The sequence below is a fragment of the Cetorhinus maximus genome, chromosome 19, assembly GCF_964194155.1.
Source record: "Cetorhinus maximus chromosome 19, sCetMax3.hap1.1, whole genome shotgun sequence".
Classification (NCBI taxonomy): Eukaryota; Metazoa; Chordata; class Chondrichthyes; order Lamniformes; family Cetorhinidae; genus Cetorhinus; species Cetorhinus maximus.
The window spans coordinates 30,890,693-31,174,248 of NC_135897.1; the positions used below are offsets into that span (position 1 = coordinate 30,890,693).

The 283,556-nt window shown below is 43.2% G+C and overlaps 3 protein-coding genes and 1 pseudogene across 4 annotated transcripts; 2 read left to right on the top strand and 2 right to left on the bottom strand.

Moving 5' to 3' along the window:
• The first annotated feature begins 17,638 nt into the window (after positions 1-17,638).
• On the top strand, positions 17,639-18,667 carry LOC144694256 (lysophosphatidic acid receptor 6-like; annotated as a pseudogene).
• A 20,764-nt stretch (positions 18,668-39,431) lies between these two features.
• On the top strand, positions 39,432-43,444 carry LOC144693712 (lysophosphatidic acid receptor 6-like). Its single transcript, XM_078563641.1, has one exon. The coding sequence runs from the start codon at positions 39,663-39,665 to the stop codon at positions 40,590-40,592; it is 930 nt and encodes a 309-aa protein (XP_078419767.1). The 5' UTR covers positions 39,432-39,662; the 3' UTR covers positions 40,593-43,444.
• Positions 43,445-90,455: 47,011 nt separating this feature from the next.
• Positions 90,456-146,889, bottom strand: LOC144693713 (integral membrane protein 2C-like). The gene is made up of 6 exons (XM_078563642.1): positions 146,627-146,889; positions 112,557-112,694; positions 94,156-94,347; positions 93,219-93,329; positions 92,497-92,647; positions 90,456-91,030 (listed from the first exon to the last, which is right to left on the bottom strand). The coding sequence occupies exons 1-6, from the start codon at positions 146,717-146,719 to the stop codon at positions 90,939-90,941; spliced, it is 777 nt and encodes a 258-aa protein (XP_078419768.1). The 5' UTR covers positions 146,720-146,889; the 3' UTR covers positions 90,456-90,938.
• Positions 146,890-158,952: 12,063 nt separating this feature from the next.
• cab39 (calcium binding protein 39) lies at positions 158,953-240,021 on the bottom strand. Of its 2 annotated transcripts, XM_078563643.1 has the most exons (9): positions 239,868-240,021; positions 212,230-212,370; positions 189,924-190,088; positions 171,111-171,229; positions 168,978-169,146; positions 168,605-168,664; positions 165,243-165,308; positions 163,172-163,315; positions 158,953-162,015 (listed from the first exon to the last, which is right to left on the bottom strand). In XM_078563643.1, exons 2-9 carry the CDS (start codon positions 212,341-212,343, stop codon positions 161,827-161,829), a joined length of 1,026 nt encoding a protein of 341 aa, XP_078419769.1. In that variant the 5' UTR covers positions 212,344-212,370; positions 239,868-240,021; the 3' UTR covers positions 158,953-161,826. The 2 variants fall into 2 exon arrangements, with proteins under 2 accessions (XP_078419769.1, XP_078419770.1); XM_078563644.1 differs by lacking the exon at positions 239,868-240,021 and having other exon boundaries at positions 212,216-212,341.
• Between the last annotated feature and the right edge of the window lie 43,535 nt (positions 240,022-283,556).

The window sequence follows — 283,556 nt, forward strand, 5'->3', positions numbered from 1 at the left end:
TCTGGGCATGCCGGCATTTTTTGCTTCTTTAACATCCCTGCCCATCCTGGCAGATTAAAATGCAGCCTTCAGTGTCTCAGTTGACTCATGGAGAATATGGATATGGTACATCAGGGTAGTATCTAGCATACAGTGAGTTGCATCACTGTAGGACAAAATATAAATCGGGAAATAATGGAGGCATGTAAGTAGGGTGCTAAAATTGTCATGGGTGATTTCAATCTACATATTAACTGGACAACTCAGATTGGCAGGCGTAACATGGAAGACGAATTTGTAGAGTGCATCAGGGATTATTTCTTAGAGCAATAGGTTGTAGAAGCTACCCGGGAACAGGCTATTTTGGATCTAGTAACATGTAATGAGGTGGGATTAAAAAGAGATCTCGCAGTTAAGGATCCTCTAGGGGGTAGCAATCACAACATGGTAGAATTTCAAATTCAGTTTGAGGGCAAGCAGCTCAGGTCTCAAACCAGTGTCCTTACTTAAATAAGGGCAATTACAGAGGTATGAAGAAAGAGTTGTTTAAAGCTGGGGAAATAGACTAAGGGGAAGGTCAGTGGATGAACAGTGGCAGACATTTAAGCAGATATTTCATAACATTCAGCAAAAATTTATTCCGGTTAAAAAGGTTAACAAAGCTGGTCAAGGAGAGTCAATCAAAAGCTAAAGCATACAAAGCAGCCAAAACTAGTGGCAGGCCAGAGGATTGGGAATTCTTTAGTAATCAGCAGCGGATGACTAAAAAGCTAATAAAGAGGGAGAAAATTTATTATGAAAGTAAATTGGCAAGAAATATAAAAACAAACAGCAAGCGCTTCTACGGTTATATAAAAAGAAAGAGAGTGGCTAAAGTAAGCGTGGGACCCTTGCAGGATGCAGCTGGATAATTGATAACAGGGGACAAGAAAATGGCAGATAATTTAAACCAATATTTTGCATTGATCTTCATGGTGGAGGACACTATAAACATTCCAAAGATATCAGGTAAGCAAGGAGCTAATGGGAGGAAAGATCTTGTAAAAATCTCTATCACGAGGGACAAAGTATTTAACAAACTAATAGGACTAAAGGCAGACAAGTCACCAGGACCTGATGGCCTGCATCCAAGGGTTTTAGAGCAAGTGGCTGCAGAGATAGTGGAGGTATTGTTTGAAATATTCCAGAACTCACTGGATTCCAGGAGGATCCCAGTAGATTGGAAAAAAGCTAAAGTGACGCCCCTGTTCAAGAAGGGAAAGAGACAAAAAGCAGGAAACTATATGTCAGTCAGCCTAACATCTGTCATTGGGAAAATGCTAGAGTCCATTATTAAGGAAGAATTAGCAGGAAATTCAGAAAAGTTTATCGCAATCAAACAGAGTCAACATGGTTTTGTGAAAGGGAAATCATGTTTGACAAATTTGCTAGAGTTCTTTGAGGATATAACAAGCAGAGTTGAAAAAGGGGAACTGGTAGATATAATGTATTTGAATTTCCAGAAGGCATTCGATAAGGTGCCACATAAAAGGCTATTGCACAAGATAAGAGCTCACAGTATTGGGTTTAATGTATTAGCATGGATTGAGGATTGGTTAACATACAGAAAACAGAGAGTTGGGATTAATCTTTTTCAGGTTGGAAAGACATAACTAGTGGAGTGCCACAAAGTTCAGTCCTAGGGCCTCAATCATTTACTATCTGCATTAATGACTTGGAGGAGGGGGCAGAGTGTAATGTATACAAATTTGCTGACAATACAAAAATAGGTGGGAGGGCATGTTGTGAGGGGGAATAAGCAATCTGCAAGGGGATATAGACAGGTTGAGTGAGTGGGAAAAAACTTGGCAGCTGGAGTTTAATGTAAGAAAGTGTGAGGTCATGCACTTTGGCAGGAAGAATCAAAAAGCAGACTACTATTTAAATGGAGACTCCAAAAATATGCAGCACAGAGGGATCTGGGTGTTTTTGTGCATGAAACACAAGAGGTTAGCATGCAGGTGCAGCAAGTAATTAAGAAGGCAAATGGAATTTTGGCCTGTATTGTTAGGGGGTTGGAGTTAAAAAATAGGGAAGTCTTGTTACAGCTGTACAGGGTGTTGGTGAGGCCGCACCTGGAATACTGTGTACAGTTTTGGTCCCTGAATTTAAGAAAGGATAAACTGGCATTGGAGGCAGTTCAGAAAAGATTCACTAGGCTGATTCCTGGGATGAAGGGGCTGACTTATCAAGAACGACTAAACAGGTTAGGCCTTTATTCATTAGAGTTTAGAAGAATGAGGGATGGTCTTATTGAAAAGTACGAGATTCTGAGGGGGCTTGACAGGGTTAATGTTGAGAAGATGTTTCCATTAGTGGGGGAATCTCAAACTGGGGGACATAATTACAGAATAAGGGGACACTCATTTAAAACTGAGATGCGAAGGAATTCCTGCTCTCAGAGAGTAGTGAATGTCTGGAAATCTCTACCCCAGAGAGTTATGGAGGCTGGATCACTGGAAGTATTTAAAGAGGAGATAGATAGATTTTGAAATATCGGGGAGTTGAGGGCTATGAGGAGCTGGCACGAAAGAGGAGTTGAGGCCTGGGGCAGATCAGCCATGATCTTATTGAATGGCGGGACAGGCTTGAGGGGCCGAATGGCCCACTCCTGCCCCTATTTCTTATGTTCTTTTGTACATCAGCATCTTCGGGGGATTGCGGGGCAGCAGGGAGGTGGAAGGGGGAATGTGAGGAAAATACATTTAAATAAGTGGGAAACATTGCCAGATGGCGGGCAATATATCCATATCATCAAAAGCCAGAAAAATCTTACCCTCTCTCAGAAATAGCAAAGCACAGATAAGATCTTACATAGCAATTTAACTGACTAGTAATGGTGATACTGATAACGATAATGTGTGTACAATTACTTTACCAAGAAAACTAGTTTTATAACAGGCACAGATAGAGTCACTCGCATACCAACAAATGCCTCTATTCTTCCTACAGCTGGTTTCAGTGTATCCTTGTTTCACGTTCCCGCTAAAAGTATCTGGGTCTGTGTACTGGTGGTAAATAAGGTACGCAGTCCAATTCAGTAATCACCAAAGCAAGTCTCATCTACAAACACCGGGATTTGTTTGAGATCATTCAGAATTTTAAACTCACTCCAAGGCTGGAAGATGAAAAAGTCAAGGCTGACACTGCAGTGCAGCGCCCCAGGCAGCACAGCACTGTTGTAGGTGCCGTCTTTCAGATGAGATATTAAGCTGCCCCATCTGCCTGCTCTGGTGAATGTAAAAGATCCCATGGTACTATCTTGAAGAAGAACAGGAGGATAATCTCTGGTGTTGTGGCCAATATCTATTCCTCAATCAACATCACAAAAAACAGATCAGGTCATTATCATATTGTTGTTGATGGCCAAGGACATATTGGTTGCTCTGTTTCCTATAACATTGAATGCACTTCAGAGTACTTAATTGGCTATGAAGTACTTTGAGATGTCCAATGGTCGTGAAAAGTGCTATATAAATGCACTTTTCTGAAGGAGATGCTTGTCTTAGATATGCAACAAAGGTTAGCTAGACTGATTCCTTGGATGAAAGGGCTGTCCTATTAAAAGAGATTGAGTAGAATGAACTTAAATTTGCTGGAGTTTAGAACAATGGGAGGTGATCTCATTGAAATATATAAAATTATTAAATGGCTTGACAAGGCAGATGCTGAGAAACTGTTTGCTTTGACCATGGAGTCTAGAACTAGTGTCATAGTCTTGGGGTAAGTGGTCAGCCATTTAGAATTGAGATGAGAAGCCATTTTTTCACTCATAGAGTTGTGAATCTTCAGAATCCTCCACCCTAGAGGGCTGTTGATGGTCAGTTAATGATTACATTCAAGACCGAGATTGTTAGTTTGTTGGATGCTAAGGGAATTAACAGATTTGGGGGTATGGCAGCAAAGTAGATTTGGGGAAGAATTCTATGCCGGCAGGATTTTACTGTCCCAGCGAAGGCAATGGACTTTTGAACGGCTCACTGAATTTTATGGCACCGCCCTGCCAAAATGGGGCTGTAAAATTCCGCCCTTGATGTAGAAGTTTAGCGACGATCTGAAGGATTGGCAGAGCAAGCTCAAGTGTCAAAATGGTCTATTCCTGCTCCTGTTTTTTATGTTCTTAATTCCAATTTTTAAAGAGTCTTTCACTTTGCATCAGTGCGTAGGCAAAATGAACCAGATATCACGGGCAGAGTTTTTACCTCGGCAGGCAGGCTTGCACTTGACCCGTTCGAGCGTAAAATGATGTGCATCGACGTCGGGCAAGCATCCCAACGTCAACACACAGTCACGCGATACTTCAGTCAGCGGGCGCCCGCCAGAGTCGGCAGCACGCCTGCCAACAATTAAAAGGTGTAGGGGGTTGTGGTGTGTGTCAGCTTCACCTCTGACTTCTGAGCGGTCCGAATTGCTCCCACTCCTTGGGTTCTAGACCTTGGACTTATTTGGGGATTGTGACAAAGTACAGCAGACAACTGGTTTTGGTGCAAGAAAAGAAAACTGGGTTTATTGAAGTCACAAATGAACTTATAACATTAGGATTACAATAAGATTATACAGACCTACAAAGTACACTTAGATAAGAATGGGGAACACACGGCATAATGAGGGAAATCACGTTACTAATCCCCTTTCCCTTGTCCCACCCCCAAAACCTAACTAACTTGAACTAGGAGAGGTCAGGGATCATGCTCACCAACCAGGGTTTCTTGACAGTTCGAAATCCAGCCAGGTAAGCCGGTTGCAGTTTTGGGGTACGCTCTTTGTGTCCTCTGGGGCCTGCCATCCCCACGTGGTCCTGGTCTGTGGAATCTGCAAAGGTTCTTCAGTTGGTTGGAGGGTGCGGTTGTGGGTGGTCGATCTTCGTGGAGGGCTGCAGTTGTGGCCTTGTTGTCTTCGGTCGAGCCTGCCACCCCATGCCCCTCGTCGTGATGTTGCCTGTGGGCCTGCAAACCTTCAGATCTCCTCCCTCCGTTTGGCTCAGCTAACTCTCCCTGCTTAAACTCTGCTTCAACCGCCCCAAAAATTGCTCACCCTCCTCCCCTCCGTAACTGGTGACCCAGTTATACTTTTTTTGAATTTCTCATCTGAATCCAAATCAAGGTTAGTACTTTGTCTGATTTTGGTGGGCTTCTTCAGGTGATTGTTGTCTCATTGTTTTTAATGGGCTCGCATGATGTTTATCGTTGTCTTCCTGTCCCCATCACTAGTCTTGAACTGCAAGCCAATGTGTATGTGGAGTATTGATAGGTTTGTATAATTACATTGATTGCTGACTTCCTGCCTTAGTAGTTAGTAGCGATTATCTATGCAAGATTTTGATGGGCTTTAGTTTCGTGTAAGATGAAGTCTTTCTCTGGGTTGATTGTTTTAAAGGGAAGAATGCACATTCTGTCCTCTCTCGCTGTCTGGTTTCAGACAACAATCCACACTGCACTCAACAAGCCCGGGCATGTCCAGTCCCAGGCCTTCATGGGCCTAACCTCCTGTCTGCAGGGTTCTACACTTAACTCAGCAGTTGGGTCCTCTGCCATAAAAGTCCAAAAGTCATATCCTTGCAGATGATATGAAAAATGTGGGAATTTTGAGTACACTTCAAAGGCCTATTAAGGCCATTAAAAAGGTCATTGAAACAAATTTTTCACTGCCCATCCAACCTTATGGTTGACAGGCAGGCAAAAAGGCCAAGCGGCCTTTGCATTTTTTTGGAAGCCTCATCCACAGGTGGGATGAGGTTTCCAGCATCAAATAAAAATAAAATAATTTTTTTAAAATTTCATTTATAACATGTCGCCCCTACTCACGTGACAGAGTCACATGAGCGGACATGTTTAATAACATTTTAAAAATCTTTATTTCTAATTTTTGAAACTGTTCATCTCCCTGAGGTAGCTCTGTGCCTCAGGGAGATTTTCAAGATTGCAATCGCACGCATGCTTGAAGTTCCCGCTCACTCCACTCGCACCCTCCCCTCCCCCACCTCCACACAGACAGCGCTGAGCGCTGCCACTCACGTTTCATGCTGGGTGGGCCTTAATTGGCCTACCAGCATGAAACCGCAGTCCGGACCCGTTCGCAGGTGGCGGTCAGCTTCCTGACCGGTCCCACCCACCCCCGCCGAGCCCACCTGACAAGGGCAAAATTCCACCCCATGTTATAGGGGTTTCATATATGGTGCCTAAATTAACTTGCTCTGAACTGACCTACGTAACCTTATTTGCACTTTTGATGAGCTTTGAAATGTTTTCCTCATTAATGGTGCTATATAAATGCAAGTTGCTGTTAAAACATATTTAATAAAACAGGTCAAACAAGACTAAGGTACAACACTGGACAAAGTACATCTTCATTCAACTGCAAGAGGTAAATAAGACTGAGATGGCATTGAAGGATACCTCTAAGGTGACTTTATTTGATCACATCAACTATATAGTAAAAGTACCATTGTATGGGTCAGTTAAGTACATTAATTTGACAGCATAAGCTTCAGTATAAGTTATTTATAAGTATCATTGTCTCTCAGCATTAGCAGGGCTCACTTAACACAAGTGTAATGGAATAATACAAAACAAAATACTGCAGATGCTGGAAATCTGAAATAAAACCAGAGAATGCTGGAAATACTCAACAAGTCAGACAGCATCTGTGGAGAGAGAAACAGAGTTAATGATTCAGTCAGAATTGGAAAAGTTTACAGATGTAACAGGTTTTAAGCAAGTACAGAGGCAGGGAAAGGGGAATGATGGTACAAGGCAAGAACAAATGGTAATGGGACAAGAGAAGAAACAAATGGTGGGTCGAGATGAGATGTAAATGGGTAACACAGGAGCCGGGGTTTTCCGGCCCGGTCGTGGGTGGGACCCGCTGTGGGAGAGGCGGTGCGCCAGCCAGAAGCCCATTGACTTCCGGCGGGACTGGAAGATCGCAGCGGTGGGCGGGCATGGAAAATCCCACCCAGGGTCTTTAGCAACAGCTGCCATCTGAAAAAATCGGGTAGAGGTCATGATGTGAAATTGTTCAACTCCATGCTGAGTTTGGAATGTTGTAAAGTATCTAATCAAAAGCTGAGTGCTGTTCTTCAGACCTACACTGAACTTCATTGGAACAGTGTAGGAGGCTGAGTACAGAGAGGTCAGAGTGGGCGTGGAGTGGAGAATTAAATAACAGGTGACTGTAAACTTTGGTCATGCTAGCGGAGTGACAGTATTATCAGCAGTGAATACAAGTACTAAGCTTAAAGATTTACAAGCAAATCTATATTTTAACTGGAAGGAGTGTTTAAAACCCTGGGCATGAGAAGGGAGAAGGTAAAGGGGAAGGTGTTGGTTCTCCTATGTTTGCAAGGGTACATGCAATGGGAAGAGGTGGGGTATTGGGGTGATTGAGGAGTGGACCAGGATATCATGGAAGGAATCATGGGATGTTGAAAGGGGAGGGGAGAGGAAGATATGTTTGGTGATGGAGTGACAACAAAGTAATACCTGATGTGTTAGTTAAGCCCACAATCTGTACTGCATTGTAGGTGGAGTAAGTTTCTTTTAAAAAAAAGCTATAGTGAAAGCTCAGGAAAATGGGACTTCTATCACCTACCTCCTGATTCCTCAACTCTATTCCCATGAAACTGCTAACCATCCAGCTTCTCTTCCTGATCCCCATGTTAACTAATATTATTAATGGTTCTCTCTCTCTCCAGTTACTGCCCCACTCTCTTTCAAATCTGCCATCATCATCATTTCCCTACAAAAAAAACAGTCCTTGACTCCATCAGACTTCAAACCCTTGACTCCAACATCCTTGCAAACCACTGTCCCATCTCCAACTATCTTCCCTTGGACATGTTGTCACCACCCAAAACTGTGCCCATCTTTCCCAGAGCTCCATGTTTGAATTCCTCCAGCCTGGTTTCTACCCTTGTCATAGTACTGAAATAACACTTAACAAAGTCACAAATCATATCCTACATGACTCTACAAAGGTAAACTATCCCTCTTTGCCCTTTTCAATCTGTCTGCAGCTTATGACACAGTTGACCATGCTATCTTCCTCCAACACCTCTCTACTGTCAAACCAGCTGGCTAGGAGATACACTCACTTAGTTCCATTCTTATCCTTCTAATCATAGCCAGATTGTCATTTGCAGTGGCTTCTTTTCCCACTCCCGCACCAGTAACTTTGGATCAAATCTTGGTTCCCTCCTATTTCTCATCTACATTCTGCCCTCAGCGACATAACCTGAAAGAAGAGCATTAATTTGCACATGTTGCTGACAACACCCAGCTCTACCTCACTGCCACCTCGCTTGACTCCTCCACTATTGCTAACTTATAAGTTCACTTGTCCGTCATCCAGTCCTGGGTGAGCAGAAATTTCCTCCAAATAAATATTGCAAAACCAGAAGCCAAGGGATGAGGTTTTAACCCACTCATAAACCATCCACTGGCACAGAGTTAAAAGTGGACCCAATGTCTTCAGTTCCCATCACAAAATCAAGGTGGAATTCTTTTATCTAGAAAAGAAAAGACTGACAGGTGACCTGATAAAAGTATTTAAAATTATGAAGGAGTTCAAAAGGGCAGATGGAGAGAAGATGCTTCTACTTGTGGAGAAGTCCAAAATTAAGGGCCATAAATATAAGACAGCCACTAAGAAATACAATAAGGAATTCAGAAAGAACCTTTTTAGTTCAGAGAATCACGAGAATGTGGAATGCGCTACCATGATTGAGAAAAAGAGGATAAGTGCTTTTAAGAAGAAGCTAGATATGTGTGTGAAGAAATAGAAGGACAGGTTGAAATGGTGAGGTGAAGTTAGGTGGCTTGTGTGAAGTGTAAACTCCGGAATAAGTCTGCTACATCAAACAGCATACACTTGAATTAAAACTTCATGGAGCAGAAGGGACAAAGTGAAACATGGGAGGGATAAGCTAAAATTGATGCCAGAATATAGGACTTGGCATCAAATAAATCAGATGTATGGAACACCGGAACAAAAATAATGAAGGCGAAACAAAGGGAGTAAAATAAAGCATTAAATAAGTTGCGAGGGCTTCAGCTTAATTCTCATACTACTATGCTTTCCATGGAAACATGGAAGTGTTAATTTTGAAGATTTTACAGCGTATGGGATAACCATTTTGTTTGGATGATCACAATTTTAATCATTTGGGAGCTGTTGCCTTGATTGACTGGTTCAGAGATAGGAAAGTTAAGGCATAAATTGTGGTTCTCCAGCAGCAGTGCATCATTGAAATGGATGGATGATGTGCCCAGCCCCCACAACAACAGATAGAATATATGGAGCTACTTTGTCAGAATAGAGACAAGTACAGCAAGTGTAGTTTCTAAGCAAACCTCTATTGTTCTGTTGCTTACACATGCAATAAAAAAACCCACACTTTTAATCGTAATGCTACGTACATATCAGTTGAAACAGTTTAAAAAACTGCAGACCAAGCGGAAATGCAGTGGGTTTTGGTGACATGGCTAATACGAAATCTCCAAAAATGATATGCACAACATTAAGTCACACATTTCCTGTGAATGCAGTTAATAATGATCCACAGGCTGAATTGAAATGCAGCTGCTGCTTCAAGGTATTTACCAAAATGTGTAGCTAGACCGTAAACCCAAGACAAAGTGCTGCTTCTGGAAAATCTGCTGTTTGAAAGTCAGGCTGTGTCAGAAACCACTTCCTTCAAATTAAATGTCATGCCAGTAAATGCTTCATGAAAATGGTATTTGAAGCAGGGGGTTGACTTTTTGTACATTTCTACCATTTACAAAGAGAGCTGACACAAAATATTGGCTGCAAAATTCAGCCCCTTAGCATCTGTTTTTACAACAGTGTGAATGCTGTTTTGGCTCCAACCTTCTGGTACAAACAATGCTGAATGTCATTTCAGTAAAGAGCATTAGTGTGTCCCCATGGAACATCTGCCAAGTATGTACAGAGTAGCCAGATTGTGATGCCAATCAGCAGGCAGCACTGTGTCAGCCATGGTTTGGTTGGTAGCACTCTCACCGCTTATACAGATCAACCTGTGCCCCCCCACACACCCTGGGATATCCACCTTCCCTAGGATAGCCCTAGCTCTTCAGCCTCTTCCCTTGCCTGAGGCCACTTCTCCACCTTTCCCGAGTAAGCCCTTGCCCACTCTAGGGCTTGAGTGCAGTAATCTAGGCTGATTCTTCAGTGCAATACTGAGGGAGCACTACGCTGTCAGAGGTGCCCTTCCAGATGAGATATTAAACTGAGGCCCTGCCTTCCCTCTAAGGTAGACATAAAAGATCCCATGGCACTATTTTTGAAGATGAGGAGGGTTGTTATCCCCAGGAGTCCTGGTCAATATTTATCCCTCAATCAACATCACTAAAAGGTTATCTGGTCATTATCACTTTGCTGTTTGTGGGAGCTTTCTGTGCACAAATTGGTCACCATGTTTCCTACATTAAATAGTGACTACCTTTCAAAATGTATTTCATTGTCTATAAAGCACTTTGGGAAATCCAGTGGTAATGAAAGGTGCTATATTAATACAAGTGTTTCTTTCTGATTTGACATCAGTGATGCCATTTTGGAGCTCAACACTCCAGCTTAAGTTATCTCTTAATGGATTGATTACTTGCAAGGCATATCAGCTGTCCTTCTGTGCATGCACACCCAGGTGAGAGAGTCCCATCTCTCCACTGGAGTACCTCATATTTGGCTGCATGTGCACCTTGCCAGAGTCTGCAACCGAAACCACATTTTCTCCCAGCCACTTTTGGCCTATAGATGGCCTGGAATTCAATAGGGTTAGTGGCAGGGAGAAGGTCTGGAACTCAGTAAGGGGAAACGGGTGTTGGTGGGGAAGTCCAAGCAGTGAGGAGTGGAAATATAAACTAAATAGTACAATCTAAAAGGATTGCAAGAATAGAGAGCATTTGTAAAGAAGTCTCTGAAGACAGCAGGTAAAGTAGGGAAGGCTGTTAAAAGGTTTATATGATCTTTGGCTTTATTACAGAGAATGAAAGCTAGGAGGTTATGCTAAACCTTTGTAGACATTAGTTAGGTTTCAATTCGATCGGTTCTGGGCACCACACTGTAGGAAGGACGCTAAGGCCTTAGAGAGGTGCAAAGGAGCTTTACTAGAATGCTACAGTGGATCAAAGACTTCAGTTTCGTGAAGGGACCAGAGAAATTAGGGTTGTTCTCCTTAAAGAGTGAGAGTGTATTCTGTATTCCTACCAACCTGCATTACATTATAATTAGGTGTTATTTTCCAGACCCAATTGTCCTAGTATTCTTCTGGCCAGCCTCCCATCTTCCACCCTCAATGAACTTGAGCTCCTCTAAAACTCTGCAGCATGTAACCAAATGCTTAGGAAGTCCCATTCACTCAGTACGCCTGTGGTTGATGACCTACTTTGTTCCTTGTCCAGCAATGCCTTAATTTTAAATAAAAACAAAATTCTGGAAATACTCAGCAGGTCAGGCAGCATCTGTGGAGAGAGAAACAGAGTTAATGTTTCAGGCTGGTGACCTTTCATCAGAACTGGAAAAAGTTGCAGCCTCAATGGGTTTTGAGCAAAGACTGGGTGGGACAAGGACAATTAAGGTCTGTGATAGAGTGGAAGACAGGGGAGATTGAATGACAGAACAGTTAGGCAGGATTTTACAGCCCCGCAGTGTGGCGTGTCTTCCTCTGGTAGATGCAGCCAGCCATTTAAATCTCCATTCAGTTCGGCGGGACTGTAAAATCCTGTCGGGCGGGAGGGGGCATAAATCCTGGCCAAAGGGAATGGGGATGGGGCAAGAAAAGACACAAAAGATGTGCCCAGAGCTGATGTGCAGCTAACTGAAAGCAAAAATAAGAGAAAAGCTGAAACATGCAAAGAAAATGGAACAAAATGGGGGGACAGAGTTTATGGTCTGAAATTGTTGAACTCCATGTTCAGTCTGGAAAGCTATAATGTGCCTATAGTAATCGAACGATTAGGTGCTGGTTGAGCTTACATTAAGCTTCACTGGAACAGTGCAGCAGGACAAGGACAGAGATGTCAGCATGAGAGCAAGGTGGGGAATTGATATAAAAGACCACTGGAAGCTCAGGGTCATGTTTGCGAACTGAAAGGAGGTGTTCCCCAAATCGGTCACCCAATCTGCATTTGGCCTCCCCAGTGTAGAGGAAATCACAATGTGGGCAGAGAATACAGTATAGTAAGTTGAAAGAAGTACATTGTTATGACATAGCAGTTGATGTGTGCCAGGCGGATCAAATCCACGAGGGAAACTTGATCGAACTATCGCAACAGTTTTGCAATTTGTATTTATTTTGAGATGCGTGCACTGAATTCAAAAGTAATAAGTCCACCAAGACTTTTAGAGATTTTTTAAAAAAAACTAAATTAAAATATTTCTTAATGAAAGAAATATACATACATAGGACTACAAATTACTAATATAAGAAGTTCTAAAATTCCTAATTAACTTGAATCTCAGTTACGCCCCCTTTAAGGCAATGGCCCAAACATAGATTTTGGATCTTAAACAGGTCCAGCAAATTAACACAATACCCTGCACAGTGGAATTCCAAATGACTTTTTCCCATATCCAGTTCTGGTAGACAGCAGACTTCTGCAAAAATACTGGAGGCTTCCTTAAGGATATTTCATAATGTCCTCGCTTGACACATTGCCTCATTCTCCTTTATATATATTTCTGTCTTCTAATATATAAATGTTATTGTTTATATGTCTTTGAAACTGTATCCTCCTCACAGGACAAAAACTTTCATATTGCTATAATTTATTGTCAGTAACCTTTGGGAAAAATAAACACATTCCTTAACCTTGCTTATATGGTTATTTGTAAACAGACTGAGATCCGTTTGAAATCCAAATCTCTCTTCATCTATCTAAAAATGCAAATTTCCTTCGCACCTTACATGCTAAGCCAACATCCATGTCTGCCCATTAGCATATCAAGCACCTAGCTTCTTTTGATGAGTCAAAGCCTGCAGTCTACTTGACTCCAAATGTAATTACATCACACACAGACAGACCTAACTATACTTACCCCCAAAAACCTACTTTACAATAAACCAGAAAAATATTGTGAAAATTATCATACCTTTATGACAACATGGAAATCTTTGCTTCACCTGGAAGGAGTGTTTGGGTCTTAGGCAGTGAGGAGAGAGGAGGTAAATGGGCAGGTGTTATGTCTCCTGCGTTTGCATCATAAAGTGCCTTGGGAAGGGGATAGGGTTTTAGTGGGTGATTGGACCAGAGGGAACAGTCCCTTCAGAATGCTGAAAGAGGAGGGGATGGGAAGAGGTGTTTGGTGATATACTCACACTGGAGATGGTAGAAATGGCGGAAGATGATCCATTGAATACAGAGGCTGCTGGGATGAAATGTGAGGACAAGGGGAATCCTATTGCTGTGGGGAGACGGAAGGGATAAGGTGAGAGCAGAAGTGTGGGAAATGTGGTGGACACAGTTGAGGGCCCTATCAGCCAAGGTGAGGGGAATCCTTGTTTGAGGAAAAAAGATATCTCAGAAACGCTGGTGTGGAAGGTTGCACCATGGCCACAGATGTGACAGAGATGGGGGAAGTGGGAGAATGAAATGGGTGAGGAAGTGTAGCCGAGGTAGCTGTGGGAATCAGTGAGATTATAGTTAATAGTCTATCACCAGAAATGGCGACAGAGAAGTCAAGGTGTTGGAGATGCACCATGTGAAACTGAAAGAAGGTTGGAAAATTGGAAGCAAAGTTGATGAAGTTTTCCAATTCAGGGCGAGAGCAGGACTGGTACTGATACAGTCATCAATGTACCAGCAAAAAGAATTGAGGGAGGGAGTCTGAGTGGGACTGGAATAAGGAATGTTCCATATATCCCATAAAAAGGCAGACATAGCTCAAACCCATATGGGCACTGATTGCAATATATTTTATTTGGAAGAAGTGAGATGAATTAAAGGAGAAATTGTTCAATGAGAGGAGCCAGACAGAGGAGGGTTATGGTCGGTGGAAACTGGTTGGGCCTCCGTTCAAGGAAGAAGCGGCAAGCCCTCAGACCATCCTAGTGGGGGATGGAGTTTCCAATGACCCCAGTCTCCTCTGCCTGTCTGAACTTGTTCTCTGATTGAACTACACTGTATTTGGATTCCATTCCATTCTCCCAGTTCCTCCATCTCTGTTCCGATGATGCAACCTTACACACTGTCACGAAAATGGATTACAACTGTGAGCACCATGTTCTCTGAAGTCAGTAATGTGAGAGCTGTGAGTGTTCCTAACCTGGGAATGTGGGCCCTCTCTGTTCTCCAAAAGCTCCTGACCTCATTACAGCCTTGGTCCAAACATGGACAAAAGAGCTGAACTCAAGACTGTGAGAGTGACTGCCCTTGACTTCAACATTTAACCGAGCGTGGCAACAAGGAGCCCTAGCAAAACTGGAGCCAATGGGAATCAGGGGGAAAATTCTTCACTCGTTTGAGCCGTATCTAACACAAAGGAAGATGGTTGTGGTTGTTGGAGGTTAATCATCCCTGCCCAGGACATCACTGCAACGTTCCTCGGGGTAGTGTCCTTGGCCCAACTGTCTTCAGCAGCTGCATCAATGACCTTACCTCCATCATAAGGTCAGAAGTGGGGGTGTTCGCTGATGATTATACAATGTTAAGTTTCATTGGAAACTCCTCAGATACTGAAGCAGTCCATATCAAATATGCAGCAAGACTTGGACAACATTCAGGCTTGGGCTGATAAGTGACAAGTAACATTCGTGACACACAAATGCCAGGCAATGACCATCTCCAACAAGAGAGAATCTAACCATGTTCCCTTCACATTCAATGGCATTACCATCACTGAATCCCCCACTTTCAACATCTTGGGGGTTACCATTGACCATTGACCAGGAAATGAACAGGGTCAGCTTATAAATACTGTGGCTACATGGGCAGGTCAGAGGCTGGGAATTCTATGGCGAATAATTCACCTCTTGACTCCGCAAAGCCCATTCATCATCTACAAGGCACAAGTCAGGAGCATGATGGAATACTCTCCACTTGCCTGGATGAGTGCAGCTCCATCAACACTCAAGAAACTTGATACGATCCAGGACAAAGCAACCTGCATGATTGGCACACATCCACCACCTTAAACATTCACTCCCTTCACCACCGACATACAGTGGCAGCAGTGTGTACCATCTTCAAGATGCACTGGCAACTCACCATGTCTCCTTCGACAGCACCTTCCAAACCCATGACCTCTACCACCTAGAAGGACAAGGGCAACAGGCACATGAGAACTCCACCACCTGCAAGTTCTGCACCAAACCACACACCATCCTAATTTGGAACTATATCATTGTTCCTTTACTGTTGCTGGGTCAAAATCCTGGAACTCTCTCTCTAACAGCACTGTGGGTGTGCCTACACCACATGGACAGCAGCAGTTCAAGAAGGCAGCTCATCACCACCTTCTTAAGGGCAATTAGGGATGGACCACAAATATTAGCCTTGCCAGCAATGCCCAGATCCTGTAAAAGAATTTTAAAAATGGTTAGCACTGTGAGCCTTGGAACCTGCCTGACAATGACTGAATTAAATTGCGCAATGCAGAAATCTTGAATTACTCTACAGCAGATAGAATTCTACACAAACATTGCACACAAGCTGTTTGGTCCACTTGAAGACAAGACACACATTATAATGCCAATAAATGCTGCCTTCTCTTTCACATGTACAGCTGAACACAAATCCAGCAGCAGGACAGACAAGTCTACCAGTCCTGTTTAAAGGGATCATCAGCTACTCACAGGTAATTGCTGATTAATCTCTCCTGACTCTTGCTGTGATTGTAGAAATGTTTGGTGATTGCTATAGATTTTTAAAGATGCTAAAGTCTACAGGGGGTGAGGTGGCATGTGCTTGATGGACTTTGTAAGGATACACCACAGACCAGTTTACTCATTGTGGTTTGTGGATGAGAAGTGACTGCTGGGTTTACCTATGCAAAACCAGTCAATTCATTTCTATGTAGCTGACTATAATCCTAAAATTCATGTGGGAAAGCCAGGCAGTAGGACATTGGCAGTTGCCTTATCATATTTGCACCATGCGGATGAACTCTATTTTACTCATTAGTGGATGGGAAATGTTCTGAGATTGGGTCCTTTGTGATATTTTATTAGTATACATACTGTAGACATACTCTGGCATCTGCTTAATACTTGTTTACTAGTGCTACTTCTAAACAGGTTACAGGGTATCCATGTTGCTCCTAGACATGATTCCAAACTCTCTCTCTCTCTTGAGAGACAGAGAGAGAGTCTTAACAGAAGGCAAACTGATGTCAGTGATACATCATAATCTACACCATACATTAGCAGATCCCATCTGTTAAACCTTTATACTGCAGGAAATTGCTGTGTGCAAGGCATATTCAGTGACATTGAAAAGAATATTGATGATTAGTGAAAAAGTTGCTCTCCTCCTGAATTTTCCAATAGTTTGTTGAGGTCTTGTTGGGGCAAATGCACTAGAGGTATGAAAGCTGTTCCTTGCAGATGGTGGCTGGATAGGGAGGATGACTGATTCACACAGTGTGGCAGGAGATAGCCTATAACATGAAATGCAAATTGCAACACTCAGCAGCCATGGCTATTGTGCTGCAAGCAATTTAAAACTCAATTTGTTGTGCCAAGCTCAGCAAGCCCATCAGGGAACATTTACAACATGCACAGTAACTGCATAGTCACATACTTACAGCTTTCAATGAACACATGCTGCAAGGTGCTCTCTGCAATAGTTTCCTTCATCCCTGAGTGGTTCTTTCCATGAATTCTTAAATATTATTCCCCTGGCAAATCCTGTGGATGTTAACATACATCGAGCAGTACAAGCCGCCTGTTGATTCATAGGTTTCGCCTTCAATTCTTATGTTAATTCCTGCGTTGTGTTACTTTCACTAAAAGATTATGTACAACAGGGAGAGGGGCTGTACAGGGGGAGGCCTGGAGTTACATATCGGCCAGAATGGATGAGGGACTATAGTTTTCCTCCCTTAAAGGTGAACAATCTGGTAATTTCGCCATTACACATTATATCTTTTTATTCCACATTTATTTAGTTAACTGAATTTAAATTCCCCCATTGCCGTGGTGGGATTTGAACTCGTATCTTCAGATCATTAGAACAGGCCTCTTAATTGGTCATCCATTAAATAACAGTCATGTTACTTTTGACCTAGTAAGTGTCATTTCAAGAGCTCTGAAATTCAATGCTCCTTTAACCACAAGTTATTTTCACGCGCTCCTTCGCTATTTAGTAGTTTCAGGTTCTGCTGTAATTTTTCATAAACTACACTAAGATACAACGAGGGTGTCCTTAACTCTTTCTGACATACACGCAATACTGGATGTGGTCGGTGCTATTAATAGATGTCACGTGAAAAACTCGACAAGTGCATTACTGTCACATCAATGTTGCCGATATAGTTTAAGATTTAATTTAATGGCATTTATCCTTCTCAAATTGAATGCGTTAGAAAATTGCAGCAAGTTCAAGAGAAAAGTAAGACATTATTAACTATCAGATTTTGCGCATATAACCAACCTTCCAGCTTCTACTTTCAGCAAATATGTGCAATTTGAACAATACAACGGACTTTCAATTCGTGAAGACATTTCAGTATGTGGTGCACATACCAACGTTCATCCTGGGAGTGATCATTAATTCGGTTGCACTCTGCATACTCTGCATCAGGTTAAAGAAGTGGATGGAATCTACGATCTACATGACAAACCTGATTATTTGTGATATATTTCTGCTTTTCTCCCTGCCTTTCAAAATCCACGCCGACGATAGATATGGAAAGTGGCACCTGGGAACAACATTCTGTAAGTTTGTGGAGTCCCTGTACTTTGTGAACACTTATGGGACAATCCTGTTAATAATGCTAATATCAGTGGATCGGTACATCGCTATCAAGCATCCTTTTCTGGCACGAACCCTCAGATCTCCAAAGAAAGCCATCATCGCCTGTACTGTGGTGTGGGTTTGTATCTGGTCTGCAAGCATTCCAATTTACATCCAACCCAAGGATACGCAGCAATGCAAAGAAATATGTTTCGTAGGTTTTTCTGAGTTTTGGAAAAAAAGGTATAATCCCCCTGAGTATGGAAATCATATATTTAATTTCTGCATTTACTGTGGTTTTCTGTAGTATTCAGATAATCAGAACATTGCAAAGAGTGGATGAAGAGAGAGACGATATAAGCATGAAGGCATCTGTGAACATTATCTCTTCAAATCTGGTGACCTTCCTTCTCTGCTTTACACCATATCATGTAGCCATGCTGCTGTACCTTTTAGCAAGGCAGGAATATATAACAACTGATTACTGGACACCTCTGCGAGCCTTTCTCCAGATGTCTCAGTGTTTGGCGACTACAAACTGTTGCCTGGATGGAATGTATTACTATTCCATCATTAAGGATTTCTGGGAATCAAAGATCAAAAGCCCAGAGGAAACTATTTCAACTCACAGTAGTCGACTTCCAGAATTCATTTTGCCCTATTCGGCTCGGTTACATGAACTTACAATCATTGATTGCCCCTTTAGCTACAGTCATTGTGTGAAGAATAATGGATAATAAAAGAAGCCAACGTTTTGGATTTATTCATTGAACATATATGGTTGCCTTAGTTCAGATACTGCTGACGTACTGGAAGAAATGGTAAGCTAAAGCAGGAGGGATTTGTTTTCAATGGATCTTGGACCAATGCCACAGTAGCAATAAGCCTTGAGACCGCATTATCAGTAATGTTGGTTTCCCCCTAATGATTCATATACATTGGATGTGTAGCTGTGTAATTTGTAAAATTAATTGAAAGCAGTAAGTTTAAATGTCCTTGACCTATTTGACAATCTGAGTTGCAAGTGGTTCATGTAAATGAATGTGTGGGGTGGGTTAGTCAAGTCAGCGGAATTGGAAGATATTTAACCGGTCATCAAAAGAGCTCTAGAGAGTTCCTGGAATGGTTAAGTTCAACATGAAAGTTGCTAATGTAAATTACATACCTACAGTTAATTCAGTGGCATATGTTTTGATGTATTGAGATGATGTACGATGATCGTACAAATTATTAACAAATGGTGAAGAGCAAAAGACAATCAAAACACCAAAATAGTGCAAATAACAATTTATCACAGAGCACTCCCAAAGATGGAACCAGAACATTGCATTGGAAGACAGAGCATTGTGTCACAGCCAGGTTGCTATCTAATGAAAGAGATTGTGTATTTTTATGCAGGCATCACCGAGAGAAACCTATTCCATCTACTGGTGCCACAATGCAGTAGGATTGTGAACTTAATTTTATATCAGATGTTATTCTGTTGTTACTCCACCACCAAACACATCTGAAGGAACGGTTCTTTCCATGGCACCCTGGTCCACTCCTCAATTATCCCCAACACCCCACTGCTTCTCACCCCATGTACCCTTGCAAACACAGGAGATTCAGTGCCTTCCCTTTTTCCTCCTTCCTTCTCCCTCCTCCATTCTCACCATCCAGGCCCCCAAACACTCCTTCCAGGTAAATAAGTGATGTATATTTTCAGTTTAGTATACTGTACTTGCTTCTCACATTACGGTCTCCAATACATCCGGGAGATGAAATGCAAGTTGTGCAATTACTTTGCAGAACACCTCCATTCATCCCACAAGCATGGCCAAGTCTTCAAGCTGCCTGCCATTTTAATTCTCCACCCCACTCCCACCCTCAGCTTCCTAAACAGTTCCAAGGACATTCAATGTAAGCTCGAGAAACAGCATCTCACCTTTCAATTAGGCACTTTATAACATTCTGGATCCAACACTGAGTTTAACAATTTCAGACCATAATGTTTGCTCCCATTTTTTTAGATTGCAGCTTGATTGATGATGACTCTGCTATTTCCATTCACACTTCATCAACATCCATCTTTGTTTCTTTACTTGTCCCATTACCACCTGCTTTTGTCCTGCACCATCATCCCTTCTGGTATTTAATCTCTCCTGCCTTCCATTTTATCAGAGACCTCCTTTTTGTCCCTTCCTTCTCTACCCTCTTTCCCCACTCCTTTACTTTAAAACCTGTTTCATCTTAACTTTTCCCAATTCTGAGGAAAGTGACGCCCTGAAGTTTTAACTCTTTTTCCCTCTTCACAGATACTGCCTGACCTGTTGATTATTTCCAGCATTTTCTGTCCTTATTTCAGATTCCCAGCGTCTGCAATACTTTGTTTTCATATTACTCCATTGTACTTGTGTTAAGTGAAACCAGCTGATGCTGAGATATAATGATATTTATAATCAATTTAAATTCTGTAGCTTATGCTGTCAAATTTTAGCCACTGCTTTACTGTAATTATCCAGCCTGACTCTTAAAATGATCCTATTGATGTGTAAATGATGTGATCAAATAAAATAATCTTAGCAATTCTTTGACCCCCACCTCAGTCCTTGTTACCTCTTGCAGTTGAATGACGATACACTTCATCCTGCATTGTACCTTAGTTTAGTTGGTGACAGACCTGTTGCAATCTATGTCATTCAACAGTAATTTGCATTGATATAGCACCATTAATGTAGTAAAACATCTCAAAGCTCTATATAAGAGAAAATCAAGTTACGTAGGGCAGTTCAGAGCAAGCTAATTTAAGCACCATATATAAAACCCCACCATGATTTCTGGTTAATTGTGTCTATCTACTGATGCAAGGTGAAAGACTCTTTAAGATTTGGAATTAAGAACATAATAAATAGGAGCAGGAGTAGGCCATTTGGATCCTTGAGCTCTGCCATTAAATGAGATGATGGCTGAACATCTCCACTTTCCTGCCCTATCATCTTATCCCATAATGTCCTTGGTGCCCAAAAGTTTATCAATCTCAGTTTTAAACTTGTCCATCCACAGCCCTCTGCAGCAGAAAATTCCTCTGAGAAATGAAATTTCTCCTTATCTCAATCTTAAATGCTTGAGCCCTTTTCCCAAGAATATAAAAGGAAAAAGCCCCTCAGCATCAAGCCTGTCAAGCTCTTGAAGAATATTTACACGTTTCAATGAGATTCTCCTCCTTCTTCTAAACTTTAGAGAATATTGGCCCATTCTACTCAATCTCTTCTCACAGGATAGACCTCTCATCCTCGGAATCAAAATAGTGAACCTTGCACTCCACTCTAAGGCAAGTACATCCTTTCTTATGTAAAGGGATCAAAAGTGTGCACAATAGCCTAGGCATGCTCTCACCAAAGCCCTATATAATTGCAGCAAGGTTTCCTTATACTTAAACTGAAACTTGCCATAAAGGATAACATACCATTTAGCTTCCTAATTGCTCTCTTATCTGCACGTTAACTTTTTGTGATCTGTGTACAAGGATAGCTAAATCCCTTTGAAACACAGCATTTACTAGTTTCCTATCTTTTAAAATGATTCTCCTTTTCCATTCTTCCGACCAGGGAGCATAACTTCACTCTTCCCCACATTATATTCCATCTGCCACCTTCTTGGCCAGTCACATAACTATTATATCCTTTTTCAGTCTCTTCATGTCCTCCTCACAGTGCGATTTCCCACCTAGTTTGGCATTGTCACCAAATTTGGATACATTTCACTCAATCCCTTCACTACATTGATTTAAAATGTAAATAGCTGAGACCCAAGCACAGATCCTTGCAGTCCTGAAGATGACCCTTTTATCCCAGCTCTCTGTTTTTATTTGATTAACCAATCCTCAATCCATACTAATATATTACTCCCAATCCCATGAGCTTTAATCTTGTGTGGTGCTTTATTGAATGTGTTCTGAAAAAACAAATATGCTCCATCTATTGATTCCCCTTTATTCACCCTGTTAGTTATAGTCTTAAAAAACTCTAATATTCATTTCATGAAATCATGGGCTGGATATTATAGGGTGCCATGTTCCCTGTTCCCCCAACCCCCGCCACTCCCACCAATCCACCGGCTAAGAAGTCAGTTGGGAACCTGCCAAAGAAAAAGCCGGCTGAGCCACAGCTATTTTACATGGCGGGGAGTTAACTGACTCAGGGTGAGACTTCCACCCTCATCTGGTGAGGAAGTGCCACCTTAGAGAACTGCCAGCCAATCCAGTTGGCAGGCAGCTCTGTAGTCCCAGCAACACCAGGTTTGAGCGGTGGCTACTGCTTGGGCTACAGGCGTCCCCAAAGAAGAGGAGGTTATGCAGGTCGGACTGAAGGTAAGCCCGGGGTATCAGCAGGGCCTGGCTGGTAGGCCCCAGCAAGGAGTTGGGGTGAGGGAGCTGGGGGTCTGGGTTTGAGAGGCCAAGGAGGAAGTGTTGAAGTGGGGGATGCCTCCAATGGGCACATGGGATCCCCAAAGGAGGATGCCGCCTCATTGCCCGACACCAGCCCCTGCAGTGAAAGCTGCCGAGCTATCTGCTTGCTATCTGCCGCGGGTGAAATAACTGTGGGGGCTGAATGAGGCACTTAAGTGGCCATTAATTATTGACTCTGCTTAATTATATTGTGATTTTCCAAATGCCTTATTACCATGTCCTTAATAATAGATCCTAGCATTTGCCCTACTACTGATGTCAGACTAACTAGTCTATCGTTCCCTGGCAACTCTCCTTCCTTTCTCGATCAGCAGTGTTATGTTTGCTACTTTCCAAACCATGGGGTCTGTTGTAGAATCTAGGGAATTCTGAAAGAGCAAAACCAATTCATCCACTGTCTCTCCAGCAACCTGATGGTCAGGTCCAGGGGATTTGTTAGCTTTTAGTTCCATTCGCTTCTCCAGTGCTTTTTTTTGGTTTAAATTTCTCTTTATCTCTGGACCTTTGGTTCCCTATAATTTTCAATACTTTCACTGTGCAATCTACAGTGAAGGCAGGCACAAAAGGCCTACTTTTCTTTTCAGGGTTGGGAAACTGATATCAGGACTGTTTCTGGCTCCTGATTCCACTCTTGGGAGTTGGGGGTAGAGGGGGGGAGTCGGGGGGTGAGTTGGGGGGTGGGGGGGTAGTCGGTGGGTTGGGGGGGTGTTGTGGGGAGGGTGGGTGCAGTCTTGCCTCTGATTTTCATGGGGTTGCCCTGCTAATTGGCTGGAGAGCGGTTTGGATGGGCAATTAGTGGCCACAAGTTGGGGGGAGTCGGGGAAATGGAGGCGGGGCTCAGAGTGAATTCAGGCTGGATTTTATCAGAAAACAGCAGCCATTACTGTGGCAGTTGCTTTATTGAGGGAACTGAAACAGCAGTGATGGGAGAGGAAAGACAGAGGGCTGGAACTCTGGGGCAGGGCTTCCCTTCACCTTGTCAACCCTGATCTGGAGGTCCTCCTTGAGGCAGTGAGGGAGAGCAAGGAGATCCTCCTTCTGGATGGTGACAGTAAAAGGCCATCCTCAGGCCTGAGCCAAGTTGGTGGAGACCATCAGCTGAATCTTCAGCTTGGTGAGCGGGGATGGGGTCCGTTCGCTGAGGTGTAAAATTACGCGGGGTGATGCCGGGCGCGCATCCTGACATCACCGCGCATCATTTAGATTTTCAGTTTGGCAGGCGCGCAGCCGTCTACGGCCTGTTAAGGCCGTTAATGAACTAATTAACGCTATTGAGAAAGCTGCCTGTCCAACTTTAAGGTTGGCGGGCAGGCGAATAGCCCAGGCGGCCTATGCATTTTTGGAACTCCATCCACAGGCAGGATGAGGTTTCGTGAAGGGTTTATAAATTAAATACATTTTTTCATTAAAGTTCGTTGACATGTCCCAACTCATGTGACACTGTCACATGAGGGGACATGTCTTAAATTTTTTATTTCTTTATTAAAATTTTGGGAACTTAAACTAATCTTCCTGAATAGTGCAGGCCCCGACTCAGGGAACCCCCTGCCATGCCCGCTTCCAGGCGCGTGTCACGCTGGCCGGGTCTTAATTAGCCCGCCCACGTAAAATGGCGGCGTGGACTTGATCAGGGGCACTGATCGGGTCCGCGCCCGCCCACACCCGCCCCCGTACAACCCCCCCAATGGTGGGACAATCCTACCCCATGAGTAAACGAAGTTTTGTATGAAGGAACTGGGTCCAATGTCAGAAAAGGTTCAATTATCTTATTCACTCCGGTAAGATGATTGCAAAGCTCGACCCTCATGACAGGCTTCTGGATATTCAACCTCCAGCAGTCATTGCGGCTATGGAGCCTGAGGGCACTTGCTGCTCCTGAACATGGGAGGACTGGATGCCCAGGATACCCTCTAACCCATCAACAAGGTTCAGAGATAAAAGCAAAATACTGCGGATGATGAAAATCTGAAATAAAAACAGAAAATGCTGGAAAAACTCAGCAGGTCTGGCAGCACATGTGGAGAGAGAAACAGAGGGGAGAATTTTTCCCATGTCGGACGGGCCAGTCGGGAGCATGTGCGCGGGTAGGAGCAGAATCAATCGCCTCCCGCGATCAGCTCCGCGCCGCCATTTTATGTGGGCAGGCCAGTTAAGGCAGGCCTAGCATGATGCACGTCCAGTAGCGCTCAGCACTCAGCGCTACCTGTGCGGATGGGGGGCAGGAGGGAGAGTCGGGGCCTGCGCTCTTTCACACATGCGCGCAAAGGAGCACAGAAAACATCCTGAGGCACGGAACTGCCTCAGAGAGATTAAGTTCATATTGAAATCTTTAAATAAAGATTAAAATTATTTAGAGATGTCCCCTCATGTGACAGTGTCACATGAGCTGTGACATATTTATGCATTGTTCAAAAAATATTTATAGACTTTATTAAACCTTCAGGAAACCTCATCCCGCCCGTGGGTGAGGTTTCCTAAAAAAATACGAAGGCCGCCTGGGCTCTTCACCTGCCCGCCAACCTTACAGTTGGACGGGCAGCCCTGTTAATTATCTGAATTAGTTTCCTAATGGCCTTAACAGACCTTTGACATTTCGGCCGAACAAAAGATCTGAATGCGCGCGGTGACGTCGAGATGCATGCCCGGTGTCACCTCGCGTCATTTTACACGTCGGCGTGCTGGGCCTGCCCCCCCACATGCTGACATGGTAATCCTGGCCAGAGTTAACGTCTCGAGTCCGTATGACTCTTCTTCAGAGCTAAAGAGAAGTAGAACGTGATGGAATTTACACTGTTTAAGGGGGATGAAGTTGTGGGGTGAACTTTACCTGCTCCACCTCACCCCCCTTAAGCAGCATAAATTCCATCACTTTCTATTTCTCTTTAGCTCTGAAGAAGAGTCATATTGACTCAAAACATTAACTCTGTTTCTCTAGCCACAGATGCTGGCAGACCTGCAGACCTTTTCCAGCATTTTCTGTTTTTATAGCAAGGATCAGAGCCCTGGCAGTGTTGTGGATCTGACAGCACTGATTCATGCACTTTCTTATGAAAATGAGCTTCTAGCATTGGCCATAAAGGCCAGCAGTGCCTTAACTCTCCTTCCTTGTCCTTACAGGAGAAAAGGGCTCAACGCCCAAGGAGAGGCAGACTAGAGGCATGCCCCATCTGTATATCATAGTCGCCTTGGCGGATGGGGACATGGAGACTGCTAGGGTTGCACATAGGAGCAAGGAGAGTTGGGCACTCCGAGTGGAGAGTGAATAAATATTACAATCTGTGGAGTAGGGGGTGGAGTACACTCCTCCCATCCAACAGCATTCCAAAAACTCAGTTGCATTGGGAAATCAGCAGAGGCTTCTGATCTCAAAGCTGGGCTAGGTCTCATGACCTCTTCTAGTGTTTCCCAGAGCTTGTGAGGTGGAAGATAAAGGTCTGATTCCTGAGTCTGCATCAGGTCAAGCACTCAAATCAGAGACATCAGAGCAAGCACTGTCACACTTTACAAGTGTACACTCCACCAGCTCAGATACAGACACCTTGGTGGGTCCTCATGCGCAATTAGTTGGAATGGCACTGGGTGATGAGCACATCATATGTGCGCAGGATGAGATGAGAGAAACAGAGGCACCTGTGGGCAGCACCCATCAGAAGATGGAGGACAGACACAGCCATGCTCAGCTGGGCACAGATACAGAGCCTCAGCAGTCACAAGAAAGGAGGCTACATTTAGTGAACATAAATGTAAATTCAGCTATTTACTTCAGCCGCAGCTGAAAAAGGGTTCCTATGTCTCTGTGCCAAGTAAATGGTCAATATGCAATTTAGAGCCATTGCTTTCGAGTCAGAAACTGAATAGGTCAATATGTATTTGGTGGCAAGACAATCCCCCTTTTAAATGCTAATCCATGCAAGTACGCAGACTGAGGGCATAGGTAAAATTCATTATCGATATAGCCGTTCTAAGGGGCTTCTTGTTGTTTATTTAGAAACATTGAGAGTTGTGTGAGGAACTGAATAAGGTATGGGTAAATATCTTTCTCCAAGTTCAAGCCTGAAAACTGGTAAATCAAGGAAATGGGACACGGAGGCTTATCCATTCAACATTGTCCTGAAAATCAGCAGTTGAGACGTTGTCCTGCTTTCACACTTACCAATCGCAGTTCCTGTCCATTACTCTCACCATTATGTGTTAGATGAAGGCAAAGGGACTTAAACTCCATTCTATTTCCCTCCATTGCTCCTCTGATACACCAATGCAGTGGAAGAGGAGATGGGATGTGAGGGAGATTGTTGGGAGAAGAATGAAAGATTTTGCTGTCTCAACAATGATAAACCTCAGCATGTCTCCAATTCCTAATCCCTCAAAATGTCTATTATTGTCATCCAGCACTAATTTTAAAAATCCATCACTCACAAGGGGCTCCTGCCCCCATTAAAGTTGTTCCCGCCCCTTGTGGGTGCTGAAACAAGTGCCTTAATGCAGCACCGCAGCTGTTCCCTCCCCTTTGTAGCTCCCTGGAGTGGAGCAGAGAAGTGACTGGTGAGTTGGAAGAGTAAAGATAAATGCTCAAAGTCTGCCCTGCATATTTAATTGACCACCACACAAGAAAATGAATTGTAATCTTGCCAGAATTACACTGGGCACCAGAGGTCCCACCTCAATCCACCGGAGCAGTCATCCTGCTAGTGAGATAAATACACCGTGTGATTTTAATTACTGTCAGGCATCCAAAGCAAATGGACCATCAGATGGCAAGTCACTACTGTTCATGTCTTAACCACTAGAAATAGTGACTCACTTTCTGACCATCAAGAAAAATTTGATCATCAAATGAACCTGATTTACCATCAGTCTAAAGATGAACATATAACAGAGGAATAGCCTACAGCTGTACTTGTCTGAATACACCTGATCTCATCTGATCTTGAAAACGAAGTAGACTGAAGTCTGACTGAGGACATGGACAGGAGACTGCCTGGGAGTACCAGGCACAGTAAGCTTTGGCTGCCAGCAGAGGCTGCACACGTCATGGCTCTCCACATTCACTCTGCAACACAATCAATGGGCAAGCTTTGTCCTGTGCAATAGGCTTGCATGCCCCCTGTATTTTCTGCGGTCTTGGGTTCCATACCTATGTAGGATGTGTGAGGTTGCAGCCCCTGTTCCACTTTTTGAGGGGGACTGCACCTCAAGGTCTGTTTGCCTTTCGGTCCCATGCTCCTGATCTTTGGCCACCTGGTGCAGAGTTGGGCAGGCAGATTGAAGACCTACTTATTAGCCTGCTCCTGGGCCTGGCCAAGTTGGCCATTAACAGGTCCAGGCAGCGGGCGATCGAGGGGCTCGTCCTGCCCGACTGTTTGGCCCTCTTCCACAGCTACGTTCGCGGCTGGGTGTCCCTGGAGAGGCAGCATGCGGTGTCTGCCGGCACCCTCGAGGCCTTGCGTGCCCGGTGGGCACTGCGGGAACTGGGGTGTTATATCAACCCCTTTAATCACATTTTGATTTGATGTTTGTAAGTTTCCTTTAAACTTTGTCCTTGGTTTTACAGCTGACCTGACTTAGGGGCTGTGTTTATTTTATCCCTTATTTTGTTAATTTAGTTTAATTGTTTGACACTGAAAGAGTTACATCTTCTTAACCTTCCTAACCCTGCCGCTACATCTTGGTGCTACCCACAGTAGAGGTGGAGGCAGCCTGTTGACTGCAACGCCTTGTCTGTGATGACCTTAGCAGGCGTGCTCTGGAGGGCTAAGACCTGATGTGCCCTGGCCTGGTTAGATCAATATGTTGAGGAACCAACTGGAGAGCAGGCTATCCTAGACTGGGTATTGTGCAATGAGAAAGAATTAATTAACAATCTTGTTGTGCGGGGTCCCTTGGGGAAGAGCGACCGTAACATGATAGCATTGTCCATTAAGATGGAGAGTGAAGAAGTTGAATCCAAAACTAGGGTCCTGAACCTAAATAAAGGGAATTATGAGGGTATGAGGCACAAGTTGGCAATGATGGATTGGGGAGCCTTACTAAAAGGGCTGACGGTGGATAGGCACTGGCTAATATTTAAGGAACGTATGAACTACAACAATTATTCATTCCTGTCTGGCGTAAAAATAAAACAGAAAAGGTGGCTCAACCATGGATTACAAAGAAATTAGGGATAGTATTAGATCGCAAGAGGAGGCATAAAATTGCTGGAAAAAGCAGCAAGCCTGAGGATTGGGAGCACTTTGGAATTCCGCAAAAGTGGGCAAAAAAGATTGACCAAGAAGGGGAAAATGGAGTATGAGAGTAAACTTGCAGGGAACATAAAAACTGACTAAAAGCTTGTATAAATATGTGAAGAGAAAAAGATTAGCAAGGACAATGTAGGTCCCTTACAATCAGATACAGGGGGAATTATAATGGGGAACAAAGAAATGGCAGAAGAATTGAACACATATTTTGGTTCTGTCTTTACAAACGAGGACACAAATAATTTCCCAGAAACGTTAGGGAACCAGGGGTCTAGTGAGAGGGAGGAATTGAAAAAATTCACTATCAGTAATGGTGCTAGAGAAATTAATGGGGTTAAAGGCTGAAAAATCCCTAGGGCCTGATAATCTACGTCCCAGAGTACTAAAGGAAGTGGCCCTGGAAATATCAGATGCATTGGTGGTCATCTTCCAAAATTCTATAGACTTTGGAGCAGTTCCTACAGGTTGGAGGGTGGCAAATGTAGCCCCACTATTTAAAAGAGGAGGGAGAGAAAAAACAGAGAATTACAGACCAGTTAGCCTAACATCAGTAGTGGGGAAAATGCTAGAGTCTATTATAAAAGACATGGTAACAGAACGCTTGGAAAGCATTAATGGGATTAGACAAAGTCAGCATGGGTTTATGAAAGGGAAATCATGCTTAACTAATCTACTGGAGTTTTTTTGAGGATGTAACTAGTAGAATAGATAAGGGAGAACCAGTGGATGTGGTGTATTTGGATTTCAAGAAGCCTTTTGATAAGGTCCCACATAAGAGGCTAATGGGCAAAATTAAAGCACATGGGATCGGGGGTAATATACTGACATGGATTGAGAGTTGGTTGACAGACCGGAAACAGAGAGTGGGGATAAATGGGTCTTTTTCCAGATGGCCAGCGGTGACTGATGGTATACCACAGGGATCAGTGCTTGGGCCCCAGCTATTCAGATATATATAAATGACTTGGATGAGGAAACCAAATGCAATATTTCCAAGTTTGCTGATGACACAAAACTGGGCGGGGCTGTGAGTTGTGAGAAGGATGCAAGGAGGCTTCAGGGCGATTATGACAAGTTGTGTGTGTGGGCAAACACATGGCGGATGCAGTATAATGTGGATAAATGTCAAGTTATATGCTTCGGTGTGAAAAACAGAAAGGCTGAGTATTATTTAAATGGTGATATATTGGGAAATATGGATGTACAAAGGGATCTTTTTACATCCATATACAGGGTGTCTTTGTACACCAGTCAATGAAAGTAAACAAGCAGGTGCAGCAGCCAATTAGGTAGGCAAATGGTATGTTGGCCTGGTATTTTTTTGGATATTAGGGGCATCAAGGGGTATGGAGAGAAAGTGGGAAATGGCATTGAGATACAGGATCAACCATGATCATATTAAATGGCGGAGCAGGCTTGAAGGGCCGAATGGCCTACTCTTGCTCCTAGTTTCTATGTTTCTATGCTTTTGGCAGTGGCACCCTCCTTGGTGCTGGAGCGGCTGGGTTCACAGGAAGAGGGGGTTCGGATGGGCTGGACTCTCCCGGAGTCACCTGGGTGGATGGCTCCAGGGTGTGCACCTCCTCCCTATGGGCGCCTGAGGGCCCCTGGCTGACTCTTTGAGGAGAAGGGGAAACTGGAGTGAGATTGAGCTGCCCCGCACCTCTCTCGTGTACACACTGTTGGAGCCCAACTATGGTGTCAGCGATGGAGTTCAGCTTGCATAGCAATGCAGGACGCTTCGGTGTGTCGACATGCTGGCGCTATCACCTCAGTCTGAAGGCGAATGGACTCCTCCATTATGCCTTGCAATCTGAGAAGTGCAGCGGACATCCTTTCCTGATGTTCCTGAGCTTGCCTTTACAGCAACTGGGGTATGACCGAATCCAGAGTTTCATCATCTGACTCGAACTCAGCAGATTTCTGGTCTCCAGCAGTCCTTCGGGTGCCAGAAGCCTAGAAAGTCCCTGCCACCACCTACTGTGGATCAGACAGTGCAATGAGCTCACCAGAGTTTGACACTGTGGCTACTCTAAAGCTTGGTCCCACCGAGGTGTGTGTCTCTGTGCTAGTGGGGGGTCTGGGTGGGCGCTGTGATGGGTTTTCAATGAGGATTTCAGCAGATTCCTCTTACCAGGTGTCTTCGGGGCTTGAGTCTAAGACCTGGGTCATGGACCCCCTCAGCTGTTTCCCAGATGTGCCTGTGAAAGCAAGGGGAGATAATTAATGCATGGCAGTGGTCTATAATAGAGGACACATCACTCACAGCATGGTTGTCTGACGGATGTTGCACTGCTGGACCCTCACTTGGTAGAGCATCGCCGACCTCACCGTCAGCACAGGACCGGTCCAGATCGTCGCCAGCCAACTGGATGGCTCTGTTTTCAAAGTTTGTGAGGACCTTGATTTCAGGCATTCCTCCACCGGTCTGCAGCCTCTCCCTCTTGTTTTGTGCCAGATTGTCCTGCATGAATAGAGATGGAGAGAGTGTAAGCAGGGCACCTGCCAGGCCAGATAATAAGTATGCCTGGCATGTGTGGGTGGTGAGTGGTCCCATGGACGGGGTGAGGAGAATGCAGGTGAGTATGAGAGAGTGAATGGTGATGTCCCTTGAACTGCCAGTGAGTGAGGGCCCTGTTCATGTGTGATGGGTTTGTGAGTGTATGAGTTGAGACTGATGAGAAGAGTGACTTACCCTGGAGAAACGGAGATCATTCATCATCTTTTGGCACTTTTGCAGGGCGTTGGCGCTGAGCACAACTGCCACTGCCTCCCAAGCTGGACTGGTGATGTTGCTGCCCCTCCTGTGGCCAGAGCTGGGGTAGGGGACATCACAGCGGACCTCCACAGCATCCAAAAGACGTTCCAGGGTGCGTCGCTGAATCGGGGGGCTGCAGTCTTCTTGCCTTTCGGGGCCATATCTTCTGTGTAGCAGTCCTGGGCTGAAGGCACTGAGTGTTGTGCACGAGGCTGCACTTTAAATATAGCGACCAGCATGAGGAAGCAGCGAGGAGATGGCGTGGCGGGCGAATCGGACGCCACCCACCAGAGAAATGACATGTTTCCTGGGAATGTATGATTAATGCGGTGAGATTGGGACGATACGGCTTGAAAAGCCGCCATTGCAGCCAGCGGGTAAAATGCCCTTTTACCTGCCCACTACCGCACTTAGTGCAAACCTGGGATGATTCTGCCCTGTGTAACAGAGACAAAACCAGTCAGGATTCCACCCACTTCCAGTTTCAACTGAGGCAGATGAGGTGTAGGGTTGACCACTTAAAATCATTTGAAAGGGCTGGTCATTTAAATATTATAATGAAATTTTGTACTTTCGGGTTAACAGTTATTCTATTTTTATCCAGTCAGTTCCATGAGTTGAGAAGGCCGGAATGCATCGGCTGAATTTTACAGGTAAGAGCATTTGCTAGGCACCCCCTCAGTAGAAAAGTTGCTCGCGAGTCGACTGACTTTTAAACAGGCTGACCCCATGGAGAATACTGTGGGGGCAGCCTTAGTGAGGTAATTGTGGGACTTCACCCCTCAGGCAAAGGAAGACCCGCCCTCAAAAGCTGACAGCCAATCAGATTGGCTGGCAGTTGAGTAGTCCCAGCAGTGCCAGAATGCAGTAGTCACAGCTGCTGGGAAGACAAGCAGCCCTGAGGAGAAGGAACATGGATTCCGGACTGAAAGGTGAGTCCAGGGTTTCTGGACAGGGAGGGATCGGGCAGTCTGGCAAGGGGCGGGGTGTGGGGTTCGGGTTCTGGAGGCTGGAGGGCGAGTCAAAAAGTGGAGGGTTAACATCATGGGGGGATGCCCCCGATGAGCACAGGGCACCCCCAAAGGAGGTAACCCCCTTCCTTCCCGCCATTTCACCTGACATAGTTACCTGGCAGGGGAGAGACCATGATCATGGTTCTGCCAGGGCAAGGTCGTGAAGCAAATGCTATAACCAATCGAACCCCATACCATGGGGTACCTAACACCGTCTGAGTCACGGTGAAGGTCAGAGAAAGAGGACCTATGGATCAGGCCTTCTTCACCAAGAAGATCCTGTTAAAGGTGTGTGGATTCGAAGCTGCGGAGATCTACTGCCTGCAAGACTTCCCCAGCACTGGATATTTCGATGTGACGTTCAAGCGAGTGGCAGCCTGCGTCAAGTTCCTGAAGGTGTTCGAGGAGAAGAGATTCCTACCGGAGATGAAGATCCTGACGGTGGAACCGCTCTTTGCTCTGCCGTTGCAATGGGACCGTGTGGTAACAGTGCATCTTTACAACCCCTACGTCCCTGTCGCCGATGTGCTCACCTTCCTCACCAGGTACTTCGATAAGGTTGGGAGCTGCACCGAGGTTAGAGACGATTTGGGGATCTGGACATGCAAACGCCAGGTTAAGGTCACGCTCAAGACCAACGGTAAGGGAGCCACCTTCTACCCTCCTTCCAGATTCGCTATCGGGGGAAGCCGTGGCTACCTTGTCTACACTGGGCAACCCAAATTTTGTCGCTCATGCGGCAAGTCTGGTCATGTGGCGGCCAACTGCAGCGCCATCCTCTGCAAGATCTGCAAACAGGAACGGCATCAGACAAAAGACTGCAAACAGGCTAAGTGCTGCAGCCTGTGTGGCGAGGCAGGTCACCTCTACAGGACCTGCCCCAAACGCTGCCGTACTTATGCACAGGCAGCCAAAGCCAGTGAGGGGGAAGCAGAAGAAATGCTTTGTGTCACTCCAACCACCAAGGCCCCCAGGGAGAACAACGGGACAAAGGAGGACACAGAGAGAGACAAGGTGGAGGAAAAGTTTGAGGCAGCAGACAGCCAATCAACAGCAATGCCCCCTGAACCTCCCAGTCCTCAGGAGAGTGAATCAATGGAGGAGGAGGAGGCAGCAGTGGGAAAGCAGCAGGGGGAGTGGCAGACGGTGAAGAGAGCCAAAAGGAAGAAGGGACTAAGAAGGAACCAAGCCATTTCCCAGACAAGTGGCAAGAGGCGTCTCCCATCTGACACGGATGACAAGGGCAGCAGCTCTTCAGACGAAGAAGGGCAAGGGTGGCACCGACAGAAGAAGCGGCAAAGCTCTAGGGAGTTGGAGGACGAGACACCCGAGCTCCAGAACATTGGAGACAATGAGAAGACCAGCGCACCCCAACTTTGCCCACAACCCGAAGAGGCCAGTGCACCACAGCCCCAGGAATCTGGGAGCAGTGAGGCGATCAGCGCACCCCAGCTCCGGGAAGCCGGGAGCAGCAACGCCCCAGAGGGGGAGAGGATTGGAGAAGCTTCTCCAACAAAGGTCATTTCAAACCCCGCTCTCTGCATGGACCCCCAGATGCCACCCGAGCAGAACACTGCCAATGAGGATTTCCTCAGCCCATCCAAAGTGAGGCAATTTGAGCACACTACGGGTATGAAGGAGCAGACTAAAGGTCTGGGACTCTCAGAGACAACAGGTTTGGTAAGAGAATAAATGCTTTAAAATGGGTTTAAAGATTGTATCCATAAATGTGCGTAGCATTAAATCTACTACACGATGTGTTGCAACCTTGGACTACCTTGTCAAGGTCAAAGCTGACCTGTTGTTTCTGCAGGAGTGTGCGATACCGCACCTCAGCTCCTACAGGCAATGGTCACGATGGTGGTCCCACGGGCCATCGATCTGGTCGGGCGGAAATGACTCTCGTTCCTCCAGCCTGGGTATTCTGCTGCGGGGAGGCACCTTCACCGTCTCCGAGGTTAAGGAGGTGGTGGGTGGGCGCATCCTCGTAGCAGACGTAATGTACAAGAATGCTCCAATCCGGTTAATTAACGTGTACGCCTCGTCACAAGGGGCCGAGCAGCTGGTGGTTTTTCAGCAGCTCCCACTGCTGCTGGCGACCTCCAGGCCGGTCATTCTGGGCGGTGACTTCAACTGCATCATCGATGCGGCTGGACGATCCGGCAGGGCCGACAGCAGATTGGACGCTACGTCCAAATCCCTGATGGAAACAGTTAAGGATGCCAAGCTGCACAATGTCTTCAGCAACCCTGCAGATGGAGCGCAGCGTAGATACACCTGGTCGCGGCCAGACAAGTCCATCCGTTCCAGGATAGACTTCCTGTTTGTGTCCCGTGCATTCACAGTCAGATCCACCGACGTCAAGCCGGTGTTTTTAGCTGACCACTGCCCCCTACTGGGTGACTGCCACTTATTGAAGGACCAGAGGGTGGGCAGGGGGGCATGGAAGCTAAATGTGCAACTGCTGACCCCAGAGAACATTGAGGAGCTCAAGAGGGATTACAAAGGTTGGAGAACCGTGAAACCCCTCTTTGACTCCCTGACACACTGGGGAAGCGATCAAGGGAAACATCAAGAGGTATTTCATTCTCAAAGGCGCCCAGAAAGCTAGAAAGGAACGGAGGGAAATGTCCCGACTCCAGAAAAACATGCAGAATCTGCTGTGGCTGCAGTCGATGGGGGTTGATGTCAAGGAGGAACTCCAAGAGGTGAAGTGCCAGCAAGCCTCACTCTTTACCTCGGAGGCCTCCAAGATCATCTTCCGTTCCAGAGTCCGCTCCGTGGAGCAGGATGAGACGTGCTCACGTTTCTTCTTCCAAAAGGTAAACAGAGAGAGCTCTGTGATCAGCAGCCTGAAGGAAGAAGACGGCTCAGTAAAGTCATCACAATCGGACATTTTGAGGATCAGCAAATCCTTTTATGCCGGATTGTATGACGTGAAGCCCACAGACAGCACGGCCCCCCAGTCCTTCCTGTCCTCTATCATGGAGGTCTTAGACGACAGTACACGGGAGAGCCTGGACAAACCGCTAACTCCTGATGAACTGACTAAGGCCCTTGAGTCCTTCGAGAAGAGTAAAAATCCCGGAAGCGACGGCTTGCCAGCGGAGTTCTATTTGGCTCTGTGGGACTGGATCGGCCCAGACCTGCTAGAAGTGTACGAGAGTATGCTCCTGGCCGGCAGTATGTCAGAATCCATGAGGAAAGGCATCATCACCCTCATCTACAAGCACAAGGGGGAAAGGGAGGAAATTAGAAATTGGTGATCCATTTCACTGTTGAATGTGGACTATAAGATTCTGTCTAAGGTCATCGCCAATCGGGTCAAATCCGCTCTGGAATTGGTGATCCACCCTGACCAGACCTGCACTGTGCCGGGCAGGAAGATCTCTGTCAGCCTCGCGCTGCTCAGGGATATGATTGCCTATGTACAGGACAGGGGTGTGGACACCTGCCTCATCAGCCTGGATCAGGAGAAGGCCTTTGACAGAATATCGCACACCTACATGGTGGATGTGCTCTCCAAAATGGGGTTTGGGGAGGGAATTCGCAATTGGATCTAACTGCTCTACACTAACATTAGTAGTGCAGTCTCAATCAATGGGTGGGAATCAGATAGCTTTCCGATTAAATCTGGAGTCAGGCAGGGCTGTCCTCTCTTGCCTGTTCTTTTCGTGTGTTGCATAGAACCCTTTGCTGAGTACAACAGGAAGGATCCGGGCATAAGAGGAGTGATGATCCCAGGCAGTGGAGGCACTCAGGTCAAAGCCTCCCTGTACATGGACGATGTCGCCGTCTTCTGCTCGGATCCGCTGTCGGTGCGCAGACTGATCCATATCTGCGACCAGTTCGAACTGGCCTCGGGAGCCAAGGTAAATCGTGGGAAGAGCGAGGCCATGTTCTTCGGGAACTGGGCTGACTGACCCTTTGTCCCCTTCACTGTCAGGGCTGACGGCCTGAAGGTGCTGGGGATATGGTTCAGAGGGACCAGGGCATGCGTTAGAAACTGGAAGGAGCGAGTGTCTATGGTGAAAAGGAAACTGGGCATGTGGAAGCGATGCTCCCTCTCCATTGCGGGTAAGAACCTGGTCATCAGGTGTGAGGCACTCTCGCTGTTGCTGTACGTGGCACAGGTCTGGCCCATTCCACACTCCTGCGCGATGGCGATCACCCGAGCCATCTCCCACTTTATCTGGAGGTCGAAAATGGATCGTGTCCGCAGGGACATGATGTACAAGCCTCTAGATAAAGGGGGAAAAAATGTGCCCAACATCGCCCTCATACTGATGGCCACCTTTGCGTGTGGCTGCATCAAGCAGTGCGTAGACCCTCAGTACACAAACACCAAGTGTCACTACATGCTGAGGTTCTACCTGTCCCCGGTGTTGCGAAGGATGGGTCTGGCCACGCTGCCGCGGAAAGCTCCAAGTAGTTGGACCTATCCAACTGTACCACCTGTCCCTCGTGGAAAAATTTACGCAGAAAAACACCTTTGACCACGAGTCCATCAGGCAGTGATCGGCACGTAACGTCTTAGAGGCCCTGAGGGAAAAGGAGAGGGTGGATCCTGTGGGATGATTCCCTGAGCAGACTGTCAAAGTCATTTGGCAGAATGCCTCATCGCCAGAACTTTCCAACAAGCACCAAGACGTAGCTTGGCTGGTGGTGAGAAAGGCCCTCCCCGTCAGATCTTTCCTACACGCCAGGAGTCTCACCCCCTCTGTACGTTGCCCTCGAGGTGGCTGTGGTGGGGACGAGACCGTTGTTCACCTCCTTGTAGATTGTGCCTTTGCAAAGAAGGTCTGGAGAGGGATGCAGTGGTTTCTGTCGAGGTTCATCCCGAGCGGTTCTGTGACACAGGACTCTGTGCTCTACGGGCTGTTCCCAGGGACACACACCGAGACAAACATCAACTGCAGCTGGAGGATCATCAACTCGGTAAAAGACACTCTTTGGTCTGCCAGAAACTTGTTGGTCTTCCAGCGCAAAGAGTTGTCCCCGACTGAGTGTTGCAGACTGGCACATTCCAAAGTCCAGGACTACGTGCTGAGGAACGCACTAAAGCTTGGGGCAGCTGCCGCAAAGGCGCAATGGGGAAAGGTCGCTGTCTAAGACCTTTCTGCCACAGCGCACCGAGGGGCTGGGAACTGTGTAGAGCCCCTCGGGCTGTACAGCTCAAAATGAATGTCTGCAAATGATCGTAATATTCATTGTTTGTACTAATGCACCTTGTGATACATGTTGTAAAAGTTGAACCTGATTGTACGTTTTTAATGGTGATTTTGAAATGGTTTGGAATGTGGTTGAAAATATTTTATGAATGAAGTATATTTTTGCAAAAAAAAAGACATAGTGAAGTAGTGGGCTGGCTTCCTTTGTTCCGCCTTCCCCAGCCATATATATAATTGTCGGGGGGTGAGGTGGAAACAGGCCCTTAATTGGCCATTAGTAGGCCTAAGGGCAGGTGGACTGGCTGACGCCTTACCTGCCCACCATATTATGGGGGGCAGCTTGGGAAGGCGATGGCATAGCCATTATCTTACTTGACCCTCCACCTGCTAATAGGCCAGGATGGGGGGAGGGGGTGCGAGTTGGGGGCATAGAACTCCCCCCATGAGTTAAATGCTTTTACAACACTGCTTGTACACAAGGAGAAGCAGAAGTGCTTCCTTCAAGTTCAATAAGCAAATCAATAAAACCCCCATCTTGGGAATCAGCCTGCTCCCCTCCCATTCCCATTGGACCCCCCCCGCTCCCCCCCCACCCACCCCATCCGTCAAAGGATAGCCCACAGTTGGGATCCCCAGCCCATCATCCATCCCTCCCTCACCTGGACCATCACGCAACACCACCCGAAGCTCCACCTCCCTGGGATCTGTACTCCACACACCCTCACCACCATGATCCCTCTTACTCCCTCAGTGCACCGGCTTGCTCTCTTCAGTTTCGACTCTGTGAATAGGCACTCCAGCAGAAAGACCTCCAGCCTATCAATCAGGTTACTTGTGGACAGGAACCCCACAGATTTTTCTTTAGTTAAATTGAGGAGGACATTTGGGAAACACACTATTTGGGGTTTTCCAACCTCACAACAATTGAGCCACCCTCCTCCCCACCCTCATGCAGAATACATCTCCAGACTTAAGTCCAGGCCCAAGTTTGACACCATCCAGGACAAAGCAGCCCGTTTGATTGCCACCCCATCCACAACATTCACTCCCTGCACCATCGATGCACAGTAGCAGCAGTGTGTACTGTCTACAAGATGCACTGCAGCAATTCACTGGGGGTCCTTAGACAGCACCTTCCAACCCACGACCTCTATTACCTAGAAGGACAAGAGCAGCTGATAGATGGGAACACCACCACTTGGAAGTTCCCCTCCAAGTCACTCACCATCCTGACTTAGAAATATATCGTAGTTCCTTCACTGTCGCTGGGTCAAAATTCTGGAACTCCCTCCCTAACAGCACTGTGGGTGTACCTACACCACATGGACAGCAGCGGTTCAAGAAGGCAACTCGCCATCACCTTCTCAAGGGCAATTAGGGATGGGCAATTAATGCAGCCAGCGACGCCCACATCCTGTGAATGAATTTAAACAGTTTCAGCCATAGGATAGTCACACCCAAACCTCATCCTCCTCCCCTCTAATATACACACATTCTCCTGCAGGGATCACTGGACCACAACAGTCAAGGCGGAAAATCTGTCTGGCAGGCAAATGCAACACTCCAGGTTGCGATCAGTTAGATTAGCACAGATAGTGATTAAACCTGGGACTCCCCTGGTCTGTGTGACCCAGCACCACAAGGCCGCTCCATTTGTCCACACTAAGCCATCCTGACATGAAGGCACAATGTCCTTTTAACAATTCTTACACGTTTTTCCAAATAAAACACCTGCTAATTGGTGGGGAATAACGAGCAGGCATTTTTTTTTAAGTCCGTTTCCTACACGCCCATTCATCACGAGAAGCAGCTAGTTCCTGATCACGTCAACATAACCTTCTCTTGATGCAACCACTCTGCTTCTGACAGGCGGCTAGCACAGGACATGTTAGACGCTGTAAATTCAGTATTCAGAGCCAATCTCCGAAACAGCGTGACTGCAAGTCTTAACTAAGAATTGTCAGCCGTTACTGCTTATAATACAGGGTTTTGAGTTCATTTTTATGAAATGTTTACACTCCTGCAATTATGAGAGAGATAGAAAATTACAACAAATTTAAGCATAAAATAGAACTTGGTAAACGTACTCGGATGTGGTGTACCCATGCACACAACCAATTTCCAGCTTCTACTTTCAGCAAATATGTGCAATTTGAACAATACAGCGGACCTTCAATTCGTGAAGACATTTCAGTATGTGGTGCACATACCAGCGTTCATCCTGGGAGTGATCATTAATTCGGTTGCACTCTGCATACTCTGCATCAGGTTAAAGAAGTGGATGGAATCTACGATCTACATGACAAACCTGATTATTTGTGATATATTTCTGCTTTTCTCCCTGCCTTTCAAAATCCACGCCGACAATAGATATGGAAAGTGGCACCTGGGAACAACATTCTGCAAGTTTGTGGAGTCCCTGTACTTTGTGAACACTTATGGGACAATCCTGTTAATAATGCTAATATCAGTGGATCGGTACATCGCTATCAAGCATCCTTTTCTGGCACGAACCCTCAGATCTCCAAAGAAAGCCATCATCGCCTGTACTGTGGTGTGGGTTAGTGTCTGGTCTGCAAGCATTCCACATTACACCCAATCCGAGGATACGCAGCAATGCAAAGAAATATGTTTCGTAGGTTTTTCTGAGTTTTGGAAAAAAGGTATAATCCCCCTGAGTATGGAAATCATATATTTAATTTCTGCATTTACTGTGGTTTTCTGTAGTATTCAGATAATCAGAACATTGCAAAGAGTGGATGAAGAGAGAGACGATATAAGCATGAAGGCATCTATGAACATTATCTCTTCAAATCTGGTGACCTTCCTTCTCTGCTTTACACCATATCATGTAGCCATGCTGCTGTACCTTTTAGCAAGGCAGGAATATATAACAACTGATTACCGGACACCTCTGCGAGCCTTTCTCCAGGTGTGTCAGTGTTTGGCGACTACAAACTGTTGCCTGGATGGAATGTACTACTATTCGATCATTAAGGGTTTCTGGAAATCAAAGATCAAGAATACAGTTTGAACCCATGTTAGATGAGTTGCAGAATTCAACTAGATCACGTGCCTGGATCAAATTATAATCATCTACTACTGGCCTGCATATAACAATGAAATAGAGAACAATGGATACTGGTAATGAAGCTAGTCTCATGATGAACTCACACGATAACAGAATGAAAAATGGCTTTCCAATGTTTGGGATATAGAATTTTAAATAGTGAATAACATTAATTTACTATTGGGCAGCTACCCAAGAGATAACAGATTTATTTTATTGGGATCTTTATGTTTGCAAAGGGCAGCCCAAAAGACAAAATTAACATTTGAGGCACTTCAATATCAGAACCAGGTTCCATGTGAACGTTCAGTCATGAATGTCTGGAAATACAGGCATTGGGAATGACTTTCTTTCAATTACAGATGGGATTTTAGGTTGTATTTATACTGATACTTCTATATTGTTGCAAATTGTTTTGAGTGTGTGCATAAAGTCAAATATTGCCATTTAACTCAGAGTCAAGCTCCCAGGAGTCCATTTCAAAATAATTTTTTGCTTGTAAAAAGTGTAGCCTAAATTTATGTGATTTGGATCAGATGTCCAGAATGGAGGACAAGTCAGGAGAGATACAAGACAAAAGGAAGTTTTAATCTTAAATATAAAATGGTAGAACAGAAGAATTAAAACAGGGTAAGCAGAATAAATTATACAAAATAAAGGTTCAGATGGTGCAGATAGAAGGCAGTTAAGAATAGGGAAATGGGAGGCCGCATGGAAGTAACAAATTAAAACTTTTCATTCAAATTCTTCACAAAATGTCTTTTGTATATTAACACATTTGGGAAGGTAGTAGGAAGCTGTTGATGCAAAATTCAAAATGACGTTTTACATTGATTTTTTTAAAGCAGAACCATGTTATCTTCAAATTTAAAAAGACCTTAAATACACATGGGATTCACTTTAAAGACAACTATTACACTGAAAGAAAACACTTTTAATGTTAAAATAGGAAGAAAGATTTATAGTATGTTCTACTTGATAGGAAATATTCCAACTTGCACAGGTACAGAAGTAAATGTGGTACACATGTCATTCATGTTGGTCTCCCTCTTAAGTAACCTACCCAGAATGACCTCTCCAGTGGGTCCATGCCCATTTTGCTGCAATTGAGATAAGGAGGGTTTGGTAACCTTCCTACTCCTGCGTGTTGATGCAAATAGCTAATTCCAGATCAAAGAATTAATATCAGCCAGGTTTGAGCCCCAGCTGGAATGATGCTTGACTTGTGTTTAAAATCAACAGTTAGAATTAGAAAGGATGCCAATCCTTGTCCAGTGAATCTCTGGATATTAGATCAAGACATGAGTTAGAATGGCTGATTATTGCACCTATTGCTAAGATATTCTACCTATTGCCAAGAGTCTAATTAATGATATAACAGCTAAATCAAAGTGAAACTAATGTGGGGCTTCTAGGTTCCACATTGGACTTCGCTACTGAATGAGTACCCAAAATCCTGGGTTGCCTTGGGACTAAGAATAATTAGTAAATCATCCATATATTTGTCACTGTTCATGGCAAGTCAGACGGTGCACCATTTTTAAGGACTACAAAATTATAGTATATAAAATAGGTTGTTGGAGTGTGCCCTTTAAGATTAAAAGGCATAATTGTTCTCTCTCTTTAGAATTAATGGCAGATTCGCTTAAGAATTCAACTTGCAAATGAGAACAGTAGCTTTGTTTAATTGACAGGACAAAAAAAAAATTTGGTCATTGTGGTATCAATATGTTCTCAGTGGTAGGAAATGGCAGCAGTACTAGTGGGACCAACATGCATCCTTCCAGAGGTCAGTACATCTTATCTGGGGTAATCATGCCTGACAAACTTATTAGAATTCTTTGAGGAGGTAACAAGCAGGATAGATAAAGGAGAACCAGTAGATGTAATATATTTGGATTGCCAAAAGGCGTTCGATAATGTACCACACATAAGGCTACTTAATAAGATAAGAGCCCATGGTGTTGGGGGTAGTATATTAGCATGGATAGAGGACTGGCTAACTAATAGATGACAAAAAGTTAGGATATGGGGGGCATTTTCAGGATGGCAACCTATAGTGCCACAGGGATCAGTGCTGGGGCCACAATTATTTACAATATATAATGACTAATGAATAATGACTTGGATGATGGAAATGAATGTACTATCACCAAGTTTGCGGATGACACAAAAATAGGTGGGAAGGCAAGTGGTGAGGATGACACAAAGAGTCTACAGAGGGGTATAGACAGGTTAAGTGAGTGGGCAAAAATGTGGCAGATAGAATATAATGTGGGAAAGCGTGAGGTTATGCACTTTGGCAGGAAGAATAGAGGAGCTGAATATTATTCAAATGGAGAAAGACTGAAGAAAGCTGCAGCACAGAGGGATTTGGGGGTCCTTGTGCATGAATCCTAAAAAAGCTAGTGTTAGGGGGAATACAGTAAGAATTTATTGAAAGGGAATTACTTAGAACCTCCAGGCAGACATTGCCATCAGGTATATTAACAGTTAAGGGTTACCAGATGAACTTTACACACCCTTAGGGCCTGCAATCACCAGAAAGGCCCTGGGAACCAGACTGGAGACAGAGGATGAAAACAAGATAGATTAAGTGTGCTCTTCAACAAGGAAAGGACAGATGGTCCCAGATTAGATAGGGGGAGAAGGCCCTGCCTGGGTGAAGGGAGATGTATGTACCTAGAACCAGAGATATTTGTTTAATGTAAACCTATAAGCTGACAAGATTGGCATCTGAACAATGTTCTTGTACATGATCAGTGATGTATAAATAAGCTGTATACTTGTAATTTGGTAGAGTGCTACCTCAAGCTGCTTTGCAATTGCTCGAATAAATGATCGTAACTTGTACCTGAGCCTCCTGTAGTTCGTTGTCAAAGATACCACAACACGAGCATACAAGTTCAGCAGATAATACGTAAGGCAAATAGAATGTTGACCTTTATTTCAAAGGCAATGGAGTATAAAAATAGGGAAGTCTTGCTAAAACTATACAAGGCACTAGTTAGACCACACATAGAATACTGTGAACAGTTTTAATCCCCTTATCTAAGGAAGGATATACTGGCATTGGAGGCAGTCCAGAGAAGGTTCACTAGGTTGATCCTGGGGACAGAGGGATTTTCTCATGAGGAGAGGTTGAGTAGGTTGGGCCTGTACTCATTGGAGTTTAGAAGAATGAAAGGTGGCCTTATTGAAACATATAAGATTCTTAGGGGGCTTGACAGGGTAGATGCTGAGAGGTTGTTTCCCCTTGTGGAAGAGTCTAGAACCAGAGGGCATAATCTCAGAATAAGGGGGCGCCCATTTAAAATAGAGATGAGGAGGAATTTCTTCTCTCAGAGGGTAGTCAATCTGTGGAATTCTTTACTGTAGAGGACTGTAGAGGTTGGATCGTTAAATATATTCAAGGCTGAGATAGACAGATTTTTAATCAGTAAGGGAATCAAGGGTTATGAGGAAAAGGCAGGGAAGTGGAGTTGAAGGTTATCGGATCAGCCATGATCTCATTGAATAGTGGAGCAGACTCGATGGGCTGAATGGCCTAATTCTGCTCATACGTCTTAAGGTCTTTTGGTCATCATTTTCATTACACCAATCAACACTTTCATACTGGGTCCATATTCATGGCCAGAAGCAGGAATCCAATTTAGGGAAACTCGCCTCAACCCTGCCCCAAGCAGATGGAAGTTCCAAAAATCCCATGGAATTTTGGAGCAGTTATAACTAACCTTTAACTCAAAAGAGGGAAAATGATAAAGTTAGAGCTAACAATACAAAAGATAATAATGAGGAATATGGGAAGTGTAGTAAGTAGAAGAATTAGAGATTAGAAGGGCTAAAAGAGAATCTGAAGGAAGATGAACAAATAATATTTTTAAAAGTACAAGATTTTATAAGCATTTAAAATTAATTGCTAAAGAGAAGATGGGTCATTCAAGAATGAAGGAGTGAGTCTAATTGTGGAGGGTTAGGGTAACAAATAAGTATTTTGCTTTAGCTTTTACAAGTAGTGATGAAAGTGAAAACATAGGCATGCTAAAGTAGGATGTGGAAAATTGAAAGAGCTGACTGTAGAAAAAGGGCTTGGTCCTTAAAAAAAAGTGGAACACAAGGTGAATAAGTCACTGGGTTCTGGTGGTACACACCCTAAGCTGATAAAATAGGTCAGAGAATAGCAAAGATTTTGGTCACAATTTTTGGGTTTTTGTTAAGTTGTGCCATGGAGCTGTAGGTATCTGATGTCCTCGTTCAAGAACATCATACATTTATATAGCACCTCATGAACATAGTAAAACACCCAAAGAGGTTTCACTGGAGCATTATCAAACAAAACTCGCCACCAAGTCACAAAAGGAAGTAATGGGGAGATATTAGGATTTTAAGAAAGGATAGATAAACAGTGGAATTAAAGCAGAGTTTGCCTAATGTCAGTTGTGGACAAACTCTTAGAATCCATCATTCAAAGACAAAATAAGTAAACATTTAGAAATGCATGGGTTGACGGTGTTCATCGTTAATCTCCTTGCTACTGTAGTCATTGTGAAAAACTGCTGCTGCTATAAACAATTAGAAATGTGGACATATTGGAGAGACAGGGTGTGGTTGGGGGAATCTCCATGGGGTTCCTTGATCCCACTGTAACCAGATAAAATTGCAGTTTATGTTGTTTCTCTTGAGCATCCTCTACTCTTCCACTGAAGTTTTAGCAGCAGGGATTCAAAATAGAAAGTTTGCACAAAAGTGTGCCAAAAACATGATAACAAGTAAGGCTTCGCAGTCAAGAAGTGCACATAGATGTGAGATTTTTAATGTGCACGTAATGGCACAGATTCTATGGTGGCAATGACACTGAAATAGTCAGAATTCACTATCATTTTGCTACTGAAACTGACAGAAACTTTTGGAGTCTGCACATCTGCAAAAGAACAGTGAATTCCAGAAGGTGGTGTCAATGATTCTAGACTTATCCAGAGGATGCTGAAGGCCAACTGCAATCAATGGAAATCAATGAACTGACAAGAATGTCTAACTCTTTACAAGTTAGTCTCACTTTAAAAACCCTTGAAAAATGTATATCTTGTTGAATGTGGTGTAAATGTGTTTTTAACAGCATAGTAACTTCATAATCACTGCTAACCATCCTTACTAGCACCTGAGAAGCTTATTTTATAATTGTGGAATATCAAATTTCTCCACAGTGATAAACCATTCCACCTGTAATATTCTTCTAACATTTGCTTTTTAGTTTAGATTATACCTTAATTCAATCATAATCACATATTTAGCTATCTGAAATTTTAATTTATTGGTGGTGTATTAACTGCTTCTAACTTCTGGGTTTGCTGTGTGTGTGAATACTTCAGTGTAATTGGCTGCTTACCTGCATGCTGACATCACTGCTGCTGCAAGTCAAGACAACCCCTTCACCTGGCTCTAGGTTTAAACCAAATTCAGGAAAAGGGATCTCCACACTGCAGAGATTGCTAGATCTTTGTGGGCAGCTTTATTCAAGATCAGTGGAAAGCGTCACTCATTTACCACTGACTGCACAATTCAGACACATATATTTGTGCTCTACTTTGCATTACAGCTGAATTACACAGAAAATATTTAGTTATCACATTTATTTGCCTCTTAAGTTAGTTGCTTTGCTATTGCAATATTTTTTGATGTAAATGCTTCTGTTATTGTGGTAAGGGACACAGGCCTAGCTGAGCAAAACAGATGGGTTTTGGATGGGTAGATGTGGTAAAGTGACAGATGTTTCCTGACCGAAACCCACCTCCAACTCATCCGTGTCTAGTTTTAACTGAAGCCGAATGGTGGGCAGGAAACAAACCCAATACAAAAGCTGCGGTTGCAGCTTTAAACATGATGATGAGGCTGCAAGCCTCATTGTCATGCAGCTTTTGGACTTTTGTTGCTGCCAGCCAAGTCTCCTGAGCCATGGGGCAGTTGGCAACTTGCTAGGGACAAAGACTTGATGATTCAGGAGAGAGATGCCTTCACACTTTTCCGCATGATTGAAGGACCTGCCTGAGGGGATCTGTGATTGGGACCTAGACCCTAACAACATTCCTTGTCCCCCTCCCCACTCCACCTGAGGCCTTCAATCTCTCCCACCCACACCAGGGCCCGATCCTCCCACAACTAGTGACCAATCACCCACCCCTATCAAGATCTCATATGCCCCCGCCTCAGGATGTGATATCGGCAGCCGCAACCCACCCTGCCCCATGGTTCCCCCCTCCCCCCACCCTTGCCTTCTACTTCCTCCAACCTCCATCTCCCACTTCCAGTTGACATCTGCTCCCGGCATGGACATAACTGCTTTTGCAGCCATCAGTAACCAGCTCGCAGCTCGACTGAAGTCCCAGCTGTAAACAAGATTGACATCCAATCGGGGAACTGATCGCTGATGTCACTAACAGTTAAAACTCCACAGCATGGGGGGAAACCCAAATGATGAGGATCCCCTGACTTTCTGACTAACCCACCCCCTGAAGGTTTGGTCTGTAAAAAATCGGACTATGGTCTTTAAAATAAAAGCTGCCACTCTGATGTCTAATAGGGAAGTTTACATTTTCCAATTTGCACATGCTTATTTGTGCTCATTGAGATTGTTCACTTTTTCATCCCAGTGATTTAATCAAATATTTTAAGTTCAGATGTGAACAGCATGAAATAGTTAAAATGCAAGGCTCTGATCGTTTTGCTCCTTGGTGTCAAAATATATTGAATTTCACCTTCATGCCACGGGCAGCTACTCTTATCTCTCCTTTAAATTCAGTTCTTTTTTCATGCTGCTATCCAGGAAGAGATGCAGTCTGAAGCTGAGTGGTCCTGGAGCAACTCCAGCTGAGAAACAGTGAAAGGCTAAGGGTATATAGGTATCACCGGATGGCATGATTCATGGTGCCTTCCACTGATGATTGGAAGGAGGCTGATAACACAGTAATCTGACAAATTAGATTGTCACGACTCACTGGGGATAGTGCACTATAATATCAAGCCCCACTGCTCCCCGAGCCACGACAAATGTGAAAAGTTTGATTAGACTACCAAATTGCTCAATTCTACCTAACTGTTTAGTTTAGGTTAACAGAATACAAGCACCAGGTTTGTAAACTTAACGAGTAAGGAACTGTTTATTAAACAAATTGTATTTAACCAGTGGCAAAAGAAATATGAACTGCTAACTTTTAACTCTATAACTTAAACTCTACCCTTCTTAACCCCTATACGCACACACACATATGCACGTAAGACATAGGCCTGAATTTTTCCCGCGTCGGGCAGGGTCAGCAGGAGTGGGTGGGGGTGGTCACAGAGCTGACCGCCGCCCGCAATCGGCTCCGCACCGCCATTTTACATGGGCGGGCCAATTCATGCACAGAGCTGCCTCAGGGAGACTGAAGCGCTTTTGAAAAAAACATGAATGCAATAAAAATTTAATGAAACATGTCCCCTCGTGTGACTGTGTCACATGAGCTGGGACATGTTTTTATTTTTCATAAAAACTTAGTATTTAATTCGTAAAAGCTTTAGGAAACCTCACCCCACTCGTGGATGAGGTTTCCTAAAAAACGTAAAGGCTGCTTGGCCTTTTCGCCTGCCCGCCAAAGGTTAGGTTGGGCGAGCAGCATAAACTTGACATTAATTATTTCGCCAATGGCCTTAATAGGCCTATCAATTATTGCGCAGCTGGCTCCGGTGCGCGCCCGCCGAACAAAACATCGCGAAACAGCACAATGATGTCGGGACGCATGACCGACGTCATCATGCGTCATTTTACGTGCTGGAGTGTCCGGCCCGCATGTGACTGTAAAATTCTGGCCATGCAAAACATGGATTTTAAGCATGAGATAAAACTGTTCAACAGCACCAATCCGGAGTATGGGATTAGATGGGTTGATTTTTGATTGATGTCTTTCCAAATTCCTAGCAGTTTGTTGTTGATGACACGGGGTGGTCTTCCAGCACTTTCAGCCTGTAGTTCACTGGTTGAAAACTTGCTTTTCAATGTATCTGCTGGTGATTTTCCCCTTTTCCCCTTGGCAGGGGGTTTTTCAGAAAGAGCAGGTTACAGAGATATGAAGAAAAAGCCAGCTAGCTAGCCTTGAGGATTTACTGGAATCTTACCCACGCAGGGGAGAGAGGTTTTAGGTGTGTTCTCTTTGCAGGCTAGGGTCTCTCTGCTCATTGCTGTCACACAAAACCTTGGTCACCTGACCAGGAGCCAATTAAATGTTTTGCTAGGCGGTTCAGAACCCCTTTCTGGCACCATTTTGCCCAACCTGGCACATTCTGTTCCAGGAGAGAGCAACATTGTATATTCAATATCCTGTTCCAGTTAACATGTCTACAACTGCAGCCATTGTAGTTTTTAAAGCCACAGTCCAGTTGTAAAGCCATAGCCCAAGAAAAATAAAAATAGGTTCTTTACAAGGTTTATCCTATTATTTTATGGATAGGTCAGACCTGGATGATAATTTGTATTGCAGGTGCAATATCTGTACTGAAAGAGCTTAGATAGAGTTACAGCTAGCTTTGGTGCACATAACTTTGCTGCGTCTAATGCATTCAGATAATTCTTAATGTCAAGTGGAATGAATTGAATTGGCTGGACATTGGCATCAATGTTGGTGGGAACTTGGAAGGAGGCCAAAAACAATTGTCCACTTGGTAGCTAAGCTTATTTCACACTGGGCCATCAATACAGGACAATCAATTGAATGGATAAGGCTTTTACAAAGCCTTTGTTGCCATCATGAAAGCTTAGAGTCTGCTAAAAAGACAGTATTCTAAGCTAAGACTGTATATGTATTTTTATTTTGATTAGAGACAAGATGGTTATTGTGAAGTATTACAGGTAAAACAGATGAGTTAAGGGTGAGGATTGACAGGTGGAATTGTGATATAGTAGCCATCACTGTGACGTGGTTGAGGGAAGGGCAGGATTGGCAGCTCAACATTCTGGGATATAAAATCTTCAGGCGAGACAGGGGAAGGGGTAAAAGAGGAGGAGGCATGGCATTATTAGTTAAGGAGTCCATTACTGCAGTAAGGAGAGATGATATCTTGGAGGGGGCATCGAATGAAGCTTTGTGGGTAGAACTTAGGAATAAAAAAGGGGCAGCCACATTGTTAGGTGTTTATTATAGACCCCCAGATAGTCAGTGGGAAATTGAGGAGCAAATATGTGCACAATTTGTGGAGGTGTGTAAAAACAATAACAATAGGGTAATTATATTAGGTGATTTCAACTTTCCCAATATTAATTGGGATAGACATAGTGTTAAGGGCTTGGATGGAGTGGATTTCTTGAAATGTGTACAGGAGAACTTTTTAGGTCAATATGTAGAGTGTCCAACAAGGGATGGCGCAGTGCTGGACCTAATTCTGGGGAATGAAGCCAGACAGGTGGCTGAGGTGGTGGTGGGTGAGCATTTTAGCGATAGCAACCACAACGTGGTACAGTTTAAGTTTGTTATGAACAAAGAAATAAACAAGTTGCAAAAAAATGTTTTGGATTGGGGGAAGAGTGGATTTTAGTAAAATAAGGCAGGATCTGGCCAAGGTAGAGTGGGAACAGTTACTTGTGGGGAAATCCACAGAGGAACAGTGGGGGGTGTTCAAAAAGGAAATGGGGAGGGCACAGGCTCAACATGTTCCCTCTAGGGTGATTGGAAAGAATAACAAGCCCAGAGAACCATGGATGACCAGAGGTATTCAGGTTACGATGAGAAGGATAAGAGAGGCTTTTAGCAGGTACAAGGGAAACAAATCAGCAGAGGCATTAGTGGAGTAGAGAAAGTGCAGGGTGGAGCTTGAGAAAGCAATTAGGAGAGCAAAGAGGAGATATGAGAAAGCTCTGGCTGGTAAAAGTAGGGAAAATCCCAAGATATTCTATAAGTATATCAATGGGAGGAGGATAACCAGGGAAAGGGGTCTGAATATTGTCCGGACTGAATATTGAATTCAACAACTTTAGATCTTGAACTCTCTCCTCCATCCCCACCCCCTTTCCGTTTCTTCCCCCTCCCTTTTGTTTTTTCCAATAATTTATATAGATTTTTCTTTTCCCACCTATTTCCATTATTTTTAAATCTATAACTGTAATGCCCTGTTAGTCTTTCCATTCCACCCCCACTAGAGCTGTACCTTGAGTGTACTACCATCCATTCTTAATTAGCATATTTTCTTAGATAATATCACCACCTTCAACACCTCTTTGTTCCTTTGTCTGTGACATCTTTTGATTATCTGCTCCTATCACTGTTTGCTTGTCCCTACAACCCCCCCCCGCCACCACCACCTTCCCTCCACCCCCCCCCCCCCCCACCCCCCAACCTTAAACCAGCTTATATTTCACCCCTCTCCTAATATTACTCAGTTCTGTTGAAGGGTCATGAGGACTCGAAACGTCAACTCTTTTCTTCTCTGCCGATGCTGCCAGACCTGCTGAGTTTTTCCAGGTAATTCTGTTTTTACCAAGGGGGCAATCTATGGTTGGAGCCAGAGAACATCGCTAGAGTGTTGAATGAATACTTCACATCTGTCATCACCCAAGAGAATGAGGATGAAGGTATCGATCTCGGGAAGAGAGGCTGCGAGGTTCTTAGGCAAATTGATATAGGGAGTGACGAGGTATTGGAGGTGTTGGCAGGCTTAAAACTGGACAAATCTCCAGGTCCAGGTGATTTGTGTCCCAGACTGCTGAGGGAGACAAGGGAGGAGATCGCAGAGCCTCTGACCCAAATTTTTAATTCCTCTCTGGCCACGGGGGTGGTGCCAGAGGACTGGAGAACAGCTAATGTGGTTCCGCTATTTAAGAAGGGTTGTAGAGATAAGCCAGGGAACTACAGGCCAGTGAGTCTCACGTCAGTGGGAGGGAAACTATTGGAGAACGTTCTGAAGGAGAGTATCTATCTCCATTTGGAGAGGGATAGTCAGCATGGCTTTGTCAGAGGGAGGTCATGCCGAACAAATTTGATTGAATTTTTTGAGGAGGTGACCAGGTGTGTAGATGAGGGTAGTACAGTTGATGTAGTTTATATGGATTTCAACAAAGCCTTTGACAAGGTCCCACACGGGAGACTTATAAAGAAGGCAAATGCACATGGGATACAGAGTAATTTGATAAGGTGGATTCAAAATTGTCTTAGTTGTAGGAGGCAGAGGGTGATGACAGGAGGATGCTTGAGTGACTGGAAGCCAGTGTCCAGTGGCGTATTATTTGGCCCCTATTATTTGGCATTTATATAAATGACATAGATGACTATGTGGGGGGGCGGGGGTAGGATTAGAAGTTTGCGGATGACACAAATATTGGCCGGGTGGTTAGCAGTGAGGTTGAGTGTCTTGGGCTACAGGAAGACATAGACGGGATGGTCAAATGGGCAGAGAAGTGGCAGATGGAATTTAACCCTGAAAAGTGTGAGGTGATACACTTTGGAAGGAGTAATTTGACAAGGAAGTATTCAATGAACGGCATGGCACGAGGAAGCTCTGAGGAACAAAGGGACCTTGGCGTGTGTGTCCATAGATCTCTGAAGGCAGAGGGGCATGTTAGTGGGGTGGTGAAAAAGGCATATGGGACACTTGCCTTTATCAATCGAGGCATAGATTACAAAAGTAGGGAGGTCATGTTGGAGTTGTATAGAACCTTAGTGAGGCCACAGCTGGAGTACTGTGTGCAGTTCTCATCGCCACATTATAGGAAGGATGTGGTTGCACTAGAGAGGGTGCAGAGGAGATTCACCAGGATGTTGCCTGGGATGAAACATTTAAGTTATGAAGGGAGGTTGGATAGAATATTGAATTCAACAACTTTAGATCTTAAACTCCCCCTCCCCCCATCCCCACCCCGTTTCTCCCCCCTCCCTTTTTTTTCAATAATTTATATAGATTCTTCTTTTCCCACCTATTTCCATTATTTTTAAATCTAAAACTAAAACCTTGTTAGTCTTTCCACCCCATCCCCACTAGAGCTGTACCTTGAGTATCCTGTCTTCCATTCTTAATTAGCACTTTTCTTAGACAAATATCACCACCTTCAACACCTCTTTGATCCTTTTGTCTGTGACATCTTTTGATTATCTGCTCCTATCACTGCTTGCTTATCTCCACAATCACCACACCCTCAACTTCTCTCTCCCCCCGCCCCCCCCACCTTAAACCAGCTTATATTTCACATTTCTCCTAACTATGCTTCAGTTCTGCCGAAGGGTCGTGAAGACTCGAAACGTTAACTGATTTCTTCTCCACCGATGCTGCCAGACCTGCTGAGTTTTTCCAGGTAATTCTGTTTTTGTTTTGGATAGACTTGGGTTGTTTTCGCTGGAGTGGAAAAGACTGAGGGGTGACCTGATCGAGGTGTACAAGATTATGAGGGGCATGGACAGGGTGGATAGGGAGCAGCTGTTCCTCTTAGTTGAAGGGTCAGTCACAAGGGGGCATAAGTTCAAGGTGAGGGGCAGGAGGTTTAGGGGGGATGTGAGGAAAAACATTTTTACCCAGAGGGTGGTGACGGTCTGGAATGCGCTGCCTGGGAGGGTGGTGGAGGCGGGTTGCCTCACATCCTTTAAAAAGTACCTGGATGAGCACTTGGCACGTCATAACATTCAAGGCTATGGGCCAAGCGCTGGTAAATGGGATTAGGTAGGTAGGTCAGGTATTTCTCACGTGTTGGTGCAGACTCGATGGGCCAAAGGGCCTCTTCTGCACTGTGATTCTGTGATTCTGGTAACTGGTCACTTTAAGCCTGAGACAAAATAATTTATACTGCCTGACCACATTCTCTGTGAATCAAACTACAGCACTTTTTACTTTAGACTTTACCTCTATCCTAAAATAATAAATGTCTCCCTGTTCCATCACTTGTTGATAGCAGTTTAGTAGGGTTCCTGATTTCTCACAAATTATAGATTTTCAAGCAATTACATCTTTTTAGCCCAAGAAAGCAAATATGCACTTTTTAACATGAATTTACCTCTGATTACTACATGACAGTATTATCACAAAAATATTTTGGAAGATATTTAGAAAGTGTGTATTGATATGTACCATAAGTCTCACATTTTATTGCCCCATTGTGTTTTGTGAATAAAATATCTTTTGCAAAGCATTTCTTGTGTTGTCTCATTTATGAAATAAAGTTTAAATCTATCTTTCCACATGGTAAAAGATTTTGACATTGATCTTTAGTAAATAAAATTTTATTTAAAGTAACCAAAATGTAGAGCTTGCTATCGATGGATATTCATAGTCATCAGGCATCTAAATGGTGTTGGTGGGCTTTTAAAGGAACTGTTCAATGAGACAAGCCACCTTTCTTTCTCTGCAGCTTGCTTAAGAACATAAGAACAAAAGAAATAGGAGCAGGAGTGGGCCATTCAGCCCCTCAAGCCTGTCCCGCCATTCAATAAGATCATGACTGATCTGCCCCAGGCCTCAACTGATCTTCAGTGCCAGCTCCTCACAACCCTCAACTCCCCAGTATTTCAAAAATCTATCTACCTCCTCTTGAAATACTTTCAGTGATCTCGCCTCCACAACTCTCTGGGGTAGAGAACTCCAGAAACTCACTGCCCTCTGAGAGAAGAAATTCCTTTGCATCTCAGTTGTAAATGAGTGTCCCCTTATTCTGTAACTATGGACAGAATTTTCCCATTGGCACGCAGCTCCGTCTGTAAAATGACGCGCGGTGATGTCGGGCGAGCGTCCCGACGTCACTGTGCACCGTCACAATATTTCGCTGGGCGGGCGTGCGATGATGTCCGATGCGCGCCCGCCATTAATTAACGAGCCACTTAAGGCCCTTGACTCACCAATCGATGCCGATTTTTCGGCGCCAGTGCAATCTTCGGATCGGCACATGGGCACAACGGGCAGGCGGGTAGGACACATTTGTATAAACCCCATCCACTGGCGGGATAAGAGGGTTCACTGGGGTCGCGAGTGTGCACAGTCAAGTATTGATTTTTCAAAGCTATTGAAACTTGCCCATGTGATCTGCAACATGAATACCAGCTGCTTGGTCTGCACTCTTAACCTTCAGGTCAGTGAGGAATCTTCTTTGGGCCTGCAGGTTTCAGGAAGCCTTCCCTTAGCCTGGGAATGGGAGCTGAACTCCCCAGTGGAGGCAGCTCCTCTGAGGAGGAAGGGAGGGTTAGAAGTGGGAGGAGGCCAAGAGTGCACATTCAGCCTCCAGGGGAGCCACCTTTGGGTGGAGAGGCACAGGCACAAGGAGCGCAGGGCCAAGAAGACCAAGGCAGAAGGGGCCTCAGAAGACGCCACTATCCTGCTGCCAGGGTATACAGGCAGCGGAGCAGCTACCTCAATATGTCTGAGGTACAATGCCAAAGGAGGCTCCATCTCTCAAGGGAGACAGTGACCTCCATCTGTCAGATGATTGAGCCTGAGACCTCCGCTAACTATGTAGGTGGACACCCCATGCCAGTGGCTCTGAAGGTCATAGGTGCCCTCAACTTCTATGCCTCTGGGTCCTTCCAGGGCTCGGTGGGTGATCTTTGCGGTGTCTCCCAATCAGCTGTCCATACTTGTGTCAAGCAGGACACAGACGCTCTGTTCAGGCATCCATTGACCTTCATTCACTTCCGCTGGGACCAGGGAAGCCAGACACAGCGAGCCAGAGGCTTCGCAGCCATTGCTGGCTTCCCCCGCGTCCAGGGTGCAATAGACTGTACACATGTGGCCATCAAGGCGCCAGCAGGTGAGCCCGGTGCCTTCGTCAACAGGAAGGGCTTCCACTCCATGAACGTGCAGATAGTGTGTGATCACAGGATGCAGATTCTACACGTTTGTGCAAGGTACCCAGGCAGCTCTCATGATGCCTACATCCTCAGACACTCCCAGGTGCAGGGGCTCTTCAGTGCTCCAGCCTGGCTGGATGGATGGCTGCTGAGTGACAAGGGCTATCCCCTCAGAAGGTGGCTCATGACGCCTGTCCGCCATCCAAGAACAGAAGCTGAGCAGCGGTACAATAGGAGCCACACCTCCACAAGGGCTGTGGCAGAGAGAACCATCGGTCTGGATGCCTGGACTCAGGGGGTGCACTCCAGTACCTCCCAGATCGTGTGTCGGTGATAGTGGTTGGATGCTGCGCTCTCCGCAATCTTGCGCTGGAAAAGGGGGATGCAGTGGACGATGAAGATGTCAATGCAGTGGCTGCGGCTGCACACGATGGGTCCAGCAGTGAGTCCGAGGATGAGCATACACAGGGAAATGCTGAGGGGGTAGACGCTGACCCGGGCATACTGCAGGGAGGCAGGGACACCCGGGAGGCTTTAATCCAACGAATCTTCAGCTAGCACACTACAAATAGTCCACCAGGACGAGCCTGGGCTGTAGGCTCCATACTCAACACCTAAGTGCAAAATCTGCCAGGTTAGGAAGAGTAACTAAGGGCTTTGTTAATAAAGCTGAATGTCCCACAAAGCACTCATAACATTTTTGGAAACCATCCACCTGCAGAAGAAAAGAGGCACCCTCAGCCATGGTGACATGTCTGAATTTAATATCACAAGCAAAGAAACTTAAGCAAAAAAAATGATAATAGTGTTCCAATTCAAAGCAAATCATAAAGACCTCATCTCAGGCCAACACAAAAGCACCAGTGATATGAAGGCTCGAAACGTTGACTGATTTCTTCTTCGCCGATGCTGCCGGACCTGCTGAGTTTTTCCGGGTAGTTCTGTTTTTGTTAGTGATAAACCTGTGGTGTGCCAAAGGTGCCTTATGTTTACGTTTCTGGGTGCTACATCTTCGTGCTGCCCCATCGCTGGGAGTGGCATCTGAGACAGCCTCTGTCCTGTTGGCCTCGATGACTTTGGCGTTCGTCCTCTGGCCTGTGGAGCCTGTGCTGGCCCTGTTCCACAGCTGGCATCTCCCCAGTCGTCGCAGCCTCACTGGATCCTACGGTCACTGGGAGAGGGGCAGAGGAGCTGCCACCCTCCTCTGGAGTGCCCTGAGAGGTGCCCACAGAGACGTCAGGCAGCTGCTGCGCCGACGTGAGGTTGCTTCAGACCTCCCTGCTCAACGTGGATGGATGGGCACCAAGCTGGGAAACTTGGTGCCCAGACAATCTCCCACACTGGCACTGACCAGCTGAGGTCAATGCCGATGTGAGGGCATGCTGGTCAGAGCGCATCCCCAGAAAGCCCTGATTGGTCTCCTGGAGGAGCCTCTCCACGAGAGTTGCCACTATCTCCATGGAGGACGCATGGCGCTCAGACATGAGACTCATTGCTTTGGCTATCGTCCATATAGGCTCCTCCACCACGGAGACCAAGCCAAGCATAGCTTCATGTATCTCTCTCAGGTGCTCCCACACACCCGGCTGCATTTCCTGCCCCTGCTGTGTCACGGACGACTCCAGAGGCACATCATCAGACACCAACTGAGCAGGTGCCTGGTCCCCTGCAGTCCTCCGATTGCTGGTGCCATGGGCATTCTCTGTCTCTGCCAGTTCCTCCAGCGACTGTGAAGTGCCCTCACCACTGTGCCCCGGGACACTAGCCGGTGTTCTAACTCCCACCGAGGTGCTGGCATCTGCGCTGGTGCCTGCCTGGCAGAGATGGTGTGACACTGGTGAGACTTCAGGACACTCAGGTGTGAGAGGGGGCCTCTGCTGCTCCTCCTCCCTGCCCTGCTCCGATGATGCTGAAAGGAAGAACAAGGACAGTGGATCAGTTAACATGGAGACAATTACAAAGTGCGTCCCTGTCCCCCAGATCATTATCTGCTCATCCTTCCATAAGCAATGATCAAGCCATGTTGCAAAATTAAATCACTTGATATTCAGCATTGCCATGGCTGTTGGGAGAACAATGCTGACCTCACTGCTAGGCATAAATACCTGGCCGTGGCACCCCAGCCTCACCAACACCAGTGGACCTGGGCGCATGGCGCCTCTCCAAATCCAGGGCCTCCTGCTCAAACCGGCTGAGAACGATTAACTGCGCCTGGCCGCCGCCACTCCTCACACACTCTGCAGCATTAGGAACATTCTTATCCTGAAAATGAGAGAAGAGCATTGATTAGTGCAAATTGTACATGGACTCTCCTTGTGCACAGCCCACCCCAACTAGAGTGGGACATATCAGGGCTCCAATGCCTCCTCACCCACCGCTGCTGCCAAACACTCACACAAAGGTGCTAGACCTGTTCCCTGCCTCCCCAACCCCTTCTTGCCTACATCACATGAGGCACCACACGATATATCATTCCATAGCAAGGAGGCGCAAGCACGTGGAGCGCAGAGGGCAGCAGATGGTTTGTTGCAATGCCACCTTGAAGCTCCCCCCTCAGCATGTCATCACCCTGACTTGGACATGTCCTGCAGTTCAAGCACAGCGCCCTAGGTGCACCTCCTCCAGGTTGCCCCCAAAACAGTCATGTGGGACTCAGTGTAACACATGCTGCAGGTGCAGAACCCATCTCTTCACCACCCTCTCAGGCTGACCTCGGCATGGGCAATATCTGCTGATCTACCCAGCAAAGGACACATGCTGTCAATGTTTCAGTGCAGTCACTACACTCAGACTTGGCGGCAGGGGGGATAGCCGACCTGCTGGGTTAAGTGATCAATGCCAACATTGTCCTCACCCTTCCAGAGCACAACAAATCATTTAAGCGCTTGCGACACTGGATCCAGGTGCGCCGCACCACATCGCGGGAGCTCACCACCTCCACCACCTCCTCCCAGGCACGTTTGGTCATGTGGGGGTCCTCCTCCTCCCATCATGGGGAACCAACACCTCCCGCCATGCTGCCGCCATTGGAAAAATGAGGGGCACATTGGCCCCCCGCCCTACCCTCCGGCCTGGCCTGCCCCAATGGATACCCTCCGGCCTGGCCTGCCCCGATGGATTACCCTCCGGCCTGGCCTGCCCCGATGGACTACCCTCCGGCCTGGCCTGCCCTGATGGCCTACCCTCTGGACTTGCATCACCTCCATTGCCCCTCTGCAGAGCCCTTCGCCCAACCATTGCGAGCAGCCTTTCCAAGACAGCCAGGCCTTCCTTTATACAGGCCACCGGGTTGCCATTGGTCCTGACGGGCTGAGTGCGCCCACCGCCGCCCGCCCACTCCCGCTATGCACATGAGTCATGAAGTACCCTGGGCAGGTCTTAATTGGCCCACCCACGCAAAATGGCGGTGCGGATCCAATCGCGAGCGGTGATCGGTTCTGCACCCACCCTCGCCTGTTCCCGCTCCCACTCCGCCCTCCCGACAGCCAGGAAGTTCTGCCCTATGTCCCCTAGTTCGAGATTCCCCCACTAGTGGAAACATCTTCTCAACATCTACCCTGTCAAGCCCCCTCAGAATCTTGTACATTTCAATAAGATCACCCCTCATTCTTCTAAACTCTAATGAATAAAGGCCTAACCTGTTTAGTCATTCTTGATAAGTCAACCTCTTCAACCCAGGAATCAGCCTAGTGAATCTCTTTTGAACTGCCTCCAATGTCAGTTTATCCTTTCTTAAATACGAGGGCCAAAACTGTACACAGTACTCAAGGTGCAGCCTCACCAACACCCTGTACAGTTGTAACAAGATTTCTCTATTTTTCAACTTCAAGCCCCTAACAATACAGGCCAAAATTCCATTTACCTCCTTAATTACCTGCTGCACCTGCATACTAACTTTTTGTGTTTCATGTACAAGAACACCCAGATCCCTCTGTGCTGCACATTTTTGGAGTGTCTCTCCATTTAAATAATAGTTTGCCTTTTGATTCTTCCTACTAAAGTGCATGACCTCATACTTTCCTACATTAAACTCCATCTGCCAATTTTTTGCCCACTTACTCAAACTATCTATATCCCCTTGCAGATTCTTTATGTCCTCATCACAACATGCTCTCCCATCTGCTTTTGTATCATCAGCAAATTTGGATACATTACAGTCTGCCCCCTCCACCTAGTCATTAATGCAGATAGTAAATGATTGAGGCCCTAGGACTGATCCTTGTGGCACTCCACTAATTACATCTTTCCAACCTGGAAAAGACCCATTAACCCTGACTCTCTGTCTTCTGTGTGTTAACCAATCCTCAATCCATGCTAATACATTACCCCCTATACCGTGAGCAATCTTGTGCAATAACCATTTATGTGGCACCTTATTAAATGCCTTCTGGAAATCCAAATACAGTATATCTACTGGCTCCCCCTTTTCAACACTTCTTGTTATATCCTCAAAGAACTCTGGCAAATTTGTCAAACATAATTTTCCCTTTCACAAAACCATGTTGAGTCTGTTTGATTGCTTTAAGCTTCTCTAAATGTCCTGCTATTTCTTCCTTAATAATGGACTGTAGCATTTTCCCAATGACAGATGTAAGGCTGACTGGCCTATAGTTTCCTGCCTTTTGTCTCCCTCCCTTCTTGAACGGAGCGTCACATTAGCGGTTTTCCAATCCGCTGACACCCTCCTGGAATCCGGTGAATGCTGGAATATTTCAACCAATGCCCCCACTATCTCTGCAGCCACTTCCTTTAAAAAAGTATTGGTCTTCCTGGTGCATGTGGGTTTTGGTTGAAACAATTATCTTCTACATGCTAAGGAGCAGCTTTTTTAGGGAACATATTCTTTTCCACAACTTTCACTCACTGCCTCTCATTCACTCATTCCATTAGCATCTCAACTGCTGTATGAATGGAGTAGTTTCAAGATTTCACCTCTCAATAGTATTCCCTACTCCCAAAAATTGTTAAGAGCAAGGGGGTGGGGGTGTTACTCCCCTCAAAAAGACTTATGAAACAGGAAGGGAAGGAAGACCTTGAAGCATAAGTCGTGGTTGGAAAGGAAAACCTATGATGCATTTGGATACACCAAAGAGGGTAACTTAGAGTCTTTTAGGAAATCTGGGACAGTCATGAAGAGAAGAGATAGGAAAAAGAAATTGAAGGAAAATACATTTAGATATTGAAGGTTGAAGGGGATTGACATCAGAGTAAAGTGGGGAACATGTGTTGCACTGCTGCTTATGTGGGCAATGTATTGAGCACTGGTCCAAAGTTAATATTAAGCCTAAACTTTTCAAAATGTTGCTTACACTAGCAATCAGGCAGGATTTATTAACCATCCCTCAAATCATTTTGAATTAACTGCAGTTCACTCTTACTGACTAGGGTTAACATTTACATTCTGAAAGTAAATCTGCACATCATCATGCTGCTCAGCTGAAGGATCTAACTCTGTGATGCAGTGCATTAAATTTCTAACTCATGATTGAATCAGAAGAGGATGTACCTTTCCACGCAGCTATCAGTGGGGTCATTCTTTAAGTTTACGCTGCCGATGGACAAGGCCCATTGGATATTAATCAAGAATAGGGACCTTGGGAATAGAGAAACTAAGGTCAGTCATAATGCCCTAGTACTGCAACTTCTGAAAATGCCTAACCCCAAGCAGGCTTAGAGCTCAAGCTGATGGTGAGTTGCATCTCATTTACACCAATGGAAAATCAGCTGCACCCACTAGTGCCAATCTGTTTGCATCAGAATTCAATGAGTCCGCTCATTTGCATTGGTGTCAGTCGTTCTGTTCGCATGCCAATTAGTGCCTATAATAAGATAGAGTCCAGCAACAGGACTTGAGCAAAATGTGTAGAGTGATAATCATATTTCCTCTCAGAGCCCCACACATCTCATCACTCCCAGTGGTCCCATCTAATGGCTACATAAATTGAATGGAGTGTGTGCTCTTTGGTCTGCCCAAAACTTATTGATCTTTCAGTGCAAAGAGTAGCCCTAGACAGAGTGTTGTACACTGGCACACTCCAAGGTCCAGCACTACATGCTGAGGGATGCGCTAAAGCTTGGGGCAGCCGCCGCAGAGGTGTAATGGGGAAAGGTCATTGTCTAAGGCCTTTCAGTCATAGTGCACTGAAGGGCTGGAAATTGTATAGAACCTCTCAAGCTGTATGATTGACATTTACTGTGGATACAGTAAATGCTACATGTGCCACAATTGCTACAATTATATTGAAGCATCTCAGAGTGTGACATAATCTATGTAGATAATTTGAATATCATTGCACCTTCTGTGATAGCCGTTTTGAAATGTTTTGTAATGTTCTTTTAGGTATTTTATGATTAAAGTATATTTTTGCAAAAAGAGAAATTGATGGAGTGCAGCCACAATATTGGGAAGATGGAAGTTTATAAAAGCAGCACAGCAATGATTCTTCTCATTTTTCCTTCGACTATGGGGAAGGGCCAAAGTTAAGCTTGGCACCTCCCCACATTGTGCAGCTGAGATCCAGAAAGTAGAAAATCAGAGGAAGGCAGAAACAAACTTGATTTTCCACTATCCCACAGATTGATGCTTCAATATGTCACACCACCATACAGTCCAACAGTATCAGGTTGTAGGCTGAAAAAAGTTATGGGACTAATATATCACAAACTGTCAAGGTGGTCATGATTGACAGCAATTTAAGAAATGCACCCTTAAAGGTCAGCACCCTTATTTCTCATTAAAGCTCTGCCATTGGAGAATTAAAGACAACAAAGGAAAATAACATTGGGCAGAAAAGTCCATGCCTGCTGCTGTCAGGCGTGTTCTGTGGCATGAGTGGACAATATGGCGAGAAGGCCAAAGATTGGTTCACAACGTCATGAAACCAGTTTGCGATTGTCTGCTCAGCCCGTCAATGGCGGGCTGCCTATTGGACTTCAAGGTTGAGGCACATTGTGGGACGGGGGGCAAAGGCTGCCCTGCAATTGAGGGTAGCGCATAAGCACATGCAGGGTGAGGCGGGGTGCGGTGGGCAAGGGAAGTGGCCTCCTATTAGGGACATCTTGTATAAAGTGACCATTCCCCCGCAGCTGAGACAGCTCAGGCGCAGTCATATTGATATGATTGGAGTCAGACCTCTAACTTATTTACCCACTCAAGAAATACAAAGTCATCAAAGTGCCACCAAATGCTCCAGAGCTTTTCACCCCTCAGGCAGAGACTGTAAACTAATGAGTGTTTTAGTTATCTGCAGAGCAGTTAGACCACTGGGCACATTGTACAATCTCCTTGCTAAAGTTGGCCATGGAGCAGTCACTGGTGGAGGTGCTCACAGCCCCTTACAATGTCATCATCCTGGTTTGGACCAGTCTTCCCCATGGTTCAAGCTAACAGTGCAGCATTGAACTGCAGGTTAGGAGAATGGCTGCGCCTGAGCTGAGAGCACAGCATGCAGTCCAGTGGGCAAAGCTGCCATCAATTGGCTAGGTAGAGTGGGACGGAGGTAGGTCGGGTTTTGGGCAACCATGAATTGCACTAATCTCTGGGCATCCAAGTAGTGGCCAGCGCTCCCCAGGATGCATTAAGGGACCTTCAGATTTAACCAAGAGAGGTTCTTAGGACACCCATTCTATCCCACACGTCTCTCTCTTTCATCCTGCAGGAGGAGTACATCAGAATCTTGGAGCCTGGTGAAGTAGCTGTGTGCCTCATGGCTTACAGAGAGCGAAGACAATGGAGGAGAGAGTGACTGAGGCTCCTGGCAGCACAGAGGGAAGAGCAGCACCCTCTGGAAGAAGGAGCGGCTGGGGCTCCCACACACCGTTGCTGGTCGGTGCCTAGCTAGACCCAAGGTCTATAGACATTTCATTCCTGCAGATGACTGAGAACCAGTGTCGCTGAAGACTGTGCATGTCTAGGGAACTGGTTGGTCACACCTGCCAGCTACTGCTAGATTTGGTGCCACATGAACATGGAGGGCATCCACTCCCAGTGGCCGTGAAAGTGACAGCGGCGCTCAATTTCTATGCCAGTGGCTCCTTTCAGGACTCCACAGGTGACCTTTGTGGTATATCACAAGCCTCCATCCACAAATGCATCCTTGAGGTTGTGGATACCATTTTAACAAGGGCACACAACTTTGTGCTTTCACCCAGGACCAAGAGAACCAGGATGCAAGAGCGATTGGATTTGCCCAGGTTTTGGTTTTCCCACAGGTGCAGGGTGCCATCGACTGCACTCACATGGCACTCAGATCTCAGTCGTAACTGTTAGGAAATAAAGATAGTTTAAGTAAGTTATATTGGTATTTGTGGGTGTTAGGAATGAGTTTTAGCTTTTAAGTTTAAGTTTGATTTGTATTTCTGTATCTGTGTGTTAAGAAAGATCAAATGGAGCTTTAGTTTCACTTTAAAAAGGTTCTTGCATTTCTCATGAGGAATTTTACGACCCCTAAAGAGAAGGTAAACATAAAAGGGTAGAAGGATTGGACTGTTGCCTAGCAACAGAGGCCTAGAGGTGCAGATCCCTCCCACTTACACACACAGAGAAGAAGATAAACAACTATTGTTATAGAAGCTGTTCGAGTGCAGTTGGTTCTGAAAGATGTTGTTCCAAGAGATTGGAGCAAAGGGGACAGATAGAAGTCCCAAGCTAAGAAAAACCCCAAAAATCCAAGGGAGTGGAAGAATAGAAAGTCCCAAGAAGACCTTCTAGTCAAAGGAAGGACAGGAACCTGGAAAAGGTCCTGTTAAGTGAAGTTAAAAGTGAGGGGCAGAGAGAAAACTTCAAACTTCAGATTTAAAGAGACAAAAGCTGCAGAAATCAGATTTAAAGTGAGAACAGCTTGCAAGAGGCACGAAGGTCCAAAGACACAACTGAAGAACTATAACTCTTTGCTTTGCGCATGTGAAGCAGTGATGTACTGTTGATGGCTGAATCAGAGGGACAGAGTGTGTGGAAGACAGCTTGAATGCATATGGTGATCCAGGGAAGAGGAACCTCAGAAGGAGAGTTTGAAACCCTGGAGGTGAACCCTTGCAGAAGGCACCTGAGGGAAAGCATCAGTTTGGGAGCAGATTCCAAGGCGAGGTCTTGGAGAGTGGAGATTGGAAACCCTCATGTGAAGGACGGAGTTCAGTGAGATTGGTTGGTTCATGGTGTGACAAGCATCTGGGGGAGTTGAGGAGCGATCCATTGCATCTGTCTGGAGTGGCATCTGTCACTTGGTTTCAGAGTGTGGTGTGTACTTACTGTGTACATTAGAGTATAAGGTAGCTTTTGTAACTTGCATTACCCTTAAAAATCTGTAAATATCTGAAAAGGTATTGTTGTGGGTGAAGGAGTATTGTAATATAGTTTATCTTTTCTTGTTGAATAAATGCTTTATTCTTTTGTTAAAAGTTCATCAGCTGATCCCTGCGCCTCTGATCAGTAGCTACTCCCCACATATCTAAACAAACAAATAAAAGTTAGGATCTATCAAGCTGGGTTCCACTCTGGGGTCAGGCTTGGCCAAGGGTAACCTCAGCTGGCATCGTAACAACAACACATTGTCAACTATATCAACCGCAAGGGATTCCATTCGCTGAATATGCAGCTGGTGTGCGACCACCACAAAGACATTCTGAGGGTGTGCACACAGTTTCTAGGGAATGTGCATGACTCCTATATTTCCAGTCAGTCACAGACCTCTGACGTCTTCCAGGGTACACAGAGGCTGCAGGGATGGTTCCTCAGGGACACGGACTACCCGCAGATGACGTGGCTGATGACACCCATGTGGCAGCCTCAGGCTGCAGCAGAGCGATGGTATAATGAGGCTCATGCTGCAACTTGCAACTTGGTGGAGCAGACCATCAGGATGCTGAAAATGAGGTTCCAGTGCCTGGATCAGTCTGGTGGCGCCGTGCAATATAGTCCGCAGAGGGTGTCACGCATCATCGTCGCCTACTGCGCCCTTTCCAACCTGGCGCTGCAACGGGGAGAACACCTGGCTGAGCAGAAGATGCAGGACCTGGAGGTCTCCCCCGATGAGGAGGACGTCAAAAGGGATGAGGATGAGGAGGCCCTCGAAGGTGACAATGATGATGATGAAGCCCTCACATTGACCAGACAAAGCAGGTGTGCTCAGGAGGCCCTGATAGCTGCTAGATTTGTGGAGGATGATGACGACATGCAGTGAGGAGACACCATAAGATCCTCACATTGCATCTATGAACGTTTGACTCCAGTCTGGCTTATGGCAGCGCACGTAGCCTCTATGATATTTCTCCTGTCATGGAGATGCAATGGAGGCACTAATAGTCACTCGATTGCAGGATGATGATGATGAAAGTGAGGACACTCCATAGATCTTCACATAGCCTCCGAGAATGTCTGGCTCCTGTCTTGCTGAGGACAGCTCGCTTGTGCTCTGTGATCAGGGTCATATCATAAAGACGCAGCCATGAAACTTTAAAACCATCTAATCCTTTGTCAGCCTTCAGTACCTGAGCTTTTCAGAAGCACAGCGTCACTGGTCACAGATGCTGAAGGGATGGGAGCAGCCCCACCTTAAAGATGCTGAGAGCACACAGAGAGAATGATGGAACTCTGTGACGCCTGCCCACGACATTCTGGCAGCAATGACCAGCACTGTTGAGGTGCAGACATCAGTAATGTGTCCAGGGAGTGTAACGTTGGACCATCACTTTGGTCTGAAGACTCCACAAAGCACAGGGAAGAGGCCCTGGACTAAGACACCTGCCTTTATCTTGTGCAGAAAGGTTTCACATCTGAGTGACATGAACACCGTTCATCAGAACAAGGAGCCATGGGCAGGGAGGCATTCTTGGGAGTTTATTGCCAATAGTGAACAGTATGTACAAGTGATTAACACCCATGCCGAGTCTGTGCAGCTACATCTCCTTAACCACACCCTTCACTTCCTTGCCCTCGTCCGCTGCCCGGACACGCCCTGGCGTGCCTTGTTGCCATCCGGCGGCGGAGGCCCCCGATGGGAGGCCCTCTACGGAGGTGTCCTCCCTCTTTCTATCGGGGACCTGGGTTGGAGGGTGTTGCACGCAGCAGTCCCCTATAATTGTAGAATGTGTAGGTTCACGGACTCCCAAGACACCTGCTCTTTTTGCGGTCTTGTGGAGTCCGTGGACCACGTTTACGTAGAGTGTTGTAGGTTGCACTCCCTTTTTAGTTATTTAAAAAACCTTTTGTTGCTGTTTTGTTTGCACTTCAGTCCCACGCTCCTGATCTACGGACACCCGGTGCGGAAGGGGGTCGGGAAGGAGGAGGACCTCCTCGTGAACCTGCTCCTGGGCCTGGCCAAGTTGGCCATTAACAAGTCCAGGCAGCGGGCGATCGAGGGGGGAGTCCTGCCCAATTGTTTGTCCCTCTTCCGCGGCTACGTTCGCGGCCGGGTGTCCCTGGAAAGGGAGCACGCGGTGTCTGCCGGTACTCTCGAGGCCTTCCATGCCCGGTGGGCGCCGCGGGGACTGGGGTGGTTTGTTGACCCCTTTAATCACATTTTGGTTTAATGTTTGTAAGGTTCCTTTAAAGTTTTTCCTTGATTTTACAGCTGACCTGACTTAGGGGCTGTGCTTTATTTCTCCCTTGTTATTGTTAATTTAGTTAATTGTTTTAGCTTTAAAAGAAGCTACATCTCTTTAACCACACCCTTCACTTCCTTGCCCTCGCCCGCCGCCCGGACACGCCCTGGCGTGCCTTGTTGCCGTCCGGCGGCGGAGGCCCCCGACGGGAGGCCCTCTACGGAGGTGCTCTCCCGCTTTCTATTGGGACCTGGGTTGGAGGGTGTTGCACGCAGCAGTCCCCTACAACCGTAGAATGTGTAGGTTCACGTACTCCCAAGACACTGCTCTTTTTGCAGTCTTGTGGAGTCCATGGACCACGTTTATGTAGGGTGTTGTAGGTTGCACTCCCTTTTTAGTTATTTAAAGAACCTTCTGTTGCTGTTTTGTTTGCACTTCAGTCCCACGCTCCTGATCTACGGACACCTGGTGCGGAAGGGGGTCGGGAAGGAGGAGGACCTCCTCGTGAATCTGCTCCTGGGCCTGGCCAGGTTGGCCATTAACAGGTCCAGGCAGCGGGCGATCGAGGGGGGAGTCCCGCCCGATTGTTTGTCCCTCTTCCACGCCTACATTCGCGGCCGGGTGTCCCTAGAGAGGGAGCACGCAGTGTCTGCCGGCACCATCGAGGCCTTCCGTGCCCGTTGGGCGCCACGGGGACTAGGGTGTTTTGTTGACACCTTTAATCACATTTTGGTTTAATGTTTGTAAGTTTCCTTTAAACTTTGTCCTTGGTTTTACAGCTGACCTGAATTAGGGGCTGTGCTTGATTTATCCCTTGTTATTGTTAATTTAGTTAATTGTTTTGACTCTACAAGAGTTACATCTCCTTAACCACACCCTTCACTTCCTTGCCCTCGCCCGCCGCCCGGACACACCCTGGCGTGCCTTGTTGCCGTCCGGCGGCGGAGGCCCCCGATGGGAGGCCCTCTATGGAGGTGTCCTCCCTCTTTCTATCGGGGACCTGGGTTGGAGGGTGTTGCACGCAGCAGTCCCCTACAATCGTCGAATGTGGACTCCCAGGATACTTGCCCTTTTTGTGGTCTTGTGGAGTCCGTGGACCATGTTTATATAGGGTGTTGTAGGCTGCACTCCCTTTTCAGTTACTTAAAAAACCTTTTATTACTGTTTTGTTTGCACTTCAGTCCCACGCTCCTGATCTACGGACACCCGGTGCAGAGGGGGGCTGGGAAGGGGGAGGACCTCCTCGTGAACCTGCTCCTGGGCTTGGCCAAGTTGGCCATTAACAGGCCCAGGCAGCGGATGATCAAGGAGGTCGTCCCACCCTACTGTTTGGCCCTCTTCCACGGCTATGTTCGCGGCCGGATGTCCCGGGAGAGGGAACAGACGGTGTCTGCCGGCACCAACGAGGCCTTCCATGCCTGGTGGGCACCGGGGGGGTCTGGGGCATTTTATCAACCCCCTTAATCACATTTTGGTTTGATGTTTGTAAATTTCCTTTAAACTTTGTCTTTGGTTTTACAGCTAGCCTAACTTAGGGGCTGTGTTTATTTTAGCCTCATTTTGTTGATTTAGTTTAATTGTTTGACTCTGAAAGAGTTACATCTTCTTAACCTTCCTAACCCTGCCACTACATCTTGGTGCTCCCTGGACATTCACAGCGGAGGTGGAGGCAGCCTGCTGACTGCTACCTTGTGATGACCTTGGCCGGCATCGTCTGGAGGGCTGAGACCTGGAGGGCCCTGGCCTGCTTTGAGGTTCTGCTGTGTGGCAGTGGCACCCTCCTCGGCCTATGGAGCTGGAGTTGCTAGGGTCACAGGAAGAAGGGATCCGTTGGGCCGGATACTCCCGTAGTCACCCGGCACCTGGATTAAAAACAGAACTCTTTGGCTGATCAAAGAAAGAACAAAATGGAAAATGATTCCAACATTTCAAACTACACTATCCATTTTTCACGACCTTCTTTTTGCTCCTTTATGGATTGATGTTGGCAATTTGATTCCCCTCTGAACAGCATGGATGTTTTATGGATATTCAGCACAAGGTTGCAACAGTAAGCAGCCCCATTTATTCATTTGACTAATCTGGCTATATCCAACCTGCTCTCTGTTGTCTCATTACCATTCAGAATATGTTACTTTGCAACTGTCAAGTAGACTTTTGGAAATATTGTTTGCACTGTTTCTAGAGCAAGGTCCTAGGTCTTCTGATTGAATTAGTGGTAAACTTTGAGACATTTTCCACTGTTGTATGCCAGGACCCAGAGGAAATCCCGACGCACTTACATGCAGGGTACTTACTGGGCAATTTCAAACTTCTAGTGGGCAGGGATATGCTACCTGGAACCTTACATGGATGCTTCCAACGCTGACCCCACCATTGTCGACTTGGATCAGAGACCCTGAACTTGCCCAAAAATTTATTCCAGGACACTCACGCTATTAATGATAGCTATAGGGCCTGGGTTGAAAGTGATGAAGAGCAAAAGCAGTATGAGGAAGGCCTCAAAATGTACTTAAGAGTAAACCTGCTGAATCGTTAACACCCTGCTCCCCCACACTGATCCCCCACCCTGCAGCCCACCCCCATCCCACAGTCACCTCCCACCCATCCAACCCACCCCAAACACCCTTCACACCCCCACCCAGCCAAATCATTCCCCCATCCACCACTCCACTTACAAAACAGCCCTTGTCAATTGCTAATTCCTTCTGAAATAAAAAAAAATTAATGCACTGTGTTCTGATGCATTGGGAACAGTTTTGTCCACAAAAATAGGTATTCAAATAATTTTTAAAAGCAATACACTTAGAGACCTAATGCATTTTACCATTTATTTCACTTAAAATACTTTTTCAATACATCTTAATAGTTAATTGGCCAGCCAGCATGAAATTGAGGCCTGGGGCCAATCGCGGTCGGAGGTTTGCTTCCCGACCACTCCCGGGCCCGCCGATCACGCTCGCCCGCCCAGGGTAAAATTCGGGCTAATGACTCCTCTTTTGATTTAACACTATCCTTAATTTCTCTTGTTAGCCATGTTTGGGCCACTTTTCCTGTTGTGTTTTTGTGCCAGAAAGGAATGTATAACTGTTGCAATGCATACATTTATTCCTTAATATTACCCATTGCCTATCCACCATCATGGTTTTTAATGAAGTTCCCCAATTTATCTTAGCTAACTCACACCTTGTACCTTCATAATTTCCTTTGTTCAGATTTAGGACCCTGGTTTCGGATCGGATGACTTCACTTTCTATCCTAATGAAAAATTCTATCATGTTATGTCACTGTTCCCTAAAGGACCCGCACAACAAGATTGTTAATTAACCTCTTTTCATTGCACAATACCAAATCTAGGATAGCCTGTTCCCTAGTTGGTCCCTCGGTGTATTGATCTCAAAAACCAGCTCGTACACACTCCAGGAATTCATCTGCCACATTATTATTTCTAATTTAGTTTGCCCAGTCTATATGCATATTAAAGTCATCCAAGATTATTGTAGCACCCTTATTACATGCATCTCTAATTTCCTGTTTAATGCCGTCCCCTACCTTACCACTACTGTTTGGAGGCCTATAGATAACACCCAGTAATGTTTTCCGTCCCTTGCCTCCACCCACACTGATTCTACATCTAGGTTTTCTGAGCCAATATCCTCTCTCAGTATGGCACTGATTTTATCCTGAACTAACAATGCCACACCACCTCATTTTCCTTTTCGTCTGTCCTTCCTAAATATTGAGTACCCTTGGATATTCAGCTCCCAGCCTTGGTCACCCTGCAGCCATGTCTCCATAATCGCCATCATATCTTACCCATTCACATCTATTCACGCTGTTAATTCATCTACCTTATTGTAAATGCTCCAAGCATTCAGATACAGTGCCTTTAGACCTGTTTATTTAACATTTTTTTACGAATCTTTTTTGTACTATGGCCCTATTTGCTGCCAGCCCTTGTTTCCTCTGCCTTCCACTTTTGTTTTCTACTTTTCTATCTTTCATTCCCATCTTTATTTCGCTCTCCTGTGTCTCCTTGCTCAGGTTCCCATCCCCCTGCCACTCAAGTTTAAACCCTCCCCCCACACAGTGCTAGTGAATGCCCTTGCAAGGATATTAGTCCTAGTCCTGCGGGGGTGCAACCCGTCCAGCTTCTACAAGTCCCATCTTCCCCAGACTTGGTCCCAATTCCTCAGGAATCTAAACCCCTCCCTCCTATACCATCTCTCCAGCCACGCATTCATCTGGCTTATTCTCCTATTCCTGACCTCACTGGCATGTGGCACTGGGAGTAGTCCTGAGATTACTACCTTTGAGGTTCTGCTTTTTAATTTATTTCCTAGCTCCCTATATTCTGCTTTCGGGACCTCAGCATGATCTCTGGCCGTTCACCTCCCCCTTCAGAATGCCCTGCAGCCACTCAATGACGTCCTTGACCCTGGCACCAGGGAGGCAACACACCATCCTGGTGTCACGCCTGCAGTCACTCCAGCTGCAGCTCCAGCTCCAAAACGCGGAATTCGAGTAGCTTCAGCTGGGGACACTTCTGCACACATGTTCGCCCTGGACACTGGAAGTGTCCCTGCCTTCCCACATCGCACAGGAGGAGCATTCCACTTGGACGAGCTGCCCTGCCATGTCATCCCACTGCTGCTGGGATTTAACCAGCAGTGGGAGAGGCCCACACCAAGCACCCGGCCCAGCAGCTTTTTACACGTGGGCTGGCGGTGGGTGGGTGGGGTCACTCATTAGCAGGCCACCATTGGAGGGCCTCCCCTTAGGTGTAACTTCCCCCAGGCTCCCCTCCCCCGACTGGCCTTTCCTCCCACACCCCCACACCCCTCTCATAGGTGCCCACCAGCTTGGTACTCGGGGAGGCACATGACTCACCTGCTGGGTTGGATCTAGTGCTGCACACCTTCTCCTATCTCTTCCTTCTCTTTTGGATGGTCACTCAGCTACTATCCTGGACTCTCGCTGCCTGTGGGTTTGCCACCTCCGGAATGTATGATCAAGGAAACTCTCGCCCTCTGTAATGTTCCACGGTAACTCCAGCTGGCCTCAAGCTTGGAAATCCTGAGCTTGAGCTGAAGCAGCAGGAGACTCTTCCCGCACACGTGATCCCCCAAGACACGTGAAGTGTTCCCACATGGCACAGGAATTGCAAGCAACATTTCTCAGATTCCCCCTCCATGATATTAAAAAAATCCCTCTATTCCCTCATTAACAATCTCGTTAGGATCCCGTTTAAACTATTAATTTTAATTACCACTCTAGAACTGCTTTGCATTTATATTTTGATTAATTAATTTACTGTTATACTAATCCTACTTGAAATTTTTAATCTCCCAGCTCCTAATTTGAACGAGTCCCCAAGTATATCAGAAATAAAAACAGAAAATACTGGAAATATTCAGCAGGTTTGGCAGCATCTGTGTAGGGAAAAACAGAGTAATATTTCAGGTCTGTGAGCTTTCATTAGAACTGGGGAAAGTCAGAGAAGTAATAGGTTTTGAGCAAGTGAAAGAGGAGAGGGTGGGAAGAAGAACATCGTGAAAGGTTCGTGATAAGCTGAGGACCAGGAAAGACTGACTGACAAAAGGGGTTCATGCTGCAAGGCCAATGGCAGTGGTGCTGTGACAAGTAAGGAAACAAAAGATGTGTCTAGAGGAGGTGCGAATAGCTGTCGTCTGAAAACAAGATTGAGGAAATAAGAGAGAAACGAGAGAAAAAAAATACCAAAGTAGAAAAGAAAAATGAACAAATGGGGACAGAGGTTACAATCGAAAAGATTTGGGATCAATGTTGAGTCCAGAAGGCTGTAAAATGCCCAGTCCACTGTTCCACGAGCTTCGATTGAGCTTCATTGGAACACTTCAGCAAGCCAAAGACAGTAAGGTCAAATTGGGAGCAAAGTGGAAAATTAAAATGAAAGGCAATTGCTGTTCACTTCACTGGAAGCCGCCCATAAGATTTACACAGGTATAAACTTGCTGTAATTGTCCACTTGTTCCACACTAAAAATGGCTGACAAAGTTAAGGTTGATGTTTTCCAGAGTGAATAAGTTTTTAAGAGTGATAGTGATAATTATTAACAAACAACCTCTCTGACCCCCAAAGTGTTATTTTACAAGTGTGAAATCACAATCTACCACATGAAAATTAGTTTTGAGATTTTTTGAGAGGTAAAGATTACTTTTTTTACCTTTCCTGTTGTCTTTTTTTTTTATCTCTCTGCCCTAATCCCATCTTATTTCTCAATCCTTATTTCACTTTCTGTACATGTTTTAAATCTAACTTAGATTCATGCTTTATACCTTCTGGTTTAGTTCTATTTCAGGAAGTTTCTTCATTATATCTTTACATATGGGTTTGTATCTGGCCAATTTATTTTAAGTATAACTCTTTGAGCTGTATTCTGTTTTGTAATTCAGGTGTCTCTGCCTAGGATGGATTGCTATCTGTCCATTTTATGCTAGACAATCTAGTTTATGAATGAGTGTTCCTACAATTTCTAAAATGTAAACAGAACACCAAATGTTGTCATTCTGTTTGTTATATATGAAGTTATTAGTTGCCAGGCTTTTCTTTTGGGAGTGGGACATAACCCTTCCAGATGTCCAGGTGTGAGTCTGCAATTCTCCATTGTCAGATTTTTAACTTTTGCTTCCTAATCTCCACCCATACTGATTCTACTTCATGATCTTCTGAATCAGGTCCTCTATCACTACTGTCCTTATATCATCCTTTACAATCAGGGCTACCTCTCCTTTTTTGCCATTTTGTCAAACTTCTCAAAATATTGTGTACCCTGGAATAATTATTTCCGAACATTGGTGACCATGTAACCATGGCTCTGTAATGGTGATTAGATCTAAACTGATTTTGCCACTAGTTCATTCTTCAAGGTCTAAAACAAAGTATGTAGCCATATAAAACCTATGGTTACAACAGCAGGTCAGAATGGGAATTCTGTGGTGAGAAACTCACCTCCTGGCTCCCCAAAGCCTGTCCACCATCTACAAGGCACAGGTCAGGAATGTGATGGAATATTTTCCACTTACCACTGATGAGTGCAACTCCAATAACATTCAGGAAGCTCATCATCCTCCAGCACAAAATAGCCCGCTTGATTGGCACCCCATCCATCACCTTAAACATTCATTTCATTCACCACTGACACACAGTGGCAGCAGTGTGTACCCATCTACAAGATGCACTGCAGGAACTTACCAAGGATACTTCAACAGCATCTTCCAAACCCACGTCCTCTACCACCTCAAAGGGCAACAGATACATGGGAACACCAGCACTTGCAAGTTCCCCTCCAAAACACACACCATCCTGACTTAGAACTATATTACCATTCCTCCACTGTTGCTGGATCAAGATCCTGGAACTCCTTTCCTAACAACACAGAGGGTGTACTTGCACTAGGTAGATTGAAGTAACTCAAGAAGACCATCTGAGGGGCAATTAAGGATGGAAAACAAATTCTGACCCTGTTAGCAAAGCTCACATCTCAGCAATGAATAAAAACAAATATTCTTCCATGGTGCAGCTCAAAAACTATATCTAATATATGTCCATAGAGTTTGTGGGCTCAGTAGAAAGGCACTTTATTTGCATGGGCCAGGGAGATGCAAGGTGCTATTTCAGATCTTCAGTATCCTCATCTCTTGCTGGTCCTGTTTTCCAGAAACTCCGGTGCCAACGTGATTGGAAGATGGAGGTAGGGGAAGTTCATTGGCTTGTTTCCAATCACCACGCTTTCCTGGCCTGGAACTTACTGGTAGAGCCTCTGCATACCTTTATGAAAGCCAGAATACCTTTATTCACTCAGCTTATTGGTTGCCACAATATACCCCAATCCCACTGAGGCTCAGGAGCCACCATGTTTCCAGCCTGGACTGAAGTAAAACCTCTCTCCAGTCAGCCCTGCTGCAAAGTGTATGTTGAACAATGACAGATGAGCATAGTCGTACCATGTTAACTAATATTTTAATCATAATAAACAGATTTACCAAAAGTTTCATGATGTATGTATTTCTCTAATAATGAAAAAATTGATGCAAAGATTGATGAAGGTCAATCCATTTTCTTTTAAGCTTTTTGGTAATCCTATTTTTAACCCACATTTTCTCTTAATCTAATTTTTACTAATGCTTGTAGATGAAGTTGCTTTGGATGCAGTGATCCTGCTTGTAAATGGCACTTGGCAGTCCTGTGTGCAGAGTTGGACAAATGAAACAGGGGAAACCTGCATGACTGAAGAAATGGAAAAAAGAGTTCTTAATTGGATAAAGGTTAAAAATGTGTTTTTCTGCTTTTTGTTTAAAGGACAAAATTACACATCAGCAGACTACATGACAATTGTGTAACTTTTTCTCAACGGAGGAACCCTGTCTGTGGCTGGCAAAATAAGAACTGGAGACAAGGGAGTTAGTACACATGAAGTTGTTTTCTGGTCCAGGATTGAACTTTCATGAACTTGCTGTTCAACCAGTTGAAACTAACTTAAGCTGGGTGAAACCCACAAGGTGGACGTGGCTATGTAACAGTGGGATCAAAGAAAATGGGCGGAGGAAAGGGGATCTGCCCATGATATAGCTGCCTGGCTACAATCCCAGATGAGAGGGGATTGGACAAGTATATGTATATGACACCTCCAAGGGGGCTTGAGCATCGGCGTGAGTGTCATACATCACTCTATAAGCAGCAGGAGCTCGAGAGGGTCGGCACAATCATTAAGATGGTGTGACCTGGTCAGTCATGAAAGATGTGAAGAGGACACGCTCCATCGATTGACCATCCAGGGATAGACTCATGCATGCGGGAAGCTCAATAGCCAGTTTTGTGAGTATACCTGTAGTGATTTGTAATACTCAATAAAGAAAAGCTTGATTAAGCCATATGGTTGTTCTGTGTCACTGTATACCAGAGTAAGGCTAGAACCTAGGCAGAGTATAGCCCAGGTAAGAGAGGGGCTTTACAGATCTGGGAAGCCATCCAGGAGCCTGAAGGTAGAGACACGGCAGTACAAGATGTGGATGATAATGTCACAAAGTATGTGGCAAGGAAGCTGCCCTTAAAGGAAGGCTGGAGGAAAATAATCTTGGAAGCGGATGATCCTCTAATGGAGGTGGTTAAGTGATTGCAGGGGTCCATGTACAAACCACCCTTGGAAAAGGCTGCGTAGTTAAGAGAGCCTGGGGAAGGGTGGGCGGGGGGGGGTGCGGGGGGGTTCAGATGTTGCCAGACACCAAGGCCTGGTGGCCAGTGGGGGCCCAGGCATGGTGTTTTAAATGGAGTTCTCAAGTCATCCAGACTGAGCAGCCAGAGCTTGACCTAAAAGACTGGCTTAACAAAAACGCAACCATAGGGCGGAGAATTCTGATATTTTTAAAGCCGGTCTTTCAGGTCAGTTTCACTAGTTGCTGTGCTGCTGCTTCGACCTTTGATCAGCTTCGTGATTCCGACTTTTGTTTTGAAAAGCCTGCCAGAAAACCATGAAGCTACCCAAAGTTCAGAAGCAGCAACTGCTAGGAGGGTGTTCTTGATTGAAAAATAGTCAATGAAATCCCTATAATTTTAGAACCAATTGGATGCTGTGTGTGTGTGTATGTGTGTGGAGTCAGGTGGGAGGTTGGTGGTGGGGGGGAGGTCGGAGGGGTTGGAGGAGAGGTCAGTGGTTCGGTGGAGGTAGAGGGGCTGGGGGCGAGTTTGTGGGGTAATGGTGAATTTAGTGTTGGTGGGAGGGTGGAGGAGGGCGGGGGGAGATTGGGGTAACTGGGGTGTTGGTTGGGGGCTGGGGGGAGGTTGGAGAAGTGTGGGGGTAGGTTGGGGTTGGGGGAGGTTGGGGTGGAGGGAGGAAAGTTAGAGGGGGTGGTTGGAGAAGGGATGGCGAGGGGTGTTGGGGGGAGGCTTGAGGGTGTGGTTGTCACTTTTAAGGTCTAGTAGCACAAAATTAAATATTGTATACTTCTCAAAATTCTCTTTATGATTAAAATGCTGTTCATAGATTTTTCTTTTTCTTTCATTTAATAATGGAAACCTCATCCTGTCTTTGAATGAGGTTTCATGAAAAATGCAAAGTCCAACTGGCCGATTCTCCCGCCTGTCAACCATAAGTTTGGACGGACCACAAGAAATCGGAGACAATTACATCTTTAATGCCTTAATTGGCCTCTTAATTGTCGGTGGGCGCTTCCGACTTTTGCGCGTGGCCACCGACCGAAATATCCCGCGGACATGGGATGACATCGGGACATTTGCCCGACATCATCTTGTGCGATTTCATGTCCAATCAGGTTGAACACGTGCCTGCCCACTGACCTAAAAATCCTGCCCCCCATGTATATGTTCAGGTGACTGATTCTGATGCTCACACATATTTTTTTCTGATTTTAAAAACTTTATTTAAGGTTTTTCAGGTCTTCAGCTCCCCGAGGCAGCTCTCTGCCTTCAGGGAGCTTCCTGTGAGCGCTCACCCACACCCACGCTGACATCAGTGCCCACCCTCCTCCCGCCCCCACCCCGGCAGCAGTGAGCTTCTCAACGTATGTTACACGGTGGCTGGCCGTTAATTGACCAGCCAGCGTGCAATCGCAGTTGGAGGCCGATTACAGTCATCAGTCCGTTCCCCAGCCAATCCAGAACCCATCAATCGTGCCCACCCATTAACCTAAAAATTCAGGGTGTTACTCACTATCGCCCATTTTAATACACTTGCAAAGTCCCTTGAAATCCTTATTTGTCACTAAGGGCAGAATTTTGCCCTTGTCGGGCGGGCTTGGCGGGGGTGAGCGGGGGCGGTCAGGAAGCTGACCACCACCCGCGATTGGGGCCAGACCACGGTATCACGCTGGTGGGCCAATTAAATCCCACCCAGCGTGAAATGCAAGCGGCGTCGCTCAGCGCTGCCTGTGCGGGTGGGGGAGGAGGGCGAGCACGAACTTCGAGCATGTGTGCGAGTGCACGCTCGAAAATCTCCCTGAGGCCCAGAGCTGTCTCAGGGACTTGAACAGTTTTCAAAAAAAATAAAGATTTTAAAAATGTTATAAAACATGTCCTCTCATGTGGCTCTGTCACACGAGCAGGGACATGTTATAAATGAAATGTAAAATGTTTTATTTTAGTTTTATTTGCTGTTGGAAGCCTCATCCCACCCATGGATGTGGATTCCTAAAAAGTGCAAAGGCCGTTTGGCCTTTTCGCCTGCCCGTCAACCGTAAGGTTGGATAGGCAGCGAAAATCTTAAGTTAATTATCTCTTTAATGGCCTTAATAGGCCTTTTAATTGTCAGCGGGTGCGCTGCCAATTCCCGCATGCTCCCGCCGACTGAAACATCGTGAGACTGTGCGTTGATGTCAGGGCCCTTGTCTGACATCAACACGCGTCATTTTACTCTCGAGTGGGTTGGGTGTGCACCCGCCCATTGAGGTAAATATTCTGCCCTAAGAGATTTCTTAAAGAAAGGTTTTACTTCATCCTAGGTTCACCCCATCCTGCACCATCCTGTTTAAAATCTAGTCGAAGGTGGTCACACTGTGGGACTAAAATTTTTCAGGTGGTGAGGATTCCTGATCATCCATTGTAATTTTGGCAAAAAAAATGACTTGAAATCCCAAAGAAACAGCATAAAGGTCTTTTACCATAAAGGGTCTTGATAGAAATCTAATCACATGACTTAAGCATTTCTAGAAAGGATTTCTCTCACGATATTGCTGTCATGCTCTTCTTTTTCGCTTTGGAGTTTCTTATTTATTAATTACATTTTTTCACTTAATTTGCCTGTTTCTCTCACATCTCAAACAAAAAGTAGATTTGTTTTAAATGCTATTTGCATGTTTGTTCAGTACAGATGTAATGGAATATACATGGAACCTGTGGATAGGCTGTGAATTCACAGTGTAGAACACAATTGTATGACAGTGGGTTGGCACCAGAAATGTCAGAATGGCAAGGTTGTATTAGCCACTGAGTTGAATTGTTTTGCAAATGTTTTGTTTTGTAGTGATTTCTTTGTAGCCATTTTCTTAACATCAGTTGATTGCTCTGTGATTAATTATCCTCAGAGACTCAGCATTGAGCCTCCAATTTTACCATTGCTATTAGTTACCCTGCCTAGTACACCTTCAGGTGTAATGAAAGAAAGACAAAACCTACATTTATACAGCACCTTTCAAGATGTCCCAAATCACTTTATAGCCAATTAAATACTTTTGAATTGTAGTCACTGGTATAAGGTAGGCAATGTTATCAATCGGCAGAGCAGCCTTGAAGAGCCAAATGGCCCATGCCTGCTCCTAATTCGTATGTTCATATTGTCATGAAAATATTATCATTTTTAGAATGTTATTGGGATTTATTGTAAAGTGAGAATAGTGTGTATGTGTGTCTCTGTGTGTGTGTGTGTGTGTATGTGTGGGAGAGACTCAACTGAATTAAAGACAGCTGGTCTGAAGGCTTTGGTGTGTCAGAAGAGAAGCTAGGTTTGAAATGCTAAATAAGTAAACATGGTTGAAGTTTTAGAATGTGAGGTGTAAAAGGAAAATTTGCATTTTTAGATAAACAAGAGTAGTTGTGAATTCCAAAGAGGTGGTAAGGTGTTACACCTAACCAACAGAGGCTAAGCCAAATAATGTGTTTATTTTTCCCAAAGCTAACTGATTAAATTGGTGCTATGGAAGATTTTTATTATTAGAAAGGTAAAGTCCAAAGACATATTGAAACAACGGGATTTACATTAAAAAGGGAGAAACATGTATAAAGGAGATTAGGTTATGTGTAAGGGAAATGAATTCTAAGATCTAACAAGTGTGAAAAGTCTCCATCCTCTGTGCCTAAATTGCTGTCTACAAGAACTGAAGTTAGGAAAACGAAATTTGAACATCCCTGTCCAGGGTAATGTGTGTTGCTTTGCCTCTGTCTGTTAACATCGATCTTGTTTTTACTGTTGCCTTAATGGAGGTGTAACTGGGAGTTAGATTAATTAGGGGGGTTGGGAGTTGTCATAGTAGTAATTTGTAGACCCATGTATGTGCTTAAAATCATTTCTTCTATTAATAAATGTTTAATTTAGTTTTGTAAAAAACCTCTAAGACTCAGTGGATTTGTTATGGCTAAACTCAAGGCACACATCTCAAAATAAATATACAAGTTGCAAAACAGCTGTGGTATTTGTTTCAAGTTTCCCTTTGGGATATGAGTAGTTTAGCATTTACCATCTGCTGTGCCATAACAATATGTCATTCTGGATGGATAAGATGAACTGGGCTAGAGAGCCTTTGCCATCCATACTTATCTAGCAAACAGAGGGCAGAATAATGGCTGGGGTTCTGTTTGTTTTATTGCTAATGCAAGTTTACTGTGAACAGGTCTAATGGGGTGGAATTCCCAGGACAGGAGTGCATAATGGACTCATAGTAAATTAGTAACCTGTTTGACCCTGCACATGATTCTCTAGAGTCTTTTCCTTTGACTTCAATCTTGTCCTTTTGTCTAGTTACCTATTATCCCACTCTATCTTGGTGCTTTTATGAGTTTTTAATGAGGTATTGAAATATCATGATAAAGTTGTGTTGCATAGTAGATTTTGAAAATATATTGTTGTGCGAAGCAGCAATCAGCAGAGTCTTCAGACTTGCTGATCAAGAAAACACAGATACTAATGTGAACCATTCAATCTTTGTCCTTCTGGCCTCTTAAAAGTTACCACACAGAGACACCTGAGGGCTCCAACACTTTTCACTGAAGGTAACAACATATGTTGTTCAATCATTGCACTTTGTTGCTCAGGAGTCATTTGATCTTTCTACTCTATGAGATTACTGATAAAATAGAATCCAATTACACCCCTTGTATGAAATAATTATATAGCATAATATCATGCACCCAGGCAGGAGAAAGTCTTCTACTTCTACAGAATGAAAAAGATCTTGTGCAGTCTGGGTTGCAAGCATTGAATCTTTCCGTGAATATGAATTTCCTATCATCGTTTCCACATGGAGCAATGTGTAAAACATGTTCATGAAGGCTGAGGCAGTCACCGAAATCCATGTTATCATCTGCTCAATGTTATAAATAAATAATAGGATATTTTCCTCTAAAATTATAAATATTGCACGATGATGTTAGAGTAAAATTCGTAGTCTCTGGTTTGTTTAATAGTCATGGTAGGATCACCTATAAGGTGCACACAAACTAAGACTGCATTATATTGTTGCTGCTCTTAATATTAATGACCCATGCTGCACATATATCAGATGATATCTATGGCCAGATGCCAACAATGGTGCGTTATGATTTTACTGGGACCTTGCTGTGATTGTTTGGTGAATTGATTGGTGAATCTTGAAAGGGGAAAAAATATCATGCATGATAGAGCGGGGGTGGGGGGGTGGATTTATGTGGGGAGGGGGGAATAAGGAGCCCAGAAGCAGGTGAAGTACGAGGGCCCATGATTTCTCTCTCTGGTGGACAGACAGCTGACAGACGTCCGAGCTGCATATAGGGAGTTGTGTCAACAGGTTCAGGACGGAAGTCAAGCAGGAGCCGACCACATTCTGTGCCAGAAGGAAATACAGAGATTAAAAGCAGCATTGCAAATCCAGAGGGGGGTAGTATGTTTGTTAGGCGAGGGAAGTCAAATGTTGAAACATTTCAATGTTAAACATTGAAAGGTGAAGTTTGGGGAAGATTTTCCTGAAGCGTGTATCACAGAGACCTTCTTTCCAGATTTAGAGGGTGACCAGGAGAGTTCCCGAGCAGACAAACATGGTGTCTCAAAGGACTTGAACTCCGACTCCCTTCTCCACATGCTGAAGTGGGAAATTTTTCAGCCTCACACCCAGAGTTAGTAAGTGATGGTTTTAAACAGATCCTCCTAACTGCATGCTCCTGAGAATTAAGGCAAGAGTTGGACTGAGACACTATGACCAAAGATCTGAATGTTTTAAAAAATTATTTCCTTGGCATAGAAACTCATTGCATTTTAAACTAATTTCAATTGTTGCTGTCATGATTTGATGGAGCAGCAGGTTTGGTGAAGAAAAGGCTAAACTTTATTCAGGAGACATGTAGAGGTGCTTGCATGCTAGAAGCAATCTCTGCATCAGAAACGCCACCCACAGGATTACCCACGGAATATACTTTTGGTTGAAGCCGCTGTAATTGCATCACATGATGAGTGATTGACAGGAGGGCAGGACAATACATCTAGTTGCTGCACTTCCTTCCCCTTTAAGCTTCTTATATTTACAGTACAAAACATGTCCAAAAAACCAGTAAACATTTGTACAGTCCCTGGCAATTACAAATCAAGTCTCTGAGGAGCTGAAATAGCTAACTTCTGGTGTTGCTGGCAAAGGGAACAGTCTTTAACCATGTTGTTGATGTCATTGTCTATTCCTGGCCACCAGGTGTAGCTACATACCAGCATCTTCATATTTGATATGCCTGGATGTGCACTGTGGAGCTCTGCCATTAGTGACTCCCTGCCTTTGATGGGACCACGACTCTTGAACCCTACAGCAAAATTCCGTCTTGACAGCTCAGTTCAGTGTTTCTGGAGTAAAATGGTCGTAAGTCATCAGACACAAGTGTTTTTGGCCATCCTTGTAAAACAAAGTCTTTGACTTTTGACGGTACTGGGGCTCTGTTTGTCCAATTCTTTATCTGTTTGGCAGATACAGGTGATGAACTGAAGAAGTTTAACAATAACGCTAACTCCTGTGGAACGGGTGTATGGGCAAGATTACCCAGTAATGGACGGTGACTAAGTGCGTCTGCAGTGGCTATATGCGAGACAGGGGGGGTACATAAGCTGATAGCATCAAAGTCCAGTGTTGGATTCTCACTGAAGCTATAGGCGGAATAGCTTTGTCTTCGTTGAACAAACCTGTCAGCGGCTTATGGTCAGACACAATTGTAAAATGTCACCCATGTAGGTATTGGTGAAACTTCTTGACACCAATTAGAACCAACAATCCACCTTTTTCCAATTGAGAGTAGCCCTTTTTAGCTTGGGAAAGTGTTCTTGAAATGTAGCTAATGGGTCTTTCTCCTCCATTCGATGTAATAGAACGGCTCCTACACCAGAAGGAGAAGCATCACGCATCAACACTAGCTCTTTAGTTGAGTCATAATGTATCAACAAGCATGATGAACAAAGCAGTTTCTTTGCTGTTACAAAGGCTTCTTCTCGCTGTGAACCCCATGACCAGCGGTGGGTTTTCCTCAGCAACAACTGTAGTGGTGCCGGTACAGTGAATAGATTAGGTAACAAATTGCTATAGTAATTAATCATACCAAGGAAATATTTAAGTTCTGTCACATTAGAGGATGATGGTGCATCTTTGGCTTCAACAGGATGCAACACCATAGCGTCCACTCAGTGACCCAGGTAGGTCATCTCCGATGCTCGAAATGTGCATTTTTCTTGCTTCAAACGCACACCTGCTTCCATTAATCTTCTCAGCACTTCCTCAAAGTTGGCTAAATGTTCAACTTCGGTCAGTCCAGTGATGAGAACGTCATCTAAGTAAACGACCACGCGTGGAAGTCACTGCAGGAGGCTCTCCATGGTTTGCTGAAAAATAGCACATGCTGATGAAACTCCAAAAGGTAATCAGGTGTACTGGTAAAGGCCTTCATAGGTATTAATTGTCACGTATTCTCTTGATGTGTTATCCAATTCCAATTGTTGATAGGCATGACTCATGTCTAGTTTTGTATATGACTTGCCTCCTGCTAACTTGGCGTACAAGTCATCGATTCTAGGAATGGGGTATTTGTCAAACTTTGCTGTTTTGTTGACTGTCAGTTTGTAGTCACCATATATACGTATAGTCTAGTCTGGCTTGACAACTGGGCCTGTGGGTGCACCCACTCAGAAAACTGGACAGGCTGAATTATTCCCAGGTTTTCCAACCTGCACAACTCTGCTTCCACCTTTTCTTTCAGTGAGTAAGGCACTGGTCGGGCCTTGAAGAAAGGTGGTGTTGCCTGGGAGTCGATGTGCATTTTAGCTGGCATGCCCTTCAGTTTTCCCAATTTGTCCTGAAAAACAGTTTCATATTTCTTCCATCAGGCTTCAAATGGAATATTTCTGACCAGTCAAGTTTTATTTTCTGCAGCCAACCTCGACCCAAAAGACTGGGCCCCTCCCCCTTTATGATTATCACGGGTAGTTGGGCTGTCTAATTGTGTTACGACACAGCAGGTGGTAAATGCTGAGCTGTTCAAATCCCAGAGGGAAACTTGAAACAACTGTCACAACTAATTTTCAATTGGCATAAATTTCAAATTCAGTAGTAATAAGACCAGTAAGTATTTTAAGTTTTTATAAAACTAGATTAAACATTTATTAAGAAGAGAAATGACAACTTCATTCTGCTTCAGAGCTGCTATAACAGAAATAACGAGCTTCAGTTCAGGACTCTGGAGGAATCATAACACTTGGGGCCTTTCAGGTATCAGACAGCCTTCACTTACCCTGAGAATGGGGATTGTGGTCTCCGCTGGAGGCACCTCCTCTGAGGAAGAAAAGAGGGCCAAAAGTGGGAGGAGGCCTGGTGTACCTATTCCAGGGGAGCCACCTGTGGGAGGACAGGCGCAGGCACAAGGGGCGCAGGGCCAACAGGAAGTCCAAGAAGGGGCCACAGAAGATGCCACTGTCCTGCTGCCAGGGCATACAGGCGGCGATGCAGCTACCTCAATATGTCTGAGGCGCAGTGCCAAAGGAGGATCCATCTCTCAAGGGAGACAGTGGCCCCCATCTGTCAGATGATCGGCCCTGAGATCAGCTCCGACTGTGTGGGTGGACACCCCATGCCAGTGGCGCTGAAGGTCACGGTTGCCCTCAACTTCTATGCCTCCAGCTCTTTCCAGGGGTCGGTGGGTGATCTTTGTGGAGTCTCCCAATCAGCTGTCCACAGTTGTGTCAAGCTGGTGACAGACGCTTTGTTCAGGCGTGCATTGACATTCACTACCACACGGATGAGGCCAACCAGGTAGAGCGAGCCAGAGGCTTTGCCACGATTGCTGGGTTCCCCTGCATCCAGGATGTAATCAACTTTACACACGTGGCCATCAAGGCGCCAGCAGGTGAGCCCGGTGCCTTCAACAACAGGAAGGGCTTCCACTCCATGAGCGTGCAGATAGTGTGTGATCACAGGATGCAGATTCTGCAAGTCTGAGTAAGGTACCAGGCAGCTCCCATGACGCTTACATCCTGAAACACTCCCAGGTGCTGAGGCTGTTCAGTGCTTCAGCCCAACTGGTTGGATGGCTGGCGGGTGACAAGGGCTATCCCCTCAAAAGGTGGCTCATGACGCCTCTCCACCATCCAAGAACAGAGGCCGAGCAGCGGTACAATAGGAGCCATGGCTCCACAAGGCAGAGAGAACTATTGGTCTTCTCAAGATGCACTTCTAATGCCTGGACTGTTCAGGGGGCACACTACAATGCCCCCAGATCGTGTATCACTGATAGTGGTTGCATGCTGCGCTCTCCACAATCTGGCGCTGGAAAGGGGGGACACAGTGGAGGAAGAAGATGTTGACGCAGATGCTCTGGCAGCAGACGATGAGTCCAGTAGTGAGTCCGAGGATGAGCACGGTCAGGAGAACGCTGAGGGGGTAGACGCTGACCTGGGCAACCTCCAGGGAGGCAGGGACACCCGGGAGGCTTTGATCCAATGCTCCTTCAGCTAGCCTACCAAATAAGAACCACCACCACATGTCAGGGCTGCAGGCTCCATACTTGATACCTGACAGGAACATTTGTTTGGTCAACAACATGAACTATGTGCCACTTCAATAAAGTTCAATGACAAACAAGTCACTCATAACATTATGGATTACCCTTCACCTGCAGAACTGATGAAGCACCCAGAGGCTTGCTGTGAACAAACACATTTAATGATTTGCAGCTTGGCATAAAGAAATCAAAGTACATTAAAAGGTGTTGAACAGCACACCAACTTAACAGTAACTTAAAAGTGGGGCAAAAGAAAACCGCTAGTGATAAGCCTGTGTTCTGCCCAAGGTGCTTTACATCTACGCTTGCGGGTGCTATGTCTAGGTGCTCTCCCCTTGCTGGCACCAGCATTGGAGACACCCTGCTCACTCTGCTGTCCTGTTGGCCTTGATGACCTTGGCGGGCGTCCTCTGACCCTTGGAGCCTGTGCTGGCCCTGACTGAGAGGGAGTGGCCAGTGCCACGGCTGACATCTCCCCAGTCGCTGCAGCCTCATCGGATGCCACAGTCACTGGCAGGAGGGTGGAGGAGCTGCTGCCCTCATCTGGAGCGCCCTGAGAGGAGCCCGCAGAGACGACAAGCAACTCGTGCACCAACGTGAGGTCACTTTGGACCTCCCTGCTCACCATTGATGGATGGACCCTCAGCTGGGATACTGGGTGCCCAATCCATCTCCCACACTGACACTGACCACCTGAGGTCAATGCCGCTGTGAGGGTTTGCTAGTCCAAATGCATCCCCAGGAAGCCCTGATTGTTCTCCTGGAGGGGCTTCTCCATGAGAGGCGCCACTATCTCCATGAAGGTGGCATTGTGCTCGGCCATAAGGGTCAATGCATTGCTCATGCTCCACATGGACTCCTCCATCATGGAGACCATGGCACACATTCCCTCATGTATCTCCACCAGATCCTCCCGCACACCCTGCTGGACTCCAGCACCTGCTGCCTCAGGGACGACCCCAGAGGCACATCATCAGCCATGGAATGAGCACGTTCCTGGCCCCCAGCACTCCTCCGACTGCTGGAGCTCTGGGCACTCTCTGCCTCCACCTGCATCTCAAGCGAGTGTGAAGTGCCCTCACCGAGATACTAGTCGGTGATCTTATTTCCACCGAGGCGCTGGTATCTGTATTGGTGCTTGCCTGACTGAGAGGGTGTGACGCTGGTGCGTTTAGATCTTCTGTGCCCTCAGGAGTCAGCGGCCGTCCCTCAACCTCCTGAGTCCGGGCGTGCTCTGGTGATGCTGAAAGGAAGAACAAGGACATTTGATTAGTTGAGGTCGTTACACTGTTAATGTGCATGCCTGGCCCCCGGATCAGGATGCGCTCCTCCTTCCATTATCAATGGGGATCCCATGTTGGAGGCTGAAATCAATATACAATCAACAGTGGAATGTTTGCACTGACAGACATTGTGACCTCAGTGCACTGCACTCTTATCCCCCAGTGGCACCCCAACCTCACCGCGGCTGGTTGACCCAGGCGCATGGCGCCTCTCCAGCTCCAGTGCCTCCTGCTCGTGTCTGGTGATGATGAGGAGTTGGAACTGCCCTCCGTCGGTCCACAGCCTCTAAGTATTATTTGTGCTGTCTTCTCCTGAAAGAAGAGGGGAGCATTGTTAGTCCACCCTGTACCTGCATTGCCATTGCAGCCTGGCCAACCCCACCTGAGTGAAACATTGCTGGGCTCATCCGATTCGTGACCCTGGAGCCACCGTACGCTCACTCCAAGCAGCCAGGGCTGACCCCTTTGCCCAGATGCTGCCTCCATCACATTTGCCACTCACACTGTAAGAACTTCCAAACCCATGACCTCTACCACCTAGAAGGACAAGGGCAGCAGATAGATGGGAACACCACCACCTGGAAGTTCCCCTCCAAGTCACTCACCATCCTGACTTGGAAATGTTTCGCTGTTCCTTCACTGTCACTGGGTCAAAATCCTGGAATTCGCTCCCTAACAGCACTGTGGGTGTACCTACACCACATGCAGCAGTTCCAGAAGGCAGCTTACAACCACCTTTTCACGGGCAACTAGGGATGGGCAATAAATGCTGGCCTGGCTAGCGAAGCCCACATCCCATGAATGAAGGAATGAATACAAAATCAAAATTCTGAGGTTGTCGGTGGGGTGGGGACAGTGGGGTACAGGGGTGGGTCAACCTAATTGCTGTGCTAAGCGACCCATGCCAACACGGTACTCACCCTTTCCAATCGCAGGAGGTCATTAAACCGCTTGCGGCATTGCACCCAGGGGTGTCTTACCACATCGTGGGAGCTGACCCGTAATGCCACCTCCTCCCAGGCATGCTTTGTTAGGTGGGGGGGGCCTCCTCCTCCCGTCCCTTGGTACCAGGATCTCGTGGCGTGCTGCCACCTCTTCAAGGAGGGCAGCGAGGCACTCATCAGAGAACCTCAGGGCCAACTGCCCCGCTGACCTGCCCTCCCACATGGCTGCTCTCCGAGGGCATTCTACATCATGTAGCTCCTGACCAAAATCAATGGCAGCCTTAGGACGTCTGCCTGTGCTGTTTTTGAATAGGCTGCCAAGTCACCATTGGGCCCAGCGGACATTGGCCTCCCGCCGCCGCCCGCCCCTTCCCGCTGATCTCGAGGGCCACGATTTACGCTGGGCGGGCCTTAATTGGCCCGCCTGCGTAAAATGGCGGCATGGAGCCGATCACGGGCGGCAATCGGCTCCACGCCCTTCCTGCCCGCTCCCGCCGAGCCCACCTGCCATATGAAAAATTCTGTCCATTGTCACATCCCACTATTATTCTATTTTACAATAAATTCCAATAACATTAGGAGATTTATTATATCTTCTTGACATTTGTAGCAGACTGGGACAGCAACAATGCCTTTGACCTGAATGGATTCTCCAGTGTAAATTCTCAGCTTGGCAGATGTCTGCTCCAATGTCAATGGCTGACCCCCTTCACTGAGTTACTTGAACGTGTACTTCCCATTAACAGTAGTTTAAGCACCGGTATCTGCCTCCATCTGCAGTTGCTTGCTATTCACTTTCACTATCACTGTAATGGGCTCAGATTTAACAGCAGTCACATGATACAGAGAATATACATCAGTAGTAGCAGCCTCAGCCTTTGCTGTATCAGTTAGATTGGTTTATTGTTTTGTTGTTTGCCTATCCTTTGTTCTGCGCTGCCTAACCAGGAGTCCTTTCCTGTGACAATAATTACATTCTGCCTCTTTGAACCTCCAAACGTCTGCTCCATGATTTCCTCCACATTTTAGCAATTGCATACCTATTGCCTGTCATGTTACAATTAGGCTTCCTAAGTTTTCGTGTAGTGGGCATAGAATCACGTTTAAAATCTGCTGTTCTGTCTTTGGCGCCATGCTCAGCGGCAGGTTCCTGCCCACCAAGGAGTACGGCGCCATTATCCACATGCTGCAAAGCCTACGAGTCTTTCGCGGCACTTTCCATAACGAAAGAAAGTTCCAGGGCGCGCTTGAAATCGATGTTGGATTCGGCTAGCAAGTGGTGCTGTATGGCATCGTCCTTGATTCTACATACAAGTCTGTCCTGCAGCATATCATTCAAGGCATCCCCAAACTCACAGCATTTAGTTAACTGTTTCAGGTTTGCCACAAAGGCAGCAATGGACTCTCCCAGGGCATCAACTCTCAAATTAAACTTGAAGCGCTGCAGGATCATCAGGCGGTTTGGGCTGAATGTGCGATTTCCCAAGTTCCACTAACTCACTGTATGGTTTAGAACTGGCCGCGTTCGGGGCAGTCAGGCTTCAAATCAGTTTTGCTTCCACGTGCACTTAGCAGGATAGCTTTACCTTTTTCTTCAGTGGTAATTTTGTTTGCAACGAAGTAAAACCTGAGGCGCTCAACATACTGACTCCAATCTTCAATGTTAGCATCATATGGATGGGTTCTTCCAAACAGCGGCACAACTGGTAAGTTTTACTCGCAATGACCAGGGCGAGGTGCACAGCAGAAGTCGGTTTCATCCTTGGTGCCAAATGTAATGACTTGATGGAGCAGCAGGTTTGGGGAAGAAAAGGTTAAACTTTATTTAGGAGACATAGAGAGGCTCTTGCACGCTAGACGCAATCTCTCTGTCAGAATCCCTGCCCACAGGATTACCCACATAATAAACTTATTGATCGAACCCCCCGTAATCGCATCACATGATGAATGATTGACAGGAAGGAAGGACAATACATCTAGTTACTACAGTTCCCAAACTTCTTAGCTTCTTCCTCAAACCAATTTTTAAAAAATCTTTGATGTTTGCGAACAACACCCTGCTTTGACTCAAATGTATGTTATACTCCCAGCTGGGTGAAGGTACTCCTTCATAGGGTTAGGGTAAGGGTCGTGGATGATGACAGTGGAGGAGTCAGAGTCGTCTAACATTAATTGCTGATGGTCTCCCACGTTACCATGCTTGTCCTCCTCCTCTTGGGTCTTAAAGTAACAATCATGTAATCTTTCTGCAAATATACTTGGGCATTCGGTGGGGGTGTGTTTAATGTTAACTAGGACCTCGTGAAAATAATATTCTCTTCCCCTAGGTCCCTGCACATACTGTGCGCTCAATTTGTTTCAAAAGGGTGTTTTGTGTGGTTTGGTACAGTAGGGCTGAACAGGAAAAATTTCTCCAAGCATGTGACAATGGACATTGCTTTCACAACACATCGGACAAACGGTCCCAACCTGCACTAAAGAAACAGTGAGACACAGATATAGAGACATGAACAAAAATTTGAGTCCACTTTTCATTCATCAGTTTTATTCTTTCAAGCATGTCATTTACTTCTATGCTACATTTACAACATAAATATATGCAACAATCATTTTTGGCTCAGGTGTACATTTTTCTTTTCTCGTTTTGGTTGCAATAGTAATTTTGTTACTTTGTCTTTTCAACTGAAACTTGTGAATTATGAATTTGTGAAATACATACTCTTAATTCAAATGTTCAACAGATACAGTCATGCAGTGTTAAAGGTGGGAGAGAGGCTATCCTTTCTGTTCTGATTTGTTCATCAGCATAAAGGCTGGTGAATTGCAAAAAGCAACTAATGCAATGTTAAAATGCAAGTATGACCACTTAATTAGCAGGATTACAGAATCATCACAAAAACATGAACAAGAGTGCAGGAAACTAATATATTGTTGATCTTGAGTGCAAGAATAACTGCAAGCAGAATAACATAGATACTGTAAGCCATTGACTTCATGACTTCAGTCCTTTTCGCAGATGGATGTTTCAACCACAAATACGTTTACAAAATGTCGTATGCGTTGGCAATTCTTGACATCACGCTTCTCAATGGCTGAAACAAAAAGAGACACCATAACCGGTACATTCTATAAATGCACATGTCTGACCACTGTTCAATGCAAAGAGGGAGTTTTTTTCTATTTTTTGAACATTAATTCTGCACTATCCTCATCCTTTTCCATACCTACTAGTCACTCTGAGGCGAAGCAGGGTTACCTGGCTGGGGTTAATTAGATCAGGGAATGCAGGTATAATTTGGTCCCCACTTAACAATCCTACATTCTCTCCACATATTTATATTTCCATTATAAATTCATATGTCCACGTTTCTAATGGAAACAACTACATAACATTTCATAATGTGATTACATCCCCTCACCAGCAATGGCGCTAGGGAAGAGTTTTACAAGGTTACATAGTCATTTTCCATGATAAATTTGGACACAGAAATTTATGAGAGAACAAATTACCAGGAAGTGCATGTAAACATAGCATTTTATATAGATTATACTGCTTCCATTTTTTGAGTAAGCAATCACATCGTTTTCCCATAGTAAGAAATGAATTTCCTGTTTAAAGATCCGAATTTGTTTTCGTGCATAAGAGTGTGCACATGTTCATTTTGCAATTGTCATGACTATACTGTCCATAATTATTTCTGTATAATCGATTTAAAGGAACACTGTCATCATATTAAATTTTCTTGTGAGATGGTTTATTACAGCTCTTATAATGCAATAATTAACCAAAAACAGTATAATTTGCTCTGCTCATTGCCCTTATAGGACAATTGTGTTGAAGCTGTACCAGATTTCGTCGGTTTATGTGTGGGTAGAGTAGCATTAAGACTTGTTGATGCAAGCCAGACAAGAGCTATTCTTACTTGTGAGACCATGCTGCTGGATAACACAATCTCTTTCATTGCTTTTTCACAGAATTTCTTCCTTTTCTCTTAGAACTGTGAATTCAGCCTTAAGCAATGGGTTTTCATGCTTTATTTGATATAAATGAGCTTATATTATTACAAGAATGATATTTACTCACTTGGGGGTTCAAACCAGTCTGGCTGATTAGTGTTCTTAGGTCACTGTGAGACACATTCTGTATCAGCTCCTACATATTAGTACTGTCCCTATTAGGCACAGTCTAGCTCCAGTTAGTTCACTTCTCTACTGGTAAGCATTTCTAATTCTGGAGCTTCATAGTGGAGTTTGACTGTAAGGTTTTAGTCAAAATGCACCTCTTTTCAATCACAGCCTTGTAATCAGATATTGAATCAGAGGGCTGGATGGTACTTCAGGTCTGTTGACTGCATTCTAATGAGTTTCAGCAGTTTTTGCATTTACTGCCTCACATAATAGTGGAACTATTACTATTGCAGAGAGAAAGACTAAAATTAATTTGCACATAGCTCCTTAAAAAAATTATCTATTGTTAGATGAGATCAGATCAGCACTCATGTCTCAGATGAGCACCATTCATCTTGGATGAGGTAGAAAACCCACATACTGGGCTTACCTCTCTTAACATTCCTGTGTTTCAGCTTGTAGGTTGCTTTTCCATTGCACAGCCGGTGGATAAAGGTACCCAGTTGCTGCATGTTGCTGATTTGTTCTGTGACTTCCATCTCCTCCTGAATAACATATGTCTGTGGCAGGTAGGTTCCCTTCTGTGAGGATTAATAATCTGATTGTTAACTCAAAAAAAATTATATTTGCAAAGATCTACGCATTAGGACAGTTTGTTCTCCAGTTAGTACATGATTTGGGATTTTCAAGGAGGGAGAAAGTTCCTTCACAATTTTACTTAAGTCTTTCATCCTGTATTTGTCACCACACAGGGGACATTGACAAGAAACCTCATCATAAGAATCATTTACTAACAGAGCTGAGGAACCATAACAGTTTAGACAATACTGAAAATAATTTAAAATAAATAGGTCAATACCACTATTAAAGCAATGAACAAAGGAAGCTGAATCAAATGTATTAACATTTTGTTCTACAAATTGCATAGTACACTTTCAACCCTTGGATCGTCTGTAGACTTACAACTTATAACCCAGTGTAAAACTGCCATTGTAAATCAGCTGCCTTTTATTGAAAGCACCAATTTTAATTTCCATGCACTAAGTTGAAAACCTGTTCTAGTATTACTAAATAGAATATTTCCCATTTATACAGTATTCAAATTAATCTGTTAACAAATCTTGAAGGACGATATAAAGAAAGATGACTTACCTTAACATTGGCAAGCAGTTCCCAGAGATTGCGAGGTGGCATTACAATGGTGGTGTTCAGTTCAATTACGTAGCATTTATCCAGAGAAATGTCATGATAAGCAGTCAACCCCTACAAAAAAAAGACAAATGTAGTTTCTATTGGGGAAATTATTTTCCCTGCTTTTCCCACATGGGACTCTGGAGTCCACAATGGATTTAATAAGTTCACCCTCACAGTGCAGAACTTAATTATTGGACAGAACGTCCTTTCTGTGTTACCACACACCTAAAATTCTAACATGCTCCTGAGACTCAAAGTTCCACAACGGGGCAGCAATTTCCTAAATGTCCTACGTGTCATTGAAAACCAAGGTAAGTGGACAACTACAGTTAGTAACTGCTGTTGTATTTTCAAGGACAGTAAAATGATCCCTCACAGTTTTACTTTAATAAAGTCTCTGCCTCAACCTGTGTTTTTCTCCATTCAGGAAATATTGACAAGAAACCTCATCATAAGCCTCATTTACTAACAAGGCTGAGGAACAATAACAGGCCAGACAGAAAGGTAGTATCCCATGAATGTTGCTCTGACACCAGCTTCTAGTAAGTACTCTGGTGCAAGCCCGCACTTTGATTTTCCCCTTCCCCCTTATAAGAAAGCAACTGCCCTTTGTCTAACATTTCCTAAACTGGGCTGAGTTTGAGAAATTATGAGGGGCCAAAGGATCGAAAATGGTACAAGTGCATCTGTGACTTTCCACTATGATACAGAGTGCTCATACCACCATAAATAACTCTAGAATTGGACAGTGTGTTTGAATTCTGGCAAGTAACATCACACACTACGCAATAATAGTAAAATGTTTGTCTTCTTGTTACAATTTTTGTTTATATTTTTTATGACTCATTCACTTACAAGTTTATTATGGCGACTTGTAGTTAGCTCAGTAACTCACCCGCTGGAAGTCATGGATGATATCAGCAGCATCTCCTCCACTGAACTGGGGCACAGGGACATTAATCAATTCAACTTCATCTTCCAGGTAAATTCTTACATCCTCTTCCAGTTGCATCCCGGCTCTGAATGGTGCGTAGGCTGAGTCTTCATCATAGAGTACCCTGCAGTGAAACATATTCTCTCGCGGGTGCTATTTAGAGAGAGGAAATAATTAAAGTCTTCAATATAGTTAACAGCCATGAATATTACAAACGTTCACTTTGGAGGGTCTGCCATTTGCTTTCTAAATAAACATTCTGAAAGCAATATATCAGATAGCCTTTCCCTAATTTTCTTGGCAGTGTCAGAGTGCAACCATTTGTAGACTGACACATTATGCATCTTCCTGCTTTTTAAATGGGCATGTGGCTAGGTAGAGAAAGGCCAGTGCCCTTGAATATCAAGGGTCCATCCCTTGTGAGCATAAGGTATTTTTACACTGTTATCTTGAAGGAAATTTGGGCCCTTCAAATTCTGAAATTTAAAAGGCCACTTCAGCTAATCAAAGAGTGATATCACTGCAGGAAATATTATTTTTATTAGCAAACATCAACAGTAGCAAACTCCAATGGTAACAAAAATCGGGAGAAGTGTGAAATGTGTGATCACCAAATCCCATTTGTTACCCATCAGACATGCTGGGGTAAAATTATCACCAATGTCAACAAATACAGAAAGTTACTGAATACAGAATTCTTGAACCAAGCAGCATATCCAGCCACAGATGGTCAGGCACCAACTGACCTCACAGATGCTATACAATATGCTCATGAATCCCACAAGGTCCACAAGCCCCAATTGGAAACCTTTGCGATAAATTGAATGTCTAGTCTTAACCCAATTTTTAGCGGATGATCCTCCACAGTGTAAAACTGCTCATAATCCAGTAACAACTGGCAGCAATTAGTCAGTCTCACTTGGAGGTAGCACAAAGATAACTCACGTGGGAGTCAGAAATGATACACTGGTGCAGCCTAAGGGGTTCTTCTAAGTCTGAAGGAGTAGGATTTTCACTTGTTCCTATTTATTAGCAACATTCTAAACATAGTGAAAAGATTCCAAAAGAATGATTTTATGATCTTAGTAGGAATGGCAAAAATAGGGAAATCGTCCCACTATTTTGCTCTATTACTATATCAATATCACAATATTGTTGTTTGCGGAAACTTCCTGTGAGCAAATTGGCTGCTACCATTCATACATTAGAACAATGACTGCATTTCAAAAGTACCTCATTAGCTGTAAAGCACTTTGGGACGTGCTGTGGTTAAGAAAAGGTGTTATATAAATATAAACCTTTAATTTATTTTTATTTATAATGCCACCAGCTCTTAGCTACAGGGAAACAAGGCATTTTACCAGCTGATGCATCCTATAACTGACCAAGGAGTGCTTAAAGCTGATACTGTTGCCAAGAAGTAGAAAAGTTCCTTGATGTTGGTAAATCTGGATGAGCACGGAAGCCAGCTCGATAGAGTACTGCTAGATAGAGTGCTGAACTCGGGAGTTTGGTGAGTGAGGGTTTTGGGGGCAGTGAGGGAAGAGATGCTGTTCTGGTCCTTTACAGAATAAGAAGTGGTCCAAGAAAGGGAGTGAGAGACACCGGAACCTCAAGGCTGAAGTCTCAGAGACATTGGCCCGTAACTTCCAAGCTTTGGGATGTGGGGAGTTACCCCAAAGATGAACGGGGAAACTCCACCCCCCTCTCTCCCCTGAAAGCTCTACATAAGGATTGCATGACAATTGCCCGGGAAGTTCAAACTTCCTTTGGGCAATTGTCCTGCAATGGGAACCACCAGATAATGCGATTTAAATTGCAAACGTCGGAGGGTTCCGACTGTCTTACAGTAATAGTTACCCAGAAAAAGTTAGGAGAATTAAAACCACTTCTAACTTCTGGGAACTATTGCAGTGGCCCACCCTGACACCCCAATGGGACTCCCACCCAATCCCCCCCCCGACTACCCTCGTCCCGACTATCCACCCCAACTACCTTCCTCCCAACTACCACCCACCCACGACTATCCCCCTGACCCCCCGCCCCTGCCGCTGGCCAGTTGACCCACCTCCCCACTGACACCTGACACACCCCCCACTCACCACCCGAGCCCACTGACCTGCCCCAGTCCCCTAGCTGACCACCCAACAAATCTCCACCACTGACCACCCGACACACTCCCCCGGCCCCCCAGTTCCCCATCCAAACCACCTGTTCCCCCCCCCAACCCTTTCCCCCCGACCATCAAATCCTACCCACTTACCTTATATACTTACCTTCTCCATGGCTTCTCAAAGAGACTGTACCTTTAAGCTGATCTGCTTTACGGCAGCTGGTGCCATAAAAAAGGGTGGCTTCCTTCCCGTAGTAATTATAGTTCTGATAAATGTTGGACTGTAGCTTTAAGAATAACCCTGTGTTGTAAGATCAATGGTCTATGTAAACCAATGTGTCAGCAGTGGGGGGACGTCTACAGAAGAGAGTTGCTCTTTAGTTTTGGAGTTTGATGCACATGCGCAGTTGCTGCTGCTGTCTTGTAAATAAAGTTAAATGTTTACACTAAGAAAAGTTGTCTGAAGGTCAACTCTATAACAAACTGGCATTGAGAATAAATCAGATTCTGTGCTGTACCTCACCCTGCAATTGTGAGTATCTAAGTTTGTTAAAAATAAAAGAAGATGTACTCATCAGAAAGAGTTTGGCAGAATCGATCCCTTTGAGCCAGCCACAAATGATTGAGCTCAATACATAGAACATCTTGCGTTCTTCTTTCAAGCAAATGAAATCACGGGGGAGGAAAAGAGGAGAGCAATTCTCCTGAGTATTTGTGGGAGCAAGGCCTACAGTTTAATTCAAAGCTTGACGACCCCCAGTGCCCCAGATTCGAAGACTTTCACTGAATCAGTAGACCTCATTAAGGGACATTTTCAACCCAAGCCCTCAGTCAAAATGCAGAAGTTCAGGTTCAATTCGTGGAATAGAGCCCCGGGGGAGACCATTCCTACCTACGTGGCAAAATTAAAACAACTAACAGAATATTGTGATTTTGGTGAAGCCCTGAACGACATGCTCAGGGGTCATTTGATATTTGGTGTGCAAGAAGATGCTATTCAGTGAAGATTGCTGGCTGAAGTGAATCTTGATTTTAAGAATGCATTAGAAGTAGCGCTCGCGATGGAAAGCACTGTAAGGGGTTCACAAGCAATTCAAGGGGCGCAAAATGGTGTTGTTCTCCTAGTCAGATGGGAAAAGTCAGCCGAAAGTGGCGTGAAAAGCCAGGACTCCACCACGAAGCAGGAAACAGCCCCCACTAACCAAAAAATGAGAAGAAACAACTTAGCAACTGAATCGAAAACTATTTTTCATTGACGTGGAAACAATCAGTCTTCAAGCAATTGGCAATTTTAAAAGTAGAATGTTATTTTTGTCACAGAAATGGACACATAATGAGACAGTGCAAAATTAGATTTAAACAGGCCTCCAAGCAACATATAAAGTCTATAGTATAGGAGAGCCAGAAACAACCAATTCTGACGTTTATTCATTATTCAACATGAAAGTTGGGAGGACAGAGCCAGTTATAGGCACAGTGCAAGTGAATGGTAAACCATTAAAAATGGAAGTAGACAGGGAGAACACACTTTCAGATATTTAAACAAAGGTGATCAACAGTTAATTTTGGAACAAGCATCTGCCAAGTTGAAAAAGTACACAGGCGCAGAAATCCAAGTGAAAGGTATTACCAGAGCAACTGTTCATTATAGATACCAATCGGCACATCTATCCATGATGATATTCGAAGGCAGAGGACCAAGCCTTCTAGGTCGAAATTGGTTGAGGGAAATTAACCTTGATTGGCCAATGAGATTTCAAAAGGAAGCTGGAAGAGTTCCTGTCTTGAAAAAGGAACAAGGCAAGGTACTTCAGAAAGAGCCTGGAGAGTCCAAGGACCACAACAGGATGAAAAAGGAGTGTTTAAGCATTCAACAACCTGAAGAAATGAAGACTGTCTTAAACAACGACATGGAAGAACAGCAGAAGAAACCCAAGGGGGCTCTGCTGAATGACAGAGTTCTACATAAAGTGAGTGAGCTTTGCAAGGAAAAGGAAAACCTATTGAAAGACCTTCACACACCACAAGGATCCCCCAGGTCAAAGTTTGTGCCTCTGGAAAAGCACAAAGAGAAACAGGAAGAACTTAACCCCTCTCTGAACAAAGAGAAGAACCAGTTGACAGAGAAGATGCATCAATGGTCAAGTTTCCAGGAGGAAACCAACAATACAAGAAGGAGACAGAAAAGCTGAAGAATCAGCTAAATGAAGCTAAAGAGGCTTGAAAGCAAAAGTTGTAGAACTTTCCAAGATGCGAGTAGATAATCAAGTCATGGGTAGCTCAACTACTGAACCAAGACAAGGTGAGACTGCATCTGAGAGAAGTCTGACCAACAGTGAAGTCAAAAAGAAGGCTGAGACTAAATTCCGAGGTAGGAAGAAGACACATAGAAAGAGGATGTAGAATTACTAATGAGGCACCATCTTCAGATAAGACTAAGCCTAATACTTCCTAATTAGGAGGGGAAGGCGGAGAAAAGTCAAGGGAACCAAAAGGTGACTCCTGATTTGCATAGTCGTGAGCGACAATTTACTGTTGGAGAAGCAGTATATGTAAAGAATTTTGGTGGGGGGGCCGAAGTGGTTACCTGGTAAAGCAAGTTCTGTTACTGGACATTGTTGTACCACGTGGAAGTGGAGGGCCAGATCACCTATAAGCATGTGGACCATTTAAGAAAAAGAGAAATATCCCAACAAAATGATGCTCCACCCATAACCATTACTGAACTAGTGGTTTCTGTTGAAGCTGCTCAACCAAGGACAGACATGCCCGATGTATCTGTCAAAGTGGAAGACACTGAACTGCATGTGCCTAATGAGGTACGTGATGTTAACGCAGTTCTACAGAATGTATTTCCTACAAAAGAATCTGAAGTCGGGGAGCTGTGACGTTCCACATGGATCAGGAAACCACCTGCAAGACTGAACTTGTAATTTCATGACCTGGGTAAATATTGTAATGTTATGAGATAAATATCCTTGTAAAATACAAAATGTACAGAAAAGTTAAGGGGGAGGAATGTAGTAATTATCGTTTTGATAAATGTTGGACTGTAGCTTTAAGAATAACCCTGTGTTGTAAGATCACATGATCTATTTAAATCAATGTGTTAGCAGCGTGGGGAACCTCTACAGGAGAGAGTTCTTTATTTATGGAGTTTGGTGCACACGTGTAGTTGCTACTGCTGTCTTATAAATAAAGTTAAATGTTTACACTAAGAAAAGTTGTCTGAAGATCAACTCTATAACACTTCCCTTCGACTGAGCTGCTCTTGATTGTAGACCTTGGGAACTGGCTGCACTGCACAGATCTCACCTAGCCTGAGTCAGAAGGTTGGGCGAGATAGGAGCGACTGGTTTTCCAGGTGAATACAAGTGGAATGGCAATCTGACTCAATTGCTAATCTACCAGAAGTTATGGGCCAATTAGGTAAGAAGGTAATCCATTGTTTGGTGAGTTTTAAAGTTCCTTTTTCTCTAAACTGAGGCAATAGTTTAAACTACTACCAGGCAGATGTTAACGCTGTTTCAATTTATAGCTTAACTTTTTAAACCACTTAATGTAACTACAAATTGTAATTGAGTGGTATTTCTAAACTTGAAACTTGAATACTATACTTATCTGACCAAGGTGAACTCAATCTAAACTTAATAAAATATCATTCCCTTTGTAAGATCTTACATAACAACAGTTCCCTTCCCTCCCTGAAGCTTTGTGTACAAAAATTTTTTTAAAAATAATCCAAGAAAATACTGCTCATTACAGCCTGGCAACAAAATGATTAAACGGCTGGTTTACAACCCTGCCTCGCAAAAGTATGACAATGTATCATTTCTGCTGTCAGCTTGATAAAACATCTAAAAATAACCGCCTCAGGTCATTCCACTGAGTTGCACGTGATAGCTGTAACTGGTTGATTCTACTGTTCTTGGGTTTGGTTAAATCTACCCAGGTTAGCCCTGTACACTAATAGCAGATAATATTGCATAATAACCACAATCTGCTATCTCCAAGAATGAAGCGCTCGCTTCTAAACCAATCTGGACTCAAACCACACTGGCCAGAATGCAAAGATTTGTCAGATCTTTTACCTGATAGTTAAAGCATCCAAAAGTTGCAATGATCAGCCTTGGTTAGAGGTAAAAATTGGTCTGCTCGTTGGCCTACTGCAAGTAAATCTGATTTTGTTATTGAGAAATATTGGTGGTATTGATAGACATGGACAACATTTCTCACTTCAATGTCATTCCACTTAGCTGGAAGTACTAACTGTAACTAATTGCTTCTCCTGTTTTTGATTTTTTGATGTGAGGTAGCCCTATATACTAATAGAAGGCAATGCTGTTTACTTAAAACAATTTGGTACCTCAGTGATTAAAGTGTTTGCCTCCAAACCAGTTTGGCCTTAAATCTCTCTGGTCTGTGATTAAGCCAATCTGTTCTCAACCTTGGTGTCACATTTGACACTGAAGTGAGCTTCCAGCCTCAGATTTGTACCATCACTAAGACTGGCTATTTCCACCTCCTTAATATCGCTCAACTTCAACCCGTCTCAACTCCTCGGCTACTGAACCTCTCATCCATGATTTTGTTACCTTTGGATTTGACTATTCCAACACACTCCTGGCTGTATCTCCCACATTCTACCATCCATGAATTTGAAGTAATTCAAAACTCTGCCGCCCATGACTTAACTCGCAGCAAGTTGCATTCCCTGTCACAGAATGTTTGTGTTCCCTTAGTACCTGTGACCTGTATGTTTTGTGATGGAAGAGGTGTTTTTTCTTACCCTTGGAGTGTGGGTTCCAATTAAATAATTCCAGCAGCAATTTTTTGTGAGTTTAAAAATGTCATTTATTCTCCTACACTTACCCAAATTAAATGCGACTTCACACACACTCTCCTACACACAAAGATTAGATATAGGTGAAGGTAATGTATTGTTACAGTTTAGAATTATCTCAGTCTTTGGCTTACAGTCTCTGGCTTCCACATGGCAGACCTATAGTTTCTTGCATGGTTTTGATGCTTTAAAGTTGAACTGTGGGTCGTGTAAAGGAAGGGATTCTCAGCAGACTGTGAGGTTTCTTGTAGTCAAATTTCTAGGAAGTTGGTTCGCAGTGGACTTGAAATTGGAACATGTTGGTGGAGTCCTTCTCTTAGGATCTCCCACTTACAAGATATTTGTGTTAACTACTTTGGCTGTTTGAATTACCTCCAGCTATATTGATGGCTTTTGGTGGAACTGCCTGCAAACAGCTTCTAAATAATTTTAAAAGTAGACAGAAACCATGGCTGTCTCATGCAATGACTTCCTACAAATCCAAGTCCTTTTCCAAATAAGGGTGATGTTCATATTGATTCCAACATCTTGTGCTGTGGTTTCAATCCTGAGAAGGCAAGTGTATTTGTTTTTGAATGACCCGTTCAATTTTGATCATACCCTTTTGGATTGGTTTCAGGAAAGAGCACTGATTCACATCAGTCTTGAATGTTCCTTTTCATCACTCCTGAGACAAAGGAGTGGTTTCAATCCACAAAAGAAATCAAGTGACCCTATGGTAGCCATCTTTTCAGCCTTTTGCGTCCCGTTTTAAAATATAAAAACTAGTCTGAAGTTCAGAATAAGACATGCTGGTACTGGGACATGACTTCCCCTATCACCCCATTGCTCACTGACCTACATTGACTCCCAGTCAAGCAATGTCTTGATTTTGAAATTCTCATCCTTGTTTTCAAAGTTCTCCATGGCCTTGCCCCTCCCTATCCCTGTAATCTCCTCCAATCCCACTCCTTTAATTCTGGCCTTTTGTGCATGCCCAAATATAATTGCTCCACCATGGGTGGTTGTGTCTTTGTTAGCCTAGGCTCCAAGCTCTGGAATTCCCTCCCTACACCTGTCTGCCTCTATAGTTGCTTTCCTCCTTTAAGACACTTGTTCATCATTGGATTGCCACCCTGTTTGAATTTTTCCATGCCTCGTCACTGCTCCACATTTCTTGGGAGTGTGTGCGCGCATGTGTGTGTGGGAAGACAAGACTGTTTATGGCACTAGCGACCATATGGTAAGCTTAAATGTCCAGGGCGAATATTAGTGAATGAGTGAGTAGATGGATAGGTGAGTGAGTAGGGTGGGTGAATGGGTAGAGTGGCAGGGAGGTAAGGTGGCACGTGGGTAGAGTCACAGGTGGGTGAGGTGGCAGGTAGGTAACATGGTAGGTAGGTTGGGTTGTAGGTGGGTAGGAGGTGGGTGAGGTGGAAGGTGGGTGATGTGGAAGGTGGGTAGGGTGGCAGGTGTGTAAGGTGGCAGGTGGTGGCGTGGTAGGTGCGTAGAGTGGCAGGTGGGTAGGGTAGATGGTAGGTAAGGTGGCAGATGGGTAGAGTGACAGGTGGCTGAGGTGGAAGGTGGGTATGGTGGGAAGTGGTTGGTTGAGGTGATAGATGGGTAAGGTGGCAGCTGGGTGGAGTGGAAGGTGGGTGAGGCAGTGGTTGGGTTCAGAGGTAGTTGAGTTAGGTCAGGAGAGGTAGTCAGGTTGGCTCAGGGGGTTGGTCAGATGGTGGGGAGGTGTTCAGGTCTGGTCGAAGGGGTACTCGGGTGGTCAGGTCAGGGGGGTAGTTGGCAGGGGTAGTTGGGTGGTTGGGGAAGTAGTCAGTTCGGGTTGGGTTCATTGGGGAGTCAGGGTGGTTAGTTGGGGGTCAGGGGTTTAGTTGGAGTTCGAGGAGGGAGTCAGTGTGTCGGTGTGAGTGACTGGGGAGGGTCAGCTCTGTAGTTACCTATGAGTTAGACTAGGATTTTACTGCCTAACATTTCCTGGATAACGGTTCAGGTAAGTCCCACGGAACTGTCGTAAATCTCCAACTTCAACTTAGAGCCGGAGACTTTTGCGGAGGGTCCCAGGAAGCAGGGGAATTGCCCTTTGGAAACTCAAATTTCTTGGGCAATCCCCACGGAGGTCACTTCCGCTGGGTCCCAACACACATCTTGTGTCGTACATCTAGTCTCTGATGATCTAGAGACTGAAGATCTGGGCTAATGATTTGCTATTGGCTATTCAGACTTGGATTATCCATCTACCAGCAGAACTTATTAAAATCTGTAACGGGAGAATCACAGCTTGCTAAATGTCACACTCATTGTGGCTTCAGTGCGACAAGTAATGATTTAAATGATATATTTGTACCAAAGAGCACAGTTGGAAGAAGCGGAATAAATCTATTTAATTTTTCTTTATTTAGATATCAATCTTGACTTGTAATTTATACTATTCCTGGTCATTTCTATTGCTTTATATTATTACTATATGGCCTGAAATATTTGTTACAATTTAGAATGCCTTTAATACCCCACTGGATATGATGTGTGTTGTATAAATCACTGTCTTGTGTTAGATTTCATTTCGTCATGCAAGTAAGTAACAAAGCAGATCAGATCCGCTTTTCCAAATACAATGTGTCATTAGATTTAGACTTGTTTTCCTGTAAAGGATTTTTATCTTAATTGTATGAATTAACTATCCACATTCTTCTGTGAAGTTGACTGTATGTCTAATACAAAAGCCCAGGCCCTCCAGATTAATAATAGTCTTGCATGCATTGGCTGTTAAGGCTCCAATTATTGTTATGTAATTTACATCTTCTGTTGTAATGTTTCATAGTACAGAGAGGGAAGCTTATTAGCTATGCTACAGTTTTTATTTTCTTCATTCACGCTTAAATTATTCTCCCCTGCTTGTCTTTCCTCAAAGCCTTTTACGTCAAACTGGTCCACTTTATATGAGAAGTCAGACAGGATCTCCAGGCCTTGGAAATTTCTATCAATGTGAAAAATATTCCTCAATAACAGTCAGCAGATTTACTTGCGGTAGGCCAAGCAGTGGATCATTTTTCTTGCCTTTCGGTGTTTTACCTAGTAGACAGAAGATCTGATAAATCATTGAATTCTGGCTAGAAAGATTGGAGTCCAGTAAGGTTTGGAAGCAAGCACTTCAACCTCTGAGGTACCAAACTGTGGTTATTATGCAATATCGTCTTCTATTAATGCACTGGGCCAAGCCGGTAAAGAGAATGGGACCTTGTTATGGAAAATATTTAAAAGGGAATGCCATTTTATTAATTTCAGAAGTAATTCTCCTCCTATAAATAAAATATAACGTGTATATCCGTGTTCAATTTTGGACTACTGACTTCTCTCTCAAATAAAAGTCAACTGGGAGCTTCCAAGAGGAACATAAGAATATAAGAAATAGGAGCAGGAGTAGGCCATTCAGCCCCTTGAGCCTGCTCCGCCATTCAATTAATCATTGCTGATGTCCTACCTCTGACAATTTACCACACTATCTCCATATAGCTTGATATGTTTAATATCTAGAAATCTATCAATCTCTGTCTTGAATATACTCAATGACTGAACCTCCATTCCCCTCTGGGGTAGAGAATGCCAAGGATTCACCACCCTCTGAGTGAAGAAATTCCTCTTCATCTCAGTCCTAAATGGCCTATCTCTTATTCTGAGACTATATCCCTGGTTCTAGACCTCCTAGCCAGGGGAGACTTCCTTCCTGCATCTACTCTGTTGAGCCCTGAAAGAACTTTGTATGCTGCAATGAGATCACCTCTCATTCTTCTAAACTCGAGAGAATACAGGCCCAGTCTCATCAATCCCTCCTCACAGGACAACCCCATCATCCCAGGAATCAGTCTAGTGAACCTTTGTTGCACTCCCTCTATGGCAAGCATGTCCTTCCTTAGTTAAGGAGACCAATACTATGCACATACTCCAGGTTCAGTCTCACCAAGGCTCCAATTGCAGCAAGAATTCTTTACTCCTGTACTCAAATTGTCTTGCAATAAAGACCAACATGCTATTGCCTTCCTAATTGCTTGCTGCACCTATGTGTTAGCTTTCAGTGATTTATGAACAAGGGCAATCAGGTCCCTTTGAACATCAACACTTCCCAATCTCTCATTTAAGGTATACTCTGCACTTCTGTTTTTCCCATCACGGTGGATAACTTTACATTTTCCCACATTATATTCCATCTGCCATGTTCTTGCCCACTCACTGTGACTGCCCCTATATCTGGAAATAGAAGAGTTTTTCTTGTACTGTTCAGTTTGCAATTTTTCACGTTGTAGAATTCAGATTCATATCAGGAGTGAGAAGCTGGATTTTACATACACTACTGCTGTACTCCCAGAGACACCACTTAATGTCAGGATATCGCAATTAAAAGAAGATCAGTTAAAAGGTATGAGTCTGATGAATAAAGAATCTCATCTGCTGGTACTTTGTGTATTTCATTTCTTTATGAAAAAGCACTGCAGGCCTTAGAAAGAATTTAAGAGTCTCAGGCAATTTAAACTGAATGAAAATTAATGTATAATGAAATGGGCATCATCATAGCAGCTGTTCATTAAAGTTTTAACATTTTGGTGTACTATATAATATGTGGAAAATTGATCTCAGTAGGATATTCATGATAAAAATCATTGTTAACCATTTTCTATTGAAATGTTTCAATTCTTACAGCATAACTACATACTGCAGTGGGGATAGCTTCCAATGAAAATATATTGGAATTACTTCAATAGCTTTTTACATGCAGTGCCATTACATTGCCCAGAGACCTCATCAGCAGTAATCAAAGCCCTGGATATTCATTATGAGAACAAAGTCACTTATTTCTAATGGTTTAATAACTTATAGAACTGTATTCAATTCTCAAAGTGCTAATCAAAACTTGCGAAGTTGAAACCATACTGTTTGTGAGCTTGTAAATAGACTCCAGTCTTCAAATTATTTTTGTTTTTAATTTGATCAATTGCTCGATTTACATTTTTATAAACGTAGAATTTACTGAATCCAGCAGAATGGGAAAATAGCTATAATCCCCTGCAGGTGTAATTACTGATCAAATTGGTAGGTCATTGTTGAAAATCAAAGAAACAGAAAAGTAGGGGGTACACAAAGTAGAACATCAGTTAGCAAAAATTGAAATATTTTAAATGCTGTTCTACTTAATATTTAAACTCCATTAAAAACTGAGGCACAACATCAAAACATCAACTTGGTTTGCCGACAATTCGTCTCCAAATTAACTAGCACCAAACTTAGATTGAAGGTTTAAATAAAACATGCCAATTAGATGGCCAAAAAGCTATGACATCCATACACAAGAAATTTTTTTTAAAATTGAACCAAGAATAATGTTCAAAATCAAGCTGAAATTTTTTTCTAAATAATTAATGACAAGCTAATGGAGTTTCAGACATATTCAGCTCTGAACTTCATGACTTCTAAAAAAAAAGAGATATGCCTCTCTTGCCTTAAGGGAAAATTCTGCACAAACATAATCCATTAATCATGCTTTGTTAAGGGAAGGTCTGAGTTACAGATGTAGGTAATAATTACAAGCGAGCATAAATATTTTAACTCAAAGCTTATTTATGAACATATTCCTTTAGAAGAGGGTAGCATGAGTACATACAACACCAGTTAACTGGATCATTATTAAACTTGCACTTGAGTAAATGGGAGCAATTTTCAACTGTAGTGAAAATTGGGCAAGTAGTGAGCAAAGCATATGCTCTGCCTGCCCAATTTCACCTGTGGGAGGCCCAAACCATTTTCATTGTCAGGCCTTATCTGCATAATTTTGGGGAGGAGCCACTGTTCAATGAGCACTGACAGGCATCTTGTGGATTGGGAGGGGTGGGAACCTAGCAACTCATCTGTAGTTCTCAGTCGAAAATGCACGAAAGAGTGAAGTGGGAGTTAGGCAATGCTGTTTGGGTTGGGGAAGAAGAGTATAAAGAACAGATAGTGGGCTCCTCTTAGCTACACAAAAATCAGAACCAAAAGATTATTTTTGGATGTTTGAAAGCAGGCTCCAGCGAATCCTTTAAGGACCACTGGTTAGATGCTCTATATGTCAAGTACTAACGGACATCAATGAAAATGTAAGTAAAGCTCTTGGGTGGAATTTTCCGAGCCCGCTGGCGGTGAGCGTGATAGGTGGCATGTGCGGAAATATGGCAGGACCTACTTCACGACGGCATGATTGCAAATCGCGATCTTCCGGGCGGGCTGTGTTTCCCACCGTTGGTTGGCGGAGAGCTAATTGTAATACAGGAATACGGGAAAGCACGGCGAAGTGTTTCACAACAGCGCGCAGGCAACATGCACTGGACGGCCAGCAGTTTGGGGGGACAGAGGTTAGTGAGTAGCAGTGTTCTCTACAGCTCGCTTGTTGTTTATAGGCCTCAGGGGCAGCGGGGGGTGCGGGGAAAACTGATGCCTGGCCCCGCAAGCGACTGCGGAGGGGTTGGGGGAGTAAGTGTCTGGGGGTAAGTGCTGGCCAGCCTCAGAGACGACTGCTGAGGTGGGCAGGCGGGCGGTCAAGTGCTGCCCTGGCGCTGCATCCCGCTCACAAGCAATCGACATGGGGGGCAGGGGAAGCGAGCGAAATGGCCACGCATTAGGGACACCTGTATAAACTGACCATCCCTCTGCAACTGAGACAGATCAGGCGTAGCCACAGTGATTGGGGTTGGGCTCCAAGCCTGCCCACCCATGCAAGCATGACGGATGCACCAAAGGGCCACCAAGCGCTTCATACCTTACCACCGCCCCCCCCCAATCCCTCCGGCATAGACTTCAAATCCGCCACCACTTTATTGGACCGCGGAGCAGTTGGACTGCACACGTTCTACAATCTCCTCGCTAACACTGGCCATGTATCAGTCACTGCTGGAGGTGCTCACAGCCCCTTGTAATCTCAGCATCCCGGTTTGGCCCAGTGTCCCCCATGTCACAGATTGACAGGGCAGCCATGCAGTGCACTTATTTCTGGCCATCCGAGGGGTGACCAGCACTCTCTGGGAAACATTAAGGGGCAGTCACACAGGGCCAGGAAAGGGGCTAAGTACAGCCATGATAACCCCATCTCTTTATTTTTCATGCTGCAGGAAGACCACACCAGGATCATGGATCATGGTGACCTAGCTGTATGCCTGATGGCCGACAGAGACCATAGAAGACGGAGGAGAGAGTGACTGAGGCACCTGGCCGCGCAAAGGTAGGAGCAGCAACCTCAGGAAGAAGGGGCAGCAGGTACTCCAGCACACACTACCCAGGAGTGACAGTGAGCCGTGGCTGGTCGGTGCCTAGTGACACCCAGGGTCTATAGATGCCGCCTACCATTCCTGCAGATGACTGAGAACCAGTGTCGCCGACGACTGCGTGTGTCTAGGGACCTGGTGGCTCACATCTACCAGCTACTGCAGGACTTGGCGCCAAGGGGATGTGGAGGGCATACATTGCCAGTGGCTGTGAAAGTGACTGCGGCACTCAATTTCTATGCCAGTGGCTCCTTTCAGGGCTCCACAGGTGACCTCTGTGGGATTTCACAATCCACCACCCACAAATGCATCCATGAGGTCATGGATGCCATCTTCTCCATGACACACAACTTTGTGCATTTCGCCCGGGACCGGGACAGCCAGGATGTAAGGGCCATTGGATGCGCCCAGATCTCGGGATTCCTACAGGTGCAGGGTGCGATTGACTGCACTCATGTGGCGCTCAGGTCTCCATCGCTACACTCAATGGACTCCATCAACCACAACGGCTTCCACTCACAGAACGCACAGCTGGTGTGCGACCACCAGAAACGCATCCTGCAGGTGTGTGCAAGGTTTCCAGGGAGTGTGCACGACACCTACATCCTGAGTCACTCGCAGATCCCTGCTGTCTTCCAGGGTCCACAGAAGCTGCTGGAATGGCTCCTCAGGGACAAGGGCTACCCGCAGAGGCCGTGGCTGATGACACCTGTGTGGCAGCCTCAGACTGCAGCAGAGCGACGGTATAATGAGGCTCATGCTGCAGCTCATAACTTGGTGGAGCAAACCATCGGGATGCTGAAGATTTGGTTCCAGTGCCTGGACCGGTCTGGTGGAGCCCTGCAATGCAGTCCACAGAGGGTGTCACGCATCATCGTCATCTGCTGTACCCTTTACAACCTGGCGCTGCAATGGGGTGAGGAGCTGGCTGAGGAGGAGATGGAGGAGCTGCATGTCTCCTCTGATGAGGAGGACACTGCCGGGGATGAGGGTGAGGGGGCCCTGGGTGGTGATGACATTGGGGAATGAGGCTTTCACACTGACCAGATGAGGCAGGCACACTTGGGAGGCCCTCATAGCTGCCAGGTTTATGGAGGATGACGATGACATGCAGTGACGTGTCCCTGTAGATCCTCATGTCGCAGTTGTGAACGTTTGACTCCAGTCTGGCAGCGCCAATACCCTCTGTGAGAATGCTCCTGTCATGGAGGTGCAGTGGAGGCCATAATAGTCGCTCGATTGCAGGAGGATGATGACAACACGCAGTGAGGACACTCCATAGATCTACAGATAGCCCCTGAGAATGTTTGATTCCTGTCTAGCCAAGGGTAGCTCGCTTTCGCTCCATGATCAGGACCATCTCAGAGACGCAGCCATGAAACTTTAGGTGCATCTGATGCTGTGTCCCCCTTCAGCACCTCAGCCCTTCAGGAGCTGGAGCACAGCATCACTGATCGCAGATGCTGGTGAGATAGGGGCCAGCCCCACCTTAAAGGTGCTGAGAGCACACAGAGGATGAGAGAACTCTGTGGCCCCTGCCGACTACATTCTGGCAACAATTAACAGCACCGCCGAGGTGCAGGCATCAGTAATGTTTCCAGGGAGCATGAGGCTGGACCATCACTGTGATCTGAAGGCTGCACAGAGCACAGGGAAGAGGCCCTGGACTGAGACACCTGCCTTTATCTTGCGCAGAAAGGTTTCACATCTGAGTGACAAGAACACTGCTCATCAGAACAAGGAGCCATAGGCAGGGAGACATTCTTGGGAATTTATTGACAATAGTCAACATTATATACAAGTGATTAACATCTGTGCCCAGGCTGTGCAACTAATTCTCCTTTACTGTTCTAACCTGCTGTGTCATCTTGGTGCTCCCCAGACATCCACAGCGGAGGTGGAGGCAGCCTGTTGACTGTAACGCCCTGTCTGTGATGACTTTGGCAGGCGTCCTCTGGAGGGCTGAGACTTGGTGGGCCCCGGCCTGCTTTCGGGGTCCTGCAGTGTAGCAGTGGCACCCTCCCTGGCCTGTGAAGCTGGATCTGCGGAGGTCACAGGAAGAGGGGAGTCAGATGGGCAGGTCACTCCCAGAGTCACCTGGGTGGATGGCCCCGGAGTGTGCACCTGCTGATCCTCCTCCTTATGGGTGCCCGAGGGCCGCTGGCTGACTCTGTGAGTGGAAGGGGTAGCTGGAGTGAGATCGAGCTGCCCAGCACTCCTCTCGCATAAGCACTGTTGGAGGCCAACTATGGCATCAGCGATGGAGTTAAGCACGCGCAGCAGTGCAGGAGCGATGTTCTGGACCAAGGTCTCCATGGCAGCTGCCATCCTGCCAGTGTTGACCTCGGTGCGTTGCAATACCGGCACTATCACCTCAGCCTGAAGACAGACGGACTCCTCCATCATGCCTTGTAATCTGAGGAGTGCAGTGGACAACCCTTCCTGATGTTCCCAAGCTTGCCTTTGCAGCTCCAGCAACTGAGGTATGACCGAGTCCAGAGGCTCATCATCTGACTCAGACTCAGCAACATTCTGGCCTCCAACAGTCCTCCGAGTGCTGGAGACCTGGGAAGTCCCTGCCTCCGCCTGCTGTAGATCAGGAAGTGTGATGTGCTCACCAGATTGTGGTCCCGAGGCTACTCTAAAGCTAGGCCGCACCGAGGTGTGTGTCTCTGCACTGGTGGAGGGTGTGGGTGAGCACTCTGACGGGACTTCAGGGAGGGTGCCTTCAGATTCCTCTTCAGAGGTTTCTTTGGAGCTTGCTTGGAGGCTCTGGATTGTGGACTCTGTTGGCTGGTTCCCAGATGTGCCTGCGAAAGCAGTGGCCAGTGAAAGAGGACACATCACTCACAGCATAGTTATCTGATGGATGCGGCACTGTTGGATCCTCACTTGGTAGAGCAGCGCTGACCCCACTGTCAGTACAGGACCGGTCCCGGTCATCGCCGGCCAGCTGGATGGCTCTGTTTTCAAATTCTGTCAGAACTTTGAATTCTGGCATCCGTCCACCTGTCTGCGACCTTTCCCTCCTGTTGTGAGCCAGTTTGTCCTGCATGGATTGAGCTGGGGAGAGTCTATCAGGATGCCTGCCGGGCCAGATGATAAGTGTGCCTGGCCTGTGTGGGTGGTGAGTGGTCCCATGCATGGAATGAGGACAATGACAGTGTGTGTGAGAGAGTGAATGGTGATGTCCCTTGCACTGGCAGTGAGTGAGGGCCCTGTGGGTGTGTGATGGGATTGTGAGTGTGTGAGTTGGGAGTGATGGGAAGAGTGACTTGCCCTGGCGGAACGGAGGAGATCATTCATCTTTTTGCGGCACTGGGTTGCTGTCCTCTTCTGAAGAGCGTTGGCGCCAACCACCGCTGCCACTGCTTCCCAAGCCGGGTTGGTGACATTGCTACCCATCCTGCGGCTAGAGTGGGGGTAGAGCACGTCCCAGTGGGCCTCCACGGCATCCAGCAGTTGCTCGAGGGACCCACCGTTGAAGCGGGGAGCTGCAGCCTTTTTGTTTTTGCTGGCCATGTCTCCCAGGCAGCGGTGGTGAGCTGGTGGCGATGAGCGCCTTGCTGGCGGCTGCCTTTTAAAGATGGCGGCCGGCGTGATGCAACAGCAGGGTGATGGCAAGCGGGCGAATGAGAACCTGCCCGCCATGGAAACGGTGTGTTTCGTGGGAGTGAATATATAATGAAGCGGGCTCGGGAAGATGTGGTGTGAATACCCGCCATTTTCTTTGGTGGGTAGGACTCCATTTTACCCGCCCGTTACCGCACTTCGTGGAATTCTGCGAAAATTCAGCCCCTCATCTCTTTTTGGATGAGACCACTGGCCACCCATTTTGAGGCCTGCTTTAAAATCATGCCGAAGGGTGAACGGGGTGGGGCAGGGAGGAGGGCCTCAGGTGCCAGTGGGAAATCAAAATATCATTGGCCTACCGCTCTGTTTTCAGCATGAATGTAATGGTAAGAAAATGAAAGTTGACCCCCCCCCCAACCCATGTCTTGTCAATCAATGTCACATATTGGTAATGTTGACTCTTTTTGCAGTTATGGTGTTATTTCGTTATAGTCAACCAATTTTTTTCATTTTTTAAGAAACATTATACTTGCAGTCAATAAAATATATACTATACCCGAGAAACAAAGTAGTGCTTGTAGACATAGACAGCCCCCAAGATTAGTCCAGAAAGAAGGATAACCAATCCAAGTGTCAGGCACCAGAAGCCACTAATGGTCGACTTCCGAGTTCTTGCTGGAACAGTGTCCACATCCTGAAAAGAGAGAAGTGAATTATTAGACATTAAAGGCCATGTCCGTATAAGCTTTTTCACCTGTTGTTGGCAGACCAAGGAGCCTCGTCGGTCACATATAAAGTTTGATTCCACACTCCCATCCAATTTCTCATATCTCAAGTCGCTGCTAGTAACAGGTCTTGTTGTTCACATTTAGAATTTATCTACCAGCCAGGCAATAGTGCTAACAGCAGCTCTTTCCAACCCATGAGTCACAATTTCAAACAGCACAATCCAAGTATGAACAATTGGACAAAATTTCTATGGACTTCTCCAGTTCTCACATTAACTTCAGTGGATGGCCTCGTAGGAATGCCAAGCATATAAATGCAAATACTTAATGTAAGACTAGAAAATGCAATGTTTCCCACAGCACACACACACAGATGTGATTGTGTTAGATAACTGTCTGTTTAGGATTGTTTATCAAAATGAAGACAAAATAAATCAAATTCTGTGCTGTAGAAAATGGTTGCTGGGTTGTTAGGGCAACGATGAGTCACCTATGGAATGGAATTGGTTGGTATTTTGGATGTTGACATTCTAAATGTTTGCCTGTTGTTGAGTGCCTCCCTTGGAAGACTGACTTCACACCATCACATCACAGTTCTCCACTGAATGATTGCTGTGCGTATAGCAGTACAGTTAAAATTGTAATCCCTAAAACATCACCATGCAAAAATATTTATGTGGAAACATTGGAAAAAGAGCAAGTGGCACTACAACACATTGCAAGCTGGCAATTTATATTAAAGCTTATCAGTTTACACAGAGTTGTATGAATTCAGCACAGAACCAGAGATCCAGAAGGCATATTCTGAAATATGCAGCTGAAATGACAAAACTGTCAGCATTCACCATCATTACTGTATAAAACTGACAATAGCTTCTGCCATCCACAAATGAACAGTTAAACGTGGAAATCCTGAGGTTGCTGCTATTGATTTTCCAATCCTCCACAGGGTGTGCTGTTGCAGGTTTTACAGATCCAATCAACATAAAATCAATGATTTGATCTTTAACTATCCTTTCTGGAAGAACCATTTAAAATGCTATGCCATGTTGAATGAGATGTAACTGAGATTTTAATGGAACACAAAGTCAAAATGATTGCTGAAGAACCTCTCTAACCCTGAAAAACTATTTTTTTTACAAGTGTGGAGTCTCAGTCATTCATAATAACACTTAAAAATGTCAATCTGCTTTAAGATACAAAAAATATTTTTCATTTTATTTAAAGTTTCTGATATTTCAGTTTCCATCTTAATTCCATGAGTATGTTCCAATCTTCATTTTGCTTTTTATAAAACAAAAGTGACTTATGACCCATAGTTTTTACTTCATGATTTGCTGTCAGTGGGAATTTTTCAACCTGATTAGCTGATCAGTCAGCTTGATCGTTTCGTTGGTGCTGAACATTACAGATCCCATGTAGATGGTCCCAAAATTAAAGCCACATTAGAATTGGGGGACTTGATACCCTAATCTGTTAAATTTTTGTGGTCAGCTTTTCTCAAGGTCAGCAGCAAGCATCATTCCTTCTCCACTGGCCACAAATTCCAGACCAATGAACCAAGAATCAATAAACTTTAGGGTTTAATGTAAAACTGTATCTGATAAGTAACGATACTTTCAGAGCATCTCACTAAAAATTGCAGAAATTATCTCCAGGAATTTGGTCACATTCCCCCACAGTGCCACTGTGTCTTCAGCAGGATTTATCTACTTGCATGAACAGGGGGGTCTGTCAAAGTTATGGTGGTGGAGTAAGAGAAACTTCGAGAAAATTCAATCCTTGTGTGTTAATAAGATGCTCAAGCTCATGGTTATGAAAGCAATTGCTTTTAAAGGACAATAAATAAATTGGACAGGAGTCTATAGAGTAGCTTCACAAGAAAAAGTGTGTCATTGTTATTGAAGCCACATGTGTTTCAGCATCTGATCTGGCTGCCATCTGTTCAAGCATCCAACCAGCTTGTAAGCAATGGGAAACTAACAGCATGCAGTGAGGGCTGTTGGCAACTTCTAACACCCCTCACTGAAAGCTTGTATTGTAGAAACATGGTTGTATATCCATTTATTTTACCTTGATGGAATAAATATAGAAATAGATTTTTAGATTCAGGCAGAATATTTTTCAAGTCCACATTAACTGCCCAGACACTAGCATTACTGTTGCATTCTAACATAGGGCAGGCGCAGCACGTGGGCCTGAGAGCAGCCACGAAACGATACGCCGCCTGCAATCGGGCCCCGACCGCGATTTCACACTGGCTGGCCAATTAACGGCCAACCAGCGTGAAATGCACGCTAAGAGCCTCAGCGCTGCCGGGGAGGGGGCGGGAGGAGTGCGAGCGCTGATGTCTGCACCCGTGCGGGACAGCGCTCACTGAAAGCTCCCTGAAGGCACGGAGTTGCCTTCGGGAGCTGCAGATTTTTTAAATGAAAAATAAAGATGTTAGAAATGATATAACCATGTCCCCGCATGTGACTCAGTCACATGAAGAAGATCATGTTAAATTGATTTAAAAATTTTTAAATTTTTTTTATTTACTGTTGGAAACCTCGTCCCACCATGGATGAGGTTTCGCAAAAAAATTCAGAAGCCGCCTGGCCTATTCATCCGCCCGCCAACTATAATGTTGGACAGGCAGGGAAAACTGTGGGTTAATTAATTAATTAATGGCCTTAATAGGCTTCTTAATTGTCAGCGGGCATGTTGCCGACTCTCGCGGGTGCCTGCCGACCGAAATATCATGTGAGTGCGTGATGACAAGCGCTATTTCGAGCTTGGGCGTGTCGGGTGCATGCTCGTACGCTGAGCTGAAAATCCTAGTCATTGGGTTATGGAGTCATTATGGTGTAGGGGGCCACCATTCGGTCTATTGAGCTCATGCTGCCTCTCTGTAGAACAATCTCTCCATCCCTGTAGCCCTGCAAGTTTATTTCCCTCAACTGCCAATCCAATTTCCTTGATTATCAATCATCGATTGCCTCCACTTCTACCACGCTCACAGCAATGAGTTCCAGGTCACTACCATTCACTGTGTAAAAAATTGTTCTTCCTCACATCACTCTTGCATCCCTTGCCAAAACTTTACATCTGTGTCTCCGAGCGTTCGTAACGTTAGCTAATGGGGACAACTTTTCTTTGTCTACCTTATCTAAATCTGTCATAATCTTGTACACCTCTATCAAATCTCCCCTCAACCTCCTTTGCTCCAAGGAGAACAATCCTAACTTCTCCAGCATAACTTTGTAGCTGTAATCCCTCATCCCTGGAATCACCCTAGTAAATCACCTCTGCACCTCTCAAGGACCTTCACATTCTTCCTAAAGTGTGGTCACCAGAACTGGATGCAATGTACTAATTGTGGCCTAACCAGAGTTTTATAACCATTCAGCCTAACTTCACTGCTTTTGTACTCAATACCTCCATTTATGAAGCCCAAGCTCCCATATGCTTTGCTAACTACTCTGACAATGTGTTCTGTCACGTTCAAAGATCTATGGACATGAACCTCTAGGTCCACCTGTCCCTGCACACTCTTTAGAACAGTGTCATTTAGTATATATTGCCTCTCCCTGTCTGCCAAAATGCATCACCTCATTCCTCTGCATTAAATTCCATCAGCCCATTCTGCTTGCCTAACTATGTCCTGTTGCTGTTAACTGGTAACATCCTAACTGTTTGCCGCACCTCCAAGTTTGGCATTGTCAGAAAATTTATAAATTTTACACTATTCCAATATCCAAGTCATTTATAGATAGCAGAAAACCTGTAGTCTTAGCACTGACACTTGAAGAAAACTACTGTTAATCATACTGAAAAACAATCATTCACCATGACTTGCTGTTTTCTGTCCTTAAACCATTGTTTATCAAAGTTGACACTAACCCTCCTATTCCTAAGCTTCAATTTTGTTGACCAACCTTTTATGTGGTATTTTCTCAAATGCCTTTTTAAAATCCACATAGACAACATTCAACATATTCCCTTCATCAACCTTTGCTGTTACTTCATCAAAATATTCAATTAGATTAGTCAAATGTGATTTGCCTTTTACAAATCCACACTGGCTCTTCTAAACTCTCCAAATGCTTGTCAATTTTTTTCCTCAATAATTGACTGGGAGATCTGAAACAGATGCCTTCAAAATCCAGACAAGTGTCAAGCCAGGCTATGTGATAGTCCTCAGACTATTTACAATCTACCTGGTGGTAGATTGGTGACTGTTCACTTCATCAAAGATCAACTGCCCTCTAGTGTCAGTATTAAATACCATCTAGATGGAAAACCCTTTAACCTCAGTCACCACCGTGCCAAAATTAAACTGGCCACCATAAGGGTTTATGGCCTACAGTTTTGGATGACTGCAGTGTTGTTGCCCACTCTGCACCAGATCTGCATGCCATTTTTGATCACTTCAATTCTGCATACAAGAGACTCGGCCTGTTCTTTAATGTCACCAAAACAAAATTCATATATCATGCCACACCTGGTCAGCCAAATATTCCACCTCTGATTTATGTTCCAGAGAAACTCTGGAATATGTTGAGCACTTATCACACCACAGCAGTCACCTGTCTCAAAAGGCCACCACTGAGGAGGAGATCCAACAATGGATCAGCTGCACCAGTTCAGCCTTCTACAAACAATGATTGTTTCACAACAAAGACCTCCACAAGTCAACAAAAGTCCAAGTGTACAGATGTCATCACCACACTCCTGTACTGCAGCGAGGCCTGGACTGTGTATTAGCAACACATAAGAGAGCTAGAGAAATTCCATCAGCAATGTTTCTGTCACATTCTCTGGATTCAAAGGAGAACCATCGAACAAACACTAGCATCCTTCTTCAAGCCAAGTCCACAACCATTGAGGCAAGTCCTGCAAAATCAATTTCAACTGGCTACAGTGTCCACATGGCTGAAAATCATCAGGTCCTCCTCTTGCAACTTTCAAATGGCCAATCTGCCAGAAAACACTTCAAAGATACTCTGAAGCTCTCCTTAAAGAATCATTGACCTTAATGACTGGGAGGAGTTTGCTACCAATCATTCAAAATGGCGACAGCTTGTCCATCAAGCTGCAACACAGTGTGTCCAAACATCTTAATGATGAGGCAGAGTGTTGGCAGGGAAGGAAAGAAAGTCCTGCACTCTGGATCCCACTACCTAATGTGATGTCCCTCCCCACCTACCCAAAGATATATGGGATGAAAATTGCCCACTGAGTCACATCAAGAGACATGGCAGAAGCCCATGCCCCTAAGCAGACATCATTCCCAAATCAAGGGATAACCAACGACATGCCAATTCAAGATTTCTAGGTTCCCTTTTATGCTAACTACCATTCTATTATCATATTTTCTCTTTGCCAAGCTTAATTTCCTATTCACTTTGCCTCTCAGCTTATTGTATTAGGCCTGGTTCTTGCTTCAAGAATTCACCTAACATGCATTATACACCCTCTTTTTTTTGTTTTATAATATTCTGTATCTCCCAATGTCCTGGCTTTGGTTCCCTCCCTTTCATCCTTGTTGGATTGTACATAGCCTGTACCTGAAACACTTTCTTAAAGATCACCCATTGTTCCATGGAAAAACCCAGCAGGTCTGACAGCATCTGCGGAGAGGAACACAGTTAACGTTTCGAGTCCGTATGACTCTTCAACAGAAGTTCTGTTGAAGAATCATACAGACTTGAAACGTTAACTGTGTTCCTCTCCGCAGATGCTGTCAGACCTGCTGAGTTTTTCCAGGTATTTTTGTTTTTGTTTTGGATTTCCAGCATCCGCAGTTTTTTACTTTTAACCCATTGTTCCATTGAAGTTTCTCCTGTCAGTCTTTTTAACACTTCAGAAAAAAATCCAAAACATACAAGTTAGAATACATTGTATCCAAATAATTTTATCAAGTTTAGTATCCAGTTTAATAGTGTCTTATTTACATTTGGCTTAATGTTATGTCGATTATCTAACAGAATGATTTCTTATTTACTTCTATAGCACAAGTGCTTGTTTCATCATTAAGAACCACTTTGAAAAGACAACCCATTTTACTCTGCATTTCATATATTTAGAGAAGTTCTGAATAGACTCACTCTATTGATTAAACTATTGATTGGTTTATAAAGGGTATTTGTGAGCCCACAAAAAAAGATTTTCAGCAAATGTTAACTCTTCACTGTGATAACCATCTACAAATGGTCAAAGCACATTTATATCCATGCCTATATAGTCATCAACTTAAACACAAGAGATTGCAGCTTTGATGTCATGCTATTCAGTTATGTCATGCTTTCAATTAATACATATTATGACCAAATCTAACTACCAGCATATTGATCTATATGATTTGGTTTCACATTGAAAGAAGAAATAGCTATTCTGTAAAGAAAAATGATTTGAGAGGCCAAATAAAATGTGTTACTTCAAATAGCAATGAAGTTAAGCCAAGTGTGCTTAAGTCAGAGCTAAATATTTTCATGGACTATTATAAAAATGTTAACTATTCTGTCATAGAATCCATATGGCATTAAAGTCAAACATGAAAAAAACAACAAACTGGGCATTAGACAGTGATTTTAATTTGTATTTTCAAAATATCTTTAGAACTTTTTTGTGCTATATTTTAGAGTTAAATGTCTTTTTTTTTATATAGAGTTTATTTTATTTTAATATGTTTCTAATTTGGCACAGCAATTGTTCCCTGAAGTAGAAGGTCCTGGGTTCTCCATTAATACACCCTAACATTTCTAACCTGAGGAGATTTAAACAGTGTGTTAACCTTTGTTTTTTGTACACACCCTCCCGAGCGAACATTTACAGAGCAATAGTGATGAATACTTGAAGGGGAGAAAATTGCAGGGCTTTAGGAAAAAGACAGTGACGTATGATTACCTTCAAAGAGTCAGCGCATGCAATGATGGGCCAAATGGCCTCCTTTTGTGCTGTAAAATTCCATGTCAGCGGTTCAACAGACACTCTCTTGGTCCTCCCACTGAGCCAGAGAAATGGTGCTTGTGTCATAACTGACAAAAAGGACTGACTGACTTTCAAATTAGGACAAAAATATATGCAAGGTAAATACATATACTTGTTAAAGACGTTAGTCGTTCAACAATATTAGATGAAGTGAATACAGTTCTAAATATTATGCATCATTAACTACCCACAGAGATTGCTGCCTGATGCACTCAGTTGTTTCGAATTCTTCTGCAAGGATAATCCTACCTTCAGGCCATTATAACATGGCCTGCAGGCACATGTTGTGTTGAAATATAGTAGCTGGCTTGAAAATTGCTGCTCCATGTAAACCAACGAATTACTTACTTTTTTAACGTACAATCACTTTTTAACCGTGTAACTATTTCTTTATTTCTTTTATATTATTGACTGTAAACCGAATGTGATGTGGCCCTGTGTGCAGACTTTGTCTCATGGTGGTAACATGGAACATCGAGGTGAAAGAAGTAGCTCGAGATCGAAGACATCTTAAGAACTGTGTAGTATGGGCATGGAGGAATGCATGATGGGTAATATGCATGATCAGCCAAGGCAGAACCTTGCTAGAATCAGCAAGTACTGCAAAAAAGATTAAAAACTGTGCAGAAGTGCTTGCCTCAGACTGTGAGAAAGACAGACCTCTTTTTGCTCATTACAGCTAATAAACCTGGTCTTCCTCTATTAGCCCTTAGGGACTGATAACAGCACAGGAGATAACAAGTGAAGCTAAATGGCCATGTTTATTCAAGCGTGGACCTTGAAATTCCTTCAAAGGGGAATAAATAGGAAGCATATGGAGAAAGTGTCAAAAGGACAGTGATGTAATTGAAAGCCGATTAAATGGGCTAAAAATAGGTACTACCTTATGTGGCACAAGGCCAGACCCAAAAACAATATAAAGAAAGAGCACTCAAATACATCATTGCTGCATTGGGTAGAGTGACCTGGTCAGTCACTCAGAAGTCATGCATGGAGGCTTCATCAGCAGATTGAGCACCGAGACAGACTCTGGCTCACAGGAAACTAAGCAACCAGTATTATCATGAGTATGTACTATTGCTCATTGTTTTAATAAAGGGGTACCACATTTCATGGAACAAGATCCAAGTTGTTTTGTGCCAATGATACCCAGAGTAGAAGCTAGAACCTTTAGACCAGAGAGGGGTCTTACATTTATATATTGCCACATAGCCTTACCTCAAAAATCTACACTACCATAAAGTAAGATTAGTCAGTCCAGTTCAAGTCCTAATGTAGGTTATGGAGAATTTAATGATTTCTCTGAATGGAAATAAACTAATTGACAAATCATTTATCTCAAAACGATGGTAGAACAAAGCTCTCAGTGTTTTGGACATAATATTCATTGGTCTTTATTCTTACTATTTAATAAAGTCAGCAATATATAGTCTCAGAATTTATAAAAGGCAGCTCTAAATTACTAATTTATACCTTCCTCTTCAAATTCTCAAAGAGCTCTATAGTAAAACAGTATTGTACTATATTTCTTGGCTATACACTTCCTTTCCTGTATCAACTTTGATCTGTAGTCTATTATTTAATTCTTTATGAACTAAACAAAATTGTAATACTATCAACTATATTTGTTACATCTACCTTTGAAAACAACCTGTCAGAAAGGACCAAAGGATTACATAATGCAAAAGTAGAATAATTAAATGTACAGTTTTCAAGCTTGGCAAAAAGGTTAGTGGTTTCTCTTTCTTGCTTGGATAAATGGAAATTATTTATTGTTCAACAAACCTATCATCTTAATTCCTCAAAGGATGAGACCTATAATCTGTCTTTTGTTATGAAGATGCATTATATAAAATATTAATTTATAATGCCATCAGCTGGACATACATTTGTATTAAACTTCTTTGAAAAGCAACTTTTCCTGAACAAAGGATACAGGCTACAGCAGCTACTTTTTTGCATTTGCAAAGGACACAAGCTGCTTTTATGGAGACACAGAGTCTATGGAGCTCTCAGAGAGAGTTCACGTGATCCAACTCAGGTATAAAAAAGATACTGGATTTTTGAATATTCAGAGAGAGAGAGACTGCCACATGCCACAACAGCCTTACCCCATCATTCTTCTAAACCCTCTCTCATCAAAGCACAGCTGTTTGTGATTTGAAAAACCCACTAGAAGACCTCATTGCTGCAAACTGGGAGTTCCGAATCAACACCATTATCTCCAGTGAGAAAGCCCAAGAAGCAGCAACTACTGTGGAAAGGGACCCTTCAGCTATAAACAAGCATTTGGACACACAATGATTTTTTGCCTAACTTCACTTGTTACTTGGCTAAGTTTTTTATATCTGGTACTCTGTGGAATTTTATGTCTTCTTTTTGCATGCTTGGGGCAGAGTGGGGGGGTGGATTGTGTGTGACTTATTTTTTCATTAGTGGGTAGTTAGACATATTTGTATATTTTAAATCTTTTGTCAATAATTCCTGCATGCTTACTTGAGTGAGTTTTAGCAATATATATTAAAGTGGCAATATCAGCTCCCTTGTAAATTCAAACTCTGTTTATAACCAACTCAGGAGTGAGACACAGAGAGGAGTTAGCTCACACCTGCAGACTCGGTTGTAACACTGCATGTGTTTCTTAAGGCTATGTTTCCAGAAATTCCTGGAGTTTGCTGTCCTTGTGAGAGAAGTACAACACTCCTGGCCATTCTGGCTTCCAACAGCAGATGGGGTACCAGTCAGGAACTCTTGTTACTAATTAAAGCACTAAAACCACAAGGCAAACTATCTTCTGTCAGGTCTGCGGGTGTAAAATGATGATGCTGAACCGTGTGCGGAAATCCTGAAACAAGCAAAACATTTTCTTGGCAAATGCAATATAAAATTGAACACTGGTGATTTCAGAAGAGTGAAAATATCCTATAAGAACTACACCTGAAGTCATGCAATAAGAGAAAACAAACATGAGACTTCCGTCAGTAACTGCAATCGCTTTTTCCACAGAACAAGCATAAATAGTAAGCGTATACGGCATTAAATGTAACATCAATGAAAGTTCCTTTCATCCTGTATTGTGTTCTGATGTTTCTTCCCTACAAGCCACACTGCTTGCAATGTAAAGTAATTATTAGTAAGAAACAACTCCTGTCCTCTTATTTTATTTCCCTGCTATGATATTTATTCAGAGACCAGTTGGCACACAAAGGACACAGGTTGATTATATAAGTACAGTGATTTGCTGAGCAGCAATGTTGTAGAACCGTCATTCCTCTGCCACCCCTACCTGCAAGTCCTTGATAAAAAGATTGGCAGGCATGGAAAACCAAATTAGTATATATAAAACAGTGAAAGAAAATAAATCTAGAGTCCAGATATATACTGGAGCAGAAGTGGGAACAACAAGCTTCACAATTGACAATTTATTTGCAAGCCGCCACCTTCAGGATACCATGATGCATTCATTCATTTTAAAGAAGTTAGTTCCCCATGTGTGCAAGAACTGCATTGTTAGGTCACAACTTTAAAAACCTCCAGTGGGATCCCAAAGTGGGAAAGGTTTGAGGAGGCAAGATTTACTTCAGAACATATTACAAGATGGAGCAGGCTAAAGCAATTGTTCCAAAAAGCCCCATGTTCTCAAATAGCTGCACTGAGGTCCTCTTAAAGCAAATAGATGTCAAGAAGATAGCAGTTTTTACACCCAAGGTCATAGTCCCATAGTGGTCCAAAATGCATTGGAGAAGGTGGAAAACCAGGTCGATGAATACAGTTAACCCCAAAGGTTATGGTTTTAAACATGTTAGAAGTTCTAACATCTCAATCATTCTTCTCAGCCTTCAGAGTGTGTGACGAGAACTCATTTTGCATGAGATTTAATAATTCTCAACAGTTTTCTTTCCTTTTCTTGGGTGTAGAATAACACAATACCCCAGATCTACCAGATACTTCACAACAACATCACTCATTCCTATCTACCCCAGCAGGCATAGGATCCAAGCATGTAGAAACTGAGGGCAATGGTGGCCTTCACTGCCAATGGTAATACCATGCCTGCAATATTATTTTACATTGACACTGTTCATTGTTAGAATGTCAGATTCAGCAATGGGTCCACTTCGTGCTCTCCCTGTTAGCGCAGATTTAACGGACGCATCGCGGTCCCTGCCTGTAACTCTTTCGAGTACATTCACAGTTCTTGGTTTCCGGGAGTGGGACACGAACCCACAACCTTCTGAATCAAAGGCGAGGGTGCTATGAACTGTGCCACAGCTGACACCAAGCACAAGTGGAGGTCTGCATTGTCAATGTATCAGTAATAAGTTTTTTAAATAAGTAATTACCTTGTATTGGATCTTGATAATCTGCTTGTTGACTGGCAATTACATTGTATAGCAATCACATTGTTAAAGACAACTGCTTGTTAAACCAGGTGATGGGCATTGGTTCACCCATCAAAATAATATAAATTGGTACAGCTGTAACAGTCTAGTGTGAAAGGGATGTGAAAAGTTTGTTGTATTGGGAATAAACTAGTGTGAGGTAAAATACCAGCTTTGAACTCATTCTTCCATGATAAGCACTTATTGTGATTAACATGTATGTGGCCAAGCTCTGTCACAGCATCTCTAGAAAAACTGAACCTTTTAGGATAATTTTCCCTAAACAAACTGAGGTATAATCACCTCAGTTGATATATGTGGCTTGAGGTGGGAGGGAGGGGGAGTTGATGGTGTGATAAACGTGTCAATGATGTAATCTGAGCAGTAGATACCTGTTCCTCACTCTTCCTCAATGAAGCATAAATATGTACATTTGGTACCATGCAGAAACTCATTCTGGTGGTTTGTGTATGTGGAATAATCAGTTCCAAATTGAACACTGACCCCTACTGGTTTGTGGAAGACACACAAATGAAAAGTGAACATTTGCTAATCTCTTAAAAGTAGCCTCTTTTCTGTGAGCATTCATCTGGTGCAAATCCTTGATGCATATGTACCATCCTCAGCAACTCATTATAATATGAAAATCAGCATCTTACTGGTGTCCAGGAAAAGCTGCTGAGTGCTGATGGTGTGCCTAGCTGGAAGGGTTCAGATAGTATGAAGTGTGGAAGGAATCAGCATTCCTAATTTTGCTGCTTATGCTTATGAGTTGCTTTGCTGACTTTATGCTACCACTAACGGCATAAAGAAAAAAAAACTGCTGCTTTTGCTAATGTAATAATGTTGGCATTCTGACTGTAAATGGGGCTGAACAGACCATAAGTGCACATTCCACTTTGGCTCTATTTCCCAGCCAGATGATGTACAAGGTCAAAAATGGCAATTTGTCATTCCAACTATCTCAAAGGGATATGGAATTATCTGAACTAAGGGTGTAGTATCCAAATTAAAATTGAAAAACTGATATTGGTCAGGCCTTGCACACCAAATAAGATGGATTGTTAGCTGATTCTACACTAGCGTACGTCATAAGATTTAAGTATTTTAAGTTTTAACTGAATACCTCCAGGTTGAAAGCAACTACTTTTTTGAAACTGTGGGGATTGGATAATAGTGGGAGATGGAGAAACAGCAGCCCTTTCTAAGCCTCTTCCACTGAAGTCAATGAAAAAGAAAAACAAGTGAGTGTAAAACAGGCTTCTGATTTGCTATCACCTATGCTGTACTATTGTCCAACATCTATTTTGGCCCCAGCATGCTGTCCACATGCTGCCAACACTTGAACTCCAATTTATCACAAGTTGGCATGAGAAAACAAAATATGGGCAAAATCTCGTGTGAGTTATGTGTTTAAAAACCTCATAACTGTCATTCCTGAAACCAATACATGTCAATGTAAAGATATTCAATTCCAAAAAGCCATTAAAAATACATGAGAGAAGCCTGGGGCAAGAACACTGTGTCTCTCAATGGCAGTGATTTATGTTGAATTTTGCTTCTGGTATTCCCAAAGTATGCACACAGCTGCTGACTGGATTTACTTTTCATGGCACAAATATTTTTGCACATAGCACCACAAAACATCAATTATTAGTCCATTAGGATTGATTTCAATCCTGATAAGGAAAGGTCATTTTTCTGGCACCAATAGAATAAGAGAGTTTTGCTTGCAGGCACACACTGAAACCCATAGTGAGTGCAGATAATCACATCATTACAGGCCACCAGGTGCTGATCTATAATGGATTATGCGGGCAGGCAGGAAAGTGGAGGTAAGGCCACAGTCAGATCAGCCAAGATCTTAACGAATGGCAGAGCAAGCTCAAGAGGCCAAATAGCCTATCCTGCTCCTGTTTATTATGTTACGTTCTTATAATAACTATAAGTAGGATCCCACAACAAGCCTTTATAAGTTACAGTCTGTTAAATTGTGCTTTCAGAGTTTTCAGGGACCAGCACAGCAGTAGTAGATAATCACCTCAGCTGTGATCTGGGCAGGATGTCATGCCTCATTGTGCTATCTCAAAGTGTAGCATTTGAGTTTAACAAACCCAATTCATGAGTCAGAAAACCACAAACTGGCTGGCTTCCAAGTATCCTTTGAAATGTGATTGAGGGCATCGTGATATGACACAAATACCCTCATGAGGCGGGATGCATTTCCCTGCACTGTCAACTTGGAATTGGCATTGCCACAATTTTGAAACAGGAAAATATGTTACTCAAAGGCATTGACCAACATTTACCTACAAATATAAAAAGGCCATTTGTCATATGACAATACATTTGTACACTTTCACTGGGGACTTTAAAACAGGCAAGTTGAGTGAATGACAATGCCATTGCTTGAATTAACCCTGTCTATCATTAGTTCCATGTTATAGTATTATGCATGGGAGCACTGCTGAATGGTTGGTTTACCTCTTTTTATATCATTCAGGACTTAACAGCAAAGATACTGGTTAATAAGGACTCTTTGATGATTCAATAATTCAAGTACCTGACTGGATATGTGTGATGTAATTACTTACCCTATCCACTATTGTATGTGATAAAAACAAAATTAAACCAAATTTATTCCTCATTTCCTTTATCCTCTTTACAACTGAGTGTCTCTTCTCCATTATAGCCTAAAGCCTTTGAAACTGAAGAGGAATACCAGTATAGAGCAGCAGGAGAGAAGATATTCTGTGAAGTAGTGATGTGTAGAAGGAAAAAGTGAGAGGGAGAAGAGGGCCCAAAATATATTGAAGAAAATAAGAGCAGTGAGCTAGGTCCAGTGTGGCAGAAGAGATGCATACACAACTAGACTCAAAGGAAATCTGAGTTACATAAACATGACAGAAATCAATATGAGGTAGGGATAAGTTTCAGACTGAGGGCAAAGAGGAGAGAAAATAATCAGTCCAATGTCGGAGAGTCAGATGGAAGAGGTGCAATGAAATCCAAAGTTGGGGAAGCTAACATGTTAAAAGTTATCTTGGAACAGAGTATCAGTCAAAGTGTCAGTTGATCCAAAAAGGTCAGTGGAATCAAAGAATGAACAAAGAATCAGTCAGGAGTCAATACAGGTGGGTGCAGAGAAATGGTGGAAGAGGGAAGATTGAAACAAGAATCGGAGACAAATCAGTAGAGGCGCAGAAGTCGAGTCCAGGAACCAGGAGCACTGCTTGGTAGAATAGAGTGGTGGCTGAAAGTGGAACGAAGCTTGAGTTGGAAGGAAAGAACATTAGAGATTTAGGCAAAAAGCATTATCATACGTGATTGTAACATTTTTAACAACATTTTTTCTCTTTGTTTAGCCCTCTAATACTAAATTTTTCTTTCTCTCTCTTTCTCTCTGTGTATGCAGACTGTGTCCTAGTGCTAAGCAGAAGGAATATGATAATGAACTGGTGAGGGGGAAAAAAATAATCTTTTAGGGTAAGGAAGAGCTCATCATCAATAGACTAAGACACTGGGGCACGAGGAAACAAATATAATTTGGGCCCCAGATGTAATATTAGTCCATGGGAAAAATCTTTAAAGCTTTTTCTTTTTAACATTAAGTTTCTGATTGGCGAACTTATTGTGCCAGCATATATGGATTTGAACACAAATCAAGGTTAGTTAGAAATAGAAGCAAAAAACTGCGGATGCTGGAAATCCGAAACAAAAACAAAAATACCTGGAAAAACTTAGTAGGTCTGACAGCATCTGCAGAAAGGAACACAATTAACATTTCGAGTCCATATAAATTCGAAACGTTAGCTGTGTTCCTCTCCACAGATGCTGTCAGACCTGCTGAGTTTTTCCAGGTATTTTTGTTTTGTTTTTGTTTTAGTTAGAAATAGACTGGGACAGCTTGAGGAAAGCTAAAGAGAGTTTCCCACAGTCATGACCCTCAGTGATAGCAATAATACACTGAGCTCAAGAATCAGCAAGAACAGCATCAAATAATAGCAATTCAACAGACCAAAAGCAATAAGATAGTTTTGATTGAAATCCTCACTAGACGCCTCCTTGTTGCTGAGATAACATCTTGAAGGTTCGTCAGTACAGCAAAAGAATACATAACTTCTCAGAAGTATTTTAAAACAATTAAAGTCCTGACGCTGTTGACGTACTTGGCAATAACCTCTGCACCTTGGACCACATCAGCTTAACGAAAAGTTCTTAGATAAGAAAGACAAGTTCATGGGCTCCCTTTAGTGCAGAGCAAAGGGAACTGAAGGAGTTAGGCTGCCAGCCTGCTTATTTGAAGTAAAAAGGTATAAATATTTTTTTTAAAGTATAAAATTAATCAAAATCATCAAAGCTTCCTGGCCACTGGTTGCAGAAGTCATGACTAAGAATTCCATTGTCCGAGCGAGAAAGAATATGAATGGCTGGCTATTTGTCTTCTGCTCTCTTACCAATTAATTACCAGGTCAGGCAACATGACCTGCTTGATTCAAACAATTTGTTCCTGGCTTCACCTTGTAAGCAATAGAGAGATAAACATTTTATACTTTTAGGAACATGGTTGCTTTTAGTGTTAAGACTGATAATAATAAAATGTGCTCTCATGCAACAAAGTAGACTTTACCCCCTGTACCGTTGATAAGCCAACTACAGAAGCTGTGACCCTCTGAAGACTGCAATTCTGCACCATAATTGAAAATATAGTACAAGATTATCTCAGCTTTGTGAAGACTATAATTAGTAAAGAAATGTTCTTTGCTTTAATTATATAGTCACTCTGTTAGGTGGGTGGTAAAACTGCAGCAGGGAGATTTTTTAGTTCTTAACTAAAGAGGATATCTTGTAATCATAAGAAACATAGCCTATGCCAAAGGATTAGCACCAAGGAATCATGTTATCCAAAATAGACTGTCCCTTTTATTTTTCCATTTAATATATCTAAATCTAATATACCCTCATTCGACTTGACAAAAAAATTTAACAACAATATTAATCATTCAGTCCAGCCTGCCCGAATACCTCTGTAGACCCCCTTCCCTGGGTGAGGTACTGTGAAAAATATGATTGTTAGTTGTTTGCACATCACTGTACAACATGCTGTTTGAAATAGGCTCAGGCAGTAGCAACAGGATATGCACAGCCAGAGGTAACTGTTTGGTCAAGTTTAAACTAGTCACCCTGGCAAGGCAGCTGTTGTAGTCATATTTAAAATTGTAATATTGGCATTAATTGCTGCTGGCCAAATTAAACAGGGGAGATGTAGTGGTAATGCCATTGGATTAGTAATTCAGAGTTCAGGCCAATGCTCTAGGGACATGGGTTCAAATCCCACCAAGGCAGCTGGTGAAATTTAAATTCAATCCTAAATCTGGAATATGAAACTAGTTTCAGTAATAGTCACCATGAAACTATCATTGATTGTTGTAAAAAAAACATCTGGTTCACTAAGACCCCATGACCCCACCACCGAACATCAAGCCATTGTTTCCAGGACTGTCACTGACCATTGGAGAGCTTCCCTCCACAGCTTCCAACCTCATAATTTCCCAACCTTGGACAGCCCGCTTCTACCTCCTTCCCAAAATCCACAAACAGGGCTGTCCCAGCAGACCGATCGTGTCAGCCTGTTCCTGCCCCACAGAATGCATTTCTTCCTATCTTGACTCCGTTCTCTCTCCCCTTGTCCAGTCTCTTCCCACCTACATCCGCGATGCCTCTGATGCCCTATGTCATATCAACAATTTCCAGTTCCCTGGCCCTAATCACCTCCTCTTCACCATGGCTGTCCAATCCCTCTACACCTCCATCACCCACCGGGATGGTCTGAGGGCTCTGCACTTCTTCCTTGAACAGAGGCCCGAATAATCCCCAACAACCACCACCACTCTCCTCCGTCTGGCTGAACTTGTTGTCTCACTGAACAATTTCTCCTTAAACATGTCTCACTTCCTCCAAATAAAAAGTATGACTTTGGGTACAATCATGGGCGCCAGTTATGCCTGTCTCTTTATGGGTTATGTGGAACATTCCTTGTTCCAGTCTTACCCAGGCCCCTTCCCACAACTCATTTCTCAGTACATCGATGACTGTTTTGGTGTTGCTTCATGCTCCCGTTTGGGCCTGGAAAAAATGTATAAATTTTGCTTCCAATTTCCACCTCTCTATCAACATCACATGGTCCATCTCTGACACTTCCCTTCCCTTCCTTGACATCTCTGTCTCAATTTCTGGTGACAGACTGTCCACCAATATTCATTACAAGCCTACCGACTCCCACAGCTACCTCAACTACAGCTCCTCACACCCTGCTTCCTGTAAGGACTCCATCCTATTCTCTCAGTTCCTTCGCCTCCGTCGCATCTGTTCCGATGATGCCACTTCCCAAAACGGTGCTTCTGACATGTCTTCCTTCTTCCTTAACCGAGGTTTCCCCCCGACTGTGGTTGACGGCCCTCAACCATGTCCAGCCCATCTCCCACGCCTCTGCCCTCGCACCTTCCTCTCCCTCCCAGAACCATGATAGGGTCTCCCTTGTCCTCACTTTTCACCCCACCAGCCTCTGAAATCAAAGGATCATCCTCCGCCATTTCTGCCAACTCCAGCATGATGCCACCACCAAACACATCTTCTCTTCACCCCCCTGGCAGCATTCCGCAGGGATCATTCCCCCCGAGACGCCCTGGTCCACTCCTCCATCACCCCCTACACCTCAACCCCCTCCCTCGGCTCCTTCCCATGTGATCACAGGAGGTGCAACACCTGCCCCTTTACCTCCTCCCTCCTCACTGTCCAAGGCCCAAACACTCCTTTTAGGTGAAGCAGCGCTTCCCTTGCACCTCCTTCAATTTAGTCTACTGCATTCGCTGCTCCCAATGCGGTTTCCTCTACATTGGAGAGACCAAACACAGACTGGGTGACCGCTTTGTGGAACACCTTCGATCTGTCCATAAGCATGACCCAGACCTTCCTGTCACTTGCCATTTCAACACACCACCCTGCTCTCATGCCCACATGTCCATACTTGACCTGCTGCAATGTTCCAGTGAAGCTCAATGCAAACTGGAGGAACAGCACCTCATCTTCCGACTAGGCACTTTGCAGCTTTCTGGACTGAATATTGAGTTCAACAACTTCAGACCATGAACTCTCTCCTACATCCTCACCCCTTTTTTTATCCCTTTTTTCAGTATTCGTTTTTATTTATTTTTATTTTTTATCCACTTATTTTTATTTATTTTCATTTTTTTCATTTATTCATTGTTTTATCCCCACCTTTTATCCTATTTTCGATCTTTTATTCCCACTACTGTCCCCTCCCCCACCCCCACAAGGGCCATCTGTCACTTGTTCACGTTGTTCATTTCAGAGCGCTTACCCTTGTCTTACTATTATCCTATTCTGCTTTCTTACCTTAATGCCACCATCAGCACCTCCTTTAGCCAGTACCACTATCATTAACACCCACTTCGACCTTTTGTTCATGATATCTTTGTCAATCTCTCCTTTGCCCTCACCTATCACTGGCCTCCTATCCAGCTTCACCTGCTCCACCCCCCCCACTTAAACAGTATAAATTTCATCACATTTTTACTTCTCTTTGACTCTGAAGAAGAGTCATACAGACTCGAAACATTAACTCGGTTTTTCTCTCCACAGGTGCTGTCAGACCTGCTGAGTTTTTCCAGCATTTTCTGTTTTTGTATCTGGTTCACTAATGTCCTTTGGGGAGGGAAATCTGCTGTCCTTACCTGGTCTGGCCTACATGTGACTCCAGACCCAGAGCAATGTGATTGACTCTTTAATGGCCTAACAAATTGCTCAGTTCAAGGGCAATTAAGGATGGGCAACAAATTTCAACCATGCCCACATCCTAAGAAAGAATATAAAAAAGCAAATATGCCAATAAAGATATATCTAACCCTCTTATTTTTTAGTGCATGTGCACTCTCCAATATACAAATTTATTTTCTCTGTTAATGTTGTAAGAAATCCTTTTTACATATAAACTTGTAACAATAAGGAGAGTCGGAGGATGATGCAGGGTCAAAAAGAGCAGCTTTTCATTCGCACTAACAGAAAACTTACCACACAGGAGGAGCCTATTGTGCCTGTGCCAGCCAAAAAAGAGCCATCTAGCCTAATCCCGCTTTCTATGTTCGTCCATAGCCCTTTAGGTTACCGTACTTCGAGTGCATATCCAAGTATTTTTTAATGATGAAGGTTTCTGCCTCTACTACACTTTCAGGCAGTGAATTCCAGATTCCTACCACCCTCTGGGTAGAAAAAAAAAATTCTCTTCAAATCCCCTCTAATCCTTCTTCCAGTTACTTTAAACCTACGACCCCTGGCTATTACATCTCTGCTAAAGGAAATAGATTCTTCCTAATCACTGTCTCTAGGCCCTTCATAATTTTACACAATGTCCTCAGAGTAAACACAAAGCATTTTGTTGATGTTTTTATTCTGGTGTTGAAATCTTCCTTCCCTACTCAAGTGCTTGCAATACAATAGTGAAGTCTTATGTGCATTGCATCATCACCAAGGGCTTTAACATTCAAGCTTTGTTGTCCAATTGCATCTATTTATAGAGATATCAAGTACAATACTGTATACATGTTTGTGTACTGTACAAAGAAGCCAAGGAAATTTATTTAAGGACGAGAATGGAATATTTCAACTAACCTATTTCTTTTCAATTTTCCACTATGGTTCAAATACAAACTGCACGTCAGTGCTTGGAACAGGTTCAGCAATGCTTTGGTGATTTTCTTTTTCTAATTTTCCTAAGTTCCGTTTCCGCCCGCCGAAGGTATCTGAATTTTAACCACAGAAAATTAATCTTTTAAAGGAAATAAAATGTAGGCAGTTTTCATACATGAGGGACAAGTCAGTAGGATGGGGAAGAAGCACAACAAATAATGAAGCATCAGGTGCAGGCAAGAAAGTACTGGGAAAATAACAAGGTGCCAGCAAAACATGGGGAAATTCTCATCACTGGTGCTTTGTATATTGAGAATATATGTGTTCTTTCCCAATATGGGTGATACAGTAGCTGAGCACCATTACTGGTGGGAAAGCGTATCACTAATAATTGGACACTTTCCAATTATTATTGCACTTGCCTAAATAAAGGCATCCTGAATCATACCAGAGTTATATCATAATTTGGGTATAGATAAGAATAAAGGATCCTTGCACATTTAACAGCTGACATGATTCCGATAGAGGGTTTGGCCTCTCAATAAGATGAAAGTTAGTTGCTCTTAGACAGAACAGCAATGAGAGAGATAAAACTGGATTCAGCAGCCCTTGGAAAAAAGTAATCAAAGTGTCCACTCCTGTTTGCTTTTCCAGCTGGAAATTCATGTGTGTGAACACTGAGTGAGAATAGAATTGTGCTCTTGTGTAATGCCCTTCATGCTCAAATAATTTGTTAAATAATCTGTTAACAATTACTGCCTAGGTACATTCCAATTAAGATCTAGGTACACTTAGGTGAAGTATCATAGTCTATACCTCAGAAGAGCAGGGAAGAAAAATTTGATGAAGGAGTGGGACACAGCAATTGATAATAATTGATATAGGGAGGCACTGTGTATCTCGTGAGGATATCCTGAATATCATACCAAAAGCTAGAATCATAGAATAGTTACAACACAGGAGGCCACTCAGCCCATTGTGTTCATGCTGGCTCTCTGGAAGGACAACACACCTAGTTCCATCCCCCCCACCTTTTCCCCATAGCCCTGCAAGTTTTCTTTCTGTCCAGATAGTCATCTAATTTTCTTTTTGAAAATCATGATTGAAGCTGCCTCCACCACAGTCTCAAGCAGTGCATTCCAGATCCTAACCACCTGCCGCATAAAGAAAGCTTTTCTTCATGTTGCAGTTGCTTCTCTGCCGATCACCCTTAAATCGGTCCCCCAGGTTCTCGATCATTCTGTCAATGGGAACAGTTTCTCCCTGACTACTGTGTCTTTCAGAGGCTGAAGAGATGATATTATGTCCACTCAAGGGTCTGGGGAGGATGTATCTATTGTAAATATATATCAATATTTTACAACTGTTACTGATGTTCTTGCTCCACGTTTTGTAAAATAATTTCTTTTGATACTTTTTAAACTTAAAATGAGTCTGAAAGTGATGCTTTATTGCTTGAAAAATTGAGTGAGATTCTGTGGAGGCATAGGATAAATCATGTAGCTAAATGCAATTCTCAATCAGGATTTGATGTTTCAAGGTGAAGGCTCGACACTTTCAACACTTGAGACTCTCCATGAAATCTAAGCTAGAAGAGCCAAAATAACTTATGGTTAGAAAAGACATATAAACATACCGTGAATCTACACTATAGTTCACATTATGCACTTACAATGGCTACAATCACCAGAACTAAACTGAAAAGGCAACAGCAATACATTGAGAAGCAATGGCTCTGTAAAACTAGATGTAAAATAATGTACTTGCTAAATCTGAAATGTTTGAATTATCCAATAAAATTATTTAACACTTTCCCATTGCAATTTTCCAGTATTCTTATGCCTGTTTTTCAGTGCAAACCTCCATCAGCGTCAATGTCAAGCACCTAAAACCTCCCAAGGGCTCTTAGTTTAATAATCAGCTGTAAAGCTATATTTTACAACATCATAAAGCTGAAAAGTCTACATTATTCTAAAAGTCTACATTAGTCCTGAGTGCAACAAGGTAGAAGATAAAGTGTACTGAACATCATCTGGAACTACAGCGGAGAGCTGTTCCATGACCATTCACAGCAACAGCTTATATTTACATAGCAGCTTTAATGAACTAAGACATCCCAAGGTGCTTGATAGGAGCATTATAAAACATGACACCGCGCCACAAAGAAATATTAGGTCAGATGTCCAAAAGCTTGGTCAAAGAGGTAGGTTTTAAGGAGTACCTCAAAGGAAGAAAGAGGTAGAGGTGGAGAGGTGTCGGGAGGGCGTTCTGGAGTTTAGGCCTAGGCAACTGAAGGCAGAGCCACCGACAGTGTAGCAGTTAGAAATCAGGGATGCTCAAGAGGCCAAAATTAGAGGTGTGTTTTGGAATAGTCAAGTGTAGAGGTAACTAAGGCATGGATGTGGGTTTCAGCAACAGATGAGCTGAAACGGAATGAAGTTAGGCGATGTTACGGAGGTAGTCTTAGTAATGGAGTGAATATGAGGTCGGAAGCTCACCTCGAGGGACCCAGGATCAGGAAGGGGGCCCCACTGAAACTGCTCCCCATCCTTGCTTCGACTCCCCTCTTCACTGCCAACCCCATCCACACCCATTGGTGAAGGTGCAGAATTCACTGTTTTCTCTAGGCCTCAGGCCAGCTGAGCTTTTCGTTTCTGCTTGTCTCTTCTAATGCTCCTCTAAACAGCCTCCTGAGGTCACATCCATCAGTAACTGTCTCCCAGTTGTCAGTGTCAATCCCCGCCATCTTTATATCCTGCTTGCAGGTATTCTTGTAGTGGATGTATGGACGCCCAAGAGGTCATGACACAGTGGCCAGTTCATGTCCAGAGAAGAGTGTGGAACAACAGCAACCTGACTGAGAACACCAAACTGCAAGTCTACCATTCTGCACCCTCAATGCACTCCTCCAATGTAGTGAGACCTGGGCAACATATGCTAGGCTGGAGAAAAGGCTGAGCAGTTTCCACCTTCACTGTTTCAGACTTTTCCTTGGCATCCCTTAGCAGGATAAGGTCACCAACGAAGAGGTTCTGAATGTGCTAGTTCCATCAGCATATGCTCATTACTAAGCCAATGACATCTCCGCTGACTCAACCACATTCATCGGATGGATGATGGCTGTACACCCAAAGACCTCTGTTTGGTGAACTGACCTTCTTGATGTCCATACCTCTGCTACAAGGACATCTGTAAGCAGGAAATGAAGATGCGGACATTGACAAAGATCTTGAGTATCCTTTCAGATACCCAAGAAGTACCACATGGTCAGGTACTGTTGTGGGAGCATGAAGTCAGAGTGGAAGAAGAGACTGATAATGAAGATACATTGTCACTTGATCTGTCACTTGTAGCCACCAGCTCAGACACCGCATATACTTCAAAGGGTAGCACTGAGGCTAATCTGCATGTGGCGTGTCACTGGGCATGAGGAGCCTGAAACCAGGGCAGGAGAAAGGGGTCCACAGGAGCCAGCTCCCAGGAGGGTGAGGTCGCACACGTTAAACTGCAGAGGACATGGTTGAGGAATATGTTGAGGCAGCGTATAGAAAAATGCTGATGGGCATGCACATTGAAATGCTTGGTGCATCAAGAATCCTGCCAGAAAGCTTGATACCACTCTCAGGGCATGGAGTGGTGCCGCACCAACTTGGCATAGGGCTTTGCGTAGAGCTTGGAGACCATGCTTTTCAGAGTGGAAGTGGTAGCCAACTCCACCTGAGCACTTGCAGACCCAACCATCATGCAGCATCTGATGACCGATGTATCAGCACAAGCAGAAGGCACCCGATGTCTGAGTGCTGCAATGGTAACTCAGACTGAAGCCACGCAGGCTCAGCCTGCCGCCATCATGGCTGCAGACAGCAATGCTCACAGTGTTTTGCAGGATGTCACAGCAATCCAGAAACCTGTCCTCCAACAGACTAGTCCTCATCCAGGATTCTCTTAAGGTTAACTTGCAGGTTGAGTCGGTAGTTAGGAAGGCAAATGCAATGTTGGCATTTATTTCGAAAGGACTAGAATATAAAAGCAGGGATGTGCTGCTGAGGCTTTATAAGGTTCTGGTCAGACCATATTTAGAGTATTGTGAGCAATTTTGGGCCCCGTATCTCAGGAAGGATGTGCTGGCCCTGGAGAGGGTCCAGAGGAGGTTCATGAGAATGATCCCGGGAATGAAAGGCTTAACATATGAGGAACGTTTGAGGACTCTGGGTCTATACTCGATGGAGTTTAGAAGGATGAGGGGGGATCTGATTGAAACTTACAGAATACTGAAAGGCCTGGATAGAGTGGACGTGGGGAAGATATTTCCATTAGTAGGAGAGACTAGGTCCCGAGGGCACAGCCTCAGAGTAAAGGGAAGACCTAGAGATGAGGAGAAACTTCTTTAGCCAGAAAGTGGTGAATCTATGGAATTCATTGCCACAGAAGGCTGTGGAGGCCAGGTCACTGAGTGTATTTAAGACCGAGATAGATAGGTTCTTGATTGGTAAGGGGATCAAAGGTTATGGGGAGAAGGCGGGAGAATGGGGTTGAGAAACTTATCAGCCATGATTGAATGGCGGAGCACACTCGATGGGCCAAATGGCCTAATTTCTGCTGCTATGTCTTATGGTCTTATGATTGCGAAGATGCTGCCCCATGGGGAACGGTAGTGGTTCCAAAGAGCAGAAACATGCTGCTCTCTCTCTCTCAGGGTGGTAGTATTCATTCTCCCACCCTTGCCACTCTGTCAGTACCCTTGCTGTTGCCTACCAAACAACCCAGTCTGCTGCCACCTATTCTGAGGTAGTGCAGTCTGAAACCTGCCACTCAAGGCCCAGAGCATTGAGGGTGTCCTACAAGATCATTTGCAGTCTCACCCACTGAAAGTCATTAGCCTTCCACCAACCATGCTGCAGCCACTGGGATAGCACAGTGTAGGAGCACTAGGCTGGGTGAAAGCACCTGTCAAGCACGAAGGAAATACACAAGGGTGAATAGTCGACTTTTGTATAGAATATTGGATGGTTTCTTTGTTAAGGTTGGTTTGGAATAGTTGTTTTGTGGTGGCTTTCATTTCAGTGTTGTGATCAAAAGGAGGCAGTGATAGTCAGTGTCAGAGGGATGGGAAGATGTGTGGCTATTGTATAATAGAAATTTAGTTTTTTGTTCACTGGAACTGTAGTCAGATGAGGTATCACAGACAGCCCAGCTGAAAGTGGATGTGTTGATTGTCTCCTCCCTTCCTCCTGCTCCTCCTTCTCAGCGGCCTGGTCATATGCCCAGTTCCAATGTGCCCTCTTGGTGGTGAGGTAGTGCATGAATCAACAGACCATGGTGAATTGTGACACACACTCTAGTGAGTACTTCAGGGCTCATCTAGAGCAGTTCAGGCCATAGAAGCATTACCTTAACACCACGATGGCCTGCTCTATGATGTTTTGTGTGGTAGCTTGGCTCTCATTATATGCATGCTGCCCACATGTGGTTGGGTTGTGTACCAGAACCGTGAGCCTTGCAGTCAGTGGATAGCTATTGTCGACCATTACCTACTTCCTGATTTGACATGATGGTTCAAATACTGATGGACTGGCACAAAATAAAGGCATTGTTGCTGCTACCATTATACCAGGCATTCGCCTGCATTATGGTGTTGAGCCTGGTGGCACACCAACTGCACATTCAGGAAATGGAACCCCTTATTGTCGTGATACATACCTGCATTTAGATGCATTGCTACAAAGCCACTTGTGCAGTCAATGCACCCTGCAGTATGGGGAAACCTGCTATGCTGGCTCCACCTGCTTCTATCTGGTCAGAGGGAATACAACAAACTCCCCTCTCCTAACATGAAGGGGGTCAGTCAGCTCCCTCATGCAGCAGTGGATGGCAAATTGGGGGATGTTACAGATGTCTTCTGCTCCAGCCTGGAAGGATCGTGATGCAAATAAATTCATGGCCATTGGGAATGCCATCCTTGCCCTGCTCTGAGGCTACAGATTTATTTCAGGGAGCACCTCTTTTGTAAAATGGAGACAACATTCACACTACTTTTGGCTTACATTAAGGTAAGAGAAATGGTTCTTGAAGACTCTAGGTGGATAAGATGCAGCTTGTCCTCTTCTGTATTGCCTCTATCAATCTCCCTGTCATGTTGCAGGTTAAGGGGATGGTAACTACGGGACTCACAACTGGGAGCAAGTGATCTGACCAGAACCCTTGAAGTCAGAACGTATCACCCTTCCCCGTTAACCTCACCAACTCTAAACAGCACTGGTAAACTGGTAGAATGACTCCAAACTCTGTCTCAGAGCCAGTACAAATCAATCAGCAGCTAATCTGTGAGTGATTGATTATCCCTGTAAATAGTGCTGGGGTAGGAGGAGGCTGCCTGCTGCTGAACGCAATGTCCAGCTTTGTGTTTTTAGAAAGGTCAAAATGGCAGTGCTGGTGTCAAATCAGTGTTACACGCTGGCGAATGTCACAAACTTCCAACTCTACATACTTCTGACACCCACTCCTAACACCCTCACTAAAATGGTGTCTGGTGTGGGCCACATCAGAAGTGTGCTCGCACAGCCGAGCCATTCTTGTACCAAAACGGCATCCATAGCACTGAAACTACAAGTGCAAGAGCTGAATTTTATAGTCCTATTTGTTTGAGCAACTAATTGCCTGCTTAAAATTTATAGATTATAATTCAACTGATTAAAAAAGGTCAGAATCAGTCAACATTTTTAGCAGAAAGCTGCATTAACAACCATTTGCTTGATTCAGAAGATTATAATACAGGAGAGTAATTAGAAGTTAATTTGTTTAAGTGAACCAATATGATCCACTGTTGTGAGTAATCTGAAGCTATTCATTATTTTGTACAAGAAGACAAGTTGCACTGTTTGAGTTCAGTGAAGCTAATTTTAACTATAGATCAGTATGTTTTCTTGCTATGAAATAAGCAGCTTAACAATTCCACTCCGGCCTCATCTTGCTAAGTGTTTACTCCATAAGCTTTCCAAAAAGATTGTAAAAGATTGTAAAGATGCACATGGGAGCATATGTGAAATATACAAATATCTAGTTCAGATCCTCAATGGAAACTGTTGTTATACTTATGGCCTAAGCTGTTTGACAGTTAGACATTGGGTAGTATGGACACACCCTTAAACATAAGATGCTCCGATCACTCAGGAGTAATTAGGAGCCCCTGTATTTGTAGCAATTATGCTTTTGTTAAATGTACCTTTAAGAATAGCCGTGTGATGTAAGATCACATGATCTGTGTAAATCAATGTGTTAGCAGCGCCAGCCAGCTTCTCAGTGAGTGTAGAGATAGAGATGGAGCTGAAAGAACACATGTAGTTGCTGCATTATAAATAAACCTAATGTTCCCACTTAGAAAGTTGTCTGCAGAGCAACTCTATTACAAATAGGCGACAAGACCGCACAACAAAGGTATTCAAGATCAAAACATAACCCTTTAACAGTACCCTTCACCTGAACTGCAAACCAGATGCTGGCTGACCTAATGTATATTTGCCGCATTTTCTGTCTATAATTCTACATTTTTATCCTGTTTATTTCTTATGAGCTCTGGTCTGTTTCATCCTTTGTCTTTTTCCTTGCCTCTGCTACATCTTTTTCCTCCTTTACGATGCTCCGTAAAACCCCCTCTTAAAGCATCTGCTCATCTGTCCTTAAGTAGTTGTGTGTGAAATTTTGTTTGGTTACATTCCTTTGAAGTATTTTGGCAATTTTTCTTTTTTTAAATTGTTCCTGGAATGTGAGCATTGCTGCAAGGCCTGCATTTTTTGCCCATCCCTAATTGCCCTTGAGCAGGCTTTGGTGAGCTGCTTAAGACTGAGTGGTTTGTTAGGCCATTTCAGAGGGCAGTTAAGAACCAACCACACTGATTTGGTTTGTGAGTCACATGTCGGCTAGACTAGGTAAGGATGCCAGATTTCCTCCGCTGAAGAACAGTAGTGAATCAGATGGGTTTTTGCAACAATTTTTTTAGTCCAGGTTAATTAATTGAATTTAAATTCCTCCAGGGTGGGATTGTCTCCAGAGCATCAGTCCAGGCCTCAGTAGTTCAGTAATATTACCACAATGCTACTTTCCCCCATTAACATTGTGCTGTATTAAAGGTGCTATAGAAATGCAAGTTGTTGTTGATCCTACAGATTGTGGGTTTATGCACATTAAACAGTGTGTACATGAGGAAATTGCTTAAGTATATTCCTTTAATACAGCACTGCAAAGACAGATCTTCTAGGTATTGGTTTGTTATACAACACTTTTAATCATACTGCACCTCAGCTTCAGAAGATATAGAAAGTAGATAAAGTCTATGCCTAACAAATGAGCATCCAAACAATACAAGAAAGTAAAGGCAATATCTGGATGAAGAAAAAAGGTTACAATGAATCTATTTTACAGATCAGTACAGGGACATGATGATGAACACAGCTGTTCTGTAGTGGCTGCACAGGAACAGTGTATTGGATACAGCTGCTCCTTGGTGACAGCTATCGATAGTACAGTCTGACCTTTAGGTGAAACAGAATTAATTTTCTTGATAACGTGGGCATCTTTATAAACAAGAGTAGTAATTACAAACAGGTAAATTTAAAAAACTATTTGTGTTACAAACTGACAATGAATCTGCAGCACAGCTGTAGTAACTGGGAATAAATGGTACCGAGTTATTCAGGCTAATCGTATTGCTGATAAAAAACTCCTGCTTCTTCCACAAAGCTGCCTCCCAGGTCTCCAGTTGACATCATAGCTCCTAACAGAGACTGGTCATTCAATTGAGGGTTGTTACCTTCATACTTAAATATATATATTTGGAATCTTCCATTATGAAAGTTTACAGTACAAAGTAGGTCAGATTTGACCATGGCGTCACACTCATTAGCTTAAGCTATAATAAAATAATGGAAACGAGCTTGAAACAAGGAAAGGCCATTTAGCACAGCAAAAGGATTCTCCAAATCATCTTATACCTACATTATCAAACTTTCTTAATCTGTATGATCTTTTCCTTTACAATTAGTCACCCATTCAAAACTGAGCTTTGTCAGCCTCAACATGAGTTCTTTGATGAACGTTTCAATTCACCCTACCATGTAATTGGCAAAAACTACAGATTATCCCCTGTGGTGGAGATTCATAAAGCATGCTTGGAAAGGACATTGACACCAACATGGACTTTTAACTCCTGTTTGTCCACATAATTATGTATGCTTACTATTAGCCAGCATCATGTGATCACAAACACGCTCTGAAAGCAGCCATAATTTGGTCTTTGAATACTGAAGCACTTTCTCCTTTATCATCCCAAAGCTATTGCCTCACTCAGTAGGTACATTTCCAAGGGTGGTGGTCACACCTTGGTACCTTGACCATGTGGCCATTATTCAAACGTAAATCTTTTGACTGAATCCTAGCACTTGCAGAACACATCACAGCTGGGCCTGATCTGGTTCTTACTTGGCATTTACAGGTATGTACTTCCAATAGGGGCCATTGGTTGATGATCAATAGCAAGCATCCTGGGCAATTTTCCCTAACACAAGGGCACCATCTCCAATTTTAGCCCCACTACTGCCCACTACTGTAATCAACCATCTCAGCAAACATGTGGCACCAAAATGGAGACCTTACTGTTTTGTATGGCTCAGGTATACACTGGATAATCTGAATTATCAGGGGATTATATATTTCTTGCATTTACATTGCGTGGACATTATGGGCACTATCTCATTTGGGTGTGTTCTGAAATGGTTCACAAATCATAAATTATTTGGAAGTACAACAAGCTTGGGGGACCACTACCATTTTTTCTAATGGTGACAAACTGGACCCAATTAAGTGCAAGCAACTAATGACAGGGGTCCTTTATTTTTAAATTAGCTAAAGCAGAAGCAGTACATCAAATGCTTTGTTTTTTGTAAAAGTTATTCAACAATTTACCATGCATTTCAAGTCAATTTTGCTTTGCAAATGAACTGCACATTCTAACCTTTCGTTGATGACAAGTAAGTACCACATTCAGGCACAACTGATAAAACACAAAGGCACCAGTATATCAGCAGAATATTTCTAATCTACCATACTGCCCCTCACTGACATCATTCGAAAACATAGTGTTAGTTTCTATATGTACACTGATGATACCCAACCCCAATTCTTCAGCTCTCTCGCGAACCCTCCACTGTTTCTAAATTGTCACACTACTGTCTGTTATCCAGTGCTGAAATAGCAGAAATTTCCTCCATGCCTTCTGCTGCCAAGGCCCTAAGCACTGGAAATTCCCTCCCTAAACCCTCTCCCTTTCTGTATCTGTCTTATCTCTTTCATCCTTAAAACTTAACTCTGTGACCACGTTTTTGAGCCAGTTCCCCTTACTCCATGTCATTCTCACTCACATCATCTCCCACTCCAGAAAAAGAAGTTTTTTTTGAAAAATGTTAGGCATCTGGCTTTTGACTAAAGGGGACATAATCACAAGTCAGAATCAAATTTGGGGAAAAAATCTCATTAAATAATGTTTCAAAGGAAGTTGTAAATTTCGGGTTTTTGAGTTATCAAGATGTTCAATGAAATAGTGGAATTCCTCTGTCACAGCAAGGCATACTGCATACTAATCTACTATTTCAGCACAAGGTTCAAACTCGATAATAAAAATACATTATAGCTGGTTCACCAAGTCTCAAGGGCAACTAGGAATAGGCAATAAATGCTGACCTTACTAGCGATGCCAATATCCCAAGAATTTAAAAAAGAACAATGCCTATTTGCTAAAGCTGCTTATAATGAATAGGAGACTAGGACTTTAGATCCAATGCTCTGCAGATAATTGCCTTAAAGAAAAATAGTGCTTAATCGGGGGCTATGAGTTTTTCCTTTTTAATTTCTGTTTTCTTTGCCCTTTGTAGAGCTCTGCAGCCATTGTGATGGGAAAGAACCTGACTCAGTTGTAGCACTCACCTCCAAGTCAGAAGGCTGTGGGTTCAAGCCTCACTCCTGAGACATTAGTACAAAATCTAGCCAGACAATTCAGTGCAATACTGAGGGAATGCTGCACTGTTAGAGGTACTGTCTTTCAGATGAGTCACTAAACTAAGATCTGCCTGATCTTTCAGGTGAACATAAAATATCCCAGGACACCATTCGAAGAAGAGCAGGGGAATTCTCTTGGATGTCCCAACCAATATTTATCCCTCACGAATACCAGTCAAACAGATTCTGATGAAAGGTCATTAACCTAGAATATTATCACTATTTTCTCTCCATGGGTGCTGCTTGACTTTCTGAATATTTTCCAGCAGTTTCTGTTTTTATTTCACTAAAATTACCTGGCCATTGCTGTTTGCAGGACCTTGAAGGTTTAAATTGGGTATCATGTTTCCAACAACTCCTCTATTGCAAATTCTCCCTTCCTAACAGCACTGTGGATGTTCCTACAACACATGGATTACAGCAGTTCAAGAAGGCAGCACACCACCACCTTCTCAAGGGCAATTAGGGATGGGCAATAAATGCTGGCCTAGCCAGCGTCGCCCACATCCAATGAATGAATAAAAAAATTAAGTTCATTATGTGCATTCAACTAATACAGTAAATCCCTATCTCATCATGATGATATGACAATCTTTCCAAAATAGTCAATGGGTAAGTGGAAAACTTCCAACTTAGAACTCACTTTCACAGAAAAGGTCAAGTGATAGAAATCATTTAGCATGGGGATTTGTCCACAGGACTAAACCCCATGTATTGGAATCATAGCTAAATGGAGGTTGGATTTTCCTCTATAGAAATGCATTCCTTCTGGTCACTTTCCACTATATTGCCTTATGCAGTAAAACAATAAAGACTATCCCAAAAACTGAGCAGATTAAAGAAACATTTTCAATATAGTCTACAGTCAGTGTTCAAGCCTGTCACCTCAGTATAGACAATTGAATCATAGAATCATCACAACACAGGAGGTTATTCAGCCCATTGAGCCTGTGCCAGGTCTCTGAAAGAGCTTAGTCCTACCCCCACACCCTGCCCCCGCCGCTGACCTTTCCATGTGCCCTGCATTTTCTTTTCCTCTTCAGGTGCTTATCCAATTTCTTTTTGAAAGCCATGATTGAATCTGTCTCCAACACTCTCAGGCCATCCAATTCCAAATTCTAGCCACTCACTGAGTGAGAAGGTTTTTCTGAATATCACCTTTGATTCATTTGCAAGTCACCTTAAATCAGTGTTCTCTGATTCTCGATCCTTTGCAATAGGAACAATTATTCTATGGATATTCTGTCTAGACCCTTTATGATTCTGAACACGTCTATCAAATCTCCTCTAAACCTTTTCTTCTCTACGGAGAACACTCCCAGCTTCCCCAATTCACCCAATTGCTGTAACTGAAGTCTCTCAAACCATTCTCATAAATCTTTTCCTCTCTCTCGCTAAACTCTCCACACCCTTCCGAAAGCCTGGTGCTCAAAACTGGACACAATACTCCAGTCAAGGCCAAACCAATGGTTTATAAAGATTCATCATAACTTGTGCAAAGTACTGGAACTGGTTGCCCTTTGGGTTTTATTAATCCCTTTCAGAAATCAAGAAAATATCTGAACAGTGCAGCAAGAATAGATTAAATGCAAATACCTGAACCTTAGTGCATCAGTTTGCAGGATATGATATTTGGATTTCAATAAAATGAAGAAAAATTGTCAAATTGTAAGTCTCTGTCATAAGTAACAATCACCAATTCTATCATTCAACACTTTTTTTTACATCAATCATTTCCATTGTGCAATCATTTAAAACTGAAATTAGCAACTGAATGTTTTTTAAAAATTAACTGATGGAGCATTAGTTTGTGCTCTGGTTAGGTTTTGAATTTTAATGTCATCCATTGCTGTGGAATTTGCTATAATGGGATGAAAGGTAAATAGTTTGACAGGTTATTCTCCTTCACTAGAATAATCAGGAAATGCATTTAAGTTTGTAATTAGCCATGAACTTAACAAGTGACTTTTTTTAAAAAAAAGGAAACAATGATGAACGGAGGAATGAACATTATTGCAAAAGTACTGATAAGTGAAGTATGTTGGCGTTCTCGCTATATTTCCATTTGATTTTGTGCTGTATTCCTTCCTCCTATTCATGTTTTCGCCTCAACCTTCCGGCTATAACTTGAATATAGTCTTGAACAGCTCCAGCTATAAACACTGTTGTCACCGCTTTCCAATATAATGTAACCCAGAAACGGATTGCAGCTGAATTAATAACCCTATTAACTACTCCATGAGCGGAGGAGTGGATGGAATGTAAATAATTAGTATTTTTAAAAAAAGTACTTATAATTCCTGTTGCGCTAAAACCAACCTGTTTTCAATACGAAATGTAATTCTGGAAATTAAAAATGCAGTAGAAATTTCTCAGGTTAAAAGCCCCATTCGCAGACTCATTTTAACTGTGACATTCTGGAAATCGAAATTCGCCACATTGCGCGTTAAACGTTAGCAGTTAAACAAGATAGCAAAGGCGGTAGGGTTTTTTTTGTGCGCGGAAAGCATAACCCAAACAGCGTTCAATTGCTCCAGTTCATCCTTTTGTCAATACGCAGGGGGAAGGGGCTGATCAAAAAAAAAACTCAGCGAGGTGCACTGCCAAGGCGATTCATTCCCTTCTCCATGGTACTTTACTGTTCCCTTTCCAGTTTTAATGGACATGAAAGACACAGCTTGTAGCTGTCAGTCCATTTGGAGCCACAATCGGAGACAGCGAAGGAAGAAACGATGTTTACAGCTGTGACGCTGTTGGCAAGCAATTGATCAAAACTGAAACAGACTTACATCTTGGGGGATGAGGATCTCGGTTTTATCCGCTTCGCTTTCTGTTTTTTCCGGCTTCTGCCCCAGAGCTGCAGGGAGAGAGATTTTCACCATGTTTTTTTTGGGGGGGGTTTAGGGTGATGGGAATATATTAAACTCTCTCTCGTTCCTCAGATCTTAAAATATATTTTTTTTTAAATATGAAAAACGTCGCCAGTTGCCTGCGCTTCCTGCTTCTGATCTGCCTTTTCGTTTGGTTTCCGGAAGTTTCAGGGTTTGTGTGCGTGTGTGTAGAAGGGGAACGCCTTTTGTGTTCAGTTTCTTGGGAGGGTATGAGAAAGAGCGGAAGTCCCGAAGGTGCTGAAAACAATCTTCATTTAATTGTAACGCAAGAAGAACTTGCTTGTCCCCTGTTTAGTTACTCTCCTCTAAATTTAGAGCGTTAACATATCTTTATTGCAAATGTCATCTTTGTCGCGATCCATTTTATTTATTTTAGACAAAATAAAGCACCAAAACATCTTGTGGGTGCTGATCAGAGTGGAAAGTGCGAGTGGTGGGAAATAGGATTTCAAAAAGAAGTGCCGACCTTATTGATAGGAAAATACTAAAATACCTATTACAGTTTGCAACATTGGTACACCATAATCAGGCGTTATTTTAATGGGCCACCATTCAGTTAAAATACGATATTGGATAAAAGAATGTCAAACCCATCTGTTAGCATCAGAAACGCTATAGTGTTTCACCTATTTGGGCGTCCGGTGGACCATAGTCAGTGGCCCGTGGGAAGCACAGTCGGCCCCAGGCACAGCAACCCAGGCAGATACTTCACATGATTTCAGTGAGCGCCTTTTTGCTTGTAATTCATCATTCTGCCTCTTCGATTCAAACCTGTAAGCCGCATCCATGATTGCGATGACTTTTCCAACGTGATAAAAAAAAAACTTCCTTGAACTTTTATGACATTGGTTTCCTTAGCCAGGCCTCTTCCTGTGGCTTCCCAGGATGGAGGATTCCCACAAAAACGATCAGCACCCAGAGGACTGTGCCCTTATTCAGAGTGGCCCATCTCCCAAGGGCTCAAAACCTCAGCCATAGTAACGCCGTGGGTGTACAAACTCCTTTCTCATTGACACGATCCTGTGCATGGTCCAGTCTGAACTGCATAATTCTTGAAAAGAGAAGACCTCAGAAAATACCAAGACACCTGCGACAGCAGAGTGTGACAGGACTGGAAGTATGTGAACCTTGCCAAAAAAAGATGAGTCAACCGTTCCAGAGAATTATTGACCAGAAAAGCGAATTTGTCCTGCTACTGGGACAGTGTGACATCCATTGTTAATTTTTGCAGGGTTGCTAAATTAAGTGAAGCGAGCTAAGGTGTACTATAAGGTTACTCTATTTGCAAAGATCGTTGTGTTGACTTACTTTTGGCCTAGTCTGTTTAAAGTGTTAATCAGTGGCTGCATGTACAAGATTAGGGCATCCAGTTCGTATACCAAAACCCAGTCAAACTACTGTATACCCAAACATTGAGTAACAATGGTAGACTGACCATCACAAATATATGATTTGCTTACGAGAGATATTAGTGAAATCAAGCGCAGAGAGCAATTTATAACAAATCAGCACGGAGTTTCTGTGGTGTGGACACATGAACTTGCTGAATTAGTAATGAGTTGGTATATTTCCATGCTGAGGAATAATCAGATTGGAGCTTGAGATAGCTGGCTAACATAGAGCAGTCTCTTTAGCTTTAATATTGTGATCAAAAGTCAGAAAACACCCATCTAACTGAGTTATCTTGTGTACTCAAATATAATTGAATCATTCGGAGGTGAAAACAGCAATTTTTTCAAAAGGTACATTCATTAACTGGAGCTCGAAGGGTAACTCAGGCTTCAAATGAGGAGGTGATAGTGTAGTGGTGTTGTCGCTGGACGACCATTCCAGGGACCCAAGGTAATGCCCTGGGGACCTGGGTTTGAATCTCGCCACAGCAGATGTGGAATTTGAATTCAATAAAAATCTGGAATTAAAAGTCTAATGATGAAGATGAACATTTAACCATTGTCAATTGTTGTTAAAAAAAACCCATTTGGTTCACTAATGTCCTTTAGGGAAGGAAATCCACCATCCTTACCTGGTCTGGGCTACACGTGACTTCAGAGCCACAGCAATGTGGTTCTCTCTCAAATGCCTTCTGAACAAAGGGCAATTAGGAATGGGCAATAAATGCTTGCCTAGCCAGCAACGTCCATATTCTATGTATATTTTTCATTCCCATGAATGAATTAAAAAATCAGAAGGCTGCACATTTCAAACTGCAGGAAAGGGTCAATTCTTACTGGAAAAACAAAGGTTTTTAACCTTTTAACAACATACATGGTTTCAATATATAAAACAACTGGCATGTTCAGGAGATGAAAAGTTACAGGGTGAATTGCTAATGTCCAGCCATTTGCCTCAAATGGCATCTTGACCTTAGCCGCCCCGTAACTTTTCAAATTTGTTGAATTTGCACATAAATTGACCATTAAAGTTAGGGCTGAATTATTGGCACAAGCATCCTTCCAATGATGTGATAATTGTTAATACCAAGCTAATAAACTGTGTTTGTTGCCAACACCATGCATGTGCAGTTGTCTGCATGGCCACCATCTTTCTAGGGGGCAGTGTGTAGCAGGACACATGCGCAGTCATCACAATCTGCAATTGTAAATATTACAGCGCCAGCAGCATCAAGTTTACCACCTTTTACTAAAGGAAAACAGTCCCTTTATAATGTTTGCAGTTTTGCCAGTCCACAGTTTCTAGTCTCCCACTCGAGCCTCTTCCCCTTAATCTGGATCTGTCACCAGGAACAAGCCATGGAGCTGCAAACAGAATTGCAGCCATCGCCAGGTGGGCCAGAAGCCTCCCATCCTGGTCCTCGGAAACAGCAGGGAGATCGTGCCCTGACTGCCTGCCCACCGCGGGGCTCAGAAACTAGGTGAACAGCTTCAAGGTCTGAAGAACCAGCCAGCACAGTGTCTCTTGCAAATGGTGTAATTGGCTTCTGCACATGTATAGACAGGTATCGGCAGCCATCTTGCATTGGCAGGAGAGACAGTGATGCCATTAAATCTCTCTGCTCCAGAAAACATCAGAAATACTCAGCAGATCACACATCTGTGGAGGGAGAAACAATGTATTCATGGTAAAAGACAAATAGCATTCCAAAATACTAAATAATCAAGGTGCAAAAGGCAGGGGGGGGGGGTGGGGGGGCACGTGGAAATAAATACAATAACTATCACTAGAAAAAGTACTAGGGAAACTAACGGGGCTAAAGGCCAATAAGTCCCCTGGACCTGATGGGTTGCATCCTGGGATATTAAAGGGAGTAGCTACAGAGTTAGTGGATGCACTGGTAGTAATCTTCCAAGAATGCTTAGATTCTGGAAAAGTCCCAGATGATTGGCAAACTGCCAATGTAACACCCTTAAAAAGGGAGGGAGACAAAAAATGCAACTATAGGCCAGTTAGCTTAACTCCATTATTGAGAAAATGTTAGTCTATTATAAAGGGTGCAATAGCAGAGCATTTAGAAATACATAATATAATCAAGCAGAGTCAGCATGGCTTCATGAAGGGGAAATTATGCCTGACAAATTTATTTGAATTCTTTGAGGTGGTAATAAACAAGATAGATAAAGGGGAACCAGTTGATGTAATATATTTGGATTTCCAAAAGGCAGTCAATTAGGTACCACACATAAGGCTACTTAATAAGATAAGAGCCCATGTGTTAGAGGTAGTTTATTGGCATGGATAGAGGATTGGCTAACTCATAGAAGAAAGTTGGGATAAGGGGGGCATTTTCAGTATGGCAACCTGTACCTAGCGGAATGCCGCAGGGATCAGTGCTGGGGCCACAATTATTTACAATATATATTAATGACTTGAATGAGGGAAGTGAATGTACTATCACCAAGTTTGTGGATGGTGGGAGGGCAAGTGGTGAGGATGACAAATAGTTTCAGAGGGATATAGACAGGTTAAGTGAATGGGCAAAAACTTGGCAGATGAAATATGTGGAAAAATGAGGTTATGCACTTTGGCAGAAAGGATAGATGAGCTGATTATTATTTAAAAGCTAGCATGAATCACAAGTTCAGCAGGTAATAGGGAAGGCAAGTGAAATGCTGGCCTTTATTTCAAAGGGAATGGAGTATGAAAATAGGAAAGTCTGGCTAAAACTATTCAAGGCACTAGGTAGACCACACCTTGAATACTGTGAACAGTTTTGGTCCCCATCTCTAAGGTAAGATATACTAGCATTAGATGCAGTCCAGAGAAGGGTTCACTAGGTTGATCCTGGGTATGGAGGGGTTTTCTTATGAGAGGTTGAGTAGGTTGGGCTTGTACTCATTGGAGTTCAGAAGAATGAGAGGAGACCTTATTGAAACATATAAGATTCTTAGGGAGCTTGACAAGATAGATGCTGAGTGGTAGTTTCCCCTTGTGGGAGAGTCTAGGACCAGAGGGCATAATCGGAGTAAAGAGTTGCCCATTCAAAACAGAGATGAGGAGGAATTTCTTCTGTCAGAGGGTAGTGAATCTGTGGAATTCTCTACTGCAGAGTGCTGTTGAGGGTGGGTCGTTAAGTATATTCAAAGCTGAGATAGACAGATTTTTAATCAGTAAAGGAATCAAGGGTTATGGGGAAAAGGCAGGAAAGTGAAGTTGAGGGTTATCAGATCAGCCATGATCTAATTGAATGGCAGAGCAGACTCGATGGGCCGAATAGGCTACTTCTAATATGTCTTATGTAACGCCTCTAATGCAATAAACCATCCTAAGGGGTGTTTTGCATTATAAAACAAAGTTTTACACTGAGCCACATAAGGAGATATTAGGTCAGATGATGAAAAGCTTAGTCAAAGATGTAGGTTTAAAGAGTGACTTAAGGGAGGAAGCAAGGTAGAGAGCTGTAGGGAGGGAATTCCAGATCTTAGGACCTAGACAACTGAAGGCATAGCCATCAATGGTAGAGCAAATAAAATCAGGATGCACAAGAGTCTTGGATTAGAGTAGCACAGATATGTTTCTGTTAATTCTGTTTCTCTTTCCACAGATGCCTCGAGCCTGCCGAGTATTTCCAGCTTATCTTTTTTTATTTCAGATTTTCAACATGTGTAGTATTTTGTTTTTGGAACAATTTAAACTATTCCATTTCATTCCTAATCGTAGTTAATTCTTCTTAGCAATCTAGAAAGGAACACATTAAATATTTTTCTTGTCTTTCTTCGCTCAAAAAGAATTTGCTGTCAAAATAACTGAACTAATGGTGCTTGTCATTAATGGTACAACTTCAGACAAGGGGCAGATACACAGTCAAATGTCAATATCTCAGTCTCGTGTTGCGCCACTCCACCCATTAGCTTTGTAAAAATGGCATTTTTCTGCCTGGTTCACCATCAACATGCACTGAACATGATGAAATAGTTGTGTTCACATAGTATATACAAAGATGGCATTCATAGACAAATTAGAGAGGCATGATTCAATTGAGTTAGAAAAATAAGAGATTTTAATTATCCAAAAATAAATCAGGGTAGAGACATGTGTTGAGAAAGGGGATTTTTTTTTTTGGAGTATTCAGAATTATCTTAGCTAACATTTTGTTACTTCAACAAGGAAGCATCGATTGACCAAATTCTGGGTAATGAGGCAGCAGATACGAAGGAGCACTAGGAAGCAGTGACCACGACATAATGCAAGTCGAAAAGGAAAGTGCGCTTGATTTGGGATAAAAAGAGGCATTGCCCCAATTAAGTGGAAAGAAAAACTGGGAAATAGAACTGTAGATAAGCAATATTAAGCATCTAAACAGAAGATTGAAAGGGTACAAATCACAAATGTCCCAATAACAAAATATATTGAAGGCCAGGATTCCATAGATCAGTAGGTGGATTAGATCAAATCTGAAATAGAGAACGTGCTTGCAGGGCAGATAATGAAGGCAATAAAAAATATAGAAAAACTACAAAAAAGGGAGGTTAGAAAGGCTAAGAGCAAATATGAGAGAAAATAAGCAAAATCCATCTATAGGCATTTTAGTGCTGCAATAGCAGCCCTACTCTTAACATTACTAAGAGATTAAGATGACAAGCATACAGCGGAAAAATGAGGTGGAAACAGATCTAAGTGCTTTGCCTCAATCTTCAGAGAGGCAGATGTTGCTAGTAAAACCATTAAAAGTGGGTATAAGAACAGCTAGCTAAGATTATAGTCCAAAGACATATTATTTCAAGAATTTCCACACACTTAACAGTAGACAAATCACTGCAGCCTGATGGTTTGCATCCAGTGATCCTGGGAGAAGAGGCGGCGGCTCTGGCTAAATTTTTGCAAAATTCTGTAGATAGGAAAATTATATCAGAGTGTAGGCTGAAAAATGTGACTCTCCCCTTTCCAAAAACAAAAACGCAGGATAGGCCAGTTAGTCTTATTTCATTTATTGGTAAATGACTAGACTATAAAAACAGGGTGAAATTACTTCGCAACTGGAGCCAAGACAAAAGATTGCAAAAGATATCATAAACTTCGACCTTTTGTTTTATGACATCTTTTGCAAACTCTCCTTTGCCTCTACCCATCACTGGCCTTCTATCCACCTTCATCTGTCCCACCCCCCTTAAACAGTATATATTTCACCACATTTCTACTTCTCTTTAGTTCTGAAGAGTCATCTGGACTCGATATGTTAACTCTGTCTTTCTCTCCACAAATGCTGTCAGACCTGAGTTTTTCCAGCAATTGTTTTTGCTACAGAATACTGTAAATTTAATGCAAGGACTCCCTCCTGTGGAAACGTTGGTCTTCAGCTGATAATCAAGCTTGATAAGCAGATTGGTATCAGGCACAATATTTGATTTTTTTAAAAACAACTTGCATTTATATAACACCTTTTAACAGAAAACATGTCTCAAGGCAATTTAGAGATATGAGAGAGAAAAACAATTAAGAGTAGGCAAAAGAAAACAGAATTTTCCCCTAGCAGAGAGGTCAATTACAAAGGGGCACAGATTTAGGGTGATCGGTAGAAGGATTAGAGGGAACGCGAGGAAAAACTTCTTTGCCCAGAGGGTGGTGGGTGTTTGGAATTCGCTGCCTGGTTTGGTGGTGGAGATAGAAACCCTCAACTCATTTAAAAGGCACCTGGATCTGCATCCAAAGTGCTGTAACCTGCAAGGCTACGGATCAGGTGCTGGAAGGTGGGATTAAAATGGGCAGCTATTTTTTTTTTCTTTTCTGGCTGGTGCAGACACAATGGGCTGAATAGCGTCTTTCTGTGCTGTAGCTTTTCTGTGGTTCTACTCCAGGAAGCTACGCTATCACTAAGTGATGCATGGTGAGAGTAATGAAATGTAGTTTGAGTACAATACATGGTGCTCTTCTGAATTCAGGACTGTTATAAAGAAACAGAATGAATGGAACTTCCTTTACAGCCAAGACTTGGTGCCTGAAACAAAAAAGTTCTCCTTAGTTTAGAACAAAAAAAAATCATTGCACTGCATGCTTAACGTTTTAAAACACCGCTCTGAATTACTTTTTTTCCCCCCAACTTAAATCAGTATGTGTTCAGATCAAATTGTTATTTAAATTATTTTGCATGCTTGGATGCTATGAGTTATGCAGCAATGTAATGTACAACACTTCACTAACATTATGGTCATTTCTCCAATTCTGCAAGCGAAAGACACATTTAAGCACAAAGTGCCCAAGCTAACACTTATGTTTCTCCCTTCCACTATACCATTTGAAAAATAAACAGCTCTCAAAAAAGTCTCTAATAAACTTTCTTTTCTATTGGCAACCAGACCCAATACAAGGTCTGCCAGTTCTTTTTTACAGGAAGGCCAGGCTGCATGCAAAATATCTGGTAAATACATCAACACCTTAAACGTGAGGATGTTTCTTTGGATTGAATGAAGGTATGATTGTATGGATTTACGGTTGGATGTAACCAGGCATTAAGACATAATACAGGTTGGAAATTAGCTGATTAGATATCTAATTTCAGTTCTTTCTGATGGTTCAAAGTTAATCAGGAAATACCTTAAACTGTATTAATACTTTGGGTCACTAGAGTAGTTCAAACGTGGTTTTTGCTATGTTTTTACCTTTTTTTGTAGCATTCTGCAATACTTGTGCAAAATTTTACTGGACCCCAGATGGCGGGAAGAGAGGCTGTTGGGGGAGCGAGGGGCACTAAAATAGTGGAATTGCAGTTTTTCTTGAACAGTAAAAATTACAGCTCGAAATGATTGTTAGACAGTATTCAAGATCTAGGGAATGAAAAAGTCCTTTGTGGAACTCAACTTTTAGCATAAGGGCAATTATTTTGACATTCAATATATTAAAACTGTATTAAAATTATAGTACCCCCCCCCCACCGCCCCCCAACAAAAACATGACATTCAATTTCACTTGAGCACAAATTCAATAGGAGAAAATGGAAATTGTACAGGTGGGACATTAAAAAGGATAGATGCTCTTAGATCTCAAGCACAACCAATCATTCTACTTGCCTTTATACTTTCTCTGTCAACCCTTCCATTAAAGAGAAACTCTGGTAGCTGCTGGGCTCTTTTGCCTCACTGCTTTTGCAAAAACCCTGTATTTTCTTTTTGAGAGGTGTATCTTTAAATCGAAAGTGAAACTTAGATAATTCTGGAAAGGGGGATTAATTGAACTTCTTGGGTATGACATCATTTCAGAGCAGTTAAAATTTGGCTGAGATGCTGTGGAGGTGAAAGCTAATTGTGGTGGCATCTAATCTGAGCAGATACAGTTCAGAATGCAGAAATCATGGGTGGGGAAATCAACAAAAGCTCTCTATAAATAGATCCATTTTCTGTTTGGCAGTTAAGAAGAAAATACAACTCCAGACGCTCTAGGTAAAGCCACGTGCGAGCAAGTTGAACGGGGCCTACTCCGTAAAGCCTTGTGAATAGCTCAGGCACTCTAAAGAGCGAAGTGTTTGTATAGATGACCAGACTGTGAAGTGTGTGTGTTTGTTGATCAGGTAAAAAGGAACTCTAGAAAGCTGCACCATCAGGACTGTTGTGATCAGTGAGACGGGATTCATAGACATGAGCCTGGTCAGCATTAACTGTGTCTGGGAACTCCGGATAGAATATTCCTGCCAGTGGAAGTGACTCAAGGGCCACACCCAGTGAGTAGGAAAAGTGAGAGATCCTACTTAGAAGCAGGATTGGAAAGACTGAGAGATTGCACAGTGTCACATTTGTGCAGGAAGTGAGGTGTGCGCTTGTAACTACCTAAGACGTATCTTTGTTATACAGTAAATCGTCGTTTCACATTGTTTCGCTTTAACATCGCTAAGTTAATGGGGCCTGTAATCTCGTTAAGTGGCTGCGCGATTTGTTTTCACATAGTTTCCCATGAGACTCGGTTGGCGCGTTTTGGATCAGCCTCCCCACCCCTGACTCAAGAGTTGCAGTCTCCCCACCTCCCCCCCCACTAACCTCCGAGTTGCAGCCTCCCACCGCCCCCCCATTCCCTGACCTCTGAGTTGTGGCTTCCCCCGCTGACCCACAAGAGGGTAGGTCAGGGAGAGGCCACAACTCAGAGGTTGGTAATGAGGGTAGGGGAGTGAGGCCACAACTCAAAGGTTGTTTGTGTGTGTGTGTGTGTGTGTGTGTGGGGAGGGGGGGGGGGGGGGGGGGGGGGCGGGGGGGGTGGCGAGGACAAGAGGATCTGCAGTAGCTAAGATGATCAGGGAGTGGAAGGTTCAGGAAGCAGGATCCAGGGCAAGCAGGAGGTAAGCAGAAAGTTACATCTTACTTTTAAAATAAAATAAGTTTAAAAATACAAAAGTTATTTCATCAATGTAGGAATTTAGCAATATAAAATATTTCAACTTAGAGGGTATAACGTTTTCTATGATTTTTTTCTGATAAGGTCCTACGGAACCTGACTACAGTTTTAATATTATTTCCTATGGGAACCAATGTTTCACTTAAAATCATTTCACTTAAAAGTCATGATTTTCAGAAATGCAACCACAACTTTACATGAGGATCTAATGTATTGACCATTAAAAGTGAAATTTACTTTTTTATTTCAAATAGTTAATTAGTGATTAAAGTATGCTGATTTCAGTTGGTTTGTTACAGTAAAAGTTTTAAAAAGTGAAATCTTGTTCGTAGGCTCTCTTTCCATTAGCATTGTGGGGATTCCTTTCTTAAGTTATTGTTCTCTGTGGGAATCGTAACATTGGCCCATACTGTACTGTTTAATATAGTGACTTTTCTGAAACTTTTTACTGTCACAGAAAGTTAATGGTATCTATTGCAGTACACACAAGTTGTCACCTCCTCAACCATACCTAGCACTGGGTCTGTAAAAAGGTCTAATGTTCCTCAAAACTAGGTCCAGACAATTTGAGGATAGGTTGTAGTTAACTTAAAATATTTGGGGAGGCTTTGTGGTTGTCATTGAGAGGAAAAAAAATTAAAGTTCGATTATCTACTTGATGACACAAAATAAATTTCTTGATACTGAGTTGCAGGGTGAGTTGATGCTAAATGTTCTTAGTTTTTCTCTGTGTTATTATTCAGTACTAGCTTAGGGACTGTTGATATCAACTGAAGTATCATGCAAATATAAACCTTGCATAATGTAAACGCTCATGCTGAATTTCAATACTGCAGATTGTAAGGAACCAAAAATACTTCAGTAATTAGGTATCATGCAGTTATCTTCTAATCTAATGCAGAAAAGGAAAATATATAATTTCAAAATAAAAAAAATATGAAAATATATAATTGCATTAGAAGCAGTTCAGAGAAGATGGGCTCATCTTTATGAAGAAACTTTGAACAAATTGGTCCTATATCCAATGGAGTTTGCAAGAATGAGAGGTGATCTTACTGAAACATAGGATCCTGAGGGAAATTGATAAGGTGGATAACAGGAGGATATTTCCTCATGTAGGCAGACTAGAACTATGGTACTCAGTTAAAGAATAAGAGGTCTTCCTATTATGACAGAGATGAGGAGATAGTTTTTCTCTGAGGGTCGTTCGTATGTGGAATTCTCTTCCTTAGAAAGCATTGGAGGCAGGGTCATTGAATAAATTCAAAGTTGAACTAGATAGGTATTTGATCAACAAGGGAGTCAAGGGTTACGCCGAGGGGTGGGTGGGTGGTGGGGTCACAGGGCAAACAGGAAAGCGGAGTTGAGACCACAATCAGATCAGCTATGATCTTGTCAACCAGCAGAGGAGGCTCAAAAGGCCAAATGGCCTACTTCTGCTCCTAAGTCCTATGCACCCATGAAGATAAAGGTCCAGATTTAGCAGACAGTGGCAAAGGGACCATGCTCACCACTGACTTTGAAAAAAATTGTCCGCAAAGATTTAGCTGGCTTTGTGGTATTGATTTCATTTTGGAGCCATCTAAAGGGGACTTCTGGCATCCAGCAGGATGAGCAGCAATCAGATTAAAGAGCTCCCAGACAGCAAACTGGGAAGTAAAAAGCACTGATTATCATTTACTTTTTAATCATTTTATAGAGCGAAATAATGATTGCCCCATATATATGGGATTAATATAGCTGAAGTATCAAACTCAAAAAGTAAAATAATTGTTTTAAAAATCTGTGGAATTTTATCATGGAACAGTGTGAATGATACTGTTAAATGACTGCTTAAATTAGTTCTATGGTGACGGAGAGGTTGTTCAGTGGTAATCATGACTTAGGAACACTAAAAAAAATTATGGTGAGCATAGGGCATAAGTTGCACATCCACAAAAACTGCAACAGCACACACAGTAAAAGAGAACAGCATCACTGATAGCAACTTCCGGATTTCTCCATTTAACTGCAGTTGCGTAGCTGCCAGAAGTTGCTGTCAGTATGACACACAAATTCTGGGCTATAGTAACCTTCTGGCTGTTACTGGAAACATACAGAATTTTACATTAGTGCAACCTGATAGCTAATACTAAAAAATGGGCTCAAAGATAGAGTGCCCTCAGTTGAATTCCAGCTCTGGTGTCCAAATCAGCTACTCTCTGTCGCTGCATGATGTTGAAGCAATCAGATTCTTATTCCACATCATACCTTAGATTGGAGGCAATCCTTTCTGCTACTTAAGGAAACTGCTCAGAAGAGAGGCTGAAAATTGAGACAAATGTACACATTAGATATTCAAGGCTGTTGACAGCTCATCTTCAGCATTCAAAATTGCAGTTTAGTGATGACTGAACTGCACTCTTCTCCAAACAAATCACATCATTAAAGCTTGGCAATAAACACACTGAAACTTTTGTATGTTTAATCAAAATTTATTGTATCCTTGGGGCCAGTCAGATCTTCTGACATTAAATGATGTTTTCTAGGGAGACAGGACATGTTTAGCAAGATCTGCTATCTTAAAGCAGTCCTAATTATTCAAAAACTGTGTTCACACCCTGCAGAAATCTCTTTGGCGGGCAATGTTTCACAGTACTTGAAGATTCCAGTGCAACAGCTCCATACAACCCAAGATTGCAGCATCATTTGAGTATATATGGCTTACAAACAAAACAGCTTACAAATGTTCTAACCATACTCATGCTACGTCTGAAATGTTCATATATTTGGCATCTTCCTAAAGTGACCTCATGCTTTAATTTTCAACCCAATTATAGTAAGGATTGCACAGCATATTATTACTCAGCAATGCATAGATTCCAATTCTCAATACGATGACATACTTGCAAAACAGCCAGTGCAATAACTAAGAGCTTTCTGCTGAGTTACACAGCTATCAAGTGGTGCATTAGTTACAGGAAAATAATCCCACAGGGTATTTCTAATGAAACAAAAACAACCGTTACCAGATACAGAGGATCGTACACGTATCCTTAACAAGTCTGTACTTGCAAGAACGAAGGTGGCTAAAACTGTATATATATTATAATGACAGTGAATGCAGACATAAGTAACCAAGTGTAAAATGGAAAGAGTATAGATGAGGCAAGTTTCAGCCAAGCGCTAGATTTTGTCAACTCCTCCCAGACATTGAAAATTGCTACATTACTTTCCTGAAATTGCAGTGGTCAAGTTGTTAAGATATTTTTGATATGGTTTAATGGACATCCAACAAGTCCAATTTTGACAGTCACTTCACAGGAATTTAAAATATTGACTAATATTTGTTTGCTAAGGCTAAGTTCACATCAGTGAATCCCAATGCAGTATTTCTACAATTAGTATAAAAAAGGTTACTCCACCACTTAACATGCAATTGTCATCAGGAAAAAGCGAACCAAGTCCAGTTGGTTTTGCAATTATTTTTTAAAACTAGTTTTAAAAAAGCATGTGGGGCAGTTTATATTGACATTTAGGTTGTTAATTGTGCAACATTTACAATATACTGCAATGTACCACCCTATCAGAAAACACTACAAGCAAAAACGTTCTTGAAAATTACACTAATTTTCTTCAAATGTATTCTGACTTCTGAGTTTCACCTGCTGCACTGGAATCTAAAAGCTCAAGTACGTTTCAAGGCAAGATCTGAAAATTATCAACTGGATTGAAAAGAAACAGCAATACATTTATTAGATACTACCACTTTGTTTGGTAAGTTCATATTAAGGAGACATAAGCAAAGAACTTTTCTGCAGGCTTATTTAAGCCAATATTTAAAAAGTCCCAAATCTAGTAACTGAATGTGTAGGGCTCACTATTAGTGAACATAAATCCAGTTTCTTAGGGGGTTCCAGTTTATACATTAGCCTATCCTGATCTCAGCAGCCCATTAGCAAATAGCATAAATACAGAATTGGCTTTAGAATGCTGTTCTACTGTAAATATTCATCAGCAATTTCATGTGATCAGCAGAAATATTCAAATAACATATCAGCATTCATATGCAAAACTCAATATTAAGTAAATAGTTAGACTAATACAATAACATTCTTCCGCTGTACAAATTAATCATCTTTAGAACTGAGCGGCCTAAAGTTATGTACAAGAAACCAGCAAATCCCTCTAATGAAATGCAGAGTTTCAATGCTAACTCCAAAACAGAAAATAGGAATTAAAATTAACGTAACTAAAACATGTCTGAATGTGTATATACTTTCAATTCTTGTAAATCAAACTGCCTGCAAAAATCTATAAATCAATGAAAGGCCTATGTACATTCTTTTTTGCCAGTAAGAACAACCCCTTCCCAACAGATTAATTCTTCCAAAAGTTACTTAATACATTAAGGGGGAACAATCACATCCCTTGAAAAAAAAACTTCTCACATCTACAATTCTTTGCCAGCATTCTGAATTGTGTACAACTATGCAAAGAAATCTAGCTTGTAACACTACATTCTGCAATTATGGGAGGGGAAATGCAGCATTTCATCTTTCGATTTTATCACCAATAAATTTCCTAGTTTAAAAAAATGTCGTGGGTAGGACACACGATCCATTGGGAAATCTGCCTGCAAAGCACAAGGGAAAAAATCTCTGTCACAATGCTGCAGGCTGGATTTCTCTATGGCAGTCATGCATAGCTTTGCATCTCAGAAAGAGAATTCTAGCCAGTAATTGGTTTCTCTCCCCAACCCATATTAAGGTTGAGTTTGCTTTTAAACCATTTTGTGAGCAAATGCTATTAAATGACTTCAGAAAACATACACCATAGAAAATGTTCCCAACTAAATTAAATCACAAGTAATGCACCACATTCATAAAGAAAAATCAACGACATGGAGATCCAGCACTTTAATCCTTATGACTATGGTGTATGTTTTTAAATGCCTGACAAACTCACAGCACAGTTCTGCAAATAAGTGGATTAAAAACCAGGCATGCAACCTCAGTTTTACTGTTGTTATCCTTTCTTTACCAACCCATTCTAATTTCTAAAAACCGGCTTACATAAACCAAGTACCCCTTCACCTACGCTTAACCATAAGACGGTGTGTTTACATTGAAGTTACTTTTTTGTCATTGAAACAGACAAAGTCCATGTTGTGCTCTAATGCGCAGGAAAGCAGCAGCTAAATTTCATCTTTGACCTCAAAACAAAAAACAAATAAACCGTTCACTGGACAGCAGATTAGCAGTAATCCATAAGAATCGAATAAGGGTGCTTGATGTTCAATAATAGACAGCAGTCGCTTAAATTCTGTTCTGTTTTATAATACAGCTTTAGGATTCCTGGGGTGCCGGTCTCTTTAGATCTCTGATTTGTTTGACCAAGTAAGTCTTCTCATCATTGAATTGTTCATCTTCGGTCCTATCATTCTGGAACTTGCTGAGAAACTCTATCAGTTTGGCCTGGTTTTTCAGCAAGATATCCAGAATTGGCTGAGTTTTGTTGGGATTGGCCACAAACACCTAGAGAGAGAATACACACGTTACATCTTTGTAGGACCATCTCTTCAATAAGTATGTAGATGCTGACTTTAAAAAAGTAAGCCATAACACAATGTTAATGCAAACACTGACTATTTTATTTTTGGGTAGTAACCAAAGAACACTGCTGAATTAGGTACACGTCTCAAAGTACAAATACTTGATTTAATAATATTAGACATGCTTGTAAACACCGCTTAAAGAACTCTAGTTCAGTGCTATTGCAAGAACTAACTGGTCTACAATATCCAGCCAATAAGGAAATCTTTTCTTAACTAAAGAAATGTATATAACAATGACATGGGGGCAATTTTAACCTAACCTGTCTGTGGGGAAACTGCTGAGATTGGCAAAATATTAGTGTTATACCCCATCTAATTTCACTTCCCATTGAGCTCGAAGGAGTGTAGCAATGAACTGGGTGTTCCACCCTATCCCTTGGGTTTTGCATCTGGCAGATTAGGTTAGAATAGCCCTAGTGTACAAATAGGATTAAGTGCAGTTGCACATTAAAAGAGATTCTACAGTCAAGCAACAAAGGCACAAGGGGTGGGATAGGCTTCCATAGCATTAACCTCATACCTAGTCTAGCATCTTTAGAAAACAAGGATTTTGACTTGCTGAAGAATCTACTTTTTTCATGGCCCACTTAAAAAATCCTCCTACTGCTAACCACAAGTAGACCTCCAAACATATCTAGGTCATTAGATCAATTCAACAGGTTGGATTTTGCCTGTTCCTGAGAAACCTTTCAATTAAAAACACCTCACAAAATACAGAGATTCATAAAGAGTCATTGAGTATATGCCATATTTATGCATAAATCAGAAAAGATTATTAGATTCACCAAGGCTAGACACTTGGAATGAAGCAAACAACTGTATTGATATCACTGAGTTATTCAATTTTGATGGAAATTCTAAACTTTTATAGTTTTAATTTACACACTTTTAATAAGTGTCAGCCTAGTTTATACACTCAAGTCCTGGAGTGAGACTTCAACTCATGACCTTCTGACTCAGAGATTAAGAGCACTACCACTGAGTGAAACTGACACTGAACCAAGCACTATTAGGTCTTTCACCTTACAGCTTCTTGTACTCCCAAGTCCCTGCAGACAAGTCACATGTAACAATACCTTAAATACATGGAAGGCCTCAAACTGAATGTTGCGGCTTTTGTCTCGCAGCAGATTCATCATCAACTTCAAGTTCTCTGGTTTGCTGATATACTTCGTCATTATGGTGAAATTGTGTCTATCCAATAGAAGCTCTCCAAGTAACTAAATAACAGTGAATACTTAAGTTCAGTCATTTTACATGATAACTTAATAGAAGAAATTTCAACACTTTTCTGTATTTGCAGTGTAAAGGCTTCAATGTTTATAACAGGTTACACTCCCTCTTTACAAAATGATTTCTGCAATCTGAACTTTTAAAGCTGAACCGCAGCAAAAAGACAGCATTATCCCAAAGTAGTATTTTTTAAAATTTTACTGTAAGTCTGCAAAGCACCAACCTTCAGCTGAGTTTAGCCTAATTGCATTGCACATAAAAAAAAAATCAGTTGAAATTCACCATTGTAATGCACAAAATGGATATAAGGATAAGTTTAATTAACAATGGGCAATCTAAAGGGCAATCATTTTTACTGTACTGGACAATTGTGATTTTTATTCATGCCATATTCCCTCCAGTTAATAACATCTCTTGCCATTGTTGCAGACAGAAAACATGTCCTCAAGGTTCCATCATTGTGCCTCTTCTTCCTCTAAATTCCTCTTGGTTCACTGCTTACCTAGCCTCCCAATGCTAATACAGACATGTTAGTAACTAAAGATGTCACGTGTTGGATAGGTAATAAGGTAATTAGCCATAGTCCACAAAGACCCATAGACATCTCTCTCCATTAGAGACAGACAATTGGTTATATATAGTTTGAGGAGCACTAATCCGCAAGCATGGTGCAAGGAGACGAAGCAAGCTTCCATGAACTACCACAGCTGGTACTGGGTTTGAATCAGTGCCATTGGCATCATTCTGTGGGATCAGCTCAGTTGACTAGGTGGCTAGACTTGGTGCCGAGTGACAGGTAGGAACTTGGTAACCCTTCTACCCACCATCCCAAGGGACCATTGCATCAGCCCACTTCTAACTTCTCTTGACGTGATCTTTCATTTGCTTTGTAACTTGCGCTTCCCTTCCATTTTCCAAAATTCAAAATTAATTTCATCCCCATTTTGTTCTCTGTTCCCTAGTGACAAGGCGGCAGAACTGTTCTCAATGCTACTCAATCACCAACTGTTGTCAAGGATACCCTGGAAAGATGTGTCTTACTTATGAGATCAGTCACCTTTGATGACCAATTCAATGGACATCGCACTCCCCTCCTACATGTCACTAGGACTACAGTGAACTGTTACAGTGTGAGTGAAACTTTTATATTATGTACTGCAAAAACCACCGAACACCATCATATATAATTTCTGTCCTTACAAATAGAAATTGTCTAAAGAGAACATAGGAACATTTGAACTGTACAAATTAGAGTACTGGTAATTACTGGTCATGGTTGTGGTATTAGCTTGATGTGATGGATTTATGGTCATAGCTGATTTTTCCAGTTGTGTATGATCATCAAACTAGATAAATCCAACATCACAAATGTGCAGCTTTTGACTTTTCCTAAGCCACCTTACAATTCTCATCATTACAGATTAAAATCAGAAATTTTCTGCAGGCGCAACTCTAAATACCATATGGTTTAATTAGATTAGGCAGTTCATGTCTGTTAGAGCAAAATGGTGTTAAAAGTATTACACAAACAAGTGCCACAATATGGCCTTCCTGATGTGAGCTGGGATAGAAGCCCCATTTCAGTTCCTTGCCAATTTTGAGAAATGTAGGTATGAGTCTTGGGGCAAGGAATTCAGTCCAACCCTGAAATCAAGTCAAAATACCAGTCTTGGGAGTCTGGCTGTGGTAATTTCAGAGTCTCACTGGAATATGCAATAGCTAAACCAAATCTGAAAACAAGGCACTTAGCAAATATTTTCAATATCTACACCCTTACACTTGCAGCATAATTGTATAAAGTGCAAGATGACTATTATACTTGACAAAATTTTACAAATTGCATATCTTAAATTTATTTTGCTGAAGTTATAAAAATATTATGCTCTAATATTTAAAACTACATATTTGAATTACCTTCAGTGACTGTCTTTTTGTGACATAGTTTTCCGAATGGAGTAACTTTTCATATTCGCTGAAGAACTACAATTGGAAAGTTATAGACAATTACTCTTCCAGTTCAGCTTTCAAACTTTTAAAATTAAACTGTAATGCAAATAACTACCTGCTGTACAAAATCTCCCAAAGTAGCATTAATTTATAAAATTCCATTTTACGTAGCACACAACTTGTAGAGAGATTATTTGCATGCATACACTTGTGCACTGGTACACACTAATTCCTCCAGATTTGCTTAAAATTGCAACACATGCAGAAAAATAGTTCCTCAACTCAACTGCAAGTTAATTTTTGTAACTTACACATTCTTCTGTGCATTTTAATGAACAGTCCTGTCAAGATGTGGTGCCTCCAAGAATGCGCTTATTTTGTATACAGCTTATAAAAACAGAATTGTCTTTCAAACTTTGGATCAACTGCATGTTAACAAATGTCAAAATAAATGAGTGATATGATAAAATGCCTATATTTTCTTACCCTTAACATTTACTTATTGCTTCTCATCATCAAAATTGAATTAAGTATACATTAGACAGCCACATATAATCATGGCATATTGTGTCTGGAGTAGCAATTAATTCAATTTGTTTTGCTTACAAAGGGTTTAGTTAAAGGCCAAATTTGACTCTATGATAGAAATGCAAGTCAAAAAGGTGTACATGATGGGAATCAGCAATAAACCAGTAACAGGACATCATTCAACACATCTGTGAATTTCAAAATTTTCCAATTACTCATTATTATAATCATGCAACACTATTTTGGAACAGAAGTAACAATTTTTTATTAACCACAAAGCTACTCTCTAAGGTAGAAGAACAATACAAAAAAACTGTCACTAGAGGGCACTCCCATATAATAATTAAAGTTTTCTGTGTACTTGAACTGTTTGAAGCAACTGTCCCTTCAAATCCAAGATGTATTCCATTGGAATAGTCAGACTACAGATGGATGGATACCTTTAGCATTTGAATTTATATTAGATTTTTCTGTCTTCCAGGTTGAGTTTGCAACCTTCTTTAGCATTGTCAATTTTGTAATAAGCCTTTTTTAAATTAATGCTCAACGCAAGCAATTGGGGGATGACAAATCAATACATGTTTAAGATAAATCATAACAGAATTTGCTCTTCATAAAGCAAAGGTTTATTCCACATTGTCCTGGTACTTTACATTCTTCATGAAAACATTCAGTATTGGAGATTATTTGTGATCGAAAATGCTTTCAGCTGACCTGTTTCCTTGCTTCTACTTAACTTTAAAACTGCAGCAACATGCAATATGCAGAACACACACACGATCAGGAAATGTGGTTACATTCTCATGGATAAGGAGATGTCACAATTTAAAAATAATTAAATGAATCATCCTCTTGTCTAGGAATATAAATTGCACAGTGTCCTCAATTTGCTATATTATGCTATTTAGGATATTACAACCCTTCACAAAATTAAAAATACTGAAATAATAAAAATCATGAATGACATGACTCCAGTATATTGATATTTATATTTATGTACAGGTACTGTTCAGAAAAAAATATAAATATAGACAGCCCAGGTAACCTATACATACTATAGTTCCAAGAGCAATAACATCCTTTAACATGGGTTAACTTATATAATGAATAAATAAATTCATCCATAAAAATCAAACCTAACACCTCATATATAACCTAGCAACAATAGGTTTATAGCAACTCCTCCTCACCACACCTCCCCACCCCCTAATCATAGGCCCTTTTCTCCACTCCTCCACCCTCCAATTGCAGGCCTTTCCTACCCACCATCAACCAGTCCCCAAATCCTTGACTTGGTGCCAGATTCAGACTGACGTCAGCAAAGGGGAAGTCCCTGATCACAGAGATGGTTAGATCTTTGTAGGCTGCTTTTCTTCAAGATCAGTGGCAAGTGCCATTTGTTGCTTCACCAATGACTACAAAATCCAGCCAAATGGCCTTAGAAGAAGTGCAGCAGAGGTCTACCAGAATGATACTTGGAGTGCTAGGGTTAAATTGAGATTACACAAGCTAGGTTTGTATTCCCTGGAATTCAGAAGACTAAAAGGTGATTTGATCCAAGTTCTCAAGGTATTGAGGGTAACAAATAGAATAGATAGGAAAATTATTCCGCTGGTTGGGGAGTCTAGGACTAGGGGGCATAGTCTAAAAACTGGAGCCGGATCTTTTAAGTGTGAAATTAGGAAGCGCCTTTGAAGTCTCTTCCAAAAATGGTAATTGATGCCATGTCATTTGTTAATTTTAAATCTGAGATTGACAGGTTTTTGTTAACTAAAGAGTATTAAGGGATCTGGGGCAAAGGTGGGTATATGAAGTTAAGTCACAGATCAACAATGACCTCTTTGAATGGCCTTATTAGCTCAAGGGGTTAAATAGCCTGCTCTTGTTCCTATAATAATTTTCCAGAGCTCACAGACCTTCTTGGCACATACTGGAAAGCAATCACTGGAAGAAACCCCCAGCCCCACTGCCAAATTCCTGATGCCAAAAAGGCCATATTGGAATTTGCACAAAATTTAAACACAATCAGGTATTAGGGGCAAAGTGGCATGGCAACCAAATCAAATCGGAGCTGATATACATCATGACTCAAGAACACAAACTGCAACAATGTGGTGTTTAAGGGGTTCTCAATCAGAGGTCTGAGAGAAGATGTCAAGGGGTCTGCCAAAAAAAGGAACTGTGACAATTAAAGAGATCAATAGCCTTATTTAGAGCTGGATCTCCAATACCAGAGCAAAATGGGGGAGTGGCAACTAAGAGAGCAATGGATCTAAGTAGATCAGTGTCAGAAACAAAGACAGCATTCAGTTAAGGATTTGAAACTCTATCCCTGACAGACAGACTATATTGGCCTGACTGCAGAGAGCTCAGGTGCATGTTGCAGAAACAAGGGTAATAGACCCAAAATGTGTCCAAGTGTCTCATCTGAAGTTCAGGTTAATGCTAAAGCATCTAAGGGTAGTTCCACTGAGACTGTAATTCAGTGGACCTTTAGAAAAATGAAAGGTGAAATCCTAACCTGCAGCTATTTCATGTTACTTTTTAAATTAAAATTAAGATATTTCAAAATGTCCATCCTCCATGCAAATCCACTGTTGAATAGTGGAAGATACAATGATCCCTCAATCTCCTTTTCTCTTCTCCATCTCCCACTCTTTCAAAAATAAATACCAAAGGAGTTATGGTTTTTCTTTAAAACAGGACCATGCCTTTCATGTGCCATGTTAAAAAGATAGAAATTAAAAATGTGATTCAAATTTGTCCCCTCCCACTCCCTAAAGCAACATACTTTTACTTACTCGATCATAATACTGCTCCAAAAATTCTGCACTCAGTAGCTTGTGTCGTGTAAGTAAATCCTGGAAATAAATCACACAACCGTAATTCAACACCAGAGCAGGAATAAACACAATGGTGCAAAACTGAATCACTTTATAAATATAGGACCAATTAGGCAAAAACTGGACTACCTTAGAATACTCAGGGAATGCCAAGCTTCTGTGAAATATGTAGCTACTTTTCAATAGTACAAACATTAGTTGTAGTTATCCAAAATGTTTAACATTCTGCATTAGGTGCTTAACATATGATGTGCCTTCTCCAGCACAAAAGATACTTGCGCCTTAAGGTAACTTAATGAGAAAAAAAACTTTAAAATATGATGTGAACTACCTTGAATGTGGCAAATGCATCTGAAGCAATGTCAAAAGTTGACATTTCCACATATCTGAAGAAATCATAAAATTGCTCAGCCCACAGAATAACTTTTGCCAATGGTTCATGCCGGATACATTCACGCAGCATAATACCGCAATTAAGAGCGATTTCTGGCGATTCGTACCTACAGAAAGAGAAATTCTTTACGATACACAAAAAGGTCAACTTTATCCATACCTTACAATACTGTATTAAGTGCTATTTTATAACACGTGTCCAAATACTTCCCTAGAGTGCTACCTTGGTAAGGTTTATTCTAATTTAATGCATTGGGAATTTTGCAAATAATGATTTTAGCAAGTTCCACTCTAAATGTTAATTTGAACTTCTGATTATGATTAACTTGTGTCTCTCTTTTGCAACTAATCCCAGGGCTACAAAGCAAATTTCTTTATTCTTTCATGGGGTGTGTGTGTCGCTGTTAAGACCAGCATTGTTGCCCATCCCTGATTTCCAGGCCATCTCAGAGGGCAATTAAGAGTCAACCGCATTGCTGTGGGTCTGGAGTCACATATAGGCCAGACTGGGTAAAGACAGTAGATTTCCTTCCCTAAAGGACATTAGTGAACCAGATGGGTTTTTACAACAATCCATGATAGTTTCATGGTCACCATTACCAAGAATAGCTTTATGGTCCAGATTTATTAATTGAATTTAAATTCCACTAGGTGCCACATCCAGATCTGAACCCACATCCCAGTGGATATGTCTGGGCCTCTGGGTTATTAGTCCAGTGGCATTACGACTACACCACCATCTCCCCAGTTGAATAGAGCATTTAATTTTCTTTGAACTCTCAAGGGTCTGCAGTTTAATTTGTTAATAATATTAAACAAAGCTTGAAATATAAATTTTAACACTGCCATTTCATTTGTGCACATTATAAAACACAAGGACTTAAAACGGCAAAAAAAATCCCTTTACTCAAATGCTTCCTCTACTAAATTTTAACATCCAAAATTGGACAATTTAACTAATTATGGTTAAAAATTCTACCTGGGTAAAACAAGTGTACAATGTTTTAAATTAATCCATTTTAAATATGTATTAGCAAAATTACTTAAATGTAATAAATCAACCTAAACTAGTCATCACAGTATAAGATCTTCATACATTAAATTACTCTAATAGGCATTGTCATAATGGCTAATACTCAAAATCCAGTTCAAAGGAATAGAAATTTACATTCCAGAAAGTGTGATGCAATAGCTAAAGACCACTCTTCATCCCTACCACCACACACTTTATTTTTTTAAAAAAGAGACAAATGTAACCAACATGATTGCCGATGCACTGATTCACTATTTTCAAATTAACTTTCCTAAACTGGGAGGCTAACAATGAAGGAACCTTCACTTTCATAGAAGTGCTTACCTGTCTGCTTCTAGAACATTCATTAGTATGTTTACAGTTGGAAAAAAACAAGCAGGAATTACTTACAAACTTCTTTGGGTTAAAAAGAGAGAAGCGGGAAAAACAGTCATGCTGAATATATAATTTGGTGACTAACATGATAGAGATTACACTCTGTAGAACTGCAGCATTCATTGTAGCAATCATTCACAATCACTTTTCAAAGACAGTTTATTTAACTATTTTTGAATCTAGTTATGAGCATTCTAAAATATAGACATTTATAAACTAGCATGCACTCAGCAGTTTAAAGTCAACTGTGAACTAAACAGATTTTACATTAAATGTAAATTAGTATATCCAAAAAACTTCAGCATTTTTGGCTAAACTAGGATAATGGTCCCAGTCAGTTTATACAAACATACTCCTCTTTGTTGTATTTAAAGTTTGAGCAGAAATTAACCAAACAATATACCCTACACCTTTGGTTTTACCATTCTTGTCCTGCCAAGCCTTGGGTTATACTGTTACAAAAACCATGCAAATATCAATGTAGGTGAATTCTGTCCAAAAGATAAAGTCCGATTAATTTTAATCTATTTATTTTTTTAAAGCTATTTGCAAATTAAACCTCGCCAACTCTCCTCCTAACTGAAATAAAAGGGTATATAGCAAGAAAATTATTCAGAAGTATCTGCAAGAAACCAACATGTACAAAAAGACTAGTCCACACACCCTTTCAGTAACATGAACAATATATTTTGCTGAGTACAGATGTATTCCACTGTTGGGGTCCGTGTGCCAATCTGCCTTCTCAGAATATTGTTGAAAATCTGAGCCACATCTTTTTTACCCTGTGAACAGCAAGAAAAAAAAAAGTGAGTCCCAAACTACAGCTGATGGAGGAATCAAAACTGCAGGCATGCCATAGCTTTGCAGTGATGCTAGACAACTTGTTCCCACTTAACAGTTTTAGCTTCTGGCAAATAACCAAAGGCTGTAAGCACAGATAATTTACTTTTTTTTTGTACTAATTAAGTTCAGCTTTTTTACCCTCTTCCCACTGAAAAGGCAACACTTACATCCTCTACCAGAGGTTAATTGGCAACCCATGAAACTGCATGCAAAGACAGAAACTCCACTACTAGATTCCTAGGTCCAATTTTCTTTTTGCTCATATAAATAAATATTAATCAATACCACCCCAGACTCAACTGAGGAATACTGGAAACATCATGAAGTACAAAATAACGTGAGAATAGCTGCCTTGTTGACATCTGTGCAGGGTAATTGATCAAACCTGATGTGCAGCAGAGTTGTTTCCCCACAAACCTGTCTCGAAGAGAAGTAAAGAAAAGACACCTTCAATATTAAGAGGTGCTCCATCATCTATATAGCCAGATAAATATTAAATACTAAGACCTGAATATAATTTAGTATCTATGTCATCTTCAAAATAGAATCATATTCTTAAATCATGATTCTAGCACAAAGGGACTCTAGCTCAGAATCACCTGAACTAATCAACGAAGGAATCTAATTAAAGGATTTTGTATAGGACCCATCATGCCTGTCATGAATTCTTGGGAGGTTGTGGGGTAAAGAGGGTGAAAATCTGACAATATCAGAGGATGAAGTCTACAGCTGGGCAATGTTACAAAGCAGTTATAGCACAGAAACAGACTATTTTGCCAAATCAATCTATGCCAGTGTTCTGCTCTACGTGAGCCTCCTTCCCCTTTTCTTCATCTAACCCCAAAAGCCTTCTACTCCTTTCTCCATTTTGTGTTTATCCAGCTTCCAGGAGCGGCGGTGGCGGCGTTGTGATAATGTCACAAATCCAGAGACCCAGGTTAATGCTCTGGGACATGGGTTTAAATCCCACCACGGCAGCTGGTGGAATTTAAATTCAATTAATAAATCTGGAATTAAAAGCTAGTCTCAGTAATGATAACCATTAAACAAACCACTGTTGCTTGTCGTAAACATCCATCTGGTTCACTAATGCCCTTTAGAAAAGGAAATCTGCCGACACGTGACTCCAGACCCACAGCAACATGGTTGACTCTTAATGTCCTCTGAAATGGCCTAGCAGTTGTATCAAACCACTGTAAAGTCTAAATGAAACCGAAACACCAGGTATTGACCCAGGCACTGGACAGCAAATTCAGCCCTGTCAACCCTACAAAGTCCTCCTTGCTAATATCTGAGGGCTTGTGCCAAAATTGGGAGAAGTGTCCCACAGACTAGTCAACCAACAACTGACAGTCATACTCACTGAATCATATCTTACAGATAACGTCCCAGACACTGCCACCACCATCCCTGAGTATGTCTGTCCCACTAGCAGGACAGACCCACCAGAGATGGTGGCCCAGTGGGAGTTACCCTGGAACTCTGGACTCCATGGATTTTCATGGCATCAGGTTAAAAATGGGCAAAGAAACTTCACATTGATTACCACCCAACACCCACCCAACCCTTCTTCTGATGCATCAGTACTCCTCCATGTTGAACACCAACTGGGAGAAGCACGGAGGATGGCAAGGACACAGGATGTACTCTGGTTAGGGGAGATCAATGTCCATCACCAACAACAGTAGCACTGTCCGAGCTAGCTGTGTCCCGTAGGACTGCTAGACTGGGTCTGCGGCAGATGGTGAGGGAACCAACAAGAGGGAAATTATACTTGAACTCGTCCTCACCAATCTACCTGCAGATGCATCTAAATGTAACATTCCATAACGGTACTGGTGGGAGTGACCACCGCATAGTCTTTGTGGGTGATACCCTCCACTATGTTGTGTGGCACTACCACCTTGCTAAATGGGATAGATTCTGAATAGATCTAGCAACTCAAAACTGGGCATCAATGAGACACTGTAGGCTATCAGCAACAGGAGAATTGTATACAACCACAATCTGTAACCTTATGGCCCCTGGTCTACCACCATCAAGCCAGGTGATCAACCCTGATTCAATGCAGACGGCAAGAGGGCATGTCAGGAGCAGCATCTAAAAATGAGGTGTCAACCTGAAGCTACAACACAGGACTAGCTACGTGCCAAACCACAGAAGTAACATGTGACAGACAGAGCTAAGCAATTCCACAACTAACAGGTCAGACCCAAGCTCTGCAGTCCTGCCATATCCAGCTGTGAATGGTGTTAGACAATTAAACAACTAACAGGAGGCAGCGGCTCCACAAACGTCCCCAACCTCAGTGATGGGGGAGCACAGCACATCAGTGCAAAAGACAAGGCTGAAGCATTTGCAACCATCTTTGGCCAGAAATGCCAAGCGGGTGACCCATCTCAGCCTCCTCCTGAGGCCCCCATCATCACAGATGCCAGAAATCACAGAAAGGTTACAGTGCAGGAGGAGGCCATTCAGCCGATCATGTCTGCACCGGCGCTCCAATGAGCAATTCAGTTAGTGTCATTCTCCTGTCTTCTCCCCAAAACCCTGGACATTCTTCTTTATTAGATTACTGTCTACAGCAGGCTTGTCCAACAGGTCTTCAGCCAATTCGATTCATTCCACGTGATATCAAGAAATGGCTGAAGGGAATCAGATACTGCAAAGGCCATGGGTCCTGACAACATTCCAGCAATAGTAGTGAAGACTTGTGCTCGAGAACTATTTGCACCCCTAACCAAGCTGTTCTAGTACAGCTGTGACACTGGCATCTATGTGGAAAATTGCCATATGTCCTGTCCACAAGGATAAATCCAACCCAGCCAATTACCACCCCATCAGTCTTCTCTCGATCTTAAAGTGATGGAAGGCGTCATTGACAATGCAATCAAGGGGCACTGACTCAACAATTAACTGCTCACCAATGCTCATTTTAGACCCAGCCAATGTCACTTGGATCTTGACCTCATTACAGCCTTGGCTCAAACGTGGACAAAAGAGCTGAATTCCAAAGGTGAGGGGCGTGTGACTGCCCTTGACATCAAGGCAGCATTTGTCCAAGTGTGGCATCAAGGAGCTCTGGTAATACTGAAGTCAATGGGAATCAGGGGGAAAACTCTCCACTGGTTGGAGTTATACCTAGCACAAGAAAGGTGGTTGTGGTTGTTGGAGGTCAATCATCTCAGTTCCAGGACATCACAGCAGGAGTTCCTCACGATAGTGTCCTTGGCTCAACCATCTTCAGCTGCTTCATAAATGATCTTCCTTCCATCCCAAGGTCAGAAATGGGGATGTTCTCTGATGATTGCACAATGTTCAGCACCATTTGTGGCTCCTCAGATACTGAAGCAATCTGTGTCCATATGCAACAAGACCTGGACAACATTCAAGCTTGGGCTGATAAGTGCAAATAACACTCTTGCCACGCAAATGCCAGGCAATGACCATCTCCAACAAAAGAGAATCTAATCATCTCCCCCTTGACCATTCAATGGCATTACCATCGCTGAATACCCCATAAGATCCTGGGGGTTATCACTGACCAGAAACTGAACTGGACCAGCCATATAAATACTGTGGCCATAAGAGCAGGTCAGAGGCTCGGAATTCTGTGCTGAGTAACTCATCTCCTGTCCCCCATCCACAAGGAACAAGTCAGAAGTGTGATGGAACATTCTCCACTTGCCTGGATGAATGCAACTCCAACAACACTCAAGAAGCTTGACACCATCCAGGACAAAGCAGTCCGCTTGATTGGCACCCCATCCACCATTCACTCCCTTCACCATCAGCTCACAGCAGCAGCAGCGTGTGCATCTTCTGCAAGATGCACTGCAGCAATTCACCAAGACTCCCTCGACAGCACCTTCCAAACCCACAACTTCCACCACCTAGAAGAACAAGGGCAGCAGATGCATGGGAACACCACCATCTGCAAGTTCTTCTCCAAGCCACATACCACCCTGACATGGAGTAATATTGCTGTTCCTTCACTGTTGTTGGGTCAATACCCTAGAACTCCCTACCTAATAGCACTGTGGGTGTACCTACACCACATGGACTGCAGCAGTTAGCAGTTCAACGCAGCAGCTCACTGCCACCTTCTCAAGAGTAATTAGGAATGGGCAATAAATGGCCTAGCCAGCAATGCTCATATCCTGTGAATGAATAAATAAAAAAAATGCACCCATGCAATTTACTTCAATAACTATTTGTGGTAGCAAGATCTGCATCGTAACCACTCTTTGGGCAAGGAAGTTTCCCCTGAACTCCCTATCTATTAGTAACTTATATTTATGGCTCCAAGTTCTGCTCTGGACTGCAGATGGGAACATCTTGTCTACATCTACTTATGAAAACCTTTTCATAATCTTAAAGATCTCTATCAGGTCATCCCTCAGTTTTCTTTCTTGAGAAAAAGGCCTCAGTCTGTTCAATCATTCCCAATAGCTATAACTTCTCAGCGCTGGTATCATTCCAGTAAAGTGTCTTTGCATCTTCTCCAGTGCCTCTGTCATTTTTATAAAATGGAAATTAGAACTGTTCATAGTACCTGAAGGGTGTCTAACCATGATTTTACACATGTTCAATGTGACATCTCTGCTTTTCAATTCCATCCTTCCAGAAATTAACCCTTTGTTTGCTTCGTGGTACTGTATTGAAGGGTTTTTTTTTTGGAAATCTACTATGTGGTTCCTTATTAAAGGCTTTTGAAAATCCAAATCTATTACTTCTACTACATTACCCTTATCTACCCTGTTATTCCTCAAAGAATTTAATAAGGTTCATCAAGCACGATCTTCCCTTTTCAAATGTACACTATAATTCTTTTGGAGAAGGGAACAGTTAACTCACAAGGAATTCAATTGGTAATAGTTAACAAGTTAAGTACCCATCTGGTATGTATTAAAAAGGGAAAACAGGTGAGACAAGGGTCCTGTTGAGTTTTATACACCAAAATAAAACTGTTTGAAGAAGACAGTCTTGACTTTCATCTTGTCAAGCAGGTATTGGGAGTTTATCAGCGGTAGCAGAAAATGGTTCCTGCTTGTAAGTAAAAGAATTGGAAACTAAGCTTTCTTTAGAAAAAAGGCTGTATTTGGAGTTAACTTTGAGAAGAATGGTTTAGAGTAACTTTGGAGAATGGCTGAATCAAAATGCAAAGTTTCTGGGTATGATTACCCACCGATCTTTTCTGAGAGTGAAGCCTATGAGCAATGGAAGAATGAAATAACTATGTGGACACTGGTTACATTCTTGTCAAGAGAGAACAAGGAATGGCCTTGGCACTTTCGTTACCATACGAAAGCAAAATAAGATGCAAAGTATTTTCAGAGTTGGAGCCTGAGCATGTGAACACGGATGAAGGTTTGGAAACGTTATTAGATTTTATGGATAAGATCTACCAGAAGGATGACTTATTAAGTGCTTATGAAGCGTGGTCAGATTTTGACAAATTTAGAAAGTTGGAGGATAGTTCCATTGAAGATTCCATAATGGAATTCAGTAGACTATATGCAAGATTGCAGAAAATTTACACCTAGAAATTCCCCAGTCAGTTCTGGCATTTAAGTTACTGGACTGTGCCAGAGTATCAAATATGGACAGACTTCTAGTTTTGACAGGAGTTAAATTTGCAGAAAGACACACTGCTAGAACAGATGTCAGAAGCTCTAAAAAAAAATTCCTCAAACACTCCTTTCCAGCATCGTTCATGGCGCAAATAGTTCATTTGGTGGGAAGACAGAAAATGGGGGATACAATGTTAACGGGATGGTGAGCTCATCTTGAAGCAGGATGCAGGTGTCAGTACAAAAGGAGGTTTGTAACTAGAAACAATGAGGGCGGAAACACCTTTGACAATTATGGCAGGAGAAAAGAATTGGGGAATTACAACAAAAGAATGAACCCCAGAAATACCCAGGGTGTGATCAATCGATGTTTTAGATGCGATTCAAAATAAGATTATACAATGAACTGTCCCAAACAATATAATAAGGTGTTTGAAATTAAACATGAGAAGAAGACTCAGAAGAAGATGGAGACATTGACCAAAGAGGGGCCATTGTATTAGTTACAAGAAGTTTCAGCCCGCGATGAATGTCTTAGTTGCAAAGCACTTCAACTGTCCAATGCTAGAAAGCGGATGCACGTTTACAGTCTGCGGAATAGACTGGTTAAAATACTACCTGGACTCCTTAAATGACAAGGACCGGAATAACGTTAAGGAACTTGAAATTTCCACTGAGTTTCAATGAAGTTGTGACTATGGATTTCAAGGTGTGGGATAAAGAAAATAACATTTTTATTTTACATTTTGTAGATTTGGCCACAAGGTTTAGCCAGTCGACAATCACATACAGTAAAGAAAATAATTGTGGATCAGGTAAAGGAAAAGTGGATAGGGACTGCATTGGGACCACCGGCAAAATTCCTCACTGATAACGAGAGGGAATCTGCAAATGAAGAGTTTCAGGATGTGTGCGAAAACATGAATATAATAGTTATGAATACAACAGCAGAGAGCCCTTTACGTAACGGAGTTTGTGAAAGGAATCACATGGTGATAGATGAGATGCTTCGGAAAATATTGGCAGATAGACCAAGCTGTAAATTATCATCTGCTCTAGCACGAGCTGTCCATGCCAGTGATTCACTGCAGATGGTTGGGGGCTATAGTCCATATCACTTGGTTTTTGATAGAAATTCAAAAGTTCCTTCAGTCCTGAGTGATCATCCCCCAGCTTGGGAGGGAACTACGATTAGCTCTACCTTTTCTGAGCATTTAAATGCACTATACCTGGGTAGAAGAGCATTCCTTAAAGCTGAAGTTTCAGAAAAAATTTGGCAAGCTCTAAGACACAATGTATGACCATCGGAAACAATTTATAATCAGGGAGACATAGTATACTATAAAAGAGAGTGGAAATGAGTGGAAAGGTTAGAGGTAAAAAGATAAATGGTAATTTTACACATGGGAACCAGACTGATGAGTGTACCCGAATTAAGTTAGTTGGTGTGGATTACAAACTTGCAGGTCCAGAAAAGAATATAAAGAAGTGATGAGGAACCATGTACTTTGCATATCCATATGTTGCATGATTGTGAGGACCAGGTGGCTGAAGTTGACAGTGTATCTGAAGATGGACACAGTAATTTGGATGAACAAGATGAGGCGATTTGTTCCAGAGGACAACTGCCAAAAGCTAGTACTAAAGTTACATACTTGCCAGAAGGGGCCAGTCAATGGAGAGATGCGATGATTGTAGGTAGAGCAGGGAAGGCCACTGGAAAATAAAAACTGGTTAAATGTACGAGATAAAGGACAGGAGGTTAGGCCTATGGATTGGGAACATGAAGTACAAAAATGGAAGGCACAGAAACAGTGTCAGTTTGGACAGTGGGTCTGGGAGTGAACATGCCTGTAGGAAGAGTACGCAAACTATTGAAAGAACATCTATAAATAGGAGAGGGAGATCAAGCAGTAACCGTCCAGAATGGGACAGAAGGCAGGATAGAGGACATAGCTTAACAAGGTCAAGGAATATGGCACAGCCCAGTAATGCTACAAGCAACAGAAGCCCATATGATCAAGTCGTCTTCGTAGCTTCAAACAAATTAGACGATAAATTAATAAATGATGCCAAACAGCAAGAATTACATAGTTGGAAAGAATTTGGGGTGTACAAAGAGGTGCCAGATCGGGGACAACCAGCTCTATCTCACAGATGGATATGAATGGAAAAGGTGCTTCCTGATGGACTTATAAAGCTAAAGCCAGGCTAGTGGCACAAGGTTTTGAGGAAAAATTGGGTGACCAGGATAAAAGAGTAGATTCACCTACAGCAGGTAAAGTTATTCTGAAGATCAACTTGGCTCTGTTAGCTACAAATGCTTGGAAATGCAAGTCAATTGATATTAAAGCTGCCTTTTTGCAGGGACACCAACTTCAAAGGGAAGTTTTACTTCTTCCACCGAAAGAGGCGCCAAACACAGATGGGACACGCTGGAAGTTAAATAAACGCATATACGATTTAAATGAAGCCTCCAGAGTTTGGAATTTCTCAGTGAGGTTAGTTTTGTTAAAGTTGGGCTGACTTAAGTTGAAAGCAGACCAAGCAATGTTTTATGGGCACCACAAAGGGAAACTTGCAGGCATCTTTATGATGCATGTAGATGATTTTTTTTTGTGGGGTGGTCGTCGTGAATTTGAAACGGCTGTCATTAATAGGCTCAGAACGGAGTACAAGATTGGAAGTCAGCTCCTGGTGCATTTATTTATTTACATTGTATTTACATTGGATTGGAAATTAGGCAGAGTGGATCACACGTCACTTTACATCAGCAATTCTACTTAGAGAATGTCAATCCCATTGCAATTAATCATGGTATGGCCTTCCCAGATACATTAGCTTCTAAAACAGTAAAAGAGGAACTCATCCTTTCAGGTGCTAAGGAACACAATCTCCAACAACTTGATATCAACGTCCTTCCAGGACCCTCCACTCCTTCCCATCCCTCTGACCCCATCCCGTCTTCTAATCCCAGCCCTTGCCATGTATTCATCATACTCTTGGACCTTCCTCTCTCTGATGCTTAACGTTCAGTACTCAGCAAAGGACTCAGTTTCACACCCTTACGCCCTCACCTCAATGAATTTTGGGCTCAGCATGATGCTGAACTCTTCTTCCGCCGCCTTAGTCTCCGTACTCACTTCTTTTGGCAGGAATTCTCCCCACCGTTCCACGGATTCTTTCAACCAGCTCCAGTACTTTCCCCCCACCTGGGCCCCTCCCTCTGGCCTCTTACCTGCTCTTGATCCTTTCATTGAGAACTATTGGTGTGACATGGGCCGTCTCAATTTCTCTGCTCCTCTCACCCACTCTAACCTGTCTCCTTCTGATCTTGTTGCACTCCATTCTCTTAGGTCCAACCCTGACTTTGTTATCAAACCTGTCGACGAGGGTGGTGCTGTTGTTGTCTGGCATACTGACCTCTACTTCGCAGAGGCTGAGCGCCAACTCTCAAACACTTCTCCCTACCTGCTCCTGGACTATGACCCCACCACCGAAAATCAAGCCATTGTCTCCAGGACCGTCACTGACCTCATCTCCTCTGGAGTTCTTCCAACCTGTCTCCCAACCCGGACAGCCCGCTTATACCTCCTTCCCAAAATCCACAAACAGGACTGTCCCGGTAGACCAATCGTGTCAGCCTGTTCCTGCCCCATGGAACTTATTTCTTCCTATCTTGACACTGTTCTCTCTCCCCTTATCCGACCTCTTCCCACCTACATCCGCGATGCCTCTGATGCCCTATGTCATATCAACAAATTTCCAGTTCCCCAGCCCTAATCACCACCTCTTCACCATGGACATCCAATCCCTCTACACCTCCATCCCCCACCAGGATGGTCTGAGAGCTCTCCGCTTCTTCCTTGAACAGAGGCCCGAACAATCCCCATCCACCACCACCACTCTCCTCCATCTGGCTGAACTAGTTTTCTCACTGAACAACAACTCCTTTAACTTGTCTCACTTCCTCGAAATAAAAGGTGTGGCTATGGGTACCCGTATGGGCCCTAGTTATGCCTATCTCTTCATGAGGTATGTGGAACATTCCTTGTTCCAGTCCTACTCAGGCCCCCTCCCACAAATCTCTTCTCAGTACATCGATGACTGCTTTGGTACCACTTCATGCTCTCGTCTGGACCTGGAATAACGTACCAATTTTGCTTCCAATTTCCACCCCTCTATCACCTTCACATGGTCCATCTCCGACACTTCCCTCCCCTTCCTTGACCTCTGTCTCAATTTCTGGTGACAGACTGTCCATCAATATTTATCACAAGCCCACCGACTCCCAGTTACCTCAACTACAGCTCCTCACACACTGCTTCCTGTAAGGACTCCATCCTATTCTCTCAGTTCCTTCGCCTCCGTCGCATCTGTTCCAATGATGCCACTTCCCAAAACGTCTTCCTTCACCGAGGTTTCCCACCCACTGTGGTTGACAGGGCCCTCAACTGTGTCCAACCCATCTCCCGCGCCTCTGCCCTCACACCTTCCTCTCCCTCCCAGAACCATAATAGGGTCCCCCTTGTCCTCACTTATCACCCCACCAGCCTCCGCATTCAAAGGGTCATTGGCGGCAATCTCCAGCATGGTGCCACCACCAAATACATCTTTTCCACTCCCCCCACCCCCCAACACCATCAGCATTCTGTAGGGACTGTTCCATCCAGGACACCCTAATCCACTCCTCCATCAGCCCCAACACCTCATCCCCTTCCCACAGCACCTTTCCATGCAACCGCAGAAGGTACAACACCTGCCCCTTTACCTCCTCACCGTCCAAGGGCCCAAACACTCCTTTCAGGTGAAGCACTTCACTTGCACCTCCTTCAATTTGGTCGACTGCATTTGCTGCTCCCAATGCGGTCTCCTCTACATTGGAGGCAAACGCAGACTGGGTGACCACTTTGCGGAATACCTTCGGTCTGTCCACAAGCATGACCCAGACCTTCCTGTTGCTTGCCATTTCAACATACCATCCTGCTCTCAGGCCCACATGTCTGTCCTTGGCCTGCTGCAATGTTCCAGTGAAGCCCAACACAAACTAGAGGAACAGCACCTCATCTTCCGATTAGGCACTTTACAATTTCAGACCATGAACTCTCTCCTTTTATCTTCAACCCTTTTTTCAAACTTCATTTTTATTGTTTATCCACTTTATTTTTATTAATTGTTTTATCCCCTTTTTATCCTATTTGGGATCCTTTTCTCCCCACCACCACCCCCCCCCTCCCCACCTCCACAAGGGCCACCTGTTACTTGTTCATGTTGTTGTCTGGCGTTCTGTATTTTACGCAGAGGGTAGTGAGTGTCTGGAATTTGCTGCCAGAGGAGGTGGTGGAAGCAGGTATGATCATGGTGTTTAAGAGGCAGCTTGACAAATACATGAATAGGATGGGAATAGAGGACCCCGGGAGTGCAAAATGTTTTAGTTGACGGGCAACATGATCGGCGCAGGCTTGGAGGGCCGAAGGGCCTGTCCTGTGCTGTACTTTTCTTTGTTCTTTGTTCTTACCCGTGTTCTGCTATTATCACATTCTGCTTTCTTACTTTTGCCACTATCAGCACCTTTTTTAGCCCTTACCATTACCATTAACACTCCCTTTGTCCTTTTGTTCATGACATCTTTGTCAATCTCTCCTTTGCCCCGCTTTTTTCTTTTTGGACTTTTTTCCAGCTTCACCTGTTCCGCCCACCTTAAACAGTATAAATTTCATCACATTTCGACTGCCCTGTAGCTCTGAAGAAAGGTCATATGGACCCAAAACGCCAAATCTGTTTCTCTCCCCAAGATGCTGTCAGACTTGCTGAGTTTTTCCAGCATTTTCTGTGTTTGTTTCAGGTTTCCAGCATCCGCAGTATTTTGCTTTTAACTCAGAAGTCTAATTGGGCAACTCAATTGGCTAGGCACACAAACAAGGCCAGACATCAGTTTTGACATTTTAGAATTGAGCACTAAAATGAACGATCCCAAGGCTGAAGAAATTATTCGGGCAAACAAAACATTGACAAAATTGAAAATGAAGTATCGTGTTTTGAAATCCCCATCTTTGGGTGATGTCAGAAAAATGAAACCGTTTGGTGATGCGTCTTATGCAAATCTACATGATTGGTTTTCGAGTGTGGGAGGATATATAATATTTCTCATGGGGGATAAAAGTAAATGTTGCCCTTTGGCATGGGAAGCTAAAAAGATACAAAGAGTTGTAAAAAGTATGAAACAAAAACAGAATTACCTGGAAAAACTCAGCAGGTCTGGCAGCATCAGCAGAGAAGAAAAGAGTTGACGTTTCGGGTCCTCATGACCCTTCAACAGAACTGAGTAATATTAGGAGAGGGGTGAAATATAAGCTGGTTTAAGGTGGGGGGAGAGAATTTGGGGGCTGGGGGTGGTTGTAGGGACAAGCAAGCAGTGATAGGAGCAGATAATCAAAAGATGTCACAGACAAAGGAACAAAGAGGTGTTGAAGGTGGTGATATTATCTAAGAGAATGTGCTAATTAAGAATGGATGGCAGGACACTCGAGGTACAGCTCTAGTGGGGGTGGGGTGGAAAGACTGGCAGGGCATTACAGGTATAGATTTAAAAATAATGGAAATAGGTGGGAAAAGAAAAATCTATATAAATTATTGGAAAAAACAAAAGGGAAGGGGAAGAAACGGAAAGGGGGTGGGGATGGAGGAGGGAGTTCAAGATCTAAAGTTGTTGAATTCAATATTCAGTCCGGAAGGCTGTAAAGTGCCTAGTCGGAAGATGAGGTGCTGTTCCTCCAGTTTGCGTTGGGCTTCACTAGAACAATGCAGCAAGCCAAGGACAGACATGTAGGCAAGAGAGCAGGCTGGAGTGTTAAAATGGCAAGCGACAGGGAGTTTTGGGTCTTTCTTGCGGACAGACCGCAGGTGTTCTGCAAAGCGGTCGCCCAGTTTACGTTTGGTCTCTCCAATGTAGAGGAGACCGCATTGGGAGCAACGAATGCAGTAGACTAAGTTAGGGGAAATGCAAGTGAAATGCTGCTTCACTTGAAAGGAGTGTTTGGGCCCTTGGACGGTGAGGAGAGAGGAAGTGAAGGGACAGGTGTTGCATCTTCTGCGTGGGCATGGGGAGGTGCCATAGGTGGGGGTTGAGGAGTAGGGGGTGATGGAGGAGTGGACCAGGGTGTCCCGGAGGGAACGATCCCTACGGAATGCCGCCGGGGGGGGTGAAGGGAAGATGTGTTTGGTGGTGGTATCATGCTGGAGTTGGCGGAAATGGCGGAGGATGATCCTTTGAATGCGGAGGCTGGTGGGGTGATAAGTGAGGACAAGGGGGACCCTATCATGTTTCTGGGAAGGAGGAGAAGGCGTGAGGGCGGATGAGCGGGATATGGGCCGGACACGGTTGAGGGCCCTGTCAACGACCGTGGGTGGAAAACCTCGGTTAAAGGAAGGGGGACATGTCAGAGGAACTGTTTTTGAAGGTAGCATCATCAGAACAGATGCGACGGAGGCGAAGGAACTGAGAGAATGGGATGGAGTCCTTACAGGAAGCGGGGTGTGAGGAGCTGTAGTCGAGGTAGCTGTGGGAGTCGGTAGGCTTGTAATGGATATTGGTGGACAGTCTATCACCAGAAATTGAGACAGAGAGGTCAAGGAAGGGAAGGGAAGTGTCAGAGATGGACCATGTGAAAATGATGGAGGGGTGGAAATTGGAAGCAAAATTAATAAATTTTTCCAGGTCCCGACGAGAGCATGAAGCAGCACCGAAGTAATCATCAATGTACCGGAGAAAGAGTGGTGGGAGGGGGCCGGAGTAGGACTGGAACAAGGAAACAGAACATACCCCATAAAGAGACAGGCATAGCTGGGGCCCATGCGGGTACCCACAGCCACACCTTTTATTTGGAGGAAGTGAGAGGAGTAAAGGAGAAATTGTTTAGTGTGAGAACAAGTTCAGCCAGACGGAGGAGAGTAGTGGTGGATGAGGATTGTTTGGGCCTCTGTTCAAGGAAGAAGCTAAGGGCTCTCAGACCATCTTGGTGGGGGTTGGAGGTGTAGAGGGATTGGACGTCCATGGTGAAGAGGAAGCGGTTGGGGCCAGGGAACTGGAAATTGTTGATGTGACGTAAGGTGTCAGAGGAATCACGGATGTAGGTGGGAAGGGACTGGACAAGGGGAGAGAGAAGGGAGTCAAATAACGAGAAATGAGTTCCGTGGGGCAGGAACAGGCTGAGTTTTTCCAGGTAATTCTGTTTTTGTTTTGGATTTCCAGCATCCACAGTAGTTTTTTGTAAAAAGTACGATGTCAGCGGAGCCCCTCACCCTTGTTGAGGGGGTAGATATGGCACTCTTCATATCAAAGATGCTGGCAGACATTTTAAACGGAAAAAGGTATTCAGGAACATTATCTATCGAATGTCATATAGACAATAAGTCACTTTGGGAAAATGTTCACTCTACGAAGTGCGTTAGCGAAAAGAGATTGCGAATTGGCATTGCAAGCTTAGAACAGGTGTTACAAAATAAGGAGATTGCAAAGATCAAATGGACTGATAGCAGCTACCAATTGTCCAACTGCTTCACGAAAAGAGGAGCGAGCTCCAAAAAGTTATTGGAGATCCTCAAAGACGAACGTCTTTTCCTTTGAGAAGACAAAAAGGATTTTTTTTTTGTGGATGTTTCTGTACATGTTTTTTTCTCTAAGAAAGGGGAATAAGGAGGATTTATTGAATGAAAAAAGTATATACTAATGTTAGCGTTATGGAAAAGATGATTTTTTTTTTGATATATACTTACGGGTGACTTTCATGAGAGGGGGATCTGTTGGGGAAAGAAACAGTTAACTCACAAGGAGTTCAATTGGTAATTATTAGTTAACAAGCTAAGTACCCATTTGGCATGTATAAAAAGGGAAAACAGGTGAGACAAGGATCCTGTTGAGTTTTATGCACCAAAATAAAACTCTGTTTGAAGAAGCCAGTCTTGGTCTTTATCATATTGTCAAGCAGGTATTGGGAGTTTATCAAATTCTATTAGCAGTTTCTAGATGCTTTAGTGTTACACCCGAATAAGCATTCCATTATCTTTCCTAGCACTGATAATAAGCTACTATAGATCTATCATTCCCTGAACTTGCTCTATCTCCTTTATTATATATTGTGTTATGCCTCGAGTGAGGAGGGATGAACTGGCTCCCTGTCTTTATTCAGTTTCCCCCCCGAATTTGTTGGTAGCAACAAGATTTAATCTAAAGGATCCCTTTCACGGATACCTTTTTCCTACACCCAACTGTTCTGGTTTTGAAGGAGCCAATTTGATCAGACTTTCTTGAGTTAAAGGTATGAGTAAGTTTATTAACTACTAAAGGCAAGAAAGGATAAAACACATGCACATATGGTCTCACAGGTTAAAAGTAAGAATTTAGTTTGAAGAAAGCGAACATATATAAAGTTTTATGGAACAGTCCTTGACTCATGGGGAGTAGGTGATTGAGCATTGTGGCTGTTGCGATTCGAGGTTCCAGAAGAATTGACTTCGGTAGACAAATAGTCGGTTTCAAGGTTCCAGTAATGTTGAATTTAGTAGAGAGGGAGAGAGATCAGGATACCTGCAAAATGGCTATTTGCAGAGATACCGAGGGTGGCTGTTACTTCTCAGTCAAACTTCCAGGACTTGCTCTCTCTCAGAACAACCATCGACAGACAGTGGGGCAGCTTTTCAGCTCACTTTTAACCCCTTCTTTGTATATTCTAAGTGGGAAGTGAATTCACAAATCTGTCTGGGCATTGCTCACAGGATTTCTTGATGAGATGATACTCATCTCCCATTATGTCCCATTGTCTCTACCGGAGGGTGCAATTAGTTCTGGATGCCTGTATAAGTGCCTCTTCTGGCAACAGAGTGGGGTTCCACTACCTCTTAGGGAGTCACCCTGCAACATTCCAGCCAGTGGCTTGTGTGCATTTTTTAAAACTCAGGTCTTATTTTTAAAGGCCAATATTTCCAGACACAATTCGGTGTTTTTTCCTTCATTGTGACAATTGGAATCATATTAGCTGTCTTCTGGCACTATTTCCTTTCCCAACACTTTTTTAAAATCATAATGCCTCTATCTTTTCTTTAACTTTTTATGTGCACAGATGCAATCCATCCAAACCAGCAGTTTTATCCTAACTTCCATTAGTTTACCAACTACCTCCCCACCCTACTTTTCTATTTTAAATGTCTTTATCTCTTTTCTCCTTCCCTTTTAATGAAATAGCCACCACATTAACCTCTCTGGTAAATACAGAGGTGAACTAATATTTCTGCCATTTCGTCAACATTATCTGTGTTACCATCTCTTGAGTGGTCCCGATCTAGGTCCTTATTTTCCTTTTGTTTTGATGTGTTTGTAGAATACTTATTTCTTTTTATATTCCTTGATAATTTAATTTTGTAGTTTCTCTTTATCTTAATTGTTTCTCATCTTATTTCCTAACCTTTTCTTATGCCTTTTTTTCTTGCCTACATGGTGTATGCTCATTTTTTTGAGTTGTCTTTCCCTATTTCTTTATTAAGCCAGGGCACTGCATTACTGGCCAATCACTTCTTGTTTTTTAGTGGGATATATTTTTCCACGACTCTAGTGATCATCATTTTAAATGCTTCACACTGTTCGATTTCTGTCATTGTCAGCAAATTTTCCAGTTAATTTTTCATAGTTCCTTTCTCATTCTTATAAATGAGCATTTTTCCAATGTTTTATTTTGGTCTTTCCCTTATGTCCATTTCAACCTTTATCTTAAACCTTATTATGTTGCAATCGCTGTTGCCCAGATCTTCCCCTACTCTTATCTGTTTTGGTTCATTTCCCATTAATAGATCCATCAGTACCCCACTTTTGTTGGGCTAATAACATACTGGAGAAGAAACAAGTCCTGAACACACTGTGCCCCTCTTCTTGCCAGCTTGATGATTGTTAAAATTTCCCGATTATTATTCTATGTTCTTTACTCATTTCACATATCAGTTTACATATTTCTTCCTCCACTTCCTTTCCACTTGTTACATAATTTATGTACATATAGCTCTTCCTGGATCAAAGAGAACAGAGCTACGCCCTATATATTAGAGCCAAGGGAGTTGAAAAGATGTTGAAGGCATATGTCTTGGCTGAGTGAAGCCTTTTAGGAATCCAAAGGAGGTTTAGATGGCTATGTAAGTTGATCCCTCAATCATCTACTGAGGAAAAATTTTCCAGCACTATTCCAAGTATTTAAAAGATGGAGTTGAGCTAGGAGAAAAGCTGAAGCTACTTAAAGCATGTGTGGTGCATAAATAATGAATGCTAATTACTCGATTGGTTTGAATACAGATTATATCTGATTTTAAATGGTTTTAATATGTTAGATCAATATGACCTATTGTTATTTAATCCAGTTGGCTGTAATCATCCACAATTAAAATATTGCAGTAAAGCAATATCAGTATCAAGTTATTTTCCACATACTCCCACTGATCTATTAATTATTCAAATGATTAAATGCACAAGTGGTTCAAATAAATATTAACTAGAAACACACATTAAAATGCCAGCCACAATTTGCTGCAGGCAAACAACTGTTTTAGCTGCACAGTACCGGAGGCAACAGGATTTCTTCAAAGTGGATTCTTTGCCCCACCCTTCAAACATCCCACTTTGAAGCAAGAGGTCAAATATGAAAGGTATTGCTCTTAAATGTGCTTTGCAAGATGTCTTTCAAGCTTTTGTCTGTAGTTTTCCGATATTAGCCCCTTTCCACTGGATTCTTCAGAAGTAGAGTGTTGATTCATGGCAACAACCATACGATAATACAGTCAGAGATCAAAAGCAAGCAATCCAGCAATTAGAATAGGAACAGGCTACACAGCAAAGAGAATTAACCCCTTTACGGTATCAACTTATTTTGGCATCACCCACCAAGTTTAAATTAGTGGAGCGCCCACAGTTGCTCTATGGAAAACACAGTTAACCTGAACGTTCCAATGACACAAACAAGTTAATGTTCAATATAGTACTGTGACTTGCGGATGCTGGAAATCTGAAACAAAAATAAAAATAGCTGGCAAAACTCAGCAGGTCTGACAGCATCTGTGGAGAGGAAGACAGAGTTAACGTTTCGAGTCTGTATGACTCTTCATCAGAACAGAAGAGAAATAGAAATTAGGTGAAATATAAGCTGTTAGGAGTCAGTTTTCAACTGTACAGAGCAGCTCACTGCTCACGAAGGCCTGAAATAGCAGGTTTCCATGAAATACTCCCAAGAGACAGAATATTTAATATTTTACCCTGAAAGTGCTTCTTCTTTCTTACTTCCCCTTTAAGGCAGGTTAATGGAAAAACAACTCTGTCAGAGAACAGACTGAAGACAATACAAACATACGAATTAGGAGAGGAGTAGGCCACTCGGCCTCAAGCCTGCTCCACCATTCAATAAGATCATGGCCGATATGATTTTAACCTCAACTTCACATTCCTGCCTACCCCGATAATCTTTAACCCCCTTATCAAGAATCTATTTACTTCTGTCTTGAAAATATTCAAAGACTTTGTCTCAACCACCTTTCGAAGAAGAGAATTCCAAAGCCTTACAACCCTCAGAAAATTTTTTCCTGATCTCCGTCTTAAATGGGCCACCTCTTATTTTCAAACAGTGGCCCCTAGTTCTAGATTCTCCCAAAGAGGAAATATCCTTTCCACATCCACCCTGGTAAGATCCTGAGGGGACTTAATTCAGCTGATTTTATTCACGTAGTCTCGAGGTCTAGGCACTCCATTCAGATGCTAGCCAAGGCAGCTGTTACCAATTTTGAATTCTCCTTCTGGCGTATCTAAAAGGGCTGACCATTAGTAGGAATGACAGAGGCTGTACTCTGCTCCTTGCTGAAATAATTGTTCATAGTCGGTACACCTAAATTTAACACTTGGAAGCCATCCTCTCAAACTCAAATTAATGTTTAATACATCATGGTTTTGTCAACATTGGCATAGCAAAACTGAAATATACATCCATTTCAAAAACAAAATTACTTTGCATTTATAGACCATTTTTCTTCTTACCTCAAAGTCAATGAGCTGTAAGTCCGCTATCAAAGTACCGAGGAGGCCACTGTTGTACAGCTCCTGAGCCAGCTGTGCCACTGCTTCAGTCTGGGGCTCTTTCTCATTTGTACCATACAAAATTTCCTTCATAGCTACCAGATTCTTTGATACCTCTTCTGTGGCCTAGACAGAAAACAAAGGTTTAGAAGGCAGATGCTCCCTTACAAAACAACAAATATTTCAAGTTCACTGAAGTATAAAATCATTGAAGCTCAAAGCAATGGTACGCATCTGAAAGTTTCTACACTACAAGTCCAATTTTAATGTCTGACATTCCCCTCCTGAGTGATTCCGGTGGTTTAGAAACATCTTAACACCTTTTTCCAGGCAGCAAATACTATTAGCCATTTTGAGTAATCAGTAACAAATTAATTGGTACTCTGCCCTACTATGACTAGTAAGTCAAGAGTTCAGGTCTGCAATTTATTAAAAGGTGAATCCTTTATCTGTCAGGTGAACAAAAGGATGAATAAAGCAAGGAGCTTCTCACAGAGCAGAAATAGGAAGGGAAGGCAAGTTATCGTGGATTGATTCCTAGCAAAATTAAGAGCACTGACACATGATCTTAAGTTTGAGAACGGCAATGCATCAGGCTGCCGAAAGTATTTTTTAAAACAAATAATTTAAAAGGAACAATTTTATTGAAATGTCTAATTGACTTGTTCATTGCCTGTGGTTCAATTAAAAAATAATAAGCAAATGATAACAAAAAACTCAACCATACAATTACATTTCAAAGGGCTGTTCATTTTAGGGAGGAATGATAATTTTGCACAGGTTTCTGTAGGAGCATAATTCCTTTATCCCAGTAAACTGAGAAAGGTTGATCAATGGAGATAAGTTTCAGTAAAATTAGATATTTCCGCTAGCCAATTAGGAAGCAAACTTGATTGTGTCTACTCTGACAGTTGAGATATTGTCACATTTAAGAAAAAAGTAAGTTCTCGTTTGTACAATTTGAATTTATATAGCGCCTTTAACATCATAAAAAGTTCCAGGGTGTTTCACAGGACCATTATAAAACAAAATATGGTACTGAGTCACATGAGATTTCAACAGGCGACCAAAAGCTTGATCAAAGTAGGTTTTAAGGAGCTTTATAAATGATGAAAGAGGTACAGAGGTGGAAAGGTTTAGGGAAGCAATTCGAGGGCTTAAGGTCTTGACAACTGAAGGCATGACCAACAATGGTACAGCGATTAAAATCGGGGATACTTAAAAGCCAAAATTAGAGGTGCGCAGATCTCAGAGGGTTGTGGCGCTGAAATTATAAAGATAGGGAGGGATTTGAAAACAAGGATGCAAATTTGAAAATTGAGGCATTGCTTAACTAGGAACCAACAAAGGTCATTAATCACAGAGATGATTGTTGAACGGGTCTTAAGCAGGGTTAGGAGAAGGGCAGCAGAGTTTTGGATAACCTCAAGTTTACGGAATGTAGAAGATGGGAGGCCAGTAATAACCGCATCGCAATAGTCAAGTCTTGAGTAACAAAATAAGTTGAAAGTTCAGCAGATGAGCTGAAGCAGGGGCAGAATCAGGTGATGTTACGGAGATGGAAATAGACAGTCTTAATAATGATGCAGGTATGTGGTCAGAAGCTTCATCTAAAGGTTAAAGTATGATACCAAGATGGTTCATTTCAGTCCGAAACAGCTGCCAAGGAAAGGAATGGAGTCAGTAGTTAGAGAGTGGAATTTCTGGCAGGGACCAAAGTCTTAGCAATATTTCGAGGAAATGTCTGCTCATCCAGCACAGAATGTCAAACAATCAGTCTGATAATTTAGAGACAGTGGAGGTGTTGAAAGGTGATGGTGGGGTTACAGATGGGTGTTGTCACTGTACATATGAAAAACTGATGTTGAGCTTTTAGATGACATGACCAAGGACCAGCATCTAAATATGAAATAGGAGGGGGCCAAGGATAGATCCATGGGGAACACCAGAGGTAATGAAGGGAGAAAGCAATTCTACTGATCATACTGTCAACTGGCCATCTGCAAAGTATTTTTTTGCAGCTTGTAACCAAAGCAATGAATGGGATTTGCAACAAACTTAAGTTATTTAGTAAGCTATACAAAAGGCAGCCCCAAGGAATTTACCAACTTAGCATTTACACATTTCTCTTGCTTCGTTGCATAAGCCAACAGCTCTTAAAAAAAATAATTTCCAATTAAACACAAACGTGCAAATTCACAGTAAATACAAGTTACTGCCAGTTTCTTGTCTCATTAAAAAGTCAGTTTAAAAAAATCCAACTTTTTAATGTTAATCACCAAGTGATTAGTTTAATAACTTGGTAAATCATTCGATACAATACACCACAGATGTGTCATCACTACTAGGGAAAGTTCAAACTGGGACAAAAACATCCATTAACCAATAAAACAATAGCCTTGTCTGGCTTCTCCTGCCTCAGTGCAACACTTTGGCCAAGGTATTTTCTTGGCATCCTTGGATTTGTCACCAAGCTGCAATTTGTCTGCCAGATAATAGACCGTGCCTTGCAGGTTACTGACTGGAGGCACTTAAGGCTGGAGCACTCTGATCACAACGTAACCCTGCTGCTGGCTGTGGGAGCAAGAGTTTATAAAACAGTGCATCAGAAAGAAAAGTAGCGATAAACAATCAATGAACAAGAAAAATGCAACCATGAACAGTCAATCTGACCATGAGCTGTACTTTTAGGATTTCAAAGCTTATCTCATTAGCACTGAAGTGCAAGTACTGTCACCTATTTCAGCCTCATACTTCAGTGTGGCAAAATCTTCATGAGAGGTATTGAAAAGAAATCACCCTTATGCTGGCGGTCAAAGTGTATGTAGAGTGACTGGTTCTCAATTTGAAGGTGAAGGAGATAACAGGGTAATACATCTTGCCCAAACTACTTCCTATAAAAATTTCCGTTAAAAAAAAATCCCGGCAGCCTAGAGACCTTACAGTAGGATTTTCCTTCCTGCTGCCCTTTTATCTGACCCATTTCCTCTTTCCACTTTGCTCTCGTTTCTGCTCTCCCGCTCACTCTGTCCTCCCAACTGCATCTTTTCTATTGTCCCCCTCAGTGTCTTGGTCCAACTGACCAATGCCTTCAATCTTTACTTGTCAAATCCTACACATGGTCTTGAATGTCACAGAAGATTGACGAGTAAATTTTAAACTGTAATATTTGGAGCAGCATAAAAGGAGAGATTGAGATGGAGCAGAATAGCATAAAAGGCAAGGCCAAGCATAGAGATCATTAAAAGGAGAGGCCGAGAGCGGAGTAGGGCAGCACTGTGATCGGACTGCAAGTCCACACTGAAATGGGAGCAAAGGAAAATCACAGTGCTGTCACAGGGCAAGAGGAAACATGTGGGTTAAGTATACTGGTAATTAATTTAATATTAATCAACTATAAAAGACGACTAGATCAATTAATTAGTATAAAAAAGTAAAGCCAATTTGATATTTTCTCATAATTACAATAGGTGGATAATGAATCAATCAGATCTAGGGGTATAAAGTTTAAATTAAATAAGATGGGATAATAACATTAAAGGATTGTGCATTTTTCAGTAAATTAAAATCTATAGTATACACATATTAAGAGTTAAGTAAAATATTTATGTTCACGCCCTAAAAAACAAAGTAACAAGGGAAGTAGCCAATTGATGAATAGCTGTTGAGTCTTAATGTTCAAGTCATAAGTTTATTTCAAGTCAGTCAATAGTCTAATAAATAGAGCCATTGCAGGGCATCTCGGTCCCATGGAGTGCACATCCTGTTCAACATGTGAACTCTAGAACGCTTCTTGTGTCCTGGATAATCATGTTTAGGAAGTATAATCAGCTGGAGCAGCTCAAGCTCCAGGTTTTGGACTACCAAAGGCATTTGATAAAGTGCTACATAACAGGCTTGTCAGCAAAGTTAAAGCCCATGAAATAAAAGGGACAGTGCAGCATGGATATGACATCAGCCAAGTGACAGGAAACAGTAGTGGTGAGCATTTCACTGAGGAAGTATAAAGTGGGGTTCCCCAAGGGTCAGTATTAGGACCACTGATTTTTTTTTTTAAATCCATATTGGTGGTCTTGGCTATGGTGCGCAGGGCACAAATTCAAAATTGGCAGGCAACACAAAACTTGGAAGTATTGTGAACTGAGGAGGATAATGAGAGACTTCAAAAGTTCACAGGCAAGCTAGTTGAATGGGCAGACATGTGGCATGATAAACTTTAAAGCAGCGAAGCTTGAAGTAGTGTATTTTGGTAGGAAGAACGTAGAGAGGCAATATAAGATAAAGGGCACAATACTAAAGTGGGTGCAGGACCTGAGGGTCCTGGGGTACATGTGAACAAATCATTGAAGGTGCAGGGCAGGTTGAGAAAGAAATTAATAAGGTATACAAGATCATGGGTGTTATAAATAAAGGCGCAAGGTACAAAACCAAGGAAGTTGCAGTGAACCTTTATTAAACACTGGTTCAGTCTCAACATTAGTATTGTGTCCAATTTTGGGCACCAGTTCCAGTGATTTAAGTGTAGCAGGGAGTTAAAGTGAAAAAACCCATAGGTAATTTAGTTCATCTGACTTACAAAGGAACATAGAATTCTCATGAATAGAGAGGGGGGAAAAAAGTTTCTAATTCAAAAATAATAATTGATACCCACAGCTGAATACATGTCTTTGGAGTTAATTAAAAATACATGAAACCAGGATGCAAAATTCAAAAGTTTTATAATAGTCATCCCAACGGAGATTCAGAACATTGGCCTATAAATTTCTTCATGTCTAATTCAATTTTTAATTATGATATTAGGTGCTGGCTACTGTAAGTGCAGACTGTGTACCAGCATGCTTCATGCAGTATGTCAATAAAGCGTGGCAGGTCACACCATAAGATTAACAATTTCAAAGTCAAGAAGTATACAGTTAGCCTACTGGAAAATTCCATGGTTGACGCACCTAAACTATTATATTTCCGTGTATTAAAACAGAAATGTTCCAGCCCATTCTTATCAATTAAACAACAGAATAAGCAACCAATATTTCTAGAAACAATTGCTGTTAATTTTTGGAATTTAAAAAAAGATCAGATAGTGCCTTTTACAAGTTCAAGTCATGCTAAGTACTTTATAGGCAATTACACACTTTGAAGTGTAGTCACTGCTATAATATAGGAAATGTGACAGCCAAATTGTTCATAGACAGTCCTGACAAACAGCAATTAAATAAATGACCAGATCAAATATCTTGGGTGTTGGTTGAGGGATAAATGTTAGTTAGGTTCCAGGAGAATGCTCCTGCTGTTCTTCAAATAGTGCGTTGGGATCATTTCAACCACCTGAGGCCTTCATTTTAACATTTCGCTTGAAAGACAGTATCTCAGAGAATGGAACACTCCCTCAGCAATGCAATGAAGTGCCAGCCTAAATTATGTGTTCAAGTCTCTGGATTGAGGGCTTGAATCTACAACTGACTTAACCAAGTTCTCTACCACTGAACCAAGGCTGAAACCAATTTGATGGAAAAATACTCTTCTGTCTTCAAAGTAACCCACTCTCTGTGTTTACTAACAAGTTCTTGAATTTCTCAGACGATTTCTTGAAAATTGAAGTCAAATTATGCCTCATTTATTGCATAAAACTCGCAAGCTCCTGTTAACAATTTCACATCGGCACTTTGTTACTGCAGTTCAAAGAAGTGGAGCTGAATGTATTACGACATTGTGTTTGCCTTTAACACTTAAGGTCATTTCAAACTGTACAGCAAAGGTCTCATGTGTAACAAACATAATCCCCTGTTTACCACTATAAACTGAGTTATTCAAAATGCCTTGGTTTTATGTTTGGTCAGTAGCAGTTTAGCTGTATGTGAATGTGTGCTGGGAGTCATTGGTCAAGGACACGTGCGCACTACCTTTCAGACCTGATCGTATATCATCAGCCAGTAGTGTTCCAAGCAGAGTGACAGCCATTACAGGTAACCCAGAAAGCACAAGACCATTGTACAGAAAGGCAAGAAATAAACATATCAATATTACAGACTGCCAGTTGCAAGACAGTAACATCAGAATTATTGCTTCAATGAAGGCTATATGAAAAGCTCCTACAGTCAAGAAGCTGCACATGTGAAAAAGTTTTAGTAGTACCAGGGCCTATGTGTTAGGTTTGGAAAGGGTCAAATTCACTACAATCTAGAGTTATTTGGGTAAATCCTTTGATTACAGGGGTTTTTTTTAAATAAAAGAAATCGCTCAGAGAGGCTTGTTTGTTATTGATGGATGCTACCATTCATGAAGCTAAGTTCTTCTCTTCAGTACTTACAAATTGATTTCAGGTGTTTGGAAACAGTTCATAGCATTAAATACTTACGAGGCCACAAGACATTTAAGAGTCACTTGACCCCATGTGCAATATGATTCCCGGGGTGGAGTGGAGTGGGCAAGTTTTTAATTGGATGTCTTGACTTCTGAGGACCTTCCCTAAAGCAGCAACAGGTCAGCACACTGAAATAACTCAGGTTCTAGATTTTAAGTCCAATATATAGTGGCCATGTCAATGCCAGAAGGCATCATCATTCTAGCAACTGTAACAGTTATTTGATGGCATGTGCTGACATAGTTAATAACTGTTACAAACTGAACCAACACAAATCCACTTTAGTTATACATTTTTTATTCATTTTCTTCAGTAAGTTGAAGAAATCTCTACAAGCAAATGAATAATTCTGGCTTAGCTTTTAAATATAAACTTATAAGCAAATCTTTAGGGTAGAGGATGAGTCTGATGTACAGCTGGACTAAATGCCATGTTACAAACTGCAGTTTAAAGCTGTGTATAAATTCAGCATTCTTCAAATTAGCACAATGCTTGCCCTTCAGATGTATGTATTTATTCAGTCGCAGGACGTGGGCACTGTTGACTAGGCCAGAATTTACTGCCCATCCCTAATTGCCCTTTAGAAGGTGATGGTGAGCTAGCTGCCTTCTAATTGAATATTATAAGACTGCAGTGCAAGCGCACAGCTCAATTTAAGCACCAATGAGCAAGATCAGCAAGTTTACTTGTGGAGATGCGATAAACTGGTTGCTCCATTCATATTTGGTCACTTTCCATAAGCAATTTTATTCAATTTGTCGTTGCCCAATTCAGCAAGACTTTTTCCACCACAGCCCTTTTCTAGTCACCTCCAATAATACTGAGCTCTCCATATAACTTTCAGAATCAAACAGAATGTTTCTTGTTTAGATTGGTGACTAATCAACTCTACCCCTCTTTTCTCTCCTTGTCCAAACAAAAAAAAAACCCACTATTAATTTTAACATGTATATTCTTATCTGTAGCTAACTTAAAATTAAGAATGAGGTATCAGGCACAATAGTACTCAATCTACTAATAAGAGAGATGTGCCTTTAAAATGTTGATTATCAGAGGGTGTGTTCCTCTCCCATTCCATGTCCTTGCCAAGCTTGTACAAATTTATTTCAAAAAAATAAAAAGTATACTGTAAAGAGTTTAAATTAGTTCTTCCACAGGGTTACAAGGTTCTGCGGTTTACTTTCTTCATACATGCATTTATTGTAAGAGGCATGAATACCACATCTGTTGTTCCACCCCTCAAACAATCATCTTGTTGCACAGATTGCTCCATTCTGAACAGAACACACCTGCTTAGGAAACAAACACCCACTCAACACAAGACGACACCTGCTATACCGGCTTACACCAACATCTGGTAATAAGTTCTATGTGCAGAGTATTAGAGGGGCAATACATCTCTCTCAGAGCAATGTGAAACTAGTTCTTCAGCAATGACCACACGAGTGGAAAAATAACGAGTTCAAAAATTTGAGCATAAGATCAGTTTGGACTTGCGTAAAGGAAAGATCGGCAATACATTTAGCCAGGTTTGAAAATTTCAACAGCTAAAACATCACATTCACGGAGTACTTTTCAGCAGATTTGAAGATTTTAAGCTCTGCAGAGAATAACAATCTTATGATTAAGGTTCAAAGAGAAATCTGCCCATTCATAAATAATTTACTTTGCCTCATGTCAAATAAAAGAAACCACAATTAGACAGGAATTAGTTCTTCCTGCTGCTCTTTATTTGCTAAGCAGTTAATAACATTAACGGTGACACTTTTTTTTTTAGGTACTATTCTTGCATTATATAGAGAAGAAATTTTCCTATGCCAGAGTTAAATTGCTTTGGAGTCACTGTTGGCACTGTGCCTGGGATTTTAGCAAAAAGTGCAATGATTGACTCTGCAAAAGTTTTTGTTATTTACATATTTGAACTGTGAAAACAGCCAACAGTATAGTTATACACTCTGTCCTTCCTCCCAAACTTGGCTTCAATATAGGGCACCCTTTCTGAGCTGTGCAGCAATGAAGATAGTGGCAGGAGCAATTAGAAATGATAATCAAGCACATCACATTTATCAAACAATTGATTGGGGCAAGTATATTAGCTGAAAGGTGATTTTTTTTCTTCTGGCATATAAGCTAAATGACATTAGAATCTCATACACCTAAGTTGGATTCTGCTGGCCTGTCAAACTCTGCACGCCCATTTCTATTAGGAACATAGGAAATAGGAGCAGGAGTAGGCCATTCAGCCCCTTGAGCCTGCTCCGCCATTCAATTAATCATTGCTGATCTTCTACCTCCAACATTTTCTTACACTATCCCAATATACTTTGATATGTTTAATATCTAGAAAGCTATCGATCTCTGTCTTGAATATGCTCAATGACTGAACCTCCACTCCCTTCTGCGGTAGAGAATTCCAAAAATTCACTACCCTCTGAGTGAAGAAATTCCTCCTCATTTCAGTCCTAAATGGCCTACCTCTTATTTTGAGACTGTGTCCCCTGGTTCTAGACAACGCAGACAGGGGAAACAACCTTCCTGAATCTACCTTGTCGAGTCCTGTAAGAATTTTGTATGCTTCAATGAGATCACCTCTCATTCTTCTAGACTCTGCAAAATATAGGTCCAGTTTCTTCAATCTCTCCTCATAGGACAACCCCGCCATCCGAGGGATCAGTCTGGTGAGCCCTTGTTGCACTCCCTTTATGGCAAGTACATCCTTCCTTAGGTAAGGAGACCAAAGCTGTACACATCACTCCAGGTGTGGTTACACCATAGCTCTATACAATTGCAGCACGCCTTCTTTACTCCTGTACTCAAATCCTCTTGTAACATCATTTGGCACATAATTTGCCTTCCTAATAGCTTGCTGCACATGTTAACTTTCAATGGTTTGTGAACAAAGACACCCAGGCCCTTTTGGACGTCAATGCTTCCCAATCTCTCTCCATTTAATAAATACTCTGCATTTCTGTTTTTCCTCCCAAGTGGATAACTTCATGTTTTCCACATTATATTCCATTTGCCATGTTCTTGCCCTCTCATTTAGCCTAACTCCCCTTGAAGTCTCTTTGCATCCTCCTCACAACTCATTCCCACCTAGTTTTGCAACATCAGAAAATTTGAAAATACTACATTTGGTCCCCACATCCAAATCATTGACAGAATGTGAATAGCTGGGGCCCAAGCACTGATCCTTGCAGTACACTATCAGTCACAGCCTACCAGCCTGAGAATGACCCATTTATTCCTACTCTGTTTTCTTTAAGTTAACGAATTCTCAATACTTGTCAGTATATTACCCCCCGATCCCAGATGCTCTAATTTTGCCTACTAACCTTCTGTGTGGGACCTTATCGAAAGCCTTCTGAAAATCCAAATACACCACAGCCACCAGTTCCCCCCTTATCTATTCTGTTACTTGCATCCTCAAAAAACTCGCAACAGGTTTTACAAACATGATTTTCCTTTCATAAATCCATGTTGGCTCTGCTCAACACAACCATTATTTTCTACGTGTCCAGTTATCAGATCAGCTATAATAGATTCTAGCATTTTGCTTACTACTCACATCTGGCTACAGGTCCGTAGATCCCCGTTTTCTCTCTCCCTTCTTTCTTAAATAGTGGGGTTACATTTACTCCCTTCCAATCTGCAGGAACCATTCCAGAATCTATAGAATTTTGGAAGATGACCACCAATGCAGCCACTACCTCTGCAGCCGCCTCTTTCAACACTCTGGGATGCAGATTATCAGATCCAGGGGATTTATCAACATTCACTCCCATTAATTTCTCCAGTACTGCTATCTTACTGATGCCAATTTCTTTCAGTTCCTCATTCTCACTAATCTCTTGATTCGCTACTATTCCTGGGAGGTTTTTATATCTTCCTCCGTGAGAGCAGACACAGTGTTTTAGTTTCTCTACCATTTCTTTATTCCCCATTATAAATTGTCCAGTCTCTGCCTGTAGTGGGCTCTCATTCATCTTTGCTAATATTTTCCTATTTACATACCATAGAAGCTTTTATAGCCCATATTCATGTTTCTCGTTAGTTTACTTTCATATTCTATTTTCTCCTTCTCAGTTTCTTCATCCTCCTTGGCTGAATTCTAAAATGTTCCAATTCTCAGGCTTACCTTTTTTTTCGGCAAATTTATAAGCCTCTTGTTGAAGGGTCATGAGGACTCGGAACGTCAACTGTACTCTTCTCCGCCGATACTGCCAGACCTGCTGAGTTTTTCCAGGTATTTCTGTTTCTGTTTTTGTCTTGGATTTCCAGCATCCGCAGTTTTTTGTTTTTGTTTTTATAAGCCTCTTGCTTTGATCCAATACAATTGTTAACTTCTTCCATAAGCCATGACTGGGTCACCTTCCCAACTGGGCTTTTGTGCCTCAAAAGGAGTGTAGGTTTGTTGTAAACCATGCATTAATTCTTTAACGACTACCCATTGCTTGCTTGTCTACCATCATGCCTGCTAATGTAGTTTCCCAAGCTACCACAACCAATTTGCTCGTCATACCTTCGTAACTTCCTTTGTTTAGATTTAAGGCCTTAGCTTTGGATTGAACTACATCACTTTCAAACATAATGTAAAATTCTGTCATATTATGGTCACTCTTCCCTAGCGGCTCCTTTACAATAAGATTACTTAGCCCTTTCTCATTGCACAATACTAGATCTAAAATAGCCCGTTCTCTAGTTAGCTCAATATACTCTTCTAGAAAACCACCTTGTGTACATTCCAGGAATTTGTCCTCAACAGCATTGGTGTCAATTGGGTTTACCCAGTCTATATGTAGATTCGAGTCCCCCACGATTACTGTATTACATGCACCTTTAATTTCCTAATTTATACCATGCCCTACGTTAAGACTGTTTGATGGATTACAAAGAACTTCTACCAATGTTTGCTGCTCTTGCTGTTTCTTAGCTCCACCCAAACTACTTCTACATCTTGATCTTCCGATCCAAGATCCTCTCTCCTTAACATTCCATTGACATGATAAATTTATGGATAAATTGTTGTCTTAACATAAACAGGTAATCATTCGCCATAACAAGCAAGAAAGTAAAACTGTGAAAAAGATCTCTCATGTTACTGATATGTTATGTTGCGTAAAACAAACAACACTGTTGCTAAAAATATGATTGCTGAACTTCGTGTTGCATTGTCAGGAAAGCAGGTCAATGAAGAGAAAGCCTCTTAAATGCCAATTACTTCATACATCTTTCCATTCAGTGATGACTACCAACCACAAACACCTGCTACTTCATATATAAACCTGTTAAGTAGAAAAGTGGTCTATGAACTTTTGGTGCCTAACATCAATTTCCTGTGAATTCACAATTTGAGCTTTGTTGCCTTTTTCAATGATAACTCACTAAACTTGGACCTTTGATCGTTTGAGCATGCTGAATGTAAATATGCAGTGGAATGTAATCAGCTTCTTATGCATTAGGACAAAAAATATTTCAGAAATCAAGATACTGTAGATTAAAAGTTGTAGACAGCCATTTTGCAAACCAATTCTACAATTGACCCATCTTCACTCCTGAGCAGCATCATAACATTTTTTCATTTTGCAGAACTTAAGGCCCACTGGATTCCTCAATACCTACTCTTGGGCACAAAGTCCAATGTAAATCTCAACATCGGAGAACTGTTCCCTAACAGCCTAAAGTTGAAATTCCAGACTTCTATATTTCATTGTTTTAAATAAATTTTTTTCCAGAATATTCCAAACCAGAGCGTATGATTTATGTCACCTCATACATACACGGGAGATTTCTGATGTTGCCAGGGCTAAAATAAAACATGAAAAAAAAATTTCACTGATCAAATGATTCAGATAAAAGAACGTCCTCAACTAACCAAAGTACAAAGGAGCCCCAGCAAAACTGAGGAAAACAGTGATCAAAGGGACTACCTGCACCCATCCAAAAATTGCAGTCCCAGGACATAGATGCTGGAGTCCCTCAGAGAAGCATCCTTGGCCCAACCATCCATAACCGCTTCAAGAATGATCATCACCCCTTCATAAGGCCAAGAGTGAGGCTGGCTGTTCATTGACAATTCTACATTGCCTGGCTCCATTTATAACATTTCTGAAGCCACATTCTCTTGGGACCAAAAATAAAGTTGATGAAAGGAGAACAGGTCAAAACCAAAATAGAAGTCAAAGTCTATTTTCAGGGCTAGTGTTCATAAAAAAGTAGCCCCCGAAGATTACTGATCTTCTAATTATCTTGCGCACTTTTAAAATATTCTTTCATGGAATGTGGGTGTCACAGGTAAAACCAGCATTTGTTGCCCATCTCTAATTGCCCTTCAGGTGATGCTGAGTTCCCTTCTTGATCAGATGCCGTCCATTTGGTGTAGGTATAGCCACAATGCTGTGAGGAAGGTAGCTTTAGGATTTTGACCCAGTGGCAGTTAAGGAACAGTGATATAGCTCCAAGTCAGGATGGTATGCAGCTTAGAGGTGAATTGGCAGGTGATGGTTCTCAGGTGTTTGTTGCCCTTGTCCTTCTAGGTGGTAAAGATCACAGTTTTAAAGGTGCTGTCATAGGAGGCCTGGCAAGTCAAGTTACTGCAGAAGGGGGCAAACAGAAAGACGGGGGAGGGTGGAGGTGGGGGGCAGAGGGAATAAATTGCCTTACTGGTTCCTCCATATATTGACCTCATCTTTCTTATTTTGCATCCTTGTATGTGAAGCTGCAGTTCAACTGGGAAAGCAAACTCCAGAATTGCTACCAAATACTCAAATAAAACTAGGGGTTGAACCACGCAAGTGTCCCCAGAACTTTATTGACCTCAAAGCCTATGATTAAACTTTAGAATTCATGAAATATCAAAAACAGGTGAAATGTAGCACTCATTTCCTTCTGGAATTTCCTTTCTCACGAAGTAAAATCAACAGTGTAAAAGTCTGGAAAATAGCAGATTGAGCACCAATATATTTTTAAAAGAAAATGATGTAGTTCTCAAGAGACGATAAGCCAGTTATATTAGGAATTCTGGGATCACTGAAGCACCAGAGGAGCTTCTCAGAGCTGATAACGCTATCAACTGGGCCACAGCTCACAAATAATTAATTGGATGCAAAATGCTTTGCAATGTACTCAGGTTGTATTAAAAACGCAAGCTTTCCTGAAAGTTATAACATAATATTAGGGTTTTGCCTATCCTAATAAGTTGAAAATTTACAAAATCAAGGAGGGCCAGGAAACACATTTAATGGATAAGACAGCACTCAAAGAATTGACATTTCAAAGATCAACAAGCAACTGTTCTCATGGTGATTTAACATCCTGGGGGGTCACCATTAACCAGAAACTGAAATGGACTAGCCATATTATACTGTGGCTACGAGAGCAGGTCGGGGGCTAGGAATCCTGCGGCAAGTAACTCACCTCCTGACTCCCCAAAGCCTGCCCACTATCTACAAAGCATAAATCAGGAGTGTGATGGAAAACTCTCCACCTGCCTGGATGAGTGCAGTTCCCACAACACTCAAGAAGCTTAACACATTCCAGGACAAAGAAGCCCGATTGATTGGCACCCCATCCACAAACATGCACTCCCTCCACCACCAACGCATAGTGGCAGCAGTGTGTACTCCCTACAAGATGCACTGCAGGAACTCATCAAGTCTCCACAGGCAGCACCTTCCAAACCCACGGCCACCACCATCTAGAAGGACAAGGGCAGCAGATAGATGGGAACGCCACCATCTGGAACTTCCCTGCCAAACCACTCACCATCCTGACTTGGAAATATATTGCTGTTCCTTCACTGGATCAAAATCCTGGAACTCCCTCCCTAACAGCGCTGTGTGGGTGTACTACACCACATGGGCAGCAATGGTTCAAGAAGGCAGCTCACCACCACCTTTTCAAGGACAATTATGGATAGGCAATAAATGCCTAGCCAGCAACGCCCACGTCCCATGAATGAATAAAGAAAATCTCAAGCGTTCTTTATAAACACAAACAATCCTTTAAAATATACATGTACCAGTATTGTCTAATAAGCAAGGTGGTATGTAGTTGACTATGAAAGTGTGTACACTTGAATAATAGTTCATTGTATATCATGTGTTTTGGGATGCACAGAAGATAGTATAAAGTGCCACGTAAAATGCAAGAGCTTTGAGTACAAATAAATAAAGTTAATCTTTTAGCATGAACATCATGACATAATATATACATATAGTCTACACATAAAATATATCTCACACACGGATGAAAGGCAATTATGGATTTGAAGGGGTGGGGAGAAGAGAACTAAATATAACTGCCTAATGATAACTCTTCAACATCCTTCATTCTCTACATACTTATGCCACCACTGAGACAGAAATATCTCACTTCCTGCTACATACCACAGACTATAATAAAAACACTGCACAGGCACAATCTGAAAAAGAAAATCCCTTCTTCTGTCAAATTGAATTCACAGAAGAGTGGTGTGAAAGTTGGCATTTGACCAGCTTCATTTCAACAAGTATTTTGCCTCTGTGCTTGTTCCCACTTATCACTGGCAACATTTTTGAGATTTATAGACTTTCAAAGGGGAACTTGCTTAATTAGGAGTCACATCAGATACCAGAATGGTTCAACTGTAATCTGGTTTAAACTTTATTTCCCTGCAGTAATACTGAATTCAGCAATTATTTTTTCCTTTTACCCATTTCCCCATTCCTCCAACCTTGTGGAGTCTCCTGCCACTGGTTGATGTATAAGGAGTATTCAGAACAGAAAATCATGCCACCTCTTCCTACTTGCATCAACTCTAACTACCTTACTTTAAATTGATTTCAAGCTTGCTGATCCAGATGTGACTATTTTTTTCTTTAAATTGTATCAATCATGGTAAAGGACGTTAGTGCTAGGGAATCTAACAGTTTAAGTATTGGCACCCATTGGCAGCATCAAGCAGTTAAGTCACGGCTAAATCAAATCTGCCCTCTTTATAATGCAATTTATTTTGATTGCAATAGCACTGGCCTGAACAGCTCTATAGTATGTTCTTTGACAGGGCCAAGAAAACCATCCTGAAAAATGAACTGTCAGTGCCACCTACACCTTATAACTTCAGAGATGGTGAGTAACAGAGTGTGGCCTCTGGGAGTGAGCATTCAGTTACTGTGCCTCCACACCTGTCCTCCCCATCCCCACAAATCAAAATATTGCTCCATTCTGAGCCCCCTTAAGTAGAGGTAAATGACAATTGACAACTGATCGAACCACTTTCAAAAGATTAAATCTGTCATCATCTCTCTTTTTTTAATTATTGCTGAAAAAAGATATTTTGTTGAAGGTTTTCATCTTGCACTCAGCAGGGCAATTGCCAGAATGCCAATGTCAGGAGAAGCAACTTTATACTGTATTTGGAGAGTGCTGATTGGCATCTCATACAGTATAAAGTTGTTGCATCCTCTGACATTGGCATTCTTGCAATTGTCCTGCTGAATGCAAGACGAAAAGCTTCAATAAAATGTCTTTTTTCAGCAACACTCAAGTTCTGCACTACCAAATGACTATTTTTTAATTAATTCATGGGATGTTTACATCACTGGCAAAGCAAACATTTATCTTTTCTTAATTGCCCTCGAGGTGATGATGGTGAGCTGCCTTTTTAAACCATTGCAATCAATGTGGTCAAGGTACCCTTATGGTGCCTTTAGGTAGGGAGTTCCAGGATTTTGACCCAGCAACAATTAAGGAACAGCAAAATATTTCAAAGTTATAATGGTGTGGGGCTTGGACAGGTAATGGCATCCCCATGTGCCTGCTGCCCTGGTTTTTCTAGGTGGTAAAGGTCGCAGGTTCGGGAGGTGCTGCCAAATATGTTTGGGCAAGTTGCTGCAGTGCATTTTGTAGATGGTACGCACTGCAGCCACATTGCACTGTGGTGGATGGAGTGAATGTTTAAGACGCTGAATGGGGTGTCTATCAAGCCGGTTGCTTTATCCTGGATGGTGTCAAGATTCTCGAGTGATGTTGAAGCTACACTCATCCAGGCAAGTGGAAAGTATCCCATCATGCTCCTGACTTAGGTCTTATAGATGATAAAGGCTTTGGGGAGTCAGGAGGCAAGTCATTCGCCACTGAATAACAAGCCTCTGACCTGTTCTTGTAACCACAGTATTTGTGGAGCAGGTCAATAGTGATCCTGTTGTTGATGGGGGATTAAATGATAGCAATGCCATGGGGAAGTGCTTAGACTCTCCTTTGTTGGACATGGTCTCTGCTTGAGCATGAATGTCAAAGGCCAAGGCTGTATATTATCCAGATCTTACTGTGTGCAGCTATGTCTGCTTTAGTATTAGCAACAGTGAATGGAACAGAATAATGTCCAACCATCACACATCCCCTCTTCCAACCTTATGATGGACGGAAGGTCATTGATGAAGCACATGAAGACAGTTGGGCTTAAGACACAGTCTTGGTGAACTACTGCAGCCATGTCCTGGTGTTAAGATGATTGACCTCCAACAACCAAGTAATCAGCATTTCTTGTGCATATATGACTCCAGGCAGTGGAAAGATTTGTCCCTGATCCCCAAGGGCTTCAAGTTGTACTCTGGCTCCTTGGTGCCACACTCAGTTAAATGATGCCTCGATGTCAAAGACAGTAATTCTCACCTCATCTCTGCAATTTAGCTCTTCTGACCATGTTTGGACCAAGCCAGTAATAAGGTTTGGAGCCAAGTGGTCAATTTGCAATCTTATAGTATAAGATCCTCTAGGGAAAAGTGATCATAATTTGATGAATTTGAAGAGCTTGAGTATGATGTACTTAAGTCTTAAGCACCAGAGTCTTAAACTTAAATTAAGACCATCATACCTGTCATTGACAGGTTGACGAAGGTAAATTGGAAAATCAGATGAAAAAAGTATGGTAGATAAGCCACTTGCCTGGATGAGTGCGGCTCCAACAGCACTCGAGAAGGTTGACACTATTCAGGACAAAGTAGCCCGAATGATTGGCACCCCTTCCACAAACATTCACTCCCTTCACTGTTGACGCACAGTGTGTACCACATACAAGATACACTGCAGGAACTCACCAAGGCTCCTAAGACAGCACCTTCCAAACCCACGATCACAGAGATCCAGAAGGGCAAGGGCAGCAGTCACATGGGATCACCACTGCCTGGAAGTTCCCCTCCAAGCCACACACCATCCTGACTTGGAACTACTTCAGCGTTGCTTCACGGTCGCTGGGAGAAAATCCTGGGACTCCCTCTTTAACAGCACTGTGGGTGTAGCTACACCACATGGACCGCAATGGTTCAAGAAGGAAGCTCACCACCACCTTCTCAAGGGCAACTAGGGATGGACCATAAATGCTGACCCAGTCAGTAACACCCATATCCCATGGACGAATATAAAAACAAAGCAATGGCCAATCTTTAATGAAATATTTCATAATTCTTAATATGATTCTATTGAGAAATAAAACTCCATGGGGAAAGTGATCCTTCTGTGGCTAACTAGAGAGATGAAGACAGTAGGCCCATTGTCCTAGGCCCAACTATCGTCAGCTGCTTCATCAATGACCTTCCTCCCATCATGAGGTCAGAAGTGGGGATGTTCACTGATGATTGCACAATGTTCAGCACCATTCATGACTCCTCAAATACTGAAGCAGTCCATGTCCAAATGCTGCAAGACCTGGACAATATCCAGTCTTGGGCTGACAAGTGGCAAATAACATTCACACCACACAAGTGCCAGGCAATGACCATCTCCAATAAGAGAATCTGGCCATCATCCCTTGACACTCACTGACATTACTATCACTGAATTCCCCCACTATCAACATACTGGGGTTACCACTGACCACAAACTGAACTGGACTAGCCATATAAATACTGTAGCTACAAGAGCAGGTCAGAGGCTAGGAATCCTGCAGCGAGTAACTCACCTCCTGGCTCCCCAAAGCCTGTCCACCATCTATAAGGCACAAGTCAGGAGTGTAATGGAATATTCTCCACTTGCCTGGATGGGTGCAGCTCCAACAACACTCGAAGCTTGACACCATCCAGGGCAAAGCAGCCCCCTTGATTGGCACCCCATCCACAAACATTCACACCCTCCACCAACAACACTCAGTGGCAGTAGTGTGTACCATCTACAAGATGCACTGCAGGAACTCACCGAAGGTTCCTTAGACAGCACCTTCCAAACCCATGACCACTACCATCTAGAAGGACAAGGACAGCAGACACATGGGAACACCATCACCTGGAAGTTCCCCTCCAAGCCACTCACCATGCTGACTTGGAAATATATCACTGTTCCTTCACTGTCACTGGGTCAAAATCCTGGAATTCCCTCCTTAATGGCACTGTGGGTGTACCTACACTACATGGACTGCAGCAGTTCAAGACAACAGCTCGCTACCACCTTCTCAAGGGCAATTAGCGATGGACAATAAATGTTGGCCTTGCCAGCAACACCCACATCTCATGAATGAATTTTTAAAAAGTAGATTAATAGAAGGGGCTTATAATGTTGCCAAGCCTGAGGATTGTGTTTTAGAGGCCAAAGGATGACCAAAAAATTGTCAGCAAGAAATCAAAATGAGTAAACTAGCAATAATAGAATGGATTCTAAGAGCTTTGACAAGTATATAAAGAGACTAGAAAAAGTAAACACAGTTCCTTTAAAGGTCAAGGCAGGAGAAATAATAATAATAAAGAAACAGCATGGATATTAAACAAATATTTTGCATCTGTCTTCACAGTAGCAGACATGAGGAACATACGAGAAATAGTGAGGATCCAAAGGTCTGATGAAGGTGAGGAACTTAAAGCCATTTTCGTATTGTATTGTGATGTCAACTGAGGGATAAATAATGACCACATAACTGTGTATAACTCTCCTGCTCTTCGAAGTAGTGCCCCCAGATGTTTTACATCCCTGAGATCAGGCCTCAGTTTAACATCTCGTCCAAAAGGTAGCACCTCCAACAATACAGCACTCACTCAGCACTAGAATGCCAGCTTAGATTTTTGTGCTCAAGTCTGGGGGTGGCTCTTGAATCCACAACTATCTGACTCAGAGGCAGGAGGGCTACCAACTGAGCCACAACTTACAGTACAAGAGGATTTTTGCCCTGGCTGGAGACTTAGAGGGTAGAGTCTCAAGTTAAGGAGTTGGCCATTTACGACCAAGATGAGGAGAAATTTCTTCAGTCAGAGGCTTGAGAATCTTTGAAATTCTCTAAAGCAGTGCGTGGAAGCTCATTCAGTATATTCAAGACCGGGACTGATAGATTCTTGTGAGGGACTCAAGGGATATGGGGATTGAGCATGGAAGTGGAGTGGAGTTTGAAGCTCATTCGTGATCTTATTCAATGGATGCAGCAGACTGAATGGGTCATATGGCCAACTCGTGCTCCTACTTCTTACGTTACGGTTCTGTCATAACCCAAACTAGGCATCGGTGGGTATGTTATTTGTGAATAAATGCCATTCGATAGCAGTGTCACAATATCTTCCAATTATTAGCAAAGTGATGGGAGTAGGCCAATGGGGGAAGTAACTGGCCGGATTGAATTTGACCTGCTTTTTGGGGATAGAACATACCTGGGCAACTTTCCAGTGTCAGGTTGATGTCAGTGTTATAACTGTACTGGAATGTGTTGGCTTGGGGCGTGGCTACATCTGGAGCACAAGTCTTCAGTGTTACAGCGAGGTCATTGTCAATGCTCACTGCCTTTTCTGTAAACAGTGAGCTGGGTTATTTCTTTATATCGCTTGGGAGTGAATCAAATTGGCTGAAGACTGGTTTCCATGATAAACAGAGCCTCAGGAGCATACAGAGGTACATTATCTACTCAACACTTCAGGCTGAAGATGGTTGCAAACACTTCAGCCTTGACCTGTGCACTCATGCTTGTCTCCATCGCTGTTGAAAACGGAGCCTCCTTCTCACATTAGTTTTTTTTTAATTGTCTCTCGCCCTTTACAATTAGATGTAGCAAGTCTACAAGGGCTTTGATCTGTTTGGAGCTGTTGGTTGACAGATCACAGTCAATAGTATGCTGCTTTCACAGTTTATCATGCATGTAGTCCTGTCTTGTAGCTTCAGCAGGCAGGAATCTCATTTTCAGGTATGAATGGTACTTCTCCCAGCAAGCTCTTCTACATTCCTCCTTGAATCAGGGTTGGTCCCCTGGTTTGATTGGCACCACATCCAAAAACATTCACTCCCTCTGCCACTGACACAAAGAAGCAGCAGTGTGTACAATCTACAAGATGCACTGCAGGAATTCACCAAGGCTCTTTCAACAGCACCTTCCAAACCCATGGCCACTACCATCTAGAAGGACAAAGGCAGCAGGCACATGGGAACACCAGCACCTGGAAGCTCCCCTTCAAGTCACTCACCATCCTGACTTGGAAATATATCGCCATTCCTTCACTGTCGCTGGGTCAAAATCCTGGAACTCCTTCCTAACAGTACTATGGGTGTACCTACACCACATGGGCTGCAGTGGTTCAAGAAGGCAGCTCACCACCATCTTCTCAAGGGCAGCTAGTGATGGGCAATAAATGCTGGCCCAGCCAGCAAAGCCCACATCCCGTGAATGAATAAGAAAAAAACAAGGATCGTGTCCTTACAGTGACAACTTTGTCTCCTCAAGGACAGTGCAGTGGTCACTACTACCAATACTGCTATAGATAAATGCAACTGTAACAAGCAGACTGGTGAGGATAAGGTCAAGTTGGTTTATCAGTGTTGATTTTCTTGCATAGCAAGTCCAGTCTGATCACTATATCCTTCAGGGCTTGGTCAGTAGTGGTGCCACCGAGCCACTCTGGGTGATGGACAATGAAGTTTCCCACCAAGAACACACTCTTGTTACCCACAGTGTGTCTTCAAAGTGTGTTCAACATAGAGAAGTACTGGTCCATCAGCTGAGCAGGGCAGTAGATGGTAAAATGCAGGAGGTTTCGTGTCCATGTTTAACTTGATGCCATGATACTTTTAGGCTCTGAAGTCAATGTTGAGGACTTTCAGGGCCACTCCTTCATGGCTTCATACCACTTTGTCTCTGGTGGGACATAACCTTAGAATCATACCCAAGTCAGATTGTTTCTCAAATAGTTTGTGGGATAGCTTGCCCAATTTTGGCACAAATTCAGAGGACTTTGCAGGGTCGAATTGGCTAGAATTGCCATCCAAATGGTCGAATCAGATGCCCAAGTCAATGCAAGGCTGCATGTTTGCGTTTATTCTTTGTGCACCTTTTTTGTAATGGTTTGGTATAACTGAGTGGCTTGCAAGTTAAGGATCAACCAAATTGCTCTTGTTCTGGAATCACATATAGGCCAGACGAGTAAGGATGTCAGGTTTGTTTCTCTAAAGAGCATTAGTGAATTAGTTGAGTTTTTAACGTTAATTAACTGGCCCGCATTAATCCAGGCCTCTTGGTTACTAGCTTGCTGATTGCACTATGTATAACTACTGTAATGATTAGAAAATTGCAAGTTCCTTAACTGTACAACATGTAATGCAATTGCTCAGTCATAACCTTCATATTTTGCTCCAGGTCAACATAAAATAGACCAGTCTGGAGGTCAGTTATGAGTATTAGAGAAATGAATACAAGTAACTGGACTGAATTTTAGGCGAAATAAACTGCATAGGTAATAAAGTATTAAATTGTGCAACTGTTTTGTTGCTTTTAATATCAAATAGCCTTTACAACTTTAAGAAGTTTCTATCTTAAAAGTTCAACAGTAAGTTATTTACATTTGCAGGTAAGGGAGAAAATGCTATGATTGAAATAAGCAGACAAAAGTTACTGAAATTCTCGCTCTGTATTTGATCAAAAGAGAAAGAGAGATTATGAAGTGATGTCACATACTTATGACACTGTACCTTTTCTGCCTTTTTGTCAGAGATATCTTGTTTTTCTAATACTGCCATGCTCTCCTTCAGATTTTTCACAATGTCTGCTGGAGACTTATGGGACTTGCCAAATGGAAATGGCATTGTTGCCAAGTGACAGGACTATTTCACCTGTAAATGTCAAAACAAAATTCATTTTAGAAAATTTGATGAATACATTTCAATACCATATAAACACTACACGTTAAGATTTTTCAGGAACTTTTAAAACTTTCTTTACTTTTAAAGTATGAATTATTCAACCATTTAATTCAATTCAATTCATGCAGAGGTAATTATTTGAAAGGGAGAGTGGAAATGTACCTTTTGCAAATGAATTTTGGATACCTACTGATTCCAGATCAGCAAGGTATATGGACAAACTGATCTGAACCAATTTGATGATCAGTAAACTAAAGCATTCCTTAGTGGTTTAGCCATAAATATTTAATGCTCCTCAGTCACTTTCCAGAGATCCCAGAGCCAAGCTTAAGGTGACAATTAGTCTACACCATCAATGTTTAGCTGTTAATCTGGCCTGTCTCTTTAAGGACAAAGCTCAGATACTCTCTGTGGAACGGGTCGAAAGCTTCTTTATTTTGGGAACTGCATGGTCTTACTCCTTACCATAACAATCTGGCTAGGCCATAAAAAAGTAAATAACCATTTCTTTCCCAAGCTTGCTCAGGTTGTTTGGTTGCAATTGGTTAATATTTCACACAAATTGTGACATCTGAAGTGTGGCAGACAATCAAAATTTTCACATCTTTAAAAACACTCGCACAGAATTAGTCGCACCATTTGTAACATTGAAATTAATGTAGGGTGGAAGTGTTCAAATGTCTAGCTGACATAGTGGAAACAAGTAGGATTAAACTAGTATTGTCAGCCACATACAGTTAATTGGGAATAAAGATGTGGCCAATTGCAATTTTGATTAGTGAATAAAAATGAATAATAGACACAGTCATTGCACATATGACCTCATTGCTCATATTCACACATATGCAGGTACAGCCATTTTTGTGCATTTCTTGGTAAAATGGTTAAGACAAAAAACAGAGTGCACCAGTACTTTTTGATTGTTGAGTGCTCTACTTCCTTGGTTACTGAATGATGATCAATGTTTGTTAAATACATACCTTAAGTATCTTACCTATATTGTCTTAAGGGTAAGGCATTTTCAACAAAAATGAGTTAATCTGGCTAAAGGAGTGTCACCACAAATATATCTGCGGCTAGTCAGTACTTTCTATTGGACAACACTCAATTACACTTAAATTTACAGACCTAAAAGTATTCATGGCTCAAACTCAACTGGCACGGTACTTCAAGCAAGGTAATTTGCTTTAGTGCCTCCAAGTTAGGGTAATGTAAAAATGGGTTCCCATTCTTGCTTATTGAGACACACTTGTTGGAAAATGTATATACATGGCCATCAGATGAGGACAGGATCTGATTGGCTGCGATGCCCGAACAAACAAATAGTTTATTGGTCATGTTCAAATATTAAGAATGTCATAATTTGAGAATGTTACCCATGATTGCCAGAAATTCTATTCCTCTAAATCACCACTGTTTTCAAGGAAGAAAGGTAGACATTCGGGAACACATATCTCACGACTGTTTAATTTCTAGTTCACATTCAGGTTGACAACTGGATTGTGGCTAATACGTTCATAGCATTAACTATAAATAAGTTCAGTTGAATTTTGGGAGGAAGAAGTAAGAGAGATAAAACATACAAAACTAATGATTTTTGGTTATAGGAAGTTATTCCATGGTCAAATGGCATTAAAATCCACGGAATTTAACCAAAATCTACAATTAAAAGTATTACAGCAGCAAATCTTCGCCTCACAACACAACAGAAGTTTTCAACAACAAAACCAGCAAATCACTCAAAGCTCCACCATCCACATCCTGAATGGTCGTAAGCCCTACTTATCTATCACAGTCGATTCTGACCTATTTTGTGACTGTATCTCCTAACAAGTCAAATTTAAAATTCTCACATCTTCCACCCCCTCTGACCACCTCCCATTCTGGCTATTTACTCACTCCCAACTTCCCTCTGCTCCATTTTCAATAGCAAAGCCTCAGTCTTCAGAACTTACTGCACACACCTCATCTCTCTTACTCCTTCCCCAACTACAGTTAGCTTAAAACAAATTTCTTAAGCTAAACTTTCAAAAGCTGCCTTTTCTGTGAAGCGCTTTAAGCATTGTTTTATGTTAAAAATGCAATAAAAAATTCAAGTTATGATTAAGGATGTGCAGTGCAACCAAGCAGCATGGGTAACAGGTTCTAATTCAAAAGTGACAAGGATTAGAAATCATCGAAACTTTAGGGCAGGAGGCAGCCATTTGGCCCATCGTGCCCATTCTTTTACACAACAAAGCAAGTCATATCAATGTACTGCTAAAGAAAAAGGGACATGTTGAAGCTTTTCGTTTTACACTCATCAGAGCACTTTGCAAGAATACCAGTATAAATGAAGTGTCCTGATGAGTGCAAGACGAAAGCTTCAACGTGTTTCTTTTTTCAGCAATACTCAAATTCTGTACTCCAAATGACTTCATTTCAATCTATAGATTTGAGATATGAGCTTCCCAGAGAGCACTGTAGCCCAGTGCTAGTGAACTGTTGCTATAATCCTTAGGCACTCAACCAGATCATCTCCAAAATGTTAGCTGAAATTCAGCTGGACTGGTTGGATATTTAGTTTTCAAGGGGTCCCCTGCGTTGAAGCTGTCCGGAGCAAATCGAAACAAATGAAGCAAATTTCAGTTTTTCTGAGAGAATCTCAAGGAGGACGCTGATAATGTGTATTACTTACTTGGACAAGGAGATACAACAGAAGTTATGTGACACAAAGGCTTTCCCCACCCAAGAAAATAGATCTCTTTAAAGGGTTACTGTCCAGTATCTTCTATCCTGAAACAGCAATTTATTAAGTTATTTTGGGGGCAGGAGAGGAGTTAGAATTGAGAAACTATAACTCAATACTACAGCTGTAAACAGGATGGAACACAAGGAAAATCAAGTAGTGGGTGGTCTGGTGATATCAAGCTTGAATTTTAAAAATCTTCCAGTAGTAAAAGGAAGGACCAAGGAAGGTATGGTTTCACAACAGAAAGTTGCACACCAAGAGCTGCTCTTCAGAGTTAAATGTGAAGAAGCCAGTCTGGTTCAACACCCAGTCTCCAATTAGCCATAACTTCTTCCAGTTAAATATTGGGAATATTGAAGCTACCAACTTTTCCCATCTGCATGAACTTCTGTTCCGTTGCCACCTTCTACATTCGGTATAGAGTTGCAAGAGGGTAACAAATGCTCATCGTGGACTCATCATTCAGGTTCCTGACCAAAATAATAGTGCTGAATATCCATTAAAAACTTTGTAAACTTCAACAAATTCACCAGCATCAGATTTTGATTTCCAAAAAGATCCAACTTGAAATGCTCAATCCAGATTCAAGTGACTAACTATCCTTTCCAAAGATTTTCTTTCTGACTCCTACCCCAGAAATGGAATAAACTCATACCATCGAAGTAAAACTTATTACCAAGGTAAAAAGGTTAAGCAATTAGGATGTGAGACCCACTTCAAAACCCGATATTTAAGAAAAATTACCTCTTGATGAACGCAGTGATGTTTCAGAAGAAGGTATTTTGGATGAGTACTCTTTACAAGAAAAAAAAGCTTGCATGTAGCATTCAGAACAAAATAAATGAATGAACGGCACAAATAGAGGATAATGGGTATGATCTTATAGCCATTACGGAGATGTGGTTACAGGGAGATCAAAGCTGGAAACTAAATATTCAGGGGTATGTGACTTTTCGAAAAGACAGGCAGGAAGGAAAGGGTGGTGGGGTAGCTTTATTAGTACGGGATGGAATAAGTACGATAGCAAGAAAGGATCTTAGATTGGAAGATGTATAATCCATATGGTTGAAGGTAAGAAATAACAAGGGGAAGGCGACAATGGTAGTCTATAGGCCCTCCCCTAACAGTAGCTATACTGTAGGACAGCAAATAAACCAGGAGATAATGAGGGCATGTAAAAAAAGGCAGTACATTAATCATTGGTGACTTCAATCTTCATGTAGGTGGGGAAAATCAAATTGGCAGAGGTAGGCACAAGCAAGAATTCACAGAGTGTATTCAGGACTGTTCCCTAGAACAATATGTTGTGGATCCAACCAGGGATCAGGCAATTTTGGATCTGGTAATATGTAATGAGGCAGGTTTAATAAATGATCTCAGAGTAAAAGATCCGCTAGGAAACAGTGATCATAACATGGCAGAATTTAGCATTCAGTTTGAAAGTGAGAAACTTGGGTCAGAAACAACTGTGCTAAACTTAAATAAGGGTAAATACAAAGGATTGAGGGCAGAGTTGGCTTGAGTGGACTGGGAAAGGAGTTTAGCAGAAAGGACGGTTGATGAACAATGGCAGATGTTTAAGAAAATAGTTCATGCCTCACAACAAAGGTGTATCCCAGTGAGAAAGGAGGATTCCAGGAAGGGGATAAACCAACCATGGCTAACCAAGGAAGTTAAAGATAGTATCAAATTGAAAGAAAAAACATTCGGCATGGCAAAGATCAGTGGTAAGCCAGAGGTTTGGGAAAGTTTTAAAAACCAACAAAAGATGATCAAAAAAATTTTAAAAGGAGGGAGAAAATAAACTGAGGGTAAACTAGCAAGTAATATAAAAACGGACAGTAAGAGCCTCTTTAAACATATAAAAAGGAAGAGAGAGGCCAAAGTAAACATAGGCCCCTTAGAGAATGAGACTGGCAAAATAATTATGGGAAACCAGGAAATGCAGAATAAATACTTTGCAATAGTCTTCACGGTAAAAGATACTAATAGCATTCCAAAAATACTAAATAATCAAGGGGCAAAGGAGGGGGGGAAATAAATACAATAACTATCACCAGAGAAAAAGTACTAGGCATACTAATGGGGCTAAAGGCCGATAAGTCCCCTGGGCCTGATGGGTTGCATCCTAGGATATTAAAGGAAATAGCTACACAAGTAGCGGTAGTAATCTTCCAAGAATCCTTATATTTTGGAAAAGTCCCAGACGATTAGAAAACTGCCAATGTAACACTCTTATTCAAAAAGGAGACAGACAAAAAATGGGTAACTATAGGCCAGTTAGCTTAACATCTGTCATTGGGAAAATGTTAGAGTCTATTATAAAGGATGTAATAGCAGAGCATTTAGAAATGCATAATACAATCAAGCAGAGTCAGCATGACTTCATGAAGAGAAAATCATGCCTGACAAATTTATTAGAATTCTTTTAGGAGGCAACAAGCAGGATAGAAATAGGGGAACCAGTAGATGCAATATATTTGGATTTCCAAAAGGTGCTCGATAAGATACCGCACATAAGGCTACTTAATAAGATAAGAGCCCATGGCATTGGGGGTAGTAAATTAACATGGATAGAGGATTGGCTAACTAATAGAAGGTAGAGAGTTGGATTAAGGGGGGCATTTTCAGGATGGGAACCTGTAACTAGTGTGGCAACCTGTAACTAGTGGAGTGCCACAGGGATCAGTGCTGGGGACACAATTATTTACAATATATATTAATGACTTAGATGAGGGAAATGAATGTACTACCAAGTTTGCGGGTGACACAAAAATAGCTGGGAAGGCAAGTGGTGAGGGTGACACAAAGAGCCTACAGAGGGATATAGACAGGTTAAGTGAGTGGGCAAAAACTTGGCAGTTTTTGGAATATAGAAAATGGAATATAATGTGGGAAAATGTGGGGTTATGCGTTTTGGGAGGAAGAATAGAGGAGCTGTATAATATTTACATGGAGATACTCTGCAGAAAGCTACAGCACAGAGGGATTTGGGAGTCCTCATGTATGAATCACAAAAAGCTAGCATACAAGTTCAGCAGGTAATAGGTAGGGCAAATGGAATGTTGGCCTTTATTTCAAAAGGATTGGAATATAAAAATAGGGAAGTCTTGCTAAAACTATACAAGGCACTAGTTAGACCACAACTAGAATACTGTGAACAGTTTTGGTCCCCTTTTCTAAGGAAAGATATACTGGCATTGGAGGCAGTCCAGAGAAGGTTCACTGGGTTGATCCCAGGTATGGAGAGATTTTACGAAGAGAGGTTGAGTAGGTTGGGCTTGTACTCATTGGAGTACAATGTTATTGAAACATATAAGATTCTTAGGGGGCTTGACAGGGTAGGTGCTGAGAGGTTGTTTCCCCTTGTGGGAGCGCCTAGGACCAGAAGGTATAATCTCAGAGTAAGGGGTCACCCATTTAAGACAGAGGTGAGGAGGAATTTCTTCTCTCAGAGGGTAATGAATCTGTGGAATTCTTTACTGCAGAGGGCTGTAGAGGCTGGGTCATTAAGTATATCCAAGGCTAAGATAGATTTTTAATCAGTAAGGGAATGAAGGGTTATGGGGAAAAGGCAGGAAAGGGGAGTTGAGGATTATCAGATCAGCATTGAATGGCGGAGCAGACTCGATGGGCCAAATGGCCTAATTCTGCTCCTACGTCTTATGGTCTTTAATTCCTATTTCTTGATAGGTGATTACTGGTGGTCCCTCCACAACCTGAAAGATGATTGTTTTTAAAATCTGGCATCGTTCTATAATTCCAAGTAGTGTCCATACAAAACCAATGTACATATACAAAAGAAATGAAGAATGCTTTGAGATACAACTGTTTGATCAACCATATACAATCCAGGTACGTTGGGCAGTTCAGAAAACAATGTTGAAATCACAGAAACTAAAAGCTTACCAGAAAACCAAAAGCATGTCTGGTCATATCAGATACAATATTCAGACAATTAACTAACTATATAAAGTATCTCCTACACATAACAGTGACTACATTTCAAAACTACTTAATTGGCTGTAAAGCACTTTCGAACGGCATAGGGTTCTAAAAAGTGCTATGTAAATATAAGTCTTCCTTTCTCCTGTAATAAACCGATGGTTTATAACAACTTATATTTGCATAATTTTTTTAACAAAGTACCCAAAGTTATTGGCTATTAGAGAAAAGAGACAATAAACAGTGGAGGGAAATTTGGGAGACTTAATGTGGGGCAATTTGAGAAAATTGCAAGTTTGTGGAAGAATAAATTTTAAAGTTATGCAAGGAAGATTGCAGCAGTTATGTCTAGAGGCAGTGAAATCTAAAGGTAGATATGTAAGCAAGCTAGGTGTAAACGTTCTCAAGAAAAAATAAAATGCTTGGGCAGAGCAGGAGATAACAATTCACCCTCTATTTTAACATTAGGCAAGGGAAAATAATTACCATTTCAAAACTGTACAAAACAAAATACAGAGATCATCTTATTTACACTCACTACCCAGCACACTCAATCTGAGCTTCCCTGTGCAAAATTTTCACATACAAAGGTTGTCCAACTCGAATGTGAACAAAGAGCTTTGACCACGGTGGAACCTGTAGTTAAGGAACTAAATAAATAAATATATTGAAAAACTTTACTCTGTTAAGTTATAATTATGTATGCATATCAGACTACATTGGCCTTTGAATAGTTATGCTTCCTGCCTCTGCATCAATCTGCTACTTTAATTAAATTTAGTGAGTGAGTCAGTATTACAATTTAGTGAAAAAAATGGAATTGTAATTCTGAATATGAAGAGAACTTACAAAACCCCAGCAATCGACAAAATGATTCATAGAACTTCAGTTAACTGTACCAAAGTCATGCGACGGTTAAGAATGCAAATGTTATTTCACTTGTTTCAAGACCCAATTACTTTTTGTCCAAATTAAGCAAAAACCAACATGATGTTAGCATAAAATTAATGCCCGTTTTATGCAGTCATCCAGCAGCAAGTGTTGCTCTAACCTTTAGTTTGAAGAACATGATGTCAAGACAAATATCTTTAACTTCACACAATCTTATAAAAATTTAAAGGTTAGTCAATATTTCGGCATCAAAGATGCTTGGAAGGGGGCTACTAACAACCAAAAATTTTTGCCTGATACTTAGCCATTGATCTTTTTTCTTTTAAAAAAATACTTAAATCCTCCTCCCGAGCAGCATTCCTAGCTTCACCGTGACCACTTTAACTGGCAAAGGGTATATGTAACTGTGGATAGAATTAAATGCTGGTCAATATTCCCTCCATATTGTGGGAAACAACCATCCTTTGCTGGGTTTCCAGCATTTTCTTGCTGCAGAACTAGTCAAGTATGAATACAAAAATGGGCTGATCTATGTGCTAAGTTATTTTGATGGAAACAAATAAATGAATCTACTAAATACAAGTTTAACAAAGCTGGTCTTAGCAAAAATCGCTGAGCCCTGACAGGAGCAATGAAGATCCCAATAAAATGAAAATTATTTTTCGACAGTATTATTGAAACATTTAGTCAACATCTTCCAGCTCCTGCTCAATGTATTTTCATTTGAAACTATGGATTAACAAAGCTTCTAGTGGTAATGTGTGTGTGGAGCCGGAAGATGTAAGTAGGGTTCTAAATGATATACACTTTGTGTCGGTGTTCACAAGTGAGAGGGACAACATGGGTATGGAAATCAGGCAGAAGAAATGTGATATAATTAAAGAAATTAGCATAGAAAAGGAGGAGGTTCTAAGTGGTCTGGCAGGCTTAAAAGTAGACAAATCTCCAGGCCCGGATGAAATGTATCCCAGGCTGTTGGGTGAGGCAAGGGAGGAGATAGCAGAGGCGCTGGCAATAATTTTCAATATCTCTCTGGCCACAGGAGAGGTGCCAGAGGACTAGAGGACAGCCAATGTGATACCGTTATTCAAGAAGGGAGGAGGGGATAAACCAGGAAACTACAGGCCAGTCAGTCTAACCTCAGTGGTGGGGAAACTATTGGGAGCAATTCTGAGGGACAGAATTAATCTACACTTGGAGAGGCAGGGATTAATCAAGGGCAGTCAGTATGGTTTTGTTAAGGGGAGGTCATGTCTGACCAATTTGATTGAATTTTTCGAAGAGGTGACCAGGTGTGTAGATGAGGGCAATGCATTTGACGTAGTCCACTTGAACTTCTGCAAGGCTTTTGATAAGGTCCCGCATGGGAGACTGATAACGAAGGTAAGAGCCCATGGGATCCAAGGCAATTTGGCAAATTGGATCTAGAATCAGCTGAGTGGCAGGAAGCAGAGGGTGATGGTCGAGAGGTGTTTTTGTGACTGGATGTCTGTGTCCAGTGGGGTTCCACAGGGATCGGTGTTGGGTCCCTTGCTGTTTGTGATATATGTATAAACGATTTAGATTTGAATGTAGGAGGGCTGAGCAGTAAGTTCGCGGATGACACGAAAATTGGTGGGGTGGTAAATAGTGAGGAGGATAGTCTTAGATTACAGGAGGATATAGGCAGGCTGGTCAGATGGGCTGATCAGTGGCACATGGAATTTAATCCATATAAGTGTGAGGTGGTGCACTTGGGCAGGACAAACAAGGCATTGGATTACACGATAAATGGTAGGACCCTGGGAAGTACCAAGGATCAGAGGGACCTTGGTGTGCATGTCCACCGGTCCCTTAAGGTAGCGGGACAGGTAGGTAAGATGGCTAAGAAGGCAAATGGGATACTTGCCTTTATTAGCCGAGGCACAGAATATAAGAGCAGTGGGTTATGCTGGAACTGTATAAAATGCTGATTAGGCCACAGTTAGAGTATTGCGTACAGTTCTGGAATCCACATCATAGGAAGGATGTGATTGCACCAGGAGATTTACCAGGATGTTGCCTGGGCTGGAGAATTTTAGTTATGAGGAGAGATTGGATAGACAGAAGTTATTTTCCCTGGAGCAGAGGAGATTAAGGGGGGGGACATGATTGAGGTATATAAAATTATGAGGGGCATAGACAGCGTAGACAGGAAGGAACTTTTCCCCTTGGTAGAGGAATCAATATCCAGGGGGCATACATTTAAGGTAAGGGGCACGAGGTTTAGAGGGGATGTGAGGAAGAATTTTTTCACCCAGAGGGTGGTGAGAATCTGGAACTCACTGCCAGAAAGGGTGACAGAGGCAGAAATCCTCATAACATTTAAGAAGTATTTGGGTGTGCACTTGCGATACCATGGCATACAAGGCTACGGGCCTAGCACTGGAAAATGGGATTAGAATAGTTAGGTACTTGTTTGACTGGCGCTGACTCGATGGGCCGAAGGGCCTTGTTCTGTGCTGTAGACCTCTATGACTATCATTGCCTGAAGAACCTTCAGAGTTATGGAAATTGGATTCACTACAACCCAGCACTGAACAGTAAATAAGCACACAACCCTAAGTTTCACAACTGGACCTCAGTTACAGTAACCTTTATGTTAAAATTCTGCAGTGAGGAAGTGGAAAGTAAAAAGCAGTTTTGGGAAATGAACCTCAATGCCCCCATCAAGTGTTAGCAGGTTAAGAATAGCAGAGTTGGGTGTAGAGTGAACACAAGAAATATCAGGCCCGTCAAACCTGCTCCACCATTCAATACTACCATGGCTGACCTTGGGCTTCAACTTCACTTCTCTGCCCGATTCTCATACCCCTGGATTCTCTGAGACACCAAAAATCTGTCTGTCTATTCTAGCCTTAAATGTATTCAATGGCGGAACATCCACAACCCTCTGGGAAAGCGAATTCCAAAGATTCACAACACTGAGCGAAGTAATTACCCCTCATCTCAGACCTAAATGATTGGCCCCTTATTCCGAGACTGTACTCCCGGATTTTAGATTCCCCGACTAGTGGAAACACTCTCTCAGCATCTACTCTGTCAAGCCCCTTCAGGATCTCATACATTTTAATGAAATTTCCTCACATTCTTCTAAACTCCAGAAAAAATAGACCCAATTTTCTCAGCCTCTCATTATAGGACAACCCCCTCATCCCAGGGGCCAATTTGGCCAACTTTCACTGTACTGCCTCCAATGCAAGTATATCTTTTCTTAAACATGGAGACCAAAACTGCACACAGTGCTCCAGATGTGCTCCCATCAAAACCTTGTACAACTCTAGCAAGACTTGTTTATTCCTGTACTCCAATCCCATTACAATAAAGTTCCCTCTATACTGCCCCAACAATATCTTTGACTCCAATCAGAATACACTAAGCTAGATAAACATGGAATCTCCTATATGGTCATCCTCCAGTCTCTCAGATTCCAAATTTAGTGCGAAATTAGGAGCAGCAGTGAACGTGGCCAGCAAGCAACAGGCAGAGACTGGCCTAATTCATTTCACATAGGTCACTTACAACAAACAGCAAAAGGGGATTTCCATTGAGCTGCAGATCAAGTCCACAGTGGAAAGGTGGGTGGTGCAATGCAAGTACCTCTACAGGTAGTGTACCTGCCTGAATTCATGCCTTCCAACTGTGTCAGCTGTAACTCTAAAGTGCTAAAATGTCCCATGATACTTCACAGAAGTGTTATCAAACAAAATATGACACTGAGCCACATAAGGGCCTTTTAGGGCATATGACCAAAAGTTTGATCAAACAGGTAGCTTTTAAGGAGATTTTAGTGGAGGAAAGCGAGGTATAGAGGTGAAAAGGTTAAAGGAAGGAATTTGAGTTTAGGATCTTGGTAGCAGAAGGCAATACCACCAATGATGCAGCGATTAAAATCAAGGATGTTCAAGAAACCAAAACTGGAGGAGTGCCAAGTTTTCAGATGGTTGTAGAGCTGGATGAAGCCACTGAGATAGGGAGAGGCAAAGCCACACAGGGATTTGAAAGCATGCATAAGAATTTTAAAATTGAACTGTTGCTGAACCTGGAGCCACTGGTCAATGCACATTGGGTTAATGAATGAACAGGACTTGTTACGAGATTGGATACGGCCAGCAGAGTTTCCGATGAACTCAAGTTTAGATAGGGTGGGAAGTTGGGAAGTCAGCCAGGAGACCATCGGAATAATCAAATTTAGAGGTAACAGAGTAACTGACAGGGTTTGAGTAGATGAGCTGAGGTAGGTGCAGAGATGGGTGACATTAAGAGGTTTGAATAGGCAGACATAGTGATGGAGTGGATACCTGGTTAGAAATACAACACCAAGTTTACAAACAGTCTGTTTCAGTCTCAAACAGTAGGGAGAGAGATGGAGTTGGTGGCCAGGGAATGGAGTTTGTGGCAAGGACCAAAAGCAATGACTTCGACCTTTTCAATATTTAGTTGGAAATTTCTGCTCTTCCAGCACCGGATGTCAAGTAAGCAGCATGAAAAATCAGAGACAACAGAAAGCTAGATGGCAGGTGCTTTTGTTCCACAAGAAAGCCAGTCAGCTGGCACTTCACCTTTTGATTAACAAGTGGCAATCTTGAATCCCTATGAGACCTCAGCTTAAGAAACTGGTTCTCACTTGACAGCATGCCCTGGAGTATCTCAAGCAGAAGAGGTTGTTCAATTGTTCCATGCCCAGGCAGCATTTGGATAATTAAAAAGTTTTTGGATTATTGATGGATATGTAAAACGCTGTTGGATGGGATTAGTCTTAGCACAATTGGTTGTTATTTTGTGAACACAGAAGTTGCAAGTTAATGATGATCTAGCAGAAACTGATGAGTTTTCTTTGCTGTTTCTCTTCTCACTTTTGTAAAATCTAATTCATAGATTATATTCCAAGCCACATCATATGACAGTGATTATTCTTCATTTAACACTAGGACGATATGAGAGTATTCATTTCATTCTCATAAGCAAAACTAGGGTTATGAGGGTTGTGTATTCAACCTCGGACAACAACTAATTTCCAGAGAAGGTGCATATAAAATTCAAGCTTTGGTTTATGTAGAGCAAAAACTCATTTAAAGGAGTAACATAGAATAGAATCTTACGGCACAGAAGGAGGTCATTCGTCCCTGTGTCCATGCTGGCTGTTTGAAGGAGCTATCCAATTAGTCCTACTCCTCTACTCTTTCTGCAGAGCCCTGAAAAATTATCCTTTTCAACTAAACAACCAACAGGGAAGGAATTAACTTTAAAAATAGAGGGGAAAAATAATGCACAAACACCAGATCACCTTTAAATGTTATTTTTTCAGTGATGCGGATATGTTCGGGGGAAATTTACTGCCCGGATTTTGCATCAACAATAAGTGTCCCATTCACCTTTACATTGAACATAATCACTTATGTTCCATAATCAGTCCAAAATCTTCAGCAGTAGTTTGACAATATTGTTCCATATGGGGAGCTGTATAATCACTTTAAAATAAGTTTGGTTCAACAGAAACCAAACAACAGAACCAGAAACTTGGATGTTCAATCAGTCCAAACTTAGGCTACAATTACTAACAACTATATTCGTAGACTCGAAGCTTGGAGCAAACTTTGCCATGGACCTACATCAATCTTTGGGATCCACTATGGATGCTACTGAAATAGTTTTAGTATGAAACATGTAACTTTAATCTTCTGCGTCAGCCTAGAGAATGTGCCCTCGCAGAAATAATGCAGACTTTGTAACTTTTGGAAAAACATTTACTTCTGTGGCAAAACAGAACCAGAAAAGTATTCCAAACTGTTCAGAGTTTTTCCTCAGTTTCCTGTTTGTCACGTTAATCCCTTAAAGTTCTGTTGCTATGTCTACTTTCCGGCTTTGAGTCAATAAACAGTCCAACGTTTTTTTCTAAAACACCTGGAACTGAACCTCCTGATGTCGACAACACATTTATCTATAACTTCAATAGTAACCCTCATAAATCAGTTAAAAATTAAATGGTATACACTATCTCTTCGTATTTTGTTCCAATCTCTGCTCTTTAGTGCCCCCACATATTGCACTATGTGGTCAAGAGAGCAAATTATCTGGTCCTAGATCATCACCGTCACAATGAAATCTTCTGTTAGGTTATACATAGCAACAAATAGAAGGTACTTGTTCTGTGTCTTCAGAACATCCTCACTGCCAATTCATAAGAATACATCTACCCATCTCTGAGCTGCATCTGAAACAAAGAATAAAAATATCTAGCATTGTAGTGAGAAGCAACCATGTGCACATTGCGCAAGGAAAAGGATTGACTTGGGTGTTATACCCACACAGTGAATTCTCATTGCTTAAGTTCACAAATGAATAGCACCTAGCGTTATGACACAGCAGTTGGTAAAGGCCGAATTTTCCCAGCAGGAAACTTGAACAACTGTCATAACCTACATTTTCAATTGGTAGATGCAGCTCTGACTTCAGGAATAAAACCGCCATGCCTCGAGGTTTATTTATATAAAACTAAATTAAACATTTATTTAACAAATTAAACATATACACAGGTCTACAAATTACTACCATAACAACTTTTAAACAAATCTCCAAATTAATCACTCCCAGGTAAATCTTCACTAAGGTAACAATAACCCATAGACTTTAAACAGACACCAGGCAAAGCACATTTGACCTTATGACTCCAAAATATGGTTCCTTGCAAGTTGGTTCCTTTGCAAACACAGTTGTAGGCTTACAAGCTGGTTAGATCTGGAATGCCTCTGTTACACACATAAACTCCTTTCTATTTATACCTAGCTTCCCCTTTGAATGTAAATTTTCCATTGTATTACTAGGTTTTTAATTTTACCTCTCCTAACAGTAATCTTTTCATTCCACCAATTTTATTAGTAATATAAACACATTGGTTGATGTCTCCCAGCTAGGTGCAAGGTTTTACTCGTTCTTATGAATGGTTTATTCAACAAAATGCAAATTTACACTTTACCTTCTACTCTTTACTTTTATCTAATTAACATCTCAAACTACTATACATCAAAGCACCCAGGCTAGCTAGCTTTAATCCAATTAGGCCACTGACACATCCACCCCCCGACACACACATGCAAGCCCACGCACCCCCCCCCACCCCCGACACACACACGCACACACACTATTATAAGTCCAATTTAAAAAATAATTTCCAATAACATTATAGACATTAATATCTCTTCATGACACCTAGGTAAAGATTCAAAGAGGTGGATCAGAACTGTAATCCCATCAGATCAGACAGCGAGAGAAACAAAAATGCATAGCCTCTCAGCTATCCGACCCATTCAGAAGGAAATGACTTCCTATTGGTTTAACTGTGGACTTTTAATAGAACAGCTCCACCTTCACAACTTCACTAACTGTGTACTATATAAGATTGCTCTTGATGATTAGGAGTACATTTTCAATACAAGACCATGAAGGGCACAAAGCAGAAAAGGAACTACTGGTTGAAAATACTTCCTCTCAAAACATCCTTCCCCTAATTTATTTTCTCCGTGTAAATAGAAAATGCGACCTATGGAGTGACAAATATCTCTTATAGGAAAAAATTTGCTTACAAACCTACACACAAGTTTGAGAATTTATTGTGACAGCTTTTCTTCAGCTTCTATATTGATGCATTTATGAATTTGTATTCAAATACCTTAAGAGTGGCAGTACCACGCTGCCTGTTACAAGCAACTGATGAAGCAAGCGCAGAGTTTTTTTCAGTACAGTGGTTGATAGCAATTTGGCAACATTCAGATTGTGTAGTTAACAGCCAATGAGGAATAGCAAAAAAAAAGTCACTCGGGAAAAAGATCTTCACAGATCATATGACCACTGCCAGAGTTTACATACAAAAGTGCTGAGTAGATGATCCATCATGGCTGCCTCTGGTGTCCCAGAAGTGAGTCTTCAGCCAATTCGATTTACTTCATGCAATATAAAAACAGTTGAATGCACTGAATACAGGCTGTGAGCCCCAACAACATCCCAGCTGAAGATCTGCACTCCAGAAATAGCCACACCTCTAGCCAAACTATTCCAGTACAGCTACAACACTAACATCTACCCAACAATGTGAAAAATTGCCCAGGTATGCCCTGTCCACAAAAAGCAGGACAAATCTAATCTAGCCAACTACCAATGCATTGGCATACTGTCAATCAGAAAAGCTATAGCAGGTGTTGTCGACAGTGCCATCAAGCAGCACTTACTAGCCAATAACCTGCTTGGTGATGCTCAGTTTGGGTTCTACCAGCACTACTTGGCTCTATTGCTCATTACAGTCTTGGTCAAAAAAGCTGAATTCCAGGTGTGAGAATGATAGTCAAATGCTGCCTTCATTTCAAGGGCAGAGTGTGGCACTAGTACAGACAAGGTTTTGAGGGAAACTCTGCTGCCTGGGATCACACCTTGCACAAAAGAAACAGTGACAGTTATTGGAGGCCAATCAACTCAGCTCAAGGAGATCACTTCAGGAGATCCTCAGGGTAGTGCCCTAGGCCAAACTATTTATAGCTACTTCAATCAACGATCTTCCCTCCATTACAAGGTCAAAAGTAGGAATGTTTACTAATGATTGTACAGTGTTCAGTCCCATTTGTAATTCCTCAGTCAATGAAGCAGTCAAACACCCACGCAGCAAAATATCCAGGCTTGGTCTGATGAGTGGCAAATGATATTCAGTCCATACAAGTGCCAGGCAATGACCATGCCAACAAGAGAGAATCTAACCATGTCTCTTTGACATTCAAAGGTATTAGCATTGTCGAAATAACCACAAAATTCCTGCAGGGAGGTGGGGGGTGGGGGGGTGACCATTAACCAGCAACTTAACTGGGTCAGCCACATCAATACTATGGCTAAAAGAACAGATCAGAAGTTGGGTATTCAGTGCTAAGTAACCATCTCAACCCCAAAGTCTTTTCACCATCTACAAGGCACAAGTCAGTGTGATGGATGCTATCGATTTGCCTGGAGAAGTATAACTCCAACAAGTCAAGAAGCTTGACACCATCCTGGACAAAGCAATCTGTTCGATCAGCATCGCATCACCATCTGAAACATTAATTCTCTTCATTATCCTAAGAAAAACTGATTATTTTGCCTTTATAACATTGCTGTGCACAAATTGGTTGCTGTGTTTTCTACATCGCAATATAACTACACTTCAAAAGTACTTCATTGGCTCTGAAGCATTTTGGGATATCCCAAGGTCACAAAAGGCACTATATAAGTGCATGCCTGTCTTTCTTTCACCACCAGCAGAGTGTGACTGAAGGAAGGGTGGGTACCAGCTATAAGATGCACTGCCACAACTCATCAAGGTTTCTCAACAAAACTTGCCATCCTGCAACCTCCATCACCTAGAAAGGCAAGGGCACATATCTTGATTTGGAAATATAGTGCCATTCTTTCATTGCTGATGGGTCAAAATCCTAGAAAATCCTACCTAATAGCATTGTGAGAGTATCTGCATCACACAGACTGCAGTGATTCAAAACGACAACAGCTTACCACCACCTTCTCGAGGACAATTCGAGGACACCTTGATAGCGACACCTACAGCCAATGAAATAAATAAATAAATCAGGCAAGAAGCTGGGAAAAATCCACTGGTTCCCAGGAAGGGACCTATGTTTTAAGCAAATCTGATTATTCACTAATTGGTTTGCTTCATTGTTCTGGCATCAGTTGTATTTCAATCCTGTTCTGGTTATTTTTAAATTGGGTCTTACTGTAACAGGTTAGTATTGTAGAAAGTAAGTGCTGTGCTAACTTTTGTGCAATTATAAACACTTGTTCATATTTACTGTACTAACCAAAATGACAAAAAATGCAATATTTAAATCAGCAGGGAGAAGGGGGCACAGAACTAAATTTGAAATACTGGAACTTTAGGGCTAAATCTGAAATGCTGGGGCAATGTCAAACCACGTTTTTCTGCCAATATTGTAGAACAAGTAAATACACATTGTTCCCACACATATCCTTTAGCTTATTACATTCTCTTTTCCACCAGTTAGATTGTGTTATGTGCTTACAAGGCAATTATACAGAAAGAATTGTTGCGTAGCACTGACAAATAACAATTATAGTTGTTTTCTGGTCAGTACCTTTCAAGACTGTCATTGTAAACAGTGACGAATTCAATAAATCTAGTAGTTGTCAGCCATGAAACAATGAAAAGCTTTCAGATTATTGTATAAAAAGTGCTTCACTAATTTGCTTCAGGAAAGGGAATTAGTCACCCATACCTTATCCACATGATTCCATACCTTATCCACATGATTCCATTCCTCTCGTGTAGTGAAACCATTTAGTTACAAAACAACCACCATTGGACAGGCTTATTGCCAATTAGCCAAGCGTCATATCAGAACAAACTCAGCTAATCTCAGTCCAACCAGCTTGCAGCTTCTCATCAGCATTTAGGGCTGCTGCCCCAAGTTTGGAAAACACAGTGCCACTCAAGAGGCATAAATATCAATCAACATCCCAAGCTTCAACAGTTGTGGCCTTTCCCACTGGCAGGCCCACCTGTGAAGTGGGTATTGCTCTGCAAGTCCTCAACATTCAGGCTTCAAAGTTCTACGTTTCGGATCAACCAAATACCTCTCTCAATTATTTGGGTCAACCACCGAGGTAAACAAGGGTACAGAATGTACTCATTGGGGCTTCAAAGTCCAAGAATGATTGGTGCCACCACCGACTAAGCCAGCTGAGTCCTGAAGCGCATAGCTGCCAAGCACAGCCAATGCCAGGTTGCCACAGTACCAACAGGAGGCTATTACCTATTTAATTTTATCTTCAACAACCTAGTACAGTCATGTGTTCACAACAGCAGTGGTACAAGTGACCACTGCACACTCCACATGAAAATAAAGTCTTCATATTGAAGATATCCTCCATCATGCAATATGGTACAACCACCATGCTAACTGGTACAGGTCAAGCAATCCAAAACTAGGCATCCACAAGTTGCTAAGACTCATAAGTAACAACAAAACCGTATACCACCACATTCTGGGATTGAAATAGCCATCATCCCTATCAAGCTATGATGTCAAACCTTATTCAATGGAAAACGTAGAACAGCTTTCTAGGAGCAGCGCCAGACATGCTTTACAATGACGCATTAACCTACCAAACAGGACGACCACCAGTAAGTTTACAAAGCAGCAGGCCTACAACCAAAAGATTAGCACAAAACTCCATAGCTGCACGCATTCAGTGAAAAATAGCAGGGGGCAATCAAGCAATGAAAAGGACCCTTGAGAATCACCATCTTCGACAATAGCAGAGGTCAGCACAAATGCAAGATATAAGACAAACTGTTGCAAACAGTTTCAGACAAAATTGATGTGGGCAATTCTACACTGCCTCCTCTCGCTATCCCCACCATTGATATTAATGTTCAGCCAATTCAGTTCACTCCACGTGATGTTAAACACAGCTAAGTACAGTTAACGCAGGAAAGGCTACATGTCCTGACTGAGCGTCAGATGTAAGGCTGAACACCTGAGTTAGCTGTTCCCCTCCCCTGGCTATACCAGTGCAATTATGACATTGTCTGCCAATATCCTATTCAAAAAAGCAAAACACAATCAAGAAAATTGCCACCCTATCAGACACCTATCAAAGTAATGAAAGAAACTGTCACCTGTGCCATCAAACAATGCCAACTTATCAATAACCTGTCATGCCAAGGAGGCATGAAGGAAAATATATGCAGAAATCAAATTCCAAGGGAACGCATAAAGACCCTTCACATTTCGAAGGCAGAGCCCTGGCCAACGGAGACAATACATCTGCGAGGACAAAGGGACTCTGAAACCGCTGAAACTTATTAATGGATGAAACATTAACCATCTTGAGAATCCAGGCCAGGAATACACATCCTTCATCTCTATATACTTCATCCATTGTGGAAGTCAACGCTACTGGAAAAATGGATCACCCGCATCAGTTTCAGCCAGCTAACCTCTCTGAAGGAACTTTTGATTCAGGACTCACATGAAACAATAATTCTTATTTTGTCTGTGGTCTTTGCCCTGTACCTCTCTTTCCCTTACCCTTCTTTTATTGTATAAATATTCCAGAGGGTACATTGCAAACCCCCTTCCCCTGTTTTTGAGTGTGTAAGATAAACTAACCCTTTGATTTTACCCTATCTCGGGTTTGCTGTGGGGTTATTAATAGAGGATCACTCCAAAAACTGAAGGGTCGGGGAAAATACGCCACCACTTATAATGAAAATCAAAATCGAAAACACCTGTTTACAGGTGGGTAGCGAAAGGAGAAATCAGGGCTGTTGTAAATTAAACCCCCTCCTGTCCATAACACTGCTCAGTGACATTCAGTTTAGGTTCTTCACAGCCACTAAGCTCCAATCCTCACCAAAGCCTTGATATGGACATGAACACAAAGGTTAAATGCAAGGGGAGGAGAATAACTGCATTCGATATCCAAGCAGCATCAAGGAGCCTTAGCAAAACTGAGATCATGAGGGTCAATGGAAAAATCCTCTAAAGATTAGAGTCATTTTTGACATGCAAGATGACATCTGTGTTTGTCCATGCCAAACATCATAACTCCATGTCATCACTGTCAGAAACCAACTATTTTCAGCTCTGAAGAAGTCATGCGGACTCGAAACATTAACTCTGTTTCTCTCTCCATAGATGCTGCCAGACCTGAGTTTTTCCAGCATTTTCTGTTTTTATTTCATTTTCAGCTGCTTCCTCAATGATGTCCCCTCTATTAGTATAAAAGCAAAAAACTGCGGATGCTGGAAATCCAAAACAAAAACAAAAATACCTGGAAAAACTCAGCAGGTTTGGCAGCATCTGCGGAGAGGAGCACAGTTAACGTTTTGAGTCCGAATGACCCTTCAACAGAACTAAGTAAAAATAGAAGAGAGGTGAAATATAAGCTGGTTTGGTTGGGGGGGGGGGGGTAGAGCTGGATAGAGGGCCAGTGATAGGTGGAGATAACCAAAAGATGTTACAGACAAAAGGACAAAGAGGTGTTGAAGGTGGTGATATTATCTAAAGGAATGTGCTAAGGGTAGAAAGCAGGACGAGCAAGGTACAGATAGCCCTAGTGGGGGAAAGGGATCGAAATAGGCTAAAAGGTAGAGATGAAACAATGGATGGAAATACACTTAAAAATAATGGAAGTAGGTGGGAAAAGAAAAATCTATATAAATTATTGGAAAAAACAAAAAGGAGGGGGAAAATCGGAAAGGGGGTGGGGATGGAGGAGAGAGTTCATGATCTAAAATTGTTGAACTCAATATTAGTGTTTAGCTCTATTCGCAAATCCTCCAATGACAAAGCAACACAGGTCAGCCTATCAAAGGACTAAGACAAGAGGAATCTTAACATCGTCCACTTCACTGCCACTGAATTTATGAGAGCAGCAATTTCACGGGAACACCTTCACTTCTACATTCTAAGTCACACACCACCTGAATTAGGTACTTATTTTGCACGCCATCAGGCATCCAGTCAAATCCTAGAATTCCCTAACTCCAGTGGGAATAGAGGCTCAAATTAACAGAAGGTTATTTTAGAACAGATATCAGGAAGTTCTTTACAGAGAGCAAAATCAATAATTGGAATGGACTTCTACAGAGAGCGGTAGAAACCCGGAATTTCTCCAAGAAACAACTGGATATAACTTCAGATCTTTCTAAGTAGGTGGATCCAGATGCTCAATCATCGTGCTCACTATTATGAAAAGGAGTGTTCGCCCATGGTCCTACCAACAGTAATTCATCAAAAATTATCTACAATATTTGCTCTTAATAGGATCTTGTTATGTGCAACCAGGTGCCACATTTACCAAAATAAGTGATTGTACTTCAGACACAATTGGCTGTGAAGTATTTTGAGATGTCTTAGAGGATAATAAAGAGCTATACAAATGTAATTTCTCTTTCCTGGTCACTTACAGCATTCAACTGTGTTCAAATCTCAAAGTGCCCCAAATAAATTTGCAAGTTACAATGCCAGTCAATCAAATCAAATTTTATGATATCAGGGTGAAATAATTGTTTAACCAACATTGGGTATCGTAAGTAAAAATTTTACTTAGTTCTGTTGAAGAGTCATACGGACTCAAAACGTTAACTGTGTTCCTCTCCACAGATGCTGCCAGAACTGCTGAGTTTTTCCAGGTATTTTTTATTTTTATTTTTGTTTTGGATATCCAGCATCCGCAGTTTTTTGCTTTTATCTTTGGGTATTGTAAGTGCTCATTTTAGTTACCATTTTAGTATGTACATATTCACCTTTTTACAATGCATTTTCAGTCATATCATAAAAATTGCAGCAACTCCAGGTGACTTTTTAAAAGCAGTCACAGTGTATGCGCATTGTCAGCAAGGCCAGCATTTTTTGCCCATCCCTAATTGGCTTTGATCACCACTTTCTTGAATGCAACTGAGTGGCTTGCGAGGCCATTTCCGAGCACAGGTAAAGACCCACAATGTGGGTCTGGTCCAGGCCAGATCAGGCATGGACAATAATGAGCCTGATGAGTTTTATGACACTCTGGTAGTTTCATGGTCACCTTACTGAAACGGTGTAAGCTTATTTTTATTCCAGATTTTATTTTATTAAATTGAATTTACATGCTCCAGCTGCCATGGTGGATTTGAACATATATCATTAGCCCAGCCCTTTAGATTATTGGTCCAATAATGGAACCAGTATGCTATTGTACACATTCGAAGGAACTACATTGACCTTATACAAAAATAAAGTTGTGAGCTCAATGGCCTTCAAAATAGACAATAAAAGGAACCTTTCATGGATCTCTTCATTAGACTTCAAATGGTGCTTTGTGATAACTCGGTGGGTTTATCTGCTGAGTAGCGCCAAGTTGCACTCAACCTTCACAGGTCTGATTCCCAATTGACAGCGAGTTAGCTAAGCCTTCTTCCGCTGTGCATAAAGTAGGTTCTGTAGATGCTCAGTGAGGACAGGAGAAAGCCAGTTTGCAAAGTACATCGTGTCTCTCCTAAATGTGGTATTTCAGTCAAGTAATCATAGATGACTATAAACTATGTTCACATTTGAATACGATGCTGCAAGGTTTGCTTATGGAACTGCATCTGAGAGACGTGAATATTACTTGGGGTTCAGGGAGAAAGAAGAGAAGCTATAAAGGTGGGAAGTTAAAAAAAGCACTTCCATATTTATCAGTTTGACAATTCTGACCACATAATGCTTCCTCTGTGATTTTGCGAGGTTAATTCTTAACAAAGTTAACGTAATCTAAATTCTGACAGGCTTGGAATTCACTGTAAGCAACTGAAATACACCCAAGCTTTTCCGAACTTGGATTCAAAATATTGACACAGTTCTTGTTTATGATAGCTGTTTTGTATATTTTTCCATTAGAGGATTTAAGTTGCCAGAGGGTATGGTCACTAGAACTTTGCTAAATGGACCAGAAAGCTCAGTTTCTATGTCATCTTTATAGGTTTGTAATTTATTCTATGAGATTGAGGTTCCTAGCATTAAATAAAAACTTTCAACTCATTTATCCTGCTGTTAAAATTTAAACTGCAATTACAAAGTACCTGTAGATGAGTAAATTACATTCCATATTTAACTATTATAATGTGGGATTTGTTCCCATTAATCAGCTGCATAACTTCTGGAAACTGAAGAATGCAGTTCTTGTCCCCCACCCTCAACAGTTGAAAAATTCCACTCGGCCATGAGCTACTTAACAGCATAAACTGAAAAACGAGCAACAAGCCAGCTTGCAATTAACACTAATTATCTCTCTCCATCACCAGACTTTGATTTGCATTTCTGATGATTTAGCTTCCATAGCATGTAAAAAATAATGAATACTTTAGAACAGTACAGAGTCAGGAAATAATGAACTTTAAAAGAAAACCCAGGTTTTCTTTCAAATAATGCAGCAGATTGTTAAGGTGCCTACACTCTGCATGGTTAAGCTTAAAGCCATCGCCAATTTTATGCTTTGCTTTTGCATTAACTAATTTTTAAAAGTCCACAAGGACAACAGTTTTTTAATGTTAGTGGCAAATTTACCCATATTCTGTAATTACAATATGCTCTTTTCCTGTCAGGGCAACAAAATTTCAGAATCCCTTCCAGTATCAAACTGGGTGTTAATAAAATGCAAACGTACGTACAAAAGTCTTGACGATATTTTTCCTTCCAATTTTCTTCTTTCCTGGAGACAGACTTGAGTTCATGTACAATGCCACAGGAAGCACCAGTTTTCTGGTATTTCACATTTGGTTATTCTTCATACACAAGCGCTGAGTGTCTTGACAGGCTACCCAACTACATAGGACACTACTGCAATGGCCTACCCTGCACTTGCTCATTTGGAATTTCCAGGAGTCAGGAATAAGAGCAATGACTGATTTCTAAACATTGCAGAATTACAGATATTAAGAGGAAATGCAGCATCTGCACTAAGGTCCTGAATTAGATTAACTAACCAGGCACAGATCAGAAATCAAAGCTAGCACATTATTGTACTCAGTGCCCCAGCAATCTACACATTTACCCATCGAGCCATCAGGGGCCCTAGAAATTCCTTTTGGATTCTAAAATTATAAAGCAGCTCAGATGGATAGATATTGCCTCTGACACTCTCAGGTTGGATTTGAAGGATCAAACATGTTGGAAAATAAATGAAGCATTAAGTGAAAAGCAAATGCACAGCTCTTACACCATTTAAGTATAAGGCTAAACCATCAGCAGACAGGAAGGTAACATTTCAGAAAAACACAAATGGGTAGAGAATTCAGATACAGAAAATTATCCATTACAACCCAAAAGCTGAAGAAATGGGTTAACATAATTATTTAAGATCACAAGTGTGCATAATTTCCTAACATGCAATCGTTGCTGTCATCATGCCATTTGCAGAGATTTGTGAATGATAGCATCGTAATTTATATTTAAAAATGCAGGAAATGGTCACAACCCAAGGCCATGAGGATAGTTTTATTTCTAGGTTATAGTAACCAGAGAACAAACCTCTCAGGAACAAGTGTGATAAAAATACCAATAGATACCATAACTAAGCAACAGATCCAGCCTTAGTGTTAAATTAATCCATGTCAGCAATTCCATCAACATTTCTTATTGCTACAATGAAATTGAATTCAACAGCTTGAAACTATAGCTAATCAAGCTGACTTGTATGTCCATTGATAAGCTACACAACATTTTCACACCATACCACAAAGTGGCAAACAGGTCTACACCCAAAATTTTCCCTCAACTGAGCCATTAGAGGGGCACTCGGAAATTTCCCAAAAATGGAGAAGGGCTGATCTGCAAGAGTCTCGAAACACAAAACAGCACGAGCCTTAAACAGGTTCCATGTATATCCTAAACAAAAACAGAATTACCTGGAAAAACTCAGCAGGTCTGGCAGCATCGGTGGAGAAGAAAAGAGTCGACGTTTCGGGTCCACACGACCCTTCAACAGAACTGAAGTATAGTTAGGAGAGGGGTGAAATATAAGCTGGTTTAAGGTGGGGGGCGGGGGGAGAGAAGTTGAGGGTGGGGTGGTTGTAGGGACAAGCAAGCAGTGATAGGAGCAGAGAATCAAAAGATGTCACAGACAAAAGGATCAAAGAGGTGTTGAAGGTGGTGATATTATCTAAGAGAATGTGCTAATTAAGAATGGATGGCAGGACACTCAAGGTACAGCTCTAGTGGGGGTGGGGTGGAAAGATTGACAAGGTATTAGTTGTAGATTTAAAAATAATGGAAATAGGTGGGAAAAGAAAAATCTATATAAATTATTGAACAAAAGGGAGGGGGTGGAAACGGGGTGGGGATGGGGGGAGGGGGAGTTTAAGATCTAAAGTTGTTGAATTCAATATTCAGCCCGGAAGGCTGTAAAGTGCCTAGTCGGAAGATGAGGTGCTGTTCTCCTAACTATACTTCAGTTCTGTTGAAGGGTCGTGTGGACCCGAAACGTCGACTCTTTTCTTCTCCACCAATGCTGCCAGACCTGCTGAGTTTTTCCAGGTAATTCTGTTTTTGTTTTGGATTTCCAGCATCCGCAATAGTTTTTTTGTTTTTATCTCCATGTATATCCTGTTGCACAGTACTGGAAAGGGGAGGAAGATAATGTACTACTGGAAACATCAGCCCTCATGTCCTGCAACAACCCTAAGGACAATGTAAGCCCTTACGCACACACAGGCAGTAGAGTTACAAAACTAGACAATGGTACTGTGTTTGACTCTGTGATAATCAATTGTCAACACAAATTCAAAGAAAGGTATAGCACTAATCAAACATTTACCATTCTCGAAAATCTTAAATCTACAATATAACATCACAATTTAAAACACTATTTACCCCCACACACTACATGCAAAATAATATCGACTGGCACATGACATTAATAGTTTGGTAAAACTTTGTGCAGTTTGAATTTGCACAATCTCCAAGTCAGTAGATACATGACTAAATGGCTGGAAATACAATTTTCTAAAGACACCAGCTCAAACCAAACTTTAAAACTTGCTGCAGATTGCAGACATCTTAATCTCTGCCAGTACTCAATCACTTGCATATTCAAAAAAATGCAAGCCAGAGTGCAGTAATTGACAGGATACAGTTTCCCCCAAAAATTCTAAATGAATCCTTTATACTTAATTCAATTTACAAAGATAACTTCCAGCTAAAAGCACTGACAGCATATTAATCTTCATAAATCTAGCAGAATCAGAAGGAGCTGGTCCTATTTCAGCAAATAGTACTTAGCACAGTTACAAGCCATCCCTTCACTGAATCTTTTAATAAAAATCAATGCAGCCCGGCATTTACATCAAAGCATTGAAATGAAAAAAAAGCCCAGTTGATGTAGATGTTTGGAACAGAAAATGCAGCAAGAGTACAGGAATGAAATAATTCAGATGATATAAATATAGGGTTTTGCAAATATTCCTCGAAGCAAATCTATTATTTCGTAGATCCTATAGTACTAAAAAAGCAAAGATGAAGTGTAACCAAAATTGAGAACCACGAAAATCTGAGTATGAAATGTGAGTTCCTTGTTAACCAAAACTTCGCAACTTTTTGAACAGGCGCTTCTGAATTTGACAACATTAAATTTTCCGTCTGCAAGTGAAACAGCATAAAACAGAGCAACTCTTGAGGTCACTCGTAACCCGAGAGGAAAAAGAAGCACTGCAGTCTATCTGAACACATCGAGCAGTTTGGAAGCACCTGCAGAGTGCAGGCAATGTGATTTTAAATTAATTGTTTTACGGGAAGAGAAATAACACTTGCTGCAGTCATGTCGAGGTGACGTTAAATCTTCAGTTGGACTGTCTTGTGGCACTGAGCTGCCTGGTTATTATTGGGTTGTGTTGTAAAGGGGGGGCCCCCTGTGTTACTCAGTGTAGGAATGTCAGATCGCGCTGCAGTTTGCGCGACAATGAAGCAACCGAAATGAGACAGGTGCAAAGTCAGACAGAGCAGCAACCAGCCCTACTCCCAGCCCGGCCGGGGCCCCCGGCCCAGACCCTCTCTCCCGCCTTTCAACCCGGAGAGAGCGGCACATCAACAATGAAATCAACGGCGGCGGCGGCTTCAGCCCCTCACAAACTTGCCCGGGGAGGGAGAGAAGGGTCCCCTCCACACACACACACACATACATACATACACTCCCCTGTCCCTCCCCCAGGCTGGCTCCAAGCTCCCCTACCAAGCGGCCGGTGACTAGGCCGCAAGGCTGAGCCTGGGGCCCCAGTGAGTGCGGGTCGGGGCGGGAGGGAGGGAGATGGGGGGGGGGGGGGGGGCCTCCTCCCGGCTCGCGGTGCCGCCCACAGCCGGTGACTTACGTTCTCTGGCTCCTCGCCTCGGCCTCTCTCCCTCCCGTTCGCCGTGCGGCCTGCTCGGCGGTGCGGTGTTTCACCCGGCTTTCTCTCCCCCTCGGTTCGGCTCGGTCCGGCCCTCCCCGCTCCGGCTGCTGCTTTTCCACCGCTTCCTTCTCCTGACACGGGGCGGGCAGGCGGGGCGGACCCGTGCGTCAGCCAACACGTACGACGTAATGACGTCATGATGTCCGCCTCCCCCACAGCCGGAGTTTGTGAATGAATGAATGAGAGAGAGAATGTGGGAGTGTGCAAGAAAGAGAAAAATGAGTGCGTGAGAGAAAGAGAATGTCTAACTGAGAGAAAGATAGAGAGAGAATGACTGAGATAAAGAGCGAGATAGTGTGTTACTGAGTGAAAGACAATGTGAGTGAGAAAAAGAGACACAATGTGAGAGAGGGAGAATGTGAGGGTGAATGAGTGAGAGGGAGAGAGAGATAACGTGGGGGTGTGAGGGAGAGAGAGAATGTGAGGGAGAGAATGTGTGAGCGACAGAAGGTGAGAGTGTGAGGGAGAGAAAGGGCGGGAGAGAGAGATTGAATGTGAGCGAGGGAGAGAATGTATGAGAGAGAGAATGTGAGTGAGTGAAGGGGAGAGAGAATGTGAGAGGGAGAATGTGAGTGAGTGAGAAAGAATATGAGAGTGAGTGAGGGAGAGAGAGAACGTGAGAGAGGGGGAGTGAGAATGAGTGAAAGGGAGAGAGGGAATGAGTGAGTGAGAGGGAATGAGTGAGTGAGGGAGAGGGAGAATGTTAGAGGGAGTGTGAGGGAGAGAGAGAATGTGAGAGTGAGTGAGAAGGAGAGAGAGAAAGTGAGAATGAGAGAATGAATGAGTGAGAGGGAGAGAGAATGTGAGAGAGGGAGAGAGAGAATGTGTGAATGAGGGAGAGAGAATGTGTGAGTGAGGGAGAGAGAATGTGTGAGTGGTGAGTGACTGAGGAGAGAGGGAATGTGAGAGGGAGAGAGAATGTGAGAGTGCGTGAGTGAGAGGAAGAGAGAATGTCAGGGGGGAGAGAGAATATGAGAGTGAGTGAGAAGGAGAGAGAGAAAGTGAGAGAGAATGAGAGAGTGAATGAGTGAGAGAGAATGAGAGAGTGAATGAGTGAGAGGGAGAGAGAGAATGCGTGAGTGAGAGGGAGAGACAGAATGTGAGAGGGAAAGAGAGAATGTGAGAATGAGTGAGAAGGAGAGAGAGAAAGTGAGAGTGAGAGAGAATGAGAGTGAATGCGTGAGAGGGAGAGAGAATGCGTGAGGGAGAGAGAGAATGCGTGAGGGAGAGAGAGAATGTGAGAGGGAGAGAGAATGTGAGGGAGAGAGAGAATGTGTGAATGAGGGAGAGAGAATGTGTGAGTGAGGGAGAGAGAATGTGTGAGTGGTGAGTGACTGAGAAGGAGAGAGGGAATGTGAGAGGGAGAGAGAATGTGAGAGTGCGTGAGTGAGAGGGAGAGAGAATGTCAGGGGGGAGAGAGAATGTGAGAGTGAGTGTGTGAGAGGGAGAGAGAATGTGAGAGTGAGTGAGAGGGAAAGAGAGAATGTGAGAATGAGTGAGAGGGAGAGAGAGAATGTGTGAGAGAGAAAGAGAAAAAATGTGAGTGAGACAAAGTGAGTGTGTAATGGAGAAAAAGATAGAGAGATAATGACTGAGAGAGTGAGACAGTGTGTAACAGTGAAAGAGAGAGAAAGCATGAGATAGTGTGTGACTGAGTGAGAAAGAGAATGTGAGAGTGAGAGTGAATGCGAGAGAGAACATGAGAGAATGTGAGAGAGAGAGAATGTGGGAGAGAGAGAGAACGTGAGAGTGAGCAAGAGAGAGAATGTGTGAGTGAATGAGATGGGAGAATGAGACAGTGAGTGTGAGAGAGAGAGAATGCAAGAGTGAGAAAGAGGAAATGAGAGTGCGAGAGAATGTGAGACTTACAGAATGTGAGAGAGAGAGAATGTAAGAGTGACTGAGAGAGAATGTGAGAGGGACAGGGAGAGATTGTGAGATACAGTTGAGGGAAAGGATGTGAGAGTGAGTGAGAGAAGGAGAGAATGTGAGATTGAGTGAGAGAATGTGAGAGAAAGTGTGAGTAAGAGAGGGGGAGAGAGCATGTGAGAGTGAATGAGAGAGAAAGAATGAGAGTTTGAGAGAGAAAGAATGAGAGTTAGAGACAGCGAAAGTTAGTGAGAGAGAGAATGTGAGAGTGAGTGACAGGGAGAGAATGTGAGAGTGAGTGAGAAAGAGAGAATGTCAGAAAGTGAGAGTGAATGAGAGAGTCAGAGAATGTGATAGTGAGTCAGTGACAGAAATAAATATTGTGAGAAAGAGTGAGTGAGAGAAGACAGAGATTGTGAGAGTGAGTGATAGGGAGAAGGAGAATGTGAGAGAGAGAGAGAGAGAGAGAGTGAGTGACAGAGAGGGAGAGAATGTGAGAATGAGTGAGAGAAAGAGAGAGAATGTGAGAAAGTGTGAGTAAGAGAGAGTGAATGAGAGAGTTAGAGAACATGATAGTGAGTCAGTGAAAGTGAGAAGGAATGTGAGAAAGAGTAAGAGAGAATGTGAGAGTGAGTAATCGGGAAAGAGAGAATGTCAGAGTGAGAGAGAGCATGTGACAGCGAGCATTAGGGAGAGGGAGAATGTGAGTGAGAGAGTGAGAAAGAGAATGTGAGAGTGACAAAGAGGGAGGGAATGTGAGATTGCGTTGAGGGAAAGGATGTGAGAGTGAGTGAGAGAGGGAGAGAATGTGAAAGTGTGAGTAAGAGAGAGTGAACGAGAGAGTTACAGAATGTGATAGTGAGTCAGTGAGAGAAAGAAAGAATGTGAGAAAGTGAGTGAGAGAGAGAGAGAATGTGAGAGTGAGTGATCGGGAAAGAGAGAGAATGTCAGAGTGAGTGAGAGAGAGAGAGAATGTGAGAGTGAGCGATAGGGAGAGGGAGGATGTGAGAGTGGGAGAGAATGTGTAAGAGGAAAAATGTGAGAGAGAGTGAGAGCGTTAATGTGAGTGAGAGACAACGTGAAAGAGAGGGCGAACATGAGAATGAGAGGGAGGGAGAACATGAGAGTGAGAGAGGGGGAGAATTAGAGAGTAAGAGAGAGAGAATGTGTGAGAGGGAGAATGTGTGGGAGAGAGGACATGAATGAGTGCAAGAGAGAGAATGTGAGAGGGACTGAGCAAGAGAATGTGAGAGCGACAGAGAGAGAATGTGAGAGAATAAAAGAGTGACAGAGAGTGAGAAACTGAGATTGAGTTGAGAGAAAGGATGTGAGGGTGAGTGAGAGAGGGAGAGAATGTGAGAGTGAGTGAGAGAGGGAGAGAATGTGAGAGTGAGAGAGAAAAAGAGAGAATGTGAGAGAAAGTATGACTAATAGAGAGGGAGAGAGAGAGAGAATGTGAGAGTGAATGAGAGAGAGAATATGAGAGTTAGAGAGAGAACGTGAGAGTGAGAGAAAGAGAGAGAATGTGAGAGATAGCGAGAACATGAGAGTGAGAGATAGCGAGAACATGAGAGTGACTGAGAGAGAGAGAATGTGAGAAGAGCTGAGTGAAAGGATGTGAGAGTGAGTGAGAGAGAGAATGTGAAAAAAGTGTGAGTAAGGGAGAGGGAGAAAATGTGAGAGTGAAAAAGAGAGAATGTGAGAGAGCGAGAGAAAGAGACAGAATGTGAGTGAGACAGAATGTGAGAGTGAGAGAGAGGCTGTGGGAAAGAGAGAGAAATAGAGAGAATGTGAGAGTGAGAGAGAATGTGGGAAAGAGAGAGAGAGAAAGTGAGAGTGAGGGGGAAGAATGTGAGAGTGTGAGAAAGTGTGAGTAAGAGAGAGTGGTTGACAGGGAGAGAGTGTGAGAGAGAGAATGAGAGAGGGAGAATGTGAGAGTGAGAGAGAATGTGAGAGAGAGGGAATATGAGAGTGAGTGATAGAGAGAGAATGTGAAAGTGAGTGCAAGAGTGATTGAGAGAGAGAATGAGTGTGTGTGTGAGAGAGAGAAAACAGTGAGTGACAGAGAGACAGCTGTGTGTAAGAGAAAAGGAGACAGCAGTGTGAGTTAGAGTGTGTGAGTGAGTGACTGAGAGTCAGGTGAGAGAGAGAATGAGCTGTGAGTGACAAGAGCTGAGAGAGAGAACTGAGTGTGAGAGAGCTGGTGCTCTGAATGTGTGCAGTGACTTGGTGAGTGAGAGAGAGAGATTGTGAGAATGAGTGAGAGAGAGATTGTGAGAGTGAGTGAGAGAGATTGTGAGAGTGAGTGAGAGAGATTGTGTGAGTGAGTGAGAGAGAGATTGTGAGAGTGAGTGAGAGAGATTGTGAGAGTGAGTGAGAGAGATTGTGAGAGTGAGTGAGAGAGATTGTGAGAGTGAGTGAGAGAGATTGTGTGAGTGAGTGAGAGAGAAAGAATGTGAGAGAGAGAACGTGAGAGAGAGAGAGAGAGGACGTGAGAGAGAGAGAGTGTGAGGGAGAGAGTGAGTGAGATAGAGAGCGTGAAAGTGAGAGAGAACCTGTGAGTGAGAGAGAACATGAGAGTGAATAAGAGAGAGAAAGTGAGAGGGAGCGAGAGAAAAAGACAGAATGTGAGTGAGAGAGAATGTGGGAGAGAGAGAATGTGAGACAGAGAGAGAGAATGTGAGACAGAGAGAGAGAATGTGAGACAGAGAGAGAGAATGTGAGACAGAGAGAGAGAATGTGAGACAGAGAGAGAGAATGTGAGACAGAGAGAGAGAATGTGAGACAGATAATGTGGGAAAGGGAGAGAATGTTGGAGAGAGAGAGAGAAAGTGGGAGTGAGAGAGAGAAAGTGAGAGGGGGACAATGTGAGAGTGCGTGACAAAGAGAAAGAAAGTTTGAGTAAGAGAGAGGGTGACGAAGAGGGAAGGTGAGAGAGGGAGAGAATGTGAGATTCAATTGAGGGAAAGGATGTGAGAGTGAGTGAGAGAAAGAGAAAGACTGAGAGAAAGTGTGAGTAAGAGAGAGGGACAGAGAGAGAGAATATGAGAGAGTTAGAGAGAGAGTGCAAGAGTTAGAGATGGAATGTGAGAGTGTGAGAGAGAGAATGTGAGAGTTTGAGAGAGAGAATGTGAGAGATAGGAAGAATGTGAGAGTGTGTGAGAGAGAATGTGAGAGTGAGTGCGAGAGTGATTGAGAGAGCGAATGTGAGTGTGTGTGTGAGAGAGAACTGTGAGTGACAGAGACAGCTGTGTGTAAGAGAGAGGGAGACAGCAGTGTGAGTGAGTGAGTAAGAGCGTGAGCCAGGTGAGAGAGAGAAATGAGCTGAGTGTCAAGAGCTGAGAGAGAGAACTGAGTGCGAGGGCACTGATGCTTTGAATGTGTGCAGTGACTTGGTGAATGTAAGAGAGAAAGATTGTGAGAGATTGTAAGTGAGAGAGATTGAGTGAGAGAGAGAGATTGTGAGTGAGAGAGAGAGATTGTGAGTGAGAGAGAGAGATTGTGAGTGAGAGAGAGAGATTGTGAGTGAGAGAGAGAGATTGTGAGTGAGAGAGAGAGATTGTGAGTGAGAGAGAGAGATTGTGAGTGAGAGAGAGAGATTGTGAGTGAGAGAGAGATTGTGAGTGAGAGAGAGAGATTGTGAGTGAGAGAGAGAGATTGTGAGTGAGAGAGAGAGATTGTGAGTGAGAGAGAGAGATTGTGAGTGAGAGAGAGAGATTGTGAGTGAGAGAGAGAGATTGTGAGTGAGAGAGAGATTGTGAGTGAGAGAGAGAGATTGTGAGTGTGAGATTGAGAGTGAGGGAGAGAGAGAGATTGTGAGAGTGAGGGGGAGAGAGAGATATTGTGAGAGAGAGATATTGTGAGAGTGAAGGAGAGAGAGAGAGATTGTGAGAGTGAGTGAGAGAGAGATTGTGAGAGTGAGTGAGAGAGAGATTGTGAGAGTGAGTGAGAGAGAGATTGTGAGAGTGAGTGAGAGAGAGATTGTGAGAGTGAGTGAGAGAGAGATTGTGAGAGTGAGTGAGAGAGAGATTGTGAGAGTGAGTGAGAGAGAGATTATGAGAGTGAGTGAGAGAGAGATTGTGAGAGTGAGTGAGACACAGGTGAGAGAGAGATTGTGAGAGTGAGGGAGACACAGGTGAGAGAGAGATTGTGAGAGTGAGGGAGAGAGAGAGAGATTGTGAGAGTGAGTGAGAGAGAGACTGTGAGAGAGAGAGATTGTGACAGTGAGTGAGTGAGAGGGGAGATATTGTGACTGTGAGTGAGTGAGAGGGATTGTGAGAGTGGGCAAGAGTTTGAGAGTGATTGAGTGAGAGAGTGATTGAGTGAGAGAGAGAATGTGAGTGTGTGAGTGAGAGAGAGAATGTGAGTGAGAGAGAGAATGTGAGTGAGAGAGAGAATGTGAGAGTGAGAGAGAGAATGTGAGAGTGAGAGAGAGAATGTGAGAGTGTGTGAGTGAGAGAGAGAGATGGAGTGAGAAAAAATGTGAGCAAGAGAGGGACTGAATGAGAGAGGGAGTGAATGGGAGGCAGAGAGTGCAAGAGAGAGTGAGTGTGAGTGGGGAGAGTAAGAATGCAAGAGAGTGAGTGTGAGTGGGGAGAGTAAGAAAGCAAGTGTTGAGAGACAGAGTGAGCGAGTAAGTGAGAGCGCAAGAGAACTGAGTGTGAGAGAGAGGATTGTGTGTGAGAGAGAGAGAGAGATCTGTGAGTGACGGAGGATGACAGAGAGACAATTGTGTGAGAGAGAGAAGGAGACAGCTGTGTGAGTAAGAGTGTGAGTAAGTGACTGAGAGACTGATGAGAGTGAACTGTGAGTGACAAGAGCTGAGAGAGAGAACTGAGTGCGAGAGTGCCAGTGCTCTGAATGTGTGCAGTGACTGAGTGAGTGAGAGAGTGTCATGAAGCTATTAATGTATATAATGTTTTGGAAAATATTTTTGTTTCAAAATAGAGGTTTAGTCTGCGGGTGTGTCTTAATTGGATTAAAACCAGCTTTGATAGATACTAGTTTTGATATGTAAGAGAGATAGCACATTTGCATTTTTTGAAAAGAGCATTCAAGAAGTGGAGTGGAAACTGACGCCTTTCTAGCAGCTACCAAGCAATATGTTTTTATTACTAATAAAGTTGGTACTATGAAAGGGGTTTTATTGTTAGAGAGGTTTAATTCAGAGGTTGTTGATACAATGCGAATTAGCATTCAATGGGGCTGGTAGGTATAATTTCAGTAGTTTTTAGGTGTGCAAGGCAGAGGCAATGTGAGATCAAAAGGCAGCTGTAAACCTCCAACTGGCTCCACAGGAACCAAGTGAAAGAACCTCATTTTGAATTTGTATTGTGAAAATGCTTTGCTTGGTGTTTGGTTAAGTCTTTGGGTTGCAGTTGTCTTAATGGAGATTAGTTTGGGAATTTGTTAAAAGTTATGATAGTAGTAATTTGTAGCCATGTGTATATCTATTTTAACCTGTGTAAATTAATAAAATGTTTCCTTTAGTTTAATGTAAAACCTCGAAAACTGATGGTCTGATTCCTGCATTTAGCGTCGCATCTCAAACATAACACTTAAAATTATAGGTTATGACAGTTGTTTAAAGTTTCCCTCTGGAATTTCTAAATAACTCAGCTTTACCAACTGCATCAGTCATAAGAGAGAGAGATTGTGACAATGAGTGAGAGAGAGATTGTGTGAGTGAATGAGTGTGAGAGAGGTATAGAAAACGAGAATATGAGAGTAAGTGAAAGAGAGTAAATTTGGGACTGAGTGAGTGTGAGAGAATGTGAGTGTGAGAGAATGTGAGAATGGGTGAGAGAGAGAGAATGAGAGAGTGAGTGACAGAGAGGGAGAGAATGTGAGATTGTGTTGAGGGAAAGGATGAGAGAGGGAGAGAATATGAGAGTGAGTGAGAGAAAGAGATAGAATGTGAGAGAAAGTGTGAATAAGAGAGAGTGAATGAGAGAGTTAGAGAACATGATAGTGAGTCAGTGAGAGAAAGAAAGAATGAGAGAGTGCGTGAGAAGGAGAGAGAATGTACGAGTGAGTGATCGGGAAAGAGAGAATGTCAGAATGAGTGAGAAATTGAATGTGAGTGAGCGACAGGGAGAGGGAGAGTGAGAGAGAGAATGTGTGAGAGGAAAAATGTGAGAGAGAATATTAGAGTGACAGAGAGAGAGAATGTGAGAGTGAGTTGAGAGAAAGTATGTGAGGGTGAGGGAAATGATGTGAGAGTGAGTGAGAGAGAATGTGAGAGTGAGTGAGAAAGAGAATGTGAGAAAGTGAATAAGAGAGAGGGAGAGAGACAGAGAGAATGTGGGAGTGGGTGACAGAGAATGTAAGGGTGAGTGAAAGAGAGAGAATGTGAGAGTGACAGAGAAAGTGAGATTGAGTTCAGAGAAAAGAATTGAGGGTGAGTGAGAGAGGGAGAGAATGTGAGACTGAGCGAGAAAGAGAGAGAATGTGAGAAAGCAAATAAGAGAGGGAGAGAGACAGAGAGAATGTGAGAGTGAGTGACAGAGAATGTGAGAGTGAGTGACAGAGAATGTGAGAGTGAGTGACAGAGAATGTGAGAGTGAGTGACAGAGAATGTGAGAGTGAGTGACAGAGAATGTGAGAGTGAGTGACAGAGAATGTGAGAGTGAGTGACAGAGAGTGAGAGTGAGTGACAGAGAGTGTGAGAGTGAGTGACAGAGAGCGTGAGAGTGAGTGACAGAGAGCGTGAGAGTGAGTGACAGAGAGCGTGAGAGTGAGTGACAGAGAGCGTGAGAGTGAGTGACAGAGAGCGTGAGAGTGAGTGACAGAGAGCGTGAGAGTGAGTGACAGAGAATGTGAGAGTGAGTGACAGAGAATGTGAGAGTGAGTGACAGAGAATGTGAGAGTGAGTGACAGAGAATGTGAGAGTGAGTGACAGAGAATGTGAGAGTGAGTGACAGAGAATGTGAGAGTGAGTGACAGAGAATGTGAGAGTGAGTGACAGAGAATGTGGAAGTGAGTGACAGGGAGAATGTGGAAGTGACAGAGAGAGAATGTGACAGTGACAGAGAGGAAGAGAATGTGAGATTGAGTTGAGAGAAAGGGTGTGAGGGTGTGACAGAGAGAGAATGTGAGAGTGAGTGAGAAAGAGATTGTGTGTGAGAGAGAATGTGAGAGTGACTGAGAGAATGTGAGTGAGAGAGAAAATATGTGAGCAAGAGAGGGAGTGAATGAGAGAGGGAGTGAATGGGAGGCAGAGAGTGAGAGTGAGTGGGGATAGTAAGAGAGCAAGTCCTGAGAGACAGAGTGAGTGAGTAAGTGAGAGCACGAGAACTGAGTGCAAGAGAAGGGGTTGTGTGTCCCTGAGAGCTGTGAGTGTGTGAGAGAGAGCTGTGAGTGACTGAGAGAGGTTGACAGAGAGACAATTGTGTGTGTGAGAGAAGGAGGCAGCTGTGTGAGTAATAGTGAGTGACTGAGAGACAGGTGAGAGAGAGTGAGCTGTGAGTGATGAACTGTGAGAGAGAACTGAGTGAGAGAGAGCTGGTGCTCTGAATGTGTGCATGACTGAATGAGTGAAAGAGAGAGAGGTTGCGAGGGTGAGTGAGAGAGAGAGAGATATCGTGTGAGTGAAAGAGAGTTTGTGAGAGTAAATGAGAGAGAGAGAACGAGAATATGAGAGTAAGTGAGAGAGATTAAATTTGAAACTGAGTGAGTGAGAGAGAAAGTGAGAGGGAGAGAGAATGTGTGAGAGGGAGTACGTGAGAGTGAGAGAGGGAGAACGTGAGATTGAGAGGGGGAGAACGTGAGAGTGAGAGAGGGAGAATGAGAGAGAGAGAACGTGAAAGTGAGTGCAAGCGCTAGAATGAGTGAGAGAGAGGGAATGTTAGAGTGAGTGAGAGTGAGCGAGAGAGAATTAAGTAAAGTAACATTTGTGCCACACAAGTGTCCGGCAATGACCATCTACAACAAGAGAGAACCCAACCATCGCCCCTTGATGTTCAATGGCAGTACCATCATTGAATCCCCCACTATCAATATCCTGGGGGTTCCCATTGACCAGAAACTAGCCATATTACTACTATGGCTACAAGAGCAGGTCAGAGGCTAGGAATCCTGCAATGAGTAACTCAACTCCTGACTTCCCAAAGCCTTTCCACCACTTACAAGGCACATGTCAGGAGTGTGATGGAATACTCCTCACTTGTCTGGATCAGTGCAGCCCCAACAACACTCAAGGAGCTTGACATCATCCAGGACAAAGCAACCCACTTGATTGGCACCACATCCACAAACATTCACTCCCCCCACCACCAATGCACAGTGGCAGCAGTGTGTACCATCTACAAGATGCACTGTAGGAACTCTCCAAGGCTCCTTAGACAGCATCTTTCAAACCCATGACCACTACCATCTAGACAGACAAGGGCAGCAGATACATGGGAACACCACCGCCTGCAAGTTCCCCTCCAAGGCACTCACCATCTTGACCAGGAAATATATCGCCATTCCTTCACTGTTGCTGGGTCAAAAGCCTGGAACTCCCTCCCTAACAGCACTGTGGGTGTACCCACACCACATGGACTGCAGTGGTTCAAGAAGGCAGCTCACCACCACCACTCTAGGGTTTGGCAATAGATGCTGAGTAGCCGACGACACCCACATCCCATGAATGAATAAACAAAAATGTACCCCCCGCCCCCCCTCCCTGCAGTGACCTGATGCTGCTAACACAAGAGGACACTGGAGGACTTGGAGATCCAAATCCTCTGCAAGACAATGACCAACCTCAGCCCCAGCAAGGAGGAGAGCACCCAGAAGCTTGGTTTCGCCAGGAGGCAGTGATTCAGGGATGTTCTGGATTGCCCCAGCTGCAGCCCAGTGCCCAGACATACACAGCGCTGCCTGTTACTGTAAAGATCACTGTGGCTCTGAATGTCTATGTTCAAAATTTCACCCTGCTATTTAAGGAAGCAACCCTTAGAGATTGTTCAGAAGCATGAGGTGAAGAAATAAGATGAAGAGGGCATTGAGGAAGCTGGCGATGAAGAGGAAGAGCAAGAGCCAGCAATACTGCCAACTGCCAGAGCTCTTTAACAGCAAATGATAAACGAACACTTCTGTTAAATCATTACTTCACCACAATAGAAGCAACAATCCCTCCTACCATAACATCCACCCTTTATACGCAGCTAATGAATACCCTCATCTTGAACACCAGTATCAATACAGAAACTGCTGGTCAACTGCAAATTGCTTCATAATGTTCCATTTGATAATTCATTACAGAAAAGTTTGAAAACTAAACCTCACCTTTCTGTAGATCCCTGTCTTCCATGCTCCTTTCCTGGTGTTTCTACAGTGTCCTTCTCAGATTGCAACAATGTAGGAAGTGGATGGCTGCTGAACTTCCACTTGAGCTGGAGATCTGGTCTCAGAGGGCCTGGCTGCAGACTACAGCATGTCGATGGCAGCCAGGCCTTGCTAATTCAACCAGCACAAACATGATGTTGAGGCTGACAGAGGAGCAGGCATGTTATCATCCTGAGAGACAACAGTGTATTTCTCTGCCACAGTGCTGTTACCACCATCATGGAGCTGTGCATCAGTACCCTCACTTGCCTGTGTAAGAAAAGTGTATGGCACTTTGGAAATCTCTATCCATGGTCTGTTTCATGCTTTGAATACCAGAGGAGATGCTGGAATTCGGAGATAAGCTGTCAGCAGTCTGAACTTCCATCCAGGGGCACCATCGCTGTGGGTTCTTCTGCAGTGTTCATAGGGTGGCCCCAATCCCCACGCCCCATGGATGACTGCTACATTTCTATGCCCTTTTGAAACACCTTATTCAAATTGGACTCCATCATGGTCTCAAACATTGAGTGCTAACGCACTAACAGGCAGCCCAAACTGCTGAGTATTTTATTGTGCAAAGCCAAAGGTATCCTTTTACATGCTGGACCCTTGAAGTCAACATCTGGGCCCTCTGCAACAGGGCCAGGTTGTGGGCTTACCCATTGATGAACTGATTCCTGGGTCAACCTGTTCCCCTGCCTGTACACTTGACCACTTGTGCTCAGTGAACCTTCTAGTACAGACCTCACTAGCCACCCCTCTTAACAGTATGTGGGGTGCCTGTTTCTGAGCTGGTACCTGTAAAACTAAATTTGAATGATGATGTGTGCTTGAGAAGGTTGTCCTCCTCTTTCTCTACTCCTATGGAGACCTTTACATCTGCTGGACAGGGAAAGAAAACAGATACAAGGGCCAACAGCAGAGACAGTTGAGTGTGAGCTCCAGGCAGCAGCACTTTATCGTGCAGAGTATCTTTAGGAAGAGATTTCAGCGAGAAAAGTAAAAGAGGGCCAAACACCCTGTAAAGCATTTGCTCCAGCCACAACACTCCTGATGAGTCCCTGACCATGGCAATCTCTTCCAATAAGGAGAGGACATGGCTGGATGGTGGCCATACTTTTGTCCCTGCTTTCTCCCTCCTGCTGTGTGCCAGCTTATCCTTCAAGAAGAAAGGAAGCGGGTTAGTGTGTAGGCTGGTGAACGGTTGTGAAGATCTTGCTGCCAGGATAGAATAATGTTGTCATTGAGTGAAAGATAGCAAAGCTATGAGGAAATGAGAGGTTAGGGAAGATGGAGGTGTACTGGTGTGACTGGAGAAGAGTGATGAGAAGTGGGAAAGTGAAGGCTTATGAGTGCTGGAGCCATATGTACTGCATGACTAAGGACAGAGTAAGAAAGATGCGAGCAGGATGCTTAACTTAGTATTTCAGGTCAGATCATCCAATATCTTGCACAGGCAGCGCCTGGCCCTGCCCTTTCCCTGCCCGTGTCACGGTCTCGAGTCGCGCTAAGGTCCTTCTCCCATTGAATTTTTCTGCTGGATCCGACCTCGGGCCTGGCAGCCTGGTTCCCAGGGTTAAAAACAAAAAACTACTGCGAATGCTGGAAATCCAAAACAAAAACAGAATTACCTGGAAAAACTCAGCAGGTCTGGCAGCATCGGCGGAGAAGAAAAGAGTTGACGTTTCAAGTCCTCATGACCCTTCAACAGAACTGACTAATATTAGGAGAGGGGTGAAAGATAAGCTGGTTTAAGGTGGGGGGGGGGGTGGTGGTTGTAGGGACAAGCAAGCAGTGATAGGAGCAGATAATCAAAAGATGTCACAGACAAAGGAACAAAGAGGTGTTGAAGGTGGTGATATTATCTAAGAGAATGTGCTAATTAAGAATGGATGGCAGGACACTCGAGGTACAGCTTTAGTGGGGGTGGGGTGGAAAGACTTACAGGGCATTACAGGTATAGATTTAAAAATAATGGAAATAGGTGGGAAAAGAAAAATCTATATAAATTATTGGAAAAAACAAAAGGGAGGGGGAAGAAATGGAAAGGGGTTGGGGATGGAGGAGGGAGTTCAAGATCTAAAGTTGTTGAATTCAATATTCAGTCCGGAAGGCTGTAAAGTGCCTAGTCGGAAGATGAGGTGCTGTTCCTCCAGTTTGCGTTGGGCTTCACTGGAACAATGCAGCAAGCCAAGGACAGACATGTGGGCAAGAGAGCAGGGTAGAGTGTTAAAATGGCAAGCGACAGGGAGGTTTGGGTCTTTCTTGCGGACAGACCGCAGGTGTTCTGCAAAGCGGTGGTTCCCGGGGTTGTTTTTCTTGTCAAGTCCATTTAAAAATGTCGCCTGCAGGGGGCTCGCTAACTCAGGAGTTCCTGCTTCTTGACCCATTTGGAACTTGGTGCGCATTAAGAATTAGGAAGATAGATCAACAAACCAATTGATTTGAAAAAAATAACTGGACCCTGAGGGAGGAATCAGTTCTTACATTGGTGAATATATGGGTGGTGACAGAGGGTGTAGTGGGGGTGTGGGGGGGTGCGCAGGTTTGGTGGGGGAGTAACCTTCCTAAGCAAACAATTGATGTCCAAGAAACTTCTTCAAAATCCCGCAATTGCATCATGATGTTATGACTGCAACTGTCTTAAGTGGGAGATATGAGAAAGATGCCTTCAAAATCCGGACTGGGGGTGTCAAGCAAGGCTGGATGATAGCCCCCATAACTATTTACAATCTACTTGACAATGGCTATTCACCTCATCAAAGATCAACTGCCCTCTGGTGTCAGTATTTAATACTGCCTAGATGGAAAACTCTTTAACCTCAGTCACCCCCATGCCAAAACCAAACTGTCCACCATAAATATATATCATGCCCAGTACAGGTATACATATATTACAAATTTTAAAGCTGTATTTGTTTTAAAAATAGACAGCAAAAGCTGTTTAACATGGCTGTAGCATACCATATGGCTTCTTTGGCATTTGAACTGCTAGACAATAGAGCCTGGGGCGAATACATGATTAAATAAGGACCTGAGTGAAGGAATCCTACAGCCACTAGTGAGATTCACACATCTCATTGTTTAAGAATGGACCAAAATGTACAGACATTGGGGTTTTGCAGACAATTCTGCAAACGGTTCAAGAAGGCAACTCACCACCACCTTCTCAAGGACAATTAGAGATGGACAATAAATGCAGGCCTAGACAATGACACTCACATCCTGTAAACAAATAACTAAAACTCATCTCCATGTTTCACCAGGGACAATAGAGACATTAAAACTCCATGGGTGGTAGACAAATATGAAATGGATCCCATCGACTTTTTAAGGTACAACAGGGATATTGGATTGGTGAATCAGTCACACACTGGCTCAGGCTTGGGCTGTCCGAACTACTGTGTCTTCCCACTGGTCGCCAATAGCTGGCTGACCTGTGTGCTATGTGGGGGCAAGAGTGAGGGGCTGATTCCAGTGTGCGCATCCGGGAGGTGGGCTGGGGGGCAGTGGCAGGAGAAAGGGGCTGATTACAGTTTGTGTGTGTGTGGGGGGGGTCGGAATAGGGTCTTCACTGGGTCTTCTGCTACTAGGGAGAATTGGGAGCTTGACTGAGACCTACAGGAATACATAACATAATGACACTTTTATAAAGTGTTTTAAAAACACTGGATTTCCTATTTATATGATGTATTATCTGCTGATCTATAATTCACGACCTTTAATAGAACTTTAATGAATGTTACTATGCTGCTTTATTGCTGTTTTGTTTTTGTTGGCATCTGGGGTCACGTTAATTTTCAAGTGTTAAAATGGGGATCACATTGGAAAATAGGTTGGCAAGCACTGCTGTAGAGTAAAGAGTGGGAGCTGTGGCCACAATTAGAGCTGTACATACTGTGGATCCTGGTTGCAGATCTGGCTGTAGTAGATAACAGAACTGCAAAATTCAATGACTGAAGTCTAGTTTCCTGAGTCAGAGCTTCTGGACACATCCTGGAAAGTACTTCAGGGTCCACATGTCTTTCTGGATAGCTAATGCTAGGATTGTCCAGCTTTTCTTTGTTGCTGCCTCATTAATCTGCCTTCCCTTACAGCCTCCTGTTACTCTTTTTGAATTCAGATCGGAAAGCCCACTGTGCAGGCCTCTCACCTTGGCTCAGTAATAGTGTTGAAATTGAATGCTTTCTAAAGGTAGTGCAGAATGTAGGAGAAGGCTCTGACATTAGAAGAGTGAAAAAAAATCGTTACAATATCTGCAGTGAATCCAAAGAAGTTTCAAACTTCTTTTGAAATGTTTCCAAAGAAATTTACAATCAGAATGTGTCCCTTTAACAAAATACCTCTGTCTTGATGAATTGGTTCTGGAAAATTGTGCTCTATAAACTGGCATAAATTAGCAAGGTTGAATAGGCAGAAGTCCAGGAATTCAGGCTGGGTGACATCATCCCATCCTAATTCCAAAATATGCATGTGCGTGCCATTGCAGCACTTCTTCAATGCCTAGAACTGAAAATAATTTATGTTGGGGCCCCTTTTCAACAGAATTCCAACCTAAACTAAACCTGTGAAAGATTTCTCAACCCGCAAAGGTCTTACACCCAACTCACTCCCTCTCCTAAGCCAGGAATAGCACCTTTTTTTGAGGGATTTGGTAGTGAATGGAGGAGTATGGAGAAATACCAAATGATATTCCTTACTGAATGTGGGAATGGTGTAAAGTTTAGCTTATTTAGATGCCAGTCCTTCTTGTATTCATACATTTAGCCACAGTGGAGGTACAGGTTTGATGTGTACTGCCACATGGTGGTGGAATTAAAATTTGCATCTGCAATCAGCCACAATATTGAGTTGGAAATCTCAAACAACAAAAAAACACAAAATACAATTACAACAGACAGCAATTACTTGTATTTATATAGTGCCTTTAACATAGTAAAACTTCCCACAGCAGCATAATCAACAAACTTTGATGCTGAGCCACGTTAAGGTGATATTAGGCCTGAAGACTAAAAGCTTGGTGGAAGAGGTAGGTTTTAAAAACCGTCCTAAAGGAGAAAAGAGAGGCAGCGGGTTTTAGGGCCTTAGCACATCACTGCCAGAAAGCATTGTATCAAGTAGAGGTCAGACTCTTCCCATTGTGGAAGGAAAATATAATCACTGGTAGAGCCTCTATTCATTAACAAACCAACGTGCCACAGCTTCCCATCACCACCCCAATCTCCCACCCAGCTTGAGTTCAGAGGAGCCTAAGGTAGGCCTAGGGACAGGTTAGCTGCTCATGCACAGTCAGCTACAGTTAATGTATAGTCTTTAAATGCTAAGGAAAAAGAGGAAAAGTAACTTTTTAAAAAATACCTTGTATCAGCTTTCAACAAGCTCCCTAGGGGTTATGGGGAAAGAGCAAGGGAGTGGGATTAACTGGATAGCGCTGCAAAAGAGCCAGGACAGGCACGATGGGCTGAATCACCTCCCTGTGTCCTGTATCAGCCAATGATTCTATGGAGCAATTCTTCAAATCAGAAGGAATCTACAATAGTCAAATTACAACAAATTGCTTCTTAAATGACCCCTGAACCTGAACATGCATTCATGTGTTAATCACGCTTTGTATGATGAGCTTCCTGACAGCAGTCCGAAGTTTGTCTTTTGCTAGTTGAGCCCATGTGCCCTTGTTTCCCTTAGTTTAATGTTCAGTAATGCTCTGGACCTAGTTTTTCTATATTACTCACCATCATGTATATCTGTATGTTATCTCTTTTTCAAAAGTTTCTCCAGTCTTTTCTTGGAAAGGAGTGCTTTGCTGCTAAGGATCAGCGTCATGATTCTTCTCTGAGCTGGCTTTGGAGCTTGGATGTTTCTCTTGTTCCTTGGTGACCAATATTGGATGCAGTCCTCAAGATGAAGTGTCTGTAATAGGCTGACCATATTTCACAGATGCACAGTGGATTTGATCTTGGGATGATTAGACTGACTACTTTCCCATTCTCATTGTTATTAAGCTAATAAGACCATCAAATGAACTGGGGTTCATTCCTTGAGGGATAGAACTGAAAAGCAGAGATATGTTAAACTCATATAGAACCTTGGCTAGATTACATTTAATAAATTGCACACAATTCTAGTCTCCATATTGTCAAAAGACAAATGGTACTGGATGAGAAGGTGAAAGAAAGATCTACAAAGATGATACTAGAACTGAAAGGTACAGGTGGAATTGTCCCAGATGTGCACTAAGCGTGGTAGCGGGTGGGTAAAATTATGTTTTACCCGCCAGCCATGAGGGCGAGCTCTCATTCGCCCGCTGTGCCATCACCCCGCCGCTGCATCACATCAAGCGCCATATTTAAAGTTCAGCCGTGCGCACGCATCTCAGCGATTCCAACCCACGACTACTGCAGGGAAGATGTCCATGAAAGGCAAAAAGACTGCAGCCCCCAGGTTTAATGACGTGCCACTGAAAAGCCATTTGGATGACATGGAAGCCGGCCATGATGTCCTCTACTCCCGCTTTAGCCACATGACGGGCAGTAGCATCACCAAACCAGCAGGGTAGGTGGTGGTCAGCACCAATGCCCTGCAAAGGAGGACAGCCACCCAGTGCCGCTAAAGGATAAATGGTCTCATCCATTCCATCAGGGTAACTCACTCTTCTCATTGCTCTCAACTCACACACTCTCAAACCCATCACCCATCCACAGGGATCCAACACCTCTCTACTTTGGTTCACAGGGAGCTCTGCCAAGCAACAGACACCTTTAGCCAGCAAGTCCCTCAGCTCCATCCAGGTCCTCATCTGCAGCCAAGGGGACTCCTCCTCCTGTGAAGAGCTGGAAATAAGCAGCCCAGAAGACCTGTCACAGCGCTTACCCACACCCTCCACCAGCGCAGAGACACACACCTCGGTGGGACCGAGATCAAGATCAGGCTCGAGTTCACAATCTGGTGGTCAGTCTCTGCATGGACACGTGTCCACAGCATGAGGAGGCAGGTTCAGCCGACCTCCCAAGCACTCGAAGGGCTGCTAAGGGGGAGGCATCTGTGAGGTCCAAGTCAGATGAAGAACCTCTGGATTTGGCCTTCCAACTCATCCTGGAGAGTCAGCAGAAGGCGGGGGAACATCATGCAGGACTGTTGAAAGCTTCCAACAGTGTGGCATGTAAGTCAGAGTGCATCTGCCTGCTCTCTGATGCAGTGGTGCCCACATGTTTGCGTATGGAGGTCTCAATGAGGAGGATGGCAAGCACCATGGAGATCCTGGTCCAGCAGAGATGTGTGCAAACATTGTGGGAGCCATGGGTACGTTCCTGCATTGACAATGCCAGTGGGAAACGGGGCATCTTGATATCCCTCCAGGTGTTCCTTCCCCTCAAGGAGTCACGCCGGAGCCCTCGGGCACCCATGGGGAGGAGGAATGACACTGGGTCATCCACCGAGGAATCTCAGAAGCTGTCCTCCCCCTCCAAATCCCTTTTGCCTGTGACTCCCTCAACCTCACCCTCTGTCAATGCAGAGGTATCAGCCAGCCCACGAGTGATTCTGGATGGAAAAGTGTGTGTGGCGGGGCCTTTCGGAGCCAGGTGCAAGCACTCTCACACGCGCGTGAATCCTTCACATTTCACACTCATCTGCTGCCTGCTGGGGTTCGCTTTCAGTTGTCCATCTGAGCTCACCTACATCTCACACCCCCATGTAGCATCTGATCTTGCCCACCACGACTCGTTTCATTTTCGATTTAGACTGCATGGTCTGGATTCGGTTTTTCATGCGCAACCCCATCTTTTCCCTTCCCCCAGTCACCCATTTCCTTTCCCCCATCACAGTTGAACCCCTCTCGGCATCACCTTCCACCTCCCCTCTGTGACCTACCAGACACAACCCTTTTCCTTTGGGGATGTCCAGGTGAACATGCACGTTCCCTTCCTTCTCGAAAATCCCACCCAAATTCACCTCCCTGACCTCCTCCTTCCCATACCCCGAGTCTGTGTCCGTCTACAGGTCCCCACCAACCACCCTCGCCATCCCTTCTATCGCTACCGTCGAACCCTCACCCTACCATCTCACTCTGCCCTCGGTCATTCTCACCCTTCCTTCATACCACGCCCACCCTCAGTTTGCTCCCCAGGAGGCAAACATGGACCTATTCGAACCCTCCCATGTACGCTCACCTTCATCCCCTCCTCAGCACCCCTTCACCCTTCTGCACCCCTCCCTCCTCTGCACCCCTTCCCCCCTTCACACCCCTTCCCCCCTTTGCACCCCTTTCCCCATTCGCACCTCTTCCTCCCCAGAACCCCTTCACCCCGGAACCCCCTCCCTCCCCACACAGTCCTCCCGCCCCCGCAGACTCTCCCCACCCCTGCTTATTCCCTCCCCCTCCTGACTCCTTCCTCCACTCTTACCTCTTCCGCCACCCTTAGTTGCTCCCCCATGTGACCCCTTCTTCCAGCCTTACCTCTTCCTCAAGCCTCACTTCTTCTTCCAGCTTTACTCCTACCCTCTTCCTGACTCTTTCCTCCACTCTTACTTCTTCCTCCACCCTTACACCCTTCCCTCTCCGCACTCCTTCCCTTATACCTTCCAGCCCCCCTCACAGCTACCTCCCCAGTGGCCATCAACCCCCCCGCCCCGATTCTTCCTCACCTCATCCCAACCTCCCCCACAACACCTTCATTCCCCCTCTCCCAACCTCATCCCTCCTGACACCTTCATTTTCCCCCCATCCCAACCTTACCCTCTTGACACCTTCACCCCACCCCCCAACCTCACTCCCCCGACACCTCTTCCTCTCCCAGCATATCCTAGACCTTCCTGTCTCACCCCCTCAACCATTATCTGTTGTGAGCATCAATGGTGACTTTCCAACTTCCATGAGCTGCTTCGCAACAGAGCCAAGTCCATGAATCCACCCAGCATGCCAGTGTGCCGTTGGTGTCGGGCTCCAGCATCTTCTGCTCCTCGGATGTCCGTGATGTGAGCAAGGCCCTGGTGGTAAGTCCCGACTTCTGCATGTCACACTTGTCCAGACATGTTCTGCACTGGCATGTTTTCCTGTTGACATGGGCAGACGATCCTGCGGGGTGGGGGGGACGATTCCTGCAGGCAGGCCCAATAATGATACGCTGATGTATTACAATGAGGTCCCTGATGTCCGATGGCGCCCATCGGCGGGCTGAGTGGACAATCGTGAACTGGTTTCACGACATCATGAAACCCGATCGTGCCATATTGTCGCTCACACCACCGAACATGCCCCATGCCGGTGGGCACGGAAAATCCTGGCCGTAATGTCTATCAGGAAAGATTGAATGGGCAGGGGCTCTTTACTCTAGGAACAAGGGGGCTTGAGGAGTGACCTGATAGAGGCCTTTGTGATCATGAAAGGGGTTGATAATGTAGACAGAGAAATGTTTCCACTGGGGTCCATAAATATCAGATAGGTACTAAAATCCAACAAAGAATTCAGGAGAAATGTCTTAACCCAGAAAATGGTTAAAATGAGGAACTCACTACCACAAGGAGTAGTTGAAGCAAATAGCATACAGTAGATGCACTTAAGAGGAAGCCAGATAAACACAAGAGGGAGAAATGAATAGAAGAACTTGCTGATAGAGTTAGCTGAACAGGGGTGGGAGGTGGCTCATGTGAAGCATGGGCCAAATGGCCTGTTTCTGGTGCTGTACATACTATGTAAATAAATCAACAATAAAAGAGTAACAAGAAGTGGGACCTCCATTCAAAACAGAGTTGCACTATTCTGAAACTTGCAAACAGAGAAAGAAGTGATTGGCCATTGCTTTTGAGTGTCCTCTATTGTCCAGTTTTTTTTCAACTACCAATGAATTCAATGAATTGAAGAATTGAAACAGTAATTTGAAATAAGTCAACAAATATGGGATTAAGATAAAAGCAACATACTGCGGATGCTGTAAATCTGAAATAAAAACAGAAAATGCTGGAAAAACTTAGCTGCTGTGGCAGCATCTGTGGAGAGAGAAAAACAGAGTCAGCTCTGAAGAAGAGTCATACGGACTCGAAACGTTAACTGTTTCTACATAGATGCTGCCAGACCCGCTGAGTTTTTCCAGCATTTTCTGTTTTTATTTCAAAAATGGGATTAATACTTTTAACAAATTTACACTCAGGTTTTCAGAATATACCAATGGCTGCAGGAGTAAGCCTGATCAACAATTTATCAAATGGAAGTGATTAAATCTGGAGATGGTGGTATTCCCATGCACCTGATGCCCTTGTGCTGGTGGAGGTCACATGTTTGGGCGGTTGTTTCCAAAGAAGTCTTGCCAACTTGCTGTGGCACACATTACTTCCATAATATACCAATGGGGGATATTTAGGGTTGCAAATGGGAATCTTATCAAGTGTCCTGAATGGTATCGGATTTCTTGAGTTTGGTACAAATTCACCCTCCCAACTAAAGAGTATTCCATCACCACCTTATCTTGTATCTTTGTACAAAGGCTTTTAGGAGTCAGGAAGTGACCCCCTCTCTGCAGAAAACCCAGCAACTGACCTGCCACTACATTTATATGGCTGGCCCAGCTGAATTTCCAATCAAACAAGTAGCAAGCAGAAAGCGTCAGGGAAGATAATAGCAAGTGGGATCAAAGCAAAAATGTGGCAGTAAGTGCCGACGGACCATCTTATATCCACCAGCCAGCTTGAGTTAAAATCAATTCTTAGGTGACACTAATGATCCCTACATAGTTAAGCACTTAGAGGTTAATAGCCTGATTTAGTAAACTTTTAGCCATTGGAATAACAGACCATTGTGAATGCTGGAAAATGTCATTAAAGAAAGGATTTTATCCAAAAGGAACAAAGAAAAGAGCAATATGAGTAAGCACTGATGATTACTGCTGCTCAGTCATACCTTTCTGGGGTGCCTTTGAATTAGAGGGAGTTGAGACACTATCCTGAAGGTGGGAAGATCAGAGGACAAAGCTAATTTGCTCATCTTCTTGGTAATCCTGAGAAGCAGTCTGAAGGCCATGCTCCATATATGGGAAGGAAAATATGTGCAATGGTGAAGATAAAAATAAAAATATATAATTATTGACATTATTTCCAGTCCAATTAGTATAGTGACTAGGGTCTAGGTTTGCTGTGCAAGCTGCTTGTCTGACTTGATTACAGGGGCAAAAGATTTATCAATCAAGTCACTGGTTCCCTCTGAGATTTCCCTCAGAAACCGGTGCTCATCCTCACACAATTTTATCTGGTAAGGCAAGTAATTCACGTTCTTGGGAGAGGAAACAAATTCAGCCTATTCCCAAAATTTAAATGGGTAAGCAGCCCAACTTGGGGTAGGGCACAGGATTAGAGTGCCTAGCGGGCCACTTTCTGTAAGCAGAAGTGGGGAGGTGGGAGGAACGAAACACTGGATTAAGACGCCCAATGCAGATACTCAGCAGACACCACAAAAAGATGCTGGTTGAGATAGCCAGCAGGATGGTGGGCATGGAAGTCAGAGTCCGTGAAGGAGTGTGTGTAACAACTCACCTGCCAAATCAACCAGGCCTGAAAACGGATAATGCTGGAGTGCCAGTCCCATATTCCACTGGGGGTTTAGGCCACGTCAAGTAGGAGGGCTGCTGCGGGGAGCATATGGAAGCCCAGGGCATGGGTCTGGAGGGAGCTGCCATAATTGCAGATCTTGGTAATCATAGCAAATATTCAAAGGAGAATATTGAAGGCCAAAGTGGTTGTCTTTCCCTATATCTATAACCTCCTTCAGCCCTTCAACCCTCTCAGATCTCAGTGCTTCTCCAATTCAGGCCTTCTGTGCATCCCTGATTTAGACCATAAGACCATAAGACATAGGAGCAGAAGTAGGCCATTCGGCCCATCGAGTCTGCTCTGCCATTCAATGAGATCATGGCTGATCTGATAATCCTCAATTCCACTTTCCTGCCTTTTCTCCATAATCATTGATTCCCTTACTGATTAAAAATCTGTCTACCTCAGCCTTGAATACACTTAATCACCCAGCCTCTACAACCCTCTGTGGTAAAGAATTCCACAGATTCACTACCTTCTGAGAGAAGAAATTCCTCCTCATCTCAGTTTTAAGTGGGCGACCCCTTACTCTGAGCTTATGCCCTCTGGTCCTAGACTTTCTTACAAGGGGAAACAACCTATCAGCATCTACCCTGTCAAACCCCCTAAGAGTCTTATATGTTTCAATAAGGTCGCCTTTCATTCTTCTAAACTCCAATGAGTACAGGCCAAACCTACTCAACCTCTCCTCATAAGAAAATCCCCCCATACCCATGAACAACCTAGTGAACCTTCTCTGGACTGCCTCCAATGCTAGTATATCCTTCCTTAGATAAGGTGACCAAAACCATTCACAGTATTCTAGGTGTGGTCTAACTAGTGCCTTGTATAGTTCTAGCAAGACTATTTTTATACTCCTTTCCCTTTGAAATAAAGGAAATAAATATTCCATTTTCCTTCCCTGTGAACTGCTATTTCTTTCACCTAGAGTTGGCACCTTCTAGGCCCTAAGCTCTGGAAATCCCTCCTAAACCTCTCTGCCTCGCTACCCCTCCCTCCTCCTTCAAGATACTCATTAAAATCTACCTCTTTAACCAAGCAATTATTTCGATATATTATTCAGTATCAAATTTTATTTGATCACACACCTGTGCAGCATCTTGACATTTAGGGTAATTTATACTATATACATGGAAAGTTTTCTTTTATTGCCACTCGTATGCTTTCCAACTGCCCTCAAGTATGTTTATCTTCTGTCTCATTCCTTCTCCCTGCTTGAAATAATTGATTTAGACTTTATAAGTGACATATTTAGTTTTAATTAAATAAAAGATAAGGGTGAAATCATCCCAGATTTGCATTAAGTGCAGTAGCGGGTGTGAAAAACAATGTTTACCCGCCGGCCGCAATAGTGGACTTTCACACCATATCGTTCCCTGTCTGACGCATCCCACCTCATTAATAACGCATTCATGGGAAACACTCCAGATCGCTGGTGGGCAGACCACCAACCGTGACCTCAGCGCTTCTTTGTTCCGGGCGCCATGTTTAAAGCTCACCAGAACACAGCCTGCTTCACATCTACAGGCCAGTACTGCTTCAGGCGACAAATAGCCCCTAAGGTCAGGAAGTCGGCAGCCCCCAAATTTAGTGACACCTCTCTGGGGTGCCTGCTGGACGCAGTCGAAGGCCGCTGCAATGTCCTCTACCCCCACTCTGGCCGCAGGAAGTCCACCAGAGTCACCAATCCAGCCTGGGAGGCGGTGGCAGCAGCAGTCAGCACCACCGGAGCACAGAGGAAGTCAGTAGGGAGAGGATGAATAATCTCATCCGTTCCGCCAGATTAAGTCAACCACTTCATCACTCCCAGCTCACACACTCGCAAACCCATCACACATCCACAGGGATCTCACACCTCAAGGGACAACACCACTAACTCTCACACACACCCTCACATCTCCATCAGGCTCATATCCTCTGGAGCTCACATCCTCATCGCACCCACGGCTCCACTCACCACACAAACAGTCCACGCAGAGCCATGTGCCCTGCTCACACCCTCCTCAACTGTTTTCATTCAGAAGATACTGGCTTATAACAGCAGGGAGAGGTCACATACCGGGGATGGAGTGGCCCACATTAGAACCCGCACTCACTTTGAGGAGCGTGCCATCGCGCTGACTGGTGAGGACGTGGACCGTGCCTGCAGCGACGGTGAGGTCGGCGGGGAACACCCACCTGAGGACCCTGCACCACATCATCCCCCCCTCAACGCAATAGTGAATGCTCTCTCTCCTGCTTTTGACTCTGCTGCCATGCACTAATTATCTCTAGTTTGATTCACAGGGAGCTCTGCCAAGCAACCGACACCCTCAGCCAATCAGTCCCTCAGCTCCATCCAGACCCTCATCTGTAGCCAAGAGGACCCCTCCTCCACTGCAGAGCTGGAAATAAGCATCCTGGAAGACCAGTCACAGCGCTTACCCACACCCTGCACCAGTGCAGAGACACACATCTTGGTGGGACCTAGATCTAGAGCAGGCTCTGGTTCACAATCTGGTGGTCACCACACGGACACATGTCTGCAGCATGGGGAGGCAGGTTCAGTCGAGCTCCTGGGCACTCGGAGGACTGCTGGGGAAGAGGCATCTGTGAGATGACGAGCCTCTGAATTCAGACTTCCAACTCATCCTGGAGAGTCAGCAGAAGGCAGGGGGACATCATGCAAAGCTGTTGAAAGCCCTCAATGGAATGTCATGCGGATTGGAGGAGTGCATCCACCTGCTCTCTGATGAAGTAGTGCCCATGTATCCGGATATGGAGGTCTCCATGGGAAGGGTGGCGGACGCCATGGAGACCCTGGGCCTGCAGAATGCAGAGATGTGCGCAGACCTGCACTCCATCTAGGTGGCCATGGGTGAGTTGCTGCAGTGGCAACAAGAGGGAGCAACAGGGCACATCGACATCCCTCCAGGTGCTCCTTCCCCTCAAGGAGTCAGGCCCGGGCCCCAGGGCACCCGAAGGGAGGAGGAGCAGCAGTTGTACATCTTCCTTTCTCTCCCGCCCCCCCGTCTCACCGATCATCTGTAGCAGCCCATGGCCAAGACCATGAGGTTCTGAAACAGGCCCAAAGCATCAATGGAGACCTCTCACTTTCTGTGAGCTGCTTTGTGGGGGAGCCACGGGCATGAGAATCCACCCAGTGTGGATTCGCGTGTTCCTCCAGGGTCCAGTAGCTGTGGGGCTCCAGCATCTTTTTCTCCTCGGACGTTTGTGATCTGAGCAAGGCCCTAAATGTCATTCCCGACTTCTGCATGTCACACTTGTCTAGGCATGTTCTAGGCTGGCGTGTTTTCCTGCCAGCGTAAGGGTAAATCGGGTGTGGTGGACAATTCCGGTCAGGCCTTACTTTGCATCCCATTAGTGGGATGGAAATTGGGTTCACACCAGCCTCCAGCGGGATTCTCGTTCACCATCAGATGATCCCGCTGTGATATCGCATCGGCGTGAGACTGATTTCTGCCCCTCACCCTGAACTGTCTCCCTCCCCCCCGTCCCGCAATCCCCCCACATCCTCAGCACCACCACCCCCACCCCCACCCCCCCACCCCCCACCTACCATGGCGCCTGCTGCCAACAGGACCAGATGATTCCGCCCTTAATGTAGCATTATTAAACATCGAACGCCTTTATAATGTTATTATAAATCTTTAATATGCAACCTAACCAACAACATCACAAACAGATAGTGTGGGCTTTAGAAGCCCCATTCCCTCCGAATGGCATAAATTGTCAACTCCATCACTGTAACCTACTGGCAAATATATCTGCAGACAACCACTTATAGTAAGAAAATGAGCCCCAATTTTAATTTAACACATCCGGGAAAGGTGTAAAATGGTCTTCAAATCAAACCCTGGAATCTGCTGGTTCCTGCTGGACAAAGTAGGGTGAATGTTTCTAGTTGGGACCTTCAGCTGTTTAACATCATTGAAGCAGGAATGAATTTTGCAAGTTCTTTTCTAGACCACTGGATGGAGTTGACCTCCCCGCCAACTCACGGGAGTCCCGGGCTTGTCACCAAATGTAGAAGGTTCATTTGGAAAGGCACCAAGCACATCAAGGGACTTTGTCGGGAACATGCAGAGGTGAAGTCAAGGCGTCGGATAGAGCACAAAAGCCTCCAAACAACCCATCTACTTGATCCTTCAACCACCACCTGCCCCACATGTGGCAGAGTCTGCGGATGTGCATTGGATTTATCAGCCATTTCAGGGCCCATTGAACCAGAGTGGAAGCAACTCATCCTCGATCCCAAGGGACTGCCTAAGAAGAAGAAGGTGGAATACCATGCAGTGGTAGCCTGTTCCACCTGGGACTGCATTTAAAAATATATAGCCTGAACCTTGCGTTCCAAGGTCGGGTGCGCGCCTGACCCGAATGCATGTAAAATTGCGCGAAGTGACGTCGGGCGTGCGTCCCAACGTCATCGCACACACGTGCAACATTGAGGTCGGCGGATGTGCACGGGAGTTGGAGCTGCGCCCGCTGACAATTAAAGGGCCAATTAAGGTCATTAAAAGCTTATTGACCACGATTTTATGTTGCCCGTGCAATCTTTAGCTCGTCGTATGGGCAAAACGGGTGGGCGGAAATCACATTTTAATAATTTCCTCATCCACGGGCAGGATAAAAGGCCCCCGGAGCAGCAGCACTTTCTCTGTCATTGCCAGACCTTTGCTGTGTGAGTACAGAGTTGTCCCAGAGTTTCTTGGCATCTCGTTTGATTGTTAGGCCTGCCTTTCAGCATCTCAGCTCCTCATCTTCCCTGGGAGGTTCCCCTGAATATTGCAGCACAGTGCTCCTTCATTGCAGATTCGAGTGTAAGTGGGCTCCCTGTAGGTTGCAGTGCCATTGCAGCTCTCAGTAGTTGCAAAACCCTCAGTGTTCGCCACTATTGAGACCACAAGATCCGGGCCATTATTTATGTCTGTGTCCCTTTAAATTTCACTTGACCATTTTGCCACCTGCTGTGTACTACTGGACAAAGGTAACTTAGTTCAAGGACACATCTGAATGGGCAACACACATAATTACACTCAGATTTGTCCTTTAAAACAAATGAGGAACATTAGACTTTCCAGTCGCATATGAATGGGAATAAGTATTTTTCTAGTTTGATTATATCCACAGAAAACTTATAGCTAGGATGCTTGAGGGAAATAAACTTGCAGGGCTGCAGGGATAGATTAGGGGAATGGCGCTGACTGGATTGCTCTACAGAGAGCTGGCATGAGCTTGATGGGCTGAATGGCCGCCTTCCATGACTCCAAATTGAACAGATCCAGGTTCAGTGCATATTGATTTAATGAAAACAGTTCATTTGGAAACTATATCAGCAATACACATCTTACAATCGTACTGCTTTGATGGTAGAGTTAATTTGCTGAATAACTGTGTTATACCAATCACAAAGATCCCAGATTTGTCCCCCTGAGTAGCCGTTCTCAGTTAGAGCAAAGGTTAGGCATGGCACCTAGGGTTATTGGTTTGGATTGGAGAGGTTAAAATTGGCCAGCATTCTCACTCCTGGTCATTATTCTGTGACCTATACTGGAAGTGCATGTGTTGATATCAAATGAAGTCAAGAATGGGTTAACTGAAGTCAAATAGTCTATAAGCACTGTTAAGATCCTTAATTGAAAATAGGCCCTTGAGAGAGACTTAAAAAGGCAAACAGTGCCTGTGAAACAGTACCTTGTTTCTTCAGGTGATAACTGGAGAGGAGAAAATTGATAGAGAAAAAATATATGAGAAAGCCCTTGAGCAAGACATGATTAAGATATTTAAGATATTCAACAGTTCTGTTGAAGGGTCATGAGGACTCGAAACGTCAACTCTTTTCTTCTCCGCCGATGCTGCCAGACCTGCTGAGTTTTTCCAGGTAATTCTGTTTTTGTGATTAAGATATTGTTAGGAAAAGATTGCATCTGAATCAACAGAGACAAAAGAAACTCAAAAGTTGATGGAAGTAAAATCTAAAAATGTGCACTGTCATTATTCAGCCTGCAGAGGACATTATAGCACATTCAACAATAAAGACATTATCACGAAGACTGTTTTCGACCTCAGCATCTCAAAGAGAAAGCTCAGGTTTCCTTTATTGAGGGGGTCTGGTTGGCTCACTTAGCTAGGGAGTTAGCATGTAAATCAGATTAACGCCAACGGCAAGGGTTTGATCCCCACTCTGGCTGAGGCAGACTCAGGGCCTGCCTCCTCGCCCCAACCCAGAGTAAAAATCCATGACACTTTGCCATTGTTCGATAAATGATTGCCGAAGACCTGCCTTTGGGCAGAGAACTCAAGAACTAGAATCATATACTAAATGTAATGTTTAGTTGCGAGCCTAACTTGAGCCGGGATTTTCCGATCCCACCAGAACTTCCCGCCAAATGTCAATGGATGTTTTTGCTGGTCTGCCAAATTTTCTATCCTGCCCATGACAGAAATCCCGGCTGTGGTATCAGACCTCGTTGAGGAAGAACACCTGGGAAGTGCATTCAATTGGTTAACAGAACCAACAGTAATTAAATCCAGGTTTTAGAAAGGCTGACTTCAGTAAAATGGCAGAAGAATTGAAACAGGTTAATTGGTCAAGCTGGTGCCAAAAGTAAATAGCATTTTTTAAAGAGGAATTGAAATGTATTGAAGCAATGCAGCTCTCTAAAGTCTAAAGGGTTGTGCATGGTCAGAAGAAGCCAACGTGGCCGACTGGTCACATGCAAAACAAATGAGATGTAACTTTTTTTTGATTAGAAGTACATAATAGCCAGGAAAGCTATGAATGTACTGTGAGCAGTTAAAGAAAATTAAGGCCGCTCTTCAATCAGCTAAAATATTAATGGAAAAGCTGATAGTAGACAATTGTGGGCATAGTGGCTGGCATTCTCCAGCCCCCCCATGGTGGGGCCAGCGAGCCGTTGAAATCTCCATTCACATCGGCGGGACTGGAGGATACCACCGGTGTTAGGCGCTGGAAAATTCCAGCCGGTGTTATAAATCTGGTTTGACCTGCTCCTGGAGAGTTAAATATGTGAGATTTGATCACATGGCATTCAATCACTCAATGCTGTTCACGTGATGACATTTGCCTACTGTTTTAAAATGTTACTTAATTTGTCTTAGTAACACCAAACCCTGGATAAAATAAGAACATAAGAAATAAGAATAGGGGTAGATCATAAGGCCCATCGAGTCTGCTCCACCATCTTGGCAGATCTTGGGCTCCAACTCCACTTTCCCGTCTGCTCCTCATGTCCCTTGTTCCCTGACAGACCAAAAATCTGTTTTTCTCAGCCTTACATATATTCAATGACAGCACATCCACAACGCTCTGGAGTAGAGAATTCCAAAGATTCACAACCCTTTCAGTGAAGATATTTCTCCTTATCTCAGTCTTAAATGATCAGGCCCTTAACATGAAGCTGTATTCCCTTGTTCTAGATTCCCCGTCCAGGGGAAACAACATCTCATTGACTGTTTCAATGAGATCACCTCTCATTCTTCTAAACTCCAGAGAGTATAGATTCAATTTACTCAGCCTCTCATCCAAGGACAACACTTTCATCCCAGGGACCAATCTAGCGAATCTGCCTCCAATGCAGGTATATTCTTCCTTTAATGTGGAGACCAAAACTGCACATAGTATTCTATGTTTGGTCTCATCAAAACCCCGTACAATTGTAGCAAGACTTCTTTATTCTTGTACTCCAATCCACTCACAATAAAAGCCAATGTGCCACTTGCTTTTCTAATTGCTGATGCACCTGCATGCTAACATTTTGTGTTCCTTGTACAAGTACAGGTAAATCTCTCTGAATGTTAACATTTACAAGTTTAATGCCTTTTAAAAAAATTTTGCTTTTCTATTCTTACAACCAAAGTGAGTAACTTTGCACTTACCCACATTATAATCCATCTGCCACCTTGTTGCCCACTCATTAACCTGTCTCTATCACTTTGCAGCTTCTTTGTGTCCTCCTCACAGCTTGCATTCCCGCCCAACTTTGTATCATTAGCAAACTTAGGTACATTACTCTCTGCCTCTTCGTCTAAGTCATTAATAAATATTGTATATAGCTAAGGCCTCAGCATTGATCCTTGCGACACTCCACACATCACAGCCCCCTGCCAATTTGAAAATACCCAAATTATGCCTACTCTCTGCTTCCTGTCTATTAACCAATCCTCCGTCATGATAATATATCACCTCCAACTCCATGAGCCCTTATCTTGTGCATTAACCTTTCGTGTGGCACCTTGTTGCATGCCTTTTGGAAATCCAAGTATGCTACACCTACCAGTTCCCCTTTATCCACCCTACTAGTTACATCTTCAATAACCTCTAATAAATTTGTCAAACAAGACTTCCCTTTCACAAAATCATGTTAACTTGTTCTAATCATACTATGTTTCTCTAAGTGTATTGTTAAAACTCGCTTAATAATAGATTCCAGCACTTTCCCAATGACTGGTGTCAGGCTAACTGGCCTGTAGTTATTATCTGTAGTTGTCTGTTATCTCTCCCTCCTTTCTTGAATAGCAGTATTACATTGGCTAACTTCCAATCTGCTGGGACTGTTCCAGAATCTATGGGCAGAATTTTATGTCCCACCGGTAGGCGCGCACCTGACCTGATTGCATGCAATTTTATGCCCAATGACATCGGGCAAGTGTCCCAATGTCATCGCACACTTGTGCGATATTTCGGTCAGGATGAAGTTTCCGATAGTAATTAACAAAAAAATTAAAATGTTTTGACAGAATTTTCATACTCTATATGTCCATGTGATGGAGTCCGATGTGGGGACATTTTTTTTTAGAATTTCAAACTCTTTATTTTTGTACTTAAAATTATTCAGCTCACTGGGGCAGCTCTCTGCCTTCAAGGAGCTTTCGTTGCATACTCCCCCTCATCTGCGCAGACTTCAGCTCTTGCCGTCCTCCTGCCCCCAACCCAGCAGCGCTGAGCTTCTCTGCACATGTTTCTCGCTGGCTGGCCGTTAATTAGCCAGCCAGTGGGAAACCGTGGTTGGGGGCCAATCGCGGGTGGCAGGTTATTTCCCGGCCACTCCTGAGCTTACCGACCACGCCTGCCCAACGATCTGAAAATCCTGCCCACTACTAATCTAAAATAGTGTTATCCCGATTTGGTTTCACAACATGTTGCTCCAGCAAAGTGTCACAAAAGCATTCTACAAACTCTTCTTACAGACAATCTTTGCAAATTTTATTGGTCCAGTCTATATGAAGATTAAAGAATCTATAACTATTACATTGCCTTTGTTTATAAACTCCAATAATTTCTTATTTAACGCCCTGTCCAATGGTACTACTGTCCTACATGATATTACTTCCTGGTTTCTGAGCCAAGATCCTTTCTCACTAATGTTCTTATAAATATTTGACTTTGTGTTTTAGAATGAGATAAATAATAAAAGGTTTTAAGTCAAAAGAAAGAACACAAAAGAATAGAAAGTGTTAAAGATAAGTATCTTCTGCACCCAACATTACACACCTCACACACACGACAGAATTTTACACTGATCAGGCATGAAATCGCGCGAGATGACGTCGAGCGAGCGTCCTGACATCATCCCACACAATATTTCAGTCAGCTGGGGTTCGTGGGTGTCGGAGCCATGCCCGCCATTAATTAAGATGCCAGTTAAGGCCATTAGAAAGGCAATTGGCCAAGATTTCATGTTTCCCGTGCGATGAGCACGAAATTGCACAGGCAAAACGGGCAGGCGGAGAGCCGACATTTTGCAAAACCTCATCCAAGGGCAAGACAAAAAGGGCCAGCAACATTGCCAGTGTGAGTAGTGAGGAGTTTTGGAGATGGTTCGCTGCTGGTTACTTATTGGTATTTGACATTTTCATTCTGTTCGGGGCTTCATTGTTAGCATTTCCAGGCTTCATTTCAGGACTCATTGGTTTCTCCAAGGCCCCCAGAGGATTCACACTGTGTGGGCCCTTCCAGGTATCAGACAGCCTTCCGTTACCCTGGTAATGAGGATTGTGGTCTCCGCTGGAGGCACCTCCTCTGAGGAGGAAGTGAGGGGCAGAAGGGAGAGGAGGCCAGGTGTCCCTATGCAGCTTCCAGGGAAGCGACCTGTGAAAGGAGAGACGCGGGTGCAGGGCCAGCAAATAGCTCAAGGCGGAAGGGGCCATAGAAGACGCCACTACCCTGCTGCCAGGGTTTACAAGCGGCAATGCAGCTACCTCAATATGTTTGATGTGCAATGCCAAAGGAGGCTCCACTCTCCAGGGAGACTGTGGCTTCCATTTGTCAGATATTTGGCCTTGAGATCAGCTCTGACTGCATGGGTGGACACTTCATGCCAGTGGCTCTGAAGGTCACAGTGGCCCTCAACTTCTAGGCATCCGGTCTTACCAGGGGTCAGTGGGTGATCTGTGTGGAGAGACCTAATCAGCTGTCCGCAGTTGCGTCAAGCTGGTGACAGAAGCTCTGTTCAGGTGGGTAATGACATTTATTCATTTGCGTATGGACGAGGCCAGCCAGGCTGAGCGAGCCAGAGGCATTGCAGCGATTGCTTGGCTCCTCCACCCATCCAGGGTGCAATCAACTGCACACATGTGGCCATCAAGGCACCAGTGGGTCAGCCGGGTGCCTTCGTCAACAGGAAGGGCTTCCACTCCATGAACGTGCAGTTAGTGTGTGACCACAGGATGCAGATTCTGAAAGTCTGTGCAAGGTACCCAGGCAGCTCCCATGGCGTTTATATCCTGAGACACTCCCAGGTGCCGAGGCTCTTCAGTTTTCCAGCCCGACTGGATAGATGGCTGCTGGGTGAAATGATGGCTCATGACGCCTCTCCACCACCCAAGAACAGAGGCAGAGCAGCATTATAATAGGAGTCATACCTCCACAAGGGCGGTGATAGAGAGGACCATAGGTCTTCTGAAGATGCGCTTCCGATGCCTGGACTGTTCAGGGATGCACTACAATAACCCACAGAGCGGGTGTCACTGATAGTGGTTGCATGCTGCGCTCTCCACAATCTGGCACTGGCAAGGGGGGACCCACTGGAGGAAGAGGATCTTGATGCAGTTACACAGGCCGCAGAGGATGAATCCAATGGTGAGTCAAAAGAGGAGCATGGTGAGGAGAATGCTGAGGGCATGGAAGCAGACCTCTGTAACCTCCAGGGAGGCAGGTACACCAGTGACGCCTTGATCAAACGCTCCTTCAGCTAGGCTGCCAAAGATCAGCTTCAACCTCATGCTGCCGCCTCCATCCAGGGTGTCCGAAATGCCCCTGTCATGTGAACCCAAAGTCCACTCAGTGCCTGTGCAGTAAAGCTTAGAGCCACTCACATTCAACATTACATACTGGTGTATCCTGCGCCAAAAATAAAAGGTGAAGCATACTCAGGCCATCACAACAAAAACAAATGTAATGTTACTGTCACATTGAAATCACATTGACAGGACCATTACTGGTGTTGATGTCCACACCAGTAGACATATAAACCAAACATAACTGAACAAAAGATCACCCGTGAACAGTCCTTCTTGTGCTCATGGTGCCTTAAACTTACATTTGGAGTGCTGCATCTTGGTGCCCTCACCATCATCCTCTCCAACCCACCCACATTGCTGGCAGTGGTATTGGAGACAGCTTGCTGACTCTGTGTCTTGTTGGCCTTGATGACCTTGGCAGTCTTCCTTTGGCCAGTGGAGCCTGTGCTGGCCCCACTTGGGAGAGAGCGGCCAGTGCCATGGCTGGCATCGCCCCAGTCATCGCAGCCTCATCAGATGCCACAGTCACTGGTAGAGGGGCGGAGGAGCTGCTGCCATCACCCAGAGCGCCCTGAGAGGAGCTGGCAGAGACGACAAGCAGCTTGTGCACCAACATGAGGTCACTCTGGACCTCCCTGCTCACCATTGATGGAGGGGCACCTAGCTGGGATACTGGGTGCCACATCCATCTCCCACATGGACACAGTCCACCTGAGGTCATTGCCGGTGTGAGGGCTTGCAGGTCCAAGCGCAACCCCAGGAACCCGATTCTGTCCCTGGAGCTGCATCTCCATGAGAGTTGCCACTCTCTCAATGGAGGAGGCAGTGCACTCAGCCATGAGGGTCACCGCAGTGCTCATGCTCCGCATGGACCCCTCCATAACGGAGACCATGGCGCGCATACCCTCATGGATCTCTGCCAGATTCTCCCCGGACATCTTGCTGGGCATCCTGCATCTGCCGCCTAATGGACAACTCCAGAGGCTCATCATCTGCCTTCGACTGAGCATTGTCCTGCTCTCAAGCAGTCCTTCAGCCATCGCCCTGGGCATTCTCTGCCTCCGCCTGCATCTCAAGCGAGTGTGAAGTGCCCTCACCGCTGTGCACCGATATTCTAGTCGGAGATCTAATGCCCACTGAGCGCTGGTATGTATGCTGGTGCCTGGTTCAGAGAGCAGGTGTGACGAAGGTGTATCTGGGGCCTGAAAGACCTCTGATGTCAATGGTGTGTCTTCAGGATCCTGCGATTGAGTGCGTGGTGGCAAACCTAAGGGAGAACAGCGACATGTCATTAGTTTAAAATCATCACACTGTCACTGTGCATGCCAGACACCCTGTTGAGACCATGGAGATCTGCATTATGGTGCCATCGTCTTTCAATGATCAATGTGGAATCCAGTTTTGAGGCTCCCATCAATGATGAGACTACGCAAGAATGTTTGCAGCATCTGAAATTCTCACCTCTGTGCACTGCACTCTTACCTTCATCTGACACCCCAACCTCTCCGCAGCCGGTTGACTGATGTGCATGGCGCCTCTCCAGGTGCAAGGTGTCCTGCCTGTTTCTGGAAACATAGGAACATAAGAAATAGGAGCAGGAGTAGGCCACTCGGCCCCTCAAGCCTGCTCAGACACTCAATAAGATGGCTGATCTGCCCCAGGTCTCAGCTCCTCTTTCATGCCAGCTTCTCATAGCCCTCAACTCCCCGATATTTCAAAAATCTATCCACCTCCTCTTTTATTACTTTCAGTGATCTAGCCTCCACAGCTCTCTGGAGTAGATAATTCCAGACATTCACTACTCTCAGTGAAGAAATTCCTTTGCATCTCAGTTTTAATTGAGTGTCCCCTTATTCTGTAACTATGTCCCCCAGTTTGTGATTCCCCCATTAGTGGAAACATCTGCTCAACATTAACCCTGCCAAGCCCCCTCAGAATCTTGTATGTTTCCATAAGACCATCCCTCATTCTTCTAAACTCTCAGTGCTCTGAAAGCAGTGCTTATGCTCCGCATGGATTCCTCCACAACAGAGACCATGGAACACATACCCTCATGGATCTCTGCCAGATCCTCCCGCACATCTTGCTGGACATCCAGCATCTGCCGCCTAATGGATGACTCCAGAGGCTCATCATCTGCCTTCGACCCAGCATCGTCCTGGTCTCCAGCACCCTCCACTTACACCTCAAGCAAGTGTGGTGCCCTCACCAATGTGCACTGACAATGTAGCTGATGAGCTAAATGCCCACCAAGGTGCTGGTATCTGCACTGGTGCTTAGTTCAGAGTGCATTGTGATGCAGTTGCAGATGAAGCCCGGCAGCCCTCTGGCCTCAGGGGTGGCCCCGGCTGGAGAATCTAAGGTAGAACAAGGACATGTCATTACTTAAAGTCATCACACTGTCACTGTGCACACCAGGCACCCTGGTGAGACAATGGAGATCTGCATCATGGTGTCATCACCTTTCAATGATCAATGGGGACTCCAGGTTTGAGGCTCCCATCAATGAAGAGACTACACAAGAATGGCTGCACAATCCAAAACTCTCACCTCTGTGCAATGCACTCTTACCTTCGTCTGACACCCCACCCTCTTCACGCCTGGTTGCACAGGGAGCGTGCCGGCTCTCCAGCTAAAGGGCATCCTGCTTGAACCTGGTGAGCAGCAGCAGGTTGGGTGGGTCTCCGCCTGTCCATGACTTCTCCGATTGGTTATGGCTTGTCTTCTCCTGGAACAACAGAGGAGCATTGATTAGTCCACTCTGTACCTGCAGCGCCATTGCAGCCTGGCCAACCCCACCTGAGGAACACCTCGTGGGGCACATCCAAGTTGTGGCCCTCAAGCTGCAAGGCACTGAGTCCAAGCAGCCAAGGCTCACCCCCTTGGCCAGCTCTGGTGTCATTGACAGTTGGCACTCAGACTCTAACACCCCTGAGCTCCACAGGGGGGCAGCCAGCCTTTAACACTTTTGCACACTCACCAATGCCAACATGGTGCTCACCCATCCTGAGTGCAGCAGGTCATTGAACCTCTTGCAGCACTGCACCCATGTGTGCCACACCACGTTATGGCTGCTGACCTGCGCTGCCACCTCCTCCCAGGCTTTCTTCATCAGGTGTGGTGGACTTCTCCTTCTGTCCCTTGGTACAAGGGTGTTCCTACTGGCAGCCATCCTGTCTAGGAGCACAGCAAGGCACTCATCCGAAAAGAAGGGAGCCGAGTGCCCACTCAACCTGCCCTCCTGCCTGGCGTCTCTAGCCGCTGCCAAGGCCATAGGTACCATCTCCACAATGCGGACTGTATGCTTCTTCATCAGCAGCATTCAAGGGGCTGGCTGTGCCATTTTTAAACTGCCCACCTGGGTTGCCATTGGACCCAGTGCACGACACGCCCACCTCCTCGCCAACTGCAGAACATACCCATTATCCCTACTCTCCATCTCCTATTTCCTAACCAATTCCCCACCCCTGGAGACTTCTTTTATCAGGGAAAAAGTAAGTTTAGTTGCTTCTGTCAATGTTCATGCTTCAGTCAAAGGAGTCACAGAATGGCTTTTGTGGGAAATGGAATAATGTTACACTAATGCAGTAGAGGCTGTTTTGTTTACCTTGAAGTCTAAGCCCCATCATTGGGACAGAGTAGAACAGCTGGAAGTACCATATCTGGCCCTAAAGACCTTGATGCTAGACTCTTAAAGTAGGAAAGTGGCAGCAGGTATCCACTACTAAACAATAACAGATACTGACTGCCTCCCAAGATCTATCTACCAGTATGTTTGTCTATCTCAAAGACACGTTTTGTCTGTGTGAATGCGAAACTCCTATCTGCTTTCTGATTGCTCTAGTTAGTAACAGAGACCAGATGCATTATCTCAACTAAACATGGGAACAGAGCATTAACAGTCCGTGGGTGTAGAACGATAATCATTCAAAGGAACCAAGGCAGCTACACAAAGCCAGCAATTCTCCCTCTTCATGTGCAACAGCTTGCTCTGCCAAGCTTCCTTTGAGCCCATGAGGCATTTACCGAAAAAATTGACATTTCTATGAATAAGGCTGACGGCAAAATATATTAGTGACAAACGTGGTTGTCTCTATCTCCCCCTCCCACGCTCCCAGCAGAGAGCAGCACTATTTCCCCAGTGCTATTGCTAATGTGGAGACGAGGCAGCTGCAATCATTACATCAAACCATTGATCCCGATGCATTAAGCCGCACAGAAATATTTTGCCCTAGTTTTTTTTAATCATTCCAACCGTTATTTCACTGCCCTTCCCCCAATTTTCTCCGCTCATCTTTGATGAGGAACTTTCTGCTCGGATATAGTTACATGAGGAGCAATAGTTCTCCTCAGTCAATAATGCCTCTCTTTAGTGATCGCTTCCACATATAAGCCTCAGCAATGACTGTTCGCAGCTTATTAAACCACAGAGGACATCATCACCAGGTCCAACCCCTTCCTCACCTACTGCTATGCACATGCAATTAAATCGGATAATAAGGAGTGGGAACCATGGTTGATTTTAACTCTTAAGTTTTTAGAAGGTGAAACTGTCAGAGTTATATCATCAAAATAAAGTCTTTTTATTTCCACAGGCCCGATGTCACATGACGTTTTACTGTTGTTTTGGCACTGTTCTGAATCATCAGTTGTGATGATAGTGATCCTATGGGGAATATATAAATTGAGGACAAGGATATGATGTCAATTTCTTTTTAAATTGACCTGGTTCCAGGAAAATTCATTCCGATTGTAAATGTTTTAAAATAGGCGTGGATAACATTAAATGGGGATTCACTATCAAAATGTGGAAACTTTTGTTTACAAACCCAGATGGTGAGATAAAGTGAGTTTAAAATTGCAATCTAAATTCACCTCAATTAGAAGTAGGAGCTGGAGAGTGGAAGGGGATGAAAGGCTTGTTTATCAAAGGCCCATTGTCTGCGGATATTTCCCACGCTCCAGCTGACGCAATTGAGTCGCGTGTCCAGATGGTTCAACGGTGCTCAAAAAACATCAAATACATACAGCAGACAAGTTTGTCAAACTAAGCAGCCTGGTGTACCATTTAATTATGTGAATTTCATCCAGTTTCTGTTACAATTTTCATCAGCACATAATTCTTAATGGACACTGATGCTGAGTGGGAACAAATTTATGTCTGTTCCCTTGAAGAGTTATAGGTTTTCTTTGACAAGTTGTAAAACTGGTTAGCTGGGGGGGGGGGAGAAAAACTGTTCGGCTGTGGCGAGGATTTTTCAAAATACTCTTACTAATCTTGATGTCCAATACATTGTTTTGTGGTAGTTTTTCCATGACATTTATGGAGTATGGAATGATCTGTCGTAAACCTCGAGATTCGGCTACTCAGCACCCAATTTTCAGGAAAAGCCATCAATATGACAGGCAGGAAGCATACATTCAGCGAAAGTACTTTTCCCACCATATTAATAAACCACAAACAAAATGGCGTTTAGGGTGCATACCTGAAGCAGACATTAAGCCTCTTTGCATATACAATTAAGTATCCTAATGCTGGTCTGAAGCCCTCAGGAAGCTGTTAATGCCAATTCCACTCCGGAAAAACCAGATCTAAGAGGTGACCTTTATATGGACCACTTGCAGGCCACAACTGACAGGGCGAGTTTTTAAAATATACTGAATTGAATGTGGAACTGGGAGCAGTGAGAGTGCTCCTCCTGACTCCACATGTCAATCGTTGGTCAACGTTACCCACGGCGCCTCAACCGATCCGCACCTCTGCCGCCGCCTTCGCCCCGGCCCCGCCCCCACTACCCTGCTTCTGATCCAGGCCAACTGATACTGATGTCCCTCTCCCGACCACTACCCTCCCGCACTACTCGCCTCCCCTTTCTGATTACATCTCCTTGCTGCATCTTTCAGCAGCCCTGCCCTCCATTCCTCTTCCTCGGCAAGTTGCCTGGGAACAGCCCTTAAGTGAAGCATTTTGGGATACACTAAAAATGTAAAATGTGCAATATTTCTTTCAGGAATACAACTTGTGTTTTTTTAGATCGCATTTTTGGATTACAGGCTAGTGGAAGAGATGTTTGCTCTTTTACAGTTGGATATTTTTATATACTTTCATGTTTTTCTTGACAGTCAGAAGGCTATTCAACTATGGAGGAAATCATACCTAAATCTGATACTGTGTTAGTTGTGAATTTCCACAGGAATTTTCGTTTGGCACTTATAAGACACAAATACATGTGACTCATATATCATTAATAAGTCAAGAAACTATGGAAACAGACCTTTTACACTTGAACATTGCGGTGGTATGGCCTATTCTTAAGTGAGAGGGATGTTTAGAATGTTTGTCTGTCACTTCCACTGTTCTACTGAGAGGTAGAGGCGAAACATCTCAAGAGGCGCTGGCTGGCCTGAGATGTACTGTAAGATCATAAATAGATAGAAGTGGAGAACGAGGGATTTCACGAAGTGAGGCAGCAGGAGAGAGCTGGGCAGCAGGAGAGAGCTGTCAGAGTTTAAAAACAAACTGGCCCCATAGCACTACGGCAAAGAGTTGTTATAAAAAACAGTTTGTGATGTTAACAGTTGTTAAAGCAGGTTGATGATCAGAAGATCCGAGACTCTTTGTGTTGAGAGTATGCACAGGCACACTGGATGGTTTATATTGCAATGAAAACTAATCATAGTATAGAAGAATTATTTATGCTAAACTAACATAAAATAAAAATAATGAAATGGCACACGGTGGAGCTGCAACATAACGTCCTGTGAGTGAAGGGATGGGGTTATATACCCCGATTCACAATCTGTTATGTAACTGAGAAAATGCCAAGTGGAAATTAGACTACTCCCAATGGGAAAGAAGAGAAATCTGCAATTAAAATCACCGCAGTAATTATGGCATGGCAAGTTGATGTAATAATGTTTATGTTCCACGTTATAAATCAAGTTCATGGCATTAATGTAATCTTAGAGATTCAAAGGATAGTTATTGAAGTTTATAGCATCTTCTGAGTTTTGCATTTGAATTATTGCCCTTTTATCATAAACAATGGTGCAACCAATAATACCACCAGGTGAACAGAACTGAAAATGTTGACACTATTCAGTAATACAAGTCACTCATCAAATACAAAACTTAAACTACTAACATACTTATCACATTATAATGCATTCATTTTAATTCAATGCCAATATTGCAAATGAGACCTTTTTTTTAGATTGTATGGGTTTAATTATTATAACTATTACAATCTTATTTATTTGAAATTTTCCAGACAGCTCTGGGTATTTTAAAGCAATGTTATACTGCAATTGCGTGTCTCTCACTGATATCTGCTTGGAGCAACATAGAATCACACACAAAATAAAAACAGAATTACCTGGAAAAACTCAGCAAGTCTGGCAGCATCGGCGGAGAAGAAATCAGTCAACGTTTCGAGCCCTCATGGCCCTTCGGCAGAACTGCAGCATAGTTTCAACAAGGGAGAAATATAAATTGGTTTAAGGTGGGGGGGGGGGGGGGTGGGGAAGAGACACATTGAGGGTGTGGTGTGAGCAGATAGTCAAAAGATGTCAGAGACAAAAGGGTCAAAGAGGTGTTGAAGGTGGTGGTCTTTGTCTGAGAAAAGTGCTAATTAAGAATGGAAAACAGGATATTTAAAGTACAGCTCTAGTGGGGGTGGGGTGGAAAGACTAAAGGTTTTAGTTTTAGATTTAAAAATAATGGAAATAGGTGGGGAAAGAAGAATCTATATAAATTATTGAAAAAAAAGCGGGTGGGGGGGGAAAAGAAACGGGGTGGGGATGGGGGGAGGGGGAGTTTAAGATCTAAAGTTGTTGAATTAAATATTCAGCCCAGAGGGCTGTAAAGTGCCTAGTCGGAAGATGAGGTGCTGTTCCTCCAGTTTGCCTTGGGCTTCACTGGAACAATGCAGCAAGCCAAGGACAGACATGTTGGCAAGAGAACAGGGTGGAGTGTTAAAATGGCAAGCGACAGGGAGGTTTGGGTCTTTCTTGCAGACAGACCGCAGGTGTTCCGCAAAACGGTCGCCCAGTTTGCGCTTGGTCTCTCCAATGTAGAGGAGACCGCATTGGGAGCAACGAATGCAGTAGACTAAGTTAGGGGAAATAAAAACAGAATTACCTGGAAAAACTCAGCAAGTCTGGCAGCATCGGCGGAGAAGAAATCAGTCAACGTTTCGAGCCCTCATGGCCCTTCAGCAGAACTGAAGCATAGTTTCAACAAGGGAGAAATATAAATTGGTTTAAGGTGGGTGGGGGGGAAGAGACACATTGAGGGTGTGGTGTGAGCAGATAATCAAAAGATGTCAGAGACAAAAGGGTCAAAGAGGTGTTGAAGGTGGTGGTCTTTGTCTGAGAAAAGTGCTAATTAAGAATGCAAGACAGGATATTCAAAGTACAGCTCTAGTGGGGGTGGGGTGGAAAGACTAAAGGTTTTAGTTTTAGATTTAAAAATAATGGAAATAGGTGGGGAAAGAAGAATCTATATAAATTATTGAAAAAAAAGGCGGGTGGGGGGGAAAAAGAAACGGGGTGGGGATGGGGGGAGGGGGAGTTTAAGATCTAAAGTTGTTGAATTCAATATTCAGCCCAGAAGGCTGTAAAGTGCCTAGTCGGAAGATGAGGTGCTGTTCCTCCAGTTTGCGTTGGGCTTCACTGGAACAATGCAGCAAGCCAAGGACAGACATGTGGGCAAGAGAACAGGGTGGAGTGTTAAAATGGCAAGCGACAGGGAGGTTTGGGTCTTTCTTGCGGACAGACCGCAGGTGTTCCGCAAAACGGTCGCCCAGTTTGCGTTTGGTCTCTCCAATGTAGAGGAGACCGCATTGGGAGCAACGAATGCAGTAGACTAAGTTAGGGGAAATGCAAGTGAAATGCTGCTTCACTTGAAAGGAGTGTTTGGGCCCTTGGACGGTGAGGAGAGAGGAAGTGAAGGGGCAGGTGTTGCATCTTCTGCGTGGGCATGGGGAGGTGCCATAAGTGGGGGTTGAGGAGTAGGGGGTGATGGAGGAGTGGACCAGGGTGTCCCGGAGGGAACGATCCCTACGGAATGCTGTCAAGGGGGGTGAAGGGAAGATGTGTTTGGTGGTGGCATCATGCTGGAGTTGGCGGAAATGGCGGAGGATGATCCTTTGAATGCGGAGGCTGGTGGGGTGATAAGTGAGGACAAGGGGGACCCTATCATGTTTCTGGGAAGGAGGAGAAGGCGTGAGGGAGGATGCGCGGGATATGGGCCGGACACGGTTGAGGGCCCTGTCAACGACCGTGGATGGAAAACCTCGGTTAAGGAAGAAGGAGGACATGTCCGAGGAGCTGTTTTTGAAGGTAGCGTCATCAGAACAGGTGCGACGGAGGCGAAGGAACTGAGAGAATGGGATGGAGTCTTTACAGGAAGCGGGGTGTGAGGAGCTGTAGTCGAGGTAGCTGTGGGAGTCGGTAGGCTTGTAATGGATATTGGTGGACAGTCTATCATCAGAAATTGAGACAGAGAGGTCAAGGAAGGGAAGAGAAGTGTCAGAGATGGACCATGTGAAGATGATGGAGGGGTGGAGATTGGAAGCAAAA

What these genes read in the sequence shown, in the direction of transcription:
- LOC144693712 (XM_078563641.1), top strand. Translation starts at nt 39,663, where the DNA reads ATGCACACAACCAATTTCCAGCTTCTACTTTCAGCAAATATGTGCAAT.
- LOC144693713 (XM_078563642.1), bottom strand. Translation starts at nt 146,719, where the DNA reads ATGGTGAAAATCTCTCTCCCTGCAGCTCTGGGGCAGAAGCCGGAAAAA. An exon ending in TCATCCATGACTTCCAGCGG is followed by an intron (nt 93,330 to 94,155) that starts GTGAGTTACTGA and finishes TTTTTTTTGTAG; the next exon opens with GGGTTGACTGCTTATCATGA. An exon ending in AACTGCTTGCCAATGTTAAG is followed by an intron (nt 92,648 to 93,218) that starts GTAAGTCATCTT and finishes TAATCCTCACAG; the next exon opens with AAGGGAACCTACCTGCCACA.
- cab39 (XM_078563643.1), bottom strand. Translation starts at nt 212,343, where the DNA reads ATGCCATTTCCATTTGGCAAGTCCCATAAGTCTCCAGCAGACATTGTG. An exon ending in CTGACAAAAAGGCAGAAAAG is followed by an intron (nt 190,089 to 212,229) that starts GTACAGTGTCAT and finishes TTTTCTGTCTAG; the next exon opens with GCCACAGAAGAGGTATCAAA. An exon ending in TACAGCTCATTGACTTTGAG is followed by an intron (nt 171,230 to 189,923) that starts GTAAGAAGAAAA and finishes TGCTGTTCACAG; the next exon opens with GGTAAAAAAGATGTGGCTCA.